This window comes from Ammodytes marinus (genome assembly GCF_949987685.1).
Source record: "Ammodytes marinus genome assembly, chromosome: 10".
In the NCBI taxonomy this organism is placed as follows: domain Eukaryota; kingdom Metazoa; phylum Chordata; class Actinopteri; order Uranoscopiformes; family Ammodytidae; genus Ammodytes; species Ammodytes marinus.
The window spans coordinates 16,040,807-16,329,164 of NC_137214.1; the positions used below are offsets into that span (position 1 = coordinate 16,040,807).

The following is a 288,358-nucleotide window of genomic DNA, read 5'->3' on the forward strand; positions in this document are numbered from 1 at the left end:
CAGACGTGTCCTGCAGACATTGAGATTGAGAAGGCATACCTCATGGTGGCCAACAAAAGGAAATAATCCTTTGATTCATTGTGACATATTATGTCCCATTTTTTACCAAGTGTAAACATTTATGTAAAGATGACTATCAGTAGAGGGCGCTACAACCTACAAAAATATACTGTGGCAATGTATCAGATGCTGTTCCACCATAGAAAAATGTACCTGTTGTTGCAGTAAAACTTTGGGACGTTCTAAAGCTAAATGTTTTTAAGTTTTATGTTTTGTATCCATAGTCACTCACAGACTGGTGTCACACATGTTATGTTGAAAAGGCCAAATGTGCAATTGAATGTTGATGTCATTTAGAAGAGGTTTTGTTCATAGTGTAAATATATATATTTTTTCATTATTTTTACAATCAAAACACCCTCATTAAATAAATATGATTGTGTGAGCTTCATGAACAGTTCATTTCTATGCAAAAACCTGAAATACATTGCTGTATCCTTCTCTGAACAAATACAGTGTAATATGATAAATTAACTCACTGTCGCACTAATAAAAAAAACACCAAATCCATTCAACATATTCTTGATTTTCATGTGGGAGACAAAATATCACAACCAAAAGCAAAGTCACATAATGGGAATTTTCTGATATTCAAGTTTATTTTCTGCCACAAAAAAAGACAATTTTACAGCTTCAAAAATATATTTTCTATTGACAAAGATCAGACGATGAATGTAGTGTTTGGTGGGAAACAAAAGGGACGATGGAGAGTGAAGGCTTGTGCCCAGATCACACCGAATGTCTGGCGCGCTTCTTGGCTAGTTGGTGACACAGTATTTCCAGAAACACGCTGGTGGGACATCATAGAGAAAACATCAGCAAAGCAGAAGACAAGTGAAGTCCAACTCCAATCCACATTCTTTAGTCCAAATACTTTTTCCAAATACTGACATTAACTTATTTGACTTATTTCAATATTTACCTTGTGTTTGAAATCTGTTGTTATTTTACTACTATATATGCATTAAAGAATATATGTAATATGTGTAAGTAATCTCTCCTCCTTTGAGTGGCTCAAGCCTTTGTTAAACACTATTTTGATCGATCTGATTATTGCTTTATAATAAACTCATATTCACAGGTGTTATGCTTAAGCCCTCGTCAAAGAAGGTGTGTAAAGAGAAGGCGTAGCATGTGATTGATAAAAAAAACAATAAGAGTCACTCACCTCTTTTGTTTGTTTTTGGCAGGTTCTGCTCTGATCTGAGAAAAGTCTGAGAGCGAAGCTTGTCAGCTGCTGCCAACTTCCACACGGCTTCTTTTAGGTCCTCAACCTTCACAGAATAAAAACATGACAACAGCAGATGAAGATGATATGTTGTATCATGTTGAACACTGTGTCGCACTTCCAGATGCTGCAGCCAGAGCTCTTATTGGAACAAATTCGAAGAGTCACATGAAACAAATTATTGTCTCACTTGAATTTAGAATTGATTTTAAGGTTTTACTTTTAAATCACTCCATAATCTGGTTAAATTTCAACTAAAAACTAAAATCTACATATATATTGCAAGATATTTCTGTCTTATTTCAAATGTACCTTCCTCTTTGCATTTTCCCATCAATACTTCTATTTTAATAGTTTTGCTTTGTTCTTTATTGTGTATGTATACTGTATGTTTGTTATTTTATTACTTTCTGAAGATAGTTTAGAGAGATTGCACACCTTACCATGTTCGCAAACTTGTCTTCTTGTGCTGAATCTTTAACTCCTTCAAAATAAAATAAATAGGAGAAAAATGACTTTATTGACCATACGGGACTGATTTGTCTGCAAATGTCTGCATAACATTAAATCTTAAATACTTGTACCTTTATTCCAGGAGTCTCTCCCTCTGTTGTGCAACAGTAGAGGATACAGGTTGTTCATCTCTCTCTGCTCCCCCTCAGAAGCATTGGCTCCATCCTCCACCTCTGACACTAATTTCTGAATTAAATCTGTTGAGATAAAAATAAAAATAAACTTCTGTCACTCCTGACATTAATATCCCTGCAGTGAGTTCAGCATCATAACTTGCAACAATGTCATCAATGGAGTCATCAAGGAAGGACAATGCCAGTTCTGAAAGGTCAACTTTACCTAATGCAATCCCACACTCGAGAAGAAATGAAGAAAACTGAAAAATAAGTGTCTCACCTGCCTGCGGCTCCATGTTGGTATCAGGGTACAGGGGCAGCGCATTTGTCCGTCGAGCAGAACAAATCACAGCTGCGAGGTAAAACAGAGCTACAGAAAGCATGGTGCCTTTATCTTTAGATGGCCAGATCTGGACTGTACCTCAGCACGGCAAATAACTTCACTTATATACCCTCAGTGGGCCATCCATCACAATCTGATCAATACATTATCATCCCTGCCAGTCTCCCTCTTATTGGTTTTGACACGACGGATCAGGCGTCACAGAAAACAATTTAGGGGATCCTGTCAATTCAGCCACAGCCTATCTGTGCTTGTTCAGAGAGACCTAACAAATGTTTGCTCTCCCACAGTAATCAGCTGCTGTCCAGCACAGAGCCCTGATGGTTTATGTCCAACACCAGTTCTGTGTGATGGGCTCTTCAAACGTATCGTTGCTCATGTCTGATGTCAAAAGTAAACACAGCTTGAGGAGCTATGTGACGTCAGGTTTTTTGTGTCATTTAGGGTTGAATGACGATTAATTACGACTGACGGGTCACAAGGGTCACATTGTGGTCAATAGGTTGCAAATAAGTTAGAGTCAAACGGTTAACTTCTTTGTTCTTGGGCTGTTGCCTCCTGTTTGTGGAAAGTTTGATATTTTATGTAACCTATGTAAGCATTTTGTATTTTATTTTTTTGCAACCATTGTATTCATTTATACTTTATACGGTTGTCTTATGTCATGCTGCAATACAATAGCCCTCCAGTGACAAATAAAGTTGAAGTTGTGGCAATTTATGTAAAGACATATTCCATTTTGCAATTTTATAAAACAAACAAAAACAAAAGAAGCACTGCATGTGGCAAACCATTCATTTTGTTTTAAAAGCACAAATATTGGGGCGCTCCGGTGGCGTAGTGGATTGAGTGCGTACCATATTGGCTCCAGTCTTCGCTGCAGTGGTCGCGGGTTCGAGTCCGACCCGTGGACAGGTCATCCCCCCTCTCTCTCTGTCTCCCCATTTCAACTCTGTACTGTCTAATAAAGCTTGACAATGCAAAAAAAAAGCACAAATATCAACATAACCTCATGGTACTGCAAGCTTAATATAAGGAGACCAGCAATGTCATTTTGGGTTAACGCTCTGGGCTAATCAATCTGATTAATATTGAGATGTTTTATTCTAGGGAAAATTATGCATCGTCCAACCAACAGACTCTCTATCTATCTATCTATCTATCTATCTATCTATCTATCTATCTATCTATCTATCTATCTATCTATCTATCTAGCCAAGGATATACAGGGGTCAGAGGTCATCTGCCTTGTCCACTCTGCCTCTGTACCCGATTTGAACATGAATTGTTGTCCTTTTCCTGATACATTTTAAAACTGCATTGAGAGTCCTCTGATGGAAACCTACATTGCAAGTTTTAGGAATTAATGTATTGCTTTTTTTCGCAAAGGGCATAAAATGTAAAAAGAAACTGTGATGTAACTATTTCCATAAAAATATAAAAGTGCACACATGGTTAAGAGTTTTTTCAGCCTCTGGAAAAGGCTTTCTGTCAAACTGAAAGGTCACTAATGCTCGTCAGACGAGAGAACGCGGTTTCAGGTGATTTATACGTCTGTCTCCACACCTCTGAAATTGCTGCTGGAAACAACAACATTTGATACATTTGGCTGCTGAGCAGTCGATGAGATGACGCAAAAAGGACAGAGTTTGGATTTAAGGTCAAGCAATGACTTTAAAACTGACATATATGCCTCACAGACGCAACCCTCTGCAGTTGAAAAAATTAAATTACATTAATCCTACATTCAAAATCCCACTAAAGTAAAAGTTGAGAATAATAATGGGTTCATTTGATTATAGCTTTATCTTCTTCTTCTTCTATCCCATAACCCCAGAGGGTCGTTGGGGCACCACAGACGATCTGTTGACCAGCTCTCTCCATCCCTCTCTGTCCTCGGCAGCTCTCATTGCCTCACTGATTTTCAAGTGAGTCCATTCTCTGATGTTATCTTCCCATCTTGTCTTTTGTCTCCCTCGTCTCCTTCCACCTTGTACGGTTCCTTGCAAGATGGTCTTTGCAAGGCCTGAGGATCTGGTGATGTGTCCGTACCACCTCAGTTTCCGTTTTTTAACAGTGGTAAGCAGGTCATCATGTGAGCCGATGGCTTGGCTGATCTTTTGCCGAACTTCCTTGTTTGTGACATGTTGGGTGTAGGAGATACCCAAGAGTCTCCTGTAGCATCTCATAGCTTTATAAGTGAAAGTTATTGTTCTGCAAGATGTATTACATTGTTATATTGTAAAAAGTGATGCCACAATGGAAGTAGCAATTTGTGGAAGTATCCCTGCATTTGAAGTGAGGCTAGTTTATCTCATTAAAAATATTGAATAATTGTATGTGTGTGGACTATAAAGTCAAAAGTGTAATTTCATTTAAATGAACCATGAGACCCTAATTAGGAACTGTTTAAATATCTGACTATTTGATTTTATGAACTTATCATTTTCAAATGTAAAATCTTAATTGATAGGTAATTAGTAAATATCATTTAGATAAATGTAGTGAAATGTATATTACAATGTGGCCCATGAAAGAGAAGTTAAATTATTATGTATTATTACATTAAGTAAAGTACACCTAACTCAAAATTAACCAACACTAGTAATTTAAAAAAAAAAAAGCATTTCTTTAAACCTGCAGTGTGTAGAATTTTGGGTTTTATTTCCCAGCAGATTTTGTAGAAAGTAATTATAATATCCATAAGTACATTTAATTTAGTGCATAATAGCTGAAAAAAAAATTTTGAATTATTTTTTTTCCCCTTAGAAAGGGTCTCATATATGTCCATATTTCTGCATATGTTGGACCAAGGCCTAGTGCCGCCATCTTGAAAGTGTCATAGTTGGAATGTCATCAGGTGCATTGTTTAAAATTCAGAATTGTTCTTGTCCTTGAAGGCCACTGTAGCTTCTGTTATTATTCGAAAGGGTTGGGGTTACCCAGGGAGCGATGCATTCTAGAACTTTGTAGAACTTTCTTGATGATGTCATATTACACACTGCACCTTTAAAGCAGCATACATTTAGCGACAAGCCAAAATCTGTCTTTTGAAAAGTAGCCTACATGAGTACAAAAATCAAGAAGAGACTGCAGTGACATGGAAAGTAAATGCATCATTTGTGACAGGTAAGACATATTTTCCTCCAGTTTCAGTTTCTATCCTGTTTGACAGCTTTTAGTCAATTAACCTGAGGAACAGGTTCTAATAGGATAGTATACAATTTACTCAGGATAATACAAACCATTAGTAAAAATAGGCTAGCTGTTTTAGTTTATTGTTCAAATTATACAATGTGCAAAAGATAATACAAAACATGAGACAAAATAGGCTATTAGTTTATGGTTAAAATGATTCAGATGAATCCTCAGTGGCGTCACGTGACGTCATAAGGCGGAAGTCGCCCGCGCTCTTTTACTAGTTGGTGGTATTTACCTTTACCTATCCTGGGCTGACAGCTGGTCATCACACCCGACCAGAAGATAGGGCTAGGAGACATCAGGAAACAGGAGCACCGCCTGGCAGGGCAGCAAACCGAGTGAGTTATACCAAATTACCTGTATCTGCTTTTTTATGTTGCTCACAAAGAGTTAGCCGTGTTGCGGAGATAGAAAGCTAACAGTTATGCTAACTATGTAGTCAGTGACAGTACTCGCTGGTATGAAGTTAATGTTACCTCACGTCGGTGTCAGCTGGCCTAAGTTGCTCGTTAAATGTCGACGTTCAGAATAAGTTAAAGCAGAGTCAGACGAATGGATGTATTATTTAAATGCTCAGCCGTTGAATGTAATCAGTCGACCCATACCTTTCCAGCTGCTTCATCTTCGATGACGAGCCTTGTCGTGTAGCATTACTCTAAAGATTTGATCCTAATGAGGGGCTTTTCACTCATTTAAACTCACACAATTTTGTCATCATTCAACAGCAGGGACAGCACGTTCAGTAGGACAGTGTTTGTCAAGTGCTTAGAATATATACTTTACACAGAGCAAAAGTATGAATCCTGCTGAAAATGAAATGCAAATAAGTAATCAGCTTACTAATTCTACTGTTAGTTGATCTGGGAGATTCTTATGGTGTCCAGAAATATGCCAGTAAAACGCACATTTAATAGGCTAACTGTAGACTCTCAATGGGTGAACATGCAGGCAATACCACCAGAGGAACAACAAGCGGCTGCACAGCAGGTTATGTACAATGGCCTTTTTGGGCAATGAATAGTAATAAAATGCCCATTAACATTTCCTAAATTATCTTTAGACGGCTTGTGTCTTCTGACCGGAACTCCAAAACCCAAACATATTGGAGTTATTATCACATGACACAGAAAAGTAGCAAATCCTCACGTGATAAGATGAAAATGTGTCATATTTGGCTTTTAAACAAGGATTTTTTTTAAATAGCTGTTGTTTTTATCAACTAATTGTTTCTGCTCTACTGAGGAGCATTTCTACAGCTTCATTAATGCATTTCCTCTCTTGTCCAGTGTCTGCTGCCAAAATGTTGTATGACGGCGGCTCTTTCATGAAGGGGGTGATCATGGGAGGCGTCTTCTGCTTGGTGCTGTCGCTCCTGGGTAATTTCAGCCCCGGCACAGAGTCCAAGAAGGAGGAGGACCACCATCACCATCATCATGTCCAGGGCCCGAGTAAAGACGAACTGAGGCACCTTGCTGACGGTCAGTTGGAGGAGTTGAGGAATCAAGTCCGTGTCTCTTGCATAATCATGGTCCAGCCTAAGGCCATTGTTTACTGGGCCACTGCAATCGACACCTGGAGCAAACACTGCGACAAAGCCGTGTTTTATACGTCTGAAACTTCTAAGGCGCTGGAGGCAGTGGACCTGAATGAAAAAGACGACTGGGCCAGGTTACGGAAAGCTCTGAAGCATGCTTATGAGAACGCCGGAGACCTGCGCTGGTTCTTTGTGGCCCAACCAACAACGTTTGCCATAATCGAGAACCTGAAATACCTGGTGCTCACAAAGGACCCCAGCGAGCCCTTCTATCTGGGCAACGCAGTGAAGTCAGGGGAGCTCGAGTATGTGTCGTACGATAGTGGCATTGTTCTGAGCTACGAAGCGCTGAAGAGGCTAGTCCATGTGTTCCAGGACGAGGAGAAATGTCCTGAAAGAGGACGTGCCCTGTGGAAGCTGAGTGAGGACAAGCAGCTGGCCGTGTGTCTTAAATATACAGGTGTTTTCGCAGAGAACGGAGAGGATGCATCTGGAAAGGGCCTGTTCAACAGCAGGAGCTTGGATAGCATGATATCGGACAGCATGAAGAACAACCCCACTGATGTAGTGAAGGGCTGCTGCTCTGACATGGCAGTGACATTCAATGGGATGTCACCAAGTCAAATGCAGGTCATGATGTTTGGAGTTTACAGACTTCGTCCTTACGGCCACGATTTCCATGACTCGTTATTGTTTAACCCTCCTGAAGGTTCAGATAATGACTAGAGAGAGACTCTGTCCTTCAAGCTGTATGTGGCGTTTTAAACTTTTTGCTTCTATGATGGCAAACCTAACTTTGTGAAGACGGTTTTGTTATGCTGTTTGTAAACTGGATAATCTTGGGTGGGAATGACACTTTTATGTACTTTGTACCTTTTGCACTTGGCACAATCAGCACCCTATTCCTTTGTGGTGCAGGGATGCAGTGCCATTCTTTTGAATCAAGATAAGAGTTGGGTAATATGTTAATCGAGTGAAATGGGACCAGATTATCCGGTAGTTTAAAATATTTTAATATTATGCATCTTAAATGTTTGTCTTTTCATGTTCTTAAAGGTGCATTTGAGTTAGCTGGTGTTATTAGTTTTTGAAAATGACAAGTTTCTGTTAATATTTTTAAGTGCTATGAACTTTTATTTTGTTTTTAATCTCAACCACCTGATTGAATGATTGTATAAGGGAAGCACCAAAAATCAACCAACGACCCAGCTCTAAATACAGGGCATTCCTTGCCTTGTTAATTTTGATTATCACCAAATATGAAGACTCGGCCTTCACAGCCTAATGGAATAGAATACCGGATAATCGGTAATGTTGACTTATGGGTTAAGTACATTTATCCTGTCTGACATTAAACAAAAGTAAATAAAATAAATGTCTGGATAAACCTAATGTGGTTTTGTGGTGTTGAATGATCCATCGAGAACTAATAAAAGGCGATATGTGCAGAAGAGTTCTGCAAAAAATATATAAATTAGTTTTCATTGATGCCCTGGTGCTATTGAAATGTGTAATCAGATAACAAAGTTTATTGACACTATGTGCATCATTGTCATATATGGAATGGGGCTGGGCAAAATATAAATTCTCATTAATCTCTCATTAATGCAGTACAATTTCAGACCACCTTATACCTCAACCTCTTAATTGAATCACCAACCACACTAGAACCAATTATAAACTTTTATGAAGGTGACATTTTTCTGTAGGGCTGTTGTATTACGTATAGCATTTTAGCCAAGTGTAAATATGGGGGGTGTGGGTGGTAGGATGGCCTAGAGGAAAAGGTGGCCGACCAGTAACCATGAGGTAGCTGGTTCGATCCCAGGCACCGGACAGGAGGGTGTTAGTTGTAAAACTAGCAGAGGCTGGTATTGCGTCTACGGTGCCCACCATCTCTACCATTGTGTCCTTGAGCAAGACACTTAACCCCAAAACTGCTCCAGGGGCGCTGTACTGCGGCTGACCCTGCGCTCTGACCCCCTCCGAAGTGTGGTAACTTGAGAGGGGATATGCGAAAAGACGAATTTCAATGTGCCTCGTGTACAACTGACAAATAAAGATAACTTAACTTAACTTAACTTAATATTATATGACCAAAAATTGCCTGACAGCAAGCATAGTATGTATCCAGCCTTATACAATAAAAGGAGGAGCAAAATAAAACCGGTGCAACAGGTGGCAACCAAAGCTGCCGCCCTGCCACTCCTTAGTGTACACATACTTGTATCCTGTATTGAAAAGTACACAGGTAACTCATTAATCTACCTATACACTACATGACCAATAAACCAAATACGTTAATACTACTATTGTCCTTTCTACCAATTTATAAATTCAAAGACAAAGCAAAAGCGTGAATATATTTGATTGGATCCCATGCAAAAAAATCAGCAGAGGTTTAGGTCCAAAGCAAGATCTTTCTTTTATTTGTGCATAATGGCGATTGACTCAAAGCCTCCATAAGGTTACAAAGCTATGTCCGTAGGTGTAAACTGCCAGCTCACACGTCACTGTCCATGGGGTTAGGGGGCGGCATTGCAGGTGCTGATGTCATCATTTATACGTCCTCATGTGCCACAATCCATCATTCAGATAGTGAACGTTCTCAATTCCGATACCCTTGTTGACTTTTCCTCTGTTTTCAAGAGACAGATTACAGGTCAGGCGACAGAAGAACAGCAGCAGAACAGAAGGTTTTGCTCGTTTGAAATGAAAAAAATAAAACTTACATGCTATCTGCCGACATCTTCATAACACCAACACAAAGAGCGTGTTGTTTTCCCTCTGCCATTATGGCCTGCATCCATTCGTTAAAGACATACACGTAGATAAGACCTTTGTAGAAATGTGGAAGGAAGGTGATATTTTTACATAGCTTCCATGTGCTGCTGCATCACGTATTAAAAGGATACAACTACTGTGTCAGCGTTGGATGGGTACAGTTTAGCACCAGGTGATGTCAGCCCAGGGCACATGATGTTGGCCCCGCTCAAGACAAATTTAATTGCTCCTTTGTCAACTTGCTGGTGTGGAAGAATGGAAGGATCTACAAAAGGGAAAGAAATGAATCTTTAGCATGAAGGAAAGTCAACCACGACCGTCAACCAGTTGGTAAAAGCAGATCTTACATTTATGCAACAGTCTGAGGGTTGGGTAGAACGGTCCTTCTCTCTGTCTGAAGAAGAGCAGTTCTCCGTTCACTGTCAGAATTTCAATGTGTTCATGGCTGTGGGGAGGATAGTGTGAATATAGAGACTGCATAAGGAAATACACTTTACTTAAGAAAACAAAAAACACCTACCATCTCACTATTTTGACAGGGTCCTTTTTGGGCATTATGTGATTGAGCCATGACTCAATGTCAGGAAACTGGTCCAACAGCTGATTTTTGATGCCTTTGATGACTGACGTTTTCAGCTGGATGCAGTTCGACACATTCTCCTTCTCATCAAATCTGAAATTAGCAAACAAAAGACTCTTTTTGTATAGTGATTTTTGTACAGAAAACAAATATTTTGTTTGTAATCACAAGTTGCTAAGAATATTTTGCCAGGTGAATTGATTAGTACACTGAGGGCTTCTACGGTATATTTACTTCAAACAAACAGTGCTTATTTCACTATGGTGCACAATGATTCCACATTGTGGCGAATATTGGTATTAAGCAATGATGGTGTGGTTCCAGTATCCACAGTACGCAGATGTATTGAGAAGAGAACAGCAGATACATAAATGCATACATTATTTAAACAATTATGCATCCAGATAATCAAATGAAACAAGTGTAAAGATAATTCACTTCTTTTCAATACATACAAACTGGGTTTACATAACCATATCACCAGGAGACTATAGTCCGATACATGCACTGAGTAAGTGCATTGAACAAATCAATGATTGGATGTGCCAAAATTGTCTTCAATTAAACAACGACAAAACTGGAGTAATTGTCTTTGGTGCCAAAGATGAACAATTAAAAGTCAGCGCACAGCTTAAATCTGTTATGTTAGAAACCAAACACCAAGCCAGAAATCTTGGTGTTGTCATAGACTCAGACTTGAATTTCAAGAAACACATTAAATCAATTAACAAGTCAGCCTATTACCACCTTAAAAACATATCAAGAATTAAAGGGCTTGTGTCTCAGCAAGATTTAGAAAAACGTGTCCATGCATTTATCTTTAATAGACTACTGTAACAGTGTCCTTGCAGGCCTTCCAAAAAAATCTATCAGCTTTAACTAATTCAGAACGCTGCTGCTCGAGTACTCACTAGGACCAAAAAAGTGGATCACATTACCCCAGTTCTGAGGTCTTTACACTGGCTTCTTGTCACTCAAAGAATTTATTTCAAAATATTGATGTTGGTTTATAAAGCCCTAAATGGTCTAGGGCCAAAATACATTACTGATCTGCTGATACGTTATGAACCGTCCAGAGCCCTTATGTCGTCTGGGACAGGTCTACTTACAGTCCCCAGAGTTAGGACTAAACAAGAAGAAGCAGCTTTTAGTTTGTATGCACCAAATCTTGTGCATACAAACACAACTCTCAGCTCTTTTAAATCAAGTCTGAAGACTTTTCTGTTTCCATTTTAACCTGAAATTTTTATTTTATTTAAATGTTCTATTTCTATTCATTCGCTTTTCTAATGTGTATTATGTATTGTAATATTGCCCCTGTAAAGCACTTTGAATGGCCTTGTGTCTGAATTGTGCTATATTATAAATAAACTTGCCTTGCCTTACATCCTGTAAAAGGGAGATTTGACAGCTCAAAATGTTGTCGTAAAAAGGTATGTTAATTGTTGATTATAAATAAGTGAAATTATGCTGAGCTAGTAAACGATGTGCCAAAATATTCCCAATTGTTTTAGTTTTTTTGATTCATGGATGCTTTGCCTTGTACATAGGCGTACGTTAAATGTATGTAGTAATCAAAGAAAGGTCGGACGCAGGTCAGATCTAATACAATGACAGGGGATCTCGCTTTACATCATAACTAAAGTCTGCTTGTCTCTTTTGTTGAACTTGAGGCAACAGCAAACTTGTAGACACGATGTTAATCAGTTAGCGTTAGCCACCTAGCTGTTAGCTAACGTTACAACCATGAATATAAACAGCAACGTACTTTTTAAACATCCTCGTTGGTCGCCGTTGCCTCTTTCCTCAACTGCAGCAAAGCTTGTCCGAAATTACTGCAACGGATCGGGTAAGGTAAACACGAGCAAATGGCAAATACCATTCATCTATCAAGTGATGCTACAGCTATTCCACACCTGTTTCGCAGTAGAGGGCCGTCTGTATGGGGCTGTATGGGTTTTTCGTCAGTTTACGACTGTTGTTTACGTTATACGGTAGGTCCGGAGAGCGCTTCCCTCCTGTCCTGTCACCTTTCTTTATAGGTCCATGCCAGTCACCCAGGGTTAATTCTGTGTTAAGAATTCTGGTGTTGTTTGTTTGATGTTTATCTTAAACAAACAGATAAACAAAATAGTCTATCAAGGCTTGTAGCAGCTGTCAGATATTATGAAGGTTCCTACAGTGACAAGACAAAGCAGTTTTTTAGTTTCTTTACCCATCAAAAAGCCTGTTCCCCAAAATAAATAGGCTTCTGTGTGAAATGTATTTAAATTTAACTATGGTCCGCTTGATTGACTCTACACACTGTAAAGTGTATAGCTTAACATGTTTTAATGGGCTAACTCTTTATGTTAAACCACTAATGAACTAGGCCTACAACTTACTTTTTTTTTTATCATTTTTATGCCCAAAATAAAATATATCATGGATAATGTTATTTAAATTGTGTAAAAAAAAATCTAATTCAGTCCTAATTATCATTGAGTTAGTATGCTGAAAGAATGAGTGACAGATGTTTCATTGATCAATCTGTTATCACTTTGTGTTACTTTCAAGTAGCCTACATTAGGGGATCCATTCTAGGCTACATAGTAGGCCTACATTTACTTCACATTTCTGTAACACAAACTGTATTTCATTCACATTTAACACAACACACTATTTGTCTTAAAACAATACATTACGCTTAGTTGTCATCTCCGCAGATACAAAAAGGGGAAAAGAAACGAAATACTATGAAACTGTAAAAACTATTGTTGTTCCTTCATACTTTGATCATTTCACGGCATTGGTATGGCGCCATCTTGTGGCCACTACAGTTACGACATTGTAGTCTGTATCAGAAAGAGAAAACACACGCTTGGTCAAAAAGTGAAGTACTTCCGGCGGGGTCACCGATGAGCTTTTACGAGCTAAATTGTTCCCGTGTTTAGCAGCAGACGTTTTAGTATCATGTTAGTGTATTTCTTCGTTGTAGCTACATTTCTCATGCAAATCATTTTGTTTAACGGCAGCTCCGTTTAACCGCCCTCTCTGAACGACTGTACACCGCGGCGGGACCGAGCGAGGCGAAAAGAGGAAGCACTCGCCAACCATCTTTCTCCTCCTGCCAGCAATAACAAGAAAGAGACCAGGCTGGACTCCAGTGGAACTGTGTAGTTTCCAATTTGTTGCCTATTTTATACTGGATAAAGAAAAGGGACTCCGTGTAAAGATAGGCTAAAGCTACCGGACACTGAGGCCATCGACCCCGCCAAAGCCTGGAAGTTTTGGATCAGAAGACTGGCTGTTAAGAATTAGTATTCCCCGTTTTTTCATGTTTCCAACAGGTTTATCTTCCCCTAATCCCCCACCACCGCCAACCCAGGAGGCTAGATCAGCGGCTACTGATGTCAAAAACGAAGGCGGCAGCATTACATCTCCGAAGAAGAGGAAAATAAACGGCTCAGAGAGGGAAGACCCCAGTGGCACGATCTCTCCTTCGCCTCCCAAGACCCTGAATTCCTCCTCCTCTTCTTCCTCCTCCTCCTGCTCTCCCACTCCGCTGCACATCCAGAAGAAGTTGAGGTTTGAGGATTCAGTGGATTTCATTGGGCTGGATGTGAAGATGGCTGAGGAGGCTGCCGCTGCTTCGTGCTCCAATAACAAAAGCAAAGCCGGGTTCCTGTCGGGCGGCGGCGGCGTGGGACACCACGCGAACGGGCTGACGAAGACCGCAGCCTCCGGCACCTTCTCTAACAGCAAACCCGGAGCCGCCAAGAAACTAGTCATCAAGAACTTCAAAGGTAGCACATACATGTACTGTGATTTAGGATGCACCAACATTAACTGAACAGCATTAAACAACTCAACTCAAAAGTACATGGGCTCTGTATATCAACAATGTGTCATAAGACATTAAAGCATAGTTTCTTTTTACCTTTTGCATCACAGCAACCAAAATATAAGGTGATAAAATGTCTAATAATAACACAGTTCAATTACCACATCAATCAATCAGAGGCCCGCATAAGTTTACACACTCAACACAACAGTTTGTGTTTTTTCTTATTCTTTTCTTGCATCATACAGAAAAACCCAAATTGCCAGAAAACTACACACAGGAGACCTGGCAAAAGCTGAAGGAGGCAGTGGAGGCCATACAGAACAGCACCTCAATCAAGTACAATCTAGAGGAGCTCTACCAGGTATGGCTCACACATCTGTTGGCCTCAACTGTGTTTAAGCGTGTCACTGATGCATAAACAGTCCTTTCTGACAGGTTGTTGTTTTTGTTTTTTGTCCCCTCAGGCTGTTGAGAACCTGTGCTCCCATAAGATATCTGCCAAGCTTTACAAACAGCTGAGGGCCGTGTGTGAAGAACACATCAAGGCACAGATTGATCAATTCAGAGAATATCCTTTACGACATGTTGTTGGTTTTGTGCTGCCTGATATTGATCTGATGCAGCCAAATAGCAGTAAAAGCTTTTGAATGACAGCCCACGTTTGCCTTAACTTCCTTCGTACGGATGCCCTGGACAGTGTGCTTTTCCTAAAGAAAATCGACAAGTGCTGGCAAGATCACTGCAGGCAAATGGTAGGATTTAAAACTTTTAATATGTCAAGTGGCGGTTGCTTTATCATTTGAAAGTCTGTTAACGTAACCCCACTTTCAACTTGTTATTTAATGTTCATGTTAAAAGGGATAGTCCACTGATCTCGTGTTGCACCTTCTTAACATTGGGGGAATCTCTGTCTGGTATATAGACAGTTTGAAATATCTGCATCTTGGAGTTTGAGGAGACAATTTGTGGGATTGTTTGGGAAAACCCCAGCAAAAGCAACCCATTACACAACCCAATGAAACAAACAAAAACAAAACAAAGGAAGAAATTACAAGAGGAAAGCTGGAAAGTTGTGAGAGCCGGACAGCTGACGAATTACAAGAGTATGTTTCAGACAATGACAGAAAGACAGACCACTCTACTGAAATCGAGAAATTAATATAGGATTGTAAGACGTGGCCTGACATTTGTAAACCCTTCCCATCCGCAAACAGTAAATACGGCTAACAGTTTCAATCGATCAGCAGGTCACGTTGGTACCTTCAAAGATGGCCGTGATATTTGTGAAATGTGGTCATCAAAGATGGCCGTGATATTTGTGAAATATGGCCATGTTAAGAAAGTCTTAAACCTAGTTCAGAATTATTTTACTTTAGCAAGTTTCTTTAGAGCCGTAGAAGACATTGTACAACGGTTTTACTAGACTGGGAAGTGCTAGTTCATCGGTAAAAGCTGTTCTTGGGCCCTTTAATTTGAATCAAACAAGAAAGTGTTTTTTTTTTCTCTTCTAATTTTCAACATTTGTCATTGTTTCACAGATCATGATAAGGAGTATATTTTTGTTTTTGGACCGCACCTACGTTTTACAAAACTCAATGCTGCCATCAATCTGGTGAGTGAAAACCCATGTCGACTGTTTTGCAACAGCATTGGGCAGATTTCTGTTGAAGTGTGTGTCTAACAGTCTTCTCTGCAGGGACATGGGTCTGGAGCTATTCAGGTTCTACATCATTAGCGATCTGAAGGTCCAGAGTAAAACCATCGACGGGATTCTGCTGCTCATCGAGAGGGAGCGAAACGGAGAGGCGATAGACCGCAGTCTGCTCAGGAGCCTGCTGAGCATGCTCTCTGACCTGCAGGTTGTGGACTGTTTCTTTACAAATTGAATAATTAGACACATGTTAATGTCAGTTGGCGCAGTTGAAAGCCTAGATAACCTGAATCTCTGTTGTACAACAAAGAGAATGCGGCTTGAGGTTATTACCTGCACAAGGGTGTGATATATTGTCAGATTTCTGTTGAAAAATGGTGCTAATGAAACCTGTGTTCTCTGCGTCCCCCGACAGATTTATCAAGACTCCTTTGAGCAGCGCTTCCTGGAGGAAACTAATCGACTGTATGCTGCAGAGGGACAGAGGCTGATGCAGGAGAGAGAGGTGATTTATGGGACCCTCATACTCTGGGCCCATATAGTTTGCCTCATTAGTCTTGTTTGACCGAAACCACTGGCCATATACAAACACTCTGATCACACTGCATGCATATGTCCAGTGTCTGCACTCTAATGTAATACCGAAAAAATATATATAATATATAGTATGCATCATGAACATGAATTGCAACATTGAGTCTTGATTTTAGCTGACACATTGGTTTCAGACATAATTTCACTCTTTATTGTCTCGACTATTTATTTTGCGACGATGCCAACTTGAAAATGAAATGGGAATTTACTTTGGGACATTCCTAGTAACTTGCATTGACTATACTAGATGCACAATCAAGCTTCAGATATTTAAATAAATATCTTATACATATTTATGCCGATATTTCAAAACTACAATGTGAACTCATGTAACAGTGATTCATTTAACCAAGATAATAAGGCTAGCTTCAGGCACCTCATTTACCTAAAACTCTGGCTGGGTGAACATCTTGTTGGTTATTTGCCACTGCTCCTATTATTTAATTCCACTTGATTAATCAGTCTCTGGAGGCGCGTTTTGAATGTTGTTTGGTTGTTTTAAGCTGTAGAGACCTTCAGTATATTGTAAAGTGGTTAATATTAAGAGATCACGATATAGTTGCAACTTAAATGCCACTTTTCTAACTCCTTATTTTCATTTCTTCTAGGTACCAGAATATCTCCATCATGTCAACAAACGCTTGGAGGAGGAGGCAGACAGAGTCATCACATATCTAGACCAGAGCACACAGTGAGTGTTGGCCTGTGTGTTAAATTGCAAACTGAATACTACAAGAGATGAACTTGAAACCTGAGTTTTTTTTTTATTCCATTGTTCAGAAAACCACTCATTGCTACTGTGGAGAAGCAGTTGCTGGGTGAACATCTTAGCGCTACTCTACAAAAAGGTGAACAATAGTCAGCGCTTAACATAAACGTTTAAAACAAGTATCACTAGTCTTGAGTTCTGACGTCCGACCTTGTGTTTTTCTAGGGCTGACTCACCTGCTGGACGAGAACAGAATTCAGGATCTGTCTCTTCTCTATCAGCTCTTCAGTCGAGTGCGGGGTGGCGTTCAGGTCCTCCTGCAACACTGGATAGAGTACATCAAGGTACCATTCAAAATCTGAAGATAGTGCACTATGAAAGTGTTGAGCTCACAGGAGTTGTATTGCTGGATTCTGTTTGTAACTGTTTTTCAAATGTCTTTGAAAAAAAAAAAAATCCACTTTAGGCATTTGGAAGCACAATCGTAATAAATCCAGAAAAAGACAAAACGATGGTGCAAGAGTTGCTCGACTTCAAAGACAAGGTGGACCACATCATCGACATCTGCTTCATGAAGAACGAGAAGTTTGTCAACGCAATGAAGGAGGCTTTCGAAACATTCATCAACAAACGGCCAAATAAACCAGCAGAGCTCATAGGTCAGTTGCATTTCTCCATCTATAACTGCAGACTGTAAATGAGCATAAAATCATAATCTTTTTGGAATTACGTGTAATATAAATATTCTCTTTGTTACAGCCAAACACGTGGATTCAAAGCTAAGGGCAGGAAACAAAGAGGCAACAGATGAAGAACTGGAGAAGATGCTGGATAAAATCATGATTATCTTTAGATTCATCTATGGTAATGTTTACTATCAAACTGGTTTTAGTTTATAGTTGACCCGTGTGGTGGTTGTTGATGTTTAAAATGATTTTCATTGTAGGAAAAGATGTTTTCGAGGCCTTTTACAAAAAGGATTTGGCCAAGAGGTTGTTGGTTGGAAAAAGCGCCTCTGTGGATGCTGAAAAATCAATGTTGTCAAAGCTGAAACACGGTGAGTTTAATCCACATTGTCACATCTTGACAAACACACACACACACACACACACAGACACAACCCCCACATGACAGACTTGGATGTAGAGTAAATAACAGAGCAGGGAATCTTGACCCTGAATGCTCTTTTTGTTCCCTCAGAATGTGGAGCCGCGTTCACGAGCAAACTGGAGGGGATGTTTAAGGATATGGAGCTTTCTAAAGACATCATGGTGCAGTTCAAACAGGTGAGGACAATAACAGTGGCTTCAATATCTTGAGAAAACCATGAGACGGTTTGATATGTTAAAAAAACAGAACATGAAAATTGCAGCCCAATTACAATATTTTGTTTTCATCAGGGATCCACAAGTATAACGCAGAATCACTTATATTAACCGTTCTCATGTGGCAATGGACTAGTGTGGGCAAACTAGCTTTTGAGTTTGTATGTATTTCACAATACAGATGTCTATCATAATTTCCACTAGCCCTTATTGACGTTTTAAAATGTCCAATGTTGTCCAAAGTGGAATAAGGGAAGGTTTAAGTTGACTTAAAAAAAAAATGTGTCAATCGGCTAAAATCTATTTATCAAGCAATCCCATAAGCGCATATTCGTGGTAGATCATAACAGGAATAGCATCACCATGTCATGTTGTAAAATCTCTCCTCATATTATAATATAAACAGCATTGCTGTGTGTAGACGCCTTCTTGACATATCTTTCCTTGGTTGTTATGAATGAGTCAGAGTCATATTTGCACTTAAAACCATCCTTTCGGTTTATTCTACTTAGCAATTAATACAAATTTTTTTATCTTGCTGCAGCCAAGTTGTATGGCGTGCTACGTGACTGTGTGTATGGTCAAAAACCGTTTGTCTTCCGGGTAGCAAACTGCGGAACCACAGATTGGTTCCTACTTATAAAAGACCCTTGATTGGCTCTTACACTGTGTTTCGGAATCCAATAAGACTTTAAACACATGGATTTTTTATTATTCAGACCTTCACCAACACAGCCCCTTGTGTTTTGTCTTTTTTTAACACAATGCTGTTTTAAGTCTGAACCCCCTTAAAAAGATTTTGTTACTTAGGGGCACTCGTTGTGTAGTGGTTTGAGCGTCCCCCTAGAAGCTCAGTCCTCATCGCAGCAGACAACGTTTGAATCCGAACTGTGGTCAGTTCTCTGCATGTTAAAAAAAATAAAAAGATTTAGTTTATTGTCGTGATAACCTAAAGTAATACATTTCAATCTGTGTAGGAGGATGACATTTGTGTCCCATTTGTGTTTCCGTAGTATATGCAGTGCCAAAACATTCCTGGCAACATTGAGCTGACGGTGAACATCCTCACAATGGGTTACTGGCCAACCTATGTCCCGATGGAAGTGCACCTGCCTGCCGAGGTTATTGCTAAGCAAATATTGAAAACATGATTTTTTTTTATAACCTGCCAAGCAATAAATATACGCAGTGTCGCTTTCTGACACCTTTCTTATCTTTTGTCCAGATGGTTCGACTGCAGGAAATCTTCAAAACCTTCTACCTGGGCAAACACAGTGGCAGGAAACTGCAGTGGCAATCGACGCTCGGCCACTGCGTCTTAAAAGCTGAATATAAAGAGGTGGATAACTCATCTCTATGCATATTCTGGTTGTAGTAGCTAATTAAGGCAAAGTTAAATGTTCTCTTTGATTTTTCCTACAAAAGGGCAAGAAGGAACTGCAGGTGTCGCTTTTCCAAACACTTGTGCTACTTATGTTTAACGAAGGAGAGGAGTTCACCACGGAGGAGATCAAACTGGCAACAGGAATAGGTCTGCATGAACACGGCCCTTTTGAAGAATGAATGGGTTGTCAAGTACTCATTATGCAACACGCTGATCTAAAGCACTGTTTGTGTGTCTGTTTTGTTTACAGAGGACAGTGAACTGCGCCGGACTCTGCAGTCACTGGCTTGTGGGAAGGCGCGTGTTATCACCAAAGTCCCCAAAAGCAAAGACGTCGAGGACGGGGACAAGTTTTCTTGCAATGACGACTTCAGGCACAAGCTCTTCAGGATCAAAATAAACCAGATCCAGATGAAAGAAACGGTACAAGTATTCATCTAGGAGTGGTTTCCTCCCATCAGAGCCTTCAGTGAGGTGTTTTTAACTGTTTGCTTTTCTCCCAGGTGGAGGAGCAAGCCAGCACCACAGAGAGGGTCTTCCAGGATCGTCAGTATCAGATTGATGCTGCCATTGTGCGGATCATGAAGATGAGGAAGAGTCTGAGCCATAATCTCTTGATGTCCGAAGTGTACAACCAGCTTAAATTCCCTGTCAAGGTATTAAGCACAACACTGTGCCACTGTATTTACAAAAAAAATATTTATTTGCATAAACACATAACATACATTACTCACACACCTTTTGACTAGATTTTTGTTATTCTTTTAAAAATTGTGACCACAGTATGTACAGTTAAATATTCAGTTTCTGTGTTGGAAAAAATATTACACATTGACACTGTTTCTGAATGTGCTCAAACATATCTTTGAACATTTTAAACTGCCATTCATCGTTATTTACCATCCTACACATGCAACAATATCAACTATTAGCTCCTATCAATATACTCAGTTTTTTTATTTTATTTTTTACAACCTGACATTAAAGTGGCTACGAGGAACTTTGATTGGTGGCCCCTTTGGATAACCAGTAGTATTTTTACGACGCCAGCTGTCGTAAAGCTGTTTTCTAGCGCGTGCTGGCCGGTACGAGTGTCTAAAGGTGCGAACACACTGCACTCCGCCGTCGCGGCGATAATGGGCGGCGGGTATAGAGCGGTTCACGCGGCCAGGGCAGGGCGGCGCGGCCGCCGCAGGAGTTGAGAATATTGAACTTTTTGCCGCCGGCCGCGCCGCGATAGCCAATCCTCGGCGGAGGACACAATATGACCCAATATGATCACGCGGCGCGGAATCTGCGATTCGCGCGGCACCGCGCCGCGGAGTGCAGTGTGTTCGCACCTTAATGATTAGGACGTAATATAGTGCATGTCAGTATTAAAAGTGTGAGGGCACCGAATATTTTCGGCTCCGTGAGAGTGGTTATTGACACTGCATCAACTCAATGCCAGTCAGAGCCACACACACCTGATTGCAATGAGTTGATGCAGTGTCACTAACCACTCTCACGGAGCTGAAAGATTCCGTGCCCACACAGAGAGCGAATGAACGAGAGACAGCAGTATGGATCACAATGAGTTAATGTGTTTATGTTGTTGTAAATAATGACTATTTTAGATGAATAATGGTCATCTGATGATGGTGAAGCAAAGTAAACTTTGTTTTAGTACCGTTCATTCACTCAGGAGTAAACACTGCAGGACTAGTTCACTCGGGTTAAATTGTTTACACGTTGCTTGGAAACGCCCTCCTCCCGCCCGTCTATCACTCTCCCTTTTAGCTTTTAGTTGTTGTTTATTTAATTTTCTTTTTTATTTGATGGTCCTGCCCCTTTATCAGCCATTATGACGACAAATAATAACTGTCTCAATCAATGCTCCCCTTCCCTTACCTGGTGGGATAGGCTACTCAAATCGCGTTGCTGCGCCACACTGAAATCTGTGACCAATACGAATATGTGACCATAGAGCCTGCATGCGCAAGCCGAAAATCAGACTGGGTGACGTGTGCGACCAGACCAAAGGCATTAATAAAAACTATATAAAAACTGCTTTCTTTGCACTGATGGTCTCGTTTGCTCTTAAAGGTAATTTATGATTATCAGAGGAAAAATTAGGCTGTTTTAAAGATATTTAAAAGTTCCTCGTAGCTGCTTTAAAGGGTCATTTAAAGGCCTACTTCACCGGTTTGAATATGAAGGTGTATTGAATTCCGAGATCCTATGTAGTATAAATGTGCGAAAAAAATTGAAATCGGTTCATCCTAGCCTGAGAAAAGGCAGAAAGAGTGTTTTTTTTAACCCTATATTTCTCTTTCTCGTGACATCACAGAAAGAGAAATATAGGGTTAAAAAAAAAACTTACTTTGTAAATATTACTGTGATGTCTTTTACTGTGACATCACAGTAATATTTACAAAGTACGTTTTTTTAACCCTATATTTCTCTTTCTGTGATGTCACGAGAAAGAGAAATATAGGGTTAAAAAAAACACTCTTTCTGCCTTTTCTCAGGCTAGGATGAACCGATTTTTTTTTTTTTTTGCACATTTATACTACATAGGATCTCAGAATTCAATACACCTTCATATTCAAACCGGTGAAGTAGGCCTTTAAGTGAAATCCATTTTCTGAAATTTGAGCGCAGGCTGTTTTGGGTACTATTATACAGAAGCAACCACGCCCCCATCAGCTCAAATATTCAGTTAGGGACTTGCATCAAAAGACCGGTCCAACAAGAGAAGCCTGGTGGACCTCTGTTTTTATTGCTCATAAAAGAAGGACTTTTGTATTTGGAGCAATCCTGGGTACGCGTCACAGCTGAATCAGCTTGTCACTTTGATTACCTCACACCTTCAAAGTGTAATAACCAGAATTCCTGGCATGTACCGCATGTGTTAACCTTCCTGTCCTCTTCCCTTTCAGCCTGCTGACTTGAAGAAGAGGATAGAGTCTCTCATTGACAGGGACTATATGGAGCGTGACAAGGAGAACCCTAACCAGTACAACTATGTGGCTTAAGAAAACTAAAAAGTGACAGAGACAGAGGTGCAGATAGTCCAGTCAGGCTGAGTTGATTGGTCTCTAAATCTTTTGCTCCAGTGGACGGTAAACTATTATCATCTTTAACCCGGCGACCGACAAGTGAATGGATACTGCTCCACATGATTTTTGTCAGGGGTCTTGCGATCCTGTGGACTGCATGCCCATTGAAACGAGAATATTGTCCCTATTTCTCAGTGCCTCTGAGAGAGTTGGGCTTCCGTGGACAGACAAAGAAGACACACAGATGTTGTTCCGTTTGCTCTTTTTTTTTAATGGAGATAAAAATATTTATTTTCAAACTTAGATTCTTCTTTGTCCATAGTTTGAATCAAAATGCTCTTTGTTATCAAGTCACTTTTTTTTCACTCAGTATCCCAAGCAAATACTGACCCACTTAACATTGCTCTAAATGTACCACACGTTGGAGGAAAGAAAGGATCCAAAAAAATTAAACTGATGCTTGTTTCTTCAGTCGGTGTCAAATGTGGGACTATCGGAGTAGCATTCATATTATTCAGTTAGAATAGAGAATATCTGTGTGATCTTGCAGCTTAGTTTTACAATTTTTACAGCCATGTAGCCACCTGATAAAGCTGTGATCATGAACGTACAAAGCGTTCAAAGCAGAGTTTGTGCCAAAAAGATGAGCGCTTCTTTTGTTATAGGGTGTATTCAAGCTGCTAAAACTGTTAACTTGTAAAAGTACGTGCATTTGCGTTTCTCATCTGTTCCGTGTTTGTATGTTTTTGTACATACTTCACTAAAGTGACATTTTAAATGATCTCAACTGACAGTCCACTGCTTTTAGGTTTGTGTTAACCCTTAGGGAAATATACTTAAAGCACAACATCAGAGCCCAGACCATCTTCCCTGGTGTGTTATACCACATACACTATATATTTTGTACGCCTCCCCGGGCTTGCAAGCCTTGCTGAAAAGTGTGGGGGAATTGAGAGTGGATATTCTCAACAGGAGGAGAAATATGATTGATTATACATGCCCTTGTTTGTATGAGTCTGTTAGATTTATTGCTTCAGATTAAAATAACTTTCAGTCGGGTTTTCTTTTATCAATCACTGGTTGTTATTACCAAACACATTCCACTGTGTTGTATAAATGTAGTCCAGTAGTTAGCTTTTTTCTTTGATGGTCTGAATCATGTGTTTTTATGATCCTTAAAAATGCATGCAGTACAATAATCGACTTTGTAAAGGGGAGAGGGATTCAAAGCCTCGCTGTAGTCCCCACCTCTCTGGTCCTGTCATATGACTTCCATTTCCTGGTACAGTCGGCAGCGTAGCTTCATCCTCTTCCCAAACACCGCTGTCTGAGCGTCTTCTCTCCGGTGGCTTACACTCCAAACTAAAGGGCCATCATGTACAGATATGGTGCATTTGTTTTGTTCTTCGCCTTTGGCATCGGTATGTATGACCACTTCAGTTATTTGTTAAGATGGTGAGGTGGGGCGGGGGGGGATGCTATCGGTTTCTTCTTACAATTGACGTGATTAAACTTATGGGACAGTCCAGGCCTAATTCTTCTGGAAAGAGGCTTTAAGAATATTTTAAGCTGTAATCATTTTAATTTATGTACATAACTGTGTTTATATGGTGGTTTTACGGTATAGGCCTTAGTACAAAGCCATCCTCGGCTGTTAATCGGGCGAACAGTCCAGTCGTGATGTTTTGCTAATGAAGCTAGCTTTGATGCTAATTGTGACCTACGTCAACAATATTACACTGGAACACCGTCAAGTCGACGTATGCGTCACAAGAAACCACACGCTTCGATACAAATGCTTGTTATGTTCCCCAAACAGTTTTTTAACGACCATACTGCGCACTAAAAGTAGCCGTGAAGACAGCGTTGACGTTTTGAAGCAATTTCGTCCGTCATGTGTTGGCTAGTAGCTCAACCGTTAGCATACTGGTTGTATAACAGTTGTTTTGAAGCTAAAGTTTGAGTTGGTGATAAAAACCTGACACCGTCTAAGTAATGTCTGCTACTAAATAACGTTAGCTACACACAATAGGGTATCGAAGAGCGTAAATATGTTGCACTTAAACCGTCGTTTGCGCAACATAAATTGCATGAATGTTATGTAAACTGGCTAAAATTGTTGGCCACGTTTGGTAGTTTACAGAAAGTTGGCACGTGACACTTAAAATAGAACGCTAAGTTGATGTCACTTTTACTTGATGCACCTGACCTGCACAGTGATTTAGCTGCTTTGTCACAAAGGTTTTAGTTTGCTTTCTGTGGGAGGTACTTTTTCTCGAAAGATATAATAAGCTTCATTTATGTAGCCCTTAAAAAACATAGCTACAAAGTGCTCAACAGATTTTTTTTTAAACAAAAAATACAATTAAAATAAATAACTGAGAAAATACATGTACTTTACAAACATTAAATGCCCCATAAGCCATAATGGGAGCAAAGGACAGGATTTAAACAATTATGAAAGACATTAAAAAATGATGAAAAAGCAGGCTTAATTAAAATCTGGAGAAAAAACAGGTTTTGAGGAGAGATAAGGACAGTGACTTGTCTTATTTCCCTAAAGGTAGTTTTTTTTCCAGAACCTCTGGCCCTGATAGAAAAGGCTCTGACACCTTAAGTTTTCAGCCTGGACCCTAACCCTCGGACTACATGGGGGACTAAAGGGTCTAAAATATAAATTGGAGACAGGCCATGAAGAACCTTGAAAGTGATCGATAAAATCAATCCTAATCCTAAAACAAACGGGATGCCAATTGCCAATGCATGTATGCAAGATAAAAACAAATCCTTCAACCCATCAGGTTCTGTGACATAATGGGGAATGTGAGCTATGTTCCCAGTTCCCACTTTAAATGTTTGTATCGGAAATTATCACATGTATTTTGAAAGAGTCACAAACATCTATGTGATTTAAGTTCATGGGACTCCTATGCTTTTATAACTTTATGGGATTTTACAGAGTTGCTCCTGTTATTGTTGCCTAGCAGCCTAAGTGATGACAAGGCATATTGTCATTCGAATGGACCTTGGCCTCTCTTCTGTTAAATTGTATACCGTTTTTCAGAGCCAGTTTAAAGGTGCAGGGCTTTGTAACTCTGCAAGAGGGGTAGAACATGTTTTATGAAGATACTGTCGTTTTGCATTTTCTTCACTTCAGTTGACTTGGGGTCATCGAATGCTTGTGTACATAAAAAGTGAACTGCAATATTTGACACAGACCGCAAACAAGGACAATTCAAGCCTTTGTCTAGTTGCATCTCCCAGTTCGAAATTGGTTTTTTTTGTACAAATAATTAAATACAGTAAATAAAGTTGTTCTGCCCATATTTGAACCATTTGGATTTAACATCATTCCTATGTGGAATTGGCTGTGGATGTCACCCCATGTCAGAAGGAGGAGGATGGTGGTGAAACTGAGTGACTTGGTTTTTGTTTGCCTAAAAATGTCTCAGTTCTTAGTCTCTCACATTGTCGAAGACAGACTTTATATGAATTGTCGATGAATTCCCACTTTTTGCAGCTACATTTTTAGTGAAGAGTAACCTACTAAATAATAAATTAAAATAATTTTCCTTTTTCTTTTCAGGGTTCCAGTCGTCACATGGCATTACAGTGGAAGTCAAAGACAAAGGGAACAACTTATGCCTCTATGCTAATCTAATGGTCAATTTATCAGTCTCGTACGATATAGGTGACAATAAGGTGAGTGTCTGGCGTTTAAGCCCAATAACCACACTATATTCCACTGTGAGCAAATTGGGCATTTTGAGTTTGCTATTAAAGCAAAGCAGCTCTGGTCTTATCAGGCCACGTCGACAGCCTGACTATCAGACAAGACCTGTGGAAGCTAATGTCATCATGGGAAGAGGAAATGAGCGTCGGTCTCTCTACAGAGTAAATAGCTAGATATTTTGCTACTCAGCATTTCAGTTAGTGAGGTTTCCTTGTGCATATCCTGCGATTGTTGTGCCCCATCTTTCCTCAAGCGAGTTGTTGTGTTGTAGAAAGAAGCTCACAGAAACAGTCATGTTTAATAAAGTTAAATTATGCTCTCTTTTAGAGTGCAACAGTCGAGTTTGAAATTCCTAATGACGCCAAACCAGATGGAAGTGAGTGTGGTGCAGCGAGCTCAATGTTGAAGCTTGATTTTGGGGAAGGACACTCCTGGAGTTTGAACTTCACCATGAATGAAAATACTTACCAGGCAGACTCCATCACATTTTCCTACAACCTCAACGACAAGACCACCTTCCCTAATTCTGTATCAAATGGTAATATTTTTTGCCTCTCAGTGCAATTTAAAAAAAATTAAAAAAAAAGACAGTAAACTAAAAAATCCTCGTACTGATGCTAACGTGCTTTTTGAATCTCTTTTTAGACACCACCAGTGTTGCCATGAATCCTCACATTACAGATGTAGGCGTGGAAACCTGCTACTCTTGCAACAGCAAAGAAATGATCGAGTCTGATTCGGTCAACCAGACACTTTGGAACGTGCTCATACAGGCCTTTGTCGTTAACGGCACCAAGAGTGAGAGCAGTAAGTGCAAATCCAGTCCTCCTTTCAGTAATGTGTCACTCCTGTTTAACAACGATCGTTTAATTCTCTCGTTTTCTCCTTACACAGCTATCGTTTGTGCTGCCGACGAGCCCATAACCACAGTTGCCCCCACCACTCAAGCCTCCAATACCACAACTGCTGCCCCTACGACTCTTGCGCCCAATACCACAACTGCTGGCCCTACAACTCTAGCCCCCAACACCACCACCGCAGCACCAACCACTCTAGCCCCCAACACCACCACTCTAGCCCCAAACACCACCACTCTAGCCCCAAACACCACCACTCTAGCCCCCGTCACAAACGCTACTACCACTGCCCCTCCTCCTACCACCACCCCGACCCCCACCCTCCCCACACCCGCCACTGGGAAGTACAGCATCAAGCCCGACGTAAACAGCACAGTCTGTCTGTTAGCCAGCTTTGGCCTTCGGATTGGTCTCATGCAAGGGGAGGTATACATATTCATAAACCGTTATTATAATGTTTTGATCTCGTTAATCCCTCTGCTTTGAAGGTGATATACAGAAACAGTCCTTGCTGATTTAAATTTGATTCCCTTCTCCTCTCCTCCCTCTTGCACAGAAACATGAGGAGATGAACTTTGACCCGAATGGCACCACAGTCTCTGGGTCGTGCGGAGTCAACAGCAGTGAGCTGATTTTGAAGTCCACGGCAATGACCATCATGTTAACTTTCACCAATGTAAGCCCTTAACGTTAGTTTTTTGTATCCATTTGATAAACTTGCTTGGTGACATTAACTCATGATAACCAAGAATATTAAATTATTTTATATATTACAGGTTACTTACAGCTGTCCGTATATACTCCCCCCCCCCACCCCCTGCACCTTTTCCATGTACTCTTAATCAGTTTGTGTCGTTTTTAAAATTTACTCAGGATTAACTCAGGTTTGTTTATTTTAAAAGGAAAGCGCACTGGTTATGTGACAGAAAATACAAAATTATGCTTCACACTGTTTATTAATCCTATGCGGGCTTTTATTTTACTAACCAAATATCTTTCCCTTTTTATAAAATAAGACTTTCCCAGACTAAATGATACTTCAAATAACCATTATTTCACAGTGCTAGTCTTCTTTTAAATTTTTTTTTTTTTAACAAATTATCATTTTTAATTTTCAGTTTTGAAAAGATAGCTTTGTTTCTACACGTTTCCTTCTTGTTTATTGTTTCATACAGGTGGTTGGAAATGACCCAATTTATGGTTCCAAAAAATACTGTAACATGGTAACTAACATTGTATGTTTTCCACAGATCTAGAAAAATAAGATGTTTGTATCCTGATTGTCCTGGATGCCGAGTCTGTTTTAGCCGTGTAGTCCAATGGAGAGAGCGGCTATGTTAGGTTTTTTGTTAATTTTTTTCTAAAGTTGTATTTTCCCTCTAAAAGGACACCAAGAAATTTCGCCTGCATGCACTGAACGTCACCGGAAAAACAAGCTCTGGTAATCACAAGAAACAAATTCACCCACATTAACCAGCACCACTCAGAGACATTGAGCTGAAGTTGACTATTTTCTTCACCTGTTTGTTTCTCAAGGTGTAGTGTTTTCTGAGGCAAACACCAACCTGAGTCTGTGGGAGGCGGCTGTTGGTAGCTCCTACATGTGCAACAAGGAGCAGAACTACACCATCACCAGTCTGCTCACCTTCTTCACCTTTGACCTTCAAGTGCAGCCCGTTGGAGTCAAGACGGGTGTTTTCAGTACAGGTAGGTTATTCTTTCATGTTTGCTGACCACGCCTAGATCAAACTGTGTTTTTTATTATTTTATATTTGCAACCAAATGGATTGAAGTGGTAGTTTTGACCAGTTATGAACCGGAGTGTCATTTGGTAAGTAGTACAGACAGTATCTTAGTTAAAAGGTGATTTTCTCATTTTGAGCCGTTGTCCACTATGTGTTGACAATACATTGTTTGTAATGCTATTCATTTCTCAACAAGAAAAAAAAAATAGCCTACATGTGTTTAACTAATCTATTTAACCGTATAAACAAGCATTGTTAAATAAGTATTTTATTTTGCACCATTGACAATCACAAGAAGACAATCACATTTTGGTTCAATCAAGACTTTATTATTTTTAAATAAAAGTTTAAATGAAAATAAAATAAATCCAAATGATAACAAGAATTCATAACTTAATTCTTGTAAATGTCAAGCCAAATGTAGGATTTTTCAAACCAGATATTTAATCAGTAAGTAGCATTGACATCATTTTTTTTCGAAGCAGCTGAGATACTTCTGTTGCACTTCATATAAACCCAAATTAGAGAAAAAGTTATACGTATTTAAAAGCTTTAATTTTGTGAGACCCTGCCACTCATGCAATAATGTTTCTAAACGAGTCCATTGAATTCCTGCAAAAAAGAAATTCTGAACAATATACATCTCCTTTATCACTACAACGACCTTCATATTACACTGATTTGTATTAAGTGCATCTACTATCATCTGCCATTCCAAAGATGTTCATTCAAATGACCACAGTGTTATGTGTTCACATTAAAGTAGAGGACATTAAGTGTTGTATTTTGGCACTTGTGTACAGCTCAAGTGTTGTTTATAGATGCCAGATAATCTGAGCTGCTGTGCTGCTGCTTCACTCTTTATTTCTCAGGATGTGTTGCTGTTTAGAAAAAACCTTGTTCCACCTGTTGACTGACTCTCTTTTTATCTGCAGCCCATGAATGTGAATTGGATGACACCAGCATCTTAATCCCAATCATTGTTGGCGCTGCTCTGGCCGGCTTGATTCTCATTGTAGTGATCGCTTACGTGATTGGTCGAAGAAAGACTTATGTCGGATATCAGACCCTTTAAATCCAGTTTGGCAATCGATTCCTGAAATATCACGGGGTTCCCAAGCCTGGTCCTTGGCTTCATATTTGCAATTGTTTAATTGGCAAATAACTGAAAAAAATTCACAAGTCAAAATCTAAACTAAAGTCTCTGCTGGAGAAGCATGAGATGCAGTTTTTAGAGATGGTGTTGAAGTTATTGGTCGTTATGAGATATGAAAAGCACATGCAGTATTTATGCTGCCTCAAAGGGTCTAATAATACAATAATGATAACAAAAGCAAAATCCATGAAAAGATGGAGTTTTGGCATTTTCTCAAGGACCAAACTTGCCCACCCCAAATGTTTGTTTCTGTTTTGTTATTTTCTGGATGTGTTGTCCTTCCTTCCTTTGTTCAGTTTTTTTCCTTTTGTTGTGAATTTTGTATTGAGCAAGTGCAAGATACACACACACAACCTTTTAAAGAAAAAGTAATTGCAATCAAAGTAAAGGTGAGGTTAAATGTACAATAAAGAGCTGGACAGTAATAGGACTAATACATTTAAAGGACAATTTTCACACAGTTTTGGCACGAGATTAGTGGCTGTTAAACTTTGTATTATCCGGATCCTGCACTTGCTCTACAGACATTCCCTTTTTGTTTTAGTTTTCCTTTGTCCTTATTTAATCTTTGTGAACATTTGAGTTTTCAATTGCTTTTATATGGTTTGGCTTTTCATCCCCATAATCATTCACATTAAGACGATTTGCATACAAAAAAGGATCATTCTTGACAGCATTTCCTTTGATTATGATCAAGCATCTTTCTTTCTTTGCTCCCACAAATCCATTAATGGGGATGAAGGTCTGCCCCATTTACAAAGCTGTCAGAGGAAATATGTTTTAGGCAATGTTTGCTCCTGTAGAGCAGGAGAAACATTGGAATTATAGTTCTGGTCATTTGGCTCCAATCATATAAAAAAGTATAAGATCAAAGTGTTTGTTTGTTTAAACATTAATCAACCCTTTTCATGGATGACATTTTGGCATGTGTCAGGCAGTAGTAGTCCAGGTCAAACTAATGACATCACTTACTTTTAGTGAGTGTTCTTAATTCCACCTGTGCTTCTCCTACAGTTCCATGCCAAAATGTTCGCTGTATTAAAGACTCTTTCATTTGCACATGATCCAGTCAGAGAATAAATCTGAAAATAAAAGCTCAACTGTTTTTCTTCTGATTCAAATTTTTGGCATTAGGTTTAGAAAAGGGATAGTTTTGTTGTGTAAATATTCCCTTTCAGCACTGATGATTCTGAAATGAGGATATATACATATAAATGCACTAAGAAGCTCTTTACATTTTTGCATTATGTTGAGACTGTGTATAGGCCTGGGCTTGCCTCGAACACTAGGGCCGTAGCTGTATCGGGGGGCGCCAAAGCTCCCGTAAACTGAATTTCTAATGTCCCATGTATTTTTCTGTTCCTTTGATTACTCCTGTTTCAACTTATGGTTTGATCAAGCTAAGTTAAAAGTTCAGTAAAATGTTTTCCTTCATGTAGAGTTTAACACAGAAATAGTTAGACATTTAGTGAAATACCCTGATTGGTTTCTCATCTCATTAAATGGAACCACTTGTGTTGAAGCTACAGCCAGGGTTTAGCACAGTTAGCTTATCACAAAAGCTAGAAACGGAAACGTCTAGCATGGCGCTGTTTACACCTTAGCATTTTGCCAAATCCAACAAATAATATGATGAAATCTAGTGAAATATGCATAATTCTTGGCAGAAATGTGTTATTTTCATGTCTTAAAACTTGGTAAGAAGCTGAACCAAAGTTTTCAGGAGCTTTTTAAGTCTGGGGGGAATTAGTTTAGTTTGGAGTAATAAATGGAGGCAAGCCCAAGACGTGCATTTCTATGATAGAAAGCCAATGTGACATGTGGTAGTAGCTGTGTAATGTGGCGTAATTCTAGCGTGCTGTGTACTGTTCGCCTCGTTCCAGCTCTTAAGGGCTGGAGCGACATCGGCAGTCAACTTTATTGAATATGACTATAAATATTTTAATTCTTCCAGTTGCTTATCATTATTTTTGCTTTCCCAGGACATTGCACATTTGTATAAATAATGGCTCTAAATCAAATATGAGCTTTGATTTTTGCTTGTGGTTGTTGCTGTTCTGTGTATTTTTCAGCTTTGTACGAACTCAGTTGCCTTAATTATAAAGATGTTTTTTGCAGCACTGGTTTAAATGTTTGTTAATGTCCATCGTTCTCAATACATCACCCAACATGTTCATTATCATCACCATCCCAAATGTGCCTTGCTCAATGATAACTTACTGTTTTGTACATTCAATAGCTCAATGAAACTGTTAGGATACCGTTTTTGGTATGATTTGGCTAATTAATTGGTTCACCTTTCACTAGTTGAGGACATTTCACACACAATTGTTCAGCAAAGGGAAATAGTGCTGCAGGACCATCTTGTTTAAAGATAAATTCATTAGTGTTTTGTGGAGACGATGGTTGCTGGTTTCATCTCCATTCACTCATGCTGTTTTAGCTTATGATAAATGATTTTGAATTGCTGGTCAGACTGGAGTGAAGCATTTTAGTATTTTAAGATTAATTGAAATAAAAATGAGTTGCTGCCCTGGACACTTTTGTAAATGTTTCATTCCTTTTGTAAAACTTAAGTCTTAAATCAGGCTCCATGTGGATTGAAATACTTGGGAGATGGCAGGCTACTTCTCTCTATCAGGAGTTCATGCATTAACCATGACCTTTTCTTTTTCTGGAAATTCTTGTGTTCAGCCAATGAAACATTCACCCCTGTGCTCTCTTCACTCTCATCTAGCTGAGGATTGCCAGGATGATGGAGAGAGCTTCCTTGTTCCCATAGCTGTCGGAGTTGCCCTGCTTGTTCTTATTCTTATCGTTCTGCTGGCCTATTTCATCGGGAGAAAGAGAAACATGGCCCCTGGCTACCAGTCTTTCTAGTTTAACTTTCCCTAATTTCCATCTTTTTCTGCTTTACAATGGCTAGTCTGTGAATTGTTGCCTTTTTGCCTCGCTTGCCTTTAAAGATCGCCCACATGTGTTGTTCTTAAAGGAGAAGTTACGACACTTGGGAAATATAGCTTTTTTTTTTCTTTTTGCTCGGAGTTAGATGAAAATATTGACTCCACTCTCATGTCTGTGCAATAAATATGAAGCTACAGCCAGCAGTTGGGTTAGCTTATCTTAAAGACTGGAAACGGGGAAGTCTAGCCTGTCTCCTTCAGAGGTTAACATAAATCTGTCTACCAGCAATACAATGACACAGGTCTTGTAGATGTTTGGATCAAAATCTAATACATTAATATGAAGAATTATTTTTGAGGTGCAACTTTTCCAGTCATTTTGGGCCAGTATTCTGAATTTATCCTGAAAAGTTAATATGGCTGTATCTTCACATTCAACTGACAGACAGGAGATCGCTATTGATCTTCTCACTGGACTCACTTATGACTGCATTTGACATATTTCCAAAAATGTCGGACTACTCCTTTAAATAACTTTCTTAAATCCTTCTGCCTGAAATTAATGTTCACCCGGAACAATAAGTATTAACCCACTAAGAGATTTCCTTTTTGTGCCTTCAGAGTATTTAATGAGCCTTTTCTGTAATCTTAACTGTCGATTCCACATTTTCTTTGTCTCTGATCACCTTTCCTGCTGCTCTGCGTCTTCCTCTAACCCTCTGTGGTCTTTTAAAGCATCTCTCTGAGTCTGTTTCCAGCTGACTGAACCACTAACCTGCTCTCTGTCTCTTCTCTTTCTGTCTTACTGTCTGTCCTTCTGTCAGCTGAGGAATGCTTCCTGGACTCTGATTTGAGCTTTTTGGTGCCCATTGCCGTGGGTGTGGCGCTCAGCTTCCTAATCATCCTTGTGCTTATCTCTTACCTGATTGGTCGGAGGAAGAGTCGCACTGGCTATCAATCTGTATAATCCAGACCAAGATGCTTTTGCCTCTCGCACCCTTTTACTCCCTACATCTCTTTAAAAACACCCTTTTCCGACTACTTCGCTGCCCGTCAGTGCATCCAAAGCGTCCCCCAAAATTCCAGCTTTTTTCTGTCTCCCTTCAAATAACCATTCTAAGCTTATTTCTCGTAGCCTACACATCTTTAACAATTGATCCCAGCAACCAACCCAACTGTTTCTTTATTTTTTTTGGGCGGCTGGCCAATGGCTGAATCAAGTACCAAAATGTTTCTGATCAGTATTGCATCTTTCAATTGTAGATTGCATGTTATGAAGAAGTAAATCCCCCACCCCACCCCAGAGAGGCTTTTTTCCCTCTCTATGTCTGTATTGTACAATACTCTGTGTAAATTACTCTCTTGTATAGGATGAATGACGTTGATTTTTGATGACGTGAATGTACGAGCAAGCTAATAGAAACACTGTTTATCACTATTTTTCCCCAAATGCCACTATTTTCATGTTACTTTAACCATCACATGACATAAACTACATGAAAGCTAATTAAAACTACATTTTGCACATTAGGTCAAAGGGACACTTACCTATCAATACATTTTACCAGCATTTGGGACCATTTTTTCTTTTGTTGGCAATGTGTGGTGTTTTATGTTTCTGTCACTCAGGTGAGGAAGATTTATTTTTAATTAAATGTACACATTTGAGAATATGATTGATTCATTTTAATGTTCATCCCTATTTCATTTCCGAGATGACACGCATATTTATTTTGCCGAATTTGAACTATTGATAACCAGGATTAAAGGTGGAGTACGCCATTCCAAAAAAAGTTTGTTGATATTTGAACTGACCACCAAAACAAATGCACCCCTCCCTTCCTGCTTCTTCAGAGGCTCCTCCCCCAGACATGCCTTGCCTGGCAACAACAGTGGTCACTAACTAGGCTACCTGTCCTATAACATTGTTGTTACTAACGTCACAAACACTGCCTTTAGCTGATTAGTTGGAGAAGTGTTAACGGTTGACTCCCTTTGTATACATACCCATTTACAGAGCCTGGGTTGTGTAGAAACACCTGACATTTTTTTCAGTGCAAACAGTACGGACAGGCCGAGGACGGAGAGGAGATATTTGCTGATATTTGCATAGCATTGCTGCTTTTGGATTAGAATAGTCAACTCCACCTTTAAACATAGGTGAATGGATGTTAATTTGCTGTTGATTTATTGTAAGATCCCTACACCTATTCGCCAGCTTCATAGTGCAGTATCATCAACAGCACTAGGATTTCAAGTATGAAGACCATGAGTCATATTTTCTTTTATGTCACATCATCTTGCATATATGATCCACAGTTCTGATGGTTTCGTGCCTTTCTGATATGCACCTCTATTGATTGAAGCTTGTCTCCATCTGATGAAGAATGTGATAGGATGAGCAACAAGTGGGGAACAAATTCAATAAAGTTTTGTTCTTGTTTTGTAGCGCTGTCGTTCTTTTAACTGGTTGTCTTCTTCCCTTTAAGACGCAGGAAGGGAGTTTGACAGTCTGGTGACTAAATTGAATGCAAAGTTTAAAGGTTGTAAACTTAATATTCATACTGCTGAGTGAACTGCTGCTTATTGTCCAAACTGTGTGTTAGCCTTTGGTCTGCTGTGCTTTCTTTTACAAGGAATGACTAACAGGCTATTACCGGCTTTCAGGCATATATGTGAGTTTGCCCAAAGGTCACTCTCGGTTGATTCAAGTAGGACGATGGTATAGTTTGGAGAAATAATTAACCTGTTTTGCTGATGGTGGGTTTACCTCCTCACAGACCATACTGTTGTAAAAATGATTGCAAAATACCGTTCACCTTCAAATATTTTTTAAGCTTAAAAAAGTGAACTTGTTGAAAAGCACTGAAGTGGTGGCATATGTATAAATGGTCATAAAGCTGTGTTGATGGCCAAACTACCAGCTTTCCGCCACTTTCCCTAAAATGAAATATCTCTAACAATGGTAAAATTAATTGTTATTTCATACAAAGAATCATGGTGCCAAGAGGGTAAACCCTGACGACTGTGTTCCTCTAACATTCCCTATACAAGGCGCCACTTGAGGTGCACATTTAGAGTGACATATACAGCTATAGGCCACTGGATGGATTATAATGACATTTGATGAACAAATTAATGTTCACCCTGAATTGCATCCAGCACCATCCACATCAACAATGGTGTATGACTAAATGTCTGCAATTTCACAATCCCATCATCCTCAGCTGTAGTTTACTGCTAACAAGATCAACTAAGATGAGGATCAATACACCTGCAGCCTCACAGAGCAGCTTGCTTTGCTCTAAGCCCCTGTTACAACAAATACAGATATAGGCCTACAACTCTGGAAAACAATCAAGAGACCACTCCAAATTTTAAGTGTCTCTTGTTTCCACTTTTTATGGGTATACCCTCTATTGTACTGACATTTTCCCCAAATATATTGTCATTTAGAGCATTTCCATTAATTAATGTAGAAATGCAGATTGAAGAAAAGTTGTGTTCTATCATTATTTTTCCAGAGCTGTTGGCTATTAAAAGTTACGTGTGAAAAAAGTCCCTTTGAGTTGATGTAGAGTCCCATGTGGGGGAAGAAAACGTACAGTGCATACCAGAACATTGTATTTATTATAAGAACTATAATAGGAATAAATACAACATTGATATCATGTTTAGTAGCATGTTCAGACAGGATTAATACTATCACAAAATAGTTATACTTTTTTTAAATGGTACAGACCTTTCACAAACTATTTCACAGCACAGCATGTCTCTTTATTGATCAGTCTTATGTAGTATTTCACTTTCAATAGCAATTGTTTTTACAAAAGAAGGCAAGAAGTACGTGGCTTGTAATGCTTTATCATACTTGTATGATACTGCTCTATTCAACAAAAATATAGTTATAGTGTATTTGCAGTCATTTATTATGTATTTTTTCTTTACCGTGTAAGTACAGTACAAGTCCTGCTCTCAGTGTTTGCATGATAGTTCTTTGAATTCTTAAAATATACATGTTTGAAACATATAATGCAAAACATATTAGTACACTTTATCACATGAACATGTGCACACAAAAAACATAATCTAACCTGATAAAACAAGATGTCTATTTACCTACTAATGTTTTAAGTCATAATTGGATTTGCATAGCCAGAAATACTAAGTATTGGGCAGAGTGTCATTAAATTTGATTAATCTTGCTAATCATTGCAAAATATCAGGAATTGAAACGTAACTCACTCTACAGCACTTGTCCTGTGCTCAGCACTGTGTGTTGAGGATGCATGTGCTGGTAGCATGCTCAAAGTACAAAGACACAACTGAAAAACAAGTAAATGTCTACTTCTTGAGGAATTTGTTTCACAGCAGAAAGACATGGATATTTAAGTAAATGGTGAGGAGAGGGAATTACATATTCCATGGAAAATAATGGTTCAAATTTATTTTTAATTTTTTACATTATCCTGCCTTATTGTCAGAACAGCGTCCTGCTGGCGGTGATTTTCTTTGCCCTACGCTCCGACTTCCAAGGAGAAGGTCATACTGCCCAGGTAGCGATCAGTGGGTGAATCATTAATGATGCCCTTCCCATTAAGTTTGCATTTTACTTGAATGTGAGTGTCGTACTGCAGTCCTGCGAAACGCACGGCCACCAAGGGTGCAGAGTAGTTCACCTGAGGTCAAGACAAGACTGGTGTTATTTCACACTCGAATAAATCATTCCCATGAGTTCTCCACAAGGATGAAATTCTCACTCACATGTCTGAGTTTCCCATAGTATGGGAAGTACTTCAACTCAAAACTGCTCTTAGGGAAAAATTGGATTTCTCCCAAAGCTTCTGGAGGTCCTTTCTGAAAGAGGAGGAAGTGATGTTCTCATGACTCATACCATCATGACCTTTTTCAGACATGTTGCCTCCCACTGAGATAAAGTACAAATGTCAATGGTTACTGTACCTTAACCTCGCAGGTCACATTTACTGGTTTTCCCTGGCCAGGTAAGTAACCCAGAATCTGGTGAAAAGTAAGAATAGTAAAAATGTATAAAGGATTCTTCAAAACTATTTGAAGTTCAACAGTTTGTCTTCAAATTGGAATCAGATGATGACATTTTTTTTTGAAGACAGAAAGTAGTGCCTGCCCTTTATGTGTCCTCATCCTCTACCTTGAATGGCCACAAGATGTCAGTGATAAACATGTGAGCATCAGAATTAGTCCAGTAACATACCCTGTGGTCCAAATTGCATACTCTTCCTTTTTTCTATTCTACTACATTTGACCATACAAATAATCTAGTTAGCATGCAGTAGGCATACAATTGGACATTATTTTACTCATTTATTTCATCATAACATTGCTCCTTGATCTTGGCTCCTGCTTTTATATCCGTCGCCTCCGCAGTTGTTTTCATACGAGGCTCCGTCGATGTGACGTCACTTCCAGTACACACTGGATTGTGGGTCAGAATCGACCAAAGAGCATGCGGTTTTCAACACTAAAAATCTCTGTGTATTTTAAAGCATTCAAAATCTGACCGCAATAATTGTTTGATGTTACCTTTCTTTGTTTTCTATTATTTATTTATTTTGCCCTGATGGAATGTTTTACGGGTTGCGGTGACCGACTCTCATCTTACCCGGTTCATCCGGAGGAGGATGCATGGCCTTCCCTGAGAATAGCCATAGTGGGGGTCCGTCTGCCCCGAGCAGTCCCCCAACATGGACCTCTTGAACTGACACGCTTTACGCTCTGCGCTCTCCTCCAAGTCATCCTGCATGAAATACCTGTCCTGTGTGCAGCGAATATTCTTCTTCTCTTGAGCAGCATCGTTATACGCTTGAAAATTAGGGGCAGGGAGAGAGAGAGGAGAGCATAAATAAACTGGCTACAGCAATGCCCTGCCAGACTCAGGCCTCTGATTAAGGAAGCTTGACAAAAGCGGGGCGTGAAAGAAAAAAAGAAAAAAACATTGAATGGATGCACTCTGCCCACAAAGAGGCTTCCCTTCCCAGCATGCCTTGCAAAAACCAAATGGAAAAGCTGGCACAAAGGTAGTGAGGAAAAGGATTAACTCGTTGCATGCTAAGTTCATTTAAAACAAACTCAACAACCTCAAACTCCCCCTAAAACTTCCCCCCCGCAATCCCGATCACTACTGACTCACATCTTAGATACTCATCCATAGACCTGGCGTACTTCTTCCAGGATTTGCGGTCAGAGGCGTTGAAGGCGATCTCTATGTGGCCTTCTAGAGGTGGGGCCATCGTCATACCTGCCAGTGGAGACCCAAAGACAGTAAACTGTGCCGAGACTCAAGGAGAAGCGGCGGACAGAAGGACAGTGGTGGGATGCAGTGGAGTGGTTCTGAGTTTGGGGTTATATTTACCTGGTGGCATCACTCTGTCATTGTATGTGGGATGGTAGGGACTAATAGACCACATGAGGCAAAACATGCAGCCGCCAAACATGGCGGCGAGGAACGTATAAAGGGTAGCATAGAAGAGCAGGATGAGGCCTAAAATGAGGAGAGAAAAAAAGGGAGGGCAGTTATTAGGGTGAACATTTCTGATGCCATATTTGCACAAAAGATTGGCTTATGTAACGCATACCTCCATAAATTGTATCTCTGATCTGAGTGGAGGAAAACAATGAACCATTAAAGAAGTTCCACTGTAGCTCAGACTGTGTGATTTTGTCTAGACTCCAGCTACTGTCCTTAATCAGGACAATCACTAATTTGGTTACTCTTACAAAAGCACTGTCCTCCCTTCATGTCAGGATTCATAATCCCAGATAGTTTTGGTATAAAATCCACTGTTTAGAGCTAATGTGGGAAGCCCCTTTGACAAAGACACTCAGAGAACTATCGTTGTTCTGCAAATTCTCAATTAACAGTCCATTAGCAACTAATCACGCCAAACGTGCTCAAAATGAAATGGCTTTTGCTGTGTGGGCAATTTCACAGGGGACTAGCTGCAGCCAGCCTTGCATCCCCGGAGCCACAAAGGCCTTTCTGTTTGAGCTCAGTGAGAATTCTCCCAGCTGTCCTTTCACTCAGGAACACAGTGAACCTCCGGTTGCCATCGTAGTGAAGGTCTTTAGCAGCCATAGAGGCCCCGGCCAGCTCCAAGGAGCCCCAATCACCCCACTCTGGTATTGTGTCCTTCTCTTACACACTCCGTCTCACAGGACACACAGCACAGACTTCAGCCCAGGGCCTTTTCTTCGTCAGACACATGGGCCCCCACTCCTCCACAAGTGTGCACACACTGGCTATGCAGCGGAAACGAGCTCTATCACATGCCCTGAATCACGATGCAGCGCCGTTTCAGCTTATGCAAGTATCACACACACTTTGCCTGGATATTGTAACTACACTCAGTTGGATCATGTTTTTCCATTGTGTACCTTGGAGCTTAGGGAGGGGGCTCAACAGCATCATACAGCAGCTACCCTGGAATACCAAGATCCTGCTCTATCATCATTGACTCAACAAACTCGTCCATTCTGTCGCTTCCTGCAAAAATAAGTTTGCATGCACCAAAGCTCAATTTGGCAGTGAGCTCTAAGGATAACAGGAAAAAAGAGAGACGAGACGTGTCTGCTTGAAACTGAGGGGCCATAAGCGCGTTAAGTTCAATGATGAGGTCGCCAAAGCTTTGGGAAAGAGACTGTGGAGAGCATGGTAAGATGGAGAGGAATGTGAGTCCTGGCCAATACGAGGCCCGGAACAGTGCACTCCCGCTGGGAATACGTCCCCAGGCAGTCTGTTTTCGTGGAGACACTCTGAATTGTCCATGCACCTATGTAAACATTGAGCATAAGGACAAACACACACACGCACACACACACACACACACTCGCAACACAGTGAGCACTGTGTGAGTCAGTGGACTGGAGAGACATTTCTTATCCCCGAAACTAACCCCCCAAGTGCATCTTTTCAAGACATTCAGACACCATTAATTTGATCAAAGGCACACTCAACATTATATCTGTAACAATTTGACAAATGCAGTAAAAACAATTATATAAAATAACTACTTGGTAACTACTAAGTACTTTAGCATCAATCCAGACGTCCTTCCCCATTCCCCAACAGAATATAGAACCTGTCTTTTCTTCGTCAACTCACTCCAGCTCTTTCCAGAGCGCCCCATGAATTCCTTGGTCTCTGCATTCCACAGGTACGTCTTCACGTCGTCTATCTTCTGATGGAGCGTCCTCTGTGGTAATGGCCTTCGCTTCCACCTCTCAAAGTTCAGATCTTCCTGCTCTAGAGGCTGATGCTCGGCCAGCTCCTCCTGCTCTTCCTCCAGCTCTTGGCCATGTTTGAGCATCACCTTGTGAGGCTGGTGGAAAGAAGAGAAAAAGCCCTCACCGCACATATTTCTCAACTGCCGAATTTTGCAGTCGACCTATTGTCTTTTCAAATCACCGCAGGGGAAATAAATGGCATTGCCTTCTCATGCTCCGAGTATGACAGATGATACAAAGTGACGGAGAGTGCTCTGCATGTTAATGACCATCGCACTGCTGGCCCTGTCCCCCTGTTTCTGCAAATTATAAACCCTCTGGTGACCTTTCTGGCACTCGTTGGGAGAGCTGACCTCCTCTGAGTGGACCCTCCTGCTTGGAGCAGCAGCTGCAGACGGCTAAGTTTGAGGGTCACTCTGATGGCCAGATGTTACTCACTGACTCTCAGCATCCACGGGCCAGGACACACAGTTCCCAGGAGGAACAACAGGACACAAGTCACTACATCTCGTGAGAGTCTGGCCTTTACATGAAAATGCTAATGCTTAAAATGTTTTTATGAGTTTTTGGTCTTTGGCCAATAAAAAAGAACACTTGATTCATTGAGTTGATAATAACTATGCCTGCTTATATCATTGATACCCTAACTGTTGCTTCTGCAAAATATATGTTTTTCTAATCTAATTTCAGCACTTACAAGACTTGATGGATGATTTTTAAGGAGCTTCTCCTCAGCTCCTCCCTCTGTGGAACTGGGCTCCATATTCTTCACAGAAAGAAACAAAGGTACTTGTTGAACCAACTACATCTACCATGCCTTTGCATTGAAAATACATACATAGCCTATACAAACTTGTCAAGTTCTGCAACAATTTTGCTACGACTTTTCACAACAATGCAAGTAACCTAATCAATATACAAAAAATAAGAGTATCAATGAAAGGTTTCTGACATACCTGAATTTCTCTTTGCAATTAAAACGTGGAATAATATTAAAAAATGAAAAAATAAAAAAAACTTCTTGGTCTCCAGAGAGAAAAAAAGGGAGTAACGTTTGTCAAAAATTGTTATGGGATATCATTAGAAAGTTTTAGGCACGCAAAGGGGACCGGGTGTGGAGAGCCTCCTGCAACTAGGCGCGCATCATGGTGAATGAACGCTGGACAGAGAAGAACTGGGGGTGGGATACAAAGTGCTTTTTTTTGGTCCCGGAGACGTTTTGGCAGCGGCCAGGGCCACGGCACTGCATTCTGCACACGCACTCCATCGGCCATTGTCTGCTAAGCCGGGGCTGAGACTGAAGCCTGAATACAATATTTATAGCTTATCCCAAACACAAGACACTGAAGTCAATCATAGCCTGGCTGGAAAGGCTACTGTACAAGCGAAGCCTGTCAACGTTACTTCGTTTTTATTGTTTGACCATTTGTATAGATTAGATGTTTTATTTAACAAGTTTCAAAAGCTTAACACATGAGATAGCCATCATGTGGCATTACGTGTGGTCCCTTTAGATGCATCGTGCGTACTAATCCAGTTGCCAACGCCGATACCTCCACAGACTCCTGCAGCAAGTGCTCACCAGAAGCGCTCATCTGGTGAGGTTCAAGTAGTCCTCATCCCTGGACCCTGACCCTATCTACACTCTGGTCACGTAACGCTCTGTTACCGCATGTACAAAAAAAAGAAGAAGAAAAAAGTGGGAGGATGGGGGGCTTTTCAAAGTGTTTTTTTTTCCTTCTTCAACATGAAAAGAGTAATTGCGTCATGGAAAAAAATCTGTTCTCTGAGAACGTGCACCTATGTGTGTGTGTGTGTGTGTGTGTGTGTGTGTGTGTGTGTGTGTGTGTGTGTGTGTGTGTGTGTGTGTGTGTGTGTGTGTATTTTGAAAAATAAAATAGTTATTATTTGTTGCCACATAAGGAAATGTTTCAGGAAAAGCCGTACACCCGAGTATGGAGCTGTCCATGCAGGGCAATGACAGCTTGAATGACATTGTGCGTGCCATTTAAATGTATTATTGCTTGTAAGTAGCTACAGAATAGTTGACTCATGCATAGTCCCTGCATGTGATTCTTTACAGGACAAACATAGCCAGGTGTATAAACTAGGGAGCTCTAGCAGGGCACAAATGAGCAATGTGCAAATGTCTCTGCTTTAACAGTACTTGGGTACAGGTTCTATGTGTGGTCATTTGATTAAGCACACTCAGTGACAAACATAAGCTTAACAATAGCACAATATCAGGTAACAAGACATGAAAGATCCTCATGTATGGGTTTGTTGAGTAGGGCTATTAGGACTCCCTATTCCAAAACACATTTTAGTTGAGTTCTCAGATATGGTCTCTAGAGATATGCCTCTTTGTTGTTTTTGAACAAACTACAAATTTAAATGTACAACTTCCTCATTTAATTATTTCCAATTATAGACCTCCATAATGTCAGTGTTTGAGGGAAATGTTCCTGTCATATGAATGGGATTTTGAATCAGGTTTTAAGCTGAAGTAACATGACACCATATTCGGATAGCCATAGAAAAAGAAAGATGGCTTTCTTTCAATGTTTTTCAATCAGGCAACATGCACACTTTGATGTTTAGCAGAAAAAAGGGGTGCAACTGGAATTTCACATTAGGCCTACTTACATTATTTTACACGTGTCCCAGTCTTTCATGTTATCTGCAATTACCCTATAAGACTATAACATATGTTGAAATAAAAAATACATTCAATTCATTCAGTTGAATAAATGCAGTATTTTCTAATTAAGCGAATATCAATCAGACAGTTAATTTCCCAAATGAAGGTCTAAATAATGTTTCAAAAACAGGGGTGGGAATAAAGTTCCAAATTATTAAGATAGTAAATGTGTTATTAACTTTCAATTGGTAAGATATTGTCTTTTTTCATGCGTCTTTCTACTTGTACTCCATACAATACAATTCAATGTGAAATATTCAACTTTTTACTTCACTAAATTTATTTAAGTTTCTAGTTACTACCAATTTAGATTTTTGCACATGAAACATGAAGTTTATAAAATATTGTATACCAAACAGTATGTAGGCTAGGCCTACAAGCACATATGACACATTAGTCGATTGATTGATAAACTGATGTTTTTCCGTCAAATCTGTTACATTTCTACCAGGAAAACCAATATAGGCCTGAAAATTAAAAAAATACTTAAATCCATAATGACAATAAAATGTAGAATATCTGGGGTTTATTTCTACTACAACCCCTGCTTTAACATTAATGTGTGAGTAATTCTAACTTTTAATATTGGACCTAATAGGGCTCAATTTAAGTTAATTTCCTGATTATAGGATAGCCTACTTACACAAATAGGCCTACTCTTGATACTTAAATAGGCTACTTTGAAAATCAGATAGCCTACTTTTGTACTCAAGTTGTGTAGCCTAATAGGTGACATGTAGCCTAACTTTTTCAAGTAGGCCTGTAGGCTGTAGCCTAGGCCTACACTTATTCAAGTGAATGGTTTTCAGCTATAGGCATAGGCCTACTCTTTACAGTGGGTCACCAACACAGTGCCCGCTGGCACCAGGTAGCCCGCAAGGACCATATGAGGCGCCCGCAGGCCTGTTCTAAAAATAGCATAATAATCTGTTTCCCACCTTTTTTAAGTCATTGTTGATCATTATTGTGAGACATCATCAACATGATCAGTGTCTTCACATAGATGAGTATCATTAATCATTAATAATAATATATAGCTAAAGGCAAACTGAGCAAATGTGTTATTTCAGAAGAGTGTATCAAACTGGGTGCCCTTCGTGTGACTCAGTACCCATGAAGTAGCCCTCAGGTTCAAAAAGGTTGGTGACCCCTGCTTTAGACAGTCACACTGGCGAACATTGTGTCTACTGAATGTCGGCCTAAAAGAGCTTGGGACCTTATAACACGTAAACTAGGCCTACGTGAAGGCAGCATGTGTCACTTTCAGTTGGATGGTTCAAGGTTCCGACCTACTATCGATGGTTCCGACCTGTTAAGAAAAAAAAGGGTTAGTATGGTTTGGACACGTGGTGGCGCTCGAGGCTTGACCTAAGCTTACACTGGCCCCTGACTGTTGGACTGTTTTTCTTCTTCAAACCAAGGCAAGTATAGGCAGACTTTACTTAATAAGACATACTAAACCTGATTTGTTTGACTAGATGTGATGTAAAAAGCAGACCACTCGGAGCTTTCTGCGATGGATAAAAACTTAAAAACTCAGATGGTGACCGCATGATAGGGTACTGGTGGTGGTGTGGACCCGTTACAGGTGACCATTCTTCCCTCAGTGACCTTTTATTTATTGTCATGTAGGCCTATGCCTTCTATAAATCCAACACAATACTGAAATAATAGCCTAGTCCTACAGTCAGTAGAGTATTAGGCTACCTTTTTTGAGGGTCCACTCACATTTTCAGCTGGTCTTCTACCATCTTGTTAGCTTGGACCGGTTAGGCTAATAACATTTTTTCTTAAAAGTGTCAGACATTTTGTCTCTCTGATACATTATCCAGGCCATGATATTAAGAAAATATCTACATCAATTATTGCATTTTTTATTAATGAATTTAGAATATCATCCAAAGAAAGGACATTTCAACCATATTTATCAATCTCGGGATGTAACATTTGACCTGTAAAGTCAGTAGGCTGACATATTTGTAGTCTACGGAAAGTGACGAACGTCGAGTAGGCTACCGGTCACTGATAATATTAGCCCACGTCATAAACTACTTTACCGTTACTGTTCAAGTACCAACCGCAAAAGTAGGCCCCACTGTGTGTGTGTGTGTGTGTGTGTGTGTGTGTGTGTGTGTGTGACATGCGCACATACAACCCCGCAGCAGCAGCAGCAGCACTGTTCAACACCGGCGACACCGTGAGGACGGAGACCGACAGACGTGGCAACCGCCTCGGGGATGTAAATGAATGAGACGGACTCTGGCTCGGGCTCAAGCTGTAGGGGTGGGGGGACGGAGCTTCTTGTTATCAAAGAATGCAGCAGCAAGCGAACGCACCGCCCGCGTTTAGAGCACGACTGTACACAGCTCATTCTACACTAGCGAATAATACCGAGTCGTGATTATTGAGTTGTGTTTTTTTTTTGCAAGTGAGGATCGTTCCGGCGGACTGCGCTTAACACTCCCCGGGCAGCATGCCTCCTGCTCAGAGCCTACAATCCAGCAGGCTGACCCTCTCTGAAACAACAAGCATGGGTAGGTGTATGTGCAAGGTCAACGGTATGTCGGACTGCAGCAGGTTTTATCCATCAAATTGGATGCTGCTTTACCAGAGTGCGGGATTTTTTCCCTTATTTTTATATATTTTTTTGTGTTAGGCTATTCAACGCCTAAAGCTTGTTCGTGCACACCAATGTTAATATTTTCACCAGACACATGTTATTTTTTCTATTTCAAACCAATTACGAACGCCCTGTTTGGTTTGCATACACACGCTAAAACACGCATCACCAGCCCGTTTTTTTTTGTTCTTGTCTGGTCGAGGCCGCAGAACGTCACTGCAGGTGCAGAGACGTCGAGCAAACCCCAACAGCCTTGATGTGTTGCTCTGATGGTTAAACACAGATTTCGATGAATCAGTGAATATCTTTTGTGCTGTTCAGTCCAGGCTTATTCTCAGTAGTATATTGTTGCTTTGCTTCTACACCATAGATTATATATGTTTTAGGCTACATACTTTTGCTTATGTGGCACATATAGCACGATCCTCCATGTAACGGTAAGTTTGCTCTTACTCCTTGTAAGGCAATGATAAAAAAAAAGACAAGTTGTCACTTTTTATTGCATTTATTAGTTGTGATTAAATCATACTGAACTTGTGATGATTTGACAACATGTGACTGTCACATGGAGAAATCTTCATAGACCTAGCCTACTTCTGTTATGCTATTTGATTAATGTTGAACACAAGTCATCTTACTTTAAATACTAATACTATTTACTTTGAGTAATGTAAAATACATGTAATTTAGCATAAACCTTAATCCAAAGGGACCTACAACTGGAGGTACACTTGAATGTTTATTTGTGGTGCCCTGGTTTCACGTGAAACAGTTGTAACGGCCACATGTGTTGCTTCAGTGAAGTGTAATGTAGCATTTTAAACCATGAAAAGTACATAATTACTCAGGGTGGGAATCTTTAAGAATCCCACCATTCGATTCAGATTCTTGGGGTCACAATTCGATACAAAATCAATTTTTGCCAATTATGATTATGATTCAATATTGCATTGGAAAGGAATCGCAATTTCTAAATAATTGATTTTTTTCACCACCCCTTAATAATTACAATGATTTCATCTGGGAGGAAATGCAGCCTCATCGCAATAATTGTTAATATAATATACTGTAGCTTCAAGCTCTGCAAAATGTATTTCTGGATCATCAATCTCAGAGGCGGTGTCCTTCATTGTGCAGGAAAAGTAACGCCCTGCTAGTGTAGTGATGAGCTCTGATTGACTCCTTTATTGATCTCAAGGCTGGAACTTCACTATTTTGTTGTAGTAATTTCTGACTGTCTGTTTGTTTTTTCAAACTCTTTGTTTCCACAAACTGATGATACAGAAGGTAGATGTGACTCGAAGGGCCTGCTTTTCTTCAAACACGGCAAAATAAACTGAGAAGCAATATGTACACAGCAAGAAGCAGGTGGATTCTCAGCCAGCAGCTACCTTCTTTGAAGGGAGGTGTCAAGACGAATTTGTTTAAATCTGAGCAATTTTAAAAGAGCCTGAAACTATTAGCATTATAAGGTACATTCAGTTTCAAGTGTATGGTTGTCTTTGTCATTATTCATGCATACATTTGTTTGTGACATGACTTGAAGCGGACATGACCAGGACTTGAGTAAAAATGTAAAAAGTTAATTGGAAATGGCTGCTAATTGTAGAATCAAACATACTTTCTGAGTATGTCAGGAAGTTTTCCACAAACTATTTGGGATTGGAGAACATTTTTAAATATGAATAATGCAAGATAAAATTGGGTATTTTGTATTATTCGTTTACTATTGTCTCAAGGCAGAGTTTTTTTTCCCATCGTGAGCAACATAAGAAGTCATTTGTCAGTTTTAGAGCCAACTAATAATCTATATGACTTTTGCTTTCCCTTTTAGGGTTAATGTCTGCAAGATTGATATTGATGAATTAACTAATTAACTATTTAACTATTTAATTATAAATTCATCATTTATCCTCTCCAGTTTTGTTGATGAACATAAATAGTGAGTGTTTCACAGAGGGCCTTTTTAATGAGTATTTATTTGCATGTCTAAAGAGACACAGTACAAACAATATCAGCCCCTTTGCAAGGTCTTCGAATTGTCAAAACAGTGTGCACATTGATGACTTTTTCTTATATACTTCAACAGTGTCACAAGTCTCTTCCCATTACATAAACACTCGTAGTTGCAGCTGCATCTCTCTGTTGAAGATATTGTCTCAGTCAGTGATGTTTCCCTAATTTTTTGTCTTTTAGGTTCCTTCAAGAGGAGAAAGAGGAAATCCATAATATTGACGGTGATGCTGCTAATAGTTTCAATTCTTATCCTCATCTTCGGCCTGGCAGCAACGACCAGGACGCAGAACATCACAGTTGGTGGTTATTACCCAGGACTTATTGTGAGTATGCAACACGTTCACACCTGCAGCGGGACCTGTTTTGCTTTCGGCTTCGACAGATATTTCACAAAATCTAAAAGTGAAGTGGGGTTGTTCGCAGTGAGCTCTTCCCATGAACCTAGTTGCTGAAGGTCTCTCAGAGTGGTGTATTTTTCCTAACGTTCATTATTTAGCATCACTGTCATTAGTGGCTGAGTGAGGTTAAGTATCTCAGCCCATCTGTGTGTTTTCTTCATGGAACTCGGCTTTTAGCACTCAGCCTTACATCATGAGCGAGCAGGAAAAGCAGCCTCCAGTGTGACATTAACATTTCTGAAGATGCTCTTTTTAACTGATACAAATTCACCAGATTCATAGTTAACATTACCATTACGCAAGAGGGGATTTACAGAGATTTACAAAGAAGAAACAAAAGCCTTGTTTCCACTGAGCGGCTCGATGCGTCCAGCATAAACCTGCCTACCAAGTAAGGGTTCTGTCAGCAGTGGAAACGCAAGCCAGATCAAGCGTTACGTGCTAACCGGAACCGTGCCGACCCGAACCGCACTGCTCAGTGGAAATGAGGTATAAAATAAGATTCAGAGAAGTTTCCAAATCATTGTAAACATGCCGAAATGCTTCTTCAATTGCATTTATCCCATGCGATGAAATCAAAGCTTTATAGTCAGATCAGATATATGCCCTGACATATATTCTTTCTCTTTTCAGCTGGGCTTTGGCTCTTTTCTGGGAATTATCGGCTCTCATTTGATAGAGAACAAGAGGCAGATGGTAAGAGGATATACTGTATATTACCTCATTGAGATCACTTTCAATTGTTTGGTGTCTCCTCATCGCTTCTCTCCCTGCACGCTGTCATAAAACTGCACATCAGTTGAATATAACTACCCTGACCCTACAGCTTGAATATTTTGGTTATGTGACAGTAGACAGGGCGGACCCAAAACAGGCCACGGGTCCCGCATTGCCCCGAGGAGTTTTGTGTAGCAGAGCAAGTATTCTCAGCTTCAAGGGAGATGCAGACAGAAATAGAAATGGGGTGTAAGCGGAGGAGGACAGATGTCCACACTGGAATGTGGGGAAGAAAAGTGCATATGAGGGGAGCAGGTGGGCGGCGTCGTGGCGGGTACTGTCAAGGCTAAAATGAAGAATGAGTTTGAACCGTGACACCTTCCACACGCATGTGTGTGAGAACCATGACCGACTGAGCTGTGATGTGTTACACCATGCTGCCCCCGATGGGCCATTTGCCATATAATGTGATTCCACAGAAAATGTGTTGATATTATTTATGGTTTGCAGTGTTAGAGGCACAAAATGATCAATTTATTGTATTTTAAGTAGAGCTGAAGTGAGTTGATCAACAGAATATGAAATGGCAACTATTCTGGTAATAGATTACGTGTTTCATTTATTTTCTCAGACATTTTTGCCTGCCCGATGTGAATATTATTATATTATAATATATATCACAGATTGTCTTCTTCTATGAAAGTGAGTTTCAATATATTTGAATTTTGGACTTGGTTTGACAAAATAAAACCAAACAGTTCTGATCGCAATTATCACTATTCATTAAGATAATAATTGGCATCTCATTAAATAATTAAATAAATTGTAAGTAGCGACCACAGATAAGAAAAAAATGTACATGTTTTTATACATGATAAAATGGGTGAAAGTGAGTAAATCATATGTTCAACCAGTAATCTCATTAGCAGGGGGCAGAAACAGACTTTGCAAAGAGAAAAGAAATCCAGCAGTTAAAAGAACTGACACTGATCTTGGTTTGGCAGAGCATAGTGTAATGATGTAGGACCATATCGTCCTACAATGTTATTAGGACCTTAACTACCACGTGGCTGTCAAATCTTTACCACGTGTTGTTAAATCCCTTAGTTTTCAGTCATAGGTTCCTGGATGTGTTTGTAAGTTTCGTAGAAATCTTGGCGCAGGAATAGAATCACTGTCACATCCAGCTGCTGAATCTGTAGAGTCACCGGCACCACCTCCCTCCTGCGAGCTGGGATAGCTGCAGGCCGGGTGGGGTGATGTGTAACTGAATACACGCTGTCTTTCATTGAAGAGCTCAGGCAGAGAGGGAGGGGAGAGGTTTCAGTGCCTATAAAGAGCTGGGCACTATGCCATCCACAAACACCAGTGGAGCTAGGTGACAACTACAGCGCTCACTGTTGCTCCAACCTCACCCCCTCCATTCAGACATATTCGTTATCAGAGAGAAGCAGGATGATATACAATAATGTTGGGAATGTTACACAATACAAAAGTGTTCAATTGACTTCATAATCATTACAGCGTGATGAAAAGTGATAAAGTGGATGTTTTCTTTTACAGTTAGTGGCATCTATTGTCTTCATCAGCTTCGGGGTGGTGGCCGCCTTCTGCTGTGCTATTGTGGATGGTGTTTTTGCTGCGAGGCACATTGTAAGTAACACTGTAGCGTTGTACTTAAATAACTCAAGTAATACATTACGAATATGGCTAACACTTATGCTCAGACTTATAAGAAGCTGATTAATCAATGCCCATACATACTTAATACACTCTGTCTGCATTAGCTGCAGTATATATTAGATGCGTATGCCCTTCTGCAAGGGCACCGCTCGCATACGGCTGTAGCAGCTGCTGCACCCTTCTCAAATATATTTTGTGGTAGATGGAGATATTTCTCCATTATGCAAAGTACTGTTTACAATATATATCCACTAATGCAGTGCTTCTCAAATGGTGGGGCGGGCGCAGGCTGCCTTGATTTCCAACTGACCAACATTTTTATTTTATTTTTTTTAAGTGCTAGCAAGCGTGATGTGTGCTTGTGTATGGTCATATCCGCGCGATAGGCTGCGATTTGCAGTAAATAAATGTCCACATATGTCTCCAAGTGTCTCTGTAGGCTATTTAAAAAGAAATCAAGCAAGTAGACTAATAATAACACAGAAGGCCTATTGGCCTATAATAATAATAAAAAACACCACCTTAACTATGTTTACAGTTTAAATTTTTTTTGAATGAAATGCAAACCTCAGTGAATCATTTGCTCTTGTTTCTCTGTCCTGAGATTCTCACAGACTGAGCAGTCTTGTTTAAATGTTACAAATTGAGCTAATAAACTGAACTTTGAATTTTTTTGCTGCAGAAGTTATCTCAGCTAATTTTTGTTATCTAATTTGATAATAAGGTGATTGTATGCAGAATGCTCGTGCCAGAAACTCATACAGTGGTTTTGTACAGATAAATAAATAGATATTAGCAGGTTCTCAATAGTATTTCAATTTAGGGGGGGCGCGAAAAAAATTCTGTCCCCTAGGGGGGGCATGACAGAAAATAATTGAGAACCACTGCACTAATGCATTCTTAAAACAATTACGCTAAAATAAATTATGGTTGGGTGAGAAGGGAGATAAGCACCATTAGCAGGATCTTTCTTTTGGTACAATTTATTTCCAACAGTTTTTTACACATCAGAATACAAGGCACAGTGAGGTGATAGCAGAAGAAATATGCTGCAAGCAACATGACAGACTGAAGAGAAGAAGTGATGCTGTCATTTATCTGACTACACAGTTAGTGTTTAATTTGTACGGAAATAGGGATTGATTTGCTCCTAAACATCAATAAATATTCTTGATCTCAATGTTAAGATATTCATTGTAAGAGCCAAATTATAGTACAGAATATAATAATACAGTTAAGATTGGTGTTGTATGCTATTTATTTCATAGGTTTGTGAATGGGATTCTTACATGAATGATTGTGGTTTATTTTTATGTTAGGACGTCGTGTAAATACATTTGTTTTATAGTAAAGTTTTAAATAGTTTTAGAAAGAACAATTGATCAGGTAGCAAGCAAAGTGGTCAGCTCAGTTAAGAGTGAAACAAAGAAAGGATTTTAACTGTAAAATGTACCGCATACAAGAAGAAGGAAATACACACAGGTTCGATATTTTACAAACTAATGCAGTTGGTGGTCATTTATTTGACTAAACATAGATTTGTTTGAGGAATGAGCAGGGGCCTCAGGATTCTGTATTCAAAGTCTAACTATGTATGTCATGTTTTAGTGTATTTGATTACCATAGTATCAAACAAATTTGTATTTAATCAAATGGTCTCAAACTAATTGACACAATGAACCTAGACATTTTTTGGCCCAAAGGGTCTGAGAACAAGGGAGGCCTGTTAGAACTGCGGCCATGTTTACTTGCTCTCTGACGGGTTATGATGGATACATAATGTGAAATATCTAAACATTTTGTTTATCGTACTGCAGGACCTCCGGCCTCTGTATGCTGGGCGCTGCGAGTATCACTCCAGTGAGACTGACCGCGATGTAAGAAACGCATATTTCACTTTTCCGTTCACTGTAATACGATTGATATATCGTATTACTGTATGGGGACATAGTTAAGAGCCAGAAGTCAACCCAAAGTGAAGACATCATAAAATAATTTTTGACCTTCAGGTGGCCTGTCAAGCATCGGCGCGCTCGTCCTGTTACCTTCGCGTGAAGAGCAACACCTGTTACTGCTGCGACCTCTACAACTGTGGGAAGTGAGTAAGCCGAGCAAACTGACGAACCTCTGAATTCAGCGGCTGCATGCTTTGCTGCTTTCATAGCTTGGGACTTTCTGATGTGTGACGCTGAGTGCAATTTTTGTGTGAGGTTTTTTTGCACTGCTACATTGATTGAATTGCCACAAGAATGTTTGTTTTTCTTTTAACCTTTGTTTCAGACAACATCCTCTTATGGGACTTCAGAATAAAGATGTTTTGAAAAAGTTTAGGAAATCATCCATGATTTGGAAGTAGGTCCCTTTTTTTCTAGATCCATATTGGCCATTGATGATCTACTCATGTTTAGTTTTGTCTTTTTTGATAAGTGTTGATTCATTGAACTTAAAGGTGAAGTGAGCGATATATTTAGGTTAATATAAGTATTAAATCGCTCTATATTCATACAGTGATCACTTATATAGTGTGCGCCTTTCATACCTCCGATCTCTCAGTCACCCGCTCTGCATGTAATCAGCAAATTAAATTGTTCGGGGATCCCGAAAGTGGTACCCAATCAGAAGAAATAACGCTACAAACTGGTACCCGTCTCACTGCCGGTGCACGCCAGAGCAACAGATGGGTGAATGTTTATGCGCCTACAATGGCGGAGCAGGTAAAAATTCTCCCCAATGTCTGTTTTGATGGTTTTTATCGTGTTTTATCACACTTATGGATCTGAGATGATGCTAGATAACCCGCTGCTTGTAGACCGCAGTCCATTAATGTGGTGACGTAGGGACAAGTGAGGGGACTGCTAACTGACAGGAAGTTAGCTAAAAAACATTCCGCTTACAGCACCTTTAAGTTTTTATGATTGACCCACCATGGAAATGTGTTTTTAGGGTGACATTTTGCATGCACTTTTTGTGTTTGACCAAACATCCATTCATATCCATGTGTTTCGTATCCATTTGAATCGTAGATGTACACTAATTTATCTCTTTAAATCAAAACCTTGTCGAATATCTACCATTTGTGTCCTGAATAAAAATGCACATAGAGCCTGATATTGTTGGAAAAACCCTTTATTGGTGACGTTTGTGGCTTGACTGTAGGCTGTTTCCCTTTCTGTCCCACCCACTGGTCTAGCCGTGTAGAGGTGATGGGAGGTTACCACGAGTTCACAGATGTGAAGGGCTGCCATGATGTGGTGCATCTCTATCACCTGTTGTGGTCGGCCACCATCCTCAACATCGTGGCCCTCTTTCTGGGCATCATCACCGCTGCTGTGCTGGGAGGCTTCAAAGACATGGTGGGTTAAGTGAATGTTATCCTGAGTTCCAATACCCATACGTTCTGCTATTTAGTATGGTATGTATGGTAGAAAAAATATTTAGGATTTCCCAATGCTGGTGGTCAGATTTAGTATGCTTAAAAATACCCCGATGTCAACTACATTTGGCTGAGATTTTTACCCTGCGTTCCAATACCCGTTCAACATGCCCTCGTTCACTTTCCCTAGGCACTTGCCCTCGGGGGAATCCCCGCCGCCATCTTAAGTGTCGTTCCAATTGTCTGGAAACTGAAGTGAACTTTGTGATATAGACCCTCGGAGGGCTGAGTGATCAAGTGAACAGCCATGGTCACTCCGAGGTGGATATCACCCACAGTGCATTGCAGTTCGTCTTCTTCTTCTTCTCCTTTTATTTTCCGGTAGACTGTATGCTTTTAGGGACATCGCGGCCACCCGCAGGACAAATATATATATATAAATATATTCCAAAACGCCTCAATTAGGCTATCCTATTTCCATACGAACAATCCAGTGAATGTATTGCAGTTTACACATTGCTGCTATAACACAGATGGCTGCCAATTAGAGGACTATTTAAAACAAATGTTTTTGGTTGGAACTAACATAAATAAGAAAATATGTCGGAGCAAACAATTTACATGTGTAAGTAACAATATCTTGATAATCTGAGTTACCGTGTCGAAATTCAATGTTTGTTATGCTATGGAAATGGCTTTCTGCAACATAGCAGAATGTTATAATTCTGTATTATTTGCATTCAGAACTACCTATGTAACTGACGGTCCATTGCGACTACAAGGGCAAGTGGGTTCCATTTAAATCCCCCGCTCCTCCCCCGCCCAGTCTCCCTCCGCGCTCCAAGTTCCCTCCGTGCAACGTATGCTGTTACGTCATACCAAGGGCTGAGGGTAAATGAACGAGGGGAAGTGCAACTACTATTGGAATGCAGCTTTAGTGTTTGAAATCAGCGTTTTTATTTGGCCGAGTCTGACCCACAATCCAGTGTGCACCGGAAGTGACGTCACATTGATGAAGCCTCTGTATGAAAACAACCAGAGATGCGACAGATATAACAGCAAGATCAAGGCGCATTGTAATGATGAAATAAATGAGTAAAAGTATGTCGCAATTATATGCCTGCTGCATGCTAACTAGATTATTTTCATGGTCAGATTTAGATGTATGTAGATTGGAAAAAAGAAAGCGTATACGATTTGGAACGCAGAGATAGATTTTTATGAGCTGATGTAAAATGTTCATAGTGCTTTTTAATTCACTGACCTTCGAATTGAAAGAAATTGATTGGAGATTATTCATGTCCCTGTCAGATACCTGCTGCTGTCTCAGAGAGCACATCTGAACCAGAGGCCATCTCAGCGCCAGTTGCAGCAGAGCCTCCTCCAACCACGTCCCTCAACTCGTTTTACAACACTGCCCCCTGCCTGCCGCCTTACACTGCCTACGACATTCAGGTACACCCTTAATTTGACTCATACATTTTTTTATATGTATTTGTGTGCTTTCATTGTTTTGTTTCACTACTGCACAACAAATTGCCCATTTAGGTAAAGATTGGTTGAATATTCGGTAGCATCCGATAGTCTTTCTGAAACCAAAGCCTCTTATGAATGTGTTTCTTCTCCCTGCAGGGCTCCTACGTGTTACCTGACTCTTCGGGCCTGTCCGATGAATCCCAGTCTGGAGCCAGCCACCTGTGGCCCACAATGATCCCCCCACGCTACTCTCCTCCTCACAACCATCCAGACGAGAAGCCACCACCGTACAGCCCGTAACGCGGCTACAAAATACATAAGGCACCTTGGACTTTACTGTGGAGTTGTTTGACGCTGAACGAGTGGTTTGAATGCACGATTTCCTCCGGGTTCCTCCTAGCCATCGTTGAGAATTGCTGAAGGTAAAGGTGCTGAGGAGGAGATCGCCCACTGAGCACACTAACTTTGAGTTCAGCCTGACACAATGCAGCGAGCGTTTGTCTCACTGGGCATCACTCACGCCTGCACTGTCTGTGTGTGAGTGTGTGTGTGAATAAACACATTGAGAGAAACAACCAGTTCAAAGCCAGGAATGTTTACACATCTATCTGCCTTAATGCAAATGTACTTTCAGTGCCACAGGTGATGACGTCCTTGCTGTCGACTCATTAGCACAGCTACCACCCTAATGTGACATATTGAGTCAGGGGAGGGACGCTTCCAAATCCAAATCAGCTTCCGAATGATAATCTGTAGAGTTAAAGTCCCAAGCAGATATTTCTTCAGCGGCTAATAGTGTCATGGTGCATAATTAAAAGGTTAGCTGTAATTGACGTATACAGCAGTATGATGTACAGATGCTCCTTTAGCAGTTAAGTATAAGGTATACAAACAGATCATGGTATATATCTATCAGTCCTTCAGTTACATTAAGATATATGATCAATGTGAGGTGAACTTTGCGGAGCAGCATTCAATAAGAAATAAGCTATAGTAGCTGTTAAGTCAATTTAACAATTACACTCAAAATCCTATTTATTGTATTTTCACTAAAAGCTGCATAGCATGTTAAGCTTACACTGTTTCTTTCTTTGTACAAAACATTTATATCACAGCTAGCAGAAATGTTTGGTGTCCTTCAGGGATAAACTGGAGTGAGGCTGAGGGGGAGCAGTTAGTGCTGGATTCACTGACATCAGATGGAAAGTCAAGGAGAACTGCAGTCCACTGGTCCCTGTCAGCTTTAATCACTGCTTTTTATAATTTAAACAGCACATTATCAGGGGCTGATTGTCAGTTCCTTTTTGTCTTGCCATTAAAACATTTTTTTGTGTACATAAACATGTGTTTATTTGTAGCTGAGCTTACACCCTGGCTTCATGGATGGTAATGTTGTTTGGTTCTTATTTTCCAGATTAATTCTACTGACTTCAGTAATCCAGAGTTTTCCTATAGCACATTTTTGGTTTGTGAAATATCGCAACAGCTGTTGGATGGATTGCAACGAGATTTAAGGCAGACATTCATGTCCCGTCAGCGTCAACATAAAACTAATGTTAAATTGTGTGTTCCGTTAAGTTTACATATAGCTACATTATCAGTTAAAACATTTGATTTCCAAAAGCTGTTTATGACCAAACAACTGCAAAATTCAGCCTAAGCTCTGTCATCATAGAATCGTCATTGTGAGCATACTGACGTATTTAGCATTTAGCTCATAGCAGCCTCAGTGCTGATAGCACAGCTACAGGTTAGCCTGTTTACCAAATCTTACCAGTGCAACTGGCACGGTTTAAACTCCTTACACCTGCTAGAGATGGTGCTGTGTTGATTTTTACATGCCAGAAGTTCAAGACAACCGAGTTAAAATAGTAAAAGAATAATTTATTTACCATCAGGGAACCCTCATAGCTTATTGACAGAAAAGGGACAAGTTGTACAATGCCAAAAGAAAGTGTTTAATTCCTATTTAAATGTATCTATTGCTATTAACCTAATAAATGCATCTGAAACATTAGAAAATGGAATTAACAGAAATATAAAATGTACATCAAACATCATGTTAACCTGTTAGTTAAAAAAATAAAACCTGCATGATTTTATTGAATGCAATGAAGTAGAATAGATTCCATGTTTTCACTCAAATTGAGCGATTACTACATTTAACCTAATGTACGAGCGAACACTAAAAATATCACAGGTTTTCTACCTGATCCAACGCTAAGTGCTGCTAAACGTAGAGACAATATGTTAATGCCATCATCAAATTTGTGTGCAAAATCTGTAGCCTATACTATGTATGTAGCCCTCATATTTTGGAATTGAAATAACACAATTGAAAAAAACACAGCATTCAGAGGAAATAAAAATGGCAGGTGTTTCAAAATAAAACAAAAGGTGTTTAATGGACAAAGAAAATAAGCCATAATTGTTTTTCCAACTACTGCAAAATAGCCTGTGTATCTGCCCTGCCACAAATCTACATGAAAAAATATATTTCAGATCATTAAGATTCTCTTATGCATCATTAGCTTTTAAAAAAAAGTCTTCTATTGAAACTAGGAATGACCCATCCAGAAACTGTTTAAAATGTCCATCCGAGCTCCACCTTTGACGGATTTAAAATTCAACCAACCTTTTATTTCACGTCCTGCATTTGACATAATTCTTTTAAAACCAAAGACAAAAAGGATCCTTGGTTACACACAAATCCATCAGCTAAGGTTTCACATTCTCCAATTAATAAACTCATTTCCATTTTATGAAATGGAGCCCAATTGACATCCTAATGTCATTAATTGATTAAGCCTAAAGACCACAGCTAAAACAGGGGAACATTGATCAAATGTCTCCTTTTAGTTCAGTGCCCTGTGCTTCTAGGACTTCGAGGGAGAAATACTCCGGCTGATACACTAAGTATAATATAACGGACCTCAGAGTAAAAACTTACATGATGTTTTGCCTTTTGTTTAAAGCTTCTAAAATTATGCCTTCATCCCTCTTTCTTGCATGGACTTCTTTTATCAGAGTATTCAATTTACCTTGTTTCGGGTTTTACTGCATGTAAACCCCTTTCATGTTATTTATTTCAAATGTGATTATGATTCATAGATCATATCTATTACACAAGCAGAGTAAGATGAGTCAAGGGACGGCCACATTATACTTCCGTCCTACAATTATACACAACCTTCTCCCTTTCACTTCCTTTTAAGTGGCATTCAATCATTGTTTAGTTTTCCTGTGAAAGCCAGAACACTGATTTACAAGCAATTCACGGTTTAACTGTATATGTGAAATTAGCCTAGTGTTGCTTAATCTCTGAGACAAGCATGTGCTACTGGGACACAGGCGGAATCACAATTCAGAGTTCACCTTTGATCAACTTTCACTGCCTTGTATTATTATTATTCTAGCGTGCAACATCACCATGTTTATCGCTTTACACCATAAATTTGGCTAAGTGGAGAAGCTAATGTGACTGCATCGTATGCTGACATTTAGAATTACAAAAGATTATGGTTGACATTGAACCAAAGGAAAAAAGGGGAAAGTGGGGTTGGCACCTAAAAGGCACAGGTAATGGAGCAGCACGTGTTGCTCAGTAGGTTTCTGGTATAACAAAGTCAAACTCTGTGGCCCCCTTTGGATTGGTTGAACCCGTTCGGGCGTGAGCTACTGGCGGCATGTGAGCATCGGGCTCAACAAAGATGTCGTCCCAGTTCAACATCCTGGTCTGGGTGGAGGAGTGCACATCCGGGTCGATGGGAGTAATGTGATGAACGCTGCCGTCTTCTGATATGACGGGGACCCCCAGTTCACCGCTGCTCCAAGAGTACGCCTTCATCGACACCGTTTTACATGGCAGCAGTCGGTATAAGTGGTTGTCGGTGGCGTCCTTCTCTTTCCTCCCGCTGGGGTCCTCGTTGTGGGCTTGCTTGCAGTGGGTGGACAGCACCTGGTAGTTCATGAACGTTTCATCGCACAACAAGCACTGGTACCGCCTCTCCCCCGTGTGGTGGATTTCGTGTTTAGTTCTGTACTCGGCCAGAGCAAATACTTTGTTGCAGTGGCGACATGGGTACTTCTTCTCCCACGAGTGGGTGTTGAAGTGACGCCGGAGACTAGTCAGACACACGTAGGGGCGCTTGCAGACGATGCACACGTAGAATGTCTTCCCGTCCATGATCAACTCATAGTGGTCTTCCAGCTCAGTTTTTATTTTTTTTTTGTTTGGGCCGCTCTTCGGTGACATTGGGCTTTTATCCAGGGGTTTCAAGGGTGTTGACATTAATGACCTCTTCCCTTTATTGGCTTTTGAGCCTCCTTCGCCCGGATCTTCCTTTACTGGGACAATGTCATAAGTATTTTCTCCGATATTGGCATACACTTTACAGCCTGTAGAAATAGAATCAATTTCTGTGGCTGTATTGAGTGTCACTGTCTTTGTTGCTGCTATAGCTGATTTGAGAATGGTAGTCTGATTGCCTGGGCCTGCAGTCACATCTAAAAGCCTTATTTTGAAATCTCCTTGCTGAGTTGAAGTAGAGACTTGCTTCCTGTGGACTCCCATTAAATCAACATTTTCAGAGGAGTGAGGGGCACTATAAGGCTCAGGGGTGAAACTGTTTGGCCTGGCTGGTGTTGTGGGAAGACTTCCTGAGGAAAATCTGGCAGGGGAAGACGAGTTATTGGAGCTGCTGTCTGGACTGCGCAGAGGGCTGTTTTTGGAGTTGGGAGAAGTGATGCTGGGGGGTTTTGTTGCAAATGTTTTCAAGGGGGTTCTGGCTTTCTCTTGATGTTTAGCAACTGCATCATTTGATTTTCCATTGCCCTTCGATGATACATTTTCTGAATCAGCTGAATCCAAAACAATGACCTCAGAGTTAGCTTTTTGATTGGCTGATCTCGTCTGAGCATCCGTTTGAGAGACAAACATAATATCACTGTCCGAGTCCGAGTCCTCGCCGTTTCCTGCAGGTTTGGTTGTCTGATTGAATTCCTCTGCAGATATTGAGAAAGACTCAGAGATGATCGGCATCATCTCTGCAGGTGTGTCACTCTTATTTTCCGTCTCCTTAGACAAACCAGGCAGACCCTTAACCTGTGATAACGGTGTCCCCAAGTTCGCAATGAACTTGACTCCCAGTATCTTTCCAGCATCTATGAGCTCCTCAAGCATGTCGGAGCGGACACGGAAAAGCTTGGCACTGTAAATGTAATTTAGAATCTCCTCAAAGATTTCTGCTTTGATGAAGTTTAACTCGATCACTTGTCCGGCTACACTGAAGAGCTGGTGGAAATATGTGCTCGAGGCGGACAGGATTGTTTTGTGAGCTCGGAATTTCTTGTCCTGTATGATGATCGTGACGTCACAGAATAATCCATGATTTCGCTGCTCGTTCATCGACTTCAGCACGGTTGCCGAATACTGTGTGTCGGTAGCCGATATCAGCTTGAGACTCGGCATGCCTGTAGAGAGAAAAAAAAGGAATCTAAATCAGAATAAAAGTGAAATTGGAGAGTTTCAGGCATTCTTCACACTAAAGATATTTGAATTAACCGGCTAATCAACAAATTTCAGCTGCTACCTTGGCACATCCCTCTTGTCAAGATATTTTTTTTTTGCATTTTTATGCTTTTATTGATAGTGTAGAGAGAGTTGAAATGGGGCAGAGAGGGGAATGACATGCAGAGAACGACCGCGGGCTGGAATCGAACCCGGGTCCGCTGCTGGCCGAGGCCCATGGGGGGACGCCCTACCAACTGAGCTAACTATTCCTTTAACAAACAATGTTCACAGACAATACATCAATAAAAAAAGTGAGCAACCAATGCAGATAATTAATTTGTTGAAGTCTAACCTCAAAAGACTGTATCCTTGTTTTTATTCGTTATTTGTGCATGCAACAGACATTCAGTTTAATGTTAGTTAAAACAATACAATACCTTTAAGCTAAAAATATGTAGGACCCTGAAACAGTAAGTTTCAACAAAAAAAATTGAATAGCCAATGATTTAAAATATGACTGTTGTTGGGTGCTCTGGCTGACGGTGTTAAAATAAACTGGCTATTGTTGAGTGCAATTACAAATGACTTCCTGGTAGAAACAACATACAATCATTTCAATGTCAGTTAATTGTCGTATTTGGTTTTTGGTCCAAACAGGATCAGAGAGATGCGAGTCTTTGGTCGTGCAGCTGGCTGTGTTTGTCCGGCTACCAAAACAATAATGACGGCTGACGATAACTACACGTTAGTTTCCGAGCAGTTCTAGTGAAAAGCTGACATTTTACTCCCCCTTATCATTACACATGCACAGGACTGTGCGCATTTCACTAAAATAAGGATATGAGCTACTTTTACATATTCGTTGTTATTTTATTGTGGTATTTTTAAGTAGCATTCAAAAGCTGTTGTTAGCAGCTAACAAAGGTAACCACTGGCCGCTTCCTCATTCATGAAACAGCGCGGCCCAACAGTATGCTAACGGCATGATAGCTTCAAATACAACACCCAAAATGTATACATGCTGCTGTGAAACTTGCGACTTTAAATGCTCATAAATGGAGTTGTTTTTACCTGCAAACCTGGTGTTTTATTTACCAAGACTAAGCAGGGCCGCCAGAACCGGCTTTAGTAACTTATTTGTCTCCGGACGATGGCTACCCACAGACGAATGCACTCGGCGCTAGCAGCGGGCTCACTTGGCTCATTGGCGGAGCGGCCACACGGAGGCGCAGTGTTATTAACTTTTAACTGCACGTCGAAAACCTTGTATCAATACGAGAGACACGTTACAAATTACATGTTGACTTTGGGTTAGGCTATGAAATAACATTAAAACAGCACCTGGACGTTATTTCACCGTTAACCGTTATCTGTTTTCTTTTTCCGCGCTGGGTTTAGCTTCCGGTTCATTGGCTTTAATTTCAAAATAAAGTCTAAAGACTGCTGCAAGATAATAATCTAATTTAGCCTATGGTCTATGATTATAATACATACAAATAATAATAATACATTACAAGTTAATTTAAAGTACCTGGTGGTCTCAGTTTTGGTTCTGGTATCTGTTTAGGTTCTGGTTCTCTTGCTGGAGTCCCTTTGGAGCCATTGAAGTTTGCACGGAGCTGATCGAACACCCTCCTCTTTTCCTCTGCACTGTATGCATCATGCTGCCCCGAGTGTTTTGCATTGTAATGCTTTTTCATGTTAAATTCTCGATTTAAAACTTTCTGGCGGCAGATGAGGCACGTGGCGGTCGAATTCAACTCCGTGAAGAATAGCGTCTTCGCCAGTCTTTCCTCCGCGCGCATGAACGCAGGCTTTACTTTCCTCTTCAGTTTCATGGCAGAAAAAGGCATATCACTTAACTATCTCAAAAGAAAAACACACACTGGCTACTTGTAAGTGTACCAAGCCAGCGCTGCAGCGACGCATCCCAAACTAAATTCGCGAGGACGTTGCTCGTATCATGGGGTTTAAATGTCCCCAGCCCGCATTATTCATGAGTTCCGGTGTTTGTGTGTGAAACAGGAAGCTGATCTTTTACACTTACAAAAACTTTACACAGTCAGAAAACTTCCAACCTATGCTTCCAACACTATTATTGTATAATTATGTGCACCTATACTGGTACTGTACTGCACACATTGAAAATGTAATTTTTTTTTTCTTTATTCAAGTATGGCTAAACTTAATTTCCTTCACTATTTTTCTACACAGGACACACCCACCTCAACTACAGGATCGTTTGATCTTTGATGTCCATGGACTGGAAAACAGACGCATTTTTAAATTAAAGCATGCACACTTGTTTCTTCTTAAGACACTTCATCAACCACCAAACCAAACCTCATATCCTTGGCAGAAATCTTTCTTTTGTCCCTTCTTCTATCTTCTATTTTCATTGTATCTGCCTGGTCCTGTTACAAAGGTTAGACATGTGTAACATTGTTAAGAAATGCTATACATAAAGTTTATTATAACATTATTATTAGATAACATGGTGTTAATCAGGGATTCTGCAGTTAACCTTTGTTAACTACATTAAAACAAAGTTTTCAAAACCTAAATGTGATTGGGGACAGTAAAGTGTATTCAGTTAACAGTGCCCCCCAAATTTAAATGCATTAGGCAATAACATACATCTTATGTATGCCATCCTATTCAATTTACTTTGAATAAACCAAAGAAATCAGCTCTATCAATCCAATAATAACTACAACTTTATATAATGTACTCAACTAGACACAATGATAACTATTTAAAAATACATATTTACCATAGCAACAACGAGGACTTAAAATATTGAAAAAATATGTAATGTTAACATTGTAATGAAATAATGTAAACATTTATATCTAATAACAGTCAGACTATATTATTTATACAATTTATTATGTGCACAAGCGGAACCATGTGTGTTACCTGGTCATGAAGACCGGTTTCTATTGTGGAGCGGACGACTTAGGACTTCCTGTTATTGGATTTCATATTACAGAAGGAAGTCAGGACGTGGGCGCACGTTCATTTTCTCTGTTGGTTACTCTGCCTTAAAATATCTGGCGTTCACCCTCAGTGTGTCGTTTCGGTGAGAAGTGGTGAGTTATGCCACATTCGGACCGCTCGAGCTCTGATGGCGGCCTGGAGCCCCGCAGTCCTCGCGCCCGGAGACCCCGCACGCGCTCCCGCAGCAGACATCGAAGCGGTGAGCGGAGTCTGTCTCCGGACAGTTTCGGGCCCAAACTACCGATACCCCGCAACAGGGAGAGGGAACGCGAGGAGCGGGAGCACCGATTCAAAGAGGCGAAAAACCTCAGACGGATCCGTATAGGAAGCCCCCGTCGGTCCAGGTCACGGTCCAGGGAGCGATACAACAACAACAACAACAGCAGCAACAACAGCCACTGGTCCGAGCAGCGGGACACACCTGGGAATTACGGAGGCTTCAAAGATAACTACCATTACGAGCAGCGGGACGACGCTCAGAGACAGAGACAAGAGGTTTTTATCGCCAGGTAACAAATAGAACAAATAGGCCTCTAAACAACTCACGGTCATTGCAGTTACTTTAACTGATTTCCTGACTTGACTAAAAGTCCCTCCTCCGGGGATGATACAGTGATGGAGTGACCCTGTAATTATATATATCAGATGTATTAAAAGCTGATGTTTACATAACCGAAATTGATTTTCCTTAACAAAAAAAATCCTCACGTATCAAGTTTTTATTCTCATGATACAAAAGCAAGAGGATACAATAATTAAACACTTCCTGAAATCTGTAACAAGGAATTTGAGTCTAGGATCTTTTTATTCATAAATGAAAAAGAGTCACAGCTGCAGTTGATTCTCCCACGCACTCTGAATGTTTTAATGGAATAAATAAAATTGATAAATGTGTTAATACAATTTCTGCTGGCTTGGGCAAGGCAAAATGCTTCAAATCATTACCACATCAGGGACATTACTGCTGCTTATTGACAAATTGCTGATCCTGCAAAATATGTAATAAAGCAGGTTTTAAAAGGATGATTAGGTATGAGTGCTGCCTCACAGCCAGGTTATCCCACTTGGATAACTTTTTAATGTTTTATTTTAACAAAGCCAGCCATTTTTAAGACTTGTGCATCCTTCTGTTCCAGGCGGCTGCAGGAGCGGGAGAAGATCGGTGAGTTAGGTTGTTCCGAAGTTTGGGGATATTCACCAAGAGTGAAAGAGCCAGAGTAAGTCAAGAATGTCTCTGCCATAGCAGGTTGTTTATTGTGTAATTATAATTATTTATTCATTTAAGAATCGCCACTCCATTTTTGTGCTCATGTCTTTCTTTCGTCTCCGCCAGCTCTGATGAATTCACACCAGTGGAAGAAGACAAGAAAAGCTCAGAGTCGAGCTCAGAAGGTACGACCCACACGGTGCTCAAACGTGAATAAATGACAGGGATGAAGCGCAAATTTACGAGATGATCTGTTTTTCATTCACAGATGACAAGAAGAAGAAAAAGAAGAAGAAGAAATCCAAGAAAAAAAAGAGCAAAAAGCACACCGAGGACAGCGAGCAATCAGATTCAGATGGTAAGGCAGTTAAAATGACGTTCATTTAAACAACGACAAAAGTGTTTCTCATGAGCTTCATCAGCTGAATGATTGTGTGTCTATCTTCAGGGGAAGAAATAAAGAAGAAGAAAAAGAAGAAGAAGAGCAAAAAGTAAGTGTATAACATGATGATCAGCCATTCATTCACACACAAAAGAACATTTTGACAAAACCAACTGAACACACTCTTGTCGACAGGTCCAAGAAGTCTAAGAAGAAGGCGAAGAAGAGCAAAAAGGAGTCCAGCAACTCCAGCAGTGGGGAAGAGTCAGAGGAGGAGGAGGAGGATCCAAACGCAGTGATGTGGGTGGAGAAGACCTGCATGGACGAACACATGTATGGCCCCGAAGCTCCGCTAACACACATGTCCCAGGACGACCGGCCTCTGGAGTGAGTCTATTTGACACTTTGCTGTTGGTTCACTGATCAGCTAGATGTCTGTCTGTACACCATTTTGTTCCAAAATGAAATATCTAAACAACAGTTTGATGATTTCATACAGTTTCCATGAAACTTTGCCCAGCCATTGTTTTTATGGACTCCCCGACTCATCTTGACTCCTTTTAGCGCCACTATGAGGTTGATTGTTATGTATTGGAATTAAGTCTCTCGACATCTAGTGGATGGATGACGATAACATTTTCTACAATCATGTGTCCCAAAGGACCAATTGTGATAATCAAATATAGTCCTAATGTCAGGTCCAGTTTCAGGTCCTTTACTGGCAGTTGTATGAACCTGTATTTACATCATAAATAATCTTTAAATGTGTGTTTCTTTTTTGTGAATGTACCTGTTAATGATTGCATTGTTTTCTTTGTCCAGTTTTGGTCACGCGCTGTTGCCAGGTGAAGGTGCTGCTATGGCAGAGTATGTGAAAGCAGGTAAACGTATCCCCAGAAGAGGTGAGATCGGCCTCACCAGCAACGAGATCGCAACCTTTGAGATTTCTGGCTACGTGATGAGCGGCAGCAGGTACGTCATGTATAGAGGTGGGCCTAAAAAACTCATGTATATTTATATATCAGTGATTCTTGAGAACCGGGACAAAAGGCTGGGACAAAATATAACTGATGTTATCTTTAAAAATAAAAATATTTAAAATTGTAGATGTTATTAGGGATTAAGAATAGAATGTCTGGAGCACAATTATCCCCTTAAATTTAATTTTATTATTATTATGTCAAATTTATGACACTTGTTATCTTCTCATGACGTCAAAAACAGTGTGTCCACAGAGAAGGTTTCAATTTTTCATATGCAATAAAACCTATTAAAAATGTACTTTAATGATTAAAAAGAGCTTTTTTCATCAAAGGCAACACTAAATAATCCCTCATATCAATAAAAAAAATAATTCTACAACACATTCATGTTTTATAAGGTTTCTAAGTGGGGGGACACTTTTTGTCACCACCGTCAGACATTTCATTAAAATGTAATAAAATCAGGCAATATGAGGGGCAGCTGTCTCTGTGAAGGACCTATTGTCATAAACTATCTGTGCAGAGTACATTAGAGTCAGACAGGCTCTGATTAAAAAATCTTGAAAGTCCTGCGTCACAACCATGATACGTCAACACCGACTTACAATTTCTGAAGAAGTTATATGAAATGTTTCGATAATTACATTTTCCTGAAGTAGTTCATACTAGCACCTATTATCAACAGAAAAAACAAACTTCTACTAGATAAACTCTATTTGTTCTGTTTAAGAAACGTTAAATATGTCAACACCGTCAGATATCAAAAAAATGTATATTCATATACATTTTGAAAATATTTTTTTGTGGCTCTATCAGTTTTGGTGAATATTTGTGATCACTATACATCTCATGGGTCATTTATTTGTGTTTTTTGGTGTCTGACGGAGTTGACACAAAATAAGGAATGGCAAGCTAAAAAGCCCATGTTAAAAGGGAGAAGCAAGGTAAAAAGTAAATTTTGATAAAAAGGACAACAGCTGGGAGGTTGTGTCAAACCTTAGCTTAGTATATGTTGGATACATACATGTAATTTAATTTGCCTAAACATAGGGTTTGTATTTTTTCAACATTGCACCCTGTTTTGTCCCACTTCTCAAGAATCACTGATATATTATTTCGATGTCATCACATCACATTTAGTCATTACTGCAGTTGCATAGAATATTTGTATTAGTATGTTTAGTAGTAATGGTGGCCTAAAGAGATGCGCTCGATGGTGTTTTGTGCCCCCCAACGGAGCGCTGCCTGGAAGGCCCTAACCTAAAACCCTAACCTTAACCGTCGCTGCCTTGTTGGGGGCACAAAATAACACACACCAAGAGATGCCCACCTCATTGTTACTGTGAAACTGACACTTGTCAAATGTGACCCTTTAGACATCGTCGTATGGAGGCCGTGCGTCTGAGAAAGGAAAACCAGATCTACAGTGCAGACGAAAAGAGAGCTCTGGCATCCTTCAACCAGGAGGAGAGGAGGAAGAGAGAGAGCAAGATCCTGTCCAGTTTTAGGGAGATGGTGTACAGGAAAACCAAAGGCAAGGAGGACAAGTGAACGTCCCATTTCTGCAGTTTCCACTGCCACGTTTCCCTATGTTGTACTCTTCCTTTTTGTTCTGTGACTTAAGTCCTTTTATTTTTTAATTCAGTTTGAATAGATCTAAACTGTGTAGTCTGGAGGGAGGGATTGTATTTGTTAAGAAATGTATGTATGAGTGAACAGTACTCTGTTGTATCATATTGTCAATTCTATTTTCTCATGGGTCTGTCCTTCCTTTCTGTTGTCCAAGCATATTCATTTCTCCTTTAAATCTTTGATAGTCCTGATCTGAATGGTAAATACATTTTCATTATAAAGTCATCTTGTGATTTTAATATCTTCTTTAACAAATTATGTTCCTCTAAGCCAGGGATTCAATTATTAAAAACATGAAAGAGAGATCTACCTTGTTTTTTATGGTTTGCTATGCTAATCATTTAATGACCCAAAAATATTTATCTTTCAACTCGGTTTGCAGTAGAGTCGTGATGCATTCATTTCACCATGAGACATTCATAATATCACGTCTATAAGAAAACAGTTTTCCTATAGAACAACCCTAGATTATCTGTACAAGTCAGAAAAGTACAGTAAAAGCTCCACAACATACAGTCCCTGACTAAAGTATTGTCACTTATCCATTTTGTAGAAACAACAGTTTATAACCTGACTTTTAATTAATCCATTAGTTTTAGAAATGTCTCATATGAAAAGCTAATACCCTAAATATTGATCATTTAATGAACACAGAAAGGTACATTTTGTATGTGATGGAGCAACCATGTGATGTAATTCAACCGAAGATTCATCTGAAAAATCCACCTTCCTGGTCGAATCAGTGCCCAGAACTGCATAATTTGAACCCTTTTATGGTTGGTAATGTAAGAGGTAGCTAATTCTTCTTGATATTTTAGGCTATTGATATTGCCTTCCACCCTGCAAATCTCTCGCACACCCCCATACTGGATGTAACCCCAGGCCGTGATTTTTCTGCCACCAAATTTAACTGTTTTCTGGGTGAATCTCGGATCCATGCAGGCTCCAGTAGGTCTCCTGCAATATTTGCGGCGACTGTGATGTACTGTAATCCAACCGAAGATTCATCTGAGAAATCCACCTTCTGCCACTTTTCCAGCGTTCATCCTTTTAGCAGGCTGTGGGCCTTAGAAAATGCCACACATTTTTTTAATTGCCTTTTGTTTAGTGCTGGTTTCTGGGCACCGATTCGACCAGGAAGGTGGATTTTTCAGATGAATCTTCGGTTGAATTACATCACATGGTTGCTCCATCACATACTTCCATCTCTACATCAACGTTCCTCAAGGCGAAGAAGATCAAGGTGCTCCAGGACTGGCCAGCCCAGTCACCAGACATGAACATCATTGAGCATGTCTGGGGTAGAATGAAAGAGGAAGCATGGAAGACCAAACCAAAGAATCTTGATGAACTCTGTGAGGCATGTAAGGCTGCTTTCTTTGCTATTCCTGATGACTTCATCAATAAATTGTATGAATCATTGTCGAACCGCATGGATGTAGTCCTTCAAGCTCATGGAAGTCATCCAAGATATTAAATATGGATCTCACAGCACCACTACTTAATTCACTGGTGTTATGCAACATATTTTTGTATTTGAAGTAAATTATTTGATACATTTTCACATTACTCTCTGTAGTTCGACAACTTTTGTCTTGCCAAAATTTCCCTTTGTGTTCATTAAATGATCAATATTTCTTCAGTGAAGCAAATTTATTTTACTATATTAAACATAATTTGGGAGGGTTTTAGCTTTCATATGAGCCATTTCTAAAACCAATGGATTAATTAAAAGTCAGGTTATAAATTGTTGTTTCTACAAAATGGATAAGTGACAAGACTTTAGTCTGGGACTGTACACATATAGGTATAAAGCATTTACTAGATAAGGGTCTCGTTCTCTAGTCATTTGCTTTAAAAGGAAAATCAACATGAGTCAAGAAGCCACAAAAGATCTACATTATGGAACAGTTTAATTGACAACAGGGACAAAGCTGCATTAAAAGACTGAAAAAACAAACGGCTGAGAGTTCAATATAATCTTTTGATGTACACGACAGAACTCTCCTCATTGGGGTCTTCATATTCCTCTTCATCAGTGGATGTTCTCGAGTCCCTGTTGGAGAAAAAAGTAAAGATTTTATTAAAAACCTAAATGACATGTCACACCCTAAGCAAGTAGTTTTCAGCTAGTGTGATGTACACCTCATTCGCCTGCTAAGTTTACCCAACATAACAGATTTTAAATGGAAAGCTTTTGGTAACTTCACTTTCAACCTGAGCAGAAGCTTAATTAGCTGAATATTTAAACATCTGTGTGCAGATCCCTTATTTACAACAACCATTTCCTTTTGCATCGAAAGATTCAGCTGGAAAGGTCAGTTGACATGCAAAAAAACTAAATTGAGAAACATTTCAATTACCTTAATATTGCAAGACAATTCTTGATTCTCTATCAAGATGACAATGCTAATGTTTGTTTTTCTTGGCACTTGGGCTTGTAGCAGCTACTATACTAAGTGAAAGGTTGTCATCGGTTCTGTTGAGTGAGGCAGTAGTAAACTAAACTATTAGAAATGTTCTTTTAAGGATTCTATATGTGCACTGTGCACGTGTACTGTTTACTTGAACAAAATGGGTGGTAAGCCAACATTACATTTTTAGTATGACCTACATTTACCCCAATTATAACAGCACTAGTTGTTGGCATTAGTACTGAGGAGAATTATATTTAATATAATATAATATATACTCTTCATCTTTATTTGACTTAATAGAGGAAGGTTCAAAGAAACTAGTATGTGCGTCAATGCTGCAGTAAATGCAGAAGGGAGCAAGTCATTATCAGGTGGGAAACTAGTCTAATGGATTTTTAAGTTATGGCTTTAGGTGGAGTTTAACACCTAAACATAATGTCATCATTACACCACATTTTTTCATGCTCCATAAAAGAAACTTAGTTATGGTGCGCTCCATACAGCTCGGAAGTGGAGGGTTTCACAGTTGTAATTTCCAAACTCAAAGCGTTCCAGAGCAGTGGGAAGTCGGATTTTTCCGAACTCCTATTAGAAAAATACGAATGTAACGCTAATTAAATTCAGAGTTCCTACTCGTGAACTTGGAGCATATACATCGACCCCGAATTTGAGATCAGAAATCGGACTTACAACTGTACGATTGTCCACATCTGACTTGTATGGAACGCAGCACAATGCTGGAACGCACCATTGTGGTTGAAAACCATTTTTTCCCCCATTGTGTGTTGCCTGTATAAGTTACAGTTCACTTTTTCCACATTTCGTAATGTTACAGCCTGGAATAAGGCTGGATTAAATTTTTTTCTCAAAAAAATTCCACTTATAATGCCCCGAAATGACAACTTTAAAAAAGTTTGTTTGAGATTTTTGCAAATGTATTAAAAATAAAAAACAAATAAATCACTTGTACGTAAGTATTCACAACCTTTGCGATCAAGCTCAAAAATTGAGCTCATGTGCATTCTGTTTCCACTGATTATCCTTGAGATGATTCTATAGCTTAATTGAAATCCAACTGTGTTAAATTCAGTTGTTTTGACATGATTTGGAAAGGCACACACCCGTCTTTATAAGGTCCCACAGTTAACAGTGCATGTCAGATCACAAAACAAGCATGATGTCGAAAAGATTGTCTGTAGACCTCCAAGACAGGATTGTCTCGATGCACAGATCTGGGGAAGGGTACAGAAACATTTCTGCAGCTTTAAAGTTCCCAATGAGCACAGTGGCCTCCATCATCTGTAAATGGAAGAAGTTTGGAACCACCAGGACTTTCCCTAGAGCTGGCCGTCCCTGTAAACTGAGTGCTCAGGGGAGAAGGGCTTTAGCTAGGGATGTGGCCAATAACCCGATGGTCACTCTGAAAGAGCTCAAGGGGTTCCTCTATGGAGAGGAAACCCTTCCAGAAGGACGACCGTCGCTGCAGCACTCCACCAATCAGGCCTGTATGGTAGAGTGGCTAGACGGAAGCCACTCCTTAGTAAAAGGCACATGGCAGCCCGCCTGGAGTTTGCCAAAAGGCCATGAGAAACTAAATTATCTGGAGACAAAGATCGAACTCTTTGGCCTGAATGCCAAGCGTTATGTTTGGAGGAAACCAGGCACTGCTCATCACCTGGCCAATACCATCTCTAAAGTGAAGCATGGTGGTGGCAGCATCCTGCTGTGGGGATGTTTTTTCAGCAGCAGGAACTGGGAGACTAGTCAGAATTGAGGGAAAGATACAGAGACATCCTGGAAGAAAACCTGCTCCAGAGCGCTCTTGACCTCTGATCTGATTTTTCAACAGGACAACGACCATAAGCACACAGCCAAGATATCAAAGGAGTGGCTTCAGGACAGGACCACTCTGTGAATGTCCTAGAGTGGCCCGGCCAGAGCCCAGACTTGAATCCCATTGAACATGATCTCTGGAGGGATCTGAAAATGGCTGTGCTCCCCATCCAAACGGATGGAGCTTGAGAGGTTCTGTTAAGACGAATGAAAACAAAACTGGCCAAAGATAGGAGTACCAAATTTGTGGCTTCATATTCCAAAAGACTTGAGGCTGTAATTGCCGCCAGAGGTGCCACAACAAAGTATTGATTAAATGCTGTGAATACTTATGTACATATTATAATTTCGTTCTTTATTTTTCTAATACATTTGCAAACATTTAAAAAAAGATCTGATGTTGTCATTACGGGGTATTGTGTGTAGACTTGATGAAAAAAATGTAATCCAGCCTTATTCCAAACTGTAACAACGAAATGTGGAAAAGGTGAAGCTGTGAATACTCTCCGTGTGCATTGTATGTCTCTTGACAGTTGCAGTATTAATGGCTACCTGGATGGTAGGAGAAATGCATTGAATAAATGACTATGCTTTCACTTGATAAAGTTCAAAATTCAAGGCATTTGAGTTATCATGCAAAATGTTATTATTAGACACATGAAGGATAGACTGTCACCTTGGACGCAAAGTGTTGTCCTGATCCTGACACGCGCTTGTCTCTCTCCATCAGATGCCATTGCCACGGCATGCGAGCGATTTTCTTCTCCTATATGGAAAACAAAGTCTTGAATAGAGCAGTACTCAACACTGACATACTGCATAACACCATGCTAGCGACAATGTTCTCGTTAGCAACTCGCAACCTACTCACCTTGCCTCCGTTTGTGAACTTGTGGATCTGCGCGGTGGCGACGCCGGGAATGATCATACACACGGTCATAACAGCGAAGCCGGGCAAGATTTCATACCACATGATTACAGCCTTTGCCTGTCAGGCCACAGAGACCAACTTTGATTATATAGCTAAGTTCGACAGTTTATTTTGCTAAGAAGCTAACAAAATGTCGACCCTCCTGACGACCTATGTTCGGTCGGCGGAACAAGAGTAAAGCATCCGGTCGAATTTTTTCAAAAGAAAAGCGCCAGCCTAACAAAGTGTTCTTTCTGATTAAAATCTTAATTGTCGTTTAAAAAAAAGTCAATTGCGCAGTCAAACGTTAGTATACGTTGTGAAAACGTTATCTGTAGCAATATTTGTAAATTCAATTGTTCAAACTTTGCTTCCAAAGTTATGTAGGGAAATTACCTTAGACTACACATTGAATATAGCGATGAAAACTTAATTTAGGGGCAAATTGCTATTTTACGTTAAAGTATTATTTGGCTGTAAATCTAGCCGAAACATCGCTAAGTTGGTGAAACAATCCCTGTCACATACAAAGTAAACTGCTTGAAATTTGACTTGCAAAGCTTTTACTTTGAAGCGAGTCCGAAGAAGCTTTATGGTTGGTGACTTTAACGTACATCTTTGAAAACAACAAATACAAGTATTTCAGGAAAAAAATGCCAACCCGACCATAGAAAAGGACTAAACAAAAAACATCTTCTTTTAAATTAAATTTTGGATTCACATCGATTCACATTCACAGTACACACGTGTTTGTTTCAGGTTTGTTTTCATGACTGGTTCCCACATCAACCCACAGCGCCCCATCAGCCGGAGAAGCTGAACTGCAGCTCCAACCGTCAGAGAGGAAGTTAGCGTTTGTTGCGAGCGGGCCAACTTGCTAAAAAAAGTAAACAAGTCTGCGGGATGCGATGAAAGTAGCGTTTCAAACTATGAAGGAAGACAAGGAAAACACACGGCCGAAGGAGAAAAAAGGGGAAATCAGGTGTGAAGATGGAGATAGAACGGATAAAACAAAGGAAAAGAAAGAGGCCATGACAAAGGTACAAACCTGCTAAGCTACGTTAGCTAATGTTGCTATGCTTCAGTCGTCAGTTTGAACCACTGTTATGAATACAGTTTCAAGAGGTAACCGCGTGTTTTTACTAGCTGTGTGTTGCAAAATTTAATCCAAGCAACTACTTCATCACTTGACTAATCCCATTTTAAAGTGAATAATAGCCAATTGTTGCCGTGGGTCTGATTATTCATTATTAACTGTCAATAATCTCTTCTCAGATTGTAATCAGACGATTACCACCAAGTCTGACCAAGGAAGAGCTGGAGGAGCAGCTACAGCCTCTCCCTGAGCTGGACTACCTGGAGTTTTTCTCCAATGACACCAGGTGAATTGATTTGAGTATATTTTTACAGTTTAAATACATTCTTCCAGTGACTCTTAATAGTTGTACCTGACCATGAGCATTCTGTCCTTTCAGCCTTTTCCCTCACCTCTTCGCAAGGGCTTACATCAATTTCAAAAATCAAGAGGACATAGTTCTCTTCAGAGATCGATTCGATGGATATGTGTTCATCGACAGCAAAGGTATAAAACATTTACAGCTACATTTGAAAACCGTAGGATTTTCTCTGACAAGTTTGAGACTTTGTGCTTTATCATGTATTGTTATTTCACAGGACAGGAATATCCTGCCATCGTGGAGTTTGCTCCTTTTCAAAAGACTGCCAAGAAAAGAAGTAAGAAAAAGGATGCAAAATGTGGAACAATTGCTGAAGGTAATTTTTTTTTTTTACTGGTATGGGTTACGTGTATGATTTCAATAACAACTTCAATCAAATGTATTTATGAATACTTAACACCAGACCAGACAAGCTACAAAGCATCAAAATTTATATATTTTTTGTGTTTTTTAGATCCTGATTACAAGAAATTCCTTGAGTATTACAACGGAGATGATGAAAAGTTTGCATCAACACCTGAGACCCTGTTGGAAGAGCTTGAGGCAAAATCAAAGGAACTCGTCGGTAGGCATACAGTCCTTTAAATTAAAGAATGCACCAGAAACATCATTTTACGTGTTTTAGATCTGACAGCTGCTGGAGTGAGGGATTGAAACATACTTGTTCTTTTCTCCCTTCAAGCTAAAAAAACGACTCCTCTCCTGGACTTCCTGAAGAACAAACAGGTAAATAAGTAGAGTATTGCTCTCGTTATGAACGTGAAGTCGCTTGATGAAGGTTGGCCTCATTTCCTTTTTTAACGATGTACAGAGAATGAGGGAGGAAAAGAAAGAAGAGAGGAGAAGGAGAGAGCTCGAACGCAAACGTCTGCGCGATGAGGAGCGTCGTAAGTGGAGGGAGGACGACAGGAGAAAGCGCAAAGAGGCTGACAAGATGAAGAGACTCGAGAAACCGCTGGAGAAAGACAAGGACCAAGTTAAAGAGGAACCAAAAATTAAGGTGTGTACCGCAGTGGATTGAGGCCGTTTAAGACTGAGTGTTATTTCCAATATCTCATTATGAGTTTGTCTTTATTCTCAGCTCCTGAAGAAGCCAGACAGAGGCGACGATGCCGATTCTGAGAAGCCCAAGGAAAAGGCCAAGAAACCAGAGAAGCCAATTAAAGAGGACCGGTCCGTGGGGGGCGCTGATCATAAGAGGCGTCAGAACATTGAAAATAAGGAGGATCGAGGAAGGAAGTAAGTGGCTTTAGTGAGTTGGCAAAGATACTGGTGAAATGTTGCTCACTTTGAACGGAATAATAACTTAAGATTTGAATTTCACACACAGAGCCGACGAAGAAGGACGGAAGGAGTTCAGGGAACGCGGCGCCGATCGAGACAGAGAGCGCGAGCGGGAGAAGGAGCGGCGGCAGAAAGAGAAGGAGCGCATCAGGCGACAGGATGAAGATCGGCGGAGAAGGAGAGAACGGCAGGATGGAGAGAACATGGGCAGGAAGCGCGAGGAGCAGGTTAAGAAGGAAAAAGATCGTGCCTTGGAGAAGAAGAGGGGTGAAAACATGGGAGACTCAGCTCACTGTGACAGGCCGGAGAAACCCGCCAGAGACCACAGGAAGGAGGAGAGTTCTAAAAGGGATCGCCTACGAAATAAGGTAATAACTCTGGCTTTTCAAGTAACGGGTAGTTTGTTACAAGCTTTTTTCTGCGTTTCTCATTGTTTCTTTACATTAGGACCGGCCTGCTATCCAACTGTACCAGCCAGGAAGCAAGAACCGCAATCGAACTACAGGAGGAGGAGCCGAAACCAACTCTGCCGACAGGAAGCATGATACTGAGACAGAGAAAGTGGCTGACAAAGGGGATGATTGATCAGATTTCTACTAACGGCGTGTTTAAGTTTGGTGAGGAGAGAGGAGACAGGCCTGTGAGGCTCAGAGCAGCGATGTGCCGCCTCAGGGCGACGTGCACTGCAGTCCAAGCAGGGCTGCATCCAGCTCTCCCAGTCTCGGAGGCAGTGGTGTGATTGCGGAGCCTCTTAGTGCCTGAATGTGCCCACTTTTTATTTGTTTCATATGTTAGGAGAGGTAAGAGTAACCTTTGGAAAGAGTTTGGCTGTAGGGCACGTTAGGTAAAGCCAAAGCTTTTTGGACCACAACTCAAAGTGACCTTATTTCAGTATTGTTTCTCTAATGTAAAATGTTGTACACACCGCAAACATTGGCTTTAAATGTGTTAATGTCAAATATCAAACTCTGGAGTATAAAATAAGTTAAACTTCTCTATTACTCAATATGTCAACTTGCCAAGCTCAACGATAATGTTTAATCACTGTACAAAATAAGACATCTGTTTATTTTCAGATTGAAGTGTACATATGGAAATTACTCTGCCTACGGAGCTACACAATTCACAAACAAAACATTTTTTTTATATACTTTTCATGGTCTGTAAGTCTAGAAAAGTTACAGGCACAACATATCAACATATCCTGGTAAGTCTGTACTTAACTGGTTTGGGATCATGCGTTCTGTTCATACATTCATACAGTGAACTAGGAGAAACAGCCATTTCTGACTAGACTGCCATGCGACAGCTAATCCCTGCATGCAGACTTCAACCAGAGTGAGCAACCTGTGGCCTTTCCCCCTTTTCTAATCTGAAACTCTTTAAACATGTGTGATGCAATACACTGAATGAGAACACATAACTGCTGCTGATGCTAACACACAGTAGCCACATTTTGACTGGAAATAAAGGAAGTCTTTGCTTAAATGTATGTCTTTTTTTCCTTTGGTGAAAATGTGTTTAGTCTGAAGAAACAAAATGGTAAAGTAAAAAATGGTTTACTATGGTTTTTAATCTTTATCATAAAAATAGTAGTTAATTATTGTTCACGTATTCCAACACTTCACTTTGGTATGCCGAAATAAATGCTGAAACTAGATGTGAATTGTCCAAGACTGACTGGGACTGATGTTTACTTTATGGAGAATATGCAGAAGAAATGTCCTAAAAATTACCTTATAATGCAAACCCTGCTTTAGCTGAAAAAAATCATCAGACTAACAAAACAATATAAAATGTGTAAATATTTGACTTTTGGGGTAATCATGGTTCTTTGACAGTTGTGAAAGGACTGCAGGTGGAAAAAAGCAATTTGCTAAAATGGTAAAATACATTAGCCTGGAAATCCAGACCCAGGCTAACAATACATCTCTCCTAGCTCTAAACATGGTTGAGATGTCTTTTGTACATTGTCCCTGTTCAAATAATACCCAGGGGGCAAAGTGATTTTATGGACATGGAGCGTTGTAAAAGGTTGTTCACCAAAAATGACATCTAGGACCTTCCACGATCACAACCTGAGTGGACAACCTTGTCAACAAGCTGCTGGAAAGCTACAGCAGGCCGACATAGCAAATCAGAACCACTGTTTAAGTGAATGGGGATGGGCTTATGGGGATTTTTTTTAACTTGTAGATATCATTATGAAAGTTTGCCAGTTTATTACTGACATTAAAACAAAAACTTTTTGTATTAAAGTATTTTCCAAAATGTTTAAATAAATATGAAAAATCATCAATATCTTACTAATGATGCGTAAATTTGCATATCTGCAAAGCCCCAAAATCTAGATGTCGGAAGAAAACAAAGTCAATTTGTTTTTAAATTTTGAAAACAAAACAAGTGTCCAACTGCCTGAAGCCTTTCCTAATCACAGTTCAAATTTGATCAATAACCCATAGAAAATACATTTTTTACACAGTTACATTTCATGTGCCATGGACCAAAAGTGTCCTTTTGGAGTCTCCAGCTGGTATTTTAGGAAACGGCTAGACATTCCCTTGGAAAAAACAGTGTAAAATATTCATTTTCTATGGGTTATTGATCAAATTTGAACTGTGATCAGGAAAAGCTTCAGGCAGTTGGACACTTGTTTTGTTTTCAAAATTTAAAAACAAATTGACCCTGCTTTTGTCCAACATCTAGATTTTGGGGCTTTGCAGACATGCAAATGTACGCATCATTAGTAAGATATTGATGATTTTTCATATTTATTCAAACTTTTTGGAAAATACTGTAATACAAAAAGTTGTTGTTTTAATGTCAGTAATCAACTTGCAAAGTTTCATAATGATATCTATAAGTTTAAAAAATTCCCTATTAGCCCACCCCCATTCGCTTAAACAGTGGTTCTGATTTGCTCTATGTCGCCCCCCTGAAGCTTTCCAGCAGCTTGTTGACCAGGTTGTCCACCCAGGTTGGGATCCTGGAAGGTCCTGGATATCATTTCTGGTGAACAACCTTTTACAACGCTCCATGTCTGTTTTTTTTTTAAAAGGGGTTTTGCCCCCTAGGTATAAAGTAATTTAATAATTGTACTAGTGACCAAATATCTCAGTGGTGGAAAATAGGACTGAGTCTGAAGGGGTTAGCTAATTGCAGTGGTGGAAGCAGTACTCGGGTGCCTAGGTATAATTATTAAGATGTAGATTTTTATGTTATAATTAAAATCACTTAAGTATTATCCTTAAAGCATTCAATGGACAACATGACCCCTTTCAAAGTGTTGTTTATGTTAGCAGAGTCTGGCTGAAGTGGGGTCAATGTTTTTTTTAAGCTCTTAGTGTAAAAATGTTCGTCATTGCAATCTGCATAGTCACAAATAGCTACTGCATTCAGGTTAATTAAATCGACGAACATTTAAAGTCACTAGAAGTTGCTTTAAAGGTTTGTTATCCAGAGCCTCATAAAGCACGTGCTTCGCTCCCTGAGCTCATTATACACATGAATGACAAATTACATAACATTACTGATACCATTTATATATATAGGCCTACATATATATTTTTTTAACTTCAGTTGCTTTGCCAATGTTCTTTCAAAAATAACATTCACTAACTGACTGAGAACCTCCGCGTGGCGTCGCTGTTCGGTAGACGGTGCACGCTTTTTTTGTATAAAAAAGCAACGTCACTTCCTTCTCTCTCTTCGACCACCGCCATAGTCGGGAAAGGACTGTGGGCAAAATGGTAAATACAAAATCTTTAAACATCTATGTCAGTAGCGCCCGTAAACTGTCATCCATAGATTTAGTGATTAATGCATATGTCGATAGCACCTTGCAAGTGTATATGTTATCAAAAGGAACGGAATATAAGCATTTTAAAGCTGTTTGGCGCATCCATCCGGCTCCCACTCATTAGTGCTGCGCATGTTAGCACTGCGCTAACATCCATGGAGGAAGCGTCTAGCAAGTTATTTTACTGTGTAACTTGTAATATGTTAAGTTTAAGACGTGTGCACGCATCATAAACGTGTGTTTGCACGGTATTAACTGCGCTATCTGTTTGTTCTAGTCGTCCCACAAGACGTTTCGGATCAAGCGCTTCCTCGCTAAGAAGCAGAAGCAGAACAGGCCCATTCCTCAGTGGATCAGAATGAAAACCGGCAACAAGATCAGGTGAGTTTAAACTGTGCTTTCTGTCCTGTGCAACATATCAAAAGATGATGTGTGGTAGAAGCATGCAGCCTGTGTATGTGGACAAACGGCAGACATCATGAAGTCCCGGCATTGCATTCCTGTTTACAGTAACGTGCCAGTTCACCAAGTATACCTTTCTGACAATATGAACAAGTCACTTCACCTTCATTATATACTTTATTCGTGATAATCCATGTGGCTTGTAGATTGTGGTGCTTAGTGCTTTTGATTTACAGTATCCTAAGATGTGTTCCATCAGAGGATCACCACTTTATAATACAATGTAATTTAACAGTACCTCAAACTATATAGCCTAAAATGACCATACATCATGAGGGAGGGGATGAATTGTAAGGCTGTTTTATTCAAATGGGTAAGAGGATGTTAACTGGCTGCTGGTTAAATTGTATTTAGAAACTTGTGATGTCCTGCAATATAGCAGGCTGCTATATTGACTTGGAACACAGTTCACTTAAATGCCTTCAGCATTTATGGCACTTTGTGCCATCATTTCATTGTTGAGCAGCCTCTCTGATCTCAAACTTAAGTGCAGGGATTTGATTGTCTTGACAAATGCAGCTAAGAAGCAGGATTTACATGTCATGTAAAGCAGGTCTGCAATTGCAGCACTCCATTTCCGTAGAGTGCTGTCATTAATCCTGCTGAGAGAATCTTTCTGCTACAGAGCGCCTCACCCCGCTCTGTGTAGGGGCTGAGGACGACCTGTAGCTGAACATAACACTGTTTGCTTTAAATGCTTTTATCTGTTCATTAAATTGTCTCTGGTATTGGTCATTAACTGAAATTACTGTTTAGAGCAATTCCCTGGTTGCCACAAGGATTTAAGTATATGTGGAAATGAATTATACCACAAGCTGTTTCTTCAGAGGAAGGATTTAGATTGCAGAACAGTTTGCATTTGTAAAAGTCTAATTTCACTTAATAATATTAGTAATATACTTTATATCAAACAAGTGGGTGTAGTCATGTTGTCGTTTCAGTTGGTGGGAAAACAGAATGGCATAGTTTGAACTGAACCATTAAATTGACACTTAACATATGTTTCATCTGTGTCCATTGTCTTATTAGTTTAGGATTGCCCAACTAGTCTTCTGTGTACCATTAGTGCAGGACTGGGAGAAACTCTATAAAACCACTAGAGCTTGATGTGTTTCTTATTAAAACTTCTATTTCATATTAGCATTTCTACTTGGTGTGCACAAATGAGTTGTTTCATAAATTGTTTAGATGAACTAACTACATTGTCTGTTTAAGTAGTGTTCACCTGTTTCTTAGAGGTGTCAAGTTTGGGTTACAAAATTAAAGCCCTGAGTTACTTTTGTTGTTCACTGCGTTTGACATTTTTAGTTTTTCACCATACAAGTGCAGATGTTCTCTCCTGAGTTTCTTATGTGGTTTCTTATGTTGCTTGACTTCAGGTACAACTCCAAGAGGAGACACTGGAGGAGGACCAAGCTTGGCTTGTAAACGTGAGGGTCTTTGTATCCCAGAATCCCTCCATCTCAACATCTGCCAGGACATCCAACTGCTGGGCCTGACTGCAGGGAGGGAGCCATGTTATCTGGAGCTGCAGTCGTTTTGTACAGATACTCTGGTTATGCTCCATGTTTGACAATAAAAGATCTGTGATCAAACTTGACGTTATGCTGCATAGCCTTTTTCCCCCCCATTTATAGCCCAAGTGATTTTTATTTATTTTTTATCTTTTTGGGGATTTCAAGCCAAACCACACATGGGGAGGCGTAATGCACAGTTAAGCAGGGAGAGAAGTAACCTGAAGGGGCTTTCAATCTTCTGACCTATTTGGCAAACACTATTGTATTACTGTCTTATGGAAGAATGTGGTTTTATCTTCAGTAGTTTGGCAAAACCAAAGCTAGAACTCAATCTATCCAAATAAGCTGTTATTGAGGAAGACTAATATAGTAGCAACACAATTGTTAGTGCTAAACTAGGGAAAGGTTTGCCACATCAGCAATGACTAATGTTTACAAGTAGAACTGTCTCGGCAGCAAGAAATGACAAAAGCTCATGCAGTAATTTTTATTAGTGGATTCAGTGAAACCTGAGGCAAGTGCTGCTCATTTAATTTATGACTTTCTGGGACGGGGTGGTTTATCCTGGTTCACAGTCAAAGGTTTACATCAGATGAGCATTTTTCCTTAATTTCAAAGAGTTTAAGATGAATGAAAAAATCTAACTTGAGAGAAAAAGCTTATCCCTTTTAATCAATTGAGTCAAGTATAAAAAATCTGCAATTACAAAGGTGTCTGCTTCCAAAAAAATAAACCTGTTAAAAGTGAGTTGAATTGAGCAAAAAGCCAAAAATAATTCACATGAACAAATTTACACGGGAGAAAATAAATGTTCTTCCAGCAGTACTGGTGGCAGGCCTTTAGGGATTCAAGTTACAAGCAAAACGATTTTTGCAATATGATCCATTAAAGTAGAGTCAATGTGAAATAATGCACACATATCTGAAGCCATGTGTCTTTAGCCTACACCACTCAGCTCTTTCCAAGAAATGAAAATGAGGGCAGCATCTTCCTCCAAGACCCAAACCTCCAGCTGCCTGCCATCCTAGCCCGGTCAAAGGTGTTCACCGCCGCTACATCTCCAACATCCACCTCATCATCCATCTCATATGAACCATTCGAGTGCACTGCGCAGGCACTACTATTGTTGTTGTTGGCGTTTGGCACACCTCCGGACCTGTGCTCGTCGTCCCATGTCCCCAGAAGCTCCTTTATCTCAAGCGGGGCGTCTCCACCCAGGTACTGCCAGGCTCTTTTCCCATTGTAGTCCATGGCATCCACGTTGGCACCGAACGCTCCCACCAGCAGTTTGATGACCATGTACTGCCTGTGCATGCTGGCGACGTGCAGTGGGGTGAGCCCGCCGCTGCCCCGCAAGTTCACATTTACGGCGATCCCCGCACTTTCTGAGTATTGCAAAAGTTTGACCAAAGTCTCGTCCTGTCCCCTCTTGGCCAACCAGTGCAGGACCGAGTAACCGCTGACGAAGTCCCTCCTGTTCAGCAGATAGGGCTCTGCGGAGATGAACTCCAGTATGGTTTCATAGTTCCCCTCCACTGCGTTCAGCATCCACGCGTGCTCCATCGGGTACAAAGCCCAGTCTGCGTCCTGCTGCTCGGAGGAGGAGACGCTGCTGAGGGTGTGCGACGAGGACAGCACACTATTGAACCCGCTATTTGACGGGTTGCTCAGGAGCAGATCTTTCAGGTATTTTTTACGCATAGCGGGTGTTAGCGAGCCTCTTTCCGGAGACTCTCTCTGCAATGACAGTCCTCTTCCCGGATCGGAGCTGTCGGGGACTTCTCGCTGCCTCTGCAGTCGCGACCTACGTTGGAGGGCACTTGGCATGACCTGTCTGCCATACCTCGAGAGTCGCTCCACAACGGTGCCCTGTATAGACGGCCTGCGGCAGTGGGTGTCGGTGCTGGGGTCTGTGACAGCTGGCTCGGATCCAGCAGGACCATCCGATCTGCTCTCATACATGCCTGAGTTCAAGGCTACTTCCCTTTTAACTTGGACAACACCCCAGAGATGTGTGTGTCAATTTATGAACTGAGAACGATTTCCTTTTTCTCCACTGGACTCATTCCCTGCGTCATGGGAGGGAAATGTTTATTTTAGGATATACAACCACATCTAAAGAACGATGAAGAGATGCGTAAATTCAGTTTTATGAGTTTGATGTGCAAACAGACAAAGTTCCTTTTGAAATTGTAAGCATATTGAGACGAAATGAAATCATACATAGTCGTCCTACCTTAAAATATTTTAGATAATCGTTCGTTTTACGCGACCACGCCAACGTTACTCACCTGTTCTGTCCAAAGCGCATACCGACTCAGCAACTTTCGACTATTAACCAATGAAGTGCCTGTCAAACGAGGGACACGACCTGATTCATGATTGTCTTTGAATTCTTAGCGATAGTCTCAAGTAGACAGCCTTCTTTCCCTTACAGGAGGAAGTGAAAGTTTAGCCTAATCTCAGGCAAAATCATAAGAAAACAAAAAAAACAAAAACGAGAATCCCGTCACAAACCCACTGATGGACTTTAAAGCAGGAAGTAACCCAGTGCAGTCCCTGATACTATCACCAGTTATATACTAGCACCATGTACAAACTGGTGCAGAGCAAGTGAGACAGACAGCAGGGATATATATAAAAACAACTTTATTCATGTAAAAATGTAGTTCAAAACAAAAATAAGCATTAGACATTCAGTTAGTAACAGATTCTGGAGGGATTTCAATGGTCAGCTCATCGATTGTTTGAAGGAAGGCGTCCAGCTCAGAGCAGTAATCTGGAAAGGAGATACAGTACGGTTAATGATACAGTGGGGTTATGACAAAGCTAGTTAATGATACTTGTAGTGTCAAACATGTGTGCCCCATACTTAGTGGCTACAGCTGCCTGTCAATTGTGACCTGTAGTGCTGTGTGTTTTTCTAATCTGGTCCCATTTTGGAAATCTGGCCTGTTACTTGTTATCAGAAACATTTTCCACATAATAACTCAATAGTTCTAGTCAACCAATTTTACACAATGGGGTTCACATAATATTTGTTGAATTTATGCTACAAATATGAGTCCTAGCTGATAGTAATTAAAAGTCAGTTCAGGGTTCAACATAACTTTTTTTTCCTACTGGCCCGCCGGGCCAGTGGATCTGAGTTTTACTGGCCCCTTGTATATTTTCACTGGCCCTGCACACACTTTTTTTTTCTTCATAATTTAGTGTCAATAATTATAATACCTGTATTAGAAAAATAAAGAAAGATAACCAGATCTAAAGGGAATATCTATTCTGTAACAGTATAGATATTCCCTTTAGATTTGGTTATTTTTATTTTAGTTAATTATATGAAATGTTGATATTGCTCATACACATAATATAAAACCAGGCAAACATATTGAATTAGAAGCCTACAACTGAAAGTATGTTGAAAGAGTCGGACAGTATTTTAAAGTCCAGTAGTTTGATTTTATGATTTTTGATTGTTTTTATTCTTGAATTTGGGCAGTTTAATGAATAGTTCACCTGCAGAAGTCATGTTCAAACATAAAAAAAAAATAAGAGATGAAGGTCTGATCATTCTTTGTGGTGTGGTAGGCTGTTTTTTACTTTCTCTATGCATTAGGGATGTGAATGTGTCGACCGAATGACCGGTTTTCCACTTGCGCTCAAGTTGACTTTAAAAATAGAATAGAAATACGAAAATCAGGGGGTTATGCCGTTTTTTTAATGGGATATTTCACCGTGTATGTGAGTTCACGTCTGGTCGTGAGCGCGCTGCAGGAGTGTCACTTCTCCATGAAGTGTCAGCTTCACATAAGAGTCCGGTGTGGGACCATTTTTTCAAACTATTGATAAAAAACAATGCAGTGCAAAATATGCAGCATAAGTTAAACGCTCGTCTGAGACTATGACGTTAAATCACCTTAGAAACACAAAATGCGTTCGTCCGATCACAGCAGCGTTTCACCGTGTGATCTCGCCAGCGAGTGAGCCGCCGCGCAGATGAACTGTGGTTTGTGGCTAAAATAATAATCGGGGATATTTTCCCCGTTAGCGATTTCAATGGGAAAGACTTCCGCGATCTAATTGAATGTCTCGAGCCTGAAAACACAGTGCCAAACTGCGCGACTATAGGAACTGTACAGTGAGCGGAGTCCCTCCGTTCGTTTCTGTCTACAACCGACACAATCACCGGAGACGCATTCACAGCGTTTAAATAACGCCTCTCATTTGTATTACCATTGGGGCTTGTATGCAAATACTGTAACATTACGGTGGCAGATAAAGGAAAAGCGCAGTTATCACTTTCTGCACCTCAACCTCTGCTGTGGGAAGAAAGAAAGGGGGCAAAGCAAGTCGATTCATTTGTCGACTCGCAGGCGGACGGTAGGCAGCTCTGCCAACGGAGCGAGAGTGCACCCGCTTCTTGCTCCACCTGTCAAAACGCCCACGCATCGGTTGTCCATTAAAAAATATATTTAATATTAGGTTTATTATATTGAGTCTTAAATAAACACTGCTTTCATTACGACTCTCAACGCGCATTTCAATGAACCATGATAGTCTACAAAAAAGGTAGTCTACAAAAAGATACTGAACTGTGATTGGCCAGTCACTGGCCCGGGCGGGACAGTGACTGGCCAATCAACTTGCCCTGCATATGATTTTACTGGCCCCGGGCCATCGGGCTATACGTTATGTCGAACCCTGCAGTTCTCACACTTTGACTTTAATATCCGGTGGCATTTGATGATGGGAGTCAAATGTTGCAAATCAATAGGGATTGTAAAGTAAAAATTGCATAATTTAAAAGAAATCTTCAATGTGAAGAATGTCGATTTGTAAAGTACTTAATCAGAAATGATACACAATGAGGGGATTTTATGTAAACCATCCACCCCTGTGCGTCATTACATTAGAAATTGATTCTTAAATACAGTTTATAATAAACGTTTAAGTGTGAATGCAGCCCCACTAGGATCTTGATACCTGATAATTTTGGCATCTTTACAGGTGACAGGTCAGGGAGTGGCTCAATCTCCTGGATCAGCTCACACAGATGTGGAGATCGTGGGAAACAGGTCAATCCAGGCAAAACAAGGCTACCGAGTCGAATCAAATCTTCAGGTACACTGTACTTCTCAAACTCTGGAGAGAAAAATAATGGTTTAAATTAAGATTCAAATCATGTGAATGTAGCTTATACATTAAGCATGTTCTCTTATATTTAAATTACCTAGTGGGTCATAAGGTATGAACTTCTCAATTTCGGGATATTCCTCCACTTTGGTCGGAGGAGCATGTTTAACTTTAGTTTCCTGTGGTGAGAAAAATATATTAGTACACATGCATAATGCAGTTTAAAGTAGAAGGCAAATTGCATTACAGACTGAAATTACATTTAGATGGGGCTTAAGGAGTTTCTTCTCTTTTGGGTTGACGGCAGGGGTTGTGTTTTTTACGTTGACAACACCAAAAGCTCTACGATGAGGTTGCAGAGGAGTGTTAAAGGATTTGGCAATCATAGGAGATTTCAAGAGTGTCTCTGGTAGTAAAAAAACAACACAAAAGGTTAATGCACATTTCCAAACAGACCCAATATTACTGCAAATGAAAAATAAAAAATAAATCTGCTGACACGTCAGTATTTCCATACCGGGAGCAGACTGAAGGCGCTGTCGCATCTTATTAGGTGGGTGAAGACTTGCATTTTCTCGCTCTGCAAAGATTATGTGGGCCATTGTATCTAAAAAACAAACACAATCTGACATCAGCCAGAGACACACATTACGACCCCACACAATAGAGAGCTTCTTGTGCATTTTAACACATTAGCAAGAAGAGTACAGGTAAAGTAGCCTGGCTCCGCCCGCCCACTTGCTTCCGCCCAAATTTCATTTTCCCTTCAGTAGTCACAGGTAAAGTTAGCCTGGTCCAACCAGACCATCGTACTTCATTTCATTTGTACAGAAGTGAAATGAAAATTGAGCGGAAATAGTTAGGCGGGAGCCAGGTTAAAGAGGACCTATGATGCTTTTTGACTTTTATGACCTATAAACGTTGTTATGATGATTCATAGTCATGCTTAACCATACTAAATTATCAAATAATGACTTACATGCATTTCGACGTATTCCCTGCTGACTGTCTGGGGTGTCTGTGCCGAGCACTAAACACTATTCTAGCCAGTCGAGAAGTCACGTGTTCAAAGCGGTCTACCCTTTGTAACTTTGTGACGTTGCATGTAACTTTGTGAAGTCACCACGCGGATGTTTCCATGTATGGTAATGCTGTCACTTCCCTGTTCGCGTCTGCCTCGCATCTGCCTCGCGCCCTTATAGGTCCATGCTCGCGCTTCCCGCCACTGAAAGTGTTCCGGAAGGAAGGTAACCAATCACAACGGAGTGGGGTTTGCAGGAGGGGGGGGGGAGGGTAGCGGAGATGGCCGATGCACAGGTGGAGGGAGCGGAGATTGCCGAAGCACACACACTCAAGTGTTGACAGGACGTGCTGGATCGCCAAAATAAGAGAAAGAGCTTCCCGAAAATCTACATAGTTTTTTGTGATGTGATTCGTGTCAGGTTGCTCTATAGCAGTGTAAAACAAGAAATTAAAGGTGCAGTGTGTAATATGACATCATCAAGAAAGTTCTACAAAGTTCTAGAATGCAACACTCCCTGGGTAACTCCAACCCTTTCGAATAATAACAGAAGCTACAGTGGCCTTCAAGGACAAGAACAATTCTAAATGTTAAACAATGCACCTGATGACATTCCAACTATGACACCTTCAAGATGGCGGCACTAGGCCTTGGTCCAAAATATGCAGAAATATGGACATATATGAGACCCTTTCTAAGGGAAAAAATTAATTAAAACATTTTTTTTCAGCTATTATGCACTAAATTAAATATACTTATGGATATTATAATTACTTTCTACAAAATCTGCTAGGAAATAAAACCCCCAAGTTCTACACACTGCAGGTTTAAGAACAGAAAAGTAGTATAATAGGTCCTCTTTAAGGTAAAGTGGCTGTATTCCAAAATGTGGGGATCAATTAAATATCTGTGATTGCTGATAGATTTGTCAGTCATAAGCCCCTTATATTCAGCCTTAAAGCTTATGGTAAACTTTAATAATGGAACCAAGCACTCATGCTTTTAGAACTAAGAAGGTAGTCAGTTAAATTGATCAATCAGATAAGAGTCACCCATTTTGATAATCACTTAACCGTTTTGGATGCATTACAAGCAAACATGTATGAGGGCTCCCTGCTTCTTTTTTTGTAAAATGACGGTAAAGTAAATGACTTTTGGATTAGTATTGTTGTATAAAACAAGTGAATTTCCATTTATTGGGTTCTGGGATATGAAAAAAATTGTATTAACAAAGACATCAAAGATTGAAACAGCCTGGCTCTAAAATGGCTGTGTTTAATTAACATCCAGTACTAAACATTAAAGCTAACAGTAAAATGCAGTGACACTAATAGCCATTACACTAATTAGTTGCACAAACAAACTAATTAATGACAGCATCCTCTGCTAGCTCCATCTGCTGAAATAAGTTTCAGCCGTTTTGTCTCATGTCTGGTTGTTTTTCGTCTTTAGCACGATTTAATTTACGAGTTAAAGAAACGCTAATAAACAACATCTTCTGCAAGCATAGCTAACGTTACGCAGCGATGAAACAGCAGTCATCATACTGCTTACGTTGTCCTTAGCATATGAGCTAAGTGTTAACGTCGGCTGACAACTAAAGGCAAGGACACACATTACTGAAGATTAGTCAACTACTTACGTTAGTCACGTCAGTTTTATAAGCCTGTTTAAGATTAGAATGCTTAAAAAACGACTAACTTTGTGTAAACGTTACCTCAGTCAGTTGCTTCCTCGATCTCAACAGTAAGTTGTTTTGGTGCAAAATGTTTTTTTTTCCCTATGGCCGCGGCTCCTTTTTAAATTCACTGCCTTCTTCCTATTGGTTGCTATAGCACTGCCTTCTTCCTATTGGTCGCTGTAGTACAGATACATGAATGGACGTTTCCCAAAAATAAATAGCTTATTATTGTGTAAATAATATAGACTACAGACGTTTCTCAATACAAAGTACGCAAAGTACCTCTGCTAAATATAGCTACAAAAATAGGTAAATACATAATGATACAATAGAATAGTAGAAATGTTTATATAGCCTACGATACGACTTCCTCGTCTGGTCCATCACCTCATATGTGTGTTCATGACTGCACTCAAAACATTTCTTAGTCGTATTATGACATCTGTGTGTATTCCTTTTAATGATAATTGTGTCACTTTGTTCTAAATAAAAATCTGTATTTGTAACGTCCGTTGACAGCGCCTAATTTCATTTCCATTCTTACTGGACTAAACCAACGAAGGTAACATGTGGGGGAGATCAGGGGGAGATTTTAATCACAATGAATTTAAAAGACATTTGTCAAACAAAGAACCGGGGTGTATATGGCGTTTAAAAATATCCAGGCAAACACAACACTAGATTTGAGCACACGTATGTCAGTATTTTGGTTGAAATAGCGTGTTGGGTCGAGCCGTGGTACATTCCCCCTGGCCCACCTCTGTGCTCCCCTCGCGGAGCGTAGCTGTAGTGTAGAGCGAAGCAGAGGTGTCGTCCTCCAGCTAACAGCTACTACTACCATGGCGTCCACTGAGATAGCAAGGCAGGCGGTGAGTAATCGCATATTTTACTTGGGATGCCATTGTCACAATCAACGCACACTTCTTGAAATGTGTTTCCTAGCATCAGTCATGCCAACAAATATCATTTTAGCATTACGTAAGATACTGTAATTGGGAATAGATTTGCGCTAGCTAGTCAGACTCTCCACCCGCCTTTCGTGTCGATATAACATCCAAAATCTAGGGAAACGTCGCTAACCAAAATCACTTATATTCATTTGTATCTATAATTAAATCCCATAACGCATTAACACATCTTTTAAATTGGGCAGTTTTAAGGCAAGGTGCAAGCAATGCTTAATCCTAGCTTTCTGTACAAATATATTTCACCCAAGTGTTAATTTTCGCAAGCTAACTCCTGCCGATTTCTTGTGTTGATACCATGGACCAAAAACTACCTTTCAAAGAACACTGTGCTGAAATATTTGAAATACTGTGTAGTAGACTGTATTAGCTCCTATTTGAAGCACAACCTATAATAGAGCCGTCGGTAGGCCATTCATTCAGTACGCCCCCATTTCAGCACAGCCTCGGTGCTCGTTTCCGTTATGTTGTTTCATGTAAAAGCCCCGTTAACTTTGAGTCGGGCGTTGTCTGGTGTTCATGCAAAATACAGACGAAACACATTCCAGCTGTGCATGGGCATTTAAGAGCTGCAATCTGAAAAGAGTGTGTAAAGTTTGTATTTTTTTTTATTTCGGAGTGGGAAAAAATGAGGCCACAAAGCCCAGAGAGAGAGAGAGAGCTCTGAGAATAGCACGTTCTTGTTTTATTTTTGCAGTATGATATCCCTTTGAGGCTCATTGAATGAAAACCCACCGTGTAACTTGGCTGTGAGTTTCCTGAACAAAAGCAAGAATGGTTTCAGGAATGTTGCACTTGCAGCCTAAGAGGAAAGGCTGTTTATCCAGTCCTGTTGCCCCCAGTTTGACAAATACTCCCTCAGCTGTTTAAACCCTAATTTCAACAATCCAAATAATCCACAACTATCCAATACACCCAGCTTCTCTGGTTATTTTGAAATTGACCCTCAAATGGAATTTATTTTTCCTTCTCAAGGACTACACCACATTGGAAAGCAACATTGTGTTATGTTAAGCCACATAATGGCTGGTTGGCTGAGGTTTAGCTGGTCGAGAGCTATTGCTCAGCTGTATAATCTAAATTCTTTGCTTTCCTGCACCTCACTATGTGAGACGTAGGCTGCAGAAATGAGAATCACAGAGATGCTCACCAGTTGCCACACGCCCCCACATACACACACATGTAACAACAGTGTTTCTACACTTCAATATTTTACTTACAAACCTTTTAGAAGCGTTAATTAGAAGTGTAACCAGGCAAAAATATGGTGTTTTTAAAGGTTCCAATCAAAGTGACTGACACCACAGAAACACACACTGGCTACATTGAATTGACTCTTTGGCCTTTATTTTTTCAAACAATCAGCCTTTATGATATATTTATTCTCAAAGCTTTGTGTTGTTTTTACGGCTATTTTGACACAAACAGCGACACCTTTCCTTATATGTACATTGTGGTTTGTATAACTGTCTCGTCTGTGGGAAGAGAGTTACAGCTCAGGAAACAGGAAGTGAGCTACATTGCACCTGAAAGTCAGTCTGTCTCAAAGCCTAACGTGTTCAATTATGTTGGAAAGTCCAGTAATGTAAATGTTATTTTTCTCCACAGGACAACAATCGTTGTAATGTAGATCTTTATGATAGAGTGTAAGGTGTTTTCAGGCATGAGGTGTATAGTGCCTTAACAATGCATATCAAGGCATAATGTGGTCAACTGAAGTTTTATGTCGACTTCTTTTATTTTTTAGGGTGAAGGTGCTCGCGCTGTCCCTCTTGCCGGCCATGTCGGCTTTGACAGCATGCCTGACCAGCTGGTCAACAAGTCCGTCAACCACGGGTTCTGCTTCAACATCCTGTGTGTTGGTGAGTGCATCATGCGTGACAATGCTTTTCCCTCTCCCTCCCGAGGCTGAAAGACCACTTATTTGCTTCATTGAGAGTCAGGCTTTTCCACAAGATGCAAAGCATATTGCTCAGTATTTGACCTTCTTAGATTCCCTTTGTCAGTCAGCATTGGTTACCATGATAAGTAATAAGGCTCGGGTTCAGGTAGTTGTTTGATTTTGAGAATGACAGTCATCAGCATTACTGGTACAAAGCCTTTTGCAGGATATGTCAGACAATTAGAAATAAAGGCCTGTCTTGATTTTATATTGACAAAACAAGTCGTTTCAGGTCCATTAAGTGCTGGAATTATTCATTCACGCGCTCAGGTTCACTGAGCTAAAACTAATGAAATTCAAATACAATAGTGCAATATATTCAAGCTTATGAATCTGATGGCGTTTGGTTTGTGTTGTTTGGAGTCTCAATGTGTTATACTGCAAGGGGTTTCTAATATTTTTCCACTCTATTTGTATCGATTACTGCTGGCTAAACTTTCACGTGTTGCGGTTTTTGGCAACATTGCTTGAGTGCCTACTGCACACAGTCAAACAAATCTTGCTGTTGGGAGTCATCTGGTTTCGGAGGCACATGAAAGCCCCAGGAAGCAACGTAAACCTGTGTACCAAATGTTTGGCAATGTTTTCTCCTTCTCTGCCTTTTATTATTATTATTTTCTCATAAAAGACAAGACACACACACACACTCGACATTTCTGATATTTTTTTGTGAGAAGTGAAGAATGTTGACCATTTTGCATGTAAGCGCATTAGTTTGTGACATGTTGCTATTTAAGGGTCTAGTAGTTACATTTCCAAAAGCTGTCTCTATGTAATGCCTGATGGCAAATTTGAGTGGCATGGTTTGAATTGGCCTCTCAGCTGAACACTTTACTTTAAATATACTGATACATTTTCATTGTCCGGTTTTTCATTGTGTTAACAAAACTCATTTCATTGTTGCTTTATATTTGTGTTGTTACTTCAACCAGAATTTCTAAACACTAAATATAGAGAAACATTAGTTTGATGCAACATTTTAAGTGCAAACTGTAAATGCTGTTTTGTTACTTACAACTAGTCTTTCACAGTAGAGCAATCTTTACTTGAGGCAAAGGCATGTGATCTTTTTGTTTAATAAATATAATTTGTTTGTGGTCTAAAATCCCAAAGAGGGAATCAAACGTGTGGATATGAATGGTTCCATTTGGCTAATAGATGACTGACATTTCTGCACAATGTATCTGTTATGTTGTTTAGAAATTCAGGAGGCTTGATTGTAATTCTTTCCAGTTTGGCCTTCCGTTTCTTTCACATTGCCAAATTGCCTTCAGCATGAGAGACTTCTCCATAGTGACTTAAACAGAGCTAAGGGACATGCAACAAGACCCTCGATGCATCCGTTACTTTGGATACAGAGGAAAAGATTGGAAATTTGGAACATAGAGATCCTACAGAAGTGGGCTAAACGTGCGTAATGCTGTATAGGTCAGGCTGCAATGAACAAAAATAGAATTTTATACACAGGGAGCTCTGCATCTGACTCATCTTGACAGCCTCTAACAGTAAACCGATGTCAGAATGCATCAGCAAACAAGCAGCTGCCTCTGCTGTTTTTCGTGGCTGAAGGAACTTGGAAATTATATATTTTGCTGCACAAGATCAAGGTTTTTTGTAGAAACCCTAGTAACGTGATTTATTTTGTCTGGGGTTGTCAGGCGAGACGGGTCTGGGGAAATCGACCCTTATGGACACGTTGTTCAATACCAAGTTCGAGGGCGAGCCCACCCAGCACAACCAGCCGGGAGTCACGCTCAAGTCCAACACCTACGAACTCCAGGAGAGCAACGTGCGTCTCAAACTCACCGTCGTCAACACGGTGGGCTTCGGAGACCAGATCAACAAAGAAGACAGGTAAACAGCAATCTGGTTTCTATGTACATGTCGTTTTTATCTTTTATCTTTGTACAGGCAGGCTCTGTCTTTGTGAGCAACAGCAGAAATCCCCTGATTTTTAACACAAGATTCCTGATTCACAATGACTCTGTGAGAGCTCAGGATGCACTCAGTCCTGATCCCGGAAACATACCCTTAAGATGTGGAATCAAGTGTCCATCTCTGAGTAGTGTCCTAATATCAGCATTTAAAAAAAAAACAGAAATCAGATGCTTTCTTTCCTGGCACAGCACTGAGGCTTATTTCTGTTGTTAAAACAGATTTTAGTTGCTACAGACCACTGTCTGGAACTATTCAATTGAACATAAGATATTGTCACCAAGCTCGCCATCCACAATGTAGCCGCTAGATCTGATGTCAACAATGATATCATGTGAGCCCTGTTGTTTCCAGGTTTTAAGCTTTGTTCTGTATTAAAATGCCAATCATAGAGGAAGTGACATGGACTTACTGCGCTTTACACAAGCACATACTCATAGTCATGTGAACTGCCAATGTTAGAATACCTTACAGTTTGTACACAAGCTGTGCATTTCTCTGTCTGTTTTTGGTGGATGCCTTTTGAAGCTTCTTCTAGTCCTACATATCTTTTGTGCGTCCATTTTCAATAGCACGTATCAATTTCAGGTTTGCATTTCATTTTGTAACAATTGTACTAGTCAAGTGATTAACTAATTTAAAAACAAAATTGCAATTTGATACAATGTGCTTAGCATAACACAAAGGCTCCAATTTAGGATATACATAATGCAGGGGGTCTGACCCAGAGTTTAAATCGCCTTCTCAGTGGCTTTACACATTCATGCCTTCTTCTTCCTCGTAACCCAGTCATGCTCAAAAAGCACAAGCGGCCTAAGGCAACTGCGTATATGCTCACCCTTAAGAAATGTGAGGACAGCGTTAGATTTGTGGTGCGGAAAAGTAGCCCGAAGCAGCCTTGGACAATTTAAGGTGTCTTTGGGGTTGGACAATTTAAGGTGTCTTTGGGGTTTGAGACGACAGACGTGTGACAATAGAATGAGTTGTGATTAGCCTGTTGTGGAACAATTTGCCACATCACTAGACAGCACCACAAACCTTTAGCAACACTTGTAAAAAGCACCACAGTGTGTACGACCAAAAGGTCTAGTGAAGATAGTGAGGTATTTTATTAAATTAAAATTTCAAGATATATTTTATTTTTAGTTTTCTTGCGCACTTGCAGGAAATATTGTTCCCCAGCCTGTCACAGTAGCACAGAAAAACACACAACAATCAAGAATAAAGATAGATAAAAGACAACAAAATAGTAATTGAATATAATGTACTTTATATTGAAGATAAAGTAAAACAATACAACATGGCAGTGGAACAGCAGCCCGAGCACAGTATGTTAAAGTGCTATGGAAAGTGCACAGCGTATGCAGGATAGCAAGGTACATAGCAGCACAGTTTGTAAAAGTGCTAATGGGCAAAATAAGTGTACTTTTCTTGTCTACATAAGTAAGGGCATAGTGGTGTCTATATCGGTGTTGTAACAGTTTTGATATACTGTAACTGTGACGCTATGCACAGATGCAGATATCTATGGTGCTAATAAATAACATGCTCCAATGTGTTCCATGTTTCTCCCTTTCCTATCAGCTACAAATCTATCGTGGAGTTCATCGATGCCCAGTTTGAAGCATATCTACAGGAGGAGCTGAAAATCAAGCGCACGCTACACAGCTACCACGACACTCGCATCCACGCATGCCTGTACTTCATCGCTCCAACGGGACACTCGCTCAAATCCCTTGACCTGGTGACCATGAAGAAACTGGACAGCAAGGTGAACTTAACGTCATAGATGGAGGATCATTTATTGAGAGACTCACCTTGAGTTCCTGGTGTTTCCTATCAGTTCCAGATCGATTCCAGCTAGCTCGTATCAGGTTTTAATCGTGGTTCTCGCAATATGAATACATCAATGGTGTCTGTATTATCATTGAACAGATGCACTGCAGGACATTGATGTTAAAGAGTAACTGTTCTATAATGCCTATGAAAATGTAGCATGTGACAAGATATACTGTAGGTAAATCCCTTGGTACTGCATTGCAGCGTTTGACCTATCTGCTGTGTTTATGGGTCGTAAACCTATTGTGCTCTTGTTACTGCGTCTGTGTAGGTCAGCTGTGAAATGCAGTCGGCTAAACTGCCGTTTTTTTTTTTTTTTTTTTTTTTTGGGTGAGGTCCTCTCCACAGTAGCTTATTTTCATGGATATCCTGGCTCTTGCACAGAGAGTCAGCTCAGTCTTTGCCAGAGCAGCTGTGCCGTCTGGCCAGCGCTCACGACGGCGTCATCCAGAGCAGAGCCCCTTCTGTTTATACGTCCATCCAGGAGGGCTGTGCAAACAGTGCTCTGCTGAAGTGTCCTTGAGCAAGATGCTGAATCCTCCCCCAGACTCACCGTGCGTTAAAGTGTTTTTGTTCACATGACCCTGCACATGCCTTGCTGTTAGTTGAAGGGGCCCCAAGTAGGACAGCAAATCATTTTGGGTCGTGTGTAGGCGACAGCGCACGGAGGAAATCGCTGTGTGGGGAGTGAACGTCTCATTTTTCATCTTCCAGTTCTAAATGCATATATGAGAATGCCTGAGTGACTTTCTTCCCCTCCTCCCTATCTTTCTGTATTTCTTTTTCTGTTTAAATCACATGCATAGCATGATTGCTGTTACCATTTAGTCCGACAAAAGCACCATGTTAGGAGAGCTTTTTAAGTGATCTGGAGCAGGAGTTTGAAGCCTGCTGCTCCCTTTGCTGGATTTACTATTTATATCTCTGTGCTTAAGAATGTTTAATTGTCTGCAACACACAAAGGTCTGATATGCAGAGGTCCTGAAGCTTGAAAGAGGTACTGTGATGTGTTGAAAATTTGAACAGAGCAGAGATTATTCAGTAGCCTTTCCTTTATGAAATCTATTTTTAATTGCTACTCCAATCCTGGTCAACAAGTGATTGAAACGGTATAAAACTAATTGGTAAAGGTATATTTCCACTATTTCAGTTACTAAACCTGAATGTTGTGCATTTGCAGCGGCTTCTTTTAAAAGACCAACATTTTTGATGTATCATGTGTGTAACCGTTAGATCCATTAAAAAAAGAAAACATCAACTCTTTTCCAAATTTAGACTACACTAACGGTGTTGAGCAAAAGGCAGCTTCGAGACGCCCTATTTTTAGCTGCATATCTGAAAGGCTTTCTGTGCGTCTTGTCATTGTAACAGCGTACATTAAAATATCTCCTTATTTCTCAACCCCAGGTCAATATTATCCCAATCGTTGCCAAGTCAGACGCCATCTCCAAGAGTGAGCTGGCCAAGTTCAAAATCAAGATCACCAGTGAGCTGGTCAGCAACGGAGTGCAGATCTACCAGTTCCCCACCGATGATGAGTCAGTGGCAGAGATCAACTCCACCATGAACGTACGGCTCGCAACTGGCTTTCTATCTACATTGCATGCTCTTTCACTGAATACTGTACTGTATATAACTCAACTCATACTAAAGAATATATGTGAGGTCACGCTGGTCAAACTGAATCTCAATTTCATATTCAGGAAATACGGAAGGCAATTCTTGTTTTGTAAGTTTTAACATAAATTCCTTCTATGCGTTAAGCGGCGTGACCAACATGTGATGTAGAATCAGGACAGGCATCGTCTGTGTCTGCTCAGGCTTTCAGGAAGCCACCCCATGCGGAGAGAAGTGTGTTCAGAGAAGCACAATCAGCCAGCTCTCTCTGCAGGAAGCCTGCAGTGTGGGAAAGGGCCCCAATTCACCGACAGATGAACCAAGGCTCACTTAGCTGTTTACGTTTGTCCGATCTGTGGAAATGCCTCAATGCTCCCTAACTGATTGTGTTAGAGCGATGCCTCCCGGCTGTTGTTGACCCCGACTTTGGTCCGATGAAAAAAAAAGTCCTAATTTTGTCAGAGCCGTTTCTTGGTGTCTGTGAAAACTAGCTCTTAACAATCAGGTTACTTAAATGAAAATAAAAAAAAATCTCTGTTATCTCTGTGATGGTAACACTAGGGAATGTATCCTTAACTGTTTATATGTTCTTTCCATGAGATAGTTGCAGTCATACTCTTGGATGTTTGAGTGAAGCCGTATAACAATGCTGTTTTGCCCCTCATCTCCACAGAGCCATTTGCCATTTGCCGTGGTAGGCAGCACAGAGGAAGTGAAGATTGGAAACAAGATGGTGAAGGCCCGGCAGTACCCCTGGGGGACGGTGCAGGGTAAGCCTAGGTCACATCCTGCACAGAGAATGAGAGCACACTCCCTCTCTTCAGCTGCTACTCCCTCCTCTCTTATTCCTCCTCTGCAAACTAGTTGATAACCAGTTATATAACCTCATTTAGCTGCAGCTCCCTCTCTGCCATCATACTGGACTTTAACACTGGAGCAGGTCTTAGCTCTAACAGATTTAGAAATCTACCTACTTGATCAGATCATAGTGAAGTAGTGAGTGTAAAGTATTACGAATAAATAGAAGCAACAATACCTCAAGTTACATGGATATGCCATAAAGAAATACGTTTTTGTTTTCAGCCTTATATTGTACTGATTTAAACTGTATGATGTTATTATTAAGAGAGAGAGAGAGAGAGAGAGTGATGACAGTGATGTGAAACTGTGTGTGTGTGTGTGTGTGTGTGTGTGTGTGTGTGTGTGTTTGCGTGCATGTGCGGGCGCGTGTGTTTGCGTGTGTGTGTGTGTGCCATGCAATTCACATCCAACGATCTGTGTAGCCCTTTTATAAATGAATCCCCAGGGGATTATGTAAATAGGGCTACAATTTCCGCATTGTTTCCACAATATGGATATGAACACCCTCAAACATCCCTAAAGCTGAAAGTCAGCACTTTGACCCCAGTCCTTGTTTTAATTTTAAATTAAATGTGCTGGGTTGAATCCAAAACAATGAAAAACATATCAATGTCCTAATGCTCACAGACTGCAACGTGTAATATTTCTGACCGGAGGCTTTATCTGACTATATTGGGTCTGCTTACCACGGTCTAACTGCGTGTGTGGGTGCATGCGTACTCATCACATGATCTGTGGTGAGAGTATTGCTTAGCTGAGTCCAAGAACAAAATCAATAGACAAGCCTTGGGACATGAACACTATTGGCACAGTTGGAATTGTTGGGTCTTTGAAATACTCTATAATTGACATTATCTGTAATGAATTGGATGCCATCTGATTTGTGGGGTAAAACATGCATGTGTTACTATGATGTGTCTCTCACAGTGGAAAATGAGAATCACTGCGACTTCGTCAAACTGCGAGAAATGCTGATTAGAGTGAACATGGAGGACCTGCGAGAGCAGACTCACACGCGCCATTATGAGCTCTACCGCCGCTGCAAACTGGAGGAGATGGGATTCAAGGACACAGACCCTGATAGCAAACCATTCAGGTAGCAGACATAAGACTGGAAACTTGAACCCTTTCAGGTTGATGGCGTAAAAGAAAACCTTTAAAAAAAGCACAAAGCAAATACACATAATCAGAGACAAGTAAAATGACACAATCACCACTATTTCAGACCATTGTGGTGTGTGAAAACATAAAACAAGTTGCATGTTTAGACACAAATAAAAGTGCATAAACGTGTAGTACATTAAAACACTTGAGCATTTAAACACAGACAAAAGCACTGCTATATAAGGAAAAGACAAACACATTATCTGTTGCTAAGTTTAATTCCTCTTCCTCCTTTTCCCTCCGCCCAGTCTTCAGGAGACGTATGAAGCCAAGAGGAACGAGTTCATGGGTGAGCTGCAGAAGAAAGAAGAAGAAATGAGGCAAATGTTCGTCCAAAGAGTGAAAGAGAAAGAGGCTGAGCTCAAAGAAGCTGAGAAAGAGGTACCGTCCCCAAACCCCGTCCTGAAATGAAATGTGCGTTGCTCTGCTTTGTTCTGGTCTTTAATAGCTCAAAGCATCATTTTCCCTGTCACCACCACATAGCTGCACGAGAAGTTTGACCGTTTGAAGAAGCTCCACCAGGACGAGAAGAAGAAAGTGGAGGACAAGAGAAAGTCCCTGGACGACGAGCTCAACATGTTCAAACAGAAAAAGACTGCTGCAGAGCTCCTGCAGAACCAAGCCCAGCAGGCAGGGGGCTCCACCACGCTCAAGAGGGACAAAGAGAGGAAAAAGTAAGTAGTGCTCTTTCCCTCCTCCTGTGCCTTCCTTTCATCTTTCCTTACATCTTAGGTGAAGGATAAAACTGCTTCCTACATGTACCAACATCAGGAAAAGTCTGGATGCTGTGAACCTAGGAGGAACCAGACCACATTGACATTTCAGAATGTTGGATGTGCTTTATGTTGCACGTCATGTTGCCATTATGTGAGAAGTTGTTTGTGGTAAAGCCCTTGGAGTCCTATTGTTCTGTGCAGCATTAGACTAAAATAGAGCTGTATCGTGAAAAAATAAATGCCATGATCATGTGTTTCCCTTGTGCACCTGTGCTGCAGAAAGAACTTTACTTTGATCTGTCGCACGCATTTCCTTGAGCCCTTAGTGGCTTCTCTATCACCACTATCATTCAATAGAGTGTACATTAGTTAAAGTCCCTGTCTAAGCCCACAACTTCTCTCTTACTCTCCCCCTGCTCTTTCTATCTGAGAGTCAAGTTGATGTTTCCAGTTTAACCTGGAAAAAATAGGAGCAAATAGTGAAGAGAGGCTGGTGAAAATGACTGGCTGTACTCATCACTATAGCTGAAAAGTTGCCTGTTTACAATGACTGCACAGTTCCATTTCCCTTTAAAAGGAGCGGGTGAATTAAGTTAATTTCCCCATGCTAGTTCGAATGTAATCACATTGGCCTTTATGAAACGACAGTGTGAAACAGTTTATATCATGTGTTTTAGACTGTTCAACACATGTTGGACGCTTCGAGGCAGCGTTCGAAGCCAGATGTGTTCAAATATGGTTGAAGTGTGCTATGCTGCAGTGTTGGTCCCGTCATGTTGGTAACCAGCTCCTGGTTTTGTGTTGAAGCTGATGTGACGCCGTGCCTGTTAGAAAAAGGAAAGAAGACACTTGCACTGAGAAGGTTCTTGTTGCTTTATTTTTCTCCCTTCATTTTCTTTTTTTCACAGCCACTTCTTCCCTTTTGTGAGCTCTTTCTGGAAAATATCTCTCTTCCGAATGGGGCAGCTGTGCCACTCTAGCTTTGTCTGTGGGTCACTGTTTAACACGGACTAGAATGATCTTGCACTTTGAGTGTTAACAAGATAGTTATTATGTTTTGTCTTCATTTAGCCTTCAGTGTTCAGTCCGTTTTTTTTCTTCAGGCCCCCGAAGACACAGTTATCGATTAGTGCTTGTTGTGTAGATGTGAATCTTTCCTGTGAGTGCATGTGTCACCTATGTTGCATCCATAATGTTTTCCAGTTAACTCCTCCCTCCTCCCTCCGCACTCGCTGCATGCTGCATGAGGCACCTTTTACTGGTAAGACCCCTCTCTCGACACCACCAACAATCTATAAATACAGCTCGGAAAAATCATCGATTGGCTAGTCAATCCTTACATGAATAAAGAATTGTTCAAAAATCATGTTAGAAATATCTTTATTAGAATTTAGGAATAAATTAAGAGACTTTGCTTAATATATAGTACAATGGGCTGTGCACACACACCTTTCTGAATCAACACATTTAAACAAAATCAAATGAATCTCTTGAAAGCTGTCAAAGATGCATAAAATAAGCTCTGTTTAAAAGTTATTTAAAAATGATTCAGCAGTTCAGATACTTCAGTGTTGCAGGCCTACAGTATATTATGAGTAACATCTGCGGCGATCATATCCTTGAGCTGGTGATGTTTACCGTCCTCGTGCCAGCCTCTAAATCAACCAGTTTATTAGATCCCCATACACCCATTTGATGTACTGGCCCATCTGCCTCCCTAAATCCACAACAGTCTCCTTTATTGTGGCTCTCGGAGGGCCTTCCCCATCCGGCCCTGAAATCACACAAAGAACCATTCAAGGCTGAAACGGGTCAAACCAGAGCAGCAAACAGCCTCTGGGCTTCATCTCTGTCCACAGAGATGACATGTTTTGTTGATCTCACAACCATATGACGAACCCCCTCCCTCCACTCTTGAGTGGATACAAAAGCCCAAATCCACAGAGAGAGATGTTTTTCAGACCCAACCGCTGTAGAGGGCGAACAAAGACATAGGTTTCGCAATCTGTAGACTCCTCAATCAGCTCTGAAATGGATTAAAAAAACTGATGTTCAATGAGCAAGAGGCTGAGCGCAAATTAGACAATCACACACTTTGTTTCAAGCTCAGGGGCGGGACAAAACATCCAAAAAGAAATATACAACACATGTGTTTATCTGATTTAAAGAAGTACACGAGTACTTGCACCCTGACCTCTGTTCACTCAAACCTTTTCGGTGACTTGAAAGCATGATCTCATCCAAATGCGTTATGGTCACTAATGTTGGAGTGATGACAGTGATGTGAAACTGTGTGTGTGTGTGTGTGTGCGTGCGCGTGTGTGTGTGTCTGTCTGTTGTGATAATAACTCAAACGAAAGAAATAACAGCCCTTCTCTCTCATTTCCAGCGTAGGATTCCTGTAGAAAAAAAGTGCTCCCTTGTGACCATCCTGCTGTGAATGAGTTTCCAACCCATCCTCCTTTACAGTACCCCCCCTTTCCCTTCCCCATAACCCCCCAACCCACCCTCACCGCTCTCTGGAAGACGCTGGGCATTGCTATCAGTGTGACATCACTTTTTGTTTTGCTGAATGATGCTTGTCTATTATATGGTTTGTACAAGCAGTTATTCAGCATGTCTTTTTATACGAATTTACAACTTAATGCATTCCATCGTTTTATATACTGTGATTCTTTGCATGATGGAGTGAGCTTTTTTTTTTTTTAAATATTAACAATACATGGCTACTGTTGTGCTGGGCAGAAATGCACTGAAGCTAAAGTGTAACATGCATCAGACAGTGGGACCTGGAAATGTACTCATATATGTTTGGTCTAAACTCTGCTGCACGTAACAGAGAACAAATCATTTAGACAGATGAGGATATATAACGTTGATAGTGTGTAAAACTGATTCCTAAGGTCAGCCATAAGCTTAGTGATTCTTGATTCTACAAACTCCAATCTAACACCTGCCTCTGAAACGATTGCTTACCTTAAGATCGTAAATGACAGTTACCAGAACACTAGTTGGTGTTCAGTCATTGGCAGCAACAGTGGTTACCCTAGTAACAGCAAGTGCTGTGCAATGACTATTGCAGAGAAAATGCAGACCAAAAAAAGGGTTTCATTTCATGAAAATCCTAAGGAATATTTAAAGCTAGATGTTGATGTATACGTCCCTTTGCTGATGCTGTTTCCCTTTAGCATGACGCATGAGTAGTTGTGAGCCTAATCTCTTCGCCACTTCTCCCATACCTCATTCATTGTCATGTATTATGTGCGTACTTTTCTTAGCTTTCACATTTGCACTTTTATACACAAATGTGATGTTTTTTACATATCTATATTATAAAGTTGCCAGTGCAATTGTAACTTTCTTTTTTATTTGACTTATTATGAAGGCACATTTGAAAGTCGTCCATAATTGTCCTGCAGGGACCACCTGTGTTCTTTGTATCAGTGTTAAGCAAAAAATAAATATTATCTCAAAAGAAAATAAAGGCCATTTTTTCACCAAATTTCACAACTGTGGCCATAATCTTTGTGTATGTTACAAACATTGCTCTACGTAAGTATCTGTTTTTCATGTGGCCCATTTTTCTTCCTTCTTTGGTCGAAATGTAATGTTTCTTCCTGCTCCTATCTGTTTAAAAGCTTCAAGTATGTTTGTTTTGTGCTCAGAATCACAGTCGACTGAAGTTATATCTGGTTTTAACACATATTCAAGGTTCACGATCACCTGTGAAAAAGGAAAACACATCTCCATTTAAAAAAAAAAATGAAATTTCCACTGTGATTCCACATGATACAGGGGTCAAAATCAATCAATAAGCCATTCCCTCCTCCCTGCTCCTCAGCTCACTGGTCTGTGTGGTTTCACTTTCCTTTGCAGTAATCCCTGGCTCTGCACTGAGTAGTTCCTCAGCCCTCAAGCTTTGCTAAGGGACCAGCCTCTGTGGGTACTGAGTACCTCAAAAGTGACCCTGAAGCTTTGTGGACCCCATCCTTCAGGGTTTTCTTAATCATTACCTGCCCTGCTATAATATTGATCGATGTGTACCTACCTGTGTTTCACTGCAGCTCTAATTCTTGCTTCATTGCTATTGCTTATGTTTATTTATTTATTTTTATTGTTTTGCTGTGACTAACATCTTTTCCACTTGAGTTGTGATGGAGGTTATGTGCACACTTGTTCATGTATTATTCACATGCACACAAGATTGTGGGAAGTAACACTTAATTCACTGTTTAAGCGGCATCATCATTGGGCACAATATTATAATCTCATTATTTTATGCTTAATGTTTTGTATGAATGACTACGATCCTGCAGTTTGAATCACCTTAACTTTGTATTTTTGATAAACAAAACAAAATCTATTTTCTACCTGATATCTGATTCTAAATCTCAAGCTTGACTTTTTTTTGTAAACGTTTCTGCTTTTTCCATCCCTCTAACTGCTGGCTTTCTTTCTCTTTGTCTCTTTAGCTTCTTTTAATCTGTCTTGACCACCTGAAGAGGGGATTGCAGCTTCAGCAAGAACTAAGCACCCTTTACCTCTTCCTGTTTTTTAATATTTTTTTTTCTTGCTGTATGAACCTTTTTTTTATTCTCCTCATTGCGTCTCCTTTTGTTTTAATATGGCCTTATGTTGACTTGCATGGTATTTTCTGACCACCCAATGAAGCTCTAAATCCAGGCAGGTTGTGAACCGGGCACAGTTAAATCTGTTATTATGTCTTAATGTATATAAAGAAACTCTTGTAGTCAATAGAAGTCATTAGTCTGGGTTCACACACCCACAGGACTCGTGGGGGAAATCCTTATTTAATCTTTACTTGAAGCAAAATAGCAAAGACCTGCACACTATGCACTCATTTTTACAATAGGATTTTAGTATTCGGCTGAAAAAGAATAACACGCTACTGAAAAAACGTCAAGGGGTTTTGATTAAAAACAAACTCGTGAAAAAAAACGTGACACACTTCACATAGTACATTAGTCATGAGCTGTCCTGTTTTCTCAATCTTGTTCAGCTTGAAATGGAAGTCTTTTGCGTCCATGTTTTTAGAACAGCAAAATTAAATTTGAATCATAACCATGCAAACGCCAAAGCAATATTTTATACCTAGCACTTCATTTGATGGTGTCATTGTTCTCATGCAACTGTTGAATACCATGAAGGTCACATGTAATGGCCTTTTCTTTTATTACACATTGTGCTTTAATATAATATAATACCAGCCTATTCTATATTTTGCATGCATCTTTTGATTTCATTAGCGCTGTGACCTCTGACCTGCTCGTTTTTTATCCCCTGATGACTCAGCTTTTGACGTTTCATTGCTGTTTTTTCTTCAAATGGTGCATATTATTAATGGATATTTGCTTTGTTCTAATGATTTCAGCTCTCTTTTTGCCAAAAATAAGTACAAGATGGAGTTGAACCGAATCCCAGATAGGAGTATTGAAAAAAAAAAATCATGCATTTATATAATTTATAAGGATATATTTTGTGTATTGAAGTGGAGACTTGTTGTTTATTACCTATGACCTATGGACGTGGCTCTGAGTGTAAAGTAACATTTTGGTGTTGGACAATGCCATACATTTTTCTAGTACCAGTCATCACCTCTTTTGGTCAAAACCTTTCCCACATTACAAATTATTCAATATCTTCCTTTACTTTGATTCCATTGATGTACATTTTCAATAAAAAAAATATGATCCAAACTTATTATGCCTTTGTGTTTTATTTACAATGTTGGACACTTAAACCCGTAACCTATAATGATAATTATTTTAGTTTTTACAGGCTACAAAACCTCAACCTATAATCACCACTTACTATAATCTTATGTATTTAAACTTTATTTAACCAGTAACGGCAGGAAGTCTCTTGAGGTAGCCTATATTATTTTACCAGTGGCGGGGCCGAACTGGCAGCAAAGAGTAGGTAACACAGTCACATATACACAAGATTGATTTACAGCATTCACACAACATAAAATAAAAGCTAAGACCTGAGGGGCATAAAGGCATTTATGTGGCATCTGAATGTGGTGTTAATTATTCTTAGACTCAGATGTACACTGCCAAAACTAATACAATTGTTGTATGGCTTGTCATTATCCGGTTCCACATAATGCGAACATAAAACATTTTCACAATTTGAGATAGCGGATGGTACTATGTAGCCTGGTTCTACCAGACTATTGTAGCCTACTTCATTTCACTTGTACAGAAGGGAAATGAAAATTGAGCGGAAGTAGGTAGGTGGGCGATGCCAGGCTAGGTTCTTTGTTGTACTATGTACAATTTTTAAGTAAGCAATACTGCAATAGAAGTATAAAGTATACTTGTTTACCTATCCAACTTTGTACTTCTATTTCATTATATTTCACTTTACGTTTGACAGCTATTGGTAATTTGCATATTAAAGGTCCTGCATAACAAAACCAAAACCAAAGAGGTATGTCAATCAACAGCACATACAAACAGTCCTGAGGTCTAATATGGCAAAGTAAGTGAAAATGTGCAGTGACTTTAAAATGTCATATATTTTATGTTTGTATATTTTTATATTTTCATAGACTACAATTTATTTTTATATACTTTTATACAGAGTCCTATAATATATACTCCCACTTTATAAAAAAAATAAAAATAATGTAGCCTATTCTTTTTCATCTTACTCTTACTGATTAATTAAACCACCAAACACTGAATAGTAAACTATAAACCACCTTAAATTGCTGCTACTAGCTTTAGAAAGTATTCAAACCCCTTTTTTTCACAAGAAGTGTTTAATAAGAACAGTGACTTAAAATAATAATAAAGCAGCAGCACTTTATTGAAACGTAGCCTTTTTAATCCCAAAACAAGCCTGTACTGTATGATGTGTGTTCTATTCATACAACTCCATCCATTCCTTGTAAAAAAAAGATTTTCTCCTAATTAGAATACATCTGTTATTCCATATTGGGACAGTATGTGGAGTAAAATTATGCTTGTATATGAGTTTCCAGTAAAGGAGAGACTGACGATGAAAAGCTGATAACTTGACTGGTAATTTGGAAATATCAAAGTCGCATCTTAATGTTGAAAAGTGCATCCTATTTGGGCGATTCTGACCCACAATCCAGTGCGCACGTGAAGTGACGTCACATCGACGAAGCCTCCATATGAAAACAAACGGGGATGGAGAAAGGTATCTGGTCAATTTGTCATTTGTTGGATAATAATGGTGATATCTTAACATATAACTCTTTCATTGTGAAATATAATTTGGTTTGTACTGAAAAGCAATACAAAGTGGTAATTAAGGCAATACCACAAGCTATGATCCTTTTAACCAAAGGCATGCTAACTGTGATCATTCCACAAGAGCCTTCATTATTCATAGAGGGAGAACATTTTCCAGATAAAAAATTTAACAATAAATTTATAAGAACTGCCCTTAACTCAATCTGCTTCCCTTCACCACTTAAGAGAAAACATATATTCCAGAAATTTACTAAAAATTATATAAAAAAGATAAGAACCAATTACCTGTCCTTTCCAGTTCCTCCCAAAGTGAAAGAAGTCCACTTTAAAATGTTGTATGAGATTTATCCATGTAATGACTTCTTAAATCAAAGATTTAATCTTGATTTGAATGTATGTATTTTCTGTAATTCCGATATTGAAACTGTAGAACATCTCTTTTTTCTTTGTAATGCAACCCAAACTTTCTGGAATAGGTTTCAGTACTGGATAAGTTATAATGAGAAAGATATCCCTATTTTGACGTATGAAAAAATAAGATTTGGTCTAAAAATGGAAAACAAAGAAACTCAATTTGGAAATAATAATTTTATTTTATTGGCAAACTATTTTATTCATAAATGTCGATTTCTAAAAACTTCCCCTGTTTTTGTTGCATTTTATAACGAATTAGTATTATATAAAAAAACAATTATACTGTGTAAAATGAAAGGAGCCCAACTTTTTAGTGAATATTTGTGTGCCCTGATTCCTGATTGATCACTTGTGTTGATGTTTTGTTTTGTTTTGCTTTATTTTGTTTTGTATGCTATTTTCTTTTATGTAAAGTGTGTTGATCTCGCTTGGTTTGTTTCTGTATGATAGGAATACGAATGTGATATGCCTTTTTGAATTGTGTAAATGTTGTTCTTTATAATAATAAAGAATAAAAAAAAAAAAACAGGGATGCGACGGATATAAAAGCAAGAGGCAAGATCAAGGCGCATTGTTATGATGAAATAAGAGAGTAAAGTATGTCCCAATAGTATGCCTACTGCATCCTAACTAGATTCTTTTTTATCGTCGGATGTAGTATGTAGAATAGAAAAAAGAAAGAGTAGCCCATGTGATTCGGAACACAACCAAAGTTTCTTTATATGTCCATGGGAAAAGTATACAATCGATTCATACCCAAAATCTTCCCGGAAGTTAGTACTCATCCGGGAATTTCTCGCATACCCAAACTCGTCTCGCATACCCAACCGTCACATACTCAAATTGAAGTCAACATGAGTATGAGTAGGACGTTAGTATGGCTTTCCGAACACAGCCATCGTGTAGGTAGTGACAGATCCTGCTACGCTTGAACTGTCCAGCGGCAAAGCATTGTGGGGCAGCGCGGTGTCAGACCAGACGCCATGATTTTGTTGTAGCTGGGGACAGAAAATGGATGCTTCCTGCTAGCAAGCTGAATGGGCATCTGTAGCTCTCTGGAGGTTTTTCACGTATTTAATTTATTTTTAAACTTCTCGTTTTGGAGATTGAACTCAAAGGAAACGAACTCTCATGTGGGGTTCTCTGCGGACGAGCTGACTGCGATAGATAACTACATGAGCAGGCTGTCGCTGCTGAAGTGGAGCTGGGTTAGCTAGCTCAACGACTAGCACGTTAATGTTAGCCGGCTGATCGCATATATAAACCCACACTGTCTGTAGCTGAATGACGTAAATACACGTCGGACCGAAGGCTACACCTTGAGGTGAACAAGTTAACCAGTCACAAGTTGAAATTATGATTAATGTTGTGTTTAGCTTCTTAAACATGGACCCAGTCGGCCTACTGCGTCATTCTGTCAAGGCCTTGTATTGGTACAAAAAGTAGCTGATTTTCTCCACTTAAACATCATATTACTCGGATTTTTAGTTGTGTAATAATCTAAATTGTTTTGTCCAGGCCCATAATTGCAATTTCAGTCACCGCATGCTCCTGGCAGTTGTTGTTTTGTTTTGGACTTCTTTAGGCAGCATGGTGCATTAACTCGTTATGTTCAGTTGTTTTGTTTGTATATTTAATTCATTCACCCGTGATCTCTGGGTTGAATAACAGGTATGGCCCGGATTTGATTTGGACGTTGCTGGTGATGGCAGAAGGGATTGACACTGGCGAAATGCCCTCTTATGACCCAAGTCCTAGTTCTGAAGCAAAAAAGAGACCTACTTCTTCTGATGGCAGTGAGTGTTGATCTGGGTTTCTTGAAATGTGTTGTACCATTGCATGTACCCAAAATTTGTTTTATAATTAATGTTTTGACATATGATAAGTTAGATAGCTGAGCAAAAAGCTTACTGTGGGGCAGTCCAACCATATACAACTTAAAGGTTTGGCACTAAATTAAGGCTGGAAAAATTCTATTTTCTATTATTTTCAACAAAGTATGAAAAGACCAACGTGTCTTTCATTCATGCTAAAAGTGTTAACCATTAAAAACAGGCTACACGTGTAAACTTTTTATTTTTAAAGGCCAAGTAATTTCCTTAAAGAGTTGGGCACTTATTATGGTATTAAACCTGTGCGCCCAGCTTGGAGATGATCAATTCATCTGTGAGTGCCTTAAGTCAAATCTGACATCTTCTCATAACAAGTATATCTGTGTCATGTTGTTGCAGGAGACGAGCCCATGAGGAAAATGCCTGTGTCAAAATTTGGTTCCAGGCCTCGATTTGAGCCTGTACACTTTGTCAGTAGTGGAAGCAGTGGAGGAGCTGGCGCAGACGGGAAGGAGAACGATAAGGAGCGCAGGAGGAGCGAGTCGTACGGCACAAGACCGTGGGACTCTGAGCAATCCTCCTACAGCACACCCAGCAGAACGCAGGGCTCCTCCTCCCTCAGGCCCGCTTTTGACAGAGTGCCATCGTGCAGGTCCGACACCTGGGGTTCCCATAGAGAAAGAGGCCGAGGCCGAGAGAGTTTTTCAGGTGCTGCAAGTGGCTTAGGTTACGAAGGACGCGGAGGGTCCACTTCAAACTTCATGGCTAAAACAGAGCAGGACTACGTAGCCAAGTATGAAGCCCACGGCAGTCGGAATACAGACTGCTATTCCCAGACCAACAGGTCCCTCCCCGGTTACGGGGGAGGGAGCAGATCAGGAGGCTGGGATCCGGGACATCGGGGTTTGGGGTACAGTCATCAGGAGCGGCCGTCTTCAAGCAGGCCTTTCTGCAGAGTCTACAACAGCCCGGGCAGGAGCAGTCCCACCACCACCACCACCACCACCACTTCTCAGTCAGGCCCATCAACACAGCCTCTTTCTATATCTCAGTCATTGGTAGATGAGAAGCAAAGGCTGATAGTCAGTGTAGCATCTGCGTTGGAGGTTGCTTTTAGGGACCCTGTGTTCATGACTGGCAGTGAATCCCCAAACTATAATTTCATGTTGAGCCGCAGCATTCAGGTCTGCAAGACTAATCCTGAGTATATTTATGTCAACCTGAAGGATATTCCCCAAGCTGACCTGCCGAAGAACCGAAAAGTGCCAACAGACGGTTATGCCTGTGAACTGAGGTGTCAGGCTGTGTATCTTGCTACTGGATACTCTGGCAGTAAAAACGGAGCGAGGGACCGGGCCTCTGAGCAGGCCGTGAAACTCTTCGTTAAACCAGTCGAGGTACGTGTGGTGCAGCGCAAATACCGACACTCCGTAGTCAATGACATGGTCGTGTGTCAGATGCACACTCCAACCCCGGGCTTCTTACCTGCACTCCGCAACCCGGAGGCCAAGCCGGTGCCCAGCTCTAAGGGCCAATACGAGCCTGACAAACGGAAGCACTGGACAGAGTTTGTGGTCATGGACAATGCTCACGACGCCATCTGCATACTCAACAATTCCGCTGCTTTTAATCGCATGCAGGTAGACTATAGGTTTGACCAGATGCCGAACAGCAGTGCATGGCTGTGCAGTGTTTTTGTGCAGGATGAGCTTGTTTCCCAGGCAACGGGCACCAAAAAGAGCTCGAAGCATTCAGCGGCGGAAGATGCCGTGAGGAAACTTCGCATGAACCAGGCGCAACATCAGCAGCAAAATCAGCAGCAGCAGCAGCAACAACAACAACAACAACCACATTACTTTGGGCAACATGTCGTCAAAAAGAAGCATCTGAGTGAGCTGGTTATCCTGGAAAACTCTGACAATGCAATCTGTATCATCAATGACACAGCTCAGTTTAACAAAGTGACAGCTGATTACAAGTTCACGGTGCTGCCGGATCATCGGTGGAGGTGTGAAGTTTACTTGGAAGGACAGTATGTGGCAGCAGGAATTGGGCCCAAGAAAACCGTGAAGCACATTGCAGCAATGGAAGCTTTGAAAACCTTGAGGCAGACACAGGCCGTGGTCAAATCCAACGTAAGGAGGGATGGTCACAACGATGCAATATCCCGTTCCCAGATCATGGCTCGCTCTGGCGAGGAGGCCACAAGGCAGGAGATCAAGGAAGACAACATTGGAAACCAGCTGCTTCGCAAGATGGGCTGGAAAGGAGGCGGTCTGGGCCGAGACGGGGAAGGCATCGCAGAACCAATCAGAGTGAAGGAACAGTTCTCCAGAGAAGGGCTGGGTATGGACGCAAACAAAGTGGGAAACCAGCTTTGCAAGCGGGACATTGAGGACATAATCCGTACCTACGCCAGTTCAGACCGTCAGGATGACCTTCGCTTCTCCACCGACCTCAACAACGACGAACGCAAGCAGGTACACCAGATATCTCAGAAATATGGCCTACGAAGCAAGTCATATGGAACGGGGTGGGAACGGTTCCTTGTTGTCAGTCGCAAAGTACACAAAGACCAGCTCATTGGTCAGCTTTTACAGGAAGGACAGGTGGGACGATATGAGCTTGTGAAACCTCAGGCCTCTCACTGATTTGCATGCTGAGCAAAATGAAAGGAAACCGGTCTTTGGCTTGGACTTAAGAACAAATCACACAAGTTTAAATGCTGTGTTTATACTTTTGTGTGTGATTGAAATTACAACACACATTAATGAATAAAAAAACATTCAGGTATCACCTTTGTTGCATTCCTTTTCCATGACATGTATTTTATCTTTAGCAGGGGCTTCAGGACAAGTGAGATCATTTGTAAGTTGTGTCGCCTGCCATTCCACGTGTCCTTTATTTGTTTCACTTTTGCACAAACTTCTGTTCAGTGCTTTACGGTATCATGCCCTGATGATGCCCAAGTTATTTCATGAATCTAAAAGAGTGACATGTTTTTCTCCCCCACCAAAATCCACTTTTGGTTTCTTGGCTATGAAAAGAACTAGCAGAACATGCAGTTTTTCACTGCTCTTTTCTGAAAATTATGGACATTTGACTCATGAAAGATGAGCGATATTAACATCGGACTGTAGCTAGGTGCAACAGTCTCACTTTAATGATACATCTCTATTCAGCAATACCTGCAATGTTGTTTGCTCTTTTAACTGGATCTCATTCTACAAGTACAAGCTGCTTTTGTGATCAGAAAAATCAAAGCTATCACAGCTTTGATTTTTCTCTTTTGTTAAGTGTCAGATGTTTTGTTTTATGCGAGTAAAGTTGACTTGTCTGCTTGTTTTCACAGCTGTAACAACTAAATAAATCAAAACTGATAACCATCAACAGGCTGAACTTGATTAAGATGGATATTTTTGTAAAGCAACAAAGACAAGTGATGTATATTTATTTTATTTACAAGAAAATGTACAGTTTGTTACATGGGTTACCAGTGCAAAGTTTTAAAATCTGAAAACTGACACCATCCTGTTCAAACAGTTTAATCAGCCTATTATGGTCACCGATTTGTAAGATTGTAAAATAGCATAGAAATTTTTCCACACAGCCTATGAAGGTCAGCATTATGAAACGCTGTGCATGAAACAAAGTTTGTGCCCACAAAGGGTACTTGATGTTGTTTCTGTGTTGACACACACACATATATATATATTCAGCAATATCTAGAAAAAAAATTTAAATCAAGAAGGCATGACTTTACAAGTGCAGATGAGAGAAAAATTACCCCCAAAGGCATCTGTTGAGTTCATAGCTTTTTAGAGGGATACATGTCCACGGCAGGGTTATTTTCTATCCCCAATCAAAAGGCTTTCAAGATGCAGAAAAATCAAAACCAAAAAAGGAGTTAAGCCACTGAAACAAAAGGAGAAACACCCATCAACAGCTCTGCTTGAATTGTTAGATATGAACTGTCATCATCTACACAGCAAACCACGCAGCAAACACATCTAATTACCTGTCACTGTATCATCCAACCAGTTCACCTCATGTATAAATAATAAACAGGTAGAAAAGTGACAACTGAAAGACTGGCTATTGCCTTTTTTTTGTAGAAAAAGAAAGAGTTGGAGCATGTAGCAAGTAACCCAGATATAACAAGGTACATTAACTTTTAACAAACATACACTATTGCCCGACAATAGCTTTCGGCAGGAGTGAATGCCACAACACAACAGCATACAAACTTAGCAACAGTTATGGGACAAATATACTGAGAAGGATTTTAAGATGTGTAATTTTATTTCTGTGAGATCAGTCGTTTTCTTGATCGGTGGTTTCTTGATTCTGGGCTGGACACTGTTCATACGCGAACCATAGCAGGGGTCAACAGTCACGCCAACTCTGTTCAACAATAGCAGAAACCCTCTTCTCGTACTCCCGCTTGTTTTCCTGGTACAGCTGGGCGGCTTGGCTGTTGGCTGGACTGTTTGGGTTTGGCTCATCTAGTAAAGACTTTAAATATACAACAAAGAAAGTCAGAGGGTTCTTGTTTCAATGATCCAAAAATAATTCCTGACATGAGACAGTCATCTGATGTATCAAATACTTAACAGTTTACACAGATTGTATGGATTATTCCTCTGTCACTACAAACCTGACTTCTTTGAATCGCTTTAATTATTTGCATTTACACATGACACTGTGCACATGTTTATCTGCATTAAGGAGTGTTAAGATTACCTGTATTGAAGTTAAGATTGAAGAGACATCATAGGTTGGACTCCAACGATTCTGAAGTATATCTAAGCATATGCTGCCATCTGCGTACACTGCAAAGATTTATACAGGTTACACTTGTTTTGTTTATACACAAATTATATAGAAAACAAGGTCTGTTTTCCTGGGTTAAACTAAGAATACATGTTTCAACTTTGAATTGCTGCAATTGAAATGTTTAGTGCAGCTCTCCACCCCTGGAAGTGAAGAACATACCATTTGGATGAAACATTTTGGAGACAAATCGCACTGTTGGAGGTTTATTTGGATATTCCTCTGTGAATTCAATGGTTAGTTTGAAGGTTCCTGGAAAAAATAAGTAACAGCTTAGTATGATTTCAAATACTATAAATAAAAAAATGGAATGCAGTTATCTAGCCAACTACAATATGTTGAAGTCAACTACAGATGCTGCAGAATACAGTCAACTCCAAGTCAAAGGTTTGCCTTCTTGGAAAACTCCATCCATGTAGAAGCAGGTCTACTACATAAATTACTGGAAAAATAAATGCACCCACTTTAAAAGGCACCCTCTAAAATCTAGACTTTTTAAAAAATGCTTGAAGTTATTATGGATATTTGCTGGAATTGTGTCAATGCGGGGGTGGAAACATTATTTGGATGTAACGAGCCTTAGAGAGGACTTACCATCTTCAAAAGGTGTTCCCTCCGGTCTAAAAGAGATGTAACACAGGTTTATAAATCTATTAACTACAACTTTTCATCCTTTCAAATACTCAAACATAAACTGGAGGTTCATTCACTTATTTTATACCAAAAAGAAGCAGTGAATACTAAAATGTCTAAAACCCCGTGTGGTAGTTTTTAAGAATTCCATTTTACTTACCCAAAAATGACAGCATTCCATACCATGATATTGTTTTCTGAAGGGGCTCCACTAACTCCGGCTGGAGGATCCTCTTGCAGCCTGAGATATACAGTAAAAGCAGAGTGGCATCACAAACTACAGGTGATAAGAGCATGCATAGACATCAAATTCCTTACTTATAGACACACTGTGTTAAGCCCCCCAACAGTGGTCGAAAGGGCAGGTACTGGTAGTACCACAGTACACTAAACTGTGCAGTGTGTGTCTACGTATTAATTACATCCTGGTGTTTGTTCTGTTATAAACTGTGTCTGAAATACAGTTACATTGAAGATCTACTTGTTTTTTTATAATATGTTTGTGTACTTAGTTATTGCTCTGTTCCTTTTGCTGGGGTAATGCTAAAAAATGTGCCTGTGTGCTGGGGACTAATTAAGGATACTATCGTCTAAATTCTTAATAAATAATAACAAATATTAAAACTTTTGTGTTTGTAGATTTCATAATGACAAACACTCCAGCAGGATTTACAGCTACATATACTATCTGGTATGTCTGTCAACACAATAGCAACATTGCTATGATACTATTCATCCAGATTGCTTTAGCAAAATAACATCAATCATACTGTGATAGTAACAAAATACTGTCTACAGTAGTACCTGAGTGAAAACTAACAATGCCATTACCTGCTTTGTCCTTACATTACTAATTTAATGTTTAGCCAGTCACGTTCACAAAACATACTGTGATGACTGATTTTGACTTTGGCAAATCACAACTACAATTTGGACTATGTCACCAGCAGTTCTGATTACTTTAAAACATACTGTAGATCAGGGATAAGAAACCATGTGCCATTGCCGAATGTGCTCAGCGTATTCAGGTCTTTATTGACTGCTTGGCAGATGGTTGCTTATCCTCAGGCTTAGATAGTGATCTATCAAGGCCCGGGATAGGAGTTCCTTTATTACCCAAACGTTTCACCTGGCTGTGAAGGGCCATCTGGCAAACGAATTGAACTGTCTCCCCCAGTAACAAGTTGCAACCAAGGCCCATGGTAATGATATCAAAACAGAGCCATTTAAAGCGACGGCTCAGGTTCAAGCTCGTAGGGGAGTGATTATGTTACGTACAACAATACATCGCAGTAGCAAGACACGTAAATCTACGAAAGCAAGCAGTAAGGTAGCAAACAAGATCAGCTTTACTCATCCTGACTGTCGTGCTAACGCTGCTCTCAGCGCTACCTACTAGTAATAATCGTTACCTGGCACGACTAATTGTTTTGTTATACCACCCGAAATGAACGACAGCTGCCATGGCCGAAGACAAAAGACAATTATAATACGCCAATGTTTATATTTGTATTATTATTTGATGTTGGTGTTATAGTTTAGAATGCCGTTTAGGGTACCGCTAACAAGCTAACCTTTGGTTGCTAACGTTAGCTATATCTACTTCTCTGTTGTTTTCTTTTCGCTTACCGTTTAAAATCTCTCATTAAACGTCGTCTTGCTGGAGTTGACATTCTGTTTACACAGAAACCTAAATCCTTTGCATAAACGTAAGGGTTTCAAGTACAAGGTGATATTTTTTTGAACGGTGTATTATTGTTACTCCTAGCTGTCTAGCCCAACGATTGCTAGTTTGTCAAATATTCGGCTGCCTTTGCTAGCTTAAGGGCGATACCATTTACACGTGATAGAGGGTATTGACATCGAGTGGCTCTAAAGCGATGAGCTGTACAGCCACATGAACACAAACTAAAAGTGTCACTGAATGTGATATATAAAAAACCCGAGTTTTAATGTGAACCAGTTTTCATATTTTGTAAATATATCCTAAGTATTATTGTTCAAAGCTGAGAGTACCCCTTCGACACAGTTGTATCATTCCAGCTAAAATTACGTCATATGTTTAGCACCAACATTTAGTTTGTTTGGAACACGGTAAATATTCGTATGTTGTAAAGTTTATCCCTTTATTCTATCCATCAATTAATCCACCAATTCCATCCATATTCAATTAACTACTAACAAGTGACGTTTAGCCATAGGTCCATGCGTTTAGCTCATACAAGGTATTGGTATTAGCCTAGGGCTGACATCTTGTTTTCAATAAAGGCCTACAGTTATACTAAAATACCACTAGATGGTGCTTAGCTACCAAGTGTTAATTATGCCACAGCCAAGAACAATAACAACAGGATCTCCTAGAATGAACCACCATGGTAATTGCAGCTTTTTTTGGTTACCTGTAAAAATATTTTTATTTTATTTGATAAATAACATAATTCAAATTTAAATTATGAAGAGAATTTAACATAATAATTGATTATTCCTGATACTGAGTCCACTGTCCTATATGGTCTAGCGCAGTGGTTCTCAACTCTTCGTTCTTTGGGACCCACCTTTTGCCTCAGAAATTACGTCGTGACCCAATTTTCAGAAATGTTTTAAACGTTCAAATTTAGTTTGCACAAGTGAAGCTTGCATTAATGCACTGATAAACATGAAAAAAAAAAGTGCAACTGGGGCTAAAACATTTGAAATAATATAGGATTAGGAATAAGTTTACAAGGGGCTACTACAAGGTTTCAATCACGTTACAAAGAACATAGGCCTAATGCTTTTTAAAGACGTTAAGCTGGAGATGCGTGGGCCTACGTTTCAAATATCTAAATCTAACTGTATGGAATAGGAAATAAAAAGGCAGACTTATCTTTAATTTACAGGCACTTGTGCTTTTCAAACAAGTTAACTGATGATGCCTTTCAAGAATATAAATGAAACTGAATGAAATAGCCTATTGAAATTAAAATTAAGACTTTTCTTTTAATACATAAAAAGGAAGATTTATTTTAAATGACAGATTATAGAGATATGCTTTAAAAAAATGTAAAGTGGTGATGCTCATCAACTTTCAAAAGGGGAAAAACCTCTATTCTGTTGCTTCGCCGTCCGTTACAGTACACAACGGGGTCTCCGTGCCCTTCAAGGGGGGAAACAGCGCCCCCAAATTTAATGGCAAAGTCGTATTGTGGCGAAAAATATATTACATCCTAGTGATAAGAAACTACCATAGAGAATGGACGGGAAAAGTTAAGAGATACCGCGCCCTCAAAATCCCACTTGTGGCCCAAAATATATTACATCCGTAGTGATAAGGACTAGCATAGATAATGAATGGGAAATGCGGCCAGTCTCGTATGGCATGGGTTCGACTCCCGGTATCGGAACACAAAGTGTTAATTATGCCACTACCAAGAACAGTAACAACAGGATTGCCTTGAATGAACCATCATGATAATTGTAGCTTTTTTTCTTTTTAATTTTGTTAAAAAAAACACAACGTATAGAAGTATAAGTATAAAGGTAGTTTAACACAATAATTGTATTGAAGATTATGATTGATCATTCCTGATGGTGCGTTCACTGTCCCATATGGTCTAGCGGTTAGGATTCCTGGTTTTCACCCAGGCGGCCCGGGTTCGACTCCCGGTATGGGAACAGAGTTTTTATCGAGGGATAGCATGTAGGCTAAAAGCAAAATGTTACATGACAGCTTAACATAGCCTACAACATTGTTAATACAGCACTTAACAACCTTCGTTTTTTTTTGCCTCTGGTTACTTGGTAGAGCTTTCCCCAACATAGGCCTACTATAGTCCTAGCCTCTGCTCATAATTTCCAGAGAATTTTGTTAGTAGACCCCGCCCGCTGACGAATTATCCTCAATTGCTCTCATCTCACAAGGGCTTGTCCATTCCCGGAAGATGCCCGTATCCACTTATATCCCTTAGCTAATATTAAACGTTGTAGCATACAGGCGGAAAAATAGGATTAAACTAAACTCAAACATTAGGTTGTAGGTAGACTTTGCGATTTTTTTTTGTTTATCCGCAATTTATTTTGACTAAATCGTTTTGAGCTCTAAAGCCACACCTGTGACCGCGTAGCCTAACGGGTTAATTAGAATTAACGGTCGGATGCACGTTGAATAACACATTAGGCTAATTGGTCCATTTGTAGGCTATACTTTATAAGAAACTTTTCTCATATCGTATTTTAGTCCACTACCGTCCTGCTTACGGCTCAGTTTTAAAACCTGTCCGGAGCCCTGTGGTCTCGTACTAGGCTGCAGCCAAACTCTTTGGTGCTGGGCCTGGGCCAATCATTTCCCAGGAAAATGTGACTGCTAGGAATTCCCCACGCATCAGCCCCTGCCGGAGAAAACTGCGACCTTGTGTCAGGAAGCAAAACGAAAGCAGCAGGAGGGTAAACTGACCGGTGACTATGCGATGATGAAGCCAAAGTAGCACGGTTCGACTCCAACGCGCAGCTCAAGGGATAATAATGTTTTTCTAACCTCGCCGGCGGCCGTGTTTCACGAGGACAGCAATAAGTGCCTGCATAAAGCCTGGGAATATGCTTTACTGATGTCAACTTCTACCAGGGTGAGTCCTCTAAATAGCCTATCTTAAAAAGCATGTTTTATATTGCCTGCTCTCTTGTTCCCTACAATGTAGTCTGTTATGTTCATTTCTTCCTCTTTTTTGTGCTTATAATGTGAAGTAGCCTAATTAGGACTATTAGTTACAACTAATATTAGTAGGCTGTACTGGTATGATATCCTTATAATAGGTCCATGATGATAACTCCTATTATGTTATTTTGGCAGTGTGCAGGCTATACCAGAGGCTGTTTTATAAACTTTTGCTACACTCAAAAAGTGATCAGACTACAACTATAGAAGCATGACTGAACTCATATGATGCCCCAGTGCTAGCCGCTGGGATATATGCAGCTCTGCTTTGCCTACTACTGCACAGATTTCTGACTCCCCTTTGTGTGAGCCGGCATGTGACTGTGTGTGTTTCTGTGTGTGTGTGTGTGTGTGTGTGTGTGTGTGTGTGTGTGTGTGTGTGCTGAAAGTCTGGGCAGTTTGACTCTTGACAATACAACAGAAAGGGATAAACAGATACAGTCACAATTATAAGAAGAATGCCAGTGCAGTTTCTTTTGAAAAGTAGGCTACCTTGTGTTCACTTCAATCATTAGAGCGCTCATGTTCTCCTCCCCAGTTAGAAATATTCACTAATCCGTGTTTTTTAAAAAATTTGGATTTTTTAAAAATTAGGCCTATCCAATAATAGCAAACTGATTATCTTTTTGTTTTTAACAGTTGGTTGCAGAAAATAAGATGTTAAATCGGTGTCAACTTTGGTTTGGGTTTCTGGGAAAGTGTGATGGGCATTATGTGTGGCAATAAGTCTAAATCTTTGCCAGATGTTTACATTTTTGGGCTAAGATGTTTGTATCATGGGACAGACAAACACAATCTCATTGGTCGGCTGAAGTCGCTCCCTTCAGAGGAGGCGGCGGCTCTGACGCAGAGGGAAGGGGGAGAGTAGCTTGAAGTCCCATTGGAGACGGGACCAGATGGACCCAGCACCAACCCTTCACCCAGCCTGTCCCCCCCTCCCGTACAGCCTTCCTATGGTGGGAACACTGGCAAAGGCTTGTGGATAAATGGAAACTTCAATCCACTGAAAGCAATTATCCCGAGCAAGACATTTCCAAATATAGTTCAGTGGAGTCGCCTTGTTTGGCTCCAGCATGTGCCCTTGTTTTTGAAAAATCCTGCCGCGCTTTTGCCCACTCACTCAGGCCCGTCCCTGCCTGATTTGATAGCTTTAATGCTGCACAGGCTTTGAGTGATACAGTCAGTTGTTTGTGTGTGTGTGTGTGTGTGTGTGTGTGTGTGTGCATGCACGCTGCAGATTGAATATTGTATGGCTGAGGCTCAAGATGTTCCCGGTAGCCTTTCCTATCTTGTGACAGTGATGTCATCGTTAGCATTCTTAGTAGCCGGGCAGTGCGATGGACAGCAATGGAGAGCTTTGCTGTGCCGTTTTCCCTTCAGTGACGAGGAGCTTCTCAGACATCAGACACTTCTTATTCTTATTTTCCAAGATGTGCCCGTCGGCCTTAATGGGCTGCTTGATATTGATTCGGCTACACAAAAAGAAGATCTGAGCTTTTATCCAATTTAGAAAGCAGCACTCCAGTTTCACGAAAGCTTTCAGTGTGGCCTTGCAAGAGAGGGGAATCCAGCTGCTATTTTCTTTAGCGAGTTTGCAAATGTGGTAATCTTTAAAAACAACACACATTTACGGCCTTGTAACAGTTTTCAGAGATATTTGAGTATCTAGGAACTACCCAGAGCTTTATTGTTAAATGCCCACTCATGCTTTTACAAATAAAGTTTAAATAAAGCATGTTTACATGAAAGTTTATAAAGCTGAATGAAAAAAAAACACTTTTACTAAGGCCACCTTGTGTACGTATTGACCCTTTCTTAGGTGTTCATTAGTGTCATTTTGTGCCTTCCAAATAACCACAAGATGGCAATGTTCATATGCTTTGACTAAACAAACAATTATACGAGATGGCTGACACCTCAAATGACTTGCACAAATGCAGGAACCAACATGTGAAAAGAGAAATAAAACTGCTGAACATCCCCTTTTTACATGTAGAAAAAATACCCCATGTTGGCCTATTTTCTGTTGAGGGCTTGCAGAGGAACTGCTGTTTGCAAAGTTCCTTAATAGTGTGCGCTGCTCTTTCATCAGCCTAAGCTTTTGACTCCTGAATATCACCTTGTTGGACATGTTTGATTGCTAGGCGGCAGCAGTAAACCGCTGCCACTGGACGTGACGTCAGACAGAAAGTTGAGACGAGGGAAATTCCACCTGTAACCTCATTCTGCTCTCATGCCGCTTGTTCACACAAGCATGTGACTGGGACGAGTCATCGTGCCTGAGTTTCTCCATGAATCAGTGCATTGCCATGATGTAATACAGGATCGCAGTCAGACTATTTTTAGCACGTTTTGTGTTATAAATAATAAGTATTGACAGAAGTTCAATAGTAAAGGTTAGTTTTGTGACTTTATTGCTGATGTTATTAATCAGTTTAAACTATTAAATGGCCAATTAAATAAATAAAAAAGCCTTTGTGGTAAAGATGGGTTTAAGCATTACCGTTTACTAAGGACTGGTCTATACAGGAAATATGATGTTACTACTAGCTGCTGGTTAGCTTAGCTCAACATAGAGAGTGGAAACAAGGGGGAACAGCTAGCCTGTCTAAAGGTAACAAAAGCCTTTAAACCCTCAAATTGACTTTTTTTAACCCTCAGTTGGACAGGAACATAAATGAGATAAGTGTTTGTGAGATGTATAGGTACTGATAATCTGTTATCAGTCTTTATGATTTGCTAAGCTTACCAGTTGTTTTCCCCAAAATGTGCAACTATTACTTTGAAATTAAAGATTAAAATGACATTATAACACACATCATATTGTTTTATGTTCAGCTGAAAAAGTGGAAATCCTTCAGATACCACTAAAAGTGGGAGAAATGGGATGTTTGGCCTGTAGCCTCTCTACATATGACTTTGTCTCTACAGGATGAATCAGTTTGCCAGCATGTTGACATCACAAGATAAGTTAAAGACATTACTTAGGAATTGTTATGATGCATGGCATGCTGAGGTCCATGCAAGCACACACTGCACGCCGTATTGCTGATGTAGGTGTAATTACATTTAGTGATGGCGTTGTAATGCTCTAGCTCACTGTAGTTCGACCACACAAAGTAGTTCCTCCCATAAATAGAAACTGTTTGTGCCAGCAACTTTTGGCGCATAATTATATTTCACCCTGTCATTTTTCATGTCTGTTGGAGTTAATGAGGTAGTAGTGAGTGGTGAACGGAGGCCTTTCATGAGTCAGCTCAGCCAGTGGTGCTTTGCCTTGAAGGAAGCCAAATTATCCTTTTACTCATTCAACTTTCAACAAATGTGACTTATACTGTATATAAAAGCGAAGACAGAGTTGACAGAATTCACAGTCATGTCTGGCAGTTCGTCATCAGCCAAGAGGCAGTTGTCTGTCTTCACCATCATTGCATCTTGCCTTTCGTTTTTTTTTCCTTTCAGAGTGACAGGCTGTCCTCAGGCTTGTTGAATTATTTAACTGCACGCAGCCATTGGGTATTATAAACTAGGCCCTGAGTGACAGAGCAATATGCTCTTAGGGCCCCGTGGCATTTTATTAATAATGAGCTTGAGATAAAATAGGTCTTGTGGAGTTAAAAAACTGCAGGCTGTTGGTGTGCACACTGGAGCAGGCATGTGCTTGGCCCCGAATTAGCTGGTGTGACACAGATGGACTTGTCAAAACCTCAGAGTGAGTTTTTTTTATAAGATGTCTCTTCGAGAAACAATGCTTAAAAGTGAAGCAAAAGTGAAGCAGTGTGTGTGTGTGTGTGTGTGTGTGTGTGTGTGTGTGTGTGTGTGTGTGTGTGTGTGTGTGTGTGTGTGTGTGTGTGTGTGTGTGTGTGTGTGTGTGTGTGTGTGTGTGTGTGTGTGTGTGTGTGTGTGTGTGTGTGTGTGTGTGTGTGTGTGTGTGTGTGTGTGTGTGTGTGTGTGTGTGTGTGTGTGTGTGTGTGTGTGTGTGTGTGTATTTTGCAGCAGTAGAGCAAGCTACTACAACCGCTAGCACCTGTATCTCAAACCAGACAGACATGGTTAGCGATTAGCTGGTGGACATAAATGGCGAAGAACAAAACTCAGCTAAAATGAGAGTGAATATTGCACTTAAATTCATCAAATGGCCAGAAACATAATTTAATCTATTTTATGGCGCTTTTCCACTGCACTTGTAGCTCTACTCGACTCAACTTGACTTTTTAAGCTCTTTTTTAATCAAGCAAAACTTTTTTCTAAACACTTGAAAGTAACTCTGATCAAATAAAACATATGATTCATATTCAATAATTAACATTTAAATGACAGATAGAACCAGTTAGATCAGGGGTGTCAGCCTACATTTGTAACCTACATTATCACGGATCACAAGGGATCTCCGTACCCCCCAGGAAATGTCTTGGTAAAGGTTGCTGCTGGTCATGGGAATAGGAGGTGCGGCGCGTAGCGCTGCAGCACATTTTCTGGGGGTATTTTGCTGAAAGATGCCAATACGTACTAATGAAATAAACAACTGTTTATTTGAATACACAAATACAACAGGCACTGACCTTACAGTTGTCCAATTTTGTTTACTATATGTACAGGGACACATTTTGTGCAAACATGCAGACAGTACAAAATACAATTAAATAAAAGTGCAACTTCTACTGTTTTCATTTATTTTTAATAGAGGTTATTGGTTGTTTTGGAATTTGTTTTTCCCAATTTAAAACATAAAAATAAAGCAGCATGGAAAATTAGTAAATTAATCTTGTAGGCCTACACTAGAATGCTCCTGCTCGTTTTGCGTGCACAGAGCCGCAGACACACCGCGCTTGCTAGTACATTAATTGTTCAGCACTAAAAATAAAAATTATTTTATTTTTATTTTTTGGTTTTAACCATGGACATATAAAGAAATGGACACCGTATTGAAACATGGCGTCCATTAATTCCTATGAAAGCTGCTCATAGGCGCAGAGAAGCAACAAGGAAGCATAATCCGGAAATTCCATGCGGCCCAAAGCATTACGTAGCATGGACGTAGCGGCATTATGGACCTATCAAGAAAGCGGGCGGCAAGCGTAGCGGACTGGAGGCGGGTGTCTCGTTCTGTAGCATCTAGCCTGGCGAAAACAAACTGAAAGCCGTTAAAAGCCGTTGGGCTAATAAAACGCTTGAGGTGGCGTTTTGAAATGAGAAAACTTAAAAAATGTGCAGAGACACAATCTTGTTCGCTGCTTGTACTGTGTGGACAGGGACATCTGCCTACGGGCCGCATGAAAATAAGCTCCACCCCTTACCATGCAATACCAATGGGTTGGCCACATGTCCATTCTGGCTGCTCGGAGAAGGCAGCATCCTGGGGGCCTGGTTTTAACTTAGCCATAAAGCACTGGAGGAAACATTAATAGCGTGAAGCAAGATTGCCATTTACCATTTCCCACATTGCTAAAATGTGCTTTTTAAAATTGGCTGCCCCTAGTGGCTGGAGTGAGCATTTTGGTTATTTCTTTAAAAATTCATAACTCCTCACAGGAATTGGCTAGAGACTTACTTTTGTTTTTGACATACTCATAAATGTATGCTCTACAGGTCGCGGGCCTGATCAAATCATCTTGCGGGCCGGATCCGTATGTTTGGCACCCCTGAGTTAGATTAAAAAACAGTGTGGGGGTCAGAATACAGGACCCTTACAGCCAGCTAGTGTCTGGGGGTCAGAGCAAAGGACAATCAGAACCAGCTAGAACAGCCTGGGACTCAGAACACAGGTCTAGACCCAGCTGTCATTTTCCCTCTTTTGAGTCTTTGATTAATATTTTTCTGCATTTTTTTTATTTATTGGGATCATTCATTGAATGAAGACATATTATTTAGAGTCTATTGATGTTAAATCTCACTCTCCTGCCCCCCACACACGTGCCCAACCATGCCCTTGCTGAAACCCCTTCAACCATTCAACTCCCACCTCCGGCCCGCATTGTCTTATTCAAACTAGTCTCCTTGCTACCTCAAATATAATGGATATTAAAAGAGGGCACAGACACTGTCTCACTTAACCCCACAGCATTTTTCTCGCTTTACCCCACTGCCACAATTTGAGAAAAAACTACTTCTCTAAGCAATTCAGGCTAATCTTCAGTTATCATCATAACATGGTTTCATATGTTGGTAGTTAATGAACATGTATGATTGACGTTTTTCTACCTGAATCAATTTGCTTTGGCACAACAGTTGATTAAGTTGACAGCAAGAAAATGTACTTTTACATGCAGAAAACATATTTTTGTGAAGAAAACATGCTTACAACAGCACAATGAGATCCTATCCAAGGGGAAATGAAAGGGTCTTGAAAACATATATCTCACATGACCAAAAATGTGTTCCGTTGCCTAGATACAGGGGGTGTCTCACATTCCCCCGTCTCCCCTATATGGCCATTTCATTAGTTTTTTTCGGATCTGTGATGCAAATCAAATTAAAGAGAGCCAGAGAAGGCAGAATGCGGCGAGACAAAATACACTCAAAGTCCCGGAGAGTTTGGGAGAATATACAGAATGAAGCCGGTAGTGTCTGGCCAATCACTGGCTGGCAGTCTGCTGACGTCACCTTTTTAGCATCAACTCAGCTCGCTTGGAACCTAGAGCGAGGCAATACCAAAAAACCAGCTGCTACAGGGGGCCAGGTACCTTATTTGCGGTGATAACGCCAAAAATGCGAGTTGAGTCGAGTCGAGTTGAGCTTATAACACACAGTGGAAAAGCGCCATTATTCTCCCCTGTTGGAACAAATATTTGAAAATAATCTTGTGATATTACAACAAGGCTGCAAAATCAACAATACTTAACCAGTTTAGAGTTTCACCAGTTTTTGGAGCTTAGTATGAGGGAGAGAAAATTAGGACTTTGCAAACTATGTGCATGGTTCATGTCACACATTAGTCTGGGTAAAGCCAGGATACCCGAATACCACGTTGATTATTATCTTCTAAAGGCTTGTGGTCTGTGTATCAGCCTCTGCTCAGAGGTGCTAACTAGAGGCTCACATGTACACTAAATGCATTGTGTTTTTCAGCCGTACACCTATACAGCTCTTTGTGAGCTCTGCATGTCCATGTCATACACTAAGTCAGCGCAATGAATCATCGAAGATCCGATTGGTCACTGTCTGGGAATGGTAACGCATTTAAAGCTGTGAACTGTCAGCTTCTTTAGCAAACTATAATTGCTGATACAAAGTCTGACCTCAACCAGCTCATACTCAAATCTACAACCACTACAAACATACCCCACACATGTTTTTGTATTATTATTCTTCTGCAATAATTCTTCCTCCATGTCAGTGGGGTCAGTTATAGCTGCCCTGCTTCCCTCTTGTTTACCTAATTCTGTGTCTCTTGTGGGGTGCACTATTGTCCTGTCATCCTCAGCCAAAAGCTTCCTGGTTCTGTGTTTGAGCGGCTAGAGGCAGCCATCAGATGACCTCCAAGCTACACAAATAATTCTGTGCGTCCTCCCAAGGGCTCCCATATCTCATCCTGTCAAGGATTGTTTCAAAATGTTTGGGCAAGGTTCTGTGAATCTACGACTCCTCCAGCATCAACCTTTACTGAGTGATCATAGTTTTACAGAGTGTGGTGCTTAGTGCGGTGGTTCGTCTGGTTCCAATTGGTTGGACATGCCTAGATAGAATGTGTCAGATAAATCAAGCTCACTTTAATCACTAATCTCATTTGAGGGCTCCACTTTTATTGCCATATAACTTTCTGTAGTAACCTAAATGACGATGAATTTGATGAATTAAATGCTGTCATGTTAAAATATTTTATTCTACACAGATTACTATAGCGGTATTAGATCATTCTAGTATCATAATGAGAATCTTGCAGCTCAAAATGACATTGACATTTGGATTAGAAGATTAACATGCAATTAGTAATCTAGTGTCGCTCTTTTGGGGTTAAGGGAATACACTGACGCAGGCCTTAACCAAACTGCCTTCTTAAGGCCAGGACACACCGGCCCGATAATCGCCGTCGGAGAGTCTGGAAGGGGCGGGGACACAAATCTGTTTGGTGTGTGCCGTGACGTCGGTCGTCGTAGATGTCGTCGGCTTCTTTTGAGCTGATTGATGTTCAATCGGCGGCGGGCAGTCTTTCAGTTGGAGCAATTTGATTGGTGGAGGGCTAGCGAATCAGTGAAGCCTGGAAGTGAGGCGGGTAGCACAAACAGCTAACAACAGTTAGCCATTGTTTTAATGTGTTTGTTTGTTTCGTTCAGCGAGTACTCGCATCCATCAACCCTTGTTGACTGCTCGACACCATGCTCGACCCTCTCTGCTAAAAATGGTGCTCTTTATGGTCCATAAATATAAATACGTATTTCTATCTATGTTTATGGTCTAGAGAGCTGTCCCATAATTTCCGGCTTCCGTATTTTTTTTGGGCCACAATACAGATTAGCACCGCCTGCTGTTATGGCGACATTACGTCCCGCGCAAGCGCAGAGCGTACGGAAAGTCAGTAGTCGGCTCGGTGTGTTCTTATCACTTTTTTGGCCGCGACGGGCGGACTGGAGCTGCCTGAAACGGCAGACTCCATTTTCGGGTAGTCGGACCGGTGTGTCCTGGCCTTTAGTGCAAACTAGTATTGCAGTGTCCTGTGTCAAAAACATGGAGGCTCTGAGGCCTGCCTCTGTTGTGGTCGCAGAACCAGCACTATAAAAAGAGACACCAGTGACCCTATTTTCATTCTTATGCTGCAAAGGAAAGGTGTGTCTTTAGTCTGCAAGGTCGTGTGAGTCTGGACTGATCACACATCAAAGCATTGTTTTGCTAGCATTAATACACCACCATTGTAGGAATACAGCAATACCACAATGAGAAAGGTTTTTTAATGTTTTGACTCTATGGGAAAGTTTTAATTGTAGTGATACCATCAATTGAAACATTTTGAGTTTTCTCGTGATCCACTTATATGTAAGTAAAATAATCCTTTAAGGGCTAGCTTCATATTGCATATTTCACAAGCAGAAACCAGAAATGACCATGATTCAGAAAACGTTCGTTTGAATTTCATTGTAATTGGTGCTATGCATAAATATATTTAGCACAAATTGCCATCGGCAGGTATTTTCTATTGGTTGCAAGCTTGTTTGAATTCCTTTTGAATTACAACATATCAGGAATGAGGAAACCAACTCTACTTTGATTCACTGCCCAAATGGTGTATTTAACACATTGTCAATAAGAATACATTGTAATTCATGTGCAGGCAGAGGTTCTCCCTCTGTGCTGCTCTGTGAGTTTTTATCAGGACATTCATGGACATTTAGTTTGTTCACGTTACTATAGTTCCTCTAACCAAGAACAATGCTGGCTCCGATCATAGATTAATAAATAGTCACTAATGGAGGCAGGGCCGCTGCTAAGCTTTTGGGTGCCCTAAGCTTAAATTGTCAGTGAGGCCCCCCAACCCTTTTTGCAAGAAGATCTTGGTTTGCAGAGACACCCTTTGTGTTTTGTCTGAAAGTGCCTTTTGAGTTTGAATTTGGGAGACTGTGGTGGGGACCCTGGACCTTCTAGGGGGGTCCGGGGGAATGCTCCCCCGGAAGAAAAATGTGAAACTTTTAATGTAAAATTCATCAATCTGGTGCACTTTGAGAATAAAACTAAGACTAAATTAACGGTTTCCATGTGAGCTATTTAGGACTTTTTTCTTGAATAATTTTTGGAAGTACAGAATTACCAAAAAGCAGAAAGTACAGGTTTAAAAAATCCAGTCAGCTTTGGGAATTTTTTAAATAATCCCTTATCCCAAAACTCCTTCTCTCTTTGAAGTCTTCGTTTATTTTTTTGATGACTCAATATAGGCCCCTGATCTTCGTGGCCCCGAACAATGTTATTTAAAAAATAACTAAAATGTACTGCTACATGATAGGCCCCTGATCTCCCCTGGGTATACATAGGGGAAACATCTAATTTGCCCGAATTGAGTGATAGGTTACACATAACTAATTTATATATTTTTTGTAATGTAATGATTATCATGAGATTTTTTAAGAAACCTCAATTTTGGGGGGCCCCATCTTTTTTTCCTTTGTAACAAAAAAAGAAAAAAATATATAAAAACATTTTTTTTGGGGGGAGGGCCCCCAGGTACTTGGTGCCCTACGCGCTCTGCGTACCCTGTGTATAGGGAGCGGCGGCCCTGAATGGAGGGTCAGGAAGTTTTTTAATGCTCAGCATCAAATAGTTTGATCTTTTAAGAATATTTTCTGTTTGGGAAATGTGTTTAAACTCAGCTTGTTACCTGTAACTAACAGCAGACTGGGGTGAAGCACAGTTTCATTATGATGTTAAATTTGTATTAAAATAAATAAATAAATAAAAGAATGCTTAATTTGTACTTCAGGAATTTAAAACGCTTGAATCCAGAGCTGAGATGTGCTTCTATTGTTTTCTTTGGTACCTTTAATTTCTTTGGTAGCTTACCTTTCTCTTTCTTTGGTAACTTTTCTTCCAGAGGAGATACACTGTGAATTTATGAATTGAATATAAATCTCTGAGTTATACTATCAAGAATAAGGTAAGACTAAAACTATGAAAAAGGGGACAGTGACAACATTGTGGCTTGCAATTATTTCTCTCACAGCTTGAATTACTACTAATTCATTACATGGCTAATACTGGCAGGAATTTTCCAAATGTATGCAGCTCTCCTTTAGACCTCAGATACTGCTTGGCGTTTGTCTAGTCTAGAGATTTAAATGATCTGTAAAGGCTTACATAAGGGGAGTAACGTTGAAATCCGATTTTCTTGTGTACATTCATGTGTGTGTGCATGTTTAGATTGTTTACATAGTTGTCCTGGATTTGGGCTGCGCTGTAGTGCATTAGTCTTTAGAGTTTATATCACTACAAGTGAAGAGTTTCTTCCAAGGCAGTATTTCCAAAAGCGGTGATAAATGGAGCTTGTTTGGTGTAACTCTCCCTCACGGCGAGGCTATCAATTTGCTCCCAGGCACACAGCTGCTTTCTGCTCGGAGCTGAACCATACCAAATGGAGGCCAGGACGAATTAATGTGATGATGAGAGCACTCGATGGAGACTGAGAGGGTGATTTGGGGGTCTGTGACGAACAGACTCTGCTGCAGTTGCATTTGAGTTTAATGGGTTAATTTTTTAAATATCAATCTTCACGTCCTGTGTTGGTTTATGTTTTTTTTACTACTATTTTAACCTATCACACAAAGCTTTTTTAGCGGAAAACAACTATAAATGTGATCACGTACACAAACACTCAAGTGCACATTTATACACACAGAGTGCTCAAAGATCAACAAAGATATGACCACTACCTGTTTACTCGAGTGTCATTTCTGATCAAGATCATTATCAAGTCTCAGTTCTAACTGTGTACGCTGAGTTTAACGAGATGTGCGTCATCAAGAGTGGCCTGTGTGTTAACTGCTGTTGCTGTACTGTGAGACTGTATGCATATTGTAATAACACCTTGGATGTACATTCTGAGATATGCTTACCTGTATGCCGGGGTTACACTTGTGATGGTTATTCACTACAGGAGCTGTCCTGTGATAATGATCGATGTGGTGAAGAACTTGCTTGTACCTCAAGGCAGTTGAGTGTGCAGTTTCATTTCTTTGTGCCTTGCACTGGCGTTCAGTTGTTTTATGGGGCTTTCTACTGCCGGGAGAACAACTCTCCCACAAGTCAGCAGCTCAACTGGCTCACTGACACTTCTAATTGACTCACAATTCATTGTAAATGTTTTAACGGGACACAAAGAGGTGTGAACTAAACTTCTGAGCTGCCATACTATTTTTTTATTCGCCGTGCCTGGCCCATATTGTGTGGTCAAAGTCTAAAGTCAGGACATACCTGTCTCAACTGTTTACCTCCAGCACTCCTCCGCCCCTACAGGAGAAACCTGTCTGTCGTCTTTCAGGCTGTTTGAGGTGTGGCCCTCTGGTTGGACCTCTCTGCTCTCCCCTCCCCCCGCCACAGCCGCGTCCAATCCCCGCCACACGTACAACTCACCTGAAAGGATTTGCATTGGGGGCCGATACTCGTCGCTGATTGGCCAGGTGAAAGCACCCAGCCTCGGGGCTCCCCTACCAATGGCGACACTGCTGCGTGACTCACAGGGAGAGGACAAGTTGCTCCACTACACTTCTCCTTTTCTGCTTCAAACAGCAGCCATTAAATTGTCTCTCTTTTTTTTCTCCTCCTCTTCACTTTTGTTTGTTTTTTCGCTGTTAGAAAGAGGTGTGGACTGGCCAGTGGTCCACACCTTCAGACAGCTTTGTCCCCCTTTGAATGCACCTTGGATTATTCCATCTTCACACTTTTGTTGCCTATTTTTATTGATTTTCCTGGGTACTGAGATCAACATTTGTTCGGTTGCTATCATGGACCGTGTCACCCGAATCCTGTGTCTTTGAGGTGAGTGATGAATAGTTCTCCTCCTCTTTGTGCTTTTTGACAGTTCTCGCCAGTGGAAACCGAAAGAAGCGGATTGAAATGTGTTTCTGAGTACGAATAAGTGCATTGTGTGCATTTGGCAGTTGTATTTGTACGTGGATAGGCAGCTAGCTTTTCACCTTTAGCTTTTATGGTTCCATTCTCATTTGCTCACTTAATGTGTTATTGTTTTCTTAAGCGAGGTTAAACAAGTTGTGCAAGTTCAATTGTTGTTTAGCTTTATGTTTTCTTCCTCATCTCAGCTCACTTGTATATTACATTTCATTTGAGGAAACGGCAAAATAGTATTCACATTACTATTATTACAGGAGTTTTATATATGAAGCTCTTTTGTTGGGGAGCACACACCATTTCTCTCAAACTCGGTTGACACTTGAGATCAAGTAAGATGTTTGAGTTTTTGTGTCTAGCACACACAAATATTTGCTGATATGTTTGATTGTTGCTTTTTTTTATGAGTTGTTGCCTTATATGGTGTGCTTAAGCCAGGGCGGGAACAGTGTTTTGCAAGCCCTTGGACCAAAGCCCACATGTATTTTCCGTGGTGTAGTAATCCGTAATTAAACATTGTATTGATTACGATCTGAGATTGCTTTCCAAATTGAGTACAGTTGTTACTTGAAATGTAAAAACGCTGCATTAATAGAGATGAAGCCACTGTGGTTTTGCTGTTGTTGCTCTCCAGTCTTGTGCCAGGAGTCAGTCATGCAACGCATCATACATCAAAATATTTTGCTCATCAGAACAGAAATGTTGCTCATCATGTCATGTCAAAGCCCAGATTGTATTCTTCTCAATTCAAAGGGAAGTTTGAACACAGCACAGCAGCTTCCTCTTTCATACCCATACTAGTTAACCTTCCCTGAAGTCAGTTTTTCCTCCCCCCCTTACCAGTTAAAATGATTCTGCTCAAAGTTATTGAGAATGTTTCTAAAAGTTGCTCAGTGCAGCAGAGATAAAAGCACACTTCCTGTTTCACCAGAAATCTACGCTGTACTTTGTGGGCCGCACAAGCCATTGTGCATTTACTATGTCAGTGAATTAACATTTGAACACAGTAAAGAATGAACATCATCCAATTTTTGTTTGGCATTTTTATGCTTTATTGATAGTGTAGAGACAGAGTTGAAATGGGGCAGAGAGGGGAGTGACATGCAGAGAACGACCGCGGGCTAGAATCGAACCCGGGTCCGCTGCTGGCCGAGGCCCATGGGGGGGACGCCCTACCAACTGAGCTAAGGGCGCCCCCAACATCATCCAATTTTACACTCACCTTTCACTGAAGCTGTCTTCAAATGCTGCTGCAGTACAACGTACATAGCACTGCCTGTAGTAGTCCAAGAAAAGTTTTCAACCAGGGAAGTTTCATTCAATTTTGATCAGACTAATACAAATTTCAAAAATGTTCAAAATAGCCAAACTGGTGATTGCTTCATCGGTTTAGCATTCAGAATTGATTTTGTTGATGTAATGTCTGACGTCACTTGCAGTTGGGGCCCAGGACAGGCAACTGAGAACAGATCATTTCAGAGATACCAAATACATAATCTAGATCAGCTCAGTCTCTAAACTATTCTTGGGTTGTTTTCCCGTATTTGTTTAACACTTGCTGTAGCATCAGCACATGACCCAGTGAGTGAATGGCTCTGTTGTGTCAAGCAGGCACGAGTTTGCATTTGTCCTAACTTTTTCATCCTACTCTGTGCCCACCCTGATTTGGATTGTAAATGAGGCCCTCGTGACTCAGAGGATGAACTCATACTCTAGGTGCTGTTTAGTGAAGCTCTGAATGTGTCTCATATCAGATACACACATATCGAGGCTGGTAGAACAGGAGGGAGGGAGAGGGGGAGGGGGGGGCTGGATAGTAGTGTCAGGTTGGCTCTTCTTTCAATACAAAGTCAACAAGTCTCGGCCTGTAATTGGATCATTAGGCCCGGGCAAGGTGACGGAGGCGTTTCAAGAGAAGGACATGACGAGAAGAGGGGGGCGGGCGGGAGTGGGAGTTTATTACCACAGTCCCAGCATGCCGAGATATGTGAAAAAAATTGAGCATTTATTCAGTTTCACATTACAGGTATGCTTCGAACAGAATAAAACACAGAGCCGACCTGGCAGATACAAGCTGTTCTTTATCACATTAATCCCCTTATCTGCAATGATACAAATAAAATGCATTTGCGCATGCATATTTGAAAGCAAACCGAGACCAGAAATGTGTGGTCAGATGCCATTTTAAATTTGCTAAGATTAGAATCATTTGTTTTTCTCTCAATCAAGGTTCAAGGTTTTTATTAAATGTCCCACGAGGGCAAATTTGTTTACAACAGGAGAAGTTTAAAAACACACGACAAAACAAGACATCAATGGACACAAAACACAACAGTATGTACACAAGCCTGAGGAGACACAAAGTGCATAAAAATAAAGTGCCTGGATATAAAAATAAAAGTCATCAACAACACAAAAATCAAATCAGCATCAGCAGCATTAATGGAGATGAATGATAACAAGTTTGCTTGAAATAACTTTCTATCTTTTTCTTCACATCTTTCTGTCAAGCGAGCATCACTTCAGGAACATTTTCATTTGAGAGAGCAGAGCCAGAGCTCCTGTCTAGCTGGCGTGTTTTGCTTTTTTTTGCTTGACTGTTCAATATTGCTCTATGATGGATTTGCATGTCAGTTTCTCCTTTTCTCTTTTTATTCCCTGAAGTGGATGGAGGCCTAAAAGTTGAAGAAGTAGGCTTGTGACAGGAAGTTTGAACTTCAATAAAAAGTTTGTTGTGTGAGGGGGAAAGGTAATGTGTAACACTCTCCTCTGCTGTAACACAGCTACTGTCAGGGGACTGCTGAGCAAGGCACTTATCACCAGGTGCTTCAGACACAGCTATGGTCAAAAACCACTTGTGTGTCTGTGTTATTATGCTGCAAGAAACCCCTCCTTGATGAATAAAGTCAAATTGGTTGAGCAACTGTCTCCCTATGTTGCAACTGTCTCATACCCAGAGCATGCTGGGACTGGCAGCTTCTTTTTTCAGAGAAGCAATGAGGATCCTTTTTTTTCCCTCCACTATTTCTTCTTTGGTCTCCTTTTTCAGATTTATCTCCTGAGAACTGAAGATGCGATAAAATGTTGGACCTCTTTCAGCAATTATAAAACCCTTTGTGTTCCAAAACATTCAATGCTGGCTCAGAGATTATTTGTTTGTGTTTGCTGTAGTTGTGTAGTGGATGATGCATGGCAAAGTCACAAGACCTTGATCACATTCTCTAGGCCACCCAACTACAAAGCTAAACCTGCCACATCTTCTGATAAAAACTCATTGGCAAATTTACCTGTGAGGAGTGGGAGTGAAAGACAACAGTGCCTTGTTCTCTGATAGAGAGATAAAGTGTGTTTGTGTGTGTGTGTGGGTCACACCTTTTGATAACACTCCTTGTTATGCAATTTACCATGCCGGTCAGAGCATTATGTGTTGGTAAAAGCAAGAGCCTCCTCGCAACAGTAGATCATCCTCACTGGTGTAGTAAATAACTAACTATTTTGGCAGTACTTTTACCTTACTTGAGTATCCATGTACGCTACTTTATGCTTCTTCTCCAACCTTAGTGCTTTTTATCATTTATTTGAACGGCTAAAGTTTTTGTAGATTATTTGCCAAGTTTACATACGTCAAGGTTGTATACTTTGTGTTTAATTATTTCAGAATGTCAGTCTATTTAATTGTGAAAGTAACTCCATGTGGACCATCTACAACATTGGAAGCTGCTTACACTTTAATTAATCAGTAATGTTAAGCTAATAATAAAATACAAAATACAACACTGACATTATATATATATATATATATATATATATATATATATATATATATATATATATATATATATATATATATATATATATATATTTTTTTTTTTTTTTTACTTATTAAGAAGTATTTTTACATTGAGATTTTAATACCTTCTACTCAATGAAAGTACTACTTAAATAAAAACTTATTCTCTTCTTGTTAGAAGATGTCATAAAGCTCAGTTAATAATCTGGCCAACAGACAGTAAGAAACAGTAAAAAAAAATAGATACAACGAGATGATGAGCTACACAGACATAGTTGGAAATTAATTACCATTTAGCCGCGTGTGGTTCACATAACTAAAAGTGTATTAATATAGTCAACTATTTTCTCTAGTAAACTGCTTTGTCTCTGGAAATCTTGATAATGCATGTGTCTTGATCATCATTTATCTGATTCTGATTCTGATTAATCTATTCCTTGGGTCTAGGCGAGTGTGAGGTGCAAGTTTATTTTGTGTCAGATAAAAGCAGCATGCAGAACTTCATAAAGATTTCCATGACAGCTTTATGCTGGCTCTGTCTTGCGTGGCCATTTGCATCTGTTGGGTAGTTATTGAAGCTAGAAATGGCTCGAACTATTCTATGTAATGCAGGGGCCTGAAAACACATTCACACTGCAATGGCTTTCTTTCACATGACGTGGGTTCCACCCTAGCATGAGGTAACACGGCTTCAAAAAAATAGACTCTGAACCTTGAGATGCATGTGAACATAAAAAACGACATCCTCAGTGTGATACGTACAAACTGGTGTGTGTCGCCACCTCCCCCTCACACTCCCTCATTCTTATTTAAACATCGTTTTGGCTTCAGTGTGGTATCACTTGGTACAAAGAGGCATTCTGACCCAGGCACACAGGGAAATTGATTTCCCACATGGTTTTGGGAGGCTTTGGTCCCAGACACCCAGCTGCAGTGGTGTCTGTGTCTGGAAGCCTCAGCAGCAGTCTGTCCAATGGAAAACTGGCCATGGCCCTTAATGACTCCAGCACTCAAATGATCTGCTCAACTCTCTGTCTGCAAGTGGAAAAGACGCAGTGATGGACGCCAGAGCTAAAGTTTATTAATTTCTTCATTCGTTTATTTTTTTCCTTGAAAGAACCTCCTTGATGCTTTGCTTTGATGCCTTTTTAAATGTCACTTTTTTCCCCTCTCATCACCTTCTCCTGCCTGCGTGTTTGTGAAATGTTCTATGACCAGAATTGAAAGGACTGTGGCAGAGGCTCCGGCATTTCATTCAGCTCAAATTGAGCCTCAAAGGGCCACGTTTACAATCGTGTAGGTGCCCTTTTTCGCAAAAATGTGTCATGACATGCGGCTGGCGTGGTGGAGTGTGAAAATCAAGGAGCTGCACCACAGGTTTGACAGTTGAGCGCCACAAAGGATTCCAAAATCGAATCATAGCCCTGTTTTAACATAACTCCATAACATCCAGCGGTACCTTTTAAACTCGCTTTCATTCAGAGGCTTCACATCATATGCACTTAGGAAGAGCTGCAAGCAGAAGTGACTGATTTTGTGGATAGTAACTCTTAAGTGACATTTTTATTCCTTTTATAAATTTGCCCATCAAGCAAAACCCAATTGAAACTTCTCTGCTGATCCTTCTTGGATTTGAGTTTAATGGCTGCCAAGAGTGCTGCCGCATACAGATCAAAACAAACACTTAACTTTTCTCTCACACAAAGCAACATCCAGCTGCAAGATAGAATGTGTTCATTAATGATCTTAAGGTCTACTAGGAGTAGATTTATTTACCTCTGGACAGAGCCCACCTAGCTGCTTCCCCATTTTCAATCTTTATGCTAGGCTAAGCTAATTCTCCGCTGGCTCTGGCCTTCATGTACTAACTGCACAGTCCTGAGACAGCAATTAATCTTCTGATCTAATTCTCGGCATGGAAGTGAATAAGTCTATATTCCAGAATTTTAAGTATTCTTTCATGACTTTTTCATGAAAGAATATCCTCCGGTTTCCAAGTCAGTCACAAAAATGCGAAACAATTTTTACAATTCATTCCTTTGATTCATTGAGTAATGGCAGTTTACTGCACAAACAGGAGCACTTTGAAAAATCCAGTCTGATTGTCGTCTGCTTCTGCTTGTCTTCAACGTGCCTCTTTGCAAACACACTGGCCCTTTGCTAAGCTGAATGAGGCCCACCAGCTCTCTTTTTCTTTTACTACGGAGCCGACTTTACAAGCCCTCTCCCTCTGCTTGTTCCTAAGCAACAGCCACTCCTTGTTTACCTTTGCGTTTTTGCATTGTGATTCTCGTCAGAACAACAGAACCCCAGACCCTGGGGAGGCTGACTGGCAGGCCTCTTTATTCAAAGTAGCATCGAAGCAAGGTGTACATAAGCCTGTCATTAATGTAAGTATCTTCATGATGAAAGTATTAGATTCAAGGCCATATCATTCAACTTCTTCCACTTTCCACGCATAATTATTACATACCCTTAATATGAAATAACACCTCGTAAATATTTACTTATACAACAAGATTAAGCATGTCTTTCTCTTAAACCAGACAGTTTATTGTCCTCAATCTACTGAACCTATGCTGCACCTTCCTCTTTGCCCGTCTATCATAAACCAGTGTATTTCATAAAGCCTTCTCAAATATTGACCAGGCTGGCCGACATGTCCGTCTGCTTCCCGCACGGGCTCAAACACCTCTCCAAATAGGTGAAATTAACCTTTGATTGATGTGTGCGGCAGCTGAAATAAATGATCTGAATGGAAGTAGTTGGTATTAGTACAGTAATTCTTACTTTTACATTATCAGTAGTCTAGTACAGGTCTGACGTATTTACCGAAAACGTGTTAGGATGACAAGATCAAGTAGTGTTGTCATGCCTAAAGCATGCAATACACACGTTTGTCCTTTTTTCATGGGTTGTGTTATGGGTTGGTCAGTTCTGTCACACAGCGTGTGACAAGTAGCCTAAGGCTGACATCACAAAACGCAATGACTCTGCACTTCTGTCCTGAGATCCAGGAACCGGGCTAACGTTTACTGGCTTCAAGATAAGATAGAAACATTGGCCAGTGATACCTAATACCACACTAACCCAGTATCCAATTGTGTGAAATCAGATAAGCTCTCTTGAAGGGGCTAAGCTGTCTCGGTGTGAGTGGTCCAATCTGCGAGGCTTTACGGGGGATCAGATAAGAAGAGCTGATTTAGTTGTTATTAGCTGCTAAACCCAAGCTTGATCTGACAGAATCTTTAAAAAACCTTCGCCAGAGCCGAAAATGAGCATGTTTCAAAGTGTTTAACCTTTCCAACCGAAGAAGCATGCTCCGCACCAAGCAGCTTAACATTTCAGAAAACAATGTCTGATAAAGGAATAGTTCAACATTTTGGGCAATATACTTATTGGCTTTCTTGCCAAGAGTTGGATGAGAATATTGTACAGCCAGCAGCTAGTTATAGCTCAGCTCAGCATAAAGACAGGAAACAGGGGGAAACAGCCTGGTTCTTTTGTATATTGTTTGTTTACTCTCTCTTAAAACTGTAAAAACAAAAGTATAAAATGTAGGCTACAAGTTGCATTGTGACTGGGGGTTAACCAGAGAAAAAACTGATAATTTCATCTCTCTGCTTGATTTTATTCCCTCTCTAGGCGTGTTGTTTGGTACGTATTGCTGCATGCCTGACTGTGGGACTACATATCATGCTGCTTGTGTCCAGACCTGTTTGGTATGCAGCCTCCTCAGCAACAGCCGGGTTCCCTGTTCCCAGCCTTGACTAAGACTTAGAGTCCTGAGATTTCAGTGCTCCATCTGAACATGTACCTAGTAGTTTGCTGCAATGCTGGTGTGGAAAGTATATTTGCAAAGGTCATACAGTTAAGTGTTTAGAATCCAAAAGGAATTTAAATTTGCTGTTGCAGGATGATACATAATCTGATAGAGCTGCTATCAGTAGTAAACGGGGCATGCTGATTTATAGTGCAAAGGAAGAATTAGTAAAAATCATCAAGTTACCTTGTTTTTATCCAAGCTTGGGTGAGTCTACGCTGCTGGCATTTTCTTGGGTATGATATCCCCTATCGCTGCTGCCAGTTTAACTGTGCTAGGACATGTTAGTCTTGGTATGAATGTAAACACATCAGAGATGGGCGTGTGAATAAGCTATTTCAGAAGCAGGCACATATGCAGCAGAGTTGTGTTTTTACAAACAGTTTGGATTTGAATTTAGATTAGGTTCCTACGTTTTAGTTGAGTTGATATAAAATTGTCATATTTTGTCCATGTTTTTCTCATACAGAGAACTGATTCTTTGCACCCTCCTGCACACATCTAATGCTTGAGGGAGTCTTGCTTATGGTGTAAAAAGGAGAGAATTACGATTTTTCAGTCTAGTCATGCAGCACATTACTCCTGCACGGCAGCCAAAACAACAGCAGGGTCGCGTTTCAAATATGTTTGCAAGGAAGGAATAGGCAGGGCAGTGAGAGGCGGAACACACACACACACACACACACACACACACACACACACACTGTAACAGTCGGTTTTATACCTGTGGCACCACTAGGTGGCGCCTCCCTTTGTTTGTTGTAGAGTCTAGTGTGAAACATGTAGAAGAAGAGCGTGTGCTTCTCTATCCCTTCGAGTAAAGAATACAGTCCACGCACGAATGAAGTCTCCGTCTTTGCATTCTTTTATTTTGTAAGGGGTTGGTGTAGGCAGGAATCTCGGGCCATATTCATAACCTGCACCATTCACCATTACAACACACACACACACACACCCTTTTTATCCCTGCCTTCTGTGTTTCTCACTCGGTCACTTAGATGTTGGAATCACGTGATTGAGCTGAGACTCAAGGGAGGCTGTAGGGTAGTAAATTGGTGTCTTACTTTTCAGACATCATTAACAAGTCCTCCAACACTTGGTGCAAGTGCAAAAAGACTACATTTTGGTGGTAAACTTGTTGTGGTCACTAATGGTAAGTTACAGTATATCAACTGGAGGATCAGGCTTCAGCGTAATTTTAGCATTGTTGTATTTTAAATGACATCGCCTTGAGTGGCAATTTGGAAACAATGACACTTTTACTGCCATTGATGCACCTTGCTCAACCAGTCTTACTCCACATGAGACTGAGAATGTCCAGGTGAATGCCATTGTGGATAAAATCTTACAGCAGCAAACAGTGCATCAAACTGTGATGTCTAAGGGTGCCGATGTTTTTTCTAAAAACTTTTCTGCAATTTCCTGTCCTGTTTTCACAACTTCAAATGGTTCTTCCTATCTGCAACATGTGGCCTGTTGCCACATAATAGAAATAGGCTGCAAGGGTAAGGTTTTGACTAATGGGCTGCATCTTGTTAAGTTCAAACAGGCATCTTGGTGGCAGAGGCTAGTTTTGGAATCATCTGGTAAGACAGCACTTATACAGAGAAAATGGAATTAAATTACACATGTGGTTTTTAAGAATTTATTGTGATTTGGATTTGTACAGGTACATTTCTAGGCGAAGGGTTTGTTCTAATAACTAGAAGCAGAATCTTTATACATAGTTAATGGATGGCTTGTATTTGCTTCAGAACAGTTATTCTCAGTGGCACATCAAACGTTTGTGGGGTGCTCTAGTTGCGCACACACGGCACATTGTGTACTGATATATTGTCTCAGGTTCTGACCTCAAACTTTGTGACAGGAACAACCATGTAGTTTTTTTCTGAGAATTACTGTGAAACCAACTAATGGGGCCAACTAAGGGATATCTGTGTGTGTGTGTGTGTGTGTGTGTGTGTGTGTGTGTGTGTGTGTGTATGGATGGGTGGGGGGTAAGAAAAGCTGTCTGTGTTTGCACGCCTTGTGTCAGCATTGTGGGGAAGAGATGTCTGCAAATGGCAGGTGTGGCTTCGAGAGCCCTATAGTGAGCCTTTTTAAATTCACCAAAGCTGTCATTAAACAACCTGAGTGTAGTTAGCTTAAAAAATGGTATGAAGGAATAGCTAATGGTGTCTCATTTGCAGATAATTTTTTAAGAATTACATTCACGGCCTGCTATTCTAATATATTTGATACTTAGACTCTTTGACTCTTGTGTACTGGCACGTTTTTCAGTGAGTTAACCAACTGAAACCCTATGCAACTCTGTGTTAAGGTACCAGGTTTCGTCATCATCTAAAAAGAGTCAACTCGAAAGGTAATCATTTTTGAATTTTACGTCACTGATAGAGATATAATTTTTTAGAAACTATATTATTCACGTAGAGGAAATGCTGCCTGTAACACAAGTCTCAAAGCTAGGAGAGAAAGATCATGTTGTTTGAGGAGGAAGGAGGGGGAGTTTAGAACTTTCCGCTATTGCACAGACGAAGATTTTCTTTGAGTGCGGTTTAACAGACAGGAAGCAGCAGAAACCCACTGCTCAGTGATGCTGTTCCTGTGTGTGCAAAATTCACAGGTCAGTTTGTGGGTGTATTTTCTACCCGGTTTTTAAATATGTCACCGCTATTTCTAGCTCTCATTAAATATGCTGCACTATAAGATAGGACTTGTGAGCAGAGTACATATAGGGCAGAGAACATGCCTCTTACATATTTGACTGAAAAGTGACCAAAAAAAGAAGTGGAAAATGGGTCTCTGGAGACCTTCCTGAACTTGTCACTTGGGACGTAACTGAGCTTTCGTCACTGTTCTCTTGACTGTATTATCCTACTAAAGCTAATGTCTAGCCTTTCAAAAGGCGCCAAATGTTATACTTGATACTGTGTTAGTTGGGACAAACAGCATTGTCACAGGAAGGCATGGGTCCTTCTTCTGGAGCCTCCAGCCCCGAGTGGAAAAGTACAAGGTTTGCAGGAGATGAGATTAAATTCCATTCTCCTTCTGACAGCCTGTGCTGGAGGTGACGTTTTTCTCTCAGTCTTCATTTGGCCCTGGCACGGCAGAGCCAAATGCCAACATGCCTTTAAGACAGACACAGTGAGCAACCGGCTGGGACGCAGTGCCCGGCGCGCTGTCAGCGATTCTGATGCCTTGTGTTGTGCAGCTGCATGCTTTTAGCTGGTGTCTATGCCTGCCTCTGTGCCCCCTTCTGCCATTTTATCACCACACGCATGGTGAGGCCTGAGGATTGCAGTGAAAGCCCTCTTTATTCAGCTCAATAAAATGGAGTTGGGAGTTTGAAACATGGTGAGACATGCATTGTGCAATGCTGTGTGATGACACATGAAATGTAGAATGCAAAGTAAACACTAAACAAAACTGTTTTATTGGTGCTGACGTAGTGCTACAGCAGTGGGGACGGCTTTTTGTCTGGTGCTGATGTAACTCCTTAATTACTGTCTTTATACTGAAACAATTTTCCAGCACTACGACCTTCTCTGCTGCTCACCTCAACACTTTTCCGTTATCTTGATAAGTAGGATAAATGATGATGAATAACCATATATTGCCATAATTCACTCAACCAAGCCATGGTTTTACTTTGCCCAAACGGTTGTGTTTGATCTATTTCCCTCGGCTCTACCAGAGCTATTGTTACACACGGGCGTGTAGTTTAAATACATTCTGTAACAAAACATGCCCAAAAGGGAACAGCTGCCCAGAAATGATGACCAGGATCCTCTGATGCCCATATTGACTATCGAAGGGCTCCAGGAACGAGCTCCAGCCTCATATCACTGAGTCATTTCCTTTACAGGAACCCAAGATCCTGCAAAAACAGCATGTCTTTGTTAGCAACCACTCAATAACATTTTAGTGGTAAGCCCACTTTTTTTTCTGCCATCTTGCACATTGGTGTTTCTCTGCGCAACTCAATTGGGAAAACTAAACTTTTATAGGATTCATGAGTTAGTACTGAGGTGTCTCTCAGCGCTGCATGGTGAGGGACAAAACCACTGCTTCTGTCTGTTTGGAAACCATTGCACATGTTCAATGAGCGCAGACTCCCGCAGAGCAAACTTAAAGTCCAGTTCAGTTTTTAACAGTCATATCTGCACTGTCTGTACCTGTGTGGGAAAAATATTTCAAATACCACGAATTCCAGCCACTGGCTGACACCTGCACCAGACATCTTTAAATACTCTGACTGCCGTATGGTATGGCAACCCCACCCCCTTACGCTACGGTACATGTAGTCATGTCACCTGAAGGAATATGCGTAGTTGTAACCTGAGCTGAAAATGGCCTGATAAGTGAAGTTTACCCTGGTCTTTTTCTCGCATCTCACAATGTTTGCACTCACCACACACAGGGTGAGTCATTGCATAGTCATTCAAATGGCTTAAATTACCTCCTTTCATGGTCAACAATGAGCTCAGCTGAAGAGACTGAAGTGGGGGGAAGCGGGGCCTTCTGGGAATGCTCCATTTGTTCATGAATCCTGACTCTAATTGGTTGTTATTGGGACTGGCCTTCACCATGCTGTAGGGGTGGAGTAAGCCAGTGTTTGCTTCATACTCCTCCAGTCGGCTGTTCATCAGGATGCCATATATCTCTGACAGTTCTCGTCAGAGGAAAGGTGATTGGTAGAAAGAAGGTCTATGATGGAGCCAAAGATTTAGCTATCCATGTTCAGGATCATCTTTAGGATAAGCTGTTTCAATACAACAACTTGGATCAAATTAAAATAATAATCGAGATCATTGTTAGTTGCTGTCCTGAAGTCAGTCATTAAGAACAAATGTCTGTCACAAGTTTGCTGCCCCCAAGGAATTCACTACCCACTGATGGTTTACTGTATGAGACAGAAAAGAGACTTTAAATCCTCCAATTGCACAAGCTGCTAGTCTAAGTCCCAGTGCGATGGTCCCCTATATGTAGAACTGCATGTGTGTGTTAGAAATGTAGGAGGGGTGAGCTTAATGTAATTCCCATTGCCATGTGTGTGACTCACCTTGCAGGTGTGTGTAATTGACAAAATAAAGACTTAACTAACTTATTAGCATTTTTAGCTTTTATGGGAATTAGAGTGAGAGGAGATGGAGGACATGCGGCACACATGTTTGGCTAGTTTCAAACCCACAGCACGCCCCCAGTTACACATTTCATGCCGTAGACCTCTGCTTCACCAGGATGCCCCGCCTCATAACCACACTTCAAATGCAAGAGGGCTGCTTAAAGAAAGGCCCCACCCAGAGTAAACATCCAGGAAAAAGATTCCTCCCTCTCCGCTGTTCTCCTCCTCATGACGTAGTAAAGTCTAGTTACAACCCTGCCCCTGTGCTGGGACAAGGCAGCTGTTGTCATGTGCTCGGGGGATAATGTGAATGCTGCCGGGGTCTGACTAATGGCTGGCTCTCTTGTATCCCTGCCTGCTGTTAGCGCCATGCCAACTGGGCCATCATCCACACCAATGATGCACTGACAGCAGAGGGGCATAGAAGATACACGGACACAGTCTGATGCATTGTAGTACTAATACAGCAGGCAACACACATACACAGACACATAGAGCCAATTAGACACACAAATACACCAATGGGGGCTAGTGTGCACTTCTATCTTGATTACCGCTGATATCGTCGATCTCCTGTGTGCCTGTTTTCTGTCATCTGATAACCCATTAATGAATGAAGGCTGATGATTTGTTCATCATTTACCCGCAGTTCTGAACACAGGCTCATAAGCCAAGGCGCACAAGCGGCTCAGTGAAATGTCCGTAAATCTGACACAAATATGAATCAGGATGCTCTGTCATAGATAACTCCTGGTGTTTTAGCGTTATGTGTCTCCTCAGATCTAGCAGAAGGCAGAGAGGCCGGGCAGGGCAGTTTCAGAGCGATCCCATATGAGAGAGACCGCTGCACTTGTACGTCATCCCACATGGGTCCGGCTTCACACGGGGCAGCTGAGGGCATCTGCTGTAAACGTGTGTGTGTGTGTGTGTGGGTGGGTGGTCCATGTGGAAATTACAGGCAGTCGGGTGGGGATTCCTATCTTCCGCGATTTTAAATCGATTCATGAAGTACAAAAACGATTATAAAACGATTATGATTCTTTTTTGATAATATTTTTTTATTTAATATGTATTTTGCTGCTGTCGGTAATGTTGACTTGCCTTAAAATCACATGCATTACACACTTCACAATAAAATAGACTTAAATGAAGATATTAAAATGAAGGTATTTGGTATGTTTCTTATGTCAAAGCACTTTGTAAACAAATGTTTTTTAATGGTGCTATATAAAAAAAACTATTATAATAATATAATTATTATTATTATTGACTTTAATTTTCTTTCATGCCATTATTAGCCGCGACCCCTCTTAGCCCACAGTGGACTGGAGTGAAATCGTCCTTTGAACTGAATCGAGAATTACATTTTGAATCGAAACGTGACCCCAAGAATCGGAATCGAATCGGAACGTGGGATTCCAATATTCCTTCCATCCAGACAGATGGTTGCCTTGTCGGCTCTGGCAGACGGCTGAAGGTGGGAATGGACACTGCCCAGTAGAGACAGCAAGAGGGACTGACTATAGAGAAACACTAGCCCGATTCCCTCTACCTCTCTCTCACCTCCATCTTTCTCCCAATAGGATGATTTTCAGACTATGGCCCCCATGTGTCTTTTCTGTCTGGATGCTTAGCAAAAAAACACCAACTTAACCCTTAAAATCTTAACATTACATTTGTTTGGCCCCCTGTGACCCACAAGCTGCAGAAGTTCAGTCTTTCCCCATCACTTCCTGTCATGTTAACGTCATTCAAAATACAATTGGGTCTGTAATGCAACTTCGTCAGTCACACACACAGGCATTTCAAAGCAAATAAGCTCCACCCTGCAACAGTGGAAAAAGTAGGGATTGTGTTTGTGTGTTGGAAGGGAGGGGAGGGGGTGTACTAAACATTGCCATCTCTTATTCTCTAATGCTGCCAGCTTCATGGTCTCCGAGAGAGAGAAAGAGAAAGAGGAGAGTGGGGGGTTTGTGGCCCTGGGGATGTCTGTTTATTCTTTAACCCAACCCTAGCCGCCTTTTTTCGTCCCAACCCTGAAACTTGCCTTTGGGTATCTGGTTGTTGGGACACACCTTACAAACTAACAAGCACAAGACCACCAGTTTTTCCTCCCCCGCTGCCTGCGATCACAGTAACTCCCCGAGGGTCAGCACAGAGGGGCTCCCAGAACATCATCAGAAGAGTGGTGTGTGTGTGTGTGTGTGTGTGTGTGTGTGTGTGTGTGTGTGTGTGTGTGTGTGTGTGTGTGTGTGTGTGTGTGTGTGTGTGTGTGTGTGTGTGTGTGTGTGTGTGTGTGTGTGTGTGTGTGTGTGTGTGTGTGTGTGTGTGTGTGTGTGTGTGTGTGTGTGTGTGTGTGTGTGTGTTGCTCAGACCCTTTATACCAGCTCATTTGATCATTATATCAGCCCCCCGAGCCTTGTGATATAGGGTGGTGCACCGAGGGGTGTCTTTACTTTAGGAACAGAGAGAGTTATGAAATGAAAGGCCTTAGTAATCAAATCAGAATGAATTCTGCACTGAGATCCTCCTGACATATGTATATGATATGTTGTCATGCTTATTGCAAAAATGAATCGATTATCTAGGATAATGAATCTGCAACTATGGTGATAATCGAGGCTTTAAGTTTGGCAATTTTTCAAGCAAAAATGCCAATCATTTGATTGATCCAGGTCATTTTTTCGGTTGCTTATGAGAAAAAAGTTACTTGAATATTTCACCCTCTGCTCTAGGATAGTGTGATCATACTTTTTCAATTTTGCAATTAATCCAAACATAAAAAAATATTACTACATACAGTATATAGTAATGTTATGTCCATATAACTTTTAAGCCCCTGACACTGATATATATGGCAAATGGAGGCCAGCTTTTTACATTTTTGGGTTTCACATTTTATTTAAAAAGTACCTGTACAAGTTGAATGCTTTGTCATTAAGCCGTAAACCTGGGCGAGCACAGAATATTTGTTCTCGCCTTGTGATTTTATAAGATTAGGTTTGTCAGGCAGGGGAGGCAAGAATTAGTCACTGATCTGATATTTTTCTGCTGGAACTTGTGGCTTTTGTCAGCTATGAACATCTGCAAATATGTCCGCCTGAAACTTTGTGACTCTGCTGTTGTCTGAATGCAGAGTTCAATTTGGGTTTGTATCCCTACACACAAAAACTTTCTCTCTAAAAAAAAGTCCCCCTGACCTTAGCCCCTATCTCTTTCTCTCTCTGTCAGGTGTAGATGCTCCAGGCACAGCGGGACCCAGCCTCCGTGTCAGAGAGGGACGAGGCTGCTCCCACCTGGGCCACAGCGCTCCTCTGAAACTCGGGAGCGCTAAGCATCTAGAAACAGTCAAACAGGAGGACAACAGGGAGAGCATTTTGTGGAGGTGAAGCTTTAGTCTCCGTCTGTCCGTGGTAGACAAGGAGCCTGGAGTAGCCGTGGCCGGGGTATTTTAGACCGCTTCCTACCCTCTGATCTCTGCTGCCATGACGACTGCCATGCAGCCCAGCGAGCTGGTGTTTGAATTTGCCAGCAATGGAATGGACGAAATCAGTCAGGTATGTATCACACTAGGGGGAGCCACATTTGAAATGTTTTTAAATCAAACTTTTTGTGGTTTTCACACAGGACTACTAGGCTTATAGACAACTTGTCTTTATTATATCAAAATGCTTTTTGAACAATTCTTGATTTTCTGTCTTTTAAACCATGATGTATGCCTACTGTATGTGATCTTGTTGATAAATGTAAGACGTTTCAGAGCAGGGCAAACAAAACTTGAGTAAACAGCATAGTCACTGGGATAGGATAATCTGTGGCTCAGAGCCTGTGATCTTTAACTCTGACAACATGTTGGGGAAAGAGGCAATGCTGAGGGGAGGATGGAGTAGAGAGGAGGTCTGGGAAGAGGAGTGTGGGCTGCCTAGGAGTACAGAAATGGAAAGACTGAAAAACCTGCAGCAGGGTTAGGGTGCGTGGGAGGGAGAGAAAAAGGGTGGGGCCTGGCCATGAATGTGTTTATGGCGCAGAGGTTACTGTGTGTGCATACTATGTGAACCTGTGCCTATGTGTCTTTTCATTGCCCGGTCAGGTGTGCAGTTATCTCATCCCCGCAACCGTGTCTGAATCCTGTGGAGCAGGCTTGATTGTAAGTGTGGTTGTATGTGTGTTTATGTGTACTGGCATCTGTATGTGTGTATCCAGAGTGACGACTTGTCACTGGATCCCTGAATAGCACGGGTACAGGCCTAACCTGTAGGACCAGTTACTTGGCTCCTTGGAAGGGATGGGATAATTCCACCCAAAGGTCTTGCATTGTTCCAGCACTATGGTTTTGTTTCTTGCCTGCACCCACTTAGCTTATTATGCAAGCAGTATGCCCCTATTTACCAAGTCCTGGAAATACCCCCAAAAAGGAACATAACACTAACATAATACTGTGGTGGCCATTTTGTTTCTGCTGGCTGTTGTAAAGATTTATTTTGGCCGCAATAAAGCTGTTGGAGCTGAGTGAAATCATAGAATAGGTTCTGTAATGATTAGCCATGCTATATTGGTTTTAAGTCAATAAGTAGCTTACTAAGCTGTATCATGTAATGACTTCAGCATGATGCTGTATATTTGTTCTGTTAGTTTGAAGTAAACCTAAAGGGAAACAATCCCATATATTTTTTAAAGCTACAGAAACAAAGTTATTCAGCTTTTTTCAGCCATTAAAAAAAAACACAACAGTAGCTACGTGCTGCTATATCCTGATTATTAGGACATTTAAAGGGAACAGGCAGTTGAAATCCTTTGTGACAGGGCAGGTAAAGCAGAACAGAGTGTGTGTGTGTGCGGGAGGGGGTGGGGGGGCAGCTTGCACAGATGCTGTTGCTTTCAAAGGCAGAATGGGGAACTCAGAAATGCAAATGGGCCTGATTCTTATCGCTTATCGTTTCCCTGCTAGAAACACTATTCAAGTCAACCAAAAGAGGAAGAAGCAGTAACAACCTTTATGATGTTCGGTATTATTTGTCAGGCCGTGTTCCAGGTCGGGCATCGGTTCTCCTGAGAGCCACCACTTCCCGCAACTCTACACCTTTAAACAACAGGCGCTTTATACCACAGTTTTTATCATCCAACATCGCAACATGTTTTTGATTTTTTTAATTGTCAAATAAACACCTGGATATCACAAGACAAGTTTATCGATGCCTCCAGAATAGAATTCAGCAAACATCAAAACAACAGCAGAGACAGCTGCTTCAGACGTCATGCTCTGTCAGCAAACTGTGTGGGATTCAGACTTTGAGTTTGACTAGAAGCCTGAGTAGGACTGGTAGGTGCTGCTGTTTCTGGAGCTCGGCAGACCAATAGTCATTGTCATGCCTCTGTCTACACACATGCTTGACTCTCACTCAAGGACAGCAAGCCTCATTGAAGGCAGACGAGGAGACGTGCTAGCCTCACTGTCTAGCCATCCGATAGTATGTCTACAAAAGACTGCGATTAACGGGAAACATTCATTGTATGTCAATGAGACATTGATAGCGTCTGTAGTCAAAGCAAACTCAGGGTTTTTATTAGCCCCAGGAGGCCTCAGTGGTTTTGCTGCTGAGATGACATGAGCAATTTGTTGTTAATCTTCAAAAGACAGACAGTCTTGTGAGCCACCTTGCTCTTGATTCCCAGGCTGTATGTAGTGTACATTACTAATAAACAATCCTTATTGGATGTTTGTGCTGCTAGGGAGGCCTAACAGTTTAATACAGTGTAATGAGCTGGTTTGTTAGTTTCCTGGTTAAAGTGTAGCCAAAATGGGAGCGTATCCATGGACTTCACTGCACCCCCCCCACACAAAGCCCAGACACCTGGTATGCCCCAGAGGTCCAAACCAACAATGGTCACTTGTGCAAAGGGACAGATAAGCCTTTATTCATGTTTCTCCTACTGCACCTTTTTCTCTATCCTGTTCCTCCTTTATCAGGTCACAGCTGTAAGAATGTGGTCTTAATTGATCCACATTTTTTGATTTTCAAATTTTAACAGAATAAAAATAACATAAAATACACACATATATTCAAACTGACACTTTCTTTGTTGCTAGGTTTTTTTCTAATGTTTTTTGATGCCTCTCATTCACCCCTAGGCTAGTCAACAGTGCAAATATTATAGTTGTTGCAGCTTGAAATTTGAGAGGCAGCATTGTGAGTAATACTTTGATTAAGGTCAGCGTGGTTAAAAAAAACAGGTTTGCCCACTTATGCATACATTCTGTTTGCTTTTGACACCTATTTGACCTAAATATTGCTATTCTTTTAACATCATAAAATATTTTCAAAGATGGAATGCAGTTCTTCTTTTCCCTCTGGGCTGAAACAGTGTTGTTTCATTAAATATCTGTATCTGTCTCCCTGTGGTTTGGACATACAATACATTTAACTGCCAAAGCACTTGCATTAGTCACTTGGTGCTTGAATTGGTACAATAAAAGATTTTAGTGTCTGCTGCCATCTGCTGGGGGTAAGAGTTATATTGCATCAAAGTACCTGAAGTGTCTTTTTTGCCATGTTTATGACATAAAAATGCTCAGCTTCGTTTGATGGTTTTCTAAATCAGATATGCATCAGTCACAGATGTTTTTCATACTAAGATAAACAAATTGACAACTGTCACTCAAGGATACCAGCGCCAGAAAAACATCGACTTCAGTCGACCCTGAGCATAACTTGTTCAAAATAATGAATTTGCACCCATGTCCCTCTCATTGACATGAACCAAACGCATTGAGCACTCTTGACTCAGTCTTTGTGTTATGGGCCCCTCAGTAGCTACTCAATGGTTTGGCCCAAACTCCAGCAATTCCCTCTGTCCCCTTGCTACTTTCTAGATCAGGCTTTGCCATGCCTGAAATGAGAAGGCGAGGTTAAAATTCTCAAATCACGTTCAGGGCATGATGAAGGGGGTGCTTGCCTGCAATTCATGATTGATCCATTAACATTCATTTGGGTTTGTATAATTTCTGAGCATAAGATTAAGTCCTCAGGAGAAGTAGGCCAAATCAAACAGCTGGTTCCTGTCTTTTTCGGCCCCTGTGGACCTGCAGCAATACTGCAGAAATTAGCTCTCCTCCATGCTATGAGTCTCCACATTGCTGAAATTGAGCTGAATATACAATATTTTACAAGGCAATGAAAATAAGACACAAAATCCAATTATAACATTAATAAGGTGTCATCTGTTTAAAAAAAATGTAATCTATGAAGTGTAATGAGGAATTAATCGTGCTTTTATTGCATAAAGCATTGTATGTGCAAAGACCGTTAATCCCCTGCTTCCCTGTGACAGCTCCTGTGTTACATCCTCTTACCTTTCTTTGTATGTGTGTGTGTGTGTGTGTGTGTGTGTGTGTGTGTGTGTGTGTGTGTGTGTGTGTGTGTGTGTGTGTGTGTGTGTGTGTGTATGTGTGTATGTGTGTGTGTGTGTGCGTGCGTGTGTGTGTGTGTGTGTGTGTGTGTTATCTCTTTTCAGCTTGATGACCCGTCAGTTTTCCCAGCGGTGATTGTTGAGCAGGTGCCTGCAGCCGATCTGCTGCAGGTCTATTCAGGCCTGGACTCTGATGAGGTGACCAACGGCATCATGGTGGACACCACTCTCCACGTAGTGGAGGACTCCTCCATCTTGGGGGGAGGGGTGGACCTCTCAGGTAAAGACATTTTCACACTTGGTAGGTACACATCCAATTAATTTATTACAATAATCGCCAACCACAGTCTGGAACCCGTGCAAAAATTTGAAAATTTTTCTTAATGCAAGAACACAATTCAGCATATATGGAGATCCTTTTCAAAGACATTCCTATTAACCTCAAAAAGACTACCAAATGACATTGTTCCTTCAAGGAAAATGCTTAACAATAATTACACAATTATTTTATCATTATGGACTAGGAATACAAAGTGTAACCATCATCTATGTACTTATTACTTGGCCTGTACTTTTATCTGCCAAGAACCCTATTTTCTAATTTACCCATAATTCTTTACATACATGCAACTATGCAACAACAATCTATTGTATGTGCAGGCTTCCCTCGGCACAAGTAAAACCGATCATTGTGTTCCCTTCAAATTCAAATAATTAGCAGAGATAAAAAGGAGCCTGGTAGTCATTTGAGCCGTATCGCTGTATCCAACATATACGTGTATATCCAGATATACACGTATTCTAATACCACAATGTACACAGAAGTTACCTACAAGCATTTCAAATTGATGCATTTGTCTTTGTCTGGTGGACAGAAACAACAGTCTCCGGCCCAGAAGACAGCATGGAGACAAATGAAGCAGCAGCAGCTCTCCTTAACATGGAGTCTCCAAACAACATTCTGGACGAGAAGCGCATGAGTAAGTCATTCAGCATATTGTACAGTTTTAAAAATGGTGAAAAATAATTTAAACTTTAAGCTAACATTGTTCATATTTTGAGCATGGAATCCATTCCTAATATTCTGTTCGTGGTTTGTCTGTGTTTGTCTTGTGAAGTTCACACCTATGGCACTCTGCTGGAGTCAGACCTGACGTACGCCCCCCTGAGGCCCGACCAGATGGATAATAGTGGCCTTGACATGTCCCTAGACGAGGACACATCATCTATGGATGAGATTCCCCAAAAGTGTCCCTTGAAACCGCAGAGAAAAACCAAAGGTAATACTGTTGTCCTCCTCCTTCTTGGTAGTACACATGAATTATCTGTTGTCCTAAACATTTCCGTGCTGTAGGTAATTGGATGATTTCAGTGTGACTTCTCACCTTTTTAACACACTACCCCCACAATTTGAATCATAGTGCGGAAGCCGCGGGCGGTGCGTCCCTGCTCCCCCATCAACACCCCTAACCTGCCTCTCAGGAAGAAGAGCAAAGAGGGCAAAGGTAAGCCACGCTAACTAGTCCGCTTCTCTGTAATGAGCCAATAAAAATCAAGGTCTCTCCTCCTCTTGTGTACGCTCTGTCTCCTCCTGTGGAGTGTGTGAACAGCAGTCCTCCACTCCTGCGGTCCTGTGGGGTTGAATCTGGGCAAGTTAATGGATGAGGCGATCTCACAGTGCTGTGTTTCACGAGGAAACAGAAGTGATTGCGGGCTGGAGGGCAGGCTGATGCTCCAGCGATAGAAGCAGAGTAGTGCTGCTCCATGCGAGCCCTCATTGCACCATACAGTGTGACACAATGAGGAAGGGGGCTGGGGACGGCAGGTTCAGCTGCACACATATACATCACCCTGTCACTGTGTCTGGGATAAAAGTGACTACCGGGAGCGTTGCTGTTTTTAACCACTTCTGGTCAAAGCCTCGCACAAATTGAAGTAATCTTCTCCTGGGCTTGGTATAATTAATTCCCTTCCTCGGCACACATTTACACACACCACTGACTTACAGATGGTCACAAGAAAATAGTTATTCCTGTAACCCCATTGCTACCATATACAGTTTTTAAGTAAAACATAAAATCCTAAAGATTTATAGATGTGAATATAAAAGATCTAAGGCTCCCCCCTCGTGAATATCTGACCTGTTTGAATGTTAAAACTATGACTTACTGAACGTATTTCCTCCCCCAATTTGCAGGCAACACCATCTACCTGTGGGAATTCCTTCTGGCTTTACTGCAGGATAAAAACACCTGTCCCAAATACATCAAGTGGACACAGCGGGAGAAAGGCATCTTTAAACTGGTGGACTCAAAGGCCGTTTCAAAGTTGTGGGGCAAACACAAGAACAAGCCTGACATGAACTACGAGACCATGGGAAGGGCTCTCAGGTGAGGGGAACATACCAATGAGTGCTTTTTCCCAAAGCTTTTTCGCCACGCACATTGGCCCCCACTTAGCTCTGAACCCCATGGACATGATTCCACAGATATGTTTATGATAAGATAAGATACTTTAATGTCATTGCACTGATGAAACAACACAGAAAAACTTAGTTCAGCAACAATGCATTTAGCAGAATTCTTGACTTGAAAAAAATATGCCTTAAAATGATCAGGCATAATAGTAGTCATAGAAATAATCAATTTATAATAATACAAAAAAAAATATGAATAAATATTGCACTGATTTGCTTTTTCCATTTGCTAAGAGCTTTTGCAGGCAATCCACAGCCCCAAGGTATTTACTAATGCCTAACCCGGGTCGACAGTTTACACTTTTATGATGGTGCTAACCAGCTCTTTATCTGCCTCCCCCTCTAGGTACTACTATCAGAGAGGCATCCTGGCTAAGGTGGAGGGGCAGCGGCTGGTCTATCAGTTTAAGGAGATGCCAACTGACCTGGTGGTGATCGAGGATGAAGACACAGGCCCTGATGTCACCGCCGGCTATGGGAATCAGAGATCTACCAACGGCCGGTCTATTCTCCGCGGAGGGTCCAAAGGGCACGGCAGGGCTCACGGTCAACACCACGTCCCAGCCAAGCAGATGAAGAAGGAGCCTCTAGATGAATATCTCTACCAGGAAACCAACAGCGGACAGACGGAGCAGCTCCTTCAGTCTGTCCATATGTTGCAGACCAACCAGGGGTCGGTAATGCACGATCCAGCACAAGCTATGAGGTAGAAGATTGTCAATTCTTTAAATAACACACACTTCTTCTAATGGTTTTTTATACACTGTGCAGCTTGGAAATGTTTGTAATGATCATTTAGAAACAGTGTCTCCAATAGTTATTTTATCTACCAGAAAGAATATTTTGGTCACTACTAAAAAAAGAAAATTAATATTGGCCTTTTTACAGAAATATGCCTACGTATTTGCTTTCTCGCATAGAGTTATATAAAATCATTGACATCACTCTCATATCTGTTAGCTAAATATGAAGCTACAGCCAGCAGCAAGTTAGCTTAGTTTAGTATAAAGACTGAACCCAGGGGGAAAAAAGCTAGCCTTGTCATGAAAAGACTCCAAGAAGTTACTCGTACCATTCGAGAAGTAGTTTTCGCACAAAAGGACTTGAATGTGGAGCTCATACACATGCACAGAAAGGCACTTGTCCTTGAAAATCACACAATATTTTTGACCTCGTAAGAAATCTCAGCTTTTTTGAAATTGAAATAAACTGTTTGATTATACCTTTGGTGTGTTGGAGCGGACACAGGAAAAAAAAAAGCAAAACCTATTATCATAGAACCCAGTCTCTTCCAGTCGCCCTACTGTGTCCACTGCCTGTGTATTCAATGTATTAATAGTCATCTGGCTCCTTTTCTAAGCCGGTAAACATTTCCTGTAGTAGCACATCAAAGCGAATAATGATTTCTGCGGTAGAGCTGACAACGCAGTTTGTAATATTAATACAGGCATTACTTCTGCTGGTTAGGATCATAGGTCTGCACTGGGAGAAGTTTCTCAACAGGGTTTCATTTAAAAAAGGAATCCTTGTCTGTATTTGAGATACAAACTGAATGTCCAAGTACAGCAGCTCTGCCAGAGAAAATGAAGAGACACAAATACACTCAGTTTATTTTTTAAAATCTTTTCAGGACCATCAGCTCTCTTCAGTCTGTTCTATCCAACGGGGACTCCTGCCACTCCTCCTCCCCGCCGCGTGTCATCCTCCACACTGTGCCCTCCACCACGGCGGGCGGTAAAGATGTGCTCACCATCCAGACGGCCTCTCTGACGGGTGGAGCCGGCGGCCTGCAGGACGGCCTCCCCCGCCAGCTGCTGGTCAGCAGTCTGTGCTCCTCCTCTGTTTCCACATCCACCACCACCTGCACCTCCAGCTCCCCCGCTTCCAACCTCAACGGCCTCCACCGCCTGCTCACCATCAACACAACCTGCGGGCAGACCATGGTGGCGCAGCAGCCTGGCACCGTCATCGCCACCGTGCTGAAATCGGGCGACCTCTCGGGGCTGCATGTCAAAGAGGAGCTGCTGGACCCCAGCTACTTCCACTCCATGGTGAACGGGGATCCATCGTTGGCAGCCAATACGTTTGACAGAGACGAGATCGAGGCAGGGGAAGCCGAGCTGCAGTACAGGACTGTGATCATCGACAGCAGTCAAAGCATGGATGCTATGAGTGAAACTATAATGAATGGATGTTACTCCCAGAGCAGCAGCCCCAGTGAGGGCCTGACCCCTGTAGAGGAGCTGGAAGTGCACGGGGAGATGTCTCTGCAGCCCGAGCATGGAATTAAAGGCCTGCAGGAGCTTCCACTGTCTGCTCAATTGCCTGTAAACTTTATCCAGATAAAGACAGAGCCTGCAGAGGCTTAGTGCTGCAGGACTCCTCCACGCAAGCTGAACCAAAAACAACCATTGAATCCATATTGACCAACAGACTCGATGTCCATTTTGTCTTACCGCAGCAATCTGATCCCAGATCAGATGGAGGGTTCTTGCAGAGTTGTTAGCTCTGCCTCGGGATTTATTGTTTACTCACTTGTTTTGTGACCATGTGCCTAATTAAAAAAATAATTCAAGGGAGTGTTCAGTTTTTTAAGACGTCCCTTTCAAGATTCAGGATTCATTTTTCATAGACAGTAACCCCAACACACACAATTGCAGATAGAGAGTGACACACACACACACACACACACACACACACACACACACACACACACACACACACACACACACACACACACACACACACACACACACACACACACACACACACACACACACACACACACAACAAGCTCCCCCTCTAGGAGAACAGCCATTGGATAAACCAGGAACCAGGGATCCCTGCTACCAAATGTGCCAGTTAGGTATTTTCCTACCTTACATCTCATTGGACTCATTTGACTGTTTTAGAAGGAGAGTGCAGCAAACCAAAACTGGGGACTGAATGCCAAATGGTGCAATGAAATCAGACTTCTGAGAACTTGCAGAGGGTGTTTATAAGTGTGTGTTTATTCAAAACCACATTCAAGTGTCTGTTCCCATGAATGAGGGATGGATGCTTTGTCCACATTGTCCAATCTTGTGATAAAAAGAAAAAAAAACACATCTCAGAGTTTAATTGAAGAGTGCCTTACAGGATGTTCAAACAGCCTAAGACTCTTTCTTTGAGACATCTGGGCAAAAGATGAGAAAACGGACTAAATGGCCTTTTCAGACAAGCACCTATTACTCTTATTTTCAAACCAAAAGTGGTATGCATTTTTTGTGCTTGCCTTAAAACTGTGTTACTATGGAAATGGGCATTTTCTGTCCGACAAGGACAGTCCAGCATCAAAACTGTTTGTATAGAGCTGCAGACTGGAGGCACAGCAAGATAGGGAGGCACAAATAGAGAGAAAGAATAGGCAGGATAAAACAGATTTTTATCAGCCTCAGCTTGAAAGGCTCTGCGGTTTAAATCCTGTTTATATGAAATGGAAATATATATATATATATATATATATATATAGTATATACATATAATATACAATTGAGATTCAATTTTAAGGCCATAGCGAATTTATTTATTTTGTGAATTTCTAAATTCTGTATAAACTAAAGGCAAATTTGTCTTCTATTTACATGTGTAAACATGAGGGAAAATACAAAGATTATGAAAGTTAATACCGGGAAGCTTATTTGGTATTTCTATTTCCTTTTTTTTAAGACCAACATTTTTCATTTGTATAGCATTCATATATTCAGCTTTGGTATTTTTTTTTGAGTTTCGGACTCAAGTGCAACATCGTTATTCCACTGTTATATTCTTGTATTGTAGATATCCCCTATTGTATGTCTGAAAATGTACTGAATGTGCTTTGGTTCTTTCTTTTCAGCGCACATACCTCTTTAACTTTTTCATCAATCAAGCAGTAGGGACTACGCATTCGAAAATAGTATGTTCTGTGTTATGCATAAAGTATCAAGTGTATCAATCAGTGTGTCTTTGAAGATATATCTCAAGTTTCTTTCATTGTTCAATACAAAGGCGTCTGCTGTCCTTTCCTTTCCTCTCCTTCTCCTGATCTCAGGTCAGTCAAGTCAGTGCCTTCTTTATTTGTGGTCCCACTTTGTTAAGGACCTCTCGGGCCAGCCACCCGACTGGCCCCTCGATCCTGCCGCTGGGGATGAAGCCATTTTGATCCGGAGTGGTATCACAGCTGAATTGGTTGTATTTTTCACCATGTACTGTAGCTGTGTAGAGTGAGGACATTCAGACATACTGACCTCCATCCGCACTCGCATGTGAGGACAGGAGTTACATGCTGCTTTACAACCCCAAAATCAGCCAAAGGGCTCTGGGTCTGCAAAGACATTCTGAATGTATACTTGTTGTTTAAGTACATGCTTATGCACATTTTTTGACAATCAGTAATTACACTGGGTTATATATGCATTGAAATCTGTCAATCTTTGAGCAGGGCTTTGTTGCTTTTCCTTCTTTCTCTTTTTATGAATTTTGTATGTGTTGTATACATTCCTGTGTCTGCCCTGGGTTTTCCCTGTTGCACTGTTGTCTATGAGTTGTTGAGGTTATGTCCACTGCTTATGATTTGTTGTTTCTCTTGGGTTGTCAGTTGCCTTCCTTATGCTCAATATAGAATAGATTTCTAAGAAAAAGTCAATGTACTAATTAAAAACAAAATCCTCACTGAATTTCCTCTTTATTTGTTATTGTATTGCTTTTGAAATCGTGTGAGGCAAAAGTCACACAAAACATTAAGAAAAATATTGAAAAGGAACATAGAAACAAATAGCCTGCAAGGGGCTCCCAGGTCCGCAGTCGAGATAGTGAGAATGATGTTTTGTGCCTTGAAAACTCAAAATTGTAGTATTGTGGAACTAGAGCTGCAGTTTGGAGTAACATTCGACCACTTTTGAAGAGAAAGAAAAATGCTCCTGTAGGAACCTGGATTGGAGCCATTAGCAGGCCGGTGGGTGATTGGACTGTTCTTAAGAGCGCTGCTTCTCCAGTCTCTGTGGGTGAATGAATGCATCAGCATGTGTCATGCCTACACCTGAAGACAGCCGATTCTGTCACCACAGCTTTTGGAGTGAAGGTGTGTGTGTGTGTGTGTATAGGCTGTGATTGGCGTGAGGAAGGCTTACACTTACTTGGATTGATTTGATTCAGTTATATCATGTGTCATGCTGGTGTGTTGGGGGGGGGGGGGGCATTGGCTTGCACTGACAGTGTTTGTGTTCAGTTCAGTTCGGGGGGGGGGGTGTCTTGCTGCAGGGTTTGACTACTGTGCCTAGCTCTGTCTGCACCCACATGCACAGCTGTGTACCATCACACAATCCAATCTTGCCATAGGCAACACACACACACACACACACACACACACACACACACACACACACACACACACACACACACACACACACACACACACACACACACAGGCAGGCACACAGGCCTGGCATGAGTTTCGGCCACAGCCACAAACATTCATCGGCAAACCTCTCCTTGAGCCTCTTGCAAAGGGGAAAATATTTGATTCTCAATTTATCGCACAAGCTCCCACATTCAGCAACAAACAGCCCTCCATTACATCCAAACAGACATTTTGCCTTTTTTCGTTCAGTGGTTCATTGATCGCCTGCCATATGGTAAGCGGAGGTTGTTATGGATTACTAAAATAATGAAAGGCTACTAGCCACCGTCACGTCTGTGCTATTCCTTTGCTCGGTGAGTCAGAGTAGACCCTGAAGATGGGTCCTGGGAGAGGAGGACTATTTCTGTGTCGCCTGGAGCCAATGACACAGTGCTAGTGTTTACTGCTGTGCCATGCTGCCTCTCACAGTGGGAGCAGTTGAAGGATGACGACTGACAATATTGTGCCTCCAGCCTGTAGCAGCAACAGTAACAGGGGGCTTATTTAACCACCAGGTCACCAGACTGACTGCAAGAGAAAAGGAGTCGATTACTGCAGTCTCACGGCCATATGCACAGACAACCTGCAGCCAAGGTTAAACATAATAAGACCAATTTAAATTGGAGTAGTTTCTAATAGAGATGAGATTAGATGTATTTAAGAACAGCATTGTTTTAAAATGTAAATATATATATATATATGTATATTTATTATATTTTCTTTAAAACATCTGGTTTGATATTGCAGCAGTACACCTCTCTGTACTCCAGATGGCACTGGTCATACACGTGTCCTCAGCCCAGTGTGAGCCTCAGTCTGGATTGTAGAAAACTGTATTCCTTCAGGTTACTAATCTAAATACAGACACTCCTCACACATTGGTTTTCAGTCTCTTCTGCACCAGAATAGCAACTGTTGGATCTAAATGACAGAGTGATTATTTGAAATGAAAATAAAGGAGTGAAGTTTCCCTGCATTTTTTGGTCAGCAACAAAAGGAGTGAATTCACATTTAAGCCTTGGTGATAGTGGCCTCTCCTCCTCAGGCCAGGTTGGAGAAATCCTTTGAACTGTGCTAACCTGGTAGACTCTTGGTATCTCTCTGTTGGTCCCTGCCAAGACGCCAATCTTGTTTCTTCTCCTCATCAAAACGGCGATAAACAAGTGCTGGAGTTTTTTCTTCTTTCTTCCTCGACGATGTATAAAATGCATGAGGAGAATTGTGCAGGGCTTCGTTTGAAATAGTATATTCTTTCATTCTGGTCTACAAGGGAGGGGGGTTCACTGCCCCTTATCTATTGTAGAGAGTATTATTCCACACTGTGGTTGGAATGAAAATTGACCTTTATTTCTAGCGATAGAAGTACCAAAAACTCTTACATTGGTATTCAAATACATTCTTTTTGAAGCTAAACTCCACCAAATCTAGCCTTATTTTCCTGTCCTCTACATATTTGCACTGGGTTTAAAATGCAATCACGGAAAATCCCATTCACTTAATTTACTAAACATCAAATTATACACTTTCTATTTGAAAGGGAAACCATGGACACTGAATGCAAACAGCTTCAGAAGACGTACATAAGATTGAGCTGGCTTCCTCAAGATGCTTTCAATGACCTCAGGAGATTTGCGCAATAGATAACAAGATGTGTATTTTCTTTAATAACTGGGGTTTGGTCCATTTGCCGAGTGGTAACATCGCCATCACTTCTATACTGTGTCTCCAGTCCACAATGATGATTTTCTTTTTGACGTCTGTACTTTAAAGTTTGACTTTCATGAATATTGGACTTTTGTCCCAGTGGACATGAGGAGCCAGCAGTAATATCTGTATCGGCCTCTCCAGTCGGGGTGAGCCATCCCATTCAGAATGACTCTCAGGGCTTCCTTGGCAATTTAGTCTTACGATTACACAAAAGAGTCCTCAGAGTCCTCAGAGACCTCGCCAGATAGACAACTAACAACATCTTATAACAAATAACACTACTTCCCAATATTGCCAGTTTAAAAGCTGTACAATAACAACGACACCAGCATGCTGAATGCATTCTTTTGAATAAAAACTCAACTATTTGATGTGATAAGTGGGAGATGGTGAGAAATGAATGATATAAAAACTGATTTTAAGAACTTTTCTGAAACGCCTGGGAGCCTTCGCGGTGCACTTGTCTGTTTATTTGAAGTATGTTTGCAATTATGCATGTGTTAACTCATGCCACTATTCTTTACTTGACATGTTGCTTTGGGCTATTGACATTATTGATTTAAAAATAACAATATGGTTGCAGTCTGAACTCCCATTTATGAGCATATCCATAAAACATTTACATACAGTAATATGTTTCGCCCGCTTGTTTCACAAAATCCTCTTTACTGCCAAATATTATTGATATCACTGACATTATTATCACACTGAGCCAACATGAGTCAACATTACCATTATCTTAACAGGCAAAAACAATGCATTATGCATCGGTTTACACAAGAGAGTCTCAGGTTATGAACATGGCAAAAAAGCGTATATGTCCACTTTTTCTTGTCAGAATACTTTTAATTTGACGCTAAATGTTTCCGCTAATGAGCGATGGGACTAATGGGGAAGAGATAAGGAGGTCTGTCTGTTCTATAGACAGTATGAGTCAGATTCAAACCCACACAGCCGTCAACACAAAGCACCCCAGGGTGTTAAGTTTCTCTCAAGGAAACCATACTGTTTCATATGAAGTGAGATTATTCATACAATTAAATTTTAATTGGAAAGAATAAGGGGAGAGATAGAAACCTATAGGCTTCAAAGTGAGCTATGACAACAAGAGTGCTCCATTTGTGTCTCTCTGTTTAACGTTTGAATAACGCACAGAGCTGGTATACTCTTGGGCATTTCTGCACCTTGTTATTCTGATGACAGAACATCAATTACAAATGCCTATCTCGCTTGCTTATCAGTCAGTGGCGGGCGAGAGTTATTTTGCTCCTGACCGATTGAGACGTGGCGCTACAGATTGAAATCGCCTCGGCAAAGAAGAAACTGTTTGAAGAGCAGCACCATTTAAAGCATTTTTGGTTTTTTTTTTTTTGTGTGTGGATCACAAGAACAAAGGAAACAATGGAGGAAAACACAGCGGCAGCAACATCACAAAAGACGGAGGTCTATACATCTTTAATTATACTGCATCTCCTTATTTAGTAACATGATACCACAAACAGATTAAAGAATTATTCAAATATGTAACTTAATGAAGTTTGTTTATTGTGTCACTTTGACATTATTGAATTATGTGTTTGTGGTGGGTAAGGGAAAGGTTTCTATACGCTACTCACATTATGGAAATGTATGTATATATCAGTGTACGATATGTACACTTGCATACAATATAGTATCATAAGTCTTTTTAACTTATAAAGTAAAAAAGGAATGCATAACAAAGTGAGGATTAAGTAAACTGCTTATGTTTTTTTCTTCTAGAGCAGATTAGTTCCTGGTGGTGACATCCTCCAAACTGAATCACACCCATTGGACAGGATCAAGTGGCAAAGATTATAAATGGGTCGATAAGCAGGGAAAATGAGTAATCTGTAAACAACCAGGAAGAATCCAAATGACATTCAGACTGTTAAGACTGATAATATAATACTCAATGGGCCACCTTTCTAGATGGGATAATAATGGTGTGCAATGGACTTCTTTAGTCTCACAAGTGGTCTGGAACATTTATCAAAGGGGAAAACTTGCACCTACGGATGACATAAATGGTTGAAATCCCAGACAGCACACATGCTCCTCAGCTCAGACTCTCCCAAGCATTCGGGCGATCCACCAGTTGCACGGCATGACAACCTGACAGATGACTCGGCCTCCTTGGTAGTAGTACGGCCAGGGGTTGAAGCCACCCAGGGGCTCGTGGTAGCGGCGGCAGAAGCGGTAACCACGGCGACAGTGCTGGCAGCAGTAGCCCTGGTCATCCAGACGGCTGTCCAGCTCGACTCCAGAGTCTCTCTGCAGAGGACACAGGGTTACAAAAAACGCAAGCAAAGACCAATGCAAGTCCTCAGAAGGCAAGGGCAGGAAAAACAAGATCGAGGGAGGGGATGGCGTGAATTGATGAGCCTGCTTTGCTTGTAGGTTGGCATAATATATGTAAAATAACAAAACAAAAAAACGAGCAATTGTGAAAAAATCTGAATTGATGTGTGTGAAAATGCAAAGTTGTGCCGTGCTTGATGACTGTGACAAACGGATCAAGATAGTGGTGGGAGTGATTGAGCTTGATTTAAGCTCAAGGGAATAAAAAGCATACAATACCCTTGACCTTTCAATAATAATGGTGTTATCAGGACTGCGGGCTCCACAATGCCCCTGCACCTCTGAATCTTGCATTCACTGCCTCTCTACCAGTGCTATCTTCAATCAAAGGGACTCTAATGCTGGTAGTTACCAGCATAATTACACTGTTTCTTTCATCTCTGACCTCTTAACTCCCTTGACTGAACCTCACACTGCACAAAAAAATTGGCTGCCCCACCTCTAATAGAGCATTCAAATTAGAGCTCCCCACGTCTTGGCGCCCTCCCCCTGACCTTGACTTTAAGTGCATGGCACATTCCTGCAGCAATTAGCAGAGTAATGATCGCCTAACAAGGATTCTTTCATTTGCTCTCGCTGGCTGCCTCTGAATTTATAGAGGGGCCAAATGAAACCCAAACGAAAGGTAAATTGGGTAAAATTAATGGCCCTTGGATTTTTCCATTGTGCCGCTTGGTTCATGCCCCCGTAGGCTCGCGGGGGCTGAGTGTCATGCCTTTGATCAAGAGCAACTCCAAATGGGGTTCGGAGAAGTGCCACTTAGCTTAGCGCGCAAGTTGAGGCAGCAACTGCCCTCACAATGCATTGGACCACATTTCAATCTCTTTTAGGTAAATGGATCCTCGGAGAGAATCCTGGGCGCCATCTCGTTAAACTGCTCCGATCCCGGAGTCGATGCCTTCCCATTCAGAACAGAACTGGCATAATTATTTTGCGAGCGCTAACAATGACCTAGTGACATGCAATAGTGCAGAACAAAACACATCCACCGTTGGGAATAGAAAATGTGTGGGAATTGTGTAAGCAGACAGGACCCGCAGGAACACATGGTTGAGTCCTTCTGGTCCCTTGCTACATTAGGGGAATTAGGGCTTTTTTCTTGCATGTCTACAAGTCAGTGGTCACAGTGGTTTTACACACTTTGTATTTGTTTTCCTTTTCTGTTGCAGCTTTAGCACACACAATAAGCTCACTGTTAGAATGACTCCGAGGAATGTACACCATGCATTTGATGTGAGCTATGATAAATTGAGGGAAATTACACTCGTGAGACACACTTAAAACACATAGAAGGGGTGCGACAGATGATATCTGCGATGCTTGGGTTTGATTTATTACTATGATGCGCGCAGGTAGGCTTTTAAAGATTTCAGTGTTTCAGTCACGTTTCAGGTCTTCAGCTTCTAGGCAACAATCTTTTATGAAAAAAACACGAAAGCTGTCAATGGACCAATGATAATCTTATCTGCTCCTCACAGCCCAAACCCACAGAAATCTGGAGCTCCGGCACGGAAAATGGGGAAAAATATTTTATTCAAATGATGCCGCGTTTATCAAAACAAGCAGCCAATAGGCAGCATTGTACCTTAAAGACAATTAATCAGAGCTATCCTTTTAAAACGGAGGGTACATATTAATCACTCCGCTTCTGAGTTGCTGTCTCTTGTGGGATGCTGGTGTGATAAGAGCGGTTCACCTTGGGAAATCTGAGGCAGTCACTCAAAAACAAGCAGCATTAATGAAGAGTAAAAGCCATTACCCCCTTGCTGCATCTGATTTCATCACACACTCAGGCTCACAAATACGCATGCAAACGCACACTCACACACAGCTCTCTGCATAATATGAGGCGCTGGATATGAATGAGCCTGTGGAGTAGAAGACTGCGTCAGTCATTCAATAAGATGTAATGAATCAAAGCCCGACACCCTCTAATCTCCACACTTGTTGGTGTTATTTCACACATGCTGATCACCGCTCGTTGCAAGGTTGAAGCACATGCCTCGGTGTGTTATTAAATCTCAGCAGAGCTCATCACATTCAGCCTGGGATGAAAACAGCAGAGATAACATTTCTGTCTCATACCCCTGCTTTGTATTCGAAAAGGGTTTTTTCTTCTTTTTCTTACGTAGAGGCACAGGACAGAGCAACATGTGAGAATGCCTCGCCGCTTTCTCCTGATCACAGATTTCCATCTCGGTGTGCTGTAGTGTACAGTGAGGTGGAATGACAATGAAACTGGATGTAATTGAATAGGGAGATAGTCATGTATTTCAGTAAACTCTTGCCGGTTTACCCAAGTGATAAGAAGCTTTAGCTCCAGTGTACCGATTTCTCTAGAGGCATAAACAGCTCCTGTATTGATGGGTTTGACTTCCTTCGGCTTTTTGCACCTCTGTTATGCATGAAAGAAAAATACATCAGGCCTGAACCCTAAACAGGGCCAACAGAGGTTTGGAAGGATGGTTGCTGGTTTAACACACAATTCAAACACTTCAAAGCAAGCAGAAAAGCACACAGTACGTACATGTGCACGTGTATTCGTAACATGTGAGGTCAATTCATATTCCAAGTCCATCCTTGCTATATAGGTCAAGGACAGTGGTACCATCCCTTCAGCCTTGTCATATGGTAGTTATTCAGTCTGAAATGTCCAGGGCCACTTCTGATACACACTGCACTCTGGCATGGCAGCTGTGGCAAAGGTCAGTTTCATATATCTCTCAGCCTGTGTCACAAGGACTCAAAAAATAATCCTTCTTTGGAGACCGAAAGTCCTACTTATAAAACGCAGATGAAGAGAATTGGAAGTTTTATTTCCCTTTGTGTGTGTGTGTGTGTGTGTGTGTGTGTGTGTGTGTGTGCGTGTGTGTGTTTGTGTGTTTTTGTGTGTGTGTGTGTGTGTGTGTGAGGGAGTATGATGGATGAAAGTCTGCAGGTACACAGAGAAAGAGTGTGAATAGCAGACTGTGTGGGCCCTTGGTTGTTTTCCAACTCTGTGCACATTTACATGGGTTTGGGATGAAGCAAAAAAAAAAAAAAAAATGCATGTGGCTTCCAACTGGAAATGAGCGAGGGTTCAGACTCCCAATTATGGACTACTGCCTGCCCTCTGCCTGGCCACAAAGGCCTTTGTTATCACAGGGCCCACAAACAGAGCCTGCGTGTGCCGCTGCAATGGATTGCTGTGGTATGCATAACTCGGCTGATAGAGGCAGGAACCTTTCAAAGGGAGTGCCAAGCTTTTCATCCCCGGTATGTTTTAATTGCGTGGCAATGCATCTCCTGCCACACACGATGTAGGAGAAGACAGTGGAGCTGTGTGGGTGTGTGTATGTGTGTGTGTACGAGTGTCTGTGTGTGTGCGTGTGTGTGTCTGTAATGTGTGTGTGTGTGTCTGTAATGTGTGTGTGTGTGTGTGTATGTATGTGTGTGTGTGTGTGTCTGTAATGTGTGTGTGTGTGTGTGCGTGTGCAAGAGAGTGTGTGTGTGAGTGTGTGTGTGTGTGTGTTTGGGGGGGGGGGTTGGGACTGGCCTAACAGATGTCAACATTATAGGCCGTCTCATTCCTCTGCATGTCTCTCACAACTCTGAGGAGGAGCCACACTCATTATCCTTGAATTTAGCTTTAGTCGCTGTTCACCTGCAAGTGCTGAACGTGTGTGTGCATGTACGTGATTCGGCTACCTTTGCTCGTGTGTGTACATGCTCCTACTATCTTAGGTGTGCAATTTGTGTCAGTGTCAGTGCTTAATTCCTGTTTAAAACACTGCTTTACATGATTTCCCCTTACAGGCAGGGATAATTACCCATACATATTGACAGGTTTACATGCAGTACGCCAACATATGCCACTTGGCCTTTCCACTCGTTTTATCTGCTTTGATAGTTAAGGCGTTATTAATAAATGCAACTCATCTGTGCAGCAACGAGTGACCTTGAAAGAGTGGCCCCTACACACATTTCTCTCTGCTGCCTCAGAACAGAAGGAAGTGAAAAAAAGAAATCGAGTGCTGTGAGGAACAAATTTGCTGCCTTTGAAAATGCTGGATATTCCTTTCAATTAATGGTGAGGCATTAAGGGAGTATTTCAATGGACTGGCCTTACTTAAACAGATATATAAGAGCAATTGCTATGCCCTCTGGTGCACAAAGTCAGGTTTAACATCAATTAGCGAGCGATTTATATGCAGACAGAGTGGAGGCAGAGCCGGAGCTGATTGAAGTGGCTCCACTGTATCTGGCTTGTGATGGTCCCTGGTCTACATGGCGCAGAGGGGGCTGCACTTACATAGTCGTTTACGGCAGGGTGGTCCAGGACGTCGCGGGCGAAACGCTGACCAGTGACCTCCACGTCCGGTGTGTCCACGTTTTCCATCTCAGCATCTGGTTTCACAGAGAGAGAGAGAGAGAGAGAGAGAGAGAGAGAGAGAGAGAACAGTCAACAGAGTCACAAATAAGTGCCTCATTGCGAGCATCCTGCAGTCTCTCTTTCAGTGGCTTCCAAAACGCATGCTCGTGCCACCGCTAGTGAAGATCTGCATCGGCAGGTGCTAGTGTCGTAAAAACGGACTTTTATATTAAAGGTCCCATATTATGCTAAATGCACTTTTTAAATGTGTTCCAACATATCCATGCGTCCACGGTGTGCCTAGAGACTGCCAAAATATTAAAGAAAATAACAATCTCTCCTTTTCTCACTCTCCCCTTTTCTGAAACCCCCACCCCTCCCCCCAAAAACACTCCAGTCAGAATTATCCCCTTTTCTGACCTCACAAACCGTAAAGCCAGAAGCTTCCACTGTGCAGCCCACACCCCTATTTCTTATTGGTCCACGGCCCTGACAGACAGAGGGCGAGGCGTATCTGGCTTCGCTTCCGGACAGGGGGCGGGGAGAGCTCAAAGATTGTATATTTACGAGGGGACCTGCAACTCTTTTTTTAAAAATAGGCCATTGTGAGATTAGCTGAACATCAGCATAGTACAATAAATTATCTGAAAGTTTTTTTCAGCAAACAATTAAAGAAAAACGTATTAGGGACCACTAAGACCATATAATATGGTGTATAATAGAACCGAAAAGTGTATAATATGGGAGCTTTAAGTAGAGGATCTGTATGCTTGTTTTACCACTGACTGTCAGTCTCTCAACTTTCCATGAACCAGCCTGGGATATAGAAACTCATAGGGTTTGGGAAAACTTCAGGTCACTACGGATCTATGTGGCCAGTGGGAATGCCCTCCAGTGAGAGAGTTAATAGTGTGCATTTAGAGGCAGAGGTGCCCCTTGCTCTTACCACTCAGGAGGGAGGGATGGATCCAGTGAATGGGCAGCTCCTGGCAAATCTCCCAGATCTTGGAGTCAAAGAGGAAGGCTGGGTTAACGATGGGCTCCTCGGCAGGAACCCACACTTGGGAGTCCTCCACCTTCATATCCATGGCCTCATCCACCTGCTAGAAACCACCAAACACACACACACACACACACACACACACACACACACACACACACACACACACACACACACACACACACACACACACACACACACACACACACACACACACACACACACACACACACACATCATATTGCGGGTCAGAGCCTGCTGAAAAAATGTCCGGGCCCCACACCAAGTATGGTCCTGCATTTGCACTCTCTTCCCCAGAGCCACGCAGCAGCTCCAGCCGCATCATTTAAACTATCACCTCTCTGTCTGCTGAGAGGGCTGTGACTTCCTCCTGACTCCCTCTGCCCGACTCCCTCCTCTCTCTACGCAGCCTCTTCTCAAGCCTCCGGCATGCTCTTTCTATTATTCATCATTGAAATTCACAGACAGTGATGATTTGACTTTTAAATGACTTTAGAAGTGGTCTTCATTACTCTGAGTGTGGCTGCAATATCGTTTAATGTGACAGACACAATAAAGCCTTGCATCCCCCGTCCTCCCACCCCCTCCACTACTGCGCTTGGCGCCCGGCACTATCAGTGGGCTTAATTTGTTGATACTGTAGTTCATGAGCTGTAAAGTAAACTATTATTGCTTAATGATAGGGACTACATGTCAGTGATGTCTAATAGAGACATATGAAGGGGATTTGGTAATGCTCTCCCCTAACAGTGGAGATATTTATTTTCTTCATGTATATGTAAATACCCCCCCCCCCCCCCCCCACACACACACACACACACAAACAAACCCCTCTACCCATTCCCTTGTTAATTAGCAATCCAGAACAGAAAAACAGTTCACTTGACAAATGTTTTTACAAGGTGATTTTATCCCAGTCTAAGGCTTAATTGCACATTAGTTAAGCTTGACGTAGAATCCTGGGGCTATAGCAGGAGCAAGAGTCATTTATAACGGGTCATGCCCCGTCCCTCATGTTCAGCCTCGCTTCAATTAGAATTTGGTTCTCCGATGCCGCATCTTGTGGTGGCCTGCAGAGAAGAGAAAGACTTAAGGGCACACTCAGTCACATCAACGTTTGCGTTTCAGTGTGGGAGGTGTTCAGCCCAAGCTTTTGACACACTTTCCCCCACTTTTAAAGGCCGGCCAGTAGACTAATGATGACTCTGAGGACTGGTCTAGTGAGTTTTGGTTAGCACGGTAGAGGGCGGGGTGCTATAACTTTGAGCTGGTGAGCTCACCAACGAAATTAAAATCAAACTCAAGGAACACAAACAGCTCTCTCTAATTGGACCTCTTAACCACTGAAGCCAAGTGAGTCTTCTATGGAAAGTAAATGGAGGTCAAAACAGGGGGCTCACAACATGACTCTGACTTCACAGTTGAGAAACAACTCCAATAACTTGTAGGAGAGAGCCTGCGGGGAAGCGGTAAAGGTCAGCATTTTAGCATGGGGCAGGGATTTCTAAATGCCAGTTGACAAGCACAAAGACAACATGATTACAGTCCTCCAGTTTATACATACTTTTGAAAGGCTTTTCCATTATGCTATTGACAAATGATATATCATTAGGACAAAGGCAACTTTTTACCAAGTATTGGACCTTGGGAATGAGGGTAATTTGTTTTTTAGTGTAGCCCGCTTGTGGTGTATGCATGATTTTTGCCTACAGTGCGAAACTTAATTATACACCAGTTGTGCTGTAGTTAATGAATTTACCCTCTCCTGCCACTGTGTCCCAAGGGGCCAAACACCGACTACATGACACATCGTTTAAAGTGGTGCTATGTTTCCCAGAGATCAACAAAGATTTTCTCATGATACCCCAGAGCTTTCCCGTACTGCACGTAATACAGGCAGGGGCTTTTTATTATGCTGTGTTCCAGGTGGTGAATTTAGCTTGACACCCACATTCAAGCAACTTATAATCTCTGTGAGTGCTGGCACTTACTAAAGGGCACTAAAGGCCTGGTCACAGCAGCATTTAAAACAGTGACATTTCATGCCATAAAACAATTAATCTCTATGGATTAATAAGGGGATTTGCAATTAGGGACTGTGCTTTGTTTGCTTACTGACCCTATGACCCCAGCTCCACTGGTTTATTAAAATAGCCCAGCCAGTTTGGACAAAATATGCCACCCAACTTTGGGAACTGAACTTTTTAGTTGTTTGTGATAAAAAGTCTCGCTGGTCGCCCTGTTATCAACTGAGCTCATATCTTCATGCAGACAAACACGAGACAAAACAAAAAGCACTGTGTGCCTGCAGGACTTTGTCGTAGTCAAATCCTCTGCTGTGTTGTTCCTTCCTCAGCACACTGTTTTTCTCTGTTTGCAGTAGTTGTCTGAGTGGGAGGTTTTGGGTTGCTGGGCGAGCTTTGGTCATCCATATTAAGTGGCTGTTTAATGGAGCGAGCAGCATCCGTTTTACAATGTTGAGAGCTGTAAGGGAGGCAGACAGTGGTTTCTGTGTCAGACTGGGGGAACTGGAATGAGGCTCAGGGATTACTCCTTAGACATTTCATAGAGGAGGCAAATTGAAAAGGGAGGGTGAAATTCTGGCAAACAATTCATGTTTGTCACCTGGTTTTCTCTCGCAGGGTCTGCATTTCCTTATCAGCCGCTTGCAGTTTTTTCCCAATTTTGGCCATTGTTTTTCACCTCAGCTGTAAAGCCTGCTGCGGCTGCTCTGAGCCCTCTTTCCTGAAAGCCTGCGGCTGGGTTAAGCCAGAAACCATTATTGCTTGGCTTTTACCCCTATGAGCTTCATGTGTTTCACCTGCGGAGGAACTTGTGCCCATGTTCTCCAGGGTCACGCGTGGTTGGATTCTTGAAGAAGACAGATCGTAGGTCCCTGTCTTGTGCGGGGATACACCGTAGTGAGATCAGACTGAGTTACTGACTGTTCATATCATTTTTATTACCTAAATATGGTTCCCCTGATAGCTACAGTTTTTGCCTGGTGCAATGTAGTGTTTTTGAGGTGAAAACATTCAGCAATATACCTTAGGAATTGCAGTGACCAGAACCAGAAATGTTTTGAAAATCTTCAAATATTTTCGTTCTGTCAGAATGTTTTACTCAATCTGCCCCTCCGTCCCAGTCACATGTCAGCTTCCTCAGGCATTTCGTGCCTTGCACACCTATCACATGTCTCACATACACTTTCTTGCCTGTTTCCCCCTTCCCCCATCAGCCCTGCAGTAGATATCACGACCTATTTCCACTCACTCAGTCACATGGTTTTTTGATGTTTTCTCATGCTGTTGCCTTGTACCTGGCCTTGATTACTTATCTGTGCCTGGCTGCACCTTTTTTTCGTGCCACATTCCTGTCACCTGCGGACACTCATTTACTTCAGTTTGGGCTCTCTGCCCATGAAAGTAAGCACATCTTCACAATGCACATACACCTTTGAACTATACTCCTGTGTCTGCATTATTTTAAATTTGTGAACCAAAAACATGTTTTGCAATTGGACTTCCTGATGTCTTGGAGTTGTCACTCTGAGCCGTTGAGGCAGCCAGGCATCCAGTGAAAAACACCAGGGGGTGTCTTTGTCATCTGTGTCTGAAACCCCCCATGTAAAACCAAATTACATCATTTTTAAGAAATGTACCATATTAACAAATCAGCTTTCAAGGGGCTGTTAGATATATTTTGTTACTTTTGGGCAGAACCAGGCAAGCTGTGTGGCCTGTAGCTGTAGCATGAAAACTCTAAATAAGAAAGGGACTGAATGTTTTTCCCAAAATATCAAACTATTCCTTTACACACCAGAAATGTTTAGATATTGTGACAACACATTTTTAGAAATTATGTTTATATATTACTTTGCCACAGCAATTTATGTTTACAACATGACTGATGTTTTTAATAAAGAAAATGAGGGAACAGTTTTAATTAACTTGTCTGCAAACTGGCAAAATATGTCTGCAAAACATTCAATTATCAAGTATTTAATTTCCTTTCCCGCAATCTCTGTCTTTTGCAATACAAAAATCTACTTGTGACAAGTACAGCTTTATTACCAAAGTGCATCTGTTGCCTGAACATAATCACACACGGGAAATGGATGTCCTGCACTTTGTCTGCCCTTCATCCACCTTAACCCCTTCCATATAACTAGCGTGCGGTACAAAGATCATAGCCAGTTTTTCTATGTAATTCGGAGGACACAGGGTTGGATGTTTGTCTGGTAAATATTAGCCTGGCAGTCTATTCAACTCGCCTTGTTAGGTTTACTTCAGTGTCATTTCAAAGGGAAAGCTGTATCAGTGTATGACTATTCATAGTGAATTAGGTAAACCGCAGTTTAAAACATCTTTTGAATTTTTGTTGTTATTGAACTTGGTGTCGAATAATATTTTGGCAGTCATAACAAATGGCTTCCATAACTAGTATAAGTTCTACTCCCACTCCTGGCCTCAGATAATTCATTTTGGAGCAGTGAATTAAGCCAATTAGGCTTCACAGTGCACAAAAGAAGACCGTGATGCCAGGGACATAAGGTGCTGCCTGTGCAATCAGTATCTGTAAACGTGGATCAGACATTTTGAAGATGAGAGAAAAAAAAGCATAAAACAGCGTTTCGTTTCTGGGAATAACAGCTTGAGTTCCTAAAGTTAAAAACTGGGACTGGGTTGTGCTTGGGTTGACAAAGGGCTCATTCAGTTTTTTAAATGAAGCCGTGAGTGGGAAGGTATTTGCCAGCTACTGTACTTTTTCCCAGCTACAATGTGAACTGTAAATGAGAGCATGCAAGCAGAAGAGACATTTGAAAGAGGCATTTTCTCCTTGAAAATATGGCCCACTCAGTGAATTGCACTATGCCACTGGAAAATTGGGAGGGTTGATGGATTTAATCTTTCATTAGTTTTGATGAAGTTCCCATACAACTATATCCAGAAAAGTTAAAATCAATCACTCTGAACTTAGAGAGGGAGCCTTGTGAATTTTACAAAGAAATCTTCTCTTTTTTAAAAAAATACCATTTTAATGGCTTACCTCTCCCTCAGACCTGTCTTGCACCCTTCCCCCTTTAGGCTATTTGAGTAGAGCCTTTGGAGGAGATGATGAAAAATTAATATTGGCTCAAGATTGACAGCAAACACCATTTGATGTGAGCCACAAAGAGGCTTCGGGTTTGTGGGCAGCTTTTCTGACGGTTTCACAGGCACCAAAAACCCCAGTTTATTCTTCAGTGAGAAGGGGTGGGGGAGATAGGATAAGATGGACAGGCGGAGGATTTGTGTGGCGCTCACAGTGCTCTACGCTGGTTATCTCCATGCAGTATGCATGACAGCCTCTGTAGGACTACAGAGAGAGTGAGGTACAGACAGCAGAGGGATGAGGCATACCAGTAGCTCTGCGTCCTCAGCCTCCACCTCTGCCACTGTGGGTAGTTTCCTCGTTTGGGTCCTGATGTAACACCTCTGATGTTTGGCAAACCGGATCCCAGTGATTCCCTTTGAAAAAAAGAAAAAGAAAATGAAGGCATACTCCGGAATTCAGATATATGTATCATTCATTAGCTTTCTGTGATGTGGATATCCCAATGCGTCGTATAAAAACGCCCCGCTTGTTGCCAATAATCAAAGCTCTTAAAAAAGTCAAAGAAGTTAAAACCTAATGAGCGAGAAGAGGAGTGTTTTGATCTCCTATTTCTTTCAGCATGGTCTAAAATTGATGACTACTTGGCCCTAGTAACACAGCTCATGCTTTCAAGCTGAATAGAAGTAAAAAAAAAAAGGCGGGGGTGTTCCACCGTGGCTCTATAATACTTTATAGCAGGATATATCGCACAGGAGAGCAGAGTGACATTGTTGAGAATGAAGTGTCTTCTACAGAGAGTGCCACCATTGAATTAGGCAGTCATAGGTCCCTGTCACTCTCTTAATCAGCGCAGTCAAGTGTGGAGTTACTCTCTTCAGCTCCACTGATGGTCCTCCACCATGTGGACTCTAGCTCTATTGAGCGGCAAGAAAGATCTGTTAATTCTCTCTCGCTGCCATTCTATGTTAATCTAAGATATTCAGCCGGAATAAGTCTCTGAAAGACTTTCAGCAGATCAGATTGTATCCAATTTATTTTCTGCAGAGTAAAGCTGCTAGAACTGTATTAGAACAGATAGCAGGATCTACATCTGCCACGGCTGCTTGAGAATTGTAACAACTGAAACATTTTATGAACCGTACCATGAAAATGGACTTGATTCAATCTAGATTTGATTACAGTAATACAGTGATTGCTATGACATGTCCTTTGAATTGGTTAACTTGACCATGTGGGTTCTGTTTCTGTATTTTCTCTGGAGTCACTTCGGGAACCAGATACCAGCAGCACAAGACACGATACAAAGTGATGCCTGTCATAATTTACCTGTATTTTTATCTGCGTGGGAAAAAGGACGGCACAATCATTGTCTCATGTACAAAGGCATAAGGTTTATGCCAGGGTTTCCTTGTGATAATTCTCAGTTTAATTTGGGTCAGCTGCAGCAGAAGAGGAGAGGGCAATGTTGTGATGAGATACAATGACGGTTGGTCATACCAGAAAGTGAAGAGAGACACTAGAGGTGTCACTATCTGGATTGTCGATTCGTTTGAAATAATGTGACAATCTCGACATTTGAAATTCAGGGGGAATCATTCACTGATTAAGTCTTTGTTTTGAAAAGTGTTTCTCATTATATTGAGTCATTAAGTAATTATTTTGAGATAGTTATTCTGAAAACATATCTCATTATTTTGAGATACAAATTTATAAAAGTTATTATCATAATTTACAAAAGGATTGCGCTGCTTTTGCGGCCGCTAAACCAGTTCAAATAAGAGATAAGGAGCCATCCCAATTCACAAAGCACATGCAAAGGGGGGAAATGCACGGAAGTCTTACATGTTTCTCATTATTTTGAGATAGTCCTTATTTTGAGACACAAAGACCTTATTTTGAGATTTCTCAATTATTTTGAGAGACTTAATCATTATTTTGAGTTATTAAGTCATTATGTTGAGTTCTCATAAGGACTTGCAGGATCTTTTTTCACATGTAAAAGGTGTTGTTGCTTCAACTCAGAAAAAAACAATATTATTTTTTTGTGTATGTACAACATTGGTACACTAATTTCTACTTTAATACAAAAGCAGTTTGTTATTTTATTGAATTTAAATTTCAGAACAAGCTCATGGCCAATTTTCCCTTAATGTAGTTTTGTTCACTTGTCAGGAATATTTATTATTTGTTTGTTTGAAAGTAAAACATACCCTGTATGTCTTTTTCTCCATTCTCTCCCCCTTCCCTCTCATTACAATGAGTGTAGTATTGTACTAAAACAATCGTGAATGGATTTTGCCTGTTGTTGTGCACGGTCCTAGTGGCATAATCTCCTAATTTTCCATTCCCCACACAGCCCTCAGGCTTGATGGAGACTGTTTCAGAGTTGGCTTTGGTCTGTGTAATAACATGCAACATTGATGTATTAAATCTACTCTAACAACAACACAAGTTACCATTTAGTTTTACCTATTTTTAGTTTAGAGTGGCTTTCCTTGCCTAATTTTTCCTCATAATAAGATTTGAATTACTCCATTGACTCGCTTGATTCTTTCAGTCTTTCATGGTGGAGCACCAAATCAAACAAATCTCCTCGGGGGATGTGCTTCATTATCAGGAAGTGGAACAAGCAACAGGCACATACTGTATGTTTATGCATGTGTGTGTGTGGGTAGGTGGGACACACACACACACACACACACACACACACACACACACACACACACACACACACACACACACACACACACACACACACACACACACACACACACACACACACACACACACATACTTGTATTACTCCTGTTGCAAAATGCAACTCCCCATAATGTAAATTATTACATTTAGATTTGGAGACTTTATTAAATTAGCAGAGTTAGGTTTAGGCTAAGGTTATGGTTAGGATTCGATAGGTAGAGGTATGGTTAGGGTATGTCTCCAGGAAATACAATATATGGAAGTCTTTATTTATTAATTTGTTAATTTAGCAGGGACAATGCACAGCAGAGGGTTGGCTCGTGTTCTTGGTCCAATAACATGAGCGAGAGATATCAATGCGGAAGGAAAAAAGTATCTCTCATGCCTCTCATGTGTTTGCCGGCAGCTAGCATCAGGAGGTTCTCTGACCTTCCATTGTAAAATAGTTACTTTAATGCCTCTTCTGTGCTGAGAAAGATGTATTTCTCCCAAGGCTATTATTCTCCTAAAGGTCTATTATGTAAAGCTGTGACTGTCAGAAATTGAAGTAACTGATTATAAATTTGCTTACAAGTACATTTTAATGGTTATTTCTTATTATATAAAAGTAAAGGTTAATATTACAAGGTTAATATTACAAAGTTAAAATTATAAAATAAATGTCCCTATCACCAGACACAAAATTGCAGATGAAAAAGGTGGGAAAACAAACAGAGATGGGCCTCTTAACGGTGTTTGCCTCTGTACAACAAAAAAGTTAATGTATGGAATTGGTGACTTAAAAAGCAGTCTCTTAGTAAGAAGCCAATCTTTCTGTCTGGCCTCACTTAAAGGGATAGTTCAGTATTTTTGAAGTGGGGTTGTACTTAGGCATATTATTTTGTTACCTTATGGAGATGGCGATCAGTGCATTCACTACAAGGAGATTGGGGGAGATGTAGCTGTAGCAGAAGTCAGCATTGTACTTTTCCACACATAGATGCTAATCTTAAACCTAAATATCCATTCAATTATACACTAAACTGAGCTTTAGTTTGCCACCAGACAGCCGTTTATCTTGGTTTTCTTGTGTCTCTTGAATAGTCTGTAGTAGCTCTGAGTCGAGAGGCTGATTGGCGTCGAGTGATACAAAAATAAACGGCTGTCTGGCGGCAAACTAAAGCTGTGGAAAAAATCTCAGGTTAGCGTTCAATTGAATGGATACTTATGCTTTAGGTAAGCATTTTTATATGTGGGGATAAATTATTTTTCTTCTGGCCCTGTCTGCAACACTACAAGGCTGACTTCTGCTAGCGACGTCTACTCCAAACTCCTAATAGTGACTGCACTGATCGCCATCTCCATAAGGTAACACACTAATTCCTGGTGTACACCTCACTGAGAATAATTTCAAGTGTTTTGTTTCTCAGATGCTTCAAAGGTGTGTCACACCTGTTTTCATTGAGAGTGACATAAGAGGAGAAAGAATTGTTGTAGAAAAAAATAAGATTTCAACAAAGGATAAATGTTGTCAACCGGCTCTTTGAAAAGGGCAGGTTGTGAACATCGCAATCCTTCCTCTGCTGAGGAGAAGACACAATTACAGCATCAAGTTTTCAGAAGAAGACGAATAGCATACATGGTCTTGTTTGACCTTTTACTTACGTTTTTGAAGTCATGCACCTCAAAAACCTCATCGCTCCCGTTTCCCATTCTGAAGATCTCAATGCGCTGACCTGGGTCAATCTCCATCGTGCTGTCTGTCTCTATACCATCCAACACAGCTTTGTACTGATGGTCATACACCTGCAATTACAGGAACAACTGTGACAGCCAAACCAAAATGACGAATGAAATTACAGATGTGTCATTTACTTCCGAATGAAAATATTAACAATGTCATACTGAATCAAGGGTGACTTACTGTAAGATGTAGGAAGATTGGTCTTTGGAGTTTAAAGTACTTGCCATAAAAAAAACTGCAGTGATTGATTATTTTATGTTAGCAAATTGCTGCCTATTTAAACCCGCAGAAGTAAAATAACATTTATTAGTGGTTGTATTTCTAGACACCTGACTTATCCACAACGCGCTGGGCAGTCAGTGTCAGGTTTAGAGCTTTTTTTTTGTTCTTCCAGTTTTTCCAAGGAGTTTGATGAGAGCCTTAAAGGGGAATATCATGTGTATGTGTGGACATGGCCTTAAGCTCCTGCAGTAGGCACCAACTCCCTTTCTGCTCCGGCTGTCAGTTTGGTTTGGTCATGTTGTCCTCAGCTAACCTTTTTTCTGTGTTTGCACATCTTACACCACTGACTTTACGGATTACCAACTCTCATCATGTACATATTTAATTTGGCTATTATATTTGGTCTAATTTAATAAAGTAATGTTTAAACATTTAACATGGTGTTGTCTCCCTCTTTGTTGTGATAGCCTGAGCCAGGTTTTGACATTGCTCATAGCCATCTGACCCATTATTAATATAAATATATTTACTATAACATCTTTCAAGCAACACAGGCTGGCTATTCCCTTTAATTCCCAGTTACACTAGCAACATCCATGATCTGAAACCTCACAGTGGCTCCAGTTCTGACAGGGCATCTTGAAAATACAGTACAACATCTAATTGATTGATGAATCATAACTGAGCATAACAATCACTTATAAAGTATGTGTATGGACAAGCTGTAAGTTGAATAAGAAAATGTATTGATGTAAGTAGCCTGAAGTAGGTTAAAGTAAAGACATTTTGATCTCCAGCCTTAAAAGAGGTGTTGTTTATCACAACTGCTTGCTTATGTACTGTTTTCTTGGACATGCACGGATAGCTCTTAAAATTCTCGGTCTGAAAAATGATTCATGCCCACCAGCTGAAAAGATGCTATTAATATTTATGTGAGGGTTGTGTTATGATGAGAAATATATTGCTGAGTTCATCTTCATCTGTCTCAGTGTCAAATCAGAGCCTCGCCAATGAGACGCATGATTAATGAATACACTCAGATGGGAGTCCATCAGGATTTATATCCTTCACCAGAAACATCTGAATGTCCTCCAACGCTCTGACACCAAATAAGCTTTCACTTTACACTCTTTCACATGTCCAGTGTTAAACATGTTTTGAGTCTGCTTTTTTATATACGCAGTATCCAGGGCATTACATACACTGCAGACTATAGCCATGACTCTTCTTTTTTTGTATGGGAGAACAGAATGATAATGATCAAATGGGATATAATTCTTAATAAAAGATCCCTGTTAGAATGGTACAAGTCCATAAATCTCCATTAGCTTGGGTCAGAATAGCCTTGGCTGCATAGGGAAGTAGAACTTAAAAATCGTCAGGAGAAGCCAAATTAAGATGGGCTCGAAATGTAAGTGTCTATTGAGCAGTTATGGATAAAATTGGAGCTATTAAACAGTCTAAAAGTCTGTGAGCTGAATTAAAGTTCTATTTGAATTTTTCCCATTAACATAAAGGTGGGATGGGGGAATGGATTCTGGAGGCTTATTGATTTATACTAAAACAGTGAATTACATTTTCAGCGGGCTATCACTTTTGATGAAAATCCAGCGGTGAGAATCTCTCCACCACACCAGGTTGAAATAGATAATAATGTATTACAACAGTTTGACTTCAACTGGTTCAATATCCAAAGCTGCTGCTGTGCACCATAATTGGCATTCTGAAAATAGAAAAGAATAGCCTCTGTGTGGCCTCGTTTGATACTTATAGAACCCTCAGTGCATCGGCAAATAGGCAGTGTGATTCATGCTCCAATAAGGAGAAAATATTTTGGAACACAGCACAACATTTTGCCTCATTGTAAGATGATGATCATTATAACTTGTTTTTCTGCTGATTCTCATTATTTTCATTGTACATTTATGTTTGAAAATATGCAGTAGAATATTTCAAAAAAGACTTGTCTCTCATCATTTACTTATCTTGTACCATTTCTGAACAGCAATTTTACAGAAACTGTCACTTGGCTGCACAATTTTAACATTACTGGGGAAGTTAGGTTAGCTTCGCATATGACATATGACAGGCAGATGAATGGCCAGCACATAGGGAAGGCTCCAATTTATGTTACACTCTCTGTACAGGGACTGTAAATTATTGAAGTTCAAACCCATGAAGCTTCTCTGATGTTAAAGTTGCAGTAGGCAAGATTTGTATCTAAAAATACATGTAGTTTGCTAAAATAAAATAAAAACTTATAGTCCACTTGTTGGATCAGTCAGACACTTATGTGCATGAACTGACCATTTCTAGCAAATGGTTCTAGCAAATGGTTATACAGTTAAAATAGTCCAGAATTGACTCAAGCAACGATGAGTTTCTGAGGGTGCAGTTTTCCATCTATTCTAATACAAGCAAAACTTCAGATCTTTGCCTGGACTAACACAATGCTTTATTTTCCCAAACCTTCAACTGCATCCCATAGTCTTCCTAATTCCACGGACAACAGAGCAAACTGTGTACAGAAACACGTAGCATGCTGTGCACATCACTAAAAATAGGTTTTAACAATTCAAACCAGTGAATCATTTTATCACCTTATAAAGTTGTTGGGGCAGAATGTTTGCCTATTTATGTTCACCAGCTAGTTTGTAACTGTGTCTGCCTGCTGCTTGGTGCTGGGTTGGTGCATAGTTACGTAGCGGCTTATCAGAGAATATTTGCTGAAATGGCTGCCTGCTGCTTCTGAAAGCTAATGGGAGCATTGAACCAATACTCTACAGTTGGAGGCTGGTAAACCATAAAAACGAGCTGGACGTCACTAAAACACACTGTGGATATCTCAGTTTTGGATCGCTAATATGGAAATATTGATTAGTTCAGCTTTAACTACAGACACACACTATAGCTTTAGCCTATGCATAGTTATAATCTATAACTCTTAATAACCCTAATTTCAAAAGAATGTGATCTCTGGGATTTCACATTCTCAAAATTCAAAAGTTCCCTGTCAACATGTGATATTTCCTACTGCAAGTACTGTATCAGACAGCAAACTGAAGTTTAGTGTCCACTCCCTGTTGGCTCACCAGCATCAAAACTTCCAACAGCATGTTGAAGTGCAAAAACTACTCGCAGGAATATCCTAAGACAGCGACAAAACAATGTTGCTGTTTATTTTTCCAAACTGAACTGTGCATTCGAATACTTACAGGTTACATAACAAACAACCTGGCCCACTACTGAATGCACATTGATTTCCAACGAAGGATACTGCAACCCAAAACCTTGTTTTTTATTTGATACAACTGCCTTTTTTTACTATGTCTGATATCCTCCCAGGAACATCTGCTGTTTTCTCACATCACAAGATGCCTCTGATTGTTGTACAGGATGAGATAAAGAATTTAGATCTCCATTCAAGCTCGGGATTGTGTGGCGATCTGTGCGGAAGCCGTTCCCAGACAATGCCTTGTTTATTTCCTCTGTTCAAGGTTTCTGTCTGAAGTACTTCTTAACAACCTCCACCTTGATGGCTGCAAACTCAGCCTCACATGGAAGGGAGTGAATGAGAAGCGGCAGGCACAGCCAGACCTTTGGGTTGTTAGTGCGAATGGGCTCTGGTGTTGCACCAGAAGGCATTAAGCAAAGGTCACGTAGACGTTGTTACAGGTGAGTGGGTCGCAGTTGGTACTGTGTGTGTGTGTGTGTGTGTGTGTGTGTGAGAGCGTGTAATTGTATGCATGTTTTGTGTGTGTTTGTGTGTGTGTGTGTGGGGGGGGGGGGGGGAGGGGCGGGACGACAAAGAGCGAGCGTGTGCACATGTGCATCCATGGAGGAGGCAGCCGTGGGAATGAGAGAGATGAGTTGATGACAATATGTCCTCTTAGTTGTCCTTGAGGGTTAGGAGATAGAGGCTCCAGTCAGGCGGAGCTGGATGCCTGTCACTCACAGCAGGGCTGTGATGGCCCTGGCAGTACGGTGGGAGGTGTGGGGGAACGAGGTGACGCGGGGGCTGCACAGAGCACCGGCCTCCTGGGAGCCATAGGCAGCCCTGTGATAGATCGAAGTGGGCAGGCAGCTTAGACAGTCACACTGGCAAACATTGTGTCTTTTTGGCTTCAGTCCTGTTAAAAGTCCTTGATGGTTTTGAAACAGCTGGAGACTTGTGGCTTCAAATTCATTTGGACAACTTGTCGCAATTGCAAGGCACATCATCTATCACAAGTGTATCGTCAAGCATAATACAGTATTATATACAAACCATATATTGAAACAGAAAAATAGTTTTTTTGTCAGTGCCCTCTTTGAGCCCAATTAAATGATAATTTATTCTATTACCACTTATATGTAATAATTATATATACATGCTACATATTTGCAAGAGCAGGTACATTTATTAAGACTTTTAATGTGACCAAGATTAAGTTTTCTATCAACATAATGAAAAAATGCTTGATTATTGACAAGTCCCTTAACATTGATGCTGTAAAATGTCTGCTGTCAAGTTCTTCCTACAATATCTTTTAAAGCAAGGCAAGGCAAGGCAAGGCAAGGCAAGGCAAGGCAAGGCAAGGCAAGGCAAGGCAAGGCAAGGCAAGGCAAGGCAAGGCAAGGCAAGGCAAGTTTATTTATATAGCACAATTCAGTCACAAGGCCATTCAAAGTGCTTTACAGGGGCAAGATTAAAATACACAATACACATTAGAAAAGCAAATGAAAAAAACATTTAAAAGCGAATGAATAACATATAAAAATTACATGTTAAAATGGAAACAGAAAAGTATTCAGACTTGATTTAAAAGAGCTGAGAGTTGCAGCAGACCTCAAGTTCTCTGGGAGTCTGTTCCAGAGATTTGGTGCATAAAAACTAAAAGCTGCTTCTCCTTGTTTAGTCCTAACTCTAGGGACTGTAAGTAGACCTGTCCCAGACGACCTAAGGGCTCTGGACGGCTCATAACGTATCAGCAGATCGGTAATATATTTTGGCCCTAGACCATTTAGGGCTTTATAAACCAACATCAATATTTTGAAATCAATTCTTTGAGTGACAGGAAGCCAGTATAAGGACCTCAGAACTGGGGTAATGTGATCCACTTTTTTTGGTCCTAATGGGGACTCGAGCAGCAGCGTTCTGAATTAGCTGAAGATTTTTTTGGAAGGCCAGCAAGGACACTGTTACAGTAGTCAAGTCTACTAAAGATAAATGCATGGACAAGTTTTTCAAAATCTTGCTGAGACATAAGCCCTTTAATTCTTGATATGTTTTTAAGGTGGTAATAGGCTGATTTATTAATTGATTTAATGTGTTTTTTGAAATTCAAGCCTGAGTCTATGACAACACCAAGATTTCTGGCTTGGTGTGTGGTTTCTAGCATAACAGATTTAAGCTCTGCACTGACTTTTAATTGTTCATCTTTGGCACCAAAGACAATTACTTCAGTTTTGTCGTTGTTTAATTGAAGAAAATTTTGGCACATCCAATCATTGATTTGTTCAATGCACTTACTTAGTGTTTGAATTGGGCTATAGTCACCTGGTGATATGGTTATGTAAATTTGTGTGTCGTCTGCATAATTGTGGTAGCATAATTTGTTCTTATTCATAATCTGAGCTAGTGGGAGCATGTAGATGTTAAACAGAAGAGGCCCAAGAATGGAACCTTGGGGAACCCCACATTCAATATTTGTTCGCTCGGATGTGAAATTGCCTATTGACACATAGTATTTTCTGTCCTTTAGGTAGGATTCAAACCAGCTTAGCACAGTTCCAGAAAGTCCAACCCAGTTTGCAAGGCGATCTAGTAATATTTTGTGGTCAACTGTGTCGAAAGCAGCACTGAGATCCAGTAAAACTAAGACAGAACTTTTGCCACTGTCTGTGTTTAAGTGGTTGTCATTGAGGACCTTAACCAGAGCGGTCTCAGTGCTGTGGTGTTGTCGAAAACCTGACTGGATGACATCAAAGCAGTTATTCATTGCTAAGTAGTTATTTAGCTGTTGATAAACAACTTTTTCAATGATTTTGCTTAGAAATGGAAGGTTAGATATGGGCCTATAATTGTTCATGAGTGATGTATCTAAATTGTTCTTTTTTAGGAGTGGCTTAATGACTGCTGTTTTCAGGGCCTGTGGGAATACACCGGTGCGAAGGGACATGTTTACAATTTGTAAAACATCTGAGGCCATACAGCTAAAAACGGTTTTAAAGAAGCCAGTGGGCAGAATGTCAAGGCAACAGGAAGAGGAGTTCAGGTGTTGTATAATGATGTCCTCCAGGTTTTTGTGGTTGATCAGATAAAATTCTGCCATTTTATTTACATTGATTTTAAGTAGGCACAGGGAAAACACATATGTTGAACTTGGTATTGATGCGGTGACCTTGTGAATTTTGTCTGTGAAAAAGGAGGCAAATTCATTACAGGCTCTTGTGGAAAGATGTTCAGATGATATTGGCAACGCAATATCCAGTCAAAAATGCATGATACATATTTGAGCTGATACATTTAGTCATCCACAGCACTTGGATATCATGGTATAATGGTCTCGGTTAAATATAGAAAAAGTCAACAGTGACTTGAAGCACTTCATTAACATTTCACAGACAACAACATCTTTCCCCAGCCCTTTCTGTAATTGAAGGGATTTTGCCTGAACCTAACCACATACGAGTCAGGATGCAAAACCCCTTGTCTCTGGTGTCAAAATCTTGTGGTCCTGCTATTGCTGCCTGAATAGAATCAAGGCAGCAATTACTTTTCTTGGCAAATCATAATTGGCATAACAAATTAATATTATATAAATGTTGTTTCTAGGAGACAGGGTTGCCAAGCCATTAAAAATCTATATGTGAACCGTATAAGTTGCAGGTCCATTGGTAAAGTTAGAGTTGAATGTACACATGGTTAGCGAAGGTCACATTCATTATCACAGTAAAAAGACGGAAAAAATGGTTTACTGTTGGTGGAAGAGATGATTGATCGCAACTGCTATTGAACAGAGAATCAGTTAATTTATCAGTTAAGTCATTTTTTTTATGACTATTTTAAACTGTTAAAATGGACCCGTACTTCAAATGAGCAATACTGTTGGTTTTCTAGATAATCATTCTTTGCATGGCGGCAAGAGGACACTGCATTAGTTGAATATAAATTGTAGTTTTAAAAAAAATAAAATTAACTATAAAAATATTGTGATCTTTGTTTCATATCACATTTTCAAACACGACGTGGACACCTGATGTCTAATGTTTTTATTAAAACCTGTGCCTTTTCTTCTATAGCAAAATGTCTATGAAAAAGTCTCGATTTTTTTAAGGAGATTATTGGGTTAAATGACAATGAAACCATCCAGAGTCTGTGCTGTCTGTGTACATATGGAGTCACATAGATGGGAATTAATGTCTCTGGATCCTCCCTATTGTATAGCGTGCCACCAGTTGCACTGTTGTTTGTAATGTCAAAACAGTGAATGGTCCAGACATTTAATGGTTGTTTTATTGTCATTTATGGAACTTTTTTCTATGCCCTATTGTCCAGGATTTACATCTGTCAAGCATTACTATTTGCCAATACTTTTCTGTGAAATCTAGCTTTACAGCACCAGTGTTTTAAAAACTAATAACATAACCAAGAATGGGGAAATAATCGACTCTATCATAAGGGTTTACTCCCAGGTATTTTTTTTAAAGGAGAGCTTCAACTCAAAGCAGCTGGGCATGGCAAAGCAGAATCAGGTGATCATATCAGTTTTTTCCTGTGATGCAGAAGATGCTATATTTCTCTCTTCTCTTCTCTTCTCTTCTCTTCAAGCATCCGGCACCAGACACTCAGTAACATAATATGTCTACTAATGTCCCTCAAGTACTCTGGCTGGAACTTTATGGGCAATGTTGTTCATATTAGTTTCTCAGGTGTAAAATGTTAAACGTTTCTGACAGATGAATTACAAATTGCCACTGCAGAAGTGTAACCTTTAAAAAAAGAAGCGAACCCAGTTAGTGTCAGAATAATTAAAGATCCCCTAGAATAACGAGAATTAAAACAGACACAGACACACACACACAGACACACACACACACACACACACACACACACACACACACACACACACACACACACACACACACACACACACACACACACACACACACACACACACACACACACACTCTGACGTTAACAAGATACACAAGACATTTTAAGGTATGTAAAACAAACCAGGAAAGAGAATTATTGAAAACAAAATCCATTAACCAGAGAGAGAGGAGCAGTATACTTTGGAGATATTAGTTGAAGCAGGGGGAATATTTACAGCCGGTATAGATTTTCCACACAGAAAAAAAGGTACAGATGGCCATCGCATATGTGAACACATGTTATCTATATTCACTGTCAGCCACTGTGTGGTATGCATATTTGTGAATATCTTTTCTCTTTCAAGATGATTTTAAACTTTTTTTTAAATATAAGATCTGAGAGAAAGAGAGGTAAGAGAGAGAGAGAGAGAGAGAGAGAGAGAGAGAGAGAGAGAGAGAGAGAGAGAGAGAGAGAGAGAGAGAGAGAGAGAGAGAGAGAGAGAGAGAGAGAGAGAGAGAGAGAGAGAGAGAGAGAGAGAGAGAGAGATCTGATTGTGTGGTGTCTTGAGACCATGGGGATTTTGCTTGTGGACACTGATTACCAAGGCTGTCAACTCCCAAGGCCTGGAGAATTCGGATAAATGAAGTGGGAATGCTCTCCGGCTGCCAAACACACGCAGGCTGCTGTTTGGCGATGCCTGCTGAATACAAGCAGCTGGCTCTGGACAGGCGCCAGCTCTAAAAAATTCAATTTAGAAAATACTGGTCAGTCACTAATGCGTCATCAACTTAGTTGGTACATGGTAAAATGAGCCCATTGGCAGTACATGACATCAATCTCACTGAAGCCAACCTGACAGAGAGCAGAATATAACACGATGCAACATGTTGCAAAGAGTGGAAATACAGTATTCGGTTCCACATTCTGTCTTTTACAATGACTGCATCTGTCATTTTGTTCTTTTGTTTTAATGACCTTGTCTATGAGAACAGTTACACACAAAATTCTAGGTAAAAGTAAAATAATTAAAAGCGAGAAACAAAAAAGATGCATTTATTTCCAAAGTCTGAGAAGTTGAAGGAATGCTTCGACAGTACAATCCACAAAATCACATGAGTTGGCAGAAAGTTTATTGTTTGGTCCTCAGATGTCACAGAAACACCTGCGCTGGTAATTTCTGAGACTAGAACAACTAGTCTTAGTCTTAATTTCTAAGACTAGAACAACTGTTAATTTGTTCTAGTTGGTATCTCGGGATTAGCCCTTGCCTGGTTAAAATTCTACCTATCTGAAAGAATTAACTGCGTTTCTTATAATAACACTAATTCTATATTCTCAAAAATTAAACATGGTGTACCACAGGGATCGGTATTAGGACCTTTGTTATTTTCATTATACCTAGCACCCTAAGGCCAAATTATACGCATTTATGGAATTAATTTCCACTGCTATGCGGATGATACTCAGCTTTATGTCCCCGTAAACGTCGATGACACTACTCAAATTAGTAATCTAGGGGCTTGTCTATTTGGTGTTAAAAACTGGATGACTAAAAACTTCCTCCTGAACTCTGATAAAACTGAACTGCTAGTAATTAGCTCCCCTCAATATGTAAATCAATTAAATCAACCATCAATAAATCTGCCAAAAATCTGGGTGTTATCTTTGATTCCCACCTTTCATATGATAAACACATTAAAGAAACCAGTAAAACAGCCTTTTTTCACCTTAGAAATATAGCTAAAATTAGATCTAGTCTGTCCATGTCTGATGCAGAAATCTTAATACACGCATTTGTGTCCTTTAGACTGGATTACTGTAATGTATTATTTTCTGGGTTGCCTAAGGCAGCTCCTAAAAGCTTACAAAAGGTTAAAAATTCTGCAGCCAGGATTTTAACGAAAACCAGAAAATTTGACCATATCACACCAATATTGGCCTCCCTTCACTGGCTCCCGGTGCATGTCAGATCGGACTTTAAAGTGCTGCTTCTGACTTACAAAGCTGTAAATGGGCTTGCACCTTCATACTTGTCTAGTCTCATAGCAACCTATGTCCCTCCCAGGGCACTTCGCTCTAGGAATACAGGGCTCCTGTGTGTCCCCAGAGTTAAAAAGACTGCGGGCAGCAGGGCCTTCTCCTATCGGGCTCCTTTTTTATGGAACAATCTCCCAGCAGCCATAAGACAATCTAACTCTGTTGAGGAGTTTAAATCCAATGGCGGGGGGGCCTCTCGGGCTCCACCGCGGGGCGGGGCGAGGCGAGGCGCCGTGCTGCGGGCCCTATTTTTTCTTCTTTTTTTCTTATTTATTTAATTTTTTTTCTTATCTCCCACACTTCCGAGCCATAGCTCCTCCCTCCGTCCTCTCTTCGCATGCAGGTCCTGTGTGCTGATTGGACACCCTGGATCCTGCTCCCTCCTACTGTGGGTCCCGTTCGTCATAAACAGTTGACCGTCTATTCGCTAGGTTACATCATGAAGAGTGATGGTGACTTAAAGGATGAGTGACGGTGTGGCCCTTTGTCTGGCACCTTCAGAAGTCTATGGACATCTTATCGAAATCAACCTACATTCTCACTATGGACATTTTTATCTTTTATGGATTGTTTCACTGTGTATGTTTTTATTGTGTTTGATTGTAAAGCCCACTGAGGCAAATTGCTATTTGTGATATTGGGCTATATAAATACATTTGATTTGATTTGATTTTAATTTCATGTTATTCTCAATTCCATTCCTATTGTTAGTCACTTACTGTAACATCTCAATAACCACACTGGATGCAAATTCCAAGGAATCTTCAAAATATAAACCAAAGCATGTACTGTAGTCTCTACATTTGTCTGAAATATGCATGCACGTGCCCATTTAGTGTGTAATGAAAGGACTCAAAGCTCTATTTCTGTGTTTTTTTTAAATATGTGGAGGTAAATTGCTGCATGCAAGCAATTAAAAAACATTGCTCCAAGTTTGCCTTGTCTTTATCTCCAGGAAGTTCTATCAATAGCACCAACAAACACAAATGGGTGTTTTAATTCAAAAGCTTCTGAACCTTGAATATTTACCACTAACCAAACTTACTTAAAAATTATTTTTTGAGTTTAAAGTATGCTGTTTAGTACTTGAGCTTGAACTTTTGCAATTCTTCTGTATCTTAATATGAATTTGGAAGTGTTGCAAAAATCACAATCTGAGCATGTGGTGTATGTAACATTAAATGGAAAGCTAAAACTAGGTTGGCATAGGGTCAAAGTGCCTTTGAGAATTCACCTAAGCAATTACTCTTAGCATCAATTTGATTTTAAACTGTTTTTATAGCTGCCACTGCCAAAGGCCAGAGAAAATGCTAAGGTCATTAGCCTTTGAAAGAATAAGCGAGATTGTGTAAACAAAAGCTTAATGAAGTCATCTTCCTGAAGCACATTAATGCTGTTGAACAGCCACTGGCAATGTACCTTGTGTGTACCTCCCTTTTGAGCCAATTCTGTTGCTTGATAGTACATTTTTCTCATTTCAGCAGATAACTAGCCAACACATACACAGCTTGATACCACTCTCAGATATTGCCAGTTGAACTACGGTGGCGTTAAATCACAGAAACGTTTACAACCACCTAAACATCAGTGATGATGGTCAGATTTTGTTGTCAGCCTTACACAACCAAAGAGCAAAAGCTTCTTTCTAGTTTCGCCATTTGCACTGATGTTCAATAACAACATAAATCCACCACAGAAGAAGAAAGAGGCATACAATTTCCCGCTGACAGAAAAGACCAGTGTGTAATGCAGACACCGATGAAGCCAAGAAAGTGCATTTACCAAAAAGTGAATAATGACATTTCATCAAAAAGAGAAAAAAGAAAACCACTCCTGAAGTGCATTTAACATCATAAATTGATGATACTTAACAGCGTAAGAGATTCCAAGGGTGGATTTTCCCTTTTATGTGCATTAGACTGGAAAATCGTATTACTGGGAGTCCATTGCAACCCCTTAGAAATAAGTTGTTTGTATAGGTATAATGGTAGTGAAAATTCAATGCATCTCCAGCCCCTAATCAGATTTGTATCAAATACGTGTCGGATGGCCATAAGTCTCGTGAAAATCCACTATGAGCTGTATGAACTCTCCCATTTGAGTTATTTAAAGAAGCACAGCAGGTCATGTTGATTGACTTAACAGAAATCTTTTATGAAATAATAGCACAGTATTGTGAGAAATACACATTTTTGCTTGCTGGTAGCTAATTGGGACGAATGATACCACCCTCATAGTATACGCTAAATATGAAACTAGGAGATCAGCTTAGCTTAGCATTTAGACTGGAGGTAATTTAGTATAAAGACTGGAGATGGGAAACAGCTGGTTCTCTCCAAAGTTCAATACTCTCCAAAGTTCAATACTCTGAGTCTGAGCTCATTAATAAACACCTGATATCGTGTTTATTTAATCCATATTTTTAAACAAATCTAAAAACAGACTTCTAATTTGGCTAGGGGACGGATGAACTGGTAGCCTGAAAATCCAGACCTGCCGCTAGGCGCTGGCAAATTCAATTTGCTGCGTCTGTTGGTCTGGACACTCTCCATTGAAGCTCATTAAATATGTCAAGAAATCCTGGGCTACGTTTCAATTGGTTCTATCTGATATGGGCTATGTATGGTGCTCTGGGGCGGACGTATCGGGATGACGACAATGCCGTGATTGTAAACATCAAAGATGGCTGCAGATATGTTGTTTGAGACGGCTTTGGCCTCGGCAACCCTTTACTATTTGGAAGACGGCACTCAAATCTTTCATAGCAAGTAAGAGGAATGTTCTGTTTTCTTCAAAGACTTTGTGCTAACCTACTTGCCTCCTAGCTCTAGCTCTATAATTAATGCACAGACATTAGAGTAGTGATAAGTCTCCTAACTTAACTGTCAGAAAGTAAGCAAAAAGCTAAACATTTAAAATATTCTCCTTTTTTAGCCTTAGATAAATATCTCCCAAAGTCATTGGTTTGATTCCCTGTTGCTTCAATTTGAAGCCAACAGGAGGTTATTTTTTTTCTGCAGAGTATTTTGTGCTCAGAAAGTGCATGGGGAAAGAAGAAAAAATACTTTCCTAAAAACCAAAAAACTTAGAGACCAAATAAAAAAATTGTTCCAGGAGCACCTTTACGCCAGGATCAATAGAGCGAGGAGATTTCGAAGAGCTTGTGGAATGTATATGGAGCATACGGTATTTGTGCAGTGTGGAATTTTGGCAGAACTCACAGTCTATCCTCTCCAGTTTGGTTTCATTTTATTGCTGAAATTAACTAACTGCAGAGCCTCTGCATCTTGAACACAGTCGATCTTTCTTGCCCGTCACCTACTCATACCTGAAAGGGGTGTAATGACCCACTTTCTCTCCTTGTCCCCCGGCGACTCTGTCGCTTACTGCGTTTGACCACCTTGCTTTGGTCGACTACAGTCTGCAGCTGCTGTTCATTTACAGGAGCACCGTGCACCCCCTTTTTCCAGCTTCCAAGCATATATGACTAATCACACCAGTCATTTTAAACAACTTGAGCTCTCTCTGGCAATAAATCACCTTGATACGTGCTACTGTGCCTATAATAGAGCTGCATTCAGGAGGGAGGGGGGCAGAGGGAACTTTGGGAGCTATTCAGTACTTTTGGTCAACACACTATTGTGAAACAAACTCTGGGACTGGGATGTATTGTTGTTCAATGTCTTGCTAGTTTCTATGATCTCAATAAAAATCAAAGTGAAAACAACAAAGGGGTTGTATTTCTTTGTACAACAGCTGGGGGATTAGGATGTTTCCCCAGACTTTTTTGGTTAAAAAGTACATATGTTCCTTTCTTTTGTATCTGGTTTTGCAGTTCTAACTTTTATAAAATCCACAACATACCATAGATGTGTCAAAGAAGAGACACAAAGTAATTTTTTCAAGCAAATGTTAAGCAGGCTCTACCCAGGATGAAATGTTAAAGGTCACATATTATGCTAAATGCACTTTTTAAATGTGTTCTAACATATCCATGGGTCCACGGTGTGCCTAGAGACTGCCAAAATATCAAAAAAATAACAATCTCTCCTTTTCTCACTCTCCCCCTTTCTGAAACCCCCACCCCTCCCCCCCAATATACTCCAGTCAGAATTCTCGCCGACTATTACGTAATAGTCGGCACAGCCACATCCCCATATTTTCTTTATATGTCCATGCTTCCTCCCCAGAAACGTCTACCGTGCACTAGTCTATGATAACCCCACCCCCCCATTTCTTATTGGTCCACGGCCCCAAGATCCGAAGGAAAATTTTCCGAGCGACAGCCATGTTGTTTTCCCCGCTAAGCGACAAGATGCCCTTAGTACAGCCTGTATTAATGCCTCGTTTTTAATAACACAACGGATAGGAAGCTACCTGTGTTTTTTTTTAAACGGTGAAACTAAAATAATAGTTTTTATTGGTAGTTTTGCCTGACTGGTGTATAGCTATTAGCTTTGGGACAAGCAACCAGCTTTTGCTCATAACACGCTGTTTATATTCCCCACAGCAGTCTGAAAATGACTCGTTTTTAACATGACAAAGGATGGGAAGATATTCCTGTAGAAATCACACTTTGAAGCTACTGTTTTCACTGGTTTAAATCGTCTGAGTCTTATTTTTAGCGTTAGCGCCCATGTAGCTTCGGTTGTAGCACCAAGTTTTGCTCCTAATACACTAACTTAGCTTTCCCCTTGCAGTCTAATAATGCCTCGTTTTTAATAACACAACGGATAGGAAGCTACCTGTGCTTTTTTTTAAACGGTGAAACTAAAATAATAGTTTTTATTGGTAGTTTTGCCTGACCGGTGTATAGCTATTAGCTTTGGGACAAGCAACCAGCTATGGCTTAGCTCCGGGTAAACACTGTGTTCGCAGTCACGCAGTGTCTCTCTAGTATCGCGAGAGCACGGCAGAGACGGTGGGAGAGCCCCATGGACATATAAAGAAAGCCCGGCAGAGAGGTGGGAGGGGCCAGCCAGATCGCACAAATATAGGTCATCCTGAGACCAGAGGACAATCAGGGTATAGAGGCTTGCTACAATAAATGATCTGAACGGGTTTTTCAGCAAACATCTAAAAAAATAAGTATTAGGGACTACTTAGACCATATAAAATTGACAGCAAAGTGCATAATATGTGAGCTTTAACTTATATTTACCCAATTTTTGATCTTCTTTCAGCACTTTATTTTATTATATATAGGCTAGTTTTTACAAATGATTGTTTTAGCCAACCAACAAAAAGTTGCCAAAATGGCATAGGAAGTTTTTTTTTTTGTCTTTACCTGCCAACAGTTAAAGAGAACAGAGAGACCTTTAAATATCTCCTATTATACTACTTTTCAGGTCTTGATTTCTCATTAATGACTCCTATAGAGCAACCTGACACGAATCACAGCACAAAAAACCATGTAGATTTTCGGGAAGCTCTTCCTCTCATCTGGGTGCATTCATCAACACTAGGCTTCGTCCTTCTCCGCCCCCTCGCCCCCCTCCTGCAAACCCCACTCCGTTTTGACTGGTTACCTTCCTTCCGGAACACTTTCAGCAGTGCACGGGCAGATCTGAGCAGGCAGGAGGGGGCATGGCCGGAGCGTGCCTAAGCACGTTGCAGCATTACCATACATGGAAAAATCCGTTATGTAACGAATCCCGGAAATTTGAACAAGAGAATCGCGACCGGCTGCCCTAGTGTTTAGCGCTCTGCACAGCCACCCCAGACGGTCAGCAGGGAATACGTCTAAATGCATGTAAGTCATCACTTGACACTTTAGTATGGTTAAACATGACTATAAATCATTATAACAACGTTTATAGGTCATACAAGTTGAAAAAGCATCTTTAAAGAGGGTGTTAAACTGTTTTGGGAGATGACAAATGATGCAACGTTCCACGAATTCCACACGCCACATGAGCTAGATATTGCTTCCACAGCATCAACAACCTGTATAGAGTAATAAAGAAGGAAATTCAGCTAAACGAAACAAGGCCTGTGCTATGTCGGTGTCGTGCCTTTTTCTTTTTTCCCTGTCATTGTGTTGTTCCATGTCTCCTCTTCCCTTTGTGCCTTTCCCTGTATGGAGCTGGAGAACAATCTGCTCCTTGTCAGGGGTGCTGTATGAATCCTGTTGCTTATTGTTGAGGTGAGGGTGTTTTTTGAACACGACCGATCTCCAGTAATAAAGGGGCCGTCATGGTTTATGAAATATTCATCAAAGGTATCCCCTGGAGACTCTGATGCATTCAGATGCATATCTTAGAATCTGAAACAGACTTCAACAGACAAAAGACTGCAAGCAGTGACTGTCACTGCAGGCTTCTGAACTATGAGTCAGACAGTCACAAGGTGGCTGACCTCCACAGTGGATACGTCTCCTTGTCGCTCTGGTGGTTTTCAGCCATTCCACCTGCTAATAAATCAACAAGAGCACACTCTGGGCTTCCGCAGCTAAGTGGCATTTAAGAAAACAGCTTGCAAGAGCTGTACCGCTGCAATTTGGACCATTAAGAAGCAAAGCAATAATTTGGCCAGATGAACGGCATTAACAGCAACCAGAAAGTTTTTAAATTACTCAGGCCTCTATGCAAAAATAAAGTTCAGGTAGCCTTTTTGTTAAAAGCCAATTATGGCTGAACTTCCTGTGGTTCAGAAGGGCAAACATACTTTCCATATGCTCAGGTTCACTCAATATTGGGGAAGTTAACACATTCAAATTCACTGGCAATTTACCAAAATATGACAATAGATGGTTCCCTTTCTATCAGTGGGGCTTGCAGTGCTCTTATCTGTTTGCCAACCTACGCATTAAAGGAATCGTGCAAAGAAAGCAATAAAAACCAATCTACATTCAACTTGCTGAGTAAAAATGCCAAGATACGGTTTTTGCTACAAATATCGTGAACAGCAGGCTAAGACGACATCCAAGGTTTAATCAGATTGACCAATGCTGGAATCGCTACAACAAGAGAGATTGTTCTAACGGTCTACAAGGTAGACCGTTAGAACAATTCTTAACAGAGCGGCTGGGAGAAATACAGGCTCATAATTGTTCAAACTATGTTTACACCATGCTTCTGCCTTGAAGACACAATAAAAGGGGGAGTGATACTCCTATGCAGAGACACTGGGCTATCAAACACAGGACTATGGGTACTGATGAGAAGCTCTTGGTCTGTTGCCATGGCCCCCGTGTGGGTTGCATGTCAGTACTCTTCTTTTTAATAACACTGAAAAATGCTTTGAAGACCCACTGGGGAAACACAACACATTATGCTCCCAGTGGTCCGGGTCTGTGATTCTACAGCTTAACATTGTTTCATGCTATTAAAGCGGCAACGAGTAACTTTTAAATATCTTTTAAACAGCCTCATGTTTCCTCTCATAATCATAAATTACCTTTAACAGCAAACGAGACCATCAGTGCAAAGAAAGACGTTTTTATATAGTTTTTATTACTGCATTTGATCTGGTCGTACAACCAGTCCGATTTTCGGTTCACGCGTGCATGCTCTATGGTCACATATCCGTATTGGTCACAGATTTCAGTGAGGCGCAGTAACGCGATTTGAGAAGCCTATCCCTCCAGGTGAGGGAAGGGGAGCGGGAGCCTTGTTTGAGACAGTTGTTTGTCGTCATAATGACCGATAACGGGGCTGAACCATAAAAGAAAAAAAAAGAAAATGCAATGAAGAAAAGCTAAAAGGGAGAGTGATAGTCGGGTGGGAGGGCGTTGCCAAGCAACGTATACACAATTTCACGCAGCGAAACTAGACTGCAGTGTTTACTCCTAAATGAATGAGCGGTAGCCTACTAAAACAAAGTTTACTTTGCCTCACCAGCATCATCAGATGACCATTATTCATCGGAAATAGTCATTACAACATAAACACATTACCTCATCGTGATCCATACTAACTAACTGCCATCTCTCGTTCATTCGCTTTGTGTGAGGACACGGGGACTTGTTCAGCTCCGTGAGAGGTGACAATGCATCAACTCATTGCAATCAGGTGTGTTTAGCACTTACTGGCATTAGTTGATGCTGTGTCACCCATAGACTCACGGAGCCCTCACACTTTCAACACACGGACACGCACCATATTGCTTCCTGATTATTTGAATCTTGCACGCCTGCACGAGCTACAAAACAGCTTCACGACAGCTGGCGTCGTAATAATACTACCGCTTTTGTTCAAAGGTGTCGCCAACGTGCCGACTTACTCGTAGTAGCTTTAAGAAAAATAAAACTCCAGAGGAGCATCATTTGACTTGTTTTACTTTCTTTGCAGAAAGCTGACATCTATGAATACCTATACAGATTTAACCTGCTGGATAACAAGAAAAGAAAATAAACTTTTGGCTTTTCCCCTTAGGTTTGTGCGGGGGACGTTTTAGTCTGGCATGTTGAGGTCACACATGGGGCTAAGAATCCTCAATTCCATCCTTCACAGGGAAAACATGAATCATTTTAAATCCCTCATACTCTAACTTGATGTCCAAACAAAGAATGCCGTGAAATGTTCGTTTAGTTTGCACCCCAAAGCAACTGAGAGTAAATAAAGCCATGTGTTGAATAACTGTTGAGATGATATAATTGTTACTGTGCTATTAAACTATCATCAAATGAATTGAGAGAGCATTTGGATTTCTTCTCTCTGCACCGAGGCTGTGACAACGAGTGACAAATGGTAGAAAAATAAGACATCTATAAGCTGTATGAATGCCTTGCCTACTATGACACTGTTCAGCTGTTAGTTGAGTGTACATGTTTACCATCATTTTGACTTGGGAAAATTACAGGGTTAATATAGGCAAAAGAATCCCTGGGGTGTGATGATTATATGAAATAAGATGAATATACACTGGGGAGAAGGACAGGCGGTTATTGGCAACTATTCATCTTGCACAGACAGGTCTAAATCAACAACAAGACAATTTTCTCTTGTATTAACCCATTATTCAATTACAATAAGAACCTTCAGGTCTGCACTGTGTGCAGAAAAAAAAGTGACATAGCATCCGAGGAAAGCCCACTTGAGGTGATGAGTGCTGTATGACTATACATCCAAAGATCACAAATACTGTACTTGAGAGCATTCAAATTGTATAAAAAGGTTATGCATTTTAACATTTGAATTGGCTCCCTGGGCAACTGGACCATTGAAAAGTCATGGCAACATACTGGCTACACAGTACATGAACATAAGGTGGTGGACCAATGCTGCCATTTAGCATGGTGCATCAGTTTGACTGACCCTATAGTGCAGTAGTTCTCAAACAGTTTCTGTCATCGCTAACTTTGGAAGAATAAATGATTTTACTCCCACTGGTGTGTAAATCAATTGCAATTTTTCTAACAACCAGTACCAAACAAAAAGTTTTTAGGAAGCAACATTTTTTGGGAGAAGATGAATTTCATGCACGTTTCTCATTAGTTTCTGTTGCACAAATTAAACAAAAAATAATGTAATCACTGGTGGTGCTGTGGGTCAATTTTTGAGGCCAAGTTGCAGGCTATTTAGTCTACCCTCATCAAGTGACACACCCTTTCCTTTCCCTTTTGAACTGTTGAACTGTTTGAACATGTTGTATGCACTCAAGTGAGACCAGAATTTGGTCACAGTGGATCCACCCACTTTCTGCATAATCCAGTTGGTTAGCATATAATTTCATACATTTTTTGTAACTTTTGGATTCTAACATCTGGAATTAATTTATCTTCATTAATGAGCTTTATTACTACACAAAAATGCCTAAACAAGCCAGGCCTGGATGCAGCATGTCATTAAAATGTGCAAACATCCCAACTTTTAGAGCAGATAAAAGTTCTCACAAAAATGTTTTCACATCTGCAGCCTCACACGTGTGTTGAGAAACGACAGATGAACGGAGTGTTTCTGGTTTGCTGTTTTATTTCTCTGCTTGGGTGTTGTGGCTCTGAATGCGCACCGGTAAGCGGTGCAGACTTATTGGGAGAGTGAAAGTGGATGTGAAAGCTCAATCACATTCTAAATTGTAGAACAGAGCAGAGGAGTCTACTTGGCAGTCACACTGGTGAGACAGTGAGGAGAAAGAAACAGAGTCTGGAGGATAGAAAAAAAAGACGAAGAAGAAGAGGAAAAAAATGCGACCATTTGTGTCTGTTTACCCAGTGCCTTGTAAATACGACCTGCTGCACACGAGCTGCTGGTGCATTGGCAAAAGGAAGCACTGGCAATTAAGATGCTGATTTTTCCCCACACCCATATTATTCTAGCTTCTAAGAAAGACAATCAGAGACACACTAAAATGCTGTACGGCCCAATAAATAACTGACGGTGGGCTCTGCAGTGCTGTCACGCTCTCTGTAGCACCCGCCGTCCCAGAAGAAGGCAATGTGCCACAACCGCCAGGAAGCCTTTCTACCTCAGGCTTTCCACTGACAAACAATTTAAAACAGCTCTCTTTTGTTTTACCCACTCTTCATGCCCCTCCCTCCCTCCTCCTGACTGTTTCTCTAGAAGGCATCATGCATCATCTCAGGACGGAGCCCGTAGCGGCCTAATTTAAGAGCCAGGGAGAACACAACAGTGGACACTGGCCTGCTAATGAATGAATGGGCCTGACATGTAAAATCCGAAAACATTACAGACGGAAGGGCAGGCCTCCCAAAAGGTCTCGCCAAGCCAGCTGTTTAGATAAGGGTTCTGTTACCTCCCCAGAATAATAATTCCTCCACACAAGACAGAGTTAACAGACTGAATGTAGGGAAGTTAGCACATGTTTTAATACCGGTAGACAAAATGAAAAATAATTTAAAAATAGAAGGTCAGGTAGATAGAATCATATCATGATCAAATCGTGTGTCCTCCTCCCTTGTTGCACATTGGCATCTGGACACTGAGGGGACTGTACACAGCCTACGAGTAATAAATAAACAAAGGGGGGGGAGGCCTTGAAAAGCCATACACCTGTGACCATTTAAACAGAAGCAGGCACAGCAGTGTTCATTAAAGAATCCGGGGCTGACAGTGAGGCATTTAAGAGGCCATCAGGAGCAACAACTCAGCAGCTACCTTGGGACCGGAGAGGGAAAGGCATCAAGGTGAGCAATGCAATTTCAGCTTGAATAATGGAGCACTTTCCTCAGGTCTGACATTCATGTATTTCGCAGGCCATTCTGCCACACACTCCAACAGCACCTGTGAGCTGTTCAATGTTCCCGGGGAAAAAAACTGGTTTACAATGTCGACAGTCTCACAATTACTCTGGCTGCTGCCTGGCTGCCGGTCTGCAGATAATCTTCCTCAAAGTGGTTCATGAATTAAAAATAGCACCAAATATATCAAATCTAATGATGTGAAATTTTAGCTTTTGGGTGCTGGATGTGCACTACAGACATTGCACACAGCAGGCGTCAACATTGGGATTTTAGTATGTTTTTCTACAGCAATTTTTTTTGTCAAGGCAAATAATTTTCACTTTGCTGTTGGATTTATGAGGTGGATTCCGCTCTCACAGAGTTGCTGATGTAAACTGGTAATAACGGAGGATTAATTTACAAGGAGGCAAATTCCCTGGTGAGACTTGTGGCCCAGCACAATAACGAGCACATAGTCAACAGAAATTTGCCTTAAGCCAAAAGAGAATGCAGAGGCACCTAATCTACGCTCTAGAACACACAATGTACACAGACGCACACACGTGCACACACAAGCACATACACACACACAGGGAGAGGAGGTGATGGCAAATTACAAGTATCTCTCCCAGGCTTCTGTAACAACATATGTTTTCAGGTAATTAAAAGAAGATCCCAAGCGGTTATCATATCATCTTGAAATACAATGTGCACAGCAAATTACCATTCTGTGGTTATTTATACAAAGCCCGGTGCACAAGGTCGCGTTCTTTTGGTGAACTGTGAGGATAGACGAGAGGTGTGTGTGGCTGTAGTGGTCATGTGGTTTTGACTTCTAATTAGAAATCTGGTCTGTGCAATGACATGTGTGATATATAATATGTAGTATGTGCATTTGTATTTGTTTTGTTTGAGTGATAGCAATTGTTTTAATGCAAGTAGGCTACATAAGGTAACGACCAAGCACAAAACAAATTAAAGCAATAGTCAAGAGTGCGAAAGCAAAGGATATCTTTAATAAGAGTAGAATACATGTTGTAAACAATGTTTTCAGTAATTACATATTAGGCAGCAGTATGGCTTCCTTTGCTTGTTATCTGTCAAGCTGTGGATCCTCACATTTGTCAGATTTGATACTTCAATTGAAGAAGTCCAACTGAGAGCAGAGTATCCGCTGCATTAAACTTGGAGGTGAAGCGTCATACTGTTAAACGCCACCTTCTAAGTGACGCTATATAGCTTCCTGGCGTGCTCCAGAACCTCTTTTATTTGAGGCTTCGACTGTGAAGAGGATGTGACTCCTAACAGTTGGTTTGCACCTCTCAACATTCTCAGGTCTTACAGAATCTGTCAAAACAGCTTGAGGAAACGGAAAGAGCAGATTTCCAACTGAGAAGAGACCACATCAGAAACTTTCTCTACAAACTTGTTTTGCACTTGTGTATCTGTTCCTAAACTCTTTCAAAACACTTTTCTTTTTGAGTGATTACCATTTGAATATGTTTTGAGCTCACTTAAAAGTGTGGCTAGCCACTAATATAATTGCACCGATTGGGTTTTCTCGAGGCCACTTTACAATCAAATGTTGTTAGTATTGCGAATTTAGAAAAAGCAAGAACAAACTCTTATCGATTTACTAATTGACAAATCCTTTTCGTACGATAACAGTGATCGACATTGACACTAAATTAACATATACTGTACATATTACATAGGAAGGCATATCCAACCTAAATATTCCATATGTGTTTTACACCTGCATCAATCATCAATCCATATTTTGACACACAAATGCTGTAAGAAAATCACTGATATGTTATGATCTTATCATGTTTTGGACATCCAGCACCAGGGAACAACATTTGCATTCATTTAGGAGTGAAGATGCAATGTCCTTTCTCCTTTCAGCTCTGTTTTGGTCTCCATCAACTCCTGAGGGAAATGTCTGGCTCACTAGCTGCTAAATGTTCCACTATGTTCACCAGCTGACTGTGTCTGTTAGCCTCTTAGTGCCGTGCAGGTTATGTACAGTGAGTTTTATCAGAGCCTTTGGGCTGGAAAAAACGCTGATGAGAGCAGTGAGACAGAATTAAAACAGTAGAGGTGTGGGTAGTAAAACCAGAACAATGAGATGACATTCAAATTGACCGTGTTCTGAGGGTAACTGTAGAATTTGATTTTTCTCCATGGGTTTGTGATGTATTGGTATAGACACACAGAAGACCAACATGGTCATACTTGCGAATCTTGATTTGAACATATTTCCGGGCAGCCTGGAGCTAGGGAAATAATGAAACTCTAAACCCTGGTTACATTGTAGCGTCAGTGTAGGTCTCTTTGTACAAAAAATAATATATATTCCATTTATTCAAGGACAATGCACTCTAGCACTATACAGGTACTTTAGTCAAATCTGAATTAGAGCTGTCACCAGTAACCTCATCTTTGTGCTCAAATACAGAGCAACCACTGCACAACTGTTTCCGAAAAATACATTCTCTTCTCTCCTCCTTGGCTTCAGATGTTGTGCTCTGCTGCCCAGAGTCTATACATGTAATACATGGAGGTGCCTGACACTGCTCAGAATTAGCTGGTGAGTCAAGAAGTGTCATGCTGTGTTTGTGTACCTAACACCCGTTCAACAAAAACAAGATGTTGGCTGCCACATTGCTGCAGGAGAACTAATCCATTTTGCATCTACTGTAGCGATCAATGGCTTTACCTACAGAGTATAGCCCAAGGAGTTTTTCTAAAGATACCTACCAGAGCTTCACTGTCCTACTGGGTCTGAGGGAACTTCCTTACCCATTTGAGTGACAGGTTGATTCTGCTTTGATGTGGCTCCATCTCACTCACTGATGTGGAGGCCAATGAACGATCATCCCCCTCAAGACCCCATTAGAGCAAAACCCAGGGTCCGCCCGGTTTGATATTCATCACCTGGGCAACCTCTGCCAGCAACACATTTTTTTTGTGCCACGTGAGAATGATCACAGCTGATTAAAGTGGAAATATTGACTGCTCTACCTCCGGCATGAAATATTTAACAAGGACAAAGGAGACGGCTCAAAGGTGATTCATATCTATGTTGAAGGGAAAGAACATAGACAATACCGTCTGCAAAGGGAGGGGGGAAAGCCTTAGAGACTGTCTGCAATTGAATTTTCATGTTTTAATCATAATGGAAGCAGAAATAGGAGAATGGTGACAGACGGTTTTCTGATTTTGTGTTTATTAGCCATAATAACAAAGACGTTGGTGTAACAGCAAGCATCATCCTGAACGGCACATTTCCCTCTGTTTACATTACACATAAAAGCAGACTTATGTATTCAGGTTTGAAATACACGTGCTCGTTATGAACCATCATTTCTTTGAAATCATTTCCTCTCATTGGAACGTATAGATCCTCCAATTTCAAGTTGTGAAATTGTATATGTATTTGCCTTCTAGCTGGGGTAAATTGGCTTTTTTAGCCCCATGGGAAAATCAGTGGGAAAGGAGCAGAGTGAAAATGTTCTCCATCAAGTGTGATTGAATTGGATTTTACAAGATGAATTGCCAGGACAAGAGTTTATACCAATTACATTGCCAAGAAGTTTCAGTCCTGCTGCAGCCACTCTGGTTGGCAGCAATTAGGGTCAACCTTGAGTTATCAGGAACCGTCATTGTGAAAAGATGTTCACAATGTAAGCCGAAAAAAAAAAAAAAAAAAGATAAACTCAGAAGGCCAATATGTGCAACAGTAAAGAACAGTTTGATGTTTGGTCCAAGGATTGGTGAAATTACAGATCCAACAACCATAACACGAGAAGAGTAAAATACAGCCGTCTTTTTTTCAAAGCCCACTCATCTTTAATCCATCAGAATACAATACAGATGGCAAAGACTGCCTCTGGCTTTCTGTGCGGCCATCCATTTTTCCTTACGCGAGGATGTACTCTCTTTGATTGATTTGTTGATGTGGAGCTTCAGTGTGTCTTTCATCTTTCTCTCATCAAGACCACACTTACACCACACAGACCGTGACAATGAGGCTGATGACTGGCATACAATGAGGTGATATTGAGTCTTACCTTCCCCAGGCTGGGGCTCCACAGATATCTCATGCTGAAAACACACAGAGCCAAAACCAGGAAGACCAGAGCCAGGGCCAGAGCCACTTTCTGGTAGGCGTGATACTTGGCCTTCTTCTCCTTTCCCACCTCAACCTGCAAACAACATAGGGTCAAAATGACACATGGAATATACTGGACACAACCATAACAATACGTCTGGTAGCCTAACTGATAAATAATGATATGGTTGATGAATGGTCTCACTTTCTTGTCAAGAAATAGATAAGAAAATATCGGTTATCATATCTACAAGTTTAGCTTAAAGACATGAAACAGCTAGCTGCTACACTTTTCTACAAATGAAACAAAGGGACTTAGGGCCATTTCCACAAAGAATAGCGATGCAGGCGATAATAGCTCCATGAAATAGCTGCCGCAATCTGCCTCATTTTAGCACCATATACTCAGAATAATTTGCGCTAATTACATGTTGGCGCTAAAACATCCACGGAGTCTGACAGCCGATCCTGGGGATATTTTCCCCCATTCTGTATTTATATTGAAATGTTTTCATTACCCTAATTGTTGCCCAACAGAAATATGAATGCTCCATGGTGGTGTATCGATCGTATAAGGTTTATTCTATGGTCACCGGTTTAAATTATTTCAACTACATGTCTGAAAAAAAAATTAGTTTTTACTTTTTTTCTTTGGTACATTTGATCCTTTATCCAAGAAGCAGACATTTTCTTCTGCAGCTATTTATCTTTTGTGCTGATTATTCAACCAGGAGAGGCTGATGTCCATCCAAGCAGTGAAGTGCTCCAGCTGTGAGTCACATAACGTTGTCTATAGGCTATTTTATAGCCGGAACACATTTCTAAGCCTGTTGAATCTATTTCTTTGGATGATCGTTTTCATATTCATACATAGATTTCCTTTTTTTTTCACCTTTTCTATGTAGCCTACATGTATTACATTCAATCCAGAGAGATGCCATTTGATTCGGCCACTCTCTAAAAATGTATCCACCAGCGAGGCTACTGATGACAGAAATATAACCATGCCCACGCCAAGCTCAGGGAAGAGCAGTCTGCCACAGAAAGGTTACGTTTATTAAACTTTTCCTCACTTTGTCCACTGTAGTCAATTCCCCAAGCTTAAGGCCACAAATTAATAATGTCTTTTGTTCCAGCACAGCTCCAGCAGGGAGAAAATGAAAGCTGCTCATTCACACTGCACCACTTTTGAAGGTCTCAGAGGACAACAGAAAAGCAGATATGTAAGAAAAGAAAAAAAGAAAAGGAAAAAAACAGAACCAACTTCAATTAGTAAAATTGGTGCTGCTTATCTTTGTGTCTTTTAATATGACGATAAAGCAGCTTTGCTTTCCTATTGTGTTACATTAGTTAAGCTGCAGGAGATTGGACTGCACTTTCACTTGCTGAACTCTTTAATAGGAATTATTTTTGAATAACAATTTCGTGACCTTTGGACTTGGGAGTTAAAATAATCATCCAAAATAGTCCTGAATAATATATCTCATGTATCCTTTTTATAAATTTAAAATACAGTACGACTATGTACTGTAAGTGATATGATGCACAGGAGAGGATAAGATTTAGTAAGAATGGCTTACAGTTACACTGTCAACTTGTTGAATATGGATTACATTTCTGAACACATACTATACATTAGCACTGGGGGAGGATCAAAGGACACATCATTCAAGAAAGCCCCTTAAAAGAATTCCACTGAACCATTGCTGTCAAGGAATTCTACACCGTTACCATTCTCTTGCTTGAAATATTTGAGATAGTAGACGCGGAAATGTGAAGAATGACAAAGTATTGTACATTCCCAAGGCATGATGAGAAACAGAAGGCTGCAATCAAAGAGCCACACATTTATTACATTGTGAATTTCTCACAGTGGAAAAACGAGAAAAAAAAGCGGTGGCTGAAATCCTCTGCTCTACAGTGGCAGGTTGCATAAGCAGCAGTGGAAACTTAAACTAAAAGACAAACCTCTCTGTGCCTGTGCTTTGCATATCGAATGCTCAGAGGGAGTAGGTGGGATTTAGAGACAGAAAGACAGACGGACAGACAGGCTGAAATAAAGGCCACAGATAGAGACAGAGTGAGCTGTCTGAGAAGAGCAGCACCAGCCAACTATTGTATGAGGGTTTAGGAATTCAGAATCAGCCAGCCAATTCCCCTTGAGCTTTGTGAGAAAGAGCGCCCATAGCCTCCAAAAACCAAATGAAGAAGCCTACATAACCAATAAGTGGAGGCAGTGGTTTCTCACACCTGACCTGGCCATGCTCATAGAAGCATTCCTGTGAAAACTATTCTAGAAATGAGAGGTCACAGGTGGTTTCTTCACCGTGATAATTCAACCATATTGTACAGTGTGTTCACGATGACTGGCTGCTGGAACAGATGTTCTCTCTATGATGGACAGCAAAAAAACGTACTTTTTTATATACATTTAAAATGGATAATAATACGGTTCTGTTGCGGTTTGTTTACAAGTGTGCAACAGGTATGAGATGAGGAAGAAACAAAGATTTGAGAGCAAAAATTATCCCTGGCCCATGTATCCCTCAATATTACAGTATCAAATAAAGACCATTCTTGAATGTTGCTTAATGTGTATAAGAAACAGGGATATTGTATATATAAGGAAAATACAATGGTTCAGGTGAGACTGTAAATATAAGAGTGGAAATAAAAGAAGGGAGTCAAGGTGAAAGGCCAAAAGGAATCAGATGGAAAAATTCAGAGAAAAACACAGCAGGAGATCAAGCAGAGCTCCTCTTAGATTTTCAGAAAGAGGCAGACTTCCGACATATTCTACTAAAAGCTTTCACTTAAATATCACGGAACTCCCCTCAGCTCCTTTTAACCAGCACTGCTGCCACCTGCACTTAATTATTGAGCTGTGAAAGGGGTTTATGGGGTTATTTCCTTTGATAGTAGAGACCTAAAAATCATACACAATATTCATCAAAATGCTAAATGATGTAGTTAATTTAAAATGTTCCCAATCAATACAAATAAAATAAAAATGGACTCACATCTTTCCATAGAATCTGTTGACTGCTAGCCTCCATGATGCAAGCCCACAGAAGGAATCTTTTCCGACCGTCTTAGTTGTGGAAAATACTAACACTCTGCAAGGCAAAAGAGCCCCAGCTTCATACCATTGCCTCAATTTTGGAGCGTGCTTTAGGGGAGGGACGATTCGGATAGAGTGGAATTACTGAAACATTTGTGATAGCCATTAAAAAGCAAAGGCAGATGTCTCTCCTGCTCCAATTTCAAAGGTGGGAAGCCACGGAAAGGATTCCAATGGAAAGACAAACCCTCTGTTGAATACATTACTAAGCCTGGATGAAAATATTACATTGATTCACTACTTTCAATAGATGACTGAGGGTGGGACAGATGGCTTTCATTTAAAAGACACAATGAATTGTACCAACAAGTAAATATGCCGATCTTTTCCCTTTATAGGGGAGAGTGGCCTAAGTTGTGCAACTTTTCACTCAAAGTGACTTTAAAGTAAGGCCTTCACAGTAAAGTCTCCAACTCAAATATGTACATATATTTCAGGGTGTTGTGCATCCCTGGCAATAAAAACTTTGGATCTGGAATAAACTGTTGAAGAAATATAGCTTTCGGAAAAAAAGTTGTCTTGTTGCACAACTTGCCCCCGGTGTGGTGTAAGTTGTGCGGTTGGAGAGAATACCATGGGGTAAATTGTGCCATTGCTATATATCTCATAAACTGTAATGCAAGACAAATCCATTAGACAATCACTTATTTAAGGTGTATTTAAAGTAAATAAAGTAAATAGTTGACAAAGATTGAAGGACAATTTTCTTAAACAAGGCCTAGCAGATCTAATGGTTTTACCTGCAAAGCTCACCATCATCATCTTTCTGGCCATCTGAACTCTCATCAGTGGTGTCGTTAAGTGGAATTGAGATGTCACTCTCTTCTGAGCTACTGTAGACAATCACTTTCTTTTGGTGACCAGCGTATACAGCCATGCCACTGGCACAACTCTCAAAAATGTACTTAGCACCAGTTGCTCCGTGCTTGTGGAACCAACTGCCACCTGACAAATGTGATTCCCTCTACATTTCTGCCTTTAAATCAAGGATCAAAACCCACATGTACACCCTGGTGTTTCCTCCCCATTAACTATCTTACCTCTGCACTACTATCTGTGTTTATGTGGATGTATGGGCTTTACGTTTTTTATTTTGGTTATTGTTATTTTACCTTCATTGTTTACCTACTGAATGCACTATGTACAGCACTTTGAACAGTGCAAACTGTCATAAATGTGCTTTTATAAATACATTTTACTTACTTACTTACTTATAACTCACCTAGGCCCTTTGGCCCAAATCACCCCAATCCCAGAAATTTGGATAATAAGCATGATGCAGCAATTTAGGGCTGACATTGTGCTAACTGTATAGACTCAAAATGTAGCATACCAAAGCACTAAAACATGTGTCAAATGTTTTCAAACTTGTCTATAAGTGTTCAGACACAATAATCAAAAAACCGTGATCATGGAAATTTTACTTTGAAAGGCAAAACACAGTTTTTTTTAGCTTAAATATGCTTATATCTTATTCCTTGTGTCTCCCTTCTTTACAGGACGAGTCAAATGGATGGCTCTTCTTAAATATGTGGTCACATTTCCAATTTCTTCCACGGTTTTCTAGAAACAAGGGGTGACACAACTTCCAAAATGCACAACTTAGGCCACTCTCCCCTAGTTATTTTTGAAATATCAAGAAGAGTTCAAGTAAATTATTTCTGCTTTTGTTCCCATGGCTGTCACTCTGCACAACACTCCACTACAAACAGGTGCACTAAACCAAAACCAAGATGACTGGCTTTGAAAAGCAGCATATCTGGAGAATCTGATATAAATTTAAAGAATTCGTATAGTACATGAGCACAAACAGAAGTAAAATAGGAAAAAAGCAAACCTTGTAATTTGATGTCAGAAGTTGAACGTAAAAAGTTTTAAGTTCAAACACTTTCATTGTAATAATAAATGGTGTTAAATGTTTGTTTTTTCGATAAACAAGTTAATTTATCTAAAGAAAAAAACATACAATTCCTGCAAATTCAGATTCAAAGTGTCCTACTTCAGTGAAAGGTCTATGCCTTCTACAAAAACTGGAGGTTTTACATTTTCACCTCACAGTTGCATATTGAACCCTAACTGGTTTCCAAACTACAGGAATTGTGACGTCAAATCATGCTCGGACATACTAAACATCTGAAACTGAGATATAGTTATTGAGAAACTTTCCCCCTTTAGCAGATGAATGCGAAAACAGCCTTCCGGCGTCTAACGCTTCACGTTCATCATTCTGCACCATTGTGAAATGGATGTGGTGTGTGCAGGCGGACATGATTTAACACTCAAATGTTTATACTCAGCTTGATGTCATGCAAACAGAGTCTCCATTGTGGGAAGCCTGGTGATCGTTTTCTCTAAATGCAATTAGTATTGAACCAGTTTTAAGGGCTCACAAGAGAGGGTTAAATAACACATGCAGTAACTGATGCTCCTCAAATATTGGCACCCTCAGAACTTTTTACAGCGCTTGGCTAGCTTAATAATGCCATCCGCTGGCAACCAGTCAAGTCTCTCATCCATACAGTGCACCATTAATAGCTTTTGAAAATGTAACTGTGACTCTGAGAAGGTGTGATCTCACCCGCAGATACTTTGTCCTTTGGTCACAACCGTTGGGGAACCTTGTTCATATTATTCAGCTGCAGGTGAACCAGGGCTGTACGCTTATTTTTTTAGGTGGTAGCACTGGTGCTAGCAAGCAAAAAATTTCAGTAGCACAACAATACATTTGGTAGCACACAAAGTAGGCTATGATTGAAAACTTTGTCATCCTGGTCTCATTTGAGATTCACAATTAATATGATATCCTAGTGTGTGCAGTAATAATTGTAGAAAAATGTATAGGGGTGCACTGATTGCAATTTAGAAAAAATAATCTAACCTGCCAATTGCAATTTTTTGCTGATTCAGAATTATTATTATAATGTCCTTCTGTTAATTAAAACCAAACTTTAAAACATTAAACATAGCCTATTAAATAAATAAGTATACATATTGGTACAATTTAGGATAAATTAAATAGGTTGTTGTGAATGTGTTGGGAGTAGCTTTTCAGTGGCTTATTTAAAACTTTGTTTAAATAGACTAGGCTACTGTTGACTGCTCTCTGCAGCTGAATGAGTTGCCTTTCAAGCTAGAAAAAAGCGCTAACTTCCTGTTCTTACCGGCTTCAAAATAAAAGTCAACTAACGTTTGGGTAGTAACAGGCTTTTAATGTGAAGGCGCACAGGAAATGTTCTGTTTGTACACGCGCTAACTTAACTGCGGTAATGTGCCGTCTCTTTCCGGTAATTGCCGTTGAAGCCGTGAAGTTTTTATACCTAGAATCGCTGCACGAGCACAGATCCCGAGCACACATCTTTCACCAGCCAAAGTGGAGGGTGGACTCAATAACTTACTTGCCTAAGACTCATTTACCCGCAGTGTTAATGTAGAGCCCTCTAAGCAGTGTTGTGCACCTCTCCTCTGTGTTTCAAAGACAGCCTCTCCTCATTATCAACCTGTCGCATGAGTGCGAATGGATTCGTATTCATCATCGCACGTGATCAATTTCAGTAGCAAATGCGATCAAAACTGTCGCACTGTACAGCCCTGAGGTGAACCATGATTTGTACACAATGGCGGCACGGAGACTCAAATAGCTTTTTGGGTTGTCGCTCTGTGTCACTACTTCAGCCACAATTTAGTTTTTTGTCACTTGTCTGTTCCCATATTAACTCTCTTGTCATTTCAGACCCGGCCACTCCCCCCTGCTCTGCACTCCCTGCTGATTACTTCCACCTGGCCTAACCACACTCACCTGCTCCCCATCAGCTATTAGCCCCACAGTATATATACCGGTTCATTCCCTCAGTTCCCTGCCAGATTGTCTTTGTGTTACATTGCTCTCCAGCCTATTCTGAATTCCTGCCTGTTTACCTGCCTGCCTATTCGTGTTTTGACCCATCCTTTTTTGGATTTTGGATTATCCCTTTGCCTGCCCCTCTTGGACTTGTTGCCTCGCTACCACCTGGTTTGATTCTTCATTAAACTTTGTTGCAATACCTGAACTGTTTGTTGTCGTGCTATTGGGTTCTGGCCTGCCATTTTGGTACAATCCTGACACTCTGTAGATCAAGGTTTGCTTCCAGCCTCTATTCAAACAGGAGTAAACAACACTGTATAATGGATCACTATGATTGTTTTGCACTGGACAGAACGAGACAGAGAAGGCAGCAAGAGAGAGAACATGATAATAACATTATAGTCATAGAGACAACCCCCATTGTTTTCTATAAATTACCTGAAAAAGGTACCAGCCATGAGTAATATTTCTCTAACGCTATGCCATATTAAATTTGCCCACTTTTTTTTTGTGCAGTCTAAGTTAGGGATAGTAAATATAGGGTATGGTTAGTGTATGGTTATGGTTCGGCAATGGTTTAGAACAAAGACTGTGCTGAGGCTAACCTTTGTTTCAGGTCTAGGATGGCCTGATGGGACTCACATCTTCATCATTAAAGTCAGACTACACTGATGTCCACCACCTGACCTCATCATCGTCACCTATAACTTTGCTACATAAACTCTAAACTCTATGTCCAGCAGCGGCACTGAACATTGGCACTGAGATGGTGATCCTCAAATATGGACTTAACACCTACAGGATACTAGACTGATGTTTGGCTTTTGTGTGAGTTACTGAAACAGAAACCTTGTTAAACCTTCATGATTTGCCATGCAACAAAGATTGAACTGCTTTCAGTGAACCACTATATGTAAATACCGTGGAATGAACAACCCATCACTTTACACTTCACAAAAATGGAATCTAATATTAGAGGTAAGAAAAGAATGAGCAGTTTCATAGTTTTGTGCCGCTCATCATCTGAGTTCACTCATCACATACGCACGCACACGCACACACACACACGCACGGACGCACGCACGCAAGCACGCACGCACGCACACACACGCACAAACTATATTATATTTGATATTCTACGTTGTATTGCTGTTCTGTTTTATATATTATGGAACACCATGTCATTACATTTCACATTTTACTTTATCTTTTGCCAATAGTATATTGTATTATTTCCCATTTTTATCTAGCTAATGCCTTTATCCAAAACCATTTACAATAAGTGCATTCATCCATCTGGGTACAACCCAAAAACTGCAAGAATCATGCAAGTTCATCAACTAAGTACATTCAGAAACAAGGTCTGAGTAATTTACAACATGTTAGGCAAGCACCAGTGTCTTGAATAAGAGACTGTATTTTATCATACTATATTATGCTAGGCTCATCTTATTTCATTTTATAATGGTTAATCTATTCAGAATCTCACCATTATTTATAGTCTGAGCTATATTAGTTCCTGATTTGTTTTTCCCTTGTTCCCTGGGAACCTTGTAACCCATTCAGTCAACTCTATTATAATGTCACCATCCTTATCCATCACAGCAGGTTTCTGACATACTCTCTTACTCATACATACATACTCATACTTCTGACAAAGTTTATTTGAAGCATGCCACCTTTTCCAAGACATGAAAAATACACGCTGCACATTTAATTTGATCTTGTGACATGGAGTGAAGGGTACAGTATCAAAGCGTACCTATACGGACCACCTGTCAATCTTTTTTTCCCTCTCCCCAAAACCATCTGAGATGGCACACAAAGCAAATGCTAAATAGGATGATAAAATGTTTTTATGTGATTCCAGTTTATTAGGAACACAATTTCACAACCGAAAAGTTCCACTTCACACTCGATTTGCCGAAGTGGCAAAGGACGGCTCGGTCAATACCATCTCAGGTGGAACATTCTGGGTAAAATTGGTCAACCTGCAAGCCTTTAGTGTGGCAGCCAACATTTGAGCACATATTAAGTCTGTCAGATCTGATAGCTGTAGCACCGTGTCAGCTATTTCCCATTGATACAAATCTTCACAATTACTGTGACATTTTGCTTGGGTAAATCAAGTGGCGGGTCTTTCAGGAATACTGTTGTGTCAGCAGCAGAGTTGAACATCCTGGGACCCTCATTCCCCTGATAGCATTCAGCAGCAGGCTGGAGCTTTGACACTCACAGAATAGAATAAACAGCAATTTAGTTTGGAGTGCATACTAGATACTCACAGATTAGAGCAGAGGTTGATGGGAGCCTTAGCATCCCGGGAAGAATCACAAAATAAACATTAAGCTTTCTTCTTCATGCTTCAGGCCGGCTATCATTGATAGGGATTTTTCTCTTCTTTTACACTTTTGCAAACACAGATTGAGCGCTGTGACCAGCAGCGAGGCCCATTATAAATCCAACGGACCAAGTTTGGTGAGTTTGGTTTAGTTATCAATCAGAAAACAGTGGATCAGCTCAAGATGACTGGTAGTACTTCAGGCAGGCGCTGCCTCTAGATTTGCTCTATTTTTGCAGTGGCCATCTGGAAAAAAGCTGTTCCTTGTTTGCTTTTTTAACTCTTAAGCCAGTCTCTAGCCAGCCCTGTCGAGCTTCAAGTTCTGTCACTCAGAGGGAAAGCTTTGTTCGAAACCCACACATTTCCCATGTGCTCGTCCACATTCATTAACGGTCCCTTTTGCACATGAAGAGAGACTGTCACAGTGAAGGAAAGACAGAAAGCTGCAGAGGGATTGTGTGTACAGGAGATACAGTATAAAAAACACAGGAAACATTGAAAAAACTGAGCAGAACTGAGGATTTATTTGTCTCTGTGCTGCTCTGTTTTTTTTCCGCTCCCTCTCCCATACAGACCCACTGGAAAAACTCCTCTGTGGATTGAAGCACACCTTCCACTACTAAAACTGTGTTCATACAGGTCAAATGTGACACATAATCCTGTGTGATTTGATTATCCTCCTCTGCTGCCTCAACGCCGCTCTACACACCACCTCAGTCTTTCATTACAGGGGGAGGAGAGGGGCTGAGGCAGAATGGGCTCATCATGAACAGGCAGTCACGGATCCTGCCTTGGTCTAGACTCTAGATGAAAAGATGTGATAGCCTCCATCCGTCATCTCTCAGGATCCAGCTCATGCTTCAGCGACGGTAGGAAGGAAGTGTACCTCTGTACAGGAAGTTTACAGAGCGCCGTTTCTCCCAGGAGTCACCCCGGCTCTTCAACAACAGACTGCAGCGATCGCCTGACACACGGTGTTGATATACTACTGCAAGTGTTTCCCAGGTGCAAATACTCGGTCCAGCCCCACTTATATAACACACAGCGGATATATTCAGAATTTTATCTTGTATGCATCTTTGGCTCATGTTCATTTTCAGTATGTATAGTCAATTTGCAGAGGTGTCTAATAGTAACGTTGTACAGAGTTAATTGATCCATCATTTGACTTAAAAATCACTATTGATAATAATACTTAAAAAAAAATGTGTTCAAATGATTATACCAGATACCACCTTTACATATCATATAGCTTACCATTTTTGAAGTTTCAATCAATGGGTAAAAAGGTTGAAATTCCATTTGTCAATACAAAGCAGCAAGTGCAGTACTCTCTCAACCTAATTTTTTCAATCACATTTTTCAAGACATAAATACATTCTGATCTCTTCCACCTCTCGATATTCATGGATAACCCAAATTAATTATATGGTCAATCAATGCTTGATATTAACACAGCAATCTTTTAACAACATTTCTCACTGTTTCCTTTACTTTGAGCTCAATACAATCAGATTGGTTCTACAACAATGACTTGAGTTGTCATACAAAAACCATTGATATAATACATCCAGATTCATATCTCTGAGAAGTAGATAGGAAACGGGATGCCTATACATATCAATGTATAATCTCTCAAAGCAAGGAGAGCACTATAAACAGGAGGGATAACTATGCACAATCTCAGAGGAGTTCCTTTCGACACACAAAGCCACTAGATGAATGGAAATGTGCATTACAGCGCTGCAAATCTTCCCCAAGCTTATACATTCCTTCCCTAAATCTCACCTTCAGAGTAGAGCTATTTGCTGGGGGATTTTTCTCAATTTCTTGCTTGATGGGACAGGTGTATTTACTTACATAATTGTATTCTTCATCCAATTTATAGTGCGATTTAATATAAATACAATTACGAGTTTGACGAGAGGCAGATCAGTGGAAAATATCTAGACAGCAATATTGTGAAATTGTTCTCCTTGCTTTGCAACTTTTTTTCAATCACTTATAAAATGGAACAGAAGCCATGAAAGAGGAAATATTCTCAAGCTTAGGATGCATTGAAAATTGTATTTCGACACATTTTTCTGAGTAAAAGATAAAAATAGGCGTAGTAGGTATCTTTCACCGTGGTGATCTTGGATCATCTCGGCTGAGCTTTGTTTAGTTAGTGGGAGAGCTCTCTGGGGGAACATTGAGTGGTGTAGTCAAACTGGAACACTCCTCAATGAGCTTTGAGCTGCAAGTCCCCAATATCCTAGCATGTGTGCCACGGAGTCAGACAATACAGCCAAGTGAAAGTCATAGCCAAATGGTAATTACCTCTGCACCCCGCAGAAGCAGACCAATTGACTCCTCCAGATGAATGACAACAGGTAAAGGGCAGTGATTAGCCGCAGGCCTCAGAAGCTTTGTTTGATACAGGGGGGCGGAGAAATTCTCTATATAGGGCAGAAGATATGCTTCACTTATCACGCTCTTATTATTCTGTGAACTTACTATGGGAACAGTTCTGCTCAGTACTGGAGACTTTGCTTTTTTTTACAGTTGGCCGGTGGTGCAGCTGCGGTCTAATACTTCCAGACATCAAATTGTTTGTGTTGTTTGTTACAGTAACAGCATCATACTACCCAATGATTAAATGTTGTTTGAGAATACCCTTAATTGATCATGATTGAATTAGTTACCATACAATTGTAATTTTCTGGGCATGTAGTCTGTCATCAGTAATTGAAGTATTCATTCAGAATAAATGAGGGTTCGGCAGCTATTTGTTTTGGTTGATATAGAGAAAAAGATTGAGGATATATTGTGAGACCTGATAAACAATCCATGATGTTATTATGCAGTCTTGTCTTCAGCAAGTGAAAAACAACACGGCAGTCGATGCTTCAGGTAAAAAAAGATCAAAGAGAAAAGCTCCAAATTCCTGCAGGATTCCAACATAAAATATTAAAGATAAACTAAAATTTTCGCCCAATTCAGTCAAACTGACCTTTTAGACAAACACACTCATTTACTACAGCTTGATAAACTATCTTATTCCTACATTTTACTATGCACAATTTATGTCTTTACTTTATGTCTTAAATCCTCTTTTCCACTTGTTTTACTTTCTATATTTGTAAGTTAAATAGTTGGAGAGAGCCTGAGAACCAATAATTCCATTGCCAATGACTGCTTAGGTAATTATTGTGCACATGATAAATTAAAGATATTGAACTTGAAAGGATGTGTGACCCTGGGTGGATTGTAGAGTTCTGCTTCACACAGAGTGTAAGCTGAACCCTTTAAACTAAAATGTTTTAAAATTTCCATCATTTTCCTGCTCTAAGCCGTGCCAGACAATTTTTCTTGTCACTTATTAAATATTAATACAATTAATTATCAATAGGGGTGTAATGATTCATTCATTCTTTGGGTCCATTAATTCTGAATTATGCTGATTCAACAGCATTCATCTGGTAAAATAAAGAAACAAAATTAATCCCCTCAGCAATAATCAATAAAAAATTATTCCCAGTGAACTATTCATGACTATTGCATGAATACTTAAGAAAAAAAAATGAAATTCAGCAAAGTAACCATGTAATTGGGAACCATTTCTCATAATATGTATGTATGTTGGCAGTAAGTGTGGCAGTATTGTCACTTTGAACAAACCCGTTGAAGATAACACAGGGTTAGGGTCAGCAAAAGTTACAATCTATTACTAGTTTCATTTTCATGGACCCTCCATGCATTCAGCAGAAGGAGAGCTGGATATTTTACTCAGTTGCTGGTACAGACAAACACATGACCCCATGTGAATGATGATGCTGCCCTGTAACTGCTGGACGTGTAAATAAAGTGACAACGTATCAGTGGTCAGGTGGTCACTCCCTTGTCTGCTATTACTGAAGAGATGAATTCCGACCCTCTTACTACAACTACTGCTAGAGAATTAAAGCGAATCTCTCAGCCTTGAGTGATCAACTTGAAAAGCCACACTCGTGCAACAGGTTTTCTTTTTTTATACAAGTTATTCTTATGTGAACTTTTTGAAGCATAAACGAAGGTGACACCGCTGGCACAATGTGTGAAAGTGAAACCGAGCTACAGAGTTGAACGTGAAGGAAATTATGTGTGAAAACATCTTCCGCTGTGATATCACAGTTGCACCTGTTCTGCTGTGTGAACAGGCCAGCACAGCATCTCTCCAACTATCTCCAACTTACTCCTAGTATTCAGTCAATGCTTCGAAATACTGGATAATGTGATCGATATTTACAGATGAGTGGATGTGAGCAATCTATTGCAAATATAATACAGGCAGCGATGGTACACGCATTAATAGGATTCTTACACACAGATAATCCTACCTGTAATGTTAAAAGGCATGAGGTGAACAGCACAGAGAACAATATATGAATCAGAACATGATGAAAGGAATCAGTGGAGCTTGTGCAGAACAGCCCGCACAAAGGGGCTCCATGGGAAGAAAAGAGCGGTTCCCAAGCAACTATTGCTGATTCGCTGTGGAAATCTTCAACGGCCCTACTGAACTCGAGAATCTAAGAAGAAATGAATACCAACATATTATTATTATTATCATACATTATGCAGTAAGTACATATTACAAAGCATGCCATGGTACATTTGAATGAATCAGGCAGGTATTTCGAGGCAATGACTCATGTAATTGTTCATCATTTCAAATCACCTTTTAAAGTGGCTGGAGCAGCAGCAAGCAAAAAATACATGATTTATCAAAACTTACAATACCTTTAGGCTAATGTCGAAAATGGCCCTCTCAAGTTTTGTGCCATGGCATATGCAACTTTATTGAAAAAATATTATTGATGCATTCATATATGTAAGCAGCATATTACTGTTGCAAATGTGGGTAGTTTATTTCATAGGCCTAATAATGCATCATCAAAAATAAATCTAAATCCTTAAATGCAGCTATCATACACATGAAATGGATTCCTCTGAAATGTGATGACATAGTGAATGAAGTAACATGAATAACATACAAACATAAATTTGTATTTGAGTACAACTTGAGTAAATCCATGATCTTTCATCAAATGGTTATTTTGTGAAGATTGGGTAAAAACTGAAAAAATCAACCTAGAAGTAGAACTAATTAATCATTTTAAATTATCAATAAATAAAGTGTGGAATCTGTAAACTGTTGTTTTAACTTTGCTCCTTTTTTATAAACGATTACCTCAGTAACTAGAGCGCTGTGCATTTGTGCTTCGGGTTTTGTCCTGTATGACTGATTGCTCTTGGCAGCAAACTGCGGCTCTCCTGTGACGCTTCATGAGAGCATTTGCTGGAAGGTTCCCTGCAACTGTGATCGAAAGCATCAGCTAGCTCTGATTTGTCCAGCAAAGATCTAACACAGCAGGAATTTGAAGATGTTTGTTATACCCAGGTCTTCACCAAGATCAATTCAATCATCAATACATTCATAGGCACACCTTCTCTATTGCACCGCTGCTCTAGCTTGTTTGCTTTGAGAATATTTATCTGTGTTTCCCGCTCAGTTTGATTTAATTAAGTAGCCACAAGTTCTGTTTGAAATATTAGGTAATGTAAATGGAAAAGCTGGACCTATTTGTTATAATTGCCACCGTAATGCTGTCAGTGTAGAGACATCATATAAACAAACATTCATAAAGTTGTTATGTCTATAAATTTAATGAGAGCCGTGATGACTTTAAAACCCGTGGAGATAAATTGGAGGCAACGCATGACAAATAGGCGACAGACCTTCATTATCTTTGTGCTTATAAGCAGCGGGACAAAATAGACCTATTCATCACATATTAATTATCATGATTTGCCTCCACAGACAAGGTATTTTGGAGGCCATAGACTATTCAAAGGACCTTTATTTCCCGGAGAACCCTAATTCAAAGACGGGCTCTAAATTATTTTAATGCTGTCATTTTTCTCTTCCTTTCATCAGGAGAAGACATGGACGGCACACAACTATATTTTAATTTGCCAGGGAGGGATAATTCAACTCATCAGTTTAAATGGATCAGTTTAAATTAAATAATGGTTCTTCTTGTATTTATGTTGAGCTATTATCCAAGGTTTGGGACTGAACTTGGTAAAAGGAAAAGAACCAAGGCCCAACTAAAGTTTGCTGCATTTTCTCTATTTTGAACTGTTGTAACCACAAAACACTCTGAAAGAAGAAGTAATAACTACGTACCAAGGGTTCAATAGTAGCCTGTAATACATAGCATTGTGTCACCTGATTTGATATAGTGTCACACTTTTAGAGCTGAAACAATCAGTCCATTAATTGATGAGCTGATCAACAGAACATTTGTTTGAAACAATTTTGATATAATAATGAATTGTTTAAGCAATTTTTCCAAAATGGATGTGCACACATTGATCAGTAAAAACTTCCAGATGCACTGGAACACATGCAGGTCAGAAGTCAGTACTCCAACGCCTGAAGTTTCCATATTCCAAATACAGTGGAACACACCCCTGCTGACTGTTAGAGGCGTCACTAACTGCAGTGCTGCATTTGATTTTAGTGCGGGAAAGTTGCCACAGACACTCAGATCGTATTATTTGGCAAAGTTGCAAATACAAGAGCTTTTATCATTGGGTCATATCACCATTGTTTTAATTCACTCGTTGATAGTCACTGAATAGAACATTAACTAGATTAGAATCTTACGGGGTACAACTATAAACTTTTGGAAATTGTGATAGGATTTTTATTTAATTTTTTATTTGACTATTTGAACAGACAAACTATGTATTATGTATTTTGGTAGAATATATTCACCAGTTGCAGCTCTGAACCAGTCACAGAAAACCACTAAATAAAGGTTCTGGTTATTGAGGAAATCAAATAATTTTGTCATTAAAGCTCGTTCAATGTCTTATGCAGATTTTTGCCTTGAGGCAGGAAGAGTATTATTTGTGTTTAGTTAGTTTTGCCCTTCTCCTCCTCAGTGGTTCAAGTGCCAAACTATCACAGATCACTCTTTTATGATAAAGGATCCGGCCTGAGGCTGCCCAAGAATTTTTTTTTTTAATGCTCTGATGATCATTTGTTTCATTGTAGTTGTTGCTTCAACTTCCCTGATAGCTGTAGCTGAGTGTTCCCCATGCCTACAGCAGATTGTACAGACCCATAAACATCGCAGAACTCACTCAAAAACCAATTTCAGGCCGAGGCGTTTATGCTTTTATGCACAGAATGATGATGTATAGCACATAGGCATCTGGAAAAACCAGGAGGCAGTATATTGCTGTGAAAGTGGTTCATTTTCTTACAGCTGTGCAACGGTGGCGCAGAAGACGGGTGGAAACAGGAAAAAGGAACATGCTTCCAATTTATCAGTGAAATTAAATCAAATGGAACTAAACCGATTAAACTAAATTTTGTGCAAAGAGACAAAGTATTTCACTTTAGAACATTTCCTCATTGAATCACCTAATGTATAATTTTAATCAACTCATATGTATTCTCTCTTTTTAAATGTGCTCATTCAGAATTGATAGGAGCTATAATTGCTGTGTAATTACTTTGTGATATAATTAGACCATGATTAGCAAGACATTGGCCATATTTATTGGAGCTCTTATCCCCCTCCACACACACACACACACACACACACACACACACACACACACACACACACACACACACACACACACACACACACACACACACACACACACACACACACACACACACACACACACACACACACACACACACACACACACACACACACACACACACACACACACACACCATTTTCTCAGATACTTTCTCATTGTGTAACGCAAACAAAGCAATATGTCTTAAGAGTCTAAACATTAGAGCTGAAGCCAATTAAAGCTCAACGTGTTTTCTTATTGTCAATCCTGTCACACTCAACAGATGTTAGTTAGATTTTCTTTTGCTTATAACAGACTATTAAAAGGAAAATAATCCAGAGACCCAATTTTCTACCTGTGACCCTGCACCTCCTCGTTTGAGTTATTTTCTCTGTGAGCACAAGTAAGCCATCACACTGGACAATACTGAGGCCTAAAGTTCTTACAATGATGAAACACACCCACATACTTGCTTTCTTTCAACTTTAACATTAAGTTGGTAAACTGAGATTTTCCCAAAAATCCTCTGAGCTAGTTTGAGGCAATATATATGCACGATGAACGAGGAGAGGAAACTACCATTCAGTGCATGCAGATGAGCATCAATTAGCATTACACATTCATACAGGCTGGAGATTTGCTTGGCAATAATTGAACTCAAGGTCCAGCTGATATCTTAACAGAAGACTACATGTTTTTCTATCTGAAGAAATGTTTCGTTTGGCTCATGTACCCGGTCCACCAAATAATTCTGAAAATGTGGACCAGTAGTAGTAGACCAGTGGAAATAATATGAAAATTCCTAGAGGTACCATCATTAGCTGATATACTCATCAATCAATATTTACTCTCTGGGGTAAAGTTGAAACGGATTACACTTGGCTGCACAGAGGTGGATGGAGCATAGAGCTGTCCACATTTCTGACTGATCTCCTTGTTATAGCACTTCTACCTCCTCCCTCTTTCTCTGCTCATCTCTGTCTCTCAGATTCACAGAGGCTGTGGTAGCGTATGACCATTGTCTAGAGGTCACTGGATGACCGAGTCGTGTGGAGGTAGCTCGTCATGCAGAGCGCTGCATGCTTCAGGGAGTAATCAGAAGCCTCCAGCTTCCCCCATCAACAATCTTTGCTGCCCTTAGGCCAGCAAACCAGATTTTTCACGTCAACTGGCATGCACCTTCAACTCGTAAGTAGCTGTTTGACTTTCACAAGTCTCGCATCATCCAAGCCATACACACTCCCAGGCAAGGTTGCCATATCCTTGGTCCATAATTATATGCCAGTTATAAGTGTCCACTTCTGCATGCAGATGGGCTGGGCTCTTAAAAAATCCAGGTAGCAGGTCGAACCTATCCGTACGGACTGTTTATCATTCCCTTAGGGGGGAGCCCTCACATCGTAATACTAGTTTGAAATATTTCTCATTACTTTTGTGTTCTTTCACACACAAGCCCCGACCAACCACACCACAGAGAGGGACACTTCAAATAATGATAACTTTAAAAAAAAAAATCATGTCTTCCTGTGTTGTTGATTCTGGGTTGAATAATCAGAAAAATATATTCACTGGTGGACGTTCAGTTCATACAATGACACAAAAAGGCAGGTTGCTACTTCGATTACCCTTTATTTTAGAATTCATATGACGACAAAAACATATTGCTTAAGTAGTAAATTCAGATGATTTCAGAATGAGAAATAATACAAATCAAAAGTCACAGTGCATGAAGATTTATACACTAATACTTACCACCTTAAACCTTTGAAAAATGGCTAAATATAAAGTGAATTATACTTGAAAGACTGACTGATTGCATCAAATTGCACCAAATTCTGATTGCAGCTCATTACTGTCAACTTTATATGTAATGTATGACACATGATTAACTTAGTACTGACAGGTATGTATGGACAGTAGTTGCAGCTGTAGGGGAAGATTCTCAAAGGTGGTGCCTCATATATACATTTACAAACCTATATTTTAAAATGGGTTGCCCTGAAAAGAGGGTCAATACATCTTGCACTTTACATGCACTGAGTATGGTTTATGGTTAGGAAAGCATGCTGATAAAGTATGTCTGTCACACCTCTGCATTAGCTACTTCTTATGTACACTTCACATTGAAGAGCAGGATACAACACAATTGACCTACAGTATATGGTTGATATTATGCAATACATTGACAGTTTCCATCACCCTTTTCTGACGGGATACTTTAAACTGCACAAAAGCAAAGTGATGTTTACCTTCATGTTTTACTGTGGAATGAATGTCTGAATGTAAGGCTAATGAAGAGGGTTAAAGGGCATCCTGCATCTGTCGGCTTCAGCCTTGAATTGTGACAGGGGAACAGGAAAACACATTCTCTAATAAATTTGAGAATGTATGCAAAGAAATCTTCTCTCATTCCCTTCATATCTGAGAGTGCGTGTATTTAGTAAATCTAAGTTGCAATGACGGTTTGTGATTGACTTTTTGGGTGATGAGAACATTGGAGGACGCAGAGAGAGAGTGTTGTCTTCGCTCATTACAACCACCAAGGCGCAGCTGCAGAGACAGCTGCAGCACATGTCAACACCTGCCAGAGGAGGGACAGGTTAGATTGCTCCGTCGTCAGGCACGATCTCAGCTACCAAACCAAACTTTAAGCTGATAACTTACGAGTGTCACAGTAAATAAACATTTAAACACCTGCAAATGTCAACAGTTCAGACCAATTTGGAGGCAGATGATTTGAGTAGATTTTCTCACATACAAACGCATGTTTAAACACCATGAGGAACAACTGCTACACTGTCAGAATATTGTGATCCAAAATGTCTTCTGATGGTGTGATCGGCAGCTCGGTGCCTGTTCTGTGACACTAGAGTTAAGGAAGAGCAGACTGTGGGTCCATGAAGCAATTTATTTGCTCATTTGAGGTTCAGTCAGAAACTTGGGACAGGCCATCGTACACCCCTCACACTCGGAAGCCCCACAAAATAGTCATTACAGAGTTCAGCACAGTCAGCACATTTCAGCAGAACTTTGGTGCTCGGTGTTGGCAGCCAACTTGACACTCAAACTCAGAGGGAGGGTAACTGTTGGCCTCCCGTGCTAACATTAAAATGTAGGAAGTTGTGACCTCTGCTGTTCTGGATACAACATAGAACATTGCATATGGGAAATTACCAGCAACGCATTGTGATCCTGCCACAGCTGGGATTGAACTTGATTTAGTTTGATCCTTTTGGGCCTTTAGCCTCAAGAAACATTCAGAGGCAGAGGTATTTTTTCAAGTAGCTACTTTGTCATGCAATTTTGATTTGTTTTAATTGGATAGTGACAGTAGATACATAGACAGGGGTTAAGGAAAATAGAGTGGAATGAAATGCAAGTGGTTGTCATATATTAAGGTATGAATATTTAATGATTATAGGCCTACTACCCATTTTTTTTTTTTACTGTCAACAAATCTCATCCTTAATAATATGGAATACTTCAGTAAAGAGGTCAAAAATGCACACAATGCTTTTTTGGTGTGTAAGATTGACTCAAATAAAAAAATACAGTGGTACAGAATAATTACTTACATTTGGCTTCACCAGGAATACTTACATTTATAATTATTTAGTCGTTTTTTAAAATAGTTTTATCTTTTGTTAATAATAAGAAAAATATTGGTTAGAAGATCGTATCAACTCATCAGACTTATATTTTACCACTTGGACACCGGGACTCACAAAAAAATTGTTACTACGTAAACCATAAATGCAAAGTCCCAAATATCGGTTCACGTGCCGAAAAAATGTGGTTTGTATGGAGGGAATAATGTTTGTATTTGGAACTGGTGCGGGAGGAATCAATCGTGGTCGCTCATCCGGTTTTCTGGGTCATGCCTATTGTGATAAAGATGGGGAAATATTTTCCCCAAGTACAGCTGAGTTTTATAGGAAAGAGAAGCCCTATTAACCGAAGTGGAGCAGACCTTGGCCTCTCCTTCATAAGCTTTGTCGCAAAAGACACACATCATCTCTGCTGCATCATTGCTATGATCCTTCATGTAATATTGACTATTTGTAGGGTAGTTTAAAGCTTAACACTTGCTATCCTGAGACGTTTCTTTCTAGTTGCATCACTCCTGATCTCAATTTTGAGTCCAACCACAGGGCACACTGAGTTTTTTGCAATACTTACAGGCCACCTTTGACACTTCACACAGATTCCATCCCCTTTAATGAATAGAAATAAAGCTGGTTATATTTGAAACGAGGATTTGTTCTCTGAAAGCAATTAGGAGGTGATGTCCACAGAACTCATAAAAGGTATTGGTACAATGGTGGTAACCATGGAAACCTTGTGGCCGTAGTGGAGACGTGCTTTAATAATATACTGGCTAGGCAACCAAGACAAATATAATATCACTCTATAGAAATGCCAGGCAGTGATTAAAAATGACTGAGCTCCTCTTGAGGGGCCTATATGTAGGTAAAAAAAGGATTGGACCACTGCGGGATTTGAAGGAGTATGCCCAGAGGTGAAAGGCAAAGTCATAATATGTACGTAGTTCGTTATGCAAATATGTTCAGTAAAAAATAATACAAATGTGAAACCAGAATTGGGATCATCATGGAAGTCAAACATGTAGTGTATTTTGTAAGTCCATGCATTCGTAATAAAAAAAAAATATATAAACATGATGATTAATTAAACAGATTTGCTCACCACTTCACTACAAGGCAATTGATGCATTAATGCAGAGGTGAGAGTCAACATTTTGAAAAATATTTAGTTTTTACTCACATTTAAACAGCAATTATTCTTATTTGCTGAACTTTAAGCTTTCTGTAAATGTGCTGGTGTATCATTATTCAAAACAATGATTTGTTCGCTGATAGGAGTGGCATCCGGTGGGGTCTTCTGCTGCTGTAGCCCATCTACTTCAAGGTTGGTCGTGTTGTGCGTTCCGAGATGGTATTCTGCATACCCTGGTTGTAACAAGTGGTTATTTGAGGTGCCTTTCTATCATCTCGGACCAGTATGCCCATCCTCCTCTGACCTCTGACATCAACAAGACAACACAAATGCCGCTCACTGGATATTTTTTCTTTTCGGGCCATTCTCTATAAACCCTAGAGATGGTTGTGAGTGAAAATCCAAGTAGATCAGCAGTCTCAGACCAGCCCGTCTGGCACCATCAACATTGCCATATTCAAAGTAACGTAAACACCCTTTCTTCCCCATTATGTTGCTCCGTTTTAACTTCAACAAGTTGTCCTGTCCAGGTCTTCATGCCTAAATGCATTGAGGTGCTGCCATGTGATTGGCTGAGTTATATATGTTATTATATATGTTAACAAGAAATTGAACCGCTGTACCTAATAAAGTGGCCGGTGAGTGTATATGGCTGATATTAAGCATTACATTGAAATGTCTTTCTCTATGTATTTTAGAAGCATCTGTTGTCATGATTCACCCCTATACATTTGTTTGAATGCTCTTCCCCAGTCACCATTTTGAACTTATTCCAAATAATCACAGTACTTTTCTTTGCTTTTTTGGTCGACACCTTATTTGTTATACCTGAAAATTAGGTTATCTTTCAGTAATCATATGCACCGACAATGTTGAAATGTAAATGGTATCAAGATTATGATTGATAAAGTGCTGTGCTGCTTTCGCTCTGTTCATAAGGAATAAAGGGACAATGTGGAATTAATGTGTAAATTAAGGTCATATTTGTCAAACAATAGATCTTGATGAGGGATTTGCATTTGCTAAATCCATTTTGTAATAGAATATAGTTAAAAGGGCTCACATGAATGTACTCAGCCTTGACTTTCTCAAGAGCTCACTTTGATTTGAGTTTGAAAGCAGCTCCGTGTTACTTTTTCGTTCTGGAATTGATTGCCATTATGTGCCTTTGTCCCTGGTAACATTCAATTCTCTGCATAACTCTTGGGTGCAGGCAATTTAAGTTGTTACACAATTAGCCTTGGAATACTCCAATTTTAGCCTAACACTATAAGAAGCACTGAGCCGGGTGTTAAGACACTCCAATTTGTCCAATTCCACATTTCTGTGGATTTGAGTAATCATACAGCTGTACTCGCTGATTGGCTTTGAATAGCGGTTTGTATTGAACAGCAATGGCAAGCAGAAGATATACGATTTCTTATGCCTTTTTATCCTCACTTAAGATCAACCTGGAAAATGCACCCAGAATCATTATTTGAAGCAGTGGCCTTCGACGGAGTAATTGCATATACTGTATTTGGGACTTCATTTTTAATGGCTGAAGCCATTGTATTAGGGAACAAAAGAATATTTATGTCAGAGCCATAGAGTTCATTGAACTGAATGAAAGCATATGAAATCTTTCAATTCTTTTGCAGTCTCCAGAGCAACAGAGGAAATGTTGGTATAACAGGAGTGTAATCTGAATTTAAAATATGATTGCGACAGGCAACAGCTGCATTAGTAAAAAGCAATTGGCATTTGCTTATTGCTCCAATTTATTTATTTAAGATCAATATTGTAGTAGATGTTTCTAGCTGCTTTGCAGTTTGTTTCTAGTGTTAATTATCTAAAATAATAGTAAATGTTGTACACAATCACTAAAATGTTAGCAAAATTGTTGCTTATACTCATAGTATTAGTGAGGTCAATGATCCTTGTGCCACTTGGGAGATAAAATCGTCTGTGTGTAGAAAAAGCCAGTTAAAAGCAGACAGTGAGGATTTATATGAAAAACCCATTAATTTTCCTCATTGAGGCAGCTCATTAGACACATTAGACCCCACTTGGATTTGTTTTTATGAGCTTTAGCTTTCACAACGATACAGCCTTACTTTGCCTTGAACCACCGTTGTGATTTTTGATGTTATATTTAAAAGCCAGATTGTATTTGTAAATGGTTCCACTCTTTAGATGCCAACCTCTGCACAGCTCTTACAATATACCTCGCAATGACAGGCTATTATTTTATATGTCCGATTACACTGTGGAAATGTGTCTGGTTAGCTCCGAGCTACACTTTGGAGTTCTAGCATAATTTTAAAGTGCTAGACCATTTATCTGAAGGATCGTCAGAGGTTCCCTGTTAGCTTTTCCATATAGGAGCAGCATGTGCTTTATAAAAGGGGGTCTATTTGTGGAATCACAAATGGATTTCCGAGAAACACAGCAGCTTTTTAATGAGACTGAGGTAGCTCTTGGTGGTGAAAATAATGTAAAACAGAGTTTGAGCATTCTCTGGAATACAGTAGGCAGTAGTGTGATACATTTTTAACCTTCAACTGGAGTTTAACTGGATGGGAATCAACATTGTGAACCAGTTTTTAATTTTAATTTTTTAAATACAGAAATCAGTGTTCATGCAACATGCCCTCACCAATGCCGAGCCATGCCAAGGTGGCTGGGCAGTTGCGACTGACATATTCAGCGTTACTGCTTAGGGGCTGTAAATATGGAGCCTGTTCCAAAACTGATAAACTCTGTCCACTGGTAGTGTTTACAACAGGCTTAAGCTTTGACATATGTTTCGGAAATGAACATATGCTGAGGCTAGCGATAATCCTATAGGCAGCCCATTAAACACCCGAGGTTCACAGATAAGATATACAGTAGCCCTATATTCCCTCTCAGGCCCTATCATCTTGAAACTGATTTCCAATAACATGCATGGCTCTGAACTCTTAAGCTGTCTCAGGCTAATGCTACTTATCTGGTCTAAAACATTAAGCAAGGTCTTTACAGAGGTTTAATTTACACAGACTAACCCAACAAAAGCTTTAATCATTTCACTTAGTGTCAGTATAGTGGAGGTTTCCCTTTTTATCTGCAAAATCCAGTAGATGGAAGCGACACAAGCACACATTTTGGCTACAGTTTAATATATCACTTATGATAATACCAGCCTCAATGATGATCATTTCCTGCACATACAATCGCAATAAATTGTCCTTTTGTTGTAAGTGACCTCACATCATTTATAAGTGGAAATAAAGGTACCAGCCAGTGGGAAATGTGGATATGATTTACATTTTTAGCATTTTTCGCAATGTATCTCAACTGGCTTTCAAGGGAAAGGACCTATGAGGCCATTTTATGTGACATGCTGCTACATATTTTCTTTGTTGATAAAGCTTGAGCATGAAATCAAAATCCAAGCATTAAATAGTCTCCAGCGACAAGGATATAAAGATAACCAATCCAAAACTTTTGATGTCTCTCAAGGCACTAGTAGAGCTTTCTAACGCATTAAACTCTTTAAGTGTCAATACATACATTTTCACACACACACACACACACACACACACACACCCACACCCACACAAGATTGTGACTGCAGTACCCTTCTCCAGCGACAACTGTACTGTAGGTGCGCTTTGAGACTCAGGCATTTCCACGTGGACTTGGTGAATGTTAAAACATAAAATCATACATGAAGTAAGAAGAATATTAACTGTGGGTGGTAAAAAAAAGACTAATGACAAGAGATAGGTCCCACGGTGTGAGGAAAAGGTCCTTTATTTGCAGAAGACAAGATAGTGTTGGCTGTCCAGCATTAATCAGTGCCACAAGTAGGCCAGGGTAATGCCACTTAAATAACACATGGAAAACAAGTGCATATATTTAGAATAATGAGCTTTACACCTTGCAAATAAGAAAACATTTGCATACAGCAACCAATCATTATCAAGCACTAAAAAGAGATGAAATATGTGTGGGGTTTATAATAAATCTCAGACAAATCCATAAAACCCCATAGGGTTCTGAGGCTTGGGCTCCAAGGTTTCCAGTTGTGGAAATTGACTAAGAATATTTACAATATCATTTACAATATTTTTTTTCTTTTACTAAAGTCATTTTTAATTTAATTTTATTGTTTATAGTTGCCTTGCATATTCCGATAATTAATAAAATATATATCAAAAATCGTGACGCATTATAAAATCAGCATATTTATTAATCAATATTTATGTATTTATTATAAACATCATTAATATTTTGGTGCTAATACTCATGTATTTCTAATTACGAACAATTTTATATTCTAAACTTGACTCAAATTGTATTGGTTTATTCACAAAATATACTTTATTCCATTTATGTAGATAACATACAATACCAATAAAGCCAGAATTAGAACCAAAACATATATGAAGAAGTCCCGTAAACATTTAAGACATGATCACATAAATTATGTGATCTATTTTTGTTACATCAAAACCAGTAACTAGTGCTTGTATAATAGCCTGAATTTCCTGGGACTTCATTATTCACAGCCCACTCTGTGATTTACCATCTTGGAAATGTATTCATACCTCGCTTGAGTCTGTACTTTTTATGATTTGAACAGAGTTGAGAGTCAAGTTGGAATTTTCATGAGACCAAAATAAAAGTGTATTGCACAGTGGTTGGTGAAGATGGGAAAGAATAACATAACAAATCCAGACAGAGAGAGCCACATAGCTGTGCCACCACCACTTCCAATCTGTAGCCGGAGATGAGTATCAGTTTGGTCAAAGAGCCTTCCTGTGTGCCGGAGTCGTCCTTGGAACTATTTAATCACAACATGGAACTCCATAGCAAATTGTTGCTTTCTGATTGGCCCGTGCTTGACAGCCATGACCATATGGTGGGAAGTGATATACCTACCTGCTATCTCTCCGTGAGTGATGTCTCCAGTAAAAATGATTACTTCATTTAACCACGCATTATTCGGTTGGCTTGGGTTTGGAGGAAAATAAAAATGCATTAGGCCATTGGTGGGTAAAGCAGTGCACACCAGCTGAGCCTTTTGAGTGTCTGTGTGATTGCCTCAAAATTTTACTGTTTCGTCAAAATAAAACAGTTAACAAAGTGTTTTCTTTTTTTTGATGAATCCCTAAAACAATGCACATCACACATCTGATTCTGATATCTTTGAGTTTTTATGCATTCCTCAATGCTTTTAAATACAGTATGTTTTGAGGTGAATTAGTCCAGAGGTCCTAACATTGGTATTTCACACTATAATGTTGTTCTAAGCAGATATAAGCACAACCCCTCCAATGGGAACCCACAGTTAGTGTTTAACAGATAAAAAATTACTTTATAGTAAAAACAGCTGTAATAATATAAAGGATGTATACTTCACTAACACTGTTATTTAATAAACCCTTTTGAAATGTTCCCATATACAGTATATCCTTACAACTACATCTTATTTTGTTGTAAGCTATTTATTAAATATGATGTGCTTATATTAATATAACAATAACGTGGTACTGATAATGAATAATGGACAAATTCAGAATAAAATGCAACCTGTAATAGTTTTTCAGACAATTATAAATTAAAAAAAAAATGACCCAATTCCTACTTACAGCCAATGAAACAATGGAAAGCGAAAAAATAATCTTTATTAAGAAAATGTCCTGTGTAGTGATATTTTCCAGACAATTGTACAATGATATGGAAATAACATTTCACATGCCACACGTTTCGTGAAAGAAGCAGCACAGATATGTGGCATTTAGGTAAATGTCACCCAAAGGAATAAACAGTTCCAGGGTTTCATTTCACATCCACAGAACATTATTCATTAATGCTGACTGACATACAGTGCAGTAAGATCGAATAATGTGTTTTAACTGATCAAAGCCACAAATAAATGCCAATAAATGATCTTTGGCATCGGGAACTTGTGTTAAATGATGGCAATACGGGATGTCATTTAGCAATTACCCTTATGCATGATGCATGTGAATTTGAACGCACTACCTCATTGCCTATTCAACCATTAAACCAACAATTTTAATAATGTGCCTATTATGTGGAAATTGTGTTTTTCAGATTTGGGTGGGGATTTTTTTTTATGAGATCCTGTTGTGCGTGAGCACAGAGACAATATTAAGTTACAAAATGGAGTTATCTTCTCAGCTAAGTGAATCCAAAGGACTCTTATTACATTATCCAATGACATGCAGATATATACGCCACTGAATATTAAGAGCACGTGATTATATCAATCTGCAATGGTAATGAGAGACAAATAGTTTGGGGCCCACAGGCTCAACTGAAGTGTCACATGCGTATCAATGTTTGGAAGGGTCTCATGGTATAATTATAAAAGAGGCAAAGATTATTTAAATTAGATATTAAATACTGAGTACAGGGGCTTTAGCTGTAATAGTAAGCCATTTTACTACTGTCATGCCAGCCCACACACTTGTCACGTTTCTCAATGCTGAATGTTATTGTCATTGTTGACCTTGTAAGGGGAGATTACTGTTTGCCGTAATAATTATAAAATACCATGGAAATCTCCTATCGGTTGAAAAGAAAAATTCAACAAACAACAAGCGTTGAATTCCCTGTCAAGGTGCTCTGGTAAGTGCTTGGAAAAACTGACAAGTTAGCTGATAGAGTGGAAAAACACCAAGCATGGCTGTATGTGGGATTCTGCACTGCCACTATTGATTCCCCTTATAAATCAGTCATAACCAACTGCTGAGCTATGACAGACAGTGTTCTGGACACCCTCATTTATTTACCCTTCTTTGTTTACACTTGACATTTACACTTACTGTTTCAATTTCACTTAACCACCTACATCACTCACAGGCACATTTTCCTCACTAAATATATGGAGTTTTGTTGACAGTACAATGAATGCTCCTATTCTCAAGTGAGTGAAAACATGACTTATTTAAATACATTTTTCTTAACAAGATATCTGCAGGATTGGACAATTGAACTCAAACTGTAGGATCCAATGCATTAAAGCTGTAATCTGTAATTTCTAGTCGCTGTAAATGTAATTCAGGCACTTTTGAACCAGAGTTTCTTTCACAACTGAACATTACTGACTGCATGAAGTCAGTATATTGGCAGATCTTACCTGCAGAATGCTGTTTCTGTATGTTTTGTTCGAACGTTGTGACCCAGAAGTTATGAGAAGTACAGACAGAGAGAGTCTGTATTGCTATCGCGGCTCGACATCTTGTGAAAAGTTCAATATTCAACTTAAAGTGTTGCGATTGACGCCGCTTGATGCCAAATCTATGTAAAAGAATCTATACATTGACTTTATATGTAATTTTGCAGCGTCCATCACGAGCATCGCATGCAGTGTGTTCGCACCTTTAGTCCACAAAAAGTTAGACCTGCACAGGAAAACATTATTAGGATGGCAAGTTTACTCAGAGTGCAAGCAAGATTCCCAAGTTTAGATTGCTTTAGATGCATTGTGTGGCAAATTATGTATTCCATCCTCTGTTTGTTTGACCTTCATATCTCCCAGAGGGAATTAAGGCACTTCAAACAGGTAGAACATCTTTAACTTGTTGCCAAATATAACCATCCTTTTACCACCTCCTGTTTGTTACAATCTATTAGGACTGCTGATGACCCTTTTCATCAGCTATAGATAAGACATTCCCCTTGTCAAAAGCTATCAGCTCAACAGTTCTCTGCTACGAGCCGATTAAATTCACCGCCTGATAGCCTCCTTGAACGATCTGACAAACTAGAGAAATTACGCATATTTTGTGCCTGTTCAAAATTCAGTGAGACACATCTTCATGACCCGGTAATTGCACTGAGATTTCTGGTGCCAGTAGTAGCCCAAAGCATACAGAAACAGGGAGCATGATTGGAAGATTATTGGTTTAAACCCCAGACGCCCGCCTCCCCCCCCCCCCAACACCTAAAAGGGGAGATTGAGAAAGCGTGTGCTCTTCTTTTCTCACCAGCTAATGTTGAGGTGCCCTTGAGCAAGGCAATTACCTTCTCTGTGCTCCAATGAAATGACTCCGTGGCTGATATCGGGAGGCTGTGGTTGCGCGTCGCAGCTCCCAGACGTAAACCCAAAGATTACATGGCTGTGAAGCAGGCTGAGTCTGATTAAAGGTTGTGAATATTCAGCAAGGACTTAACTGTGTTCATCAGGTGGAAACCAATGTGTAACAGGTAGAGAAAATCTGAGCAGATCCCAAGAATTTGTATCTGGACTATAGGGCTTGGAATCAACATTCAAGAATTTAACGATTTTAATTACATTACGTCCTGATTTTGTTGAAATTATAATCAAATACATGTTATATTGTGATGGTGGCTATTCTGCTGGAAAACAAGTGCGTTAACAGTAAATTTTTCTTTCGCAATTATTTTGTATTCTGACCGTGTAAACTCATTTGTTTGTTTTCAGTCCTTTGGTTTATTAAAGCTAATAATATCAATTACATTTAGATAATTGTGTCCGTGCCTCTGCTGTTGGGGTTGTGCACTCAGGAGAGATCAGAGGAAGGAAGAGATCTCACCTCTAAACAGCAGATTTCTAATTGCTCTGACATTGCTCACGCCATTGGGCCTCATTTGTATGTTCAGGTGAAGGAGCAATTTGGTCTAATGCATTGACACAGATCATTTCCCCTCCACCTCTTCCCTCGATCCTCACCTCACTTCATCAGCCAAAGGTAGACGGGCAGAGAGAGTAATATACTGAACCCATCTGTTCATCTGTCAGACCTTTTCTATTCACAATTTATGGCACGTCTATTTGTTGAAGTGCCTTCCCTCCCCCCAGAGCCCCCCCCACCCTCTCCCCCGAGAGAAACCACAGAAGTGAACAATTTTCACAACCTGTGAAGCTGATTTGATGAGTCGAGCTGGATCATTTGTGGCTTCAGATGCATTCTCGACTAATGGCAGTCAAGGCTAAAAATTGCACCCGATGCCACCCATACCATGGTGAATCTACAGTCTATTGAGCCTAAGAGGTGTCTGCCTGACTCCACCGAGACAGGTGTGCTTCTGGCAGCTCTCTCTGAAGTATTGTCAGGCATCTTTTAGCAGTTCCACCCTTATAAAAAGCAGCGAGAGAGAAAAAAGGGAGTGGGTGATCCTGTATCCCCCAGACCAGCTGCTTCCTTTGATCTAATGGCTAGGTTCACTTCTTTTGGATTATGAAGCCATCTTTATATGCACAAACACATATTTTATACAGCAGGAAGCCAGAATCTGTGCCATCTGACACAACCTTTAAAACAACTGCTGATTAACAACAGAAGGCCAATCAATTCCCTCTTTGAGCAAGCACAGGATTCACCATTGCTCTTATGGCAGACATATGGTAATTCTTTCACTTAGCATAAATTATAGTCCAGCACACTTGTGTGCCTATGCTGGAGGTCTCCTACTAGTGGTGTCACTTTGCGTTAACGCTTAATATCATATTTTTAGACATTCATTTACTGAGCAACTCAGAAAATGGCACAAGTGCGATTTCAGAGTTTAATCTTGATCAACGTAATTAACCTCGACCCTCATTACTGCTCCGATAAAACCAATCGTATACAAAGCAGATGACACTTACAGTTCTGCATTCTCCACATGAAGCATATATCATGTCAGACCTGAGAATTTAGTTTTGCATTTAGCTGAATCGGACTTGAAAGAAACTGTCCCTGTGTTACAATACCAGTACTTCCATATTTAGCATGGTAGAAAAAGATTTAGGATGTCCCAAGTTTTGTGGTCAGTACTTAAAAATACACAGATGCCTACTACATTCAGTCGAGATTTTTAGTGTATAAATCAGCATGCTATTTGGGCAATTCTGACCCACAATCCAGTGCGCACCGGAAGTGACATCACATGGCCTCCGTATCCAAACAACCAGCGATGTGACAGATGTAAGCTAGAGGCAGGATCAAGGCACAATATTATGATGAAATAAATAAGCTAAGGTATGTCCCAATTGTTTGCCTATTGCATGCTAACTACTGCATATTATGTTTATGATCAGCTGTATGTAGAATAGAAAAAAAATACATTTTGAACGCAGGGTGGAGACTAGAAGGTGTTTTTTTACACAAGCTGAGAAAATGCTCAAAGAGTGTGGAAAGTAATCAGTAATACTCAACCCTCCCACAAAAAGTCGCTGTCGAGGAGTTCTGACTACTTAAGAGGACCTTCCCACTGGCTAATTGTGGAGAATTTAGCTGTGTGGGTTAATACTCTCATGTGTGAATTGTAATCAGCAGCACATAAACACCTTTTCTTCTCCACAATTAAAGCTCTCATTGTGTGAACATTTAAGTGATCACTGTGAAATTGCCAACTCTCTCTCTCTGTCTCAAACTCTGTGTTTCTGTCTCTGGCCCTTTTCCAAACCAGTCCTCTTCTACTCGAACTTCACTACACAGTGTCACTCCACATGAAGTCACACTCACAGGGCTAAGGTATAAATAAACAGACGTCTTTTGGGCAGCACAGTGTCGCCTCACAGCAAGAAGATCCTGAGAGTTTGAATGTGTTGATTGTGGAGTTTGTGTAATCCATACAAACTGTGTCCTCCCACTGCAAAAGAAGAGCATTTGGATATAATAAATATTCTTGCCAAGGCCCTGGACTGGAGATGGACCCCTAGTGTAAAACTATTTAGATTTCTGCTTATATTGTGCACAATTCTGTGAGGTGCATTCAACTCAGCCCTGTCTCCTAAGCCACAGCCCACGTGACCTATATGTTTATATGTTTATTCCCACTGCCATTTGGAAGCAATTCCTAAACAGCAACTTACGGGTGCCCTGTGGAGATTTTTATAAACAAACACAAGTTATGTTTGCAGCTGGTACTCAACAATTTCTATTGTTTGTATCCTTTAGGTCTAAAAAACATGAATAATGCATTTTCTTTCTCATAAAATATTGCAAAAGTTTGAAACCTGCATTGTTACAAAACATGTTTTCTAGCAAAATGTCTTCTCTCCGGCCTTTTCTGATTTCATTGCTGATTTTATTATTGTAATCAGTGGAATAATGTGTCACCCTAGCAAATATAGATAGATAGATATAGATAGATAAATAGATAGACAGACAGACAGACAGACAGATAGACAGATAGATAGATAGTATACTTAATTCATCTCCCAGGGGGAAATTTTATCATTGCAGCAGCATACAATAACAGAATAATAAATCAAAGGTTCATTAAACATTTAAAATGTGCATATTTATAGCAGCATATGTGCGTTCTCGTGCACATGCATGCCATAAACAAAACAGGGCCCCATCTACTCATCTCCACATTCACCAATTCGTCAAACATTTAGGTCAGGTGCACAACCTGTCTTGAGTAGTACCAAGTATAGTGGTGTGTTTGACCATCATCTTGCAACTGGTCTTGAAGATTAACTTTGGTTATCGCTTCCCAAATTATGGGATCATTCCCTTTTTTTACGACTGCTGTTCCATATATGTTTTGAAGCTGGTCCATGATGTGATACTGAAATGCCGCACAGCACAAGAGATGGAGCAACAAACAGTGATTCATCACTAGGGATTCATGTTTATTCGTTGAACCATAAATGCAGAGTATTGAGTTGTGATGACGGATAAGGAGGTTTATCAAATCAAGTTTGTTTTTGTTTTTTGCTTTATCAATTCATGTCCGCCCCAAAATCTGTTCATTTTGTGTCTTTATTAAAACAAGACAAATTTAAGATCAAATCTATCATTTCAATTGGATTTTCATCGATCTTGTAATTTATACACAAGATAATTGATCAATTTAACCACAATATCATCGCCTCTATTTATGATCATTTCAATTCCTCGAGTTTCATCTCTAATACAAATGTGTTGGATCATTCTATCCAACACTATTGATCTCTGCTGAAACGCTTCCAGCCTCAGTTAGGGAACGGTAGCGAGCCTTTACAGATGCATAGCCAAGCTTCAGCCTTCCATGGCACATCTGTTTGGAGTGACATGCTGCCATCCTGACTTAAGCTAATAAAAAATAACCTCCACTTTGCCTCCAGAGCTCACATATTGCATAGGCGAGTGTAGGAGGAGCAGCAATTTATTTCTTCACAAGGGGTCACTTGTATTTTCAATAATTCATCCAGCATATGTTGAGATGTCAGTTGCTGCGCTTTGATCAAATGCTAGCCTGTCTCTTGCTGAGCCATCAATTTCCAATGAAAGGATTTTGACTCCAGCACACACCTGCGTCCAATGTGGCAACAAAATCTTTTTCATATTCCCTTGCACAACACTGTGAGATGGTACATACTCAATATTCTTATGTGGTCCCCAGAAATGGAATGTTATAAGCGCATTCCCATCATTGTAGTGGATAAGATGGAAAAAAAGTTGAGCGGTGTGGAGATCAGTGCTGCCTACATGGAAGCAGATGTTGCATTTTCAGAAGTATTGTCTTCTGCTGCCCTCTTTGGACGTCCATGTATCACTGGGTCGACTCTCTTGGTCTTGTTTCATCTCACTGCCAGCCAATGAGAAACCTTTAACCCCTAGCCAGTTTAAATTAGTTCCATCCTTCGAACCGTATTCACGTTACTGTTTGTGCTTCCTACACTTAGTGTTATGTTTTGTCCTTATTACATTAAAGCACCATCACACATGTTTTGCTTTTTAGGGACCCCAGGAAGAATAGTTGTCACAATGGTGACAACTAATGGGGATCCAACAAACAATAAACAATAAACACACACACACACACACACACACACACACACACACACACACACACACACACACACACACACACACACACACACACACACACACACACACACGCACACACACACACACACACACACACACACACACACACACACACACACACACACACACACTTTTTAATTTGTAGTTTAATGAGAAGTTGTGATATTGGTCTCTGACACCTTGTTATTGAAAAGCCATCTTAGTATTCATACAAACATAATTAGACGGTGAGTGGACAAAGATATTTCCCACATGGAAGTAAAAGCTAGTTGGATAATAAAGTTATGTTTCTATGGCAATTGCCTTCTTGGATACAATATTACAGTAAGGAAGAGTGAAGGGCAGAGGAGGGGACAGACACTTTTCTGAGATTTTGACCGTGCCTGTCTTTGCTCTCCTATTGTGGTGGTCATGTCATAAAGGTCCGCTTAGCACATATGCTATCCATGTATTTATTTGTCTATCTCTGAAAACACTTAGTTATCAGATTAATTACTTTTTCTATTATGGTTTCTTTGTGTGCAACTGGTGGCCAGAAAATGTATTAATTCTGAAATGTGGGACGGATACAAAGTGTAGCAAACAAGGACAAAAGGCATACTGAAATTAGTCCTGTTTGCGGATGATACAAATATCTTCTGCTCAGGAGACGATCTCGCTGAGCTTCTGAAGGATCTTACTGAAGAAATGATCAAACTAAAAAACTGGTTTGATTACAACAAATTATCCCTAAACCTGGCCAAGACTAAAATGATGCTATTTGGATATGGTAAAAGAGATGTGCAGGTAAAGATTGAAATAGATGGGGTGGAAATTGAAAGAGTGCATGAAATAAAATTTCTTGGAGTTATGATCGATGATGTAATCAGTTGGAAATCACACATTAAACATTTAAAAACCAAATTGTCAAAGAGCATTGCAGTAATAAACAAAGCAAAGCAGGCTTTGGATCATAAATCACTCCACACTCTTTACTGTGCACTCGTTTTGCCATATCTAATCTACTGTGTCGAGGTCTGGGGGAACAACTACAAAACCTCATTAGCACCAGTAACTATCCTGCAGAAGAAAGCGATTCATGTCATTCATAAGGTTGAATATTTGGACAATACTCATTCACTATTTCTACAGTCAGAAATCATGAAATTCTCTGACATTGTAAAGTTTCAAACTGCTCAGGTAATGTACAAAGCAAAAAACAACAAACTCCCAAATAATATTCAAAAATTATTTAATGAAAGACAGCTTAGTTATAATTTGAGGGGGAAACTAAATTTTGACAGTTTCAGCATTCGAACAACCAGGAAAGGCTTTTGCATTTCAATTTGTGGGGTGAAGCTGTGGAACAGTTTGAATATGGAACAGTTTAAAAGAATATACAAAGAGATGGTTTTCCTGAGTTACAGTAATGAAGGAGGGCTTTGACGTCTCATTACTTGTTAACATGACTAGTTAACTGTGTGATCAGCAGCAAGCTATTGGTCTTTAAGGGTGGTGTCGCGTGCTGTGGTGGCTCGGCCTTCTGCGATGGCTGACTCCACAGTTGTTGTGGTGCTGGCAGTCGGAGTGGCTGACATTTTCAGTGTGTCAGTGAGTAGTAAACATGGGTATGTGTAGGATTATGTATTGGTACATTTGTGTGCATCTATGTGTACTGGTATGGTGTACAGTTATGCAAGTGTTCGAGTGTACGTTTGTGTGTATCTATTTGTATTGGTATGGAGTACAGATATGCAAGTGTTTGTTTGTACGCTTGTGTGTATCTAAGTGCATCGGTATGGTGTACATATATGCAAGTGTTGATACATATAATTGATATCATGAAAATGAGAAATTACTCTGAAGGAAACATGTAGTTTTGAGTTTTGATTTTGATATATGACCTGTTAATATTGTTTAAAGAAGTTTGGTGGGTTTCCCACCCCTTTTCAAATATGTTGTGGCATTTTTATAGAATGCTTAGCGGCCTTATCAATGCAGGAGTCACTAGGGCTGACTCCTGTTGATGCATTTTTATTATTGTATTGTTGTTGCATATTTGAAATAAATTATTAATTCATTCATTCATTCATATGAGCTAGTGAATTTGATGGTGTGTCATGTTACGGTAAATGCATTATATAGTTCAAAACATTGTACATTGTAAATCTGTGTATAAAATGTGAACGGTAAATGGACGTTTTTTTTGTCGTACTTGACCACTCAAAGTGTTTATACTTCTGTCGCATACACCCCATTCACACACATTCAGGCACTGATACCAGAGGCTGCTGCCCATCAGATATTCTAAAGGTTTTGGATCTAACTACATTACTTGCCTCTTGCTAACTCATTTACACATATTTGTGCAAAGGTCTTGCAATTTATACAAAATATGGAACCGCTTAATTTTTTCAAATTTCACAATTACGGGATAACATATAATAGAGCGAGAGAGGAAGAGAAGGGGAAGATACATTGTTACATGACTTGCCAGAAGCACCTGTGTAGGATGCACTAAATATACTCAGTATACTTAAAAGGGAGTGTGAGACCCAGTTTTGAAATATCTATTTTATTCATCAGTTGGTTTCTCTCAATCCACTGTGACATGTATCATTATTTTTCTGTCAATAACTGACTAATTGATTAATTATTTAAGCTCTCAATGTATGCAAGGTAGTAAGGACATATGAATTCCAAAAAAACAGACCCCATATGAATGTGGCCGGAATTGAAAAGATCAAATTCCTTGTGATTTATTTCACAATGTCGTGAATAAAAACAGACCTGTGTCACATATGAGCAATTTTCTTGCTGTCTGAACGTAGTCTTATTGGGTTTCCCTTTCTTAAATTCAGCTCAAACAGTTTGTGTTTTTTGTTCTATTTTCGAATGGTAAATGGTGGCACACAGAAAGCAAGTCACATGCACACATTCAAGCATTTAATACTTTTATATTGTGGAATAGAAAAATAACAACACAAATGTTCCCACCGACGCAAACCAGGTAGTGCTGAACACAAGCAGTCTGCAGAAAAGGTTACAAGATGTTAGTTTAAGGCTGCTCTGTAATAATGTTCAACCCAACTGTGGACAAAAGTACAGCTCCCTACCAACACAAATTCCTGTCTGCTGCTGTACAAAACATCCAATTTTGTTTAACCGTAAATTAAAGGCGTGTAAGGACATCAAACTGCCTTGTGGACATTATGCACATGGTAGGCACCATGCAGGAATGCTCTATTCATTCACGCAGACAGAGTCTATGACCCCACGCCCTTCACTGATAATTCAACTACTTTGTCTTTTCTAACTGTATGGATTAAATCATAAATTCAGTAAATCCACCATTCAAAGGTTTTATGTGGGAAGATGGCCAAAGATGTTTTACGTGTAGAAGAGGTTACTAACGATAGTTTGGAGCAGGAAAAAGCTGATAAACCACTAATAGACTAATGAGCACATTTAACACGCTCTTGCTCGACTTTCTAACTAAATCCATGCAAAACAGTTATGTATGATGCATGATGATGCATGAACTGTGAAAATAATCATGTCCTAAAAATGTCCCGAGGTGTTGTTTTAATTCTTAGTTACAATAATTATCTAATTGGAAACACAGTAATGAGCAGTTTTCTAGCAAAGGCTTGCCCCAGTGCAGCATACAATAGTTGATGTGAAGTTTTAATTCACTATAGGTACTTCCACGCCTTATCAGATGTTTATTGATCACAGTGTGCTATTTGCAGTCACACACTTTGACTCGCACTGTACCAAAGCAGCGTGCAGAGAGGTTAAATGTCACTCTGCGATGTGATTGCCTGCACATTATTTCTGGATCACATCACACATTTAGTTGCACTTCTGATTGCTTTGTTTCCAGTTTATTGATGCACTGATACAAATAACACATTGGTTGAATTTTTTTGAATGACATTACGGTAATTCAGACTGCTGTGTTGGTGCCCTCTGTGCTCCTATTTGACCCGTTCCTCCCTCATCCCTTCTCACTCAGATGTTACAAGTGTAAAAATGTTAATGTTCAGGGATATTGCTAAATTAAATTTAAATTTTTCGCTTTCTTGGACAAGTGATGTTACTCGTACTTTTGTTAAATCCGAAGATACTGTCGTTTGTTTCTTTCATTATATTGTATTTATTTTCTCGAACCTTTTTGGAATGTAAAATCAAAGTACCATAAAAACTGTTATTTTTAAGGATTAGATAGAGGTGAGATAGTATGTAGTAGAGTATTAAACCGTTCAAAACAAATGGAGGCTGCAGACTAATAAAAGTTAAGTATAATGGGCAAAAATGAAATATGCAGGACAGTTACACTGCCTGATTAGAAAAAACAGCGTTACAACAAACTTCATCGGAAGCTTTTTTCAGCTGCTGTTGAACTGAAAAAAGGCTGTAAAGCTGCAACATATGTCTATTGACTGCTGTTGTGACTACACTTGGTTGACCATAGTTTTTCAAGGATAATTTTAGTTAAAGTTTTATATATTTTGCAGGTCTGATTTCATTCATATCATTTTCATAGAATGGCAGAAAGCGATATTCTTCTGCCGCCCTCACTGTAATAGATGGATTAATGACCACTGCTTTGAAAATGTTCCCGGTCCTGCACTATAGCCCCATTAGACACGTGTCACACGTGTATATGTAAAGCTCCTGATTTTATGGCACTGTACATTTCTGGGTTCTAGATGGTTCCATTGCCATTTTAATTCAAATATAATGCTAATTAGTCTTCTGCTAGTTAGTGATTATTACTAATGATATGAAATGTATCATGTTTAGTTTAGTTTATTTATTTAGCACACATGAACAATTAATGGTGCAAGGAGGGAACGAAGCCCAATGGGCTTGTACAGAGTTCCACCCCTATCATAGTACTATTATCTTTGCAATTGTCTGATCTATAACATGTCTTTGAAGGTTTCACAAAATGAATGTTGTATCTTATTTAAATTGCTGAATGCAGCTTGCAAATGTTTACCAGACGAAAAAAAATAAAGAAAACCAGTAACCTGGAAACATAATACAATAATTGGGAATTCAACAATACAGCTCAACTTGTACCACCCATTATTTTCATGGGCCATAAAAGACCCTCTGTCAGTTTTAATGAATTAGCAGGTTGTCCCACTTATCACAGTAGAGCTTAATTAAACTCCCCATTTGCATTAGCGCTCAGTGGACCTTTGATTAATAATACAAGCTTTGCGGATAATTTAGTTGATATGTACCACGGAAAAAGGGAGAAATTACATTTGTACTCTGAAACATGAATCTAAATTTCTGAAAGATCTTGGAGCTGAGTGTGCAGGATTTTCATCGCTGTCTAACATTTGGAGTATGATGGGGAAATTTGGTTGCTGTGATCATTGAGGGCGTGATCTAAATCAACTGGTGCACATGACAAAAGTGTCCAAAAGCTGCAGCATTGAAGTTAATAAAGCATGAACACCAATAGGGAATCCCTCACAACACTGACGTCTGAGCTATTCTCACAGCAAAGTTTGACACTGTATACAAAGTGCTAAATTACCTGTCAAACTCCGTGATATCCTACCTTCCATTTGCTACAGTACGTGAGGTACCATTCGCCCCTGTGAAGTGTATTTATTTTCCCACTGTGTCTTTCTGAGTTATGAGCCCCATTCTGTCTGAGAACAGTGAAGAAATACAGCATAACCTCAAGCAGAAAGACGACAACAGCCCTGAGTTCTTACTGACATTTTGCTCTCACCAAAACTTATTTAAAATAAACTTCTGCTTTCCTGGATGATTTTCCACATATCATTAGCATTTATTTACTCGTAGTTTAATAGCTGTGATTTCCTTTAAAGCAAACTAAGAGCACTTAATGTCAACGTGAAACTCCTACGCTTTATACATGAGGCAAAGTCACCATCCTGTCTGTAAGCCTTTCTGATGCTATGTTGGCTGTAAGCTGCTCACTTTTAAGCTTGTCCTAAGTAAAATATATTAAATGAGATAAGTGGGAAAATGTTAGCCTGGCATTCCCAGACCTGCCACTAGGCGCTGGCAAATTAAATTTGCTGTGCCTGTTGGTCTGGAAACTCTCCGTTGAAGCTTTTTCAAAAAGACCAGAAATCTGGGCTCACGTTTCAATTGGTTCTATCTAATATGGGCGGGCCAGAGCCCTTTGTATGGTACTCTGGGGAGGACGTAACCGGATGACGACAGTGACGTGCATGCGACGTGCATGCGATGTCGAAGCCGTGATAGTAAACATCAAAGATGGCTGCGGATATGTTGTGCGAGTTTGAGACTGCTTTGGCCTCGACCCTTTGCGATTTGGAAGATGGCACTCAAATATTTAATTAGCAAGTAAGTGGAATGTTCTGTTTTGCCGACCGACCACGGCAAACGTTTAATTTAACAGTTTAACAGCTGTTCGCTAAACGAACGGGGCTTACGTCACCTTGTGCATTGCTCTGATTGGTTGTAGTGCTATCCAACTGCGTGCAGTGGGATTTGAAATGCGCGAGTAGGAGCCGCCCCTTCAGTTGGAAATTACTATTGATCGTGGCCAGGCCCTCTATCGTTCAAGATATCAGGGTCTGGATTTCCAGGCTAGGAAAATGTGTTATTATTACGAAAAAAAGGTATCATGATAAAATGGTATTTTAAGTGTATTTATTTTCAATGAATACTTCAATAAGTGCAAAAAATAATACATTTTATAGCATTTACTAAAATTTGGCTATTATAACATTCAAAGTGTTAGAAAGCAGATAATGATAGGTTTAGCACTTATTAAGCATTTGTAATATCTATAGCGGAAATGATTATTTGATTAATCAATTAGTTCTTCCACAAGATATTAATCTTTGTCTATTTATTTGTTACGTCATTTAACATTTGTTCATTCTAGCTTCTCCAAAGTGACAATGTGCTGGTGTTGTTTGTTGAAAATGGTCTGTTTGTCAGGTCAAGAGGTTTGAACAGTGAACCCCCTTTATTTTGATTCTCGATAAACTAATCGTCCAATCGAAAATAGCTAAATATGGAAGATTAATTCTATTGATGAACATAATTGTTCATTTTAACCCTATATATGCAAAACATATGTTGATCACAGCTGATTTCCTTTGAAGTAAAGTGGGGCATTCATTCCTTAGTATTTATTGTTTTTGTGTAAGTAGTCCAGTGATTCAAATATCCAGAACAAATATAAAAAAATAAAGCGATGTTGACGTTGAAACAGACTAATGAAACAACTACTGCCTTCAGCCGGAAACAGTGCAAATGAATAATTGTTGTAATATGAGCCTATGATGCAAACAATATCATAAAGGTTGTTCAATTATATGTAATTACTGGATAGACAGGAAATAATTACTCAAGGCAAGGATGCTTCAACTTGAGAAAAGGATGAGTTGGCTCTTTAAAGTGTCCATGTGTTATCATCACCGCTCTGTTAAGGATTAAAGGATTGTTAATATATGCACTACCAAGGGAGGTGATGCTAAGCCAGCGCCTGGCTAAAAGCAGGGAATTATGAGAACAGGAAAAAGAACTCTGGGTCCTGTGTATCGGATTACTGCATTTACCAAGTGTTTGTAACTCAGGTGCCACAGCACAGCCACTCACGGCGTCTGAAGCCTGGTCTATTATTTCCTCTGATTGGAACATCGGTAATTCACGCTTTCAGTTAACCAAGAAACACTCTGGTGACAAATGAAAAGGAAAGTTTTTAACTCCGAATTCCATGTTATAGTCAGATTAACGTTGCAAAAAGAAATTTGACTGCAGATGACACAAACATTGTCCCAGGCGGCACCCTATGCAATCCAGCCCTTGCTTAAGAGACCCCCCGCCCCCCTTTTTCGGAAATGTATTAGGGGATTTGTATTTCTAATGACACCTGTGCCCTGCCACCAGAGTAATGTAAATAATCCCATCACAGAGCCCCGACTCATCAGCGATGGGCTAATCCCTTGTTTAAGGCAGTTACAACGACCCCACCCATTAATACTGCCTTCATAAAGACACGGTTTAGCATACATTATAGAGTTATAATGTGGCAAATGCTTGCGGCCAACTTGAAATCTCCTTCTCTGCTCTGGGAAGAACATGTCACCTCTGCTGGTTTTCATAAAGGGCTCTGCCATGATGCATCATCCCTTTTTCAAATGCAGGGGAAAATAAAAAATAAAACTCTCATCTCTGAGATGCATTTGGAAAGAATAAGTACATTAATAAATTAGACCGAGCCAAAAAGATTTAGTCCTCAGAGCAAAATGTTAAGCGAAGTGGAGTCAGACACAAGAACTAATATCTTGTGTTGAACCACTCCCCATGTAGTTGCATTAGTTTTTAAACTTATGTGGCTTAATGGTGCTTGACTCGGTAAAGTAGTAGAGGAAACATCATTCAGCCTGGTCTCTTTTGTTAGCCACACAGAAGATCATACGTTTACTGTAATTAACAATAACATAGCTTTTCTCTTCATATCAACTACCTAAGTCTAATGGTACATTATAGGGAAGTTTAATTTTTCAGTTATACCTTTTACTATTTGGTTATGTGGTTCATGAAATAACTGTATGTGTATCTCAATGATAAATACACATAGTTGCATAGGTAGACTATGTTTTCACAGGCCCGGGGACCCTCATTTATTACATGCCACTTTTGATTGACTATGAGCTGTGACAGCTCTATTAATACAAATACGGTATGCACGTTGCAAGGTGCCTACTATGCCAGACTTATTATAATTAAATTAATCAATGCTTTATTATTTTTGATTTGTTTAGACATATTGTTAATTTTTATAAATACTTAACATTATTACTGATGTTTGTTCCTCAATACGACTTATTCCAAAAAGTCCATGATGCAAACCCAGTGCAAACATTCTCCTTCAACATTGAATTTAAATCTCAGCAAGTTAATATTTCCACAAAGATCTTAAATGGATAATAAGCTTAGTTTAGTTTATTATTAATATTTTTTAATTGTATTGATTATAATTTTTTGAATTGAATTGAATTTTTTACAAATGTTTTGTTGATTGTCACAAAGACAGGTCAATGTTATTTATACAGCCCAATATCACAAAAAAACAATAGACTTTAGGGCTCTTTATAATCTGTAAATAAGGCGGAATTTAGTGTAAGCAACCAAAAAGGTTCCTAAAATGAGCTCAAACCCGTTTACGTAATTTGGCCAAAAATATAGCCATACAGCACCACAGATGAGTAAAGGTTATGACAGAACCGTCATCCCTATCAATATCCAAGTTGAAACAGCTATAGGCTGACAACCAGAGCAATATCTATTGAGTATTTTCATCTGCTGGAATGAGAGCAGCCAGACTTTATAGTAATGGCAATAGTCTGAAAATTAGCACAAACTGAGATTTCTTATAATTTTTTTGCACTAACTCTGAATTGCAGATATGTTGTTCTCAAAAATTACGTGGGCTTCACTTTGCTGTAATTTATCTAATGTGACAATTTTTTTTGCATCAGATAGGTGTGCAGCGTAAACAAAAAATAGAGCTTGTTAAAGACAACACCTACGTTATGCTATAAGCTATAAGATGTCAAAAGTAGTTTGTGATTACAAGTCATAACTTCAGTGTCAACGGTGCCAGAAAGATGGCTAATTAACATCAACAACATAACACATCTGTGAAGCTGTGATTGAATGGAAAAATAAAAAGGTAATAAAGGGAAAACAAGTACTGTTTTTTATTGTAAGACAGATTGTATTCAGTTTTTGTATTTTTTTGTATTCTTCTTTTAACAACAACCTTGATTTAACGAAGGTGTGGGAAATACACATTTCTTCTGCTTTGTCTGTGCTGGTGTGTTCACTGCTTTGCCACTCCTGTATTCACACCACCGTTGACTCAGCCTTGAATCTTATGGTGTAAAAAAGGGTTTGTTTTAATAGCTTTTTGGAGGTACGCATTGACCGTGGAGGTGTGTTTTGGAGAGTGGCATTCCCTGTAGCTTAGTGCGGCTGCACAGTGAAATGAAAACAATCACCATTGTGAAAACTATGAAAGTAAGGCAAAGGTTGAAAATAACTCTTCTTTAAAAAGAGAAAAATAAATAATGTACAAATTCTTCTGTTTTTGTGTATTCTTCCTGATTTATTATTTCTCAGGGTTATTACACATTCTTACAGTACTTCTGCATTTGCCCAAACCTTTATGCTTCGGCACTTTAGCCTGCAACATTTCAATTACAGTACTCAGCATTTCCATTTAATGGTACATTATTCCATGGCATTACTGCATTCCCATCTCTGACTACAATCTGTGCATGCTGCACATGCACATTTAATGCTTTTCCTATACCATGTCGGTTGAAACTGAATATTATTATGTAAATTGTACATTTGCCCCTTTGCACATAATCTGGCATCCTGTTGCTTGAAGAGAACACACCAAATAAGTATTTTAAAGAGTTGTTTTTCTTTTGACCGCAACCACCCCCAACCTTAACCACATGTTTATTATTTAAACAATATAAACAAAGGTCCCCTAACCTTAGTAGACCACAATAGTTCTCTTCTCTTCACAAAGCACATTTTATAACCTGAGCATGATAACTTTCCTTTAACTTAAAACAACCTTAACGATTGAGATTTCCACCCATAAAATGACAAATTTTTCAGTCATTGGATTGCACACAGAAATGATGTCATGTCCATGAATTAATTCATTAATTTCAATGTGTCCTTCTAGAGGGAATGAAAAAAACGCTGCCAAAGGTTTTATTTGGAGGGCATTTAGCACCTGACCTATAACTGAATGCCCAATTTAAAAATAAATCAGTACAGAAAAGTTATGTAGCAACAAAACAATAACTTAGAAAATATGCTGAAATGTGTGACTACGTAAATCTGGTCATGTTTCATACTTAGTATATTCCCATTTGTTTCAGCAGAAAAAAACTATAAACTATAAACTATTATTACACTTAACACAGTACATTATATCACACCAAGACATTTGGAGCCACTGTTGTGAATAAAGTAGCAATTGGTCAGAAGAGAGCACCAAATCAACCATGATGCAAATCCTGTGCAAACATATTCCTTCAACATTGCATTTAAATCTCAACAAGAGTGGATTCCTGACAATTATTATTATTCTTTAAAACATTTTTTCAATGTTTAGCTGATTTTCACAAAGACAGTATCAACCTTACATGTCAAGTCATGCGTATTTATGCATGGTATAACCCATGATTTCTTACAGTTTACTTCTCCCTCACATTCAGAGTCAGTGCTGAACACTAGGGACTATCTATCTTCTGACCTTACACAGGTCTAGAGTTTATAAGGATCATGTGTGACCAGATATGAGGACATGCAGTAAAACTCTCTAGGGCATTTAAGCTCCCTTCAAGCTGAACTTTTTATCTTCTAACACCACTGTAGCCACAGTCACTTTGAACATGATCTGATGACATCAAGTCGTCTACAGTATAGGGTTGAATTTTGTGAAATGCATACTAAAAAAACATGGCCTCTGTTTGCTGCAATGGTTTCAAACACATGATCATGATTCTGATTTGATTTTTGGTTGTGTACATCTTGTTGCATCAAATGAACACTTGAGTTACATGCCGAATCGTATTCATTAGTTACAGCATTCTTATGTCAAATCTGAAAAACATAATTTCTTAAAGTTTTCTAGAGATAAGTGGTAATGACTAAAATTGTAAATAAGAATAATTATCAACCATTTAGCTATTCAGTACACAGAAAAACCTGATGAACAGTGAGACATTGTTGAGATGCAACTCTATTTCAAGCTCAAGGACAAAATAGGTGTATGCTAGTAATGGGTTAAATGGCCATAGTGTTTTTTTATTACATACGAGACAAAGTGACAGACTGTCTCTAGCCAGGGATGGTTACCTATAATACAAGTTATTGTTGCCTAATTACTCAAATAACTTGAATGGCATCTCAATGAAACATAACCTGCTCCCACACAAAGACACCTTCCAATAGACCTTCACTCTCTGTGGCTGTGCCATTGGCCTCTATAAAGCTGGACCGGTTCCTGAGAGTTTGATGATCATATTGAGGTTTCTGAACTCTCTGCTGGATGGCAATATATCAACCTCTACCTCGAAAGTGTACATGGCCACCATCGTGGCCCACATCGTAGAGTGTGAAACTAAATTGTATGGTCTCACAGCTTTCCTATCTGTTTTCTAAAGGGGACTTTGTGGTTGAAACATTCTTCTGAGTTCCTCTGTGGGATTTGTACTAAAGCCAAGTTTTGAATGCTAGAAGCTTTTTGTCTGCTCCCTTTTGAACCCTAGGGGAAGCCTTAGTCAAAAGGGCCGTCTGCCAAAACGGCCTTTCTTCTTGCTAAAGCCTCAGCAGAGAATGTGGGTAAGCTCCACACCTTGTATGTGAGCCAAGTGTGCATGTGCAGGAACTCCTCATTCGTCCCCTAAAGGCTGTCTGAGTTCCATGCCAATCAGGCCAGTGAGTTGGCAGCATATGACCTTGCTCACCAACAATATGAGGTGGTTAAGATATCACAACAGCTTGACCCAGGATTCCCTAGCTCCATAAATGGAGGACAAGACAGGGTTATGACTGCTGAGGCTAACAGTACAGGTCTGAAACAGTACCCACGTTTTGTTGAGGGTCATTATGTGACTCATTTCTCTATGTCTCAATGTACTGTGCTGGGCTGATGGGTCTGCAGCTCTGCCCCAAATGACAGAAAAGAAACTTGAGAACGAGTATGAAAACATCCAAGACAACAAAGACTGGATCCATTTAAATGTAACCAAGATGAGGCAGATGGTTGATGATTTTAGGAGGACCAGAAGGATTAAGCCGAACACTGTTTCCATCTTGGGAGAAGAGGTTAAAGAGATCCTATTATACTACTTTTCTGGTCTTCATTTCTTGTTAAAAACTGCTATAGAGCAACCTGACACGAATCACATCACAAAAAACACTCTCGGGACACTCTTCCTCTTAGGGGCCACTCACACTAGGGACGCGGCCCCGTGCCAAAGCTCATTTGCATACTAAAGTCTAGAACGTTTGGCTAGTGTGACCACGTCATCCGTATTCTAGCACGGAACAGCCCCTTGGCCACGGCACACCTGGGAGAGGTGTGCCGTGGCAAAAGTACAGATGCTAATGAGATGACACGCGCACAAGCAAGCGCACAGGCGGCGTTCCTGACGTGAATTTATTAAGGATGCATTGTCCGTTAACGTCCGCTGCCTTACTAGTCGGCACCAGAATTGCCCACCACTTGGACTTGTAGCTATAATGTGTGAGAATTAACGTGTGTGTAAGCCTAGGTGTGGGCTAATAAAAGAGGGACAGAGCTAATTAGGTCGGCTCAGAAAGCACAGCAAAAAGGTTTTCGTGTTTACTCACGTTCGTCAGATGATTTTTTTTCTTTTTCCTCCCGTCAGCTGTCATAACTGCATTTACGCATGGCGGTGGAGACGCACCCAAAACAACACACCGCGGCCCGGTGATAAGGAAACAGTAGCCTACACTAAGGTTTAACAAGAAACGTTATAAAGACACTTAAAAAAAACGATCTCTGCCCATACAAAAAGTTCTGACTTGGATTTGATGGAGCGATCGATGTGTACAAAACCATCCGGACACATATGGTCTGATGACGGGCCGTTATATTAATAATAAACAGCGTGCTGCACAAATATGAGACTGTCCACCTCAAGGCTACATTTAAAAAAAACAATAGCTTAAGGATTCTCGTTGCTCTAATGTGGAAGTGGAATATTTGATGCAAATTTGGCCGGATGAAAATATTCACAAACAGTCGTATAGCCTACAAGTAGACTAAGCTCCAAATCCTAAACGCGCACGGTGACGTAGGCAAGGTGCAAGTGTGCCCAGGCCACGAGCAGTGTGAGCACGGGCCTGCGGGGGGAGTAGGGAGGGGGGGGAATCGTGCTGAATCGTGCTGAGCACGGAACAGGAAAACGGCACTAGTGTGAGTGCGCCCTTACCCTAGCGAGCACAGCAGTCTCTCTCTACACACTGCTTTGAGCTTCTCCGCCCCTCCCCCCCTTGCTGCAAACCCCACTCCGTTGTGATTGGTTACCTTCCTTCCAGCAGCGGGAAATTTTCAGGAAGCTGGGGGCATGCAGCCGGAGCTTGATTCAAGATTCAAGATTCAAGATATGTATTAAATGTCCCTCGAGGGCAAATTTGTTCACACCAGGAGAAGTGGTTTAACCCACATGACAAAACAAAACAACAATGAACACAAAACACTGTGGAGACAAAGTGCTCAAAAGTCTGCCTGAGCGGCAGCATTACCATACATGGAAACATGACAGAAACGACCCCAGCGTGACAGAAACAATCCGGAAATTTGAACGAGTTCGGCTCGACCGGCTGCCATAGTGTTTAGTGCTCTGCATAGCCACCCCAGACGGTCAGCAGGGAATACGTCGAAATGCATGTACGTAATTATTTGATTCGAAAAGTATCATAGGTCCTCTTTAAGGGTATTGGAGGACTACAAATACCTGTGCAATGTTGCATGATCATCATTTTCCGTGGGGTTCTGTTTCTGTTTTTGTTTTACCTTTATTTATACAGGTAATGTCATTGAGACACAGGGTTTCATTCTCAAGAGAGACGGTGAAACAACAACAACAGTACAACATAAAGTTACAGACAAATAGGACATTAAGTACAGAGACAATAAATAAAGCAAAAACACAATGAAACATGACAGTGTATAGTGCAAGTGAGCAGTAATCAGAGGAAGCAAGTACAAACACCTACAGATGACCTTTCCAGATTTTTAAAAATAAGTTCGAAATCTCCTAGGGGAATCAAAATGGAGAGCTGTAGTTCCTGCTGAAGCTTGTTCCAGGTTGAGGGGGCAGAGTAGGAGAAGGCCTTTTTACCAAGCTTGTCATTCCATGGCAACATCTGATGTGCCATTAACCTTTTTTCAGTCCTTGTGTTGCGTGATATTGTTTTAACCTTGCTGATTATCACGGCACCTGGTGTCAGTAAGGATAACATGGAATTTGATTTACAGATGTCACTAGGGGGTTTATTAACAGCTGTGTGTCACTTTGGATTATTTTAATGAAACAATAAGGTATGTTGCTACGTACAGTAAAAGGTGCGAAGTGTAGTATACTGTTTAAGTTCTATTCTTATTCAGTTGAAGAAGTGTTAGCTGCAACTGATTTATGCTAGCAATAGTTTCTAATAAAATAAGAAGCTAGGCCTAGTTGTTGATCAAATAATTTCCATGGCTCGGAATAATTGCTTTGAATAAATGAGAAACTACATTTTTCAAACAGTATAAAACAGATTGTCCACCTGTTTTCCTGCAAAACCTATGAATTGCATTTCCAATTTGGTAATTATTGGAGCTAAAGTTTTAGCTTCTGTAAATAGCAGTGTTTTTTTTTCCTGGAAATCCAGACCCATATCTAGAACGATATAGGGTCTGGCCACGATCAATAGACCTTCCCAAGTTACTAAAGGGACGGCACCTACGCGTGCATCTCAAATACCACTACATGCAATTGGATAGTACTACGACCAATCAGAGCAAAGAAAAAGGTGATGTAATAAGCCTGTTCGTTTAGCGAACAGCGGGGTTAACTGGTAAATTAAACTTTTACCGTGGTCGGCCGGCAAAACAACATATTCCTCTTTCTTGCTAATGAAAGATTTGAGTGCCGTCTTCCAAATCGTTAAGCCGTTTCAAACTGAAGCAACAAATCCACAGCCATCGCTGTTGTTTACTATCACGGCTTCGACAGCGCATGCCCAGCACTGTTGTCATCCGGTTACGTCCACTCCAGAGCACCATACATAGGGCTCTGGCCCGCCCATATCAGATAGAACCAATTGAAACATAGCTCAGAATTTTCTGACATATTTAATGAGCTTCAATGGAGAGTGTCCAGACCAACAGGAGCAGCAAATTTAATTTGCCAGCGGCAGGTCTGGATTTCCAGGCTAGTGTTTTGTTTGTGTGTTTAGCAATTATTATGGTTCATGCTAATTAAAACATACCTCAGTTCAACAAACTCCCAATACCAAGTATACCATTGTACTCAGCTGTGTTATACCAGCAAGCAACACAGACACACAGAGGAAATATATTCATACACAATTTTTTAAGATTTTTACTGTAAAAAACATTTCCCAACACCAGTTTGTTGGGATAACCAAAAGAGAAACAAGCAGAGAGCTGACTGGTTCTATATACCGTACAGTGTACAGTATATGAAGACCGGACAAATCCTGCTTGGTCAGGATTCAATAATACAAAAAAAATAAAATAAAAAATAGGTAGGTAGGTAGCATAACAACTTCATGTATGTCACTTCAGGGCAATAGAGTCTGCAAAACCTTATTTTCTTAATTTCCTGATGTGACTGTTACCTCTGAGGAAGGTAACTGGAAAATACTATATGTGCATGTAATCGGTCAACTATAATGAAAAAAAAAACGATTAACAAATAAATAACAGTGTTAAATCAGTACACCTTTATAATGTGTTAATAATTCCAATTACATTAATTGCAGTCCAAAAATAGAGAGTTATATAGTTAGCAGATCAGCTGAACATGCAAAAATGTAAATGTGTCTTTCAGGGAATTTTCAATAAATGAATGCAGGTTTCCAATAATTCATTAGGTTCAAATGGATCAGCAGTTTTTATAGTTATTATAATTTTAGCAGTTGTTTCATGAATTCCTCTGTAAATCAGCAACTGCTTATATGTCAACTCAGATACACAACTCTTAAAAACTCAATTTACAGAGGTCACTTATACTATGTATGTATATAGTTATTGTCTCTATCTTCTTAGTTAATAAATTGGCAGTGTTGTTTTCAGGAAAGAGAACTAGGAAATGAAAGTTCACCTAAGTTTTCTCTTTAACTGCTTACTCACTGTCTCCATTATCACTAAATATTTAACCATCATGGTTGTCTCAACTGACAACTAGATCAAACAGACAAGAACCAAGAACTGAAAGCAAATCTTTCTGATCTGTTGTAAAAATCTGAAAAGCTCTTTTTGCCCTTAAAATAAATAGTTTATAAAAGCGTTGCTCTGAGCATATGTTTAAACTGTTAAAAGAAAACGTATTTTGATCCAAATATTTTCAAACCGTCTTGGATAGCATGGTGACACGTCAGTACAAGCACAGATTTATCTTTGATATTTAAATGTCTGACAGACACTTATACAGATGTTTTGTTAGAAAGGGACCTAAAAAGAGTAAGTTTAATACAGTATACAATGGCCAACATCAAAGCTAAACACAGAGAATTGAATCTAACAGGTCCGTCTTTAATATGAATAAAGCAGGATTTGGACAATTATCATTATGAAACTCTATGGGCCAGATCCACAAAGAATGGATTGCGCACGCTAATAGCTCTGTGCCATCATGAGGTTGACACCTTTGGTTTTGAATGAAATGTTGATAGACACTTTCATCAGGTCAAAATTGTAACGATGAACCTGATGCATGTTTGTAAGAATACCTTTGAAACCTGCATTTTGAGTTTGCCTTTATCAGGACCAGCAGTGAAAATGAACCATCGACAACTCTTTTGTGCTGGTTTGTCCTTTGAGTACAAATGGACAGCTCCAAGTAATTAAGTGTCTCTGTGATAAAGTTATTCTGTGGAGCTATGAATCAAATTATGTTAACTGCCATTGATTTGGCTCAGAGTGAAAGGTGGTGGAGCATCAAAATCTCCATTTACAAAAATCTAAGTAAATAGACAGATGAAAGGCCACGTTGATTGTGTGAATTTTGAATGACTGTTGCATGCATAATGAACTCTTGGACGAAAGTAAATCTCTATTGACTTTCCTCAAATTCCGAGTCGTTGTTGGGGATGTAAAAAAAAACTCGTAATGCTCTATATTAATTTGTTCCACGCCTGCAATGTAGAGGGTGCAGATGGAGATCACAGTAAGCACAATTCATCGAAATATACAGTATGTTGCATCTCTGTAATATGAATCAGAGAATGTGGATGTTTGGAGTGGGATAGATAGAGAAATTGGTAATCAACACGCACATCTTCCTGCCACCTAAAGGTAAATACAGATTTGTCAGGGGGAGCCAGACAGTTTGGCGCAGATAATATTTACTGGCATATTTCTCTACTAATTGTTAGAGTGTGGTATAGCCATTAAACATACTGTTCCTGATTAGTCTCGAAGCCAGTCAATAGCATGCACTGATGCTTTTACAATGTAATAGGATTTATTGCTCATGCTTTGTGAACAATGGAGACAAAAGTGTAACAAATCAGGAACCATTTATATTACAATGAATCTAAAGATTCAACCGTTTCATGCTATTTTCCTTTTAATATTTCAACACTCTGTTTGTGCTTTCTGGTTGTTTTACAGCTACAATAATTGTGAACAAAACCCACGAAAGTACACAGTTAGAAATTTACCAAATTGTGACACCCACTTTAGCTGGCCAATGACCCATATATATCTCTGTAAGGATATGCTTTTTTTTTGCAGAATGCTAACAGTACTTGACCATGTTTAAACACGTGAAACAGTATTTGGGGAATTTTATAGTGGCTGAAGCCCCCTAATTACAACTTGGCCTCACAGCCTGCCCTGACTGTCAGTAGGATCAGGCTAACACTGCAAAGGCAGACATTTCACTTTGAAAGGATTATTAATGAAATCTTGCTCTTTACACAGTGTTTCACTCTGACATTGGAAGAAGTTCTCTCTACTCTGAGAGGCTGTTAAAGTGGCTGAGTGAACTTGAGGAGGGAATTGGTTGTAATTGTCACAAGAGCTTGTGACTTCAATAGTGCTGCCTTGGAAAGCTTTGGTCACACTCTAAATCCCTTAACGTAACAGTGGACTTCACTATGTTTTTTGGACTGCTCATGATGATATCATACGTGGTTGATATTTCTTTACAAATTGTAGTTGAAGAGAGAATAAGTCAGTGCGAAGCAGTAACTATCCAAGAATTAGAAGGTCATATACGGTATGTGCTTTCAAACATGGTGCTCATGTTTTATGCAAAATTAAGAGAAAGATTCATCGAAGAAGAGAGAAAACTGCATACATTTATAATCCAGCGTTTGTTCGCACATGCATGCGTAAACAATCATTTAAATCTGCTTTCATAAGCATGTTTCATACATGTATCCCCCTCAGTTGCATGCTCAGTCAGATTGAGTCATTATATCACATTAAGCATATCTGCATTTTCCATAGATGCCCTACAAATGCTCAATGGACATAAGTTGCGGTTGCAGTGGGAAATACCCAAGCCCTCAGCAGGGGGAACGCATCCAAGTTAAATGATCCCAACCCTTCAATAGACAGATAAAAAATGGTTCTCCATCCTTGAGCAAAGACGGAAACATACACACACATACACATAACCACATGGGCCAAACCACATGCTCTTGCCCCCTATGTGGTGACACTGCAGAAGAGGGGCGAGTGGGATGACCCATAATTCATCACCCTGCACCTTGGACATCTGGTCCTGAGTACAACATCGAGCGAAGGGACGGCTTGGTATAACCATCACAGCAAACGGGTGTCTCTCCAGGTTCTGTAAGCAATTGACTCATTAGCTCACTGCACACTGTCTGATGATGCATTATTCATGTGGTGGAAGGGCGGGGCAGGGAGAATGTGTCTATATCTGGTATGTGTGTGTGTGTGAAATGGGTTGTCACAGGTGGCCAGGGGTCTCCTGAGAGGTTGATGCAGGACGGTCAAGAGAGAGGATGGTCTGTATTCCAAGACATCAGGCAGATGTTGGGTGTATTCAGTGCATCCACAGCTAGACACGCTTGCGTGTGAAAGCTCATGGGTGGTTGAGCATACTAAAGCCATTGCAACTGCTTGAGTCAGATATGTGCATGGCCAATGTAGTATATGACCTAATGTAGATGTAATATATACATAATAACAAACCTTTGGAATCCTCATTTGAAGGAGTAGTTTGATATTTTTGGAAAATTAACTGATCCACTGTACTTGATGAGGAAAGGTATATAACTCTCATATTTATCTGTTCAGTATCAAGCAACTGCCAGAAGCTGGTTATGTTAACATAGCATTACGTTTAGAAACATGAAAATGTCCTCTCTCTGTTAAAACATAGCTACATCCACCTACCATTGCCTTTAATGGTCGCTAAATGTACTCTCTCAGCGGTTTGTCCTATACAACTTTCAAATGTAAAAACAACACATGGTGAAGTGATATGGGGGGAGGTCATGTGCAACACTATTTCTTGGCCAGGAGAAGTGACTATTCCTTAAAAAGTCAAATGGCATCATTGGAATCTTTTTTGGCCTTGGATACGTTGAGTTCTCGGCAAGGTTTCAGTTTATGGGCAGAGTCTTGCCGGATGATGGGGTAATCAGCCAGCCTGAGGGCTAGCGGAAGCAATGATCGATGATAATGCGACTCTGCAGTGATTGAAGCAGGTATCAGAAACTGAACACAGCACTAAAATCTGAACAATATACACTTTAAAATAATTTGTTCTGGGACAACATGTGCTTGGTGTCTTGCCAATGGGCTTTGGTAAGAGTTGAATTTATCTGTATCCTAGAGCCCCTCCAGTATAGGAAAAGATGGATAGCAATAGGCCGATTGTTTCTCTCAGCAGCGATGACTATGGGATAGATAGAACAGAATGAATGTAGTTTCTTTACATTTGGTAATCTTGAGGCATGGTTGAATGATACCTGGTAAGAATAATTTACATTCAAACATATGAGGTCCATGTTGTGGGTAATAAGTACATTCATATGCTTAATAATAATAATAATAACATTCTAACATAATGCTAATGGCTGAAACCGAAATAAACCAAGAAACAACTACTACAGCTTACTTTGAAGGGCAGAAAAACTAAAATATTTGAATCTATAAAACTAGATGCCAAATTAGTTACTGAAAATATGCTGTCAGTCAAATATGTGGCCATTCACTCATGAACTGTGGACATTTTAAAACACTATCAGTGTGTTTCTGACACTTTTTTCTATAATTTTCTCTTCAGAAGCTTTATGTCCATATCTTAGTTCAGTCCAATCAGTCAGTGGTATGTCCATATCTTAGTTCAGTCCAATCAGTCAGTGGTAAGTCAAGCATAGCCCAAAAAGCACCCAAGGAGTGCATTTATCAGAGTATAGAAGGCTAATGGTCACTTCCAATGAGATCAACTTTATATGCTCGACCATATAATTAACTTAACTTGACTTGGCCAAAATATCACAGAAAAAGCACAACATAAATGAGCAATATCACGGCTTGGTTGTGCGTTCCACAACACAAGTGGCTGTCTGTGAAGATACTGCTACTGTTTTATTTGAGTAAGTTCACAGTGGGGTGCAGATTGGGTACTTCACATTTTCCTGTTGAAGCTCCTCACTGACTAGTAAAAAACGATGTCCACCCCTATACTCACCTCAGGCCATCAGTGGAGCTGGCAGTGACAAAAACTGCCTTGTAAATGCAAAATATTGAAACTATACACAATTTAGAAAACCGTTAAATAGAGTAATAGATAACTATAAAACGTGCAAGATATATGTGAAACCAGTTGTGCTGATTTCCCCCCCTTTCCACGGTCAATTTAGTCATGTCCTCATTTTTTAGCACTAAACCTTTTTATGTTCAAGTATGCCATCATTGTGTAATTGCTAATCAATGTTATTGATTGATACCATTGATTTAGTACCATTATATTTTTAAGACTACTGTAGTTTTATTAGTTTTAGGAATGACAGTGTACTGTGACCAATCTACTTTTATTGCAGTGATAAAATATGTCATGATATATCAAAAACTGCGTCACAACAGTAACTTTACAATACACATTACATTTTAAAGAGGAAATTTTCTTGTCAGAGTGAGGCCAATTAAGGTAGTCTAGCTACATATGTGTGTGTGTGTGGGTGTGTTTTACTGTTCATCTGTGCAATAATGGCACCCTTGGGGGGCCTGTCTTAATGACAAGACGCTGCAATCTCCACTGTAGATTTCATGCATTTCAATGGCTTTGTGTGTGTGTGTGTGTGTTCAAGCACATGTAAACAAATCAATATGATGAAGCTTTCAAAGAGCAAACATAATTAACACCGAAATGGAAATGATTGCGTCTTAGCAGTAATCACACGATGTAAACTGTAAATCTGATACTTTGCAAAAGACATGCTAACACACCTTCCACCCTTTGAGGAACCTATTTATTTTTTCATACATGCGGTTCACACAGAGAGGCAGCCAGCTCAAAGAGATTTTCCTGATATACGACACCTCTTAGTTAAGGTTGTATCATTGCCATTGAGTGGATGAAAGGACTAGATAAGATAAAGCCTCTAGATGTTGGCTCTTACCCCAGGACTGGGCATCAACTGTCCAAGTCTTTGTCCAGCAGGTAACAACACCATACTGATAGTCATGTTTTTGCCTCATATAGCCAGTCTTTGACAATTGCAGCATCAATAAGACTCAGGGAAATGCATTGTCTAACTTGACAGGGCCCAAACTGGCAAACAAAAGCTAACACAAAAGCAAATAAATATCCCTCTTTCACCCATCTCATCCTTGTGCTGAATCGTTGCCTTGATACAGTATGTGCCGTCTGGCTCAACTTAGCTCAGGGGTTTTATTAGCTTCTAATAGGTATGTCATTTTGAAAGCGACAAATCTGACAGCTATTTTACCCAGGGTGTATCGTGCTGCTGCTTTAATAGAGCCATCGGTCTGTTTCCTGACGAAAAGACAGAAGTCACTGGAGGAGCCACGTCTTATTCTCTGGTTTTCGTGCTGGCTTTGTGAGCTGCAGTGCAACAACTCTTTGTTCCACCATGAAGGGGATTGAAATTCATCCTGCAACAGTGTGTTGAAAAGAAAGCAAGGGTTGATAGTTTGGTTGCTCAGCCCAAAGACACACTACACCTCATCCTGTATTCTCCCCAAGTCACCCGTGATGGCTGGAATTATGCTGGAGCTGTGCAGATGACAGAAATTTCCTGTGATGTGCTTTACATAACAAGATTTTCTGATAAAGCCAGAAAAGAAAAATCAGATGGCTGAAAGCAAATAGTACCCACTTCATAGATGGAGAAACAAGATGTCTTATCTCTCTCACTTTTGCAACCCTATATCTCAAATGTGATGACAGTGACTTAAAGCATATTTGCATATGCATATTAGTTCTCCTGGACCTTATGTACCTCTATGCATTTATTCTACCGCAATAAGAATAAGTAGCAATGCAAGCTGTACATCCTCTCCAACCTCTAAACCTGTCATAGAACACAATCTACAGTATGTGTTTTATTCATTTACTGCATTATATTCAGCATTTTCTGCTGGCGGCGACTTGTTGAATTATTATTATAATTAGCTATATCTTATTCTCCTCAGCCATAGCCCAGTTTTGCCACAGGGATCATTAAAGTTTAATCTTAACTGAACTAAAACTATCTACAATTTAGAATTATTCTGCCCCTATGCAAGGCTCGGAATAACTGTGACTTATACTGTTGCAGCAAGCTACATTATGACGGAAAAAAAGAAATCATAATTTTTGTTTCCATAACCTCTTTGGAGGAAGCATAGAACATTACTATTCTGTATGAGATATTCTTTATAGCCACTAGTTGTCACATTTATTTGACTGTGGCAAAATGTCACATTCCTCTTTGTCCCTTGTGCTATTCAACATCTTCAGTACATTTTCGACTCGCATACGATTACAGACGGCCTCCTGTGGGAAACTTGAAGATTAAAATTCTTGGTTTATATGCAGAGTCACAAAAAATCCTCCTTTACCAAATTCCTCCAGTGTGTCTTCACACTGCCCTGTTCATTGTTGTCTGTCCACTGTGGCGCAGTGGAGTACATCTGCAATGCAGGGGGCTCGACAGTCTGCCCTTTATTTCACATGTCATTGCCTAACACCTTTCCTTTTACTCTCACTCTAAGCATCTGTCAGTGAGGTTTACCGCATGGAGTCAACTATGTGTCTAGATGGTTGAACAGTTTTGTTTTTTCTACAACTACTCTCCCTCTTCTCTTTTCAAGCCAGCCAGCAGAAAACAGCAAAGTGTTGCACGGAAAGAAAAGTGACCTCAATACAATAGTAGTATGGTCCATATATTGGTAGTTATCAGTAGTCTGCACCATATTTTGTTAATAATAAGTTAGATATAATTAAGCCAGGTATGATCTTAGAACAAAAAAGTGATACATATCAACCCTAAAACATATCAGAGTGGTTACTATGCATAAACATGGCTTACATTTCCAGTGGAAGGGGCAGTGCATGTACCTGCATATGTCTGTGTTTATGTGTGTTTTTCTCTGTTTGAATACAAGTGTGTGCTGGTGTGTGTGTGCGCTCATCTTTATGCCCATCTCCCCCACGAGTCCTCAAGCTCTCATCCCTGCCACCTCCCTCCCGTCCCTATTGGTGATGGATCCACATTAGAATTCATCCCTCATCATCCTGCCGAGTTATGACCCAGTAATAGTCAGCCCCTGTAGCCTCAGCAAATGAACAATAAAACCAGAGCCTTGCAACAGATCCCCGGAAAGAAATGAGGAAGAGAGCCAGATTCCAAATCCAGATTTACACACACACTCTCACAGTAGCACGCATTCCTGTTGAGTGAGGTGCAGACAGGACAAATATGGCTTCACAGCGGCCACTTAACCTTGGCGATATTTCAAGCAAACCTCGCATCCAAACAGTATGGAGATTAAAGATTGAGTTGCTCAAGCACCCTCAGGCGATAAGCTTGTAACAATAATAGACATGGCACCTTTAAACCCCTGTATGAATGCGCCAATGTATCATAGACGCAATGAAGCACATGGATTACACGTTAAAATCGGTCTCAAATGAAATCACTTCATCCACTAGGAAATGAGTGAGTAAACGAAATCGTCAATGACCCTGTCTGATCATATTTTCTGAGGTTGCTACTTCTTGCGGCGGAGGGGGATTATGATTAACTTGGCCAAGATGCCACCACATTGGGAGTTGTTTGAAGGCGAAAGGAAAGTTGTTGTGGTGTAGAAACAGGTCCGATAGCAGGCCGCCTGGGGACCTCACAGGGATCAATACAGGCGGAGTGACAGCTGTGCACTTGATTAAAAGTGACTGCTACATCTGGCAGGCTTGGCCATTACTTTCCCACTCGGAGTCCTTGGGGTGAAGGAGCATAAAGTGACAGGCCTCAGTCAGCCCTCCATTACCACCTTTCAGCTGCCCCTCAGGTACAGTAGCAGCAGGCAAGCGCAAAAAATAGGCTGATGGACGAACCAGGGGGAGATAAAATAGAGAGATGAAATAAAGGTCCTGCATGCCTGTGTAAGTAAGAGTGTGTCACTAAATTTGTCAGGCTGCATGCCTATGTCAGTTTTTGTGAATGCAGGTAGGCCAATGAGTGTCCTAGCATAATACAAAGGTTGAGTGAAAAAAAATGAAAAAAAAAATCTAAAAAGAAAATGTTTAAAATAAATGTGGGCACATTTGTTTACATCCAGGTATGACTAGGAAGAAGAAAACTAGATATGGAGTAAATGCAAACTAAGCAAAACGCCTTAATGAATAATGATTACGCCAGCACAGTCAAAAGACGCTCCTTCAAATGTTAAGGGCATCACCCTCTTTATATAGTATCATCTTACCCTTGCTTTGTGTAAGATCCAATCTCAATCAGTCTCAAATGCGAGTGCCAAGTATCAAAGGGAGACTGACATTAAAAGAAGTAACTGTGCCTGATGTTGGTAATCTGTCAGCCAAAATACAAGATGCATATTTGCTATTGAACAGCGTGCGGCCCATTGACATTCACAGAGCTTTTAATAGAGCAATAATGGACAGGCCACATGTCACCAATGCAGGCTTTGAGTACAGATGGATCTCATGTGGCGCCAAACAGCTAAAAAAGCAGGGGTGGTGCTGGTGTGTATCTGGTGGGTAAGTGTCTCGCTGTGTTGGCTTCTGTTTAACATCACAATGGCTAGTGATTAATACTATAAAAGATAGACAGACAGACAGACAGACAGACAGACAGACAGACAGACAGACAGACAGACAGACAGACAGATAGACAGATAGACAGATAGATAGATAGATAGATAGATAGATAGATAGATAGATAGATACACTCAACAAAAATATAAACGCAACACTTTTGTTTTTGCTCCCATTTTTCATGAGATGGACTTAAAGATCTAAAATTCATTCCAGATACACAATATTACCATTTCTCTCAAACATTGTTCACAAATCTGTCTAAATGTGTGATAGTGAGCACTTCTGCTTTGCTGAGATAATCCATCCCACCTCACAGGTGTGCCACATCAATATGCTGATCTGACATCATGATTAGTGCACAGGTGTTCCTTAGACTGTCTACAATAAAAGCCCACTCTGAAATGTGCATTTTTTTGCTTTATTGTGGGTCTGGGGACTCAGAACCAGTCAGTATCTGGTGTGACCACCATTTGCCTCATGCAGTGCAACACATCTGCTTCGCATAGAGTTTATCAGATTGTCAATTGTGGCCTGTGGAATGTTGGTCCACTCCTCTTCAATGGCTGTGCGAAGTTGCTGGATATTAGTGGGAAGTGGTGCACGCTGTCGTATACGCCGGTCAAGCACATCCCAAACATGCTCAATGGGTGACATGTCCGGTGAGTATGCTGGCCATGCAAGAACTGGGACATTTTCAGCTTCCAAGAATTGTGTACAGATCCTTGCAACATGGGGCCGTGCATTATCTTGCTGAAACGTGAGGTGATGTTCATGGATGTATGGCACAACAATGGGCCTCAGGATCTCATCACAGTATCTCTGTGCATTCAAAATGCCATCAATAAAATGCACCTGTGTTCTTCGTCCATAACAGATGCCTGCCCATACCATAACCCCACCACCACCATGGGCCACTCGATCCACAACATTGACATCAGCAAAGCGCTCACCCACACGACGCCACATACGCTGTCTGCCATCTGCCCTGAACAATGTAAACCGAGATTCATCCGTGAAGAGAACACCTCTCCAACGTGCCAGACGCCATCGAATGTGAGCATTTGCCCACTCAAGTCTGTTACGGCGACGAGCTGGAGTCAGGTCAAGACCCCGATGAGGACGACGAGCATGCAGTTGAGCTTCCCTGAGACGGTTTCTGACAGTTTGTGCAGAAATTGTTGGTTATGCAAACCAATTGTTTCAGCAGCTGTCTCAGTGGCTGGTCTCAGACGATCTTGGAGGTGAACCTGCTGGATGTGGAGGTCCTGGGCTGGTGTGGTTACACGTGGTCTGCGGTTGTGAGGCCGGTTGGATGTACTGCCATATTCTCTGAAACGCCTTTGGAGACGGCTTATGGTGGAGAAATGAACATTCAATGCACGAGCAACAGATCTGGTTGACATTCCTGCTGTCAGCATGCCAATTGCACGCTCCCTCAATGCTTGTGGTATCTGTGGCATTTTGCTGTGAGACAAAACTGCACATTTCAGGGTGGCCTTTTATTGTGGACAGTCTAAGGCACACCTGTGCACTAATCATGATGTCAGATCAGCATCTTGATGTGGCACACCTGTGAGGTGGGATGGATTATCTCAGCAAAGCAGAAGTGCTCACTATCACACATTTAGACAGATTTGTGAACAATGTTTGAGAGAAATGGTAATATTGTGTATCTGGAATGAATTTTAGATCTTTAAGTCCATCTCATGAAAAATGGGAGCAAAAACAAAAGTGTTGCGTTTATATTTTTGTTGAGTGTAGATAGATAGATAGATAGATAGATAGATAGATAGATAGATAGATAGATAGATAGATAGATAGATAGATAGATAGATAGATAGATAGATACTGTAGATACTGTAGATACATACATACATACATACATACATACATACATACATACATACATACATACATACATACATACATACATACATACATACATACATACATACATACATACATACATACATACATACATACATAGATGATTTTCATTTTAAGGGTACCTTTTCTTCTTAAAATTTTAACAGATGCAATGATGCATGACCTTACATTTGCGATGCATTTTGTAAAGAGCTGCCTCAGCTGATACTGTAGAAACAGTGTTTGCATGTCTCAATTTAACTGAGTTATGACCAAGAATAAGTTTTGTGGCAAACTGCATTATCTGCTGACTGAAAATTTTACAAATATAGCATCCAAAATTGTCACACTGTTTATAATTTATCTGTTCACATTTGAGTAATGCACTTACATCTGTTTACATATAAATAAAGTGATTGATCTTAAAAAGAATAATAAATGCTTGAAAAAAAAAATAAACATACGCTATATAACTGGATGGATGCGTACATGCTCAGGACAGATAGAAAGGACGTAACAATGTGCTCAGAACTATTGAAGGCCACTATTTCTAAACTGCACTTCTGGACAGCAACTCTAATCTATTGTCTTTGTTCTTTAAATAACAGTGTCACACTTGTTTGCCTGTAGCCTCCACCCCTCAAGGACTTCATTTGGTTAAAGTAGTTCCACCTTCCTCTGGAGAGTTGCTCAGACTGTCACCTACCATCCAGTCAGTGTCTGAGTTGCAGTGTGTGTTCGTGTATGTGTGTGTGTGTGCACGTGTGATAAGCCCCTGAGTTCTGTTCAATCTCAGGCGCATAATACGCTTCAAAGCAAGCTAGACAACCTGCAGACTCAGCTGCGGCAGGTCATCAAAATGATTCAAAGGGAGCAATCCCATTTAACCCCAACCTCAAAGCTGCTGTTCCAGAGACCCTGTTTCAAATCGCCCCCTTCCTTTTCAATCTGTTACAATCAAAGAGCCCCAAGTCAGGGACAACATGAGTATGAGGCGGCTGCATCTTGGAGGCTGTCTAAATAACGTAAATGCAGTGCCATTCTCCAGAAGCTTTTTCTAATTACATCAAAACGATTCTTGTTTTATTCTGCAAGCATTTGACACCAAAAATACAGCATGTCTGATTTTAATTTCTAAAGGGGAAGACAAGGATGAATTAATCATCGTATCTTTGAGTGGAGCCGGCGTTGTACCTGTAGGTGTGCGTTATCTCTCCCGTGCGTCCCTCCTCGCATTCAATCATGCAGGCATTAATTAACGCCAGGCTGATGAATATTGCTCTCAACCTGCCGCTGATAGACAGACAGTGTTGAATGAACCTTCCATGTTACCTGTGACATAGTGTCTGTTCTTTTGTGAACATGCCACATGGTATTGAGCTGATCGGGGCACCCATGATGAGGCTGACAACACTGTCTATTATCCGCTGTTCTCATTAGTGGTAATGCTGCGTGTTTACACATGTCACAGTGATGACACTGTTAAAGCAGGTGACGGCTGTGGGTTTGCAGTGCCGTAGACTAGCGTTGAGCCTTTGAACAGCTTGTTTTCGTTGCGTGAGTGCTTTGTGTTGTGCCTCTCAATAGTTTTTTTTTATTGACCCAAAAACCACCTTGTCATTAGGGAGGATTATATATTCTCTGCGAAAGTAAATCAGCGACACAGAATTATTTTTATTCATACCATTACAGCATTCATATAGCAATTCACATATGCATTCACAACACCAGTTTAATTGAATTCAAACCAAATATGTTTTACAGGGAAAGGTTGTAACAAAACTGTAAGCCTCCATATTTAACACATAAACGTATAGGGGCCAGCTCAAAAACAAGATCCTACCAGCTCATAACATTGAAATCAGTATTCCTTCCCCACAATAATATACCAGACAGATATTGTTTAATTTAGTCTGTTGGCAACCGGTTTAACCAGTTTTCTTGCCCTCAGGTTAGCTGTTTCAGAGTCTACAGTGACATAATCATGTCACATACCTTGACACCTGTCCCTTTAATTTAGATGATATTACTTTGCTCCTGGCTATGCCTCATGTTCATTGGCATATTTAATTTAGAATCTGAAACTTAAATATTGTACACTTTCTTTAGAAAGTCAGTAAATATTTAGTTATACAGTATGTAATTTTTTAAAACTATATCAATCGCGCATACTTAACGTTTTAATGTTAACATATACATTGTAACTTGATCATTATTTTGTGCAAAGCAGCCTGGTGATTTTAAAAATAGAAATTTCTGCTTCCGAGATGCGTCAATTTACTTAATAGTTATCACACTTTTAGAAAACCACATACAATTTAAAAATAGTATTGTCATTACTAAGAATTTGAGCTGGGATTTATTTAAATAATTCTTTATGTTAAAAAAAGAAGATATATTACCCACACTGCTGACATTTTTGGGTGAGCAAGCTTCCTATATGAAAATATAACCTTTATATTTCTCTCCAGTACAAGCATCCAGCTTCAGAAGAGTCCCAGGGATGTTGGTGCAATTCCTTGGTTGCCGATAGAGGTCGATACAATTCATAAATTACTCAAATCCGCTTTAACTTGGCCTTCCACTTGACATGGCTAAATTAGTGTCGGTCCTTGGGCTCAACTGGCTTAGATATCATTAGCAGATTTTTTACTCCCACAGCCAACATGAATTAAACAATAGCATTGGGACATAACTAAAACATTACATAGGCCTACTGGAATCCAGGGAAAAACATAGAGGAAGAAGAGAGGGAGTCTGTGTTTGTAGACAGCTTGTGTGTGTGTGTGTCTTCTTGGTTCAAAGTGAATACTCGATTTGCCATTCCTTTAATTTAGAATTCTTAATCAATATTTTCCAAATCTGAAGATACTAAGACATCTAAGGTACTGGCCTCAGGGACCTCACTGAAGTATGTTGCTGACGTACACCTCCTGCTCTGCTGGTGTGATAACCGGTAAACATTTCAAGACCATCCCACAAGTGGAAACAGTTGGTTACTGCCAAATCCTTGTCACTAGGGCCAAGTCGAGATGTGTGTGTTGTGTTGATGGCATTACCATTTTTTAATAAACACCTTGAGGAGCTTGTGACAGCAGAAGGCATCGCACTTGACACACTCTCTCTCTAGGCTCATAGAAACAGCTGTTGGTATCACCAAGACGTGGGCCGTGAAGCCCTGCTGGCATGTCTAGCCTCCGCAAATGCACCCGGCAGAGAATACACACTTTATTACATGCAAAGTCTCCCGAGGGTGCATAATTCCTTTAAACATGTGTGAGGGCTAAATAGGGCAATTGTAGATTCATTTTTTAATCTCCAGCTTTGGGCTAGAAACATAAGAGAGTTGGATGAGATACAGAGTAATTGATCATTGTCTTTACAAAATGTCACACACACTGTATGTGACTTGCATGTTCGGTATGTAAGAACCACTTAAACATATAGTGCGATCATCAATAGAATGTAAAATACTCACAACATATTGCTTTGTGTTTATGTTTTATTTATGAATTGGTTTTGTTGCACAGGAGAAACACATCGTAATAATTGTAACCCCCTCTGTTAAGAAATCATAGCCATTTAATTGTTTTAGTTGAGACAAACCTAGAGGGGATTCTCTGCATGTCACGTAACATGAGGATGCTATATGCTAGGGGTGGTCTGCCTGCAATGAATGGATGAATGGGTTGACACAGAGTGCAAGGAAGACGCTCAGCACATGCATATGAATTGGGTTTCCCCGTTTGTGTTTGTGTTCACTAGGCTGGAATTAGTGCTTTTCATTACTGATGGCTTATAGGCTGACTGTTTGGCTGCCGGCTGGGGTCACAATAAAACGATGTGCTTGCCAAAGGCAGAGAGGCTGGATCGCAAGGGAGTAAGTGGCCCAGTTATGAAGAGCAGAGCTTATCTCCCTCTCTCAATCAACCCCTATCTCCAGCTAAACTAAACATACACCATGTCCAGTGGGGTGCACATCTCTAAGAAAACTGGGAACAATATAAGATCACTGTCTGTTTTCCCCTTTATCATATTACTAAAAGCATTTTATACAAAATATTTCATAAAAATAAGTTTTTATTCACACAGATCTGAGTACAAAACAAAAGTCTATGCATTGTTTCATGATTGTATAGCAAAATGATCAGAAGCTACAGCATGGCAGTTGCTAAATAATATGCTCAGTGCCGAGGATTTTAAAGCAGGGACAGCTCTTTTACTTACAAAAGGCGTCATTTCTATATTCCAGGCCAAAAACAGACTCGTACATCTAAAGATCATGTCCTTTATTGATAACACCCCCCACTGGGATCACTAAGTATGGTATAACACCATCACCATAGGCCTGTGTTTAAAGTCCCATTTTAGAATGTAAGCTTAAATGAGCTTGGATTGGGTTTACTAGAATCGCTAACACTGCTTTTAAGCTGGATCTTCTCATTATAATCATCTACTTTCGACTCTACTAACATATTTTTGTTCTGAAATGAACAACAATATTCTCTAACATGACTTATTTAATTTTGGCTTTGTATAAAACATCAGTCCCCTGAACAGTAGTAGTGCAGTAGTCCTTCTTTTGGTATTTTTTTTATGTCCATTGTCAAGACTGTTCTTTGATGGTTTTACGGAGAATGTTCGGATTTTCATATAGGCTAAACACAATCAGCACACAGCATTAGATTGTCTGTGCACAACGTTTTCACATGTTTTCAAAAATATTCAAGGTAGTTTGGGCGAGGAGCGGCCACAGCTGTGTGTTTGTGTGTGTGTGTGTGTGTGTGTGTGTGTGTCTGCAGCATGCACTCTCTCCGTTATAATGACAGCCTATTTTTTATTTATTTATTTAACTTTTATTTATCCTCGAGAGACCAATTGAGGGGTGACCCTCATTTACAATGACGTCAAGATCAAACAAATTCAAAGGAAAAACAACAATACATAAACAATATTCAATGCAAATACATCAAATACACAACAACAGGTGAAGAGAAAAACAATTTAAACATTTACACAGTGGTGAAGAGTGGCAGCAATTAAAATGAAATGGGTGAAAGTACAATATAGCCTAATTAAAACAGATACGATTAAAACCTATACGATTACAGCCTGCTTAATGTCGTCCCGCGCAAGCGCAGAACGTACGGCAAGTCCGTAATTGGCTTCGTGTGTTATTCACACTTTTGTTGACCCTGTCGGGTGGACTGGAGCTGACTGACTAGTCCGACTCAATGTTCATTGACCCTTCATACCCTATGGATGTTGGCATTGTAATCCTGGAAGAGATCAACCCCATCAGGATAGAGACGTTTCATCATATGATAATGGTGATCACACAGAACAACTTGGAATTGATTTGCAGTGACCTTTCCCTCTTACGGGACAAGTGGACCCAAACCAAAGCATAACAGAGCCACCAGATCCCCTCAAGGTAGTAGTCAAGCTTTTATGCCTGTAGCATTCTCTTGGTGTGCGCCACACATGCACTCGTCCACTTGTTGAGGGCTTTATGCACCGCAGCCCTACTATCGTATCCTTCACTAGTTAAACCTGTTCTTGCTGATATAGTCTGATCACGTCCTGCATTGACATTCTACGTCACCAGAGGAAGATTTGCTCTTCCGTTATCCCTTACATATTGTATTAATGCATCATAGTCATCAAATGTGCACTGTTGACCATAGCTAACAACCCAATTTACTGATATCTACCCACAGATGCAGATGCCACCTTGTTTCTTAACACTAGCTAGTTGAGCAGCCTTCCGTCCCTAACTGAAACTTCTGTCATCCTTGCTACAACAATGAGCCCTCTTCCAAAGTCACTTACATCTTTTTTTTCTTGATACAAAATCAGAATCAACGGTGCTTCTTAGCATTTAGATACATGCCACAGAGCATGCTTTGTGAATTGCTTAATTGTACCATGCAATGTGTGGAAGCAATTGCATTCTTTGTTTCTCTACTCATTCATTCAGGTTTTTATTTGTCACTCTTGTCAACCGTTTTTGGGCATTTACTGAAATGACTCATGTGGTTCTTTGTTGGAGGGTGGTCTGCATCTAGATTCTCTATATCCTATATTGTCCAGTCCATCAGTTCTCTTGACTCTCTAATGCCATAGTTTCCATAGCTTGTAAGGCATCATTGCAGACATAACTGGTTTTGGAGTAGTCATAGAGCATCCGGAAAAATAAAGATAGTTTGAACAACAGTGTAAAATCATACTTTTAAAACTAATTTAAAATGGTTTGAATCCAAAATAAAGTGGCTCTTCCTGGCATTGTATAAATATTTTAGATTTTAATTTAATTAATTGACATACAGTATATAATACAGTCCTGTCTAATAATAACAAAACAAACATATACAGTAGTTTTACTTGCAGTAGATTTTAAGCTTCCATAACTATCAACACATTCAGTTTTTTGGATATAGTGTGAGACAACATACAAAATGCTAAGTGAGAGAGAAATGCCCTAAGCACTTTATGAGTAACCCATATTTTTTGGTCTTTTCCCCATAGATTTATTAGACATGGTTTAACTAACAGGAGGCTAAGGGAACTCCTCCTTGCTGAATTATAGAAATCATTTCCCATTAACCATTTTAATAGAGAGAAGAAATTCAAGGACACCCTCAATGTTAAGATTATCACTTCAAAGACAAGCTGTTGACACTCGGGAAACTGTTAACGATGCAATGAATGAATCATGAGCACTGCTTTTGGTCAGAGGGCTGTTCCTCCTCCCAGCACAGTGCGGTCTGGCCCTCATCTGTGTTGTATGTGTGCGATGCCCTGCAGTAAGAGTCCTTTCCCTTCACTCCGTGTCACACAGACAGTTGGGCAAAAGAAGTGAGGGAAGAGAAGTTGTTTTTGAGACGGAGAGTACAAAGGGACTTTTGTCGGTCACCTCTGTTTCTTGATCACCTGCTGTCGTGCCAGAATAACAAGACAATTAGGAAAGAACAAGCGCCATGCTAATGTGTGTTTTCACTGCTGCAGATCAGTGAAGATCATTAGGTCCAAATTATCTTAAAGAAATGATGTAAGGGACTTCAATGTCAGTAGACTGCGCATACAGTATCTTGGTAACTGGGGCATGAGCATGCCACAAATAACTTACCAATCATAAAGCAACAAAAAAGAGCAACAAAAGATCTCTGCGGTCAAAATGTAGTGGCAAATCTTTTCATTGAAATCTGAAAATAAAGGGAGCTCTGCCACTTCTCGGCTTTTTCCTAATTGAAAACGGGTCGAAAAGAGCTGTTGCACAAACACACCTGACTGCATCCTTTTTCTCAGATTTGTTCCCCCTTTCTATCTTGCTTTCTGTAGAAGGTGGATGCTGGTGAAGATTCAGATTCAAGTTCTGTCATAAGAGCAGTGGGTGGTACTTTATGGATTCACGTTTGCCAACAATGGATGTCAGTTATCTGTCTACCACATGCCTACGCAACATGAATGCAACATAACCCATTTTTGTGACATACAATAATACAAGTGGAATAGAAATGCTTTACAATGGTAGTTAAATCACAACTGTATAAATACTATTCTACTGTACTGTATGTGTTCCTTATTATGTGATTAAATTACATTATGCTATATTATGTGATGACCTAATTAATTGGCGACCAACCTTGGATTTGGTACACCTCCACTATTAATCTGAGGGGTTGCTAAATTATTAATGGAGTAGGAAAGAAAAATCTTTCCACAAGATTTCTCTAATCTTTATTTTTTTTTCTTGTGAAATACTGTACATTTTCACCTCTTCAGGCCTTTAACGAATAATAAATGATGAAAAACCACTGAGACGTTTAGAGGGGAAGATCCCTCTTTAGTAGAACCGCCCAGCACTCGTGGACGTACAGTATGCAACTGTGAATACTTAACAGTGTCGAACAGCACTCTTGATGTTTATTCTCCTTAAGTTTGGTAGAGCAGCAAGTAAAGTGTTATTCTCGGTAAACCCAAAACACTGTGAATATGTGGCAATTAGGTTGCTAGTGTATAGTGCTTTTTATCACAACTGTTGCAAAGAGTTACCTGTAATTTAATTTGCTTTATTACTGTCAACTCACTCATCAAACAATTTTAAAATGTGTTACGCACCTAGAGTCACTGTTTACACTAAGTAAACACAACCACAGCATGGTCATGTCACAAAATGCGATTTTTTTGGAATAAATCATAAGCAGACTGCTCCTTGTTTGGTAAGAGTTCATTTGACAGAAGGCAAATGGACAATCACAAACTGGTACCAAGACTATTCAATATGGACTGCAAATCAACACTGCTTCCTTTTCAGATACTGTATTTCAGGCCAAAGATCGGAAACCACTAACCTTATTTATCATTTTGTTGATGGAATGAGAAAAGTTGTAGACAGCTGTGCAACCTAAGCAGGGAAAGTAACAAATATATTCCATTATATGACAAGATGAAGACTGTAAAACCTTGAATGGTTTCAAAGTCTAGACAGCTATTTATTCATTCTACATTCAATGATTTAATAACAAATCAAAAACCATATGGACCACTGCAAAGTTTGCAAAGATTGACTTTATGCTTGCAATTTCATTTCCTTACATAAATCTAGGGTCAGTCTATAGGTGATCAATATGGTCTATCAATTCAAACTTTAAACAACCTCTTCTACTCACCAGTCTCCCATTCCATACATCCACACTTGAATTCAAAAGCTTGGTCTCACACTAGAAACAGAAACACTGTTGTAAGAAAGTTGTGATATTGGATGGATTCTCTCGTTAGTCTCTCAGGCAGTTCTTCAGCAAAAACGGGAATGTGGATGGAAGGAGAGTGGCACTGTGTTGTGACTGCAGCTCAGAGTCTAAGGTCAACGCTGAACTCCCAGCATCTCCCCCGCCACCCCCCTCCTTTTTCCATGAGAGCTCCACATGCAAGCCGGCGGGCCAACGATGTCCCCACTGACCGCTGTGATCTGCGGCCAAGTGGCGTCTCCCTCTGCCCGAATCAGACCCAGCACCTCTTGTTCACTGGCCAACTGGCCTTCTTCCCCGGGAGCCGGGGCCAGGGCTCCTCCTGGTTCCGTATGTTCGGGGCTTTTTTTAGGCCTGTGATGGATGCCAGCCGTCCCTGGGCGCCCCTCCGAAGCTGCACCAGAGAGGGGGGGATTAAACAGATTTCTCTCTCTCTTTCTCTCTCTCTCTCTCTCTCACTCTTTTTTTTGAAAGGGGGGATGGATGAGTGTAATCACCTATAATCTCAAATTCTAGTCCTCTTGATAATGAACCAGGCGCTGTCCGGCCATTTGGATGATCTCCCTCCACCTCACCTACTTATACCATGAAAAGGACCTGTCATAACAGCCTGGAACTTGAGGACAGGAAATGGAGTTGAGGTAGACAGGCTTCCATAAGCTCTATTTTCTGCTCATGTGGGCCGCACTGTCAAACCACAGCTCACTCCGAAGACTGAGCGCTGAGGACCAAAATCACTTCGGCCAACAGGCACTTGGCTATTGATCCTGGCTAAAATGGAAACCCTTAGGAAGTTAAGCTACATGTAAAATGGGAGGATAAAACGGCAGGCTAGGACATGCACTCTCTCTAATCTTATGAAAACTAAGAAGTGGAGCAGCATTTTAATTTACTAGGCTAAGAAAGAAACGGGGGAGTATGCATCTAGTGCTCCTTCAAACCCGAGAAGCAGTCACACAAATGTGCCATGAAACAAATCTATGTCTAACAAAGAAAAAAAAGGTTAATTTAGGTTTTCAATTTGAAGCATTTCATATTAAATGCGAGAAAAAAAGATCATTATAAAACACTATAGAAGAGTGATGGAAGTTATTTTTGAGGTAGATTGATTTTGTAGTTGATTCTTAGTAAAGGCTGATCCTTTATGTGTGATCAGACTCAAGTAAAGTACAAACAGATAGAGGGAGATAAAGGCAGACCCAGGGTACATACTGTATTATATGCAAATGACAGGAGCACACCACATTTTGTGTCTAAAATTGATAACACAGCCTAAGATACACTAGATGTTCTTCAGTTATTTTCTCTAACTCAGCAGGGGGAACCTTGTGATCATTGCTGCATATTCATCACTGGTGAGAAATTGAATGGAAACATATCAAATTGGATTAGTTTAGGTAATCATACCAACAATTCACATGAAAGAAAGTAATAGCCACATAGAAACAATAGTCTCTTGAAGCCAGTAGTTGAATGGATGTTTTTTTCTATGTGCTCCCAAACCAATAAAACAAAGGGACTAAGTGTGATTGTCTCACTCAATATACCAATATACTAGCCTGGTCCAGCCAGACCATCGTACTTCATTTCATTTGTACAGAAGGTCTGGAAGTGCTGTAATTGGCAAACGTTCACTCACTTGGAGGCGGGTGTCTGTTGAAGTTTAAAACTATTGGATCTGCCCAGTGCCACTCTGGATTAGCCAACCAATCGCATAACATTTGGTCGTCACGTGTGTCATGAACCAGCTTCTGGCGGTGCGTTCCAGTTGGACAGGGAACTCGGAAATTTCCGACTTCACTATATTGTGGTCTATGGATCTACCGGTACCTGGCAACGGTAACTTGTTAGAGCCTAACGTTTAGTTATTTGGACGAGAAAGGTTGTCGGCATCCATACTTTCGCGAGCAGATGCACTAGAACACAGACAGGTCGGAACTCGGAACTACCAAGTCGGAAATCTCCTTCTTCCGAGTATAAAGGAACGCAGCATTCAATTGAAACTGGAGCGCGACTTCGACGTCATCGTTCTCAGCCACTCGCTGATTGGACACACAGAAATCTGTTCGAGCAGGATCCCAATAATACGCCCCATCACCAGACTGACTACTGAAGGTAAAATTAAATTTGGCCGGATGTAGGTAGGCGGGCGGAGCCAGGCTACCAATATACCAGAGTAAGAAAGAAATGTATCTTCTGTATATACTGTAGATACTAGCAATGTAGAGCGACGTTGTATTTTAATGACTCACCTCTGTCATAATACTTGGGAAGTGGAAGAAAGACAGTGATAGGAGTGTTCATTTGAGTTGAAGACCCCTCACTGTCAGAGATATCGATAGTGCCCGACGGCCAATGCACTGGGGGCGTGCTCGAAAATAATATTCATGAAAGAAAGAATAGCAGAGAGAGTAGGTGTGAAAATTAAATGTCATTTTCTTGACAGCAGGGGTGGCTGAGAATTAAGCTGGCAAGTAAAGTGTGACAAAGTTGTTTGGTGACAAGGCAGGAGAAGACAATTGTCAACACTTTTCCTCCAACGAGAGAGAGAGAGAGAGAGAGAGAGAGAGAGAGAGAGAGAGAGAGAGAGAGAGAGAGAGAGAGAGAGAGAGAGAGAGAGAGAGTGGCCTTGATTATATGATGTTAGTGCTGGCGTGCCAATATATATGAAGGACCCACGACATGTGCCAATTTTTATGTGTTTGCACATGTTTCCTCCCACAGTTTAAAGATTAGTGACTGCAAGTGGAGACATGAAGAGACATGACATCTGTGACTACACTGTATACAGTACATCTGTCAATATAGAATCCTACAGAATCAGTGTTTTTACATTTCTATTTTAGATTTTGAAAGAGTTTAATTAAATAGATTAATGCCAAGCCTTAAGACTAATTGTGAAACTACAGCCAGTTTAGCTAGTCATTAAGCATAATAAAGACTGGAAACAGTGAAAAATCTTGTCTGGTTGTCAGGGCCGCCGCTCCCTATACGCAGAGTACGCAGACTGCGTAGGGCACCAAGTTCCTGGGGGGGCACCCCAAAAAAAAAAAAATAATTATAATTATATATAGGGGAAGGTGGGGTGATTTGTGCAACTTTTTACTCAAAGTGATTTTAAAGTGAGGCCTTGACAGTTATGTCTCCAACTCAAATATGTACATATATTTCAGGATGTTGTGCATCCCTGGCAATAAAAACTTTGGATCTGGAATAAACTGTTTAAGAAATATAGCTTTCGGAAAAAAAGTTGTCTTGTCGCACAAATCACCCCACTACGTGGGGTGATTTGTGCGTCATTGTGTCACAATGACAAAGTCACCATCATCATCTTTCTGGCCATCTGAACTCTCATCAGTGGTGTCGTTAAGTGGAATTGAGATGTCACTCTCTTCTGAGCTACTGTAGACAATCACTTTCTTTTGGTGACCAGCGTATACAGCCATGCCACTGGCACAACTCTCAGAAATGTACTTTGCACTAGTTGCTCCGTGCTTGTGGAACCAACTGCCACCTGACAAATGTGATTCCCCCTACATTTCTGCCTTTAAATCAAGGCTCAAAACCCATATGTACACCCTGGTGTTTCCTCCCCATTAACTATCTTACCTCTGCACTACTATCTGTGTTTATGTGGATGTATGGGCTTTACGTCTTTTATTTTGGTTATTGTTATTGTACCTTCATTGTTTACCTACTGAATGCACTATGTACAGCACTTTGGACAGTGCAAACTGTCATAAATGTGCTTTTATAAATACATTTTACTTACTTACTTACTTATAACTCACCCAGGCCCTTGCGCACAAATCACCCCATCCCCAGAATTTTGGATAATAGGCATGATGCAGCAATTTAGGGTTGACATTGTGCTAACTATATAGACTCAAAGTGTAGCATACCAAAGCACTAAAACATGTGTCAAATGTTTTCAAACGTGTCTATAATTGTTCAGACACAATAATCAAAAAACCTTGATCATGGAAATTTTACTTTGAAAGGCAAAACACAGTTTTTTGAGCTTAAACGTGCTTATATCTTATTCCTTGTGTCTCCCTTCTTTACAGGATGAGTCAAATGGACGGCTCTTCTTAAATATGTGGTCACATTTCCAATTTCTTCCACGGTTTTCTAGAAACAAGGGGTTTTGCAACTTCCAAAATGCACAAATCACCCCACCTTCCCCTATATATATATTTTTTTTTTTAAATTAAAAAGGAAAAAGAGATGGTCCGGGGGCCCCCCAAAATAGTTTATTTTTTTTTAAAGTTCATGATAATCATTACATTACAAAAAATATATAAATTAGTTATGAACAGGCCCATCGTTGTTTTTTCTTAATTGTGTAACCTATCCAGGGGTGGATTACTGCACAGGCACACCGGGCACAGGCCCAGGGGCCCAAGGGCTCAGGGGGGCCCTTAGCCAGAGATACTGATAGTAACTTTTCATGTTCAAAGAGCTCAGTCACTGATGTCAATAACAGGGTCCAAAAAGGAATAGCCTAAATATAAGTACTCATTAAAATGTAACAAGATAGAAATCATCATGGGCCCCTCAACTAGTAGGGGAGAAATACAAAAGCAAGTTAAAAACAACAGCATTAGTAGCTCTGTCTAAGGGGGTTGAAGGCCCCCTCACACATACACAAATAAACTTTATATGTGTGAATTCTAAATTGTTCATATCCACCCTTTATCTGTTGAAATGGGCCTCTCCATCATAGAACATGGGTCTGCAGACCAATCTACTGTTTTTACAGTTGCAGAGTAAAGAGTGCTACCTGTTTAAGAAAAATCTGAAAAATAATGTTCCTTCTGCATCTCAGGATTTGATATCTCTCTAGTCTCTAAAATTTCCTCACAAAGTGCACCAGATTGATGCATTTTACTTTAAAAAGGTAAAAAAAATTCCACCCACCCCCCAACAAGGTACAGGGTCCCTCCAACAATACCCCAAGATCCTGTGGGAAACACTGACTTCCTTAATATGTTTTTGCCATTAATTGTATGTATCCGTGTAGAAAATTCAGTGTACCTGACTAGATAGGGACAAGTGGGGGGCCCTTTAAGAGTGTAAGCCCAGGGGCCCATTATCTCATAATCAGTCTATGATCCTATCACTCAATTCCTTTGCAAAGGCAGTTTTTTCACAAGTTAAGCTGTTCTTTCTGTTAGTAAATGCTGGCAAAAGTGCCAAAAAGCAGTCGCAGAGATCTTGCAATGGCAAAAAAAATGTGGGTGTTTTTTTTTTTTTTGGGGGGGGGGGGGCATCACTGACAATTTCTGCTTAGGGCACCCAAAAGCGTAGCAGCGGCCCTGCTGGTTGTGTTTAAAAGTAAATAGAAAATAAATCACAGAAAATAGTGCATGTTTATGTTTTTCTTTTTCCTTTTTTTAAACAAGCAACCTATCGTGGCCGTTTGAAATATGTGTGGCTTCCCCAAGAGAAATGATAAGATTGGGTGTTTAAACTACTTTGACACTTGAGATGGGGGTTCACGAGCCATCTCTGACCAACAGTCCGTGCTCATTTTCTTTTTTCATGCTCCATCTCTTTGAAATACATGCTAATGTGAACCTCACTCCAAAAGCATGATATCAGCTTGTGCCATCTCTCCGCATCTGACGCATCTCATGATCATATCCAGAGTCCCAATTTGATCAAAGCCCCCAGTAAGTAGCTGGTTTCACCATAATGGCCTCATTCGCTTACAACGTGTAAAGTACTCCATTAGGTTCTCTGTTCATGAATCATTAAGTGCCGGTTATGATCAGCCTGCTTCATGATGAACTGCAGATTGAGGAAATGGAAACTGCATGGAGCTGCCTGAGGTCACAGGTGGATACAATATTCTTAAAGGCTAAATGGACGATTGCACATTAAGGGAACATTTGAGGTCAGGTAGTGTGTGGATTATGTAGTATCAAAAACAGTTTGACAGCGCACAGATGTTTCTCTTCAAAACAAAGCAATTTAAGGCTGTTTTATTTCATTTTAGATGCAGGGAATCCCCTGAGGTAGAGATGAACACAGAAAAACAAATTAACTTTGTCAAACCACTCTCTTTCCTCATGCTTTCCCCACTTTCCCTACGCTTAAGCAGGGTAGATAAAAACACAGTGTTACTTATCAAGCCTTTATTTATCCAACAGAAATTGCGGCAACAAAACACCAAAGATAGTAGGAAAATACATTTATTGACACACTAATTGTTTGCGTACTAGATTTATCTCTTTTGCAGGAGATTTTTTTGTGAAGCAACACAAAAACCCTGTGTGCAAATACGCTGTGCAAATCAGGTCTGACATGACTTGTGCGCTGCTGTAAGAGGGGATAAGCGTTGGCGCCATGTTGGCTGGAGATGTATCCATTTGTTTGCTACGCCAGGGAGGGGCAAAAGGAATTAAGAACCGAAGTGGGCCGCGGACTCAAAGTGGTTCGGATGATGAAGTTGGACTTTGAGAAAAGGTGACAGGAGAGAGGGTAAGGGTAGCGCAGAGAAGAACCATTGAGAGGTGAAGATGTTACAAAGGGCTATGAAAGAGGCCAGTAGAATGAGTCACAGAGGAATAGACAGTGGCTGCTATCCATACGCCATGTGCAGTGCTAAGGAGAGTGAAATTGATGAGTTCATCTTCGTCTCATTATTGTCATGATGGATCAGATTGCTGACTTCCCTCAAAGGCGGCTTAATGACTCGTTGACACAAGTCTGAATGACTGGCTTCACCGGTGGCGTCCATTAGTGTGCCACACAAAGCTCTCAGTTGTGTTTAAACAAAATTGATAATTACCAAGAGCTTTCATCATTGCAATAAATGGCATCAATAAAAGGGCAATTCATGTAGCATTTAATGTATTCCATCCGGCCACTGAGGATGCCCAGGCTGTAAAGTCCAGAGAGTTTTTTTTTAACTTACATTTATCATTCCTTTGTTTTGATGCAGCAATGAATCATAATAAACCCCATAAAATGCAGAGAAATACACTGTGGAAAACACAATAGAAATCTTGGTAAGGCCTTAACAAAATAAACTGAATGTATCATTGACTCTGAGTTTTTTATTGAGCTTTGATCCTCACAGCAAGGCCTCATGCAATACAGGATATCATAACAAGGTGGCAATATTTCCATAATTACAGCTCTTCTTCCCAGTCCAGCTCATTCCTTCTTTTCCTCTACCCTCTTCCTCTCCGGGTTTATGTTTTTTCTTGCCGTGGTTAATGCTCAGCCTCTAATGGCCATGGCGTCTTCTCCGACAAGGCTTAAAAACGTTTGTCTGCCTCCTCCATCCCCTTACTTATTTAATAATGAGACCACACAAGGCAGTGTCTCTATTCATAATGGGACAGCGCAGCAGTGGAGCCTTCTTGGTTGGCATACAGATCCTGACGGGTCGAGGCAATACAGCAGGGGAGATCTAATTGAGAGATAAATTAGACCTCTGTCACTGACTGACTCTGAATTAGTTGAGCTTTGTCCCTGTCAAATAGAGAGCCGGAGCTCTGTAAGTCTGCTGAAAGTCGCTGCCTGTCTTTTGCTTGCACATGCCACGCAAATCTAAATATGGAGATCTGAAGGCAGTGGTTGTGTTTGTGCTGTGTTGTTTCGACATCCTGATAGTTGTCGGTGGCTGTGACAAGCACGCTCCAATGTTTATTTCTCTCCATTTGCACTGGAGAGTTCAGGATCCCATGCCATCCTTTTTCAACTAAAATAAAACAACAAATCATTTCTCCCAGTTTGAAAGATCAGACCGCCAGAGGGGTCGGTGGAATTGGGAATATTTGCTTAAAGTACGATTTCAGCACGGTTGACTGACACAGACTCAATCATACAGGTCCTTCTGTTTCATCTCACACACAGTAGACACATCAACATGCTATGATCATACAACTATATCATACTCATTGTTTTTCTCACACTTTACATTTCTCAAACAAACCTATTTCAGGTTCACTACAGCATATAGTAAGTTAGATTCAAGCCATTCGGAATAGAATAGAATATTATAGAATGATCATATTGTTATTGTATTTCCATACAACACAATTTAGGCCCACTGCCTAAGCGGAGCTTTCAGCACAAAAATATAATACAACAGGAATTAAAGTGGCTATAATATAGCAGTGCATACTCTTATACAATAACCAAAATGGAAACAAAATGAGGGAAAATGTTTGCCCAAATGTTTATTGCAAAAAAACATGATCTTGTTGGTTTTCTGAAAAATTTCGAAAATAAGACATTTATAAGGTATTTTATAATTCTGTTTCACGTCATTCAAAATCTACATAAAAACTAAACAATAAAAATAATGTGTCAGTTTTAGAAATTTTAATATCATTTAAGGACTTTTTTTTAGATACATTAAATCAATGTATTTTAAGACTTTTTAAGGATCTGAATTAACAATCTACGAAAATGTATTTTAATGCTTCAGCTCTACGTTACATCCAGTCATATGTTCCCTTTACAAGCCCCAGGGTATCTAGAGTTGTTTTGGCGATGTGAGTGGAGGCAGTGATAGACTGGAAAACAGGGACAACACTTAGTACCCAGGTGCTTGTATGAGCTAAACAAAAAGCCAAGGAAGGCCAGCAACTGTCTGTGGGGATTTAACCATGTTACAGCTTTGATGCATTTTAAATTGACCTCGAGCATACTTTGGAGACAAGGAGAGAGGGCAGAAACACACAAAGCAGCCGATCAATTATTATTCTATAATTGGACAGGGCTTTAATGAGGCTGGCGGATGCAGCCTTGTGCACCTTTGTCAGCCGGAGTCACTGACGTGGGTGGCCCAATCAAAGCATGTCCTCATTAGCATATCTTTGCACAGGCAACATTAGTCCTCAGAGTGACCAGCACTTCAAACACAAGAGTCTCTTCCACGGTGAAATTTCTCAGTGATGACTTACCCCTTCCTACCTTTGCGTTACATATTATCTCAAAACTGACACAGCAACATATTTTATTCTGAAAGCCAAGGGACATCATCATTTCAGAAAAAAAGAGAGAAAAACAACGTACTATACCAAAAAAAAAAATCATTGAATCATAGCTATAAAAGGAAAATATAAAAGCATATGTCATGCTGCAGACGCTATATGCAACAACAAAATCCTTTTTTCAATGCAGTAGGAGGTTAAACGTAGCAGCAAGGGTTTTGGTCCCATACATCTGCTCTGGTCCCTCTCATCCTTTACATCAGGGGGTTGCAAGGTTCCAGCAATCCTTTGGTCCCGTTAACAAGTTTAACAGCTGGCACTAAATCTGCACCATGTGTGATGTTGGTATTTGGAATTACTCTCTCATATGTTTTATTGCCACATATTCATTTATTCACATGATTATGTGATGTAGGTGGGGGGTAGAATTACACAGCTGTTTTTCTTTCCTGTGTTGTGAGTGTCTCTATTTGTGCGTTTGGAGAGGGGTTGACAATGGGAATGAATCACCTCTGAACGATTAATTGTTTGACGTAGTGTTTAATTTTTTGTGTACTATTCACTGTCTTTGTGTATATGTTTTTCACAACACTGAGCAAATATATATATTTTTTTACAAACGTAATAGAGCAAAGGGAGTATACACACACATTAAAAAATGCTATGTTATTAAATGCCAAAACATAAGCACACCAATTCATGAAAAAGAAAAGGCTACACTTGATGTAACAATACTCTTGAAGGCATAGGTATTTTGAGGTAAGTGTATCTTTCAATATGGACAGTAAGTCTAGCTGCTGGCGGTAATGCACATTGAAGCTGGTTTGCCAACCAACCAGTGGTCATGACATAAGTCATTAAGGGATTTTCCAAAAGAAGAAAATTATAAGAACGCCTAGTGATGACAATCAAAACAGGTCGTAGTCCACCTAAATAAATGTGATTTTTAACTTAAAGCTTTGTTTATTTTGCTTCAGAAATGTAAAGTTAAATGTATTTTTCCTTTAAAGGTGGAGTCAGCGATTCTGGAGAATGCTTGTTGTCAAAATCACTTTTTGTCAAAATCAGTGAATACCTCTGTATAGTTTTTTAAATTAAAATAAAATCACCAAGCTTTTATGTGACCATATATTTGCATGAGCGATGGGGGTGACCTCATTCACAAAGTGTGCCCTACTCTGTCCTGACGGTGTTAGTATTGGGACAGATCCAGACACTCTCAAGTCACTGTATGATTCAGTGTCAGCACAGTGCTCTGCATCAATACAAAGCAAAGTGAAACGACTGCTCCCTGTTTTTACAATCAAAGTCAACATCCTGTGTTTTGTCTGTACAGCTGACGCCTCATTATGGTGAGATCAATTAAACCATAATGTTGTCTCCAGGAAGCAGCCAAGCATTCATGTTTATAGCCTAAAACATAAAAATTGACATTTCAAACTTTCCTGTCTCAAAAGTTACAAGACAGGATATGGCAGCAGCATATGGCAGCATGATAAAGTCTCTATTCGTTTAACTATGGGAAGCGTATGGAAGCCTTTTAACCATATATCTTTTAAAGTTTGTAAATTTGCTCAGATCAGATCTGTTTGGTATCCATAAGTTATAATTTTATAGTTAAATCTACTGCTTGCTGTTGGTGGAAAACAGAAGACACATGAGTGTCGGGTATTCGAGATGCCAGG

The 288,358-nt window shown here is 40.2% G+C and overlaps 18 protein-coding genes across 28 annotated transcripts in view; 11 read left to right on the forward strand and 7 right to left on the reverse strand.

Moving 5' to 3' along the window:
* The window catches only part of clic2 (chloride intracellular channel 2), a 5,293-nt gene extending 4,714 nt beyond the window's left edge, over positions 1–579 (forward strand). The window contains exon 6 of the mRNA XM_080035261.1: positions 1–579. This exon is cut by the window's left edge and continues 96 nt beyond it. Within this exon, the coding sequence (XP_079891387.1) occupies positions 1–66 (66 nt within the window). The 3' untranslated portion in view covers positions 67–579.
* Positions 580–5,659: 5,080 nt separating this feature from the next.
* Positions 5,660–8,399, forward strand: c1galt1c1 (C1GALT1-specific chaperone 1). Its single transcript, XM_080035210.1, has 2 exons — positions 5,660–5,799; positions 6,748–8,399. Coding segments are annotated over exons 1-2 (975 nt in total). The 5' UTR covers positions 5,660–5,798; the 3' UTR covers positions 7,722–8,399.
* Positions 8,400–9,378: 979 nt separating this feature from the next.
* On the reverse strand, positions 9,379–12,293 carry mcts1 (MCTS1 re-initiation and release factor). Its single transcript, XM_080034996.1, has 6 exons — positions 12,128–12,293; positions 10,300–10,452; positions 10,127–10,224; positions 9,911–10,044; positions 9,728–9,795; positions 9,379–9,633 (listed from the first exon to the last, which is right to left on the reverse strand). The coding sequence occupies exons 1-6, from the start codon at positions 12,136–12,138 to the stop codon at positions 9,552–9,554; spliced, it is 546 nt and encodes a 181-aa protein (XP_079891122.1). The 5' UTR covers positions 12,139–12,293; the 3' UTR covers positions 9,379–9,551.
* A 962-nt stretch (positions 12,294–13,255) lies between these two features.
* On the forward strand, positions 13,256–23,948 carry cul4b (cullin 4B). Its single transcript, XM_080035278.1, has 20 exons — positions 13,256–14,144; positions 14,431–14,546; positions 14,650–14,753; positions 14,868–14,937; positions 15,724–15,797; positions 15,882–16,044; positions 16,252–16,341; positions 17,039–17,121; positions 17,211–17,278; positions 17,365–17,483; positions 17,606–17,798; positions 17,899–18,003; positions 18,086–18,196; positions 18,340–18,425; positions 19,478–19,585; positions 19,690–19,803; positions 19,890–19,995; positions 20,099–20,271; positions 20,352–20,504; positions 22,770–23,948. Exons 1-20 carry the CDS (start codon positions 13,676–13,678, stop codon positions 22,863–22,865), a joined length of 2,601 nt encoding a protein of 866 aa, XP_079891404.1. The 5' UTR covers positions 13,256–13,675; the 3' UTR covers positions 22,866–23,948.
* A 229-nt stretch (positions 23,949–24,177) lies between these two features.
* Positions 24,178–32,918, forward strand: lamp2 (lysosomal-associated membrane protein 2). Its single transcript, XM_080035694.1, has 9 exons — positions 24,178–24,310; positions 26,476–26,591; positions 26,950–27,160; positions 27,268–27,429; positions 27,517–27,905; positions 28,036–28,155; positions 28,866–28,920; positions 29,016–29,186; positions 30,160–32,918. Exons 1-9 carry the CDS (start codon positions 24,265–24,267, stop codon positions 30,297–30,299), a joined length of 1,410 nt encoding a protein of 469 aa, XP_079891820.1. The 5' UTR covers positions 24,178–24,264; the 3' UTR covers positions 30,300–32,918.
* Positions 32,919–36,996: 4,078 nt separating this feature from the next.
* Positions 36,997–42,311, reverse strand: atp1b4 (ATPase Na+/K+ transporting subunit beta 4). The gene is made up of 8 exons (XM_080035311.1): positions 42,243–42,311; positions 41,424–41,640; positions 39,675–39,803; positions 39,453–39,560; positions 38,925–39,124; positions 38,246–38,302; positions 38,048–38,140; positions 36,997–37,962 (listed from the first exon to the last, which is right to left on the reverse strand). The coding sequence occupies exons 1-8, from the start codon at positions 42,306–42,308 to the stop codon at positions 37,801–37,803; spliced, it is 1,032 nt and encodes a 343-aa protein (XP_079891437.1). The 5' UTR covers positions 42,309–42,311; the 3' UTR covers positions 36,997–37,800.
* Positions 42,312–46,719: 4,408 nt separating this feature from the next.
* tmem255a (transmembrane protein 255A) lies at positions 46,720–56,829 on the forward strand (the record flags this gene model as incomplete). The annotated part of the gene is made up of 10 exons (XM_080035844.1): positions 46,720–46,780; positions 49,063–49,205; positions 49,914–49,976; positions 51,561–51,650; positions 53,498–53,557; positions 53,690–53,778; positions 53,961–54,032; positions 54,871–55,033; positions 56,365–56,508; positions 56,686–56,829. 10 exons carry the CDS (start codon positions 46,720–46,722, stop codon positions 56,827–56,829), a joined length of 1,029 nt encoding a protein of 342 aa, XP_079891970.1.
* Positions 56,830–58,444: 1,615 nt separating this feature from the next.
* Positions 58,445–63,444, reverse strand: zbtb33 (zinc finger and BTB domain containing 33). Of its 2 annotated transcripts, none has more exons than XM_080034981.1 (2): positions 63,383–63,444; positions 58,445–62,001 (listed from the first exon to the last, which is right to left on the reverse strand). In XM_080034981.1, exon 2 carries the CDS (start codon positions 61,997–61,999, stop codon positions 60,131–60,133), a length of 1,869 nt encoding a protein of 622 aa, XP_079891107.1. In that variant the 5' UTR covers positions 62,000–62,001; positions 63,383–63,444; the 3' UTR covers positions 58,445–60,130. The 2 variants fall into 2 exon arrangements, with proteins under 2 accessions (XP_079891107.1, XP_079891106.1); XM_080034980.1 differs by lacking the exon at positions 63,383–63,444 and adding an exon at positions 63,113–63,330.
* Positions 63,445–65,031: 1,587 nt separating this feature from the next.
* nkap (NFKB activating protein) lies at positions 65,032–69,548 on the forward strand. The gene is made up of 8 exons (XM_080035832.1): positions 65,032–65,550; positions 66,178–66,258; positions 66,375–66,433; positions 66,517–66,606; positions 66,697–66,739; positions 66,826–67,017; positions 67,453–67,602; positions 68,990–69,548. Exons 1-8 carry the CDS (start codon positions 65,141–65,143, stop codon positions 69,162–69,164), a joined length of 1,200 nt encoding a protein of 399 aa, XP_079891958.1. The 5' UTR covers positions 65,032–65,140; the 3' UTR covers positions 69,165–69,548.
* A 5,698-nt stretch (positions 69,549–75,246) lies between these two features.
* Positions 75,247–78,628, forward strand: upf3b (UPF3B regulator of nonsense mediated mRNA decay). Its single transcript, XM_080035260.1, has 10 exons — positions 75,247–75,445; positions 75,681–75,787; positions 75,881–75,987; positions 76,080–76,178; positions 76,317–76,427; positions 76,545–76,588; positions 76,674–76,862; positions 76,944–77,101; positions 77,193–77,514; positions 77,594–78,628. The coding sequence occupies exons 1-10, from the start codon at positions 75,314–75,316 to the stop codon at positions 77,729–77,731; spliced, it is 1,407 nt and encodes a 468-aa protein (XP_079891386.1). The 5' UTR covers positions 75,247–75,313; the 3' UTR covers positions 77,732–78,628.
* A 2,226-nt stretch (positions 78,629–80,854) lies between these two features.
* On the forward strand, positions 80,855–83,007 carry rpl39 (ribosomal protein L39). The gene is made up of 3 exons (XM_080036200.1): positions 80,855–80,895; positions 81,223–81,326; positions 82,787–83,007. Exons 1-3 carry the CDS (start codon positions 80,893–80,895, stop codon positions 82,833–82,835), a joined length of 156 nt encoding a protein of 51 aa, XP_079892326.1. The 5' UTR covers positions 80,855–80,892; the 3' UTR covers positions 82,836–83,007.
* Positions 83,008–83,445: 438 nt separating this feature from the next.
* On the reverse strand, positions 83,446–85,293 carry sowahd (sosondowah ankyrin repeat domain family d). The gene is made up of 2 exons (XM_080035440.1): positions 85,216–85,293; positions 83,446–84,993 (listed from the first exon to the last, which is right to left on the reverse strand). Exon 2 carries the CDS (start codon positions 84,884–84,886, stop codon positions 83,876–83,878), a length of 1,011 nt encoding a protein of 336 aa, XP_079891566.1. The 5' UTR covers positions 84,887–84,993; positions 85,216–85,293; the 3' UTR covers positions 83,446–83,875.
* A 299-nt stretch (positions 85,294–85,592) lies between these two features.
* Positions 85,593–90,835, reverse strand: pttg1 (PTTG1 regulator of sister chromatid separation, securin). Of its 2 annotated transcripts, none has more exons than XM_080036152.1 (6): positions 90,796–90,835; positions 88,575–88,664; positions 88,318–88,463; positions 88,155–88,236; positions 87,908–88,066; positions 85,593–85,703 (listed from the first exon to the last, which is right to left on the reverse strand). In XM_080036152.1, the coding sequence occupies exons 2-6, from the start codon at positions 88,657–88,659 to the stop codon at positions 85,621–85,623; spliced, it is 555 nt and encodes a 184-aa protein (XP_079892278.1). In that variant the 5' UTR covers positions 88,660–88,664; positions 90,796–90,835; the 3' UTR covers positions 85,593–85,620. The 2 variants fall into 2 exon arrangements, with proteins under 2 accessions (XP_079892278.1, XP_079892277.1); XM_080036151.1 differs by having other exon boundaries at positions 88,575–88,682.
* A 720-nt stretch (positions 90,836–91,555) lies between these two features.
* septin6 (septin 6) lies at positions 91,556–107,507 on the forward strand. Of its 4 annotated transcripts, none has more exons than XR_013845075.1 (11): positions 91,556–91,628; positions 93,472–93,586; positions 95,325–95,520; positions 97,186–97,372; positions 98,848–99,009; positions 99,731–99,827; positions 100,846–101,014; positions 101,331–101,463; positions 101,566–101,756; positions 103,002–103,059; positions 104,188–105,639. XR_013845075.1 is itself a non-coding variant. In XM_080035889.1 (10 exons), exons 1-10 carry the CDS (start codon positions 91,599–91,601, stop codon positions 105,697–105,699), a joined length of 1,305 nt encoding a protein of 434 aa, XP_079892015.1. In that variant the 5' UTR covers positions 91,556–91,598; the 3' UTR covers positions 105,700–107,507. The 4 variants fall into 4 exon arrangements, 2 of the variants coding, with proteins under 2 accessions (XP_079892015.1, XP_079892016.1); XR_013845076.1 differs by having other exon boundaries at positions 104,193–105,639; XM_080035889.1 differs by lacking the exons at positions 103,002–103,059; positions 104,188–105,639 and adding an exon at positions 105,675–107,507.
* A 2,958-nt stretch (positions 107,508–110,465) lies between these two features.
* Positions 110,466–114,648, forward strand: nkrf (NFKB repressing factor). Its single transcript, XM_080035747.1, has 3 exons — positions 110,466–110,786; positions 111,134–111,258; positions 111,694–114,648. Exons 2-3 carry the CDS (start codon positions 111,168–111,170, stop codon positions 113,943–113,945), a joined length of 2,343 nt encoding a protein of 780 aa, XP_079891873.1. The 5' UTR covers positions 110,466–110,786; positions 111,134–111,167; the 3' UTR covers positions 113,946–114,648.
* A 103-nt stretch (positions 114,649–114,751) lies between these two features.
* ube2a (ubiquitin-conjugating enzyme E2A (RAD6 homolog)) lies at positions 114,752–118,544 on the reverse strand. Its single transcript, XM_080035748.1, has 6 exons — positions 118,390–118,544; positions 116,921–117,001; positions 116,722–116,747; positions 116,290–116,379; positions 116,038–116,126; positions 114,752–115,809 (listed from the first exon to the last, which is right to left on the reverse strand). The coding sequence occupies exons 1-6, from the start codon at positions 118,431–118,433 to the stop codon at positions 115,681–115,683; spliced, it is 459 nt and encodes a 152-aa protein (XP_079891874.1). The 5' UTR covers positions 118,434–118,544; the 3' UTR covers positions 114,752–115,680.
* Positions 118,545–120,895: 2,351 nt separating this feature from the next.
* On the forward strand, positions 120,896–161,303 carry elf1 (E74-like ETS transcription factor 1). 6 transcript variants are annotated; one of them, XM_080035797.1, is made up of 10 exons: positions 120,896–121,361; positions 149,966–150,291; positions 150,825–150,881; positions 154,247–154,442; positions 155,017–155,121; positions 155,260–155,421; positions 155,563–155,646; positions 156,339–156,531; positions 156,964–157,323; positions 158,248–161,303. In XM_080035797.1, exons 2-10 carry the CDS (start codon positions 150,220–150,222, stop codon positions 158,984–158,986), a joined length of 1,968 nt encoding a protein of 655 aa, XP_079891923.1. In that variant the 5' UTR covers positions 120,896–121,361; positions 149,966–150,219; the 3' UTR covers positions 158,987–161,303. The 6 variants fall into 6 exon arrangements, with proteins under 6 accessions (XP_079891923.1, XP_079891922.1, XP_079891925.1 ...); XM_080035796.1 differs by lacking the exon at positions 120,896–121,361 and adding an exon at positions 133,620–133,906; XM_080035799.1 differs by lacking the exon at positions 120,896–121,361 and adding an exon at positions 133,620–133,906 and having other exon boundaries at positions 154,247–154,421.
* A 2,884-nt stretch (positions 161,304–164,187) lies between these two features.
* tnmd (tenomodulin) lies at positions 164,188–209,769 on the reverse strand. Its single transcript, XM_080035722.1, has 7 exons — positions 209,613–209,769; positions 206,552–206,686; positions 180,936–181,076; positions 176,897–177,004; positions 171,420–171,576; positions 170,414–170,508; positions 164,188–166,035 (listed from the first exon to the last, which is right to left on the reverse strand). The coding sequence occupies exons 1-7, from the start codon at positions 209,646–209,648 to the stop codon at positions 165,826–165,828; spliced, it is 882 nt and encodes a 293-aa protein (XP_079891848.1). The 5' UTR covers positions 209,649–209,769; the 3' UTR covers positions 164,188–165,825.
* Positions 209,770–288,358: the final 78,589 nt, after the last annotated feature.

Bases quoted from the DNA above. Each gene is read 5' to 3' on its own strand.
- atp1b4 (XM_080035311.1), bottom strand. From the start codon at position 42,308: ATGGAGCCCAGTTCCACAGAGGGAGGAGCTGAGGAGAAGCTCCTTAAA. The intron at 41,641-42,242 runs GTAAGTGCTGAA...TCTTTCCACCAG, and splicing joins AAAATCATCCATCAAGTCTT to CCTCACAAGGTGATGCTCAA. The intron at 39,561-39,674 runs GTAAATATAACC...CTCCACTGGCAG, and splicing joins TGACAGAGTGATGCCACCAG to GTATGACGATGGCCCCACCT.
- mcts1 (XM_080034996.1), bottom strand. The intron at 10,225-10,299 runs GTAGGTGTTTTT...TCCTCCCCACAG, and splicing joins CCTGTCAAAATAGTGAGATG to CCATGAACACATTGAAATTC. The intron at 9,796-9,910 runs GTATCCTTTTAA...GAATGGATGCAG, and splicing joins CCAACGCTGACACAGTAGTT to GCCATAATGGCAGAGGGAAA.
- ube2a (XM_080035748.1), bottom strand. From the start codon at position 118,433: ATGTCAACTCCAGCAAGACGACGTTTAATGAGAGATTTTAAACG. The intron at 117,002-118,389 runs GTAAGCGAAAAG...TGTATATCTCAG, and splicing joins TTAATGAGAGATTTTAAACG to GCTGCAAGAGGATCCTCCAG. The intron at 116,127-116,289 runs GTATGTTCTTCA...AAATCTTTGCAG, and splicing joins CAAAATGTTTCATCCAAATG to TGTACGCAGATGGCAGCATA.
- septin6 (XM_080035889.1), top strand. From the start codon at position 91,599: ATGGCGTCCACTGAGATAGCAAGGCAGGCG. The intron at 93,587-95,324 runs GTGAGTGCATCA...TGGGGTTGTCAG, and splicing joins CTTCAACATCCTGTGTGTTG to GCGAGACGGGTCTGGGGAAA. The intron at 95,521-97,185 runs GTAAACAGCAAT...CTTTCCTATCAG, and splicing joins CAGATCAACAAAGAAGACAG to CTACAAATCTATCGTGGAGT.
- rpl39 (XM_080036200.1), top strand. The intron at 81,327-82,786 runs GTGAGTTTAAAC...GCTTGACTTCAG, and splicing joins AAAACCGGCAACAAGATCAG to GTACAACTCCAAGAGGAGAC.
- sowahd (XM_080035440.1), bottom strand. From the start codon at position 84,886: ATGTATGAGAGCAGATCGGATGGTCCTGCTGGATCCGAGCCAGCTGTC.
- cul4b (XM_080035278.1), top strand. From the start codon at position 13,676: ATGTTTCCAACAGGTTTATCTTCCCCTAATCCCCCACCACCGCCAACC. The intron at 14,145-14,430 runs GTAGCACATACA...TGCATCATACAG, and splicing joins AGTCATCAAGAACTTCAAAG to AAAAACCCAAATTGCCAGAA. The intron at 14,754-14,867 runs ATATCCTTTACG...CTTCCTTCGTAC, and splicing joins CAGATTGATCAATTCAGAGA to GGATGCCCTGGACAGTGTGC.
- lamp2 (XM_080035694.1), top strand. From the start codon at position 24,265: ATGTACAGATATGGTGCATTTGTTTTGTTCTTCGCCTTTGGCATCG. The intron at 28,156-28,865 runs GTAAGCCCTTAA...TCCCTCTAAAAG, and splicing joins TCATGTTAACTTTCACCAAT to GACACCAAGAAATTTCGCCT. The intron at 28,921-29,015 runs GTAATCACAAGA...TTGTTTCTCAAG, and splicing joins CACCGGAAAAACAAGCTCTG to GTGTAGTGTTTTCTGAGGCA.
- upf3b (XM_080035260.1), top strand. From the start codon at position 75,314: ATGAAAGTAGCGTTTCAAACTATGAAGGAAGACAAGGAAAACACACGG. The intron at 75,446-75,680 runs GTACAAACCTGC...ATCTCTTCTCAG, and splicing joins AGAAAGAGGCCATGACAAAG to ATTGTAATCAGACGATTACC. The intron at 76,589-76,673 runs GTAAATAAGTAG...AACGATGTACAG, and splicing joins ACTTCCTGAAGAACAAACAG to AGAATGAGGGAGGAAAAGAA.
- zbtb33 (XM_080034981.1), bottom strand. From the start codon at position 61,999: ATGCCGAGTCTCAAGCTGATATCGGCTACCGACACACAGTATTCGGCA.
- tnmd (XM_080035722.1), bottom strand. From the start codon at position 209,648: ATGGAGGCTAGCAGTCAACAGATTCTATGGAAAGAT. The intron at 206,687-209,612 runs GTGAGTCCATTT...TGTTGTTTGCAG, and splicing joins AACAGATTCTATGGAAAGAT to GTTGAGGTGGGAAAGGAGAA. The intron at 181,077-206,551 runs GTAAGACTCAAT...CTGTAATTGCAG, and splicing joins GGAGCCCCAGCCTGGGGAAG to GTGTATGACCATCAGTACAA.
- pttg1 (XM_080036152.1), bottom strand. From the start codon at position 88,659: ATGGCCCACATAATCTTTGCAGAGCGAGAAAATGCAAGTCTTCACCCA. The intron at 88,237-88,317 runs GTAATTTCAGTC...TTCTCACCACAG, and splicing joins TCCTTAAGCCCCATCTAAAT to GAAACTAAAGTTAAACATGC. The intron at 85,704-87,907 runs GTATCAAGATCC...TCTCCTTTCCAG, and splicing joins AAAGATGCCAAAATTATCAG to ATTACTGCTCTGAGCTGGAC.
- elf1 (XM_080035797.1), top strand. From the start codon at position 150,220: ATGACGACTGCCATGCAGCCCAGCGAGCTGGTGTTTGAATTTGCCAGC. The intron at 154,443-155,016 runs GTAGGTACACAT...TCTGGTGGACAG, and splicing joins TAAAGACATTTTCACACTTG to AAACAACAGTCTCCGGCCCA. The intron at 155,422-155,562 runs GTAATACTGTTG...TTTGAATCATAG, and splicing joins ACCGCAGAGAAAAACCAAAG to TGCGGAAGCCGCGGGCGGTG.
- nkap (XM_080035832.1), top strand. From the start codon at position 65,141: ATGCCACATTCGGACCGCTCGAGCTCTGATGGCGGCCTGGAGCCCCGC. The intron at 67,018-67,452 runs GTGAGTCTATTT...TTCTTTGTCCAG, and splicing joins CAGGACGACCGGCCTCTGGA to TTTTGGTCACGCGCTGTTGC. The intron at 67,603-68,989 runs GTACGTCATGTA...GTGACCCTTTAG, and splicing joins TACGTGATGAGCGGCAGCAG to ACATCGTCGTATGGAGGCCG.
- nkrf (XM_080035747.1), top strand. From the start codon at position 111,168: ATGGCAGAAGGGATTGACACTGGCGAAATGCCCTCTTATGACCCAAGT. The intron at 111,259-111,693 runs GTGAGTGTTGAT...ATGTTGTTGCAG, and splicing joins ACCTACTTCTTCTGATGGCA to GAGACGAGCCCATGAGGAAA.